General features: G+C 40.8%; 5 protein-coding genes and 2 long non-coding RNA genes across 18 annotated transcripts; 2 read left to right on the top strand and 5 right to left on the bottom strand.

The window, feature by feature from the left end:
- The first annotated feature begins 83900 nt into the window (after positions 1–83900).
- Positions 83901–97064, top strand: igfbp5b (insulin-like growth factor binding protein 5b). Its single transcript, XM_032566955.1, has 4 exons — positions 83901–84249; positions 91897–92099; positions 92206–92325; positions 93668–97064. Exons 1-4 carry the CDS (start codon positions 83901–83903, stop codon positions 93797–93799), a joined length of 804 nt encoding a protein of 267 aa, XP_032422846.1. The 3' UTR covers positions 93800–97064.
- Positions 85507–115777, bottom strand: igfbp2b (insulin-like growth factor binding protein 2b). Of its 2 annotated transcripts, XM_032566957.1 has the most exons (5): positions 115400–115777; positions 107169–107317; positions 105493–105633; positions 103078–103247; positions 85507–85525 (listed from the first exon to the last, which is right to left on the bottom strand). In XM_032566957.1, exons 1-4 carry the CDS (start codon positions 115734–115736, stop codon positions 103095–103097), a joined length of 780 nt encoding a protein of 259 aa, XP_032422848.1. In that variant the 5' UTR covers positions 115737–115777; the 3' UTR covers positions 85507–85525; positions 103078–103094. The 2 variants fall into 2 exon arrangements, with proteins under 2 accessions (XP_032422848.1, XP_032422847.1); XM_032566956.1 differs by lacking the exon at positions 85507–85525 and having other exon boundaries at positions 101547–103247.
- LOC116722733 (uncharacterized) lies at positions 102984–115816 on the top strand. The gene is made up of 3 exons (XR_004339829.1): positions 102984–103093; positions 103315–103336; positions 115805–115816. It is a non-coding gene; the product is annotated as an uncharacterized LOC116722733 (long non-coding RNA).
- Positions 115817–130660: 14844 nt separating this feature from the next.
- On the bottom strand, positions 130661–161101 carry slc4a3 (solute carrier family 4 member 3). 2 transcript variants are annotated; one of them, XM_032568004.1, is made up of 23 exons: positions 160957–161101; positions 157704–158011; positions 154212–154383; positions 153002–153246; positions 152749–152918; positions 151197–151414; positions 145182–145327; positions 144923–145103; positions 144699–144834; positions 141180–141351; positions 140325–140430; positions 140062–140246; positions 138676–138895; positions 138038–138256; positions 137812–137960; positions 137447–137641; positions 136493–136669; positions 135514–135603; positions 135276–135442; positions 133978–134231; positions 133006–133175; positions 131751–131924; positions 130661–130810 (listed from the first exon to the last, which is right to left on the bottom strand). In XM_032568004.1, the coding sequence occupies exons 2-23, from the start codon at positions 157743–157745 to the stop codon at positions 130733–130735; spliced, it is 3666 nt and encodes a 1221-aa protein (XP_032423895.1). In that variant the 5' UTR covers positions 157746–158011; positions 160957–161101; the 3' UTR covers positions 130661–130732. The 2 variants fall into 2 exon arrangements, with proteins under 2 accessions (XP_032423895.1, XP_032423896.1); XM_032568005.1 differs by lacking the exons at positions 151197–151414; positions 152749–152918; positions 153002–153246; ... (1 more) ...; positions 157704–158011; positions 160957–161101 and adding an exon at positions 148348–148703.
- A 1318-nt stretch (positions 161102–162419) lies between these two features.
- Positions 162420–163140, bottom strand: LOC116722804 (uncharacterized). Its single transcript, XR_004339843.1, has 2 exons — positions 163089–163140; positions 162420–163044 (listed from the first exon to the last, which is right to left on the bottom strand). It is a non-coding gene; the product is annotated as an uncharacterized LOC116722804 (long non-coding RNA).
- A 3888-nt stretch (positions 163141–167028) lies between these two features.
- Positions 167029–212589, bottom strand: col5a2a (collagen, type V, alpha 2a). Of its 2 annotated transcripts, none has more exons than XM_032567114.1 (54): positions 212324–212589; positions 191173–191403; positions 189365–189384; positions 189253–189285; positions 189154–189186; positions 189000–189053; positions 187466–187558; positions 187319–187390; positions 185520–185564; positions 185382–185435; positions 185239–185292; positions 183653–183706; positions 183520–183573; positions 183321–183374; positions 182419–182463; positions 182265–182318; positions 182131–182175; positions 181017–181070; positions 180823–180921; positions 180678–180722; positions 180497–180595; positions 180359–180412; positions 180156–180263; positions 179693–179746; positions 179512–179610; positions 179347–179400; positions 178142–178240; positions 178004–178057; positions 177877–177930; positions 177751–177804; positions 177537–177590; positions 177420–177464; positions 177230–177328; positions 176478–176585; positions 176336–176389; positions 176126–176179; positions 174944–174997; positions 174806–174859; positions 174622–174729; positions 174423–174476; positions 174283–174336; positions 173170–173331; positions 172978–173085; positions 172779–172886; positions 172168–172221; positions 171989–172096; positions 171837–171890; positions 171648–171755; positions 170508–170561; positions 170066–170173; positions 169673–169982; positions 169410–169591; positions 169094–169336; positions 167029–167974 (listed from the first exon to the last, which is right to left on the bottom strand). In XM_032567114.1, the coding sequence occupies exons 1-54, from the start codon at positions 212406–212408 to the stop codon at positions 167828–167830; spliced, it is 4491 nt and encodes a 1496-aa protein (XP_032423005.1). In that variant the 5' UTR covers positions 212409–212589; the 3' UTR covers positions 167029–167827. The 2 variants fall into 2 exon arrangements, with proteins under 2 accessions (XP_032423005.1, XP_032423004.1); XM_032567113.1 differs by lacking the exon at positions 212324–212589 and adding an exon at positions 197656–197890.
- Positions 212590–233055: 20466 nt separating this feature from the next.
- gulp1a (GULP PTB domain containing engulfment adaptor 1a) lies at positions 233056–287579 on the bottom strand. Of its 9 annotated transcripts, XM_032567378.1 has the most exons (14): positions 287454–287579; positions 264894–264971; positions 251511–251569; positions 246488–246549; positions 240695–240766; positions 237952–238050; positions 237590–237727; positions 237401–237517; positions 236836–236922; positions 235717–235956; positions 234930–235068; positions 234766–234860; positions 234618–234628; positions 233056–233720 (listed from the first exon to the last, which is right to left on the bottom strand). In XM_032567378.1, the coding sequence occupies exons 2-14, from the start codon at positions 264941–264943 to the stop codon at positions 233699–233701; spliced, it is 1191 nt and encodes a 396-aa protein (XP_032423269.1). In that variant the 5' UTR covers positions 264944–264971; positions 287454–287579; the 3' UTR covers positions 233056–233698. The 9 variants fall into 9 exon arrangements, with proteins under 9 accessions (XP_032423269.1, XP_032423264.1, XP_032423271.1 ...); XM_032567373.1 differs by lacking the exon at positions 234618–234628; XM_032567380.1 differs by lacking the exon at positions 235717–235956 and having other exon boundaries at positions 287454–287578.
- Between the last annotated feature and the right edge of the window lie 779 nt (positions 287580–288358).

Here is a 288358-nt window from a genome sequence, read left to right as displayed (position 1 = left end):
GAATAATTACACAGCGTATTAATGTGTCGCTTTGGCGCTGATGATGCATCTGAAATCTGGCTGCTGATGGTTCCTCCCGAAGGAAAGTGTGAATGTACCATAGCTGATCTGCACCATTCCTCACGCTCATCGTTCTGTTATTTGCAATGCAAGGTACATTACCAGCAAGCAAGAGTGACTCAAATGATTTTTCCAGATCAACATGAAACGCATTTAGCACAATGTGATGACCACAGCAATACTAGTGTCTATTTAAAAAGCCCTGAAAATACCATTCAGATACTTTCTCATCCGTTTCACGGACAAGACAGAAGTGGTCAAGCTGAGAATCACAGAACATAAACCATCTTTTTCCTCCCTCTGCTGGTCCACGTGGAGGCTAATTTAAGGCACATTGTAAACCACAAGTGTCATCACCTGCAGAGCCTGGCTGATATTTTAAACTCCTCACTTGTGGCTGAGATGAGTTATTTCTAGAATAAAAATAAAGATTCAGAGAATAAAAATTCATGACACATCAAGAGAGAAAACTCAAATACTTCACTAAAGAAGTCACAACAGAGTTTACCATAAAGAAAAACACAAACTTTGGAATTGTCTAAATTAAAAATGGAAGAAATACAAATCGTTTGTATTTGTGAAGATGTGTTAAAAGAAAAAAAACAACTTTAATTTCAATGGACATCTCTGTTTAAGTCACATTAATCTCACCAACCTGACCTCCTGACGTTTCCACCATGTTGGTCAGTAATGGGCAGTGGTGGGCACATTTCCACTAATCCTCTAATGTGTAAATACTTTTTGACCTTTTGTGTTTTTCTAAATTTTAGCACTCTTAGTTTTCCTTTCATTTTCCCAGACAAATTCTAAAGTGCTAATGTACATGTGTGTTTTGTAAACTAAAGTTTGACATCTGTCTTGGAGTTTTGGTTAAGACACATGTTCACGCTCTTATTTTGAAGTGGGTGAAGTCTGTGTACACATCAGTTCTGTTTCCTCTCCTCACATTCTCTTTTTTTCCCCAAGAAACTTTGAGTAAATGGAAAGTATACAGCAAATGTACAAATGAGGTACACACAGGTACACACAGGAATATACTTAGATGAACAAAAATCAAGGGGTGTTAAATAAATAAATACATGCAAACATTAATGTATGAATTGTTAATGTTGTTAGAATATCAAACTGCTGATGACCTGTGTGCTTTTCGACAGCAGCCCTATCGTTGTCAACTAGGCAAAATCAGTAACAGAGTTAGTAAAACTTGGCAGCTATGAAACCAAGCCCTGAATGACAGGTGTCATCGCCTTTGAGCTGGGCGTGAATAAAGAGAGACCCCTACTGGACCGGAGGGGATCGTCACCAAGGTCTGATCCAAAGAATCACGTGCTGAAGCGCACATTGCAAAGGAGGGTGTGTAAAGACCAATTTGACCCTACGGAAGGTGATATATGTTGAAACACATGATGCGTCACTGACACATGATGAGTATCAACGCGGTGGAATTCAGCGCTTTAGCTTCCACCAAGTACCATGTTGGTGTAATGCTCTAACGCAGCGGTCCCCAACCTTTTTAGTCGCGCGGACCGGTCAGCCCGGTGGTTGGGGACCACTGCTCTAACGTAAGCGAATCTAATGTTTTTGATTAGTCCTTTCGGGTTAGCAGATGGTGCTCACCACTGGTTATGAAGGACCACAGGGTTCCGGTTCTAGTAAAGTTATTTCTCCCCTTCGTTGTTCAAGTTGACATCACGACGATGCAGACTATGCTGATGGCATCCTGCTTTATTGTCCATGAGGCCAGATGCTTCTGATCATCTCGTTTCAGAAACTTTTTACTCTTGAACAAAACAGAGGTGTCACTGAGCCGGTCGGGTTTTAGGGCTCTGCCACTGCCAGACTACAACCACAGGCAGGCTACAATTCTAAAACAGCACAGAAAATCGATGTCATTGTTCACAGCAATGAACTCCGGTCTGCTGATTGCGCCAGTTGAAGCTCTACCAGAGAAATTGAGGCCAATAGGAGATGACAGTCAAGCAGAATTGTGTAGGGAGGCAGTCACTAGGTTAGTTGGACTAGGGACATCTAAATAGTTGCTGGACATTGGCTCTCTAGGGATGGATTTCAGACCCCTGAAAGAAAGCTCCAGCTCCTCTGTAAATGAGAGTTGTCAGCTGAAGTGTTTCATCTCATCAGGATTCTTTCTTGCGTAATGTCTGTTCAGGGTTGACTGTAGATTTCTCCCTAGATTTGACTGTGACCAGGCCAACCAACAGCCTACATCACCAGCACTCAGACCAAGCTTAAAACAGCTTTGTGTTGAGTAAGTGAGAGTTGTAAAGTAGACCCACTCAATGTAAACAGAAAGGCCAGGCTACAGTTATTATATAGAATAGAATAGAATAGAATAGAATAGAATAGAATAGAATAGAATAGAAGTACTTTATTCATCCCAGCAGGGAAATTACTTCGCAGTTACAGCATAGAGACAAGATTTTTAGTTAGTCAGCTTCATCTCCATGGAGACTCGGGGTGGGGATGGAAGCTTCTTTATCGAAACCTGGCAAGTCCTGATCAGAAACCTGCGGGAGCTCCCACAATGACCTCAGGCATCTCTGAGGCATGAGGTCATCCGGCGATGGAAACACGTCCCATCGGTTTGCATAGACGATACTGGGCGGGAATCCTGGGGCGGCGGTGTCCTTCCTTTGTTGCACAGACATGCAAAATTGACCCCAGCTGTGGTAGCCACACGTTTTATATTGAATACGCTTCAGACATGTGCAGTTGAGTTAATTTCCACTGCAGTGAGAACTAAAGGCAGGTCTTAGAGGGACAATGGTACAGCTGAGTAAAGCTGGGACCGCCTCCCATTACTGGTGTGTCTGTTACTTTACAAGCAGGCATGACAAAGTGCCTTCAGAGAGAAAAACAAACATGTTTCAGCACAAAGGGGACAGCAATACAAGGCTAGTCAGATTATGAGTCAATAGTTTACTTAGAGAACATGCGGGAGTGATTGATGAGATGCTGTCACTTGTGGGGGCCCCCGAGAACACGGCCCCTCAAAGCACAAGCCGTCCCTCAAACTTCACTGCATAGGAATCTTGGAGTGAATCCCCTTCTCTGGTTATTCCACGCTGGGCCACGTGTTGAAAGAAAATATGAAGCATTTACACAACGAGCTAGGTTCAGCGTTCACGGTTGTTCACTTCCAATTATTTTATATTGATTTGGGTGCTATTTTGTATTCTGTTCACGATGTGATTAAATTTGCAAACGCTCAACATGTCAACTTGAGTTTAGAGGATTTCAGAGAAAAAAAATAAAGTTTTCTTTGTTCTGGAGAAAGCTCTTTGTATTTTGTATTGAGTTTTACTAGAGAACTAAAACACAAGATCTTTAAATCAACTCAATTATGACTATTTTACTTCATTTACTGGTAAAAAGAAAAAAGTGTTGCTGCTGATGCAAAATTAGCAGCATTATTTGCTGTTATGTCCAGCATAATGTTCATTTATAATCAAAACCAAAAAGTCCAAAATTCTTCCCATTTGGATTCAACATCTCTCAATTGAAAAACATATTTATGCCCTTACAGATAACTTCTGTTAATGCAGATCAAACCTTTTCTAATGTTAGACAAAGAGTAACTACAAAAAACACTTTTCAAATTATTTAATTTGGGGAAAATGTAATGCTCTGTAAACCTTTCTGTGGACAAAAGTAACTATTTGTACATCCTGTTACTACCCATCTGCAACAGAACCAAAGAACACCAGCACGCCCAACTCTGAACGCCTCAAAAAGAAAAAGTCAACATTTTAAGGTGGCCTAATCAAAGTCCAGATTGAATCCAATTGAGATGCTGTGGCATGTCCTTCAAGAAGCCATTCATGCGAGAAAATCATTCAATGTGTCTAAATTAAATCACTTCAACAAAGCAGAGTGAGACTAAATAGTTTTAGAGACTCAAACTTAAATTGGGAGATGAAACAACTGGGTGCTGACCAAGAGTGAAGGTCCTGCTCCACAGACCTCACATTCAGGCTGGGCAGAAACCTGTAGCTGCTCACATGCGAAAGCCAAATGTCCTCTGGAAAAACAGTGACATGAGACGAAGCTTGAGCTTCTTGGTCACACTATCTGGATTTCTATTACAAATTATTGCAAAACTTTGTCAATATTCTGCTAATGTCAAACACCATTTTGCTGTAGCAATTAAAATCACTTCAGTACGTTTGCTCACATTATTAGTCACTACAAAAACATGCCGTGCCATGTTCCTCCAAAGGCTTCCTGTCGTCTTATTTGTGGTTTGCGTTGGTTGTTGATCATGTAACTCGTGATGCATAAAATGTTTTTCCATTGCAGTTTTGTAAATTAAACCAATTTCAATATGATCGAAAAAACTCCTAATCCTAGCGCTAAAACTTTATCGAGGAATTAGGGTTTCTTTTAAATTTGTGTTTACATTAAGCTAATTTATGCCTGAAATGCTAAACTATGCGATTATATAGTCAAAGGTGATGCAGTTCCTGACTAGAAGTTTCTCTGGAAAGTCAATCTGAGGCTGTCAAACTGAAACGCACTGGCCAACGGTCAAGTCAGGTCGTGAATTGTTGGACAAAGTGGAAGGAGTTTTATTTGTGCAATGAATAAAGTGAGTTCTCTTGTTTTAGTTCTCAAGTGAGTTTTCTTGGTTCTAAATGAGAATATGTTCCTCCATTACTTTCTTTTACAGTATCAATTTCTATGCAACATCTGAAACGAGCAAAAGCTAAATATGTTCAGTTGGGGAGGTTGGCTTTGTCATGACCATGATGCTGCATTAAAAAAAACAAAAACAGAATAATGGTTTCTTTCAGCTGCATCCTGACAGTAGATAAATGTCACCCTGCAGCACTTAAACTATTGTAAATCTGAATGATATTCCCACATTGCGTCCTCCTCAGGGGGGACAGGAGAAGCATTGCAGCCTGTCAGCTTTCCTGACAGTTGAAGAGATAAATGTTGACCGTTCTTTGGCAGCAGCTTGCCTGGAAATAAATGTTTACCAGCTCTGGTTACAAATCCCCAGGCATTCCCTCGGGTCCTGTTACCTTCCCAGTGTCAGAAGAATGCTAATATGCTCATACGGGGCTTCGTGGGACACGCGGGGAATCCAGCCTGAGCATGAGCAGGGTCCACCGTGAGGAATGTTTTCCTAGGTGTCGTTTTCTCATTCCTTCCAAAGTCTCTGAGCGCAGGAGTTTAGTGGAGCTCAGGCAGAAATAGAGTTGGGACCAGTGCTGCACAACTTTATGCCCCCCAATCTCCAAGCTGCATCAGGCTAAAGGTTTCACGTTATTTAAAATAAATCTACTTCCTCTGTCTGACGGTCAGCGGCACATCACGCACCGCTCCTGGGGCACCAAGTGACCAGGGGAGCACAAAAAAAGTTCTAACTCCTAAAAAATCATAAATTGAAGTTTTAAATAATGGCCAACTGGTAATTTTAAAGCTTTTTCTGCTTTGGCACAGATTTGTCTTAGCCAGGACAGACTTAAACAGATCCTCTTCCAAAGAGGCAGGAAAGGATTGTTTAAAGACTGATTTCATAAAAAACAAAGATTAACTTACAAGCCAGAGCTGCAGTTAACACTGAAGGAAACCAAAGACCAACAGGGAACAAGCGGGCAATGAGAGCAACATGTGGACCAGGAGGTTTACAACCTGAGACGGTGATAACTGAAGCAATGGGCAGGTGAGGCAAAATAACTGATGCACAGCAGCTGCTGAGGAGCAGACAACTAAGATAAAACAGCTGAGGGAAATTACAAGAACACAAATACAGAAAAACACTGGGATTAAGGAGGCTATGACTAATTAGAGCATCGGCAAAAACAAGATGGACAAAAAATATGAAATGAAAATGCGAATGAAGGAGGTGTTTTATGGAAAAGGGGAGTAAAAAGAACACAGTGCACAGAAGAAGACAGATTATCAAAATTAAAGAACTAAAGACTGATGGCCAATTCTGCAAGGACAAAGAAAATATTCTCTCTGCCAGGCTGCAAGAACAAAGTTCTCTCTGGCCAGGACATTTCATACTTGACAAGAACTCAAGTGCGGTTTTGGGAAGTCCTCATCCTTTCTATATAATAGATGTCAGACAAGTAAAAGTTCTGCTGAGATGAAGGGTGAAGACCAAGCTGCTAGAACTACATATCCAGGGCTTCAGCTACAGACAGAACAAACATCTGTTCTTGCTGAGTATGTATTGGCTTTAAGACTCAGAAGAAAACTTAAACACACCACCAAAGACTTAAAATACAGACACAAAACCTCCAAAGGAAAATGGCACACAGACGCTGAATCTATCCCAATGTTGGCCTTCCAATGATTGAGCTAGTCTGGGCAGTCACTCAAAGTGGGTTTTCAACCTAAAGTTAGAAACCCACCCTATTCTGGTTGAGAAATATGGCCTCAAATTTAGTCAACAGTTGATTACATTTCAGAAAATGTGTTTAAAGTACTTAGAAACGCAGCAACACTATTGTCTTAGAAAACCGTTGACCGCTCTGGTTAGTATTTCTCAACAAAAAAGAAAATGTAGGCGCCACTTATTGTCCTCAAGTAACGTAGTTAAATTATTTTTCTCTTCAGGCTATAAAGTTTAATTATGAGGTTACTTAGTGTAATTTAAAGTCAATGCTTAGGAGTTTCCAGTTTTTGACCACTTTTTAAAAAAGGAACCCATGAGCATCGTGAGTTTAGTAACTTAGTGACAGTGGTAGTTTTTAAACTGCTACCACTTTCTTAAATATCTTTAAGGCGTTGATTTTCATTTATTTCAGGATCTGCTATTTTATCAATGCACATCTTATCTCTACCCAGTAGTGAAGCTACAAAAAAATTAAAACATCGCATAAGGCAGTTAACTGAACATTACCTCTAAAGCCTCAAGAAAGACCAAGAACATGTTGAATATAAATATTTTAAATTAAATTGTTTTGCTGTACTGTGAAAGAACTAACAGTACTGCCAAACTGCAAGATTTTAACACCCAATCTGCAAAATCAGCTTTTTAACCACATCCAGCACAGTGATGTCACTACCACCATAAAAAAAACATGTGTACCCACTGTTTGCGCAGAATCTTGGTAAAGCTGATAATATCAGACAAAGTAAGCATGTGGGTGGTAAAAACAAGTTAAGCATTTGTTTCTCAGGAGTTTGCAGACCAAACCACAGTGATAATTGTACTTTATGGTGCATTTGCCCACCCCCGTATCACTTGGCTTCATGCTCTGATTTAGATGTGTTACATCATGTTTGGATGGGATTTCTTCCCACCTTTCTTTTAGGCAAGTCATTGCTAGCTGTTGGTACTAAATACCAACACAGGTGGCTGGAAAAGACATTAAATCTTCCTTTTTAGAATGCTTTTATATAAAAATCTAGTTGTAAATTCATCAAGAGAACATGAATGTACTCAGAAGATTAACAACATATCCTAAACAAGCCTTCAGAATCATGACTAAGTTTCTATGAAATGCAGGGTGAGAAGCAGCTAGGCTTTATCCTGAGCACTCCCCAAAATCAAACATGCCATGTTGGGGACATGGACTCAGCTAACAGTGTGTTGCTAACAGACATAAATAAATTTGTTAAAAGATTCCTCAGTTAAAACATTTACAGACAGATGAGTTCTTCTCAAAATCAGTAACAGCAGAATTCCAAACATTTGGTGACAGCAGCACCTTCAGGTTAAGGTGTTTCTGAAACGGGTTCCCAGAAGAGGGAGCAGAAACCTGAAAAGATTTCTTTCCAAGTTCAGTTGAATTGTATGCACTGAAAGTAAAGACCACATCCTCTGGTGGATTTTCTATTCATGTAGGCCAACAAATACGAAGACAGACGTCTTAGTGTGCCCATATAAATGAAATATGCCAATGATTGAGTCTACAAATTATTCAAATTATTAATAAACAGAAACAACAAAATTGTGTTTCTGTTTCCTTAAAGACTGACAGTTAGTGGTTAACAAACGCGCCGGTTCAGCCTCGTAGTCACGCTTCACGCTGGTTTTATATTATTTTATTATTAATTCTATTATTTTCCCGATTACTCGAAGAATCAAACCATGTCAAATGCTTTGTCCACTTAGTCAGTCAGAGTTAATGCGCACGACTGATCTGAAAAACTCGTCCCTTAAAGCTCGGGCAACCAAAACAGTTTCTGTGACGCTTATTAAAAACTCAATAGACAGAAATCGAAGAGCTTCTAAAGCCACATTAGCAGCATTGAATTAAATCTCCCGTTTGTTGCGCATCTCTGAGCAGTGCAGCGGATTTAACTCATCCTGCAGGGCCGGTACAAGGCTGTTGTATGAGGCCTGGAGCAGAATCTGACCTAGGGGCCCCTCTTGCTGCTAAAACCATCAGCACCTCTAACAGCTTCTCTGTTAGATTTAATCTGGGAGAGAGGGAGTAGTTTAATTGTTCAACATAAAAAGCAATAAGTTGTAATCGCAGTTTACTCATTTGTATTTGTGAACAAACAGAGCTCAAACTCAAAGATTAAACTCACAGCATCAGATTGTTGTTATGGTAACAAAACAATCCAACTATGAATATTGAATATTGTTCTTTGAACTTTTAAAAAGTAAACTTGCCAGCTCCATAAAATCTTACATTTTAGTGTTAAACAATTTAAAATCTTTTAATTTATGTTGAAACCATTAAATCAAACTTAGCGCATTGATCATTTCAATAAATAAATGTTACACTTATATATCTGTGGTCTGTGTCAAAATATTAGCATTTATGGGGCCCCTGGGAGCCTTATGGAGCCGCTGACTTAATTTGGATTAAACAGAAGTGCAAATAATGTATATTCATTTTAATTGTATTTTTTGATTTGTTGCTTTTAAGACTAGTTGTGGGTTTAAATAGCGTTTATTGGCGATATCTTCCAGTGACATTTAAACACCCAGTAATATTTTTACATTTCCTGTCTACTTACATCTTTTAATACAAAAACACCATGGACCGCCTCGGCACCCTGACCACCGCGCTTAGCGAGTTTTCTGGCTGTAATCATTCGTTGCCAGTTAAGCAGTTTTCCCTCAGCTTTTTTCAGTCTTGCTACTCAGATTCAGCTGATTAGATTCACCTATTTCTTGCTCCACAATCACCTGCCTCTGCATTTATATCCCTGGTTTATCATTTGTCAGATTTTTCTGCAACTTCTTAATATCTGGCAGTTTTTTGTGTTTCATATTTGTTTGTTTCTTCCTTCATAGAACCCAGTTTTATAAGTAGGCTATGCTTTTATTTGGGTACTTCATTAAATTCCTCTACAAAACTGTGTTGCCTGCCTCCCGAATGTGCTTGGGAACCCAACAATTGCTCTTCTGAATCCATCCATCCATCCATCCATCCATCTTCTTCCGCTTATCCGAGGTCGGGTCGCGGGGGTAGCAGCTTCAGAAGGGAGGCCCAGACTTCCCTCTCCCCAGCCACTTCTTCTAGCTCCTCCGGGGGAATCCCGAGGCGTTCCCAGGCCAGCCGAGAGACATAGTCCCTCCAGCGTGTCCTGGGTCTTCCCCGGGGCCTCCTCCCGGTGGGACGTGCCCGGAACACCTCACCAGGGAGGCGTCCAGGAGGCATCCTGACCAGATGCCCGAGCCACCTCAACTGGCTCCTCTCGATGTGAAGGAGCAGCGGCTCTACTCTGAGTCCCTCCCGGATGACTGAGCTTCTCACCCTATCTCTAAGGGAGAGCCCAGCCACCCTACGGAGAAAACCCATTTCGGCCGCTTGTATCCGCGATCTCGTTCTTTCGGTCATGACCCAAAGCTCATGACCATAGATGAGGGTGGGAACGTAGATCGAGCGGTAAATCGAGAGCTTCGCTTTTTGGCTCAGCTCTCTCTTCACCACGACGGACCGGTACAGCGCCCGCTTGACAGCAGACGCTGCGCCAATCCGCCTGTCGATCTCCCGCTCCCTTCTTCCCCCATTCGTGAACAAGATCCCGAGATACTTAAACTCCTCCACTTGGGGCAGGACACCCCCCCTGACCCGGAGAAGGCACTCTACCCTTTTCCGGCTCAAGACCATGGCCTCGGATTTGGAGGCACTGATCCCCATCCCGGCCGCTTCACACTCGGCTGCGAACCGCTCCAGCGAGAGCTGCAGATCACGATCTGATGAAGCCAAAAGGACCACATCGTCTGCGAAAAGCAGAGATGAGATCCTAAGGCCACCAAATCGGATCCCCTCAACACCTTGGCTGCGCCTAGAAATTCTGTCCATGAAAGTGATGAACAGAATCGGTGACAAAGGGCAGCCCTGGCGGAGTCCAACTCTCACCGGAAACGAGCCCGACTTGCTGCCGGCAATGCGGACCAGACTCTGACACCGGTCATACAGGGACCTGACAGCCCGTATCAAAGGGCCCGGTACCCCATACTCCCGGAGAACCCCCCACAGGGCTCCCCGAGGGACACGGTCGAACGCCTTCTCCAAGTCCACAAAACACATGTAGACTGGTTGGGCGAACTCCCATGCACCCTCCAGGACCCTGCCGAGGGTGTAGAGCTGGTCCAGCGTTCCACGACCAGGACGAAAACCACACTGCTCTTCCTGAATCCGAGGTTCGACTATCCGACGGACCCTCCTCTCCAGGACCCCTGAATAGACCTTGCCAGGGAGGCTTAAGAGTGTGACCCCTCTATAATTGGAGCACACCCTCCGGTCCCCCTTTTTGAACAGGGGGACCACCACCCCAGTCTGCCAATCCAGGGGAACTGCCCCCGATGTCCATGCGACATTGCAGAGTCGCGTCAACCAACACAACCCTACAACATCCAGAGCCTTAAGGAACTCCGGGCGGATCTCATCCACCCCCGGGGCCCTGCCACCGAGGAGCTTTTTAACCACCTCGGCGACCTCGCCCCCAGAGATTGGAGAGCCCAACCCAGAGTCCCCAGGCTCCGCTTCCTCAGTGGAAGGCATGTTGGTGGGATTGAGGAGGTCTTCGAAGTACTCTGCCCACCGGCCCACAACGTCCCGAGTAGAGGTCAGCAGCACACCATCCCCACTATAAACAGTGTTGGTGCTGCACCGCTTCCCCCCCCTGAGACGCCGGATGGTGGACCAGAATCGCCTCGAAGCCGTACGGAAGTCTTTCTCCATGGCCTCTCCAAACTCCTCCCACGCCCGAGTTTTTGCCTCAGCAACCGCCCGAGCCGCATGCCGCTTCGCCCGCCGGTACCCATCAGCTGCTTCCGGAGTCCCACAGGCCAAAAAGGCCCGATAGGACTCCTTCTTCAGCCTGACGGCATCCCTCACCGAAGGTGTCCACCAGCGGGTTCGAGGGTTGCCGCCGCGACAGGCACCGACAACCTTGCGGCCACAGCTCCGATCGGCCGCCTCGACAATGGAGGCACGGAACACGGTCCACTCAGACTCCATGTCCCCCACCTCCCCCGGGACGTGTTCGAAGTTTTGCCGGAGATGGGAGTTAAAGCTCCGTCTCACAGGGGATTCCGCCAGACGTTCCCAGCAGACCCTCACAACACGTTTGGGCCTGCCAGGTCTGACCGGCTTTCGCTGAATCTCTTCTGAATCATAAACAGAAATTATGAGGGAACAATCTTTCCACATAAAGTACAAGTAAATAAAACAAAGAAAAGTGAAAGTAGTAATGTCAAGTTTCGTGGTGCATCTGTTTTTTACAAGTCCAATCCTAAAATGCTTGAATGAATTAGCTTTAACACAGCAGTATCAGATCCCTGCTTTATGTTAATGCTGGATTATTGGAGAGCTACTTTTCTTGCGGCTTTAGAAACAGCTCTTGTTTGATCTCGTATTAAAACCAGGCTGAAGAAACTTCCCAAGGTAATGAATGTGGTAGGAAATAGTTTTTTGGACTATTTGATTTTATGTTGGCTCAGTGAGATTAAAGGCTTATTAGACCTAGACCCCTGGGTTCAGTGGCTGAGGGTCAAGTTTGAGGTTGTATAAAGTTGGGGTTAAATTTCATGATGGGGGATCAGGAAGTAAGAAAATCTTAATTAGTACCAACTAATCTAACTAAAGCTTAGTGTGATCTACCTAAAAGCTACCACCTCTTTATGAAGTTTATAACCTTCCTTCCAAAGTGAATTTCCTCCTTACCCACCCACTTACTGTACTTCCCTTCCTTCCTTCCTTCCCTCACAATCACACTTATTGGCTTCCCAATCCTTAATCTCTAAAATATCAAGTTGGTGCGGCTCCTCCCAGCCTCCTGTCCCTCCTGCGTGTCGTTTCTCCTGCCTGATGAGATCATGTTCGAACCAGTTCTGTTCAGGACTTTTTAACTGACACAAGCCCAAACAGAGGGGAGCCAAAGTGCTGTTCACACATGAGATGGAGCTGGTTGGGAGCGTGTTTCCGCAGAGCGCCCCGGGCTCTGCGCCGCGTAGGTGTGCCTCTGTGCTGCACTCACGAGACCGGATCATTAGCGCTCCATTTTAATGATGATAATGAGGCTGGAGATGCAATAACTCTTTCATTAAATACTCAGTTGGTCATGTTAAAGGAATCCAAAACAGTGTAAAGGCCCTAATTAAAAATTACTCTACATGGATATGCACAATTACATGTATACACTTTATATAACAACTCTGTAATTGTTGCCTTGTAAGTATTCACTGCAGTACTTTAAAACAGTAGTTAAATGAACAGGGTGCTGTTTGGTATGTTGAAGAATTACTTTCTCACTTGGATAATTTCACAAACCACCTATATGTACTCTGTAAATTTGATAAAATTAAGGAAAATTGTATAATTCCCATTTTTTCTTTGAGTCTTCCCAAGTCAACTGATGGTTTTTAAAAGCCAGGTAAACCTATTTTACCTTCTTACAACTCTTGGAAATTTGGCTAAATTTCCAAGAGTTGTAAATTTAGCCAATCTAGCTAAATTTACAGTCATGTCAAAAAGAAGAGGATGCAATTGAACTTCAGCAAGCTTTTCCATGAGCCAGCACAGCGTTCCACTGTGTTTATTCTCCCCTTTCTCCGTATCTAGCAGTACAAAAACCTCAGGAAGGAATCTACTCGCTTTGTCTAAAAGTGTTTCTCAATTATTTTCTGTCATGCCCCTCCTTGGGATCATAATTTTCACGTATTGTGGAATATTGAGGGTCTTGTAAGGTTATAGTTGGTATTGGTTTAACAAATGAGTAAATACTAAATGTTTCAGCACATCAGAAGCAAATGTTCAGACCCAGAACTTTGAAACAATTGTTTAAACTTTTTATTTCAAAGAAAGAACCAGACTTACTGAGCGGGTCACATCACGTCACTTTATCAAAGCTTTTTAATTTAACAACTTTCTTCCGGCAATATTGCGTTTTTATTCTGCCAATATTTAAACTATTCTGCTAATACGACATGGTTCTCGTAGTATTATGATTGGATTCTTGTATTTGAAAATATTAATTTTCAAATATTGGCCATAACTCTGCCATACTTGCTTTACTGACCTCTGCTGCTGTTTGTCTTTTCACTGTCAGACTTCTCCATCTCTCCTCTATGATGGTAACTATATCTCAAAACATCCGCGCTTGTATCCCTCGAGTCGTTTTCCCCCCTCTGCTCCATTTACAGCAGGGCTGAGCTACTTCTGCTGGCTGGAACAGGTAGCCTGTTGATTAGTTTGAACACTGATGCCACCTAGTAGCCAGAGGCTTGTTGATCAGTTAAGCATGAATAAAGACAGTCCTGCTTCTTGCACCCCTCCCCCATACACACCCCGACACGCCCCCCGGGGGGGACGAGCCTCACTATTTGAGAAGTGCTGCGCTAAGAGAAAGACGGAGTTAAACACAGGACTCAACGCTAAAGAAAGAGAATGTGGAGCTACAGTATTTGCAGCAGTGATTCCCATTAAGAAATAGAAAGACCAGGTGTAGCTTCAATGAAGAGGGAAAATAAAACCTAACTCTAATATCCTGGTCAGCCAATCAACCTGATTTTAATGAACTCTACAACACAACAGATTCCTGCTATGAACCCCTCACTTTAGCAAATTTTCACTGACATAAAAAAAGAGATTCTCTTCATTTATGTGGGTCATTTCAAACATTTCCAAGAGTGTAAAATTGTTACTAGCCACATGCCTGAATAAATAAAAGATATGCACTCAAAGGTGGAGTTGAACTGGCTGTAGCTTACATTTTGTCCAGGCCGGTTCTTCCAAGACCAAGACCAGAACTTTGACATTCAGGGTTTTTTGAACACCACAAAATGCAAAGATTTTGTTACTCAAACAAAACTATTTCCTAAATGAATTACTGTCATAATAAACTCATATTTATCAAATGCAGCCAAACATTGATACACAACTTCTAAAATGAATTAATCAGCTTACATTGCACAATAGCTGAAAGATTAAAAAAGAAAGAAGAAAAAAACAAAGAAATAAAGATTTGTCACTTCTAGCATAGACTGGTTCTTCCAACACCAGGCCCTCTAAGATGAAGACCAAGACCCAAGATCCTGGGTCTTGATCCCAGGGTTCAGGGTGGGATCAAAACCCACCCCGAACTCTGCATCCCTGAAATAATCCTCATGAATTGGTTAAAAAAAAATACCACTGAGCAAATCATTTACTAACACTAAACACGATCCTCTTCCAACTACCAAAGAAGATTGTCTTACTGGCCGAAGGTGGGGGCTGAAAACTTTATAGTGTGTACTATTGGTCCCATGCATCTATGACTTGTAGTTTTGGAGACTGTGTGGTTTGGAGACTGTCCCTTGATAGAAGTAGCAGATATTTGGACTCTTTGATAAATCTGGGAACATAAATGCCAGAATAAAGACATCCCCATAAGAACTCTATTACTTTCCATCAATCTCAACATGTTACTGATTTTATTTCGGTTTCCTGCTGAAAATGAAGACAGAAGGTCAAGTGGATTACTGGATGAACAGAAGTGTGACAATGGCAATGTTGCATTGCCGTTCCTGAGGTTTAAAACTCAGACGGAACAAAACATTGTGTTGTCTGACACTCTTATTAAGCTTGAGGCTTCGCCATGTGGCCCCTGCTTGTTCTGGTTGAATTTCTGGAACTGATGCTTGAGTTTGGAAGATGCAGACACTGAAGAAGCATGCCCCTGCCTGTCTGGGTAAGAACAGATACGTGTCAGCAGTGCAACATCATTTCACTTCAGGCCATCTCCACTCTTCTATCAGAGACAAATTAATAGGTTTTGGAAGTACTCGGAAGAATTACTGCATGGGTGTTGTGTCTTCGACTCATCCCTGATGTGGTGCCTGGCGGAGGTTTGAGACAGTGCATGTCGCGTCATTGTGAAAGTCTCCATGTTGGCGGGTGGTCCAGCAGAGAGTTGGCCCATTTCTCTCTCCTCACATCAACTTTAAGAGACTTCAGAAGGAATTAAATTAGTTTCCATATAACTTGTCCTTTGCCTCAGATCTTATCGTCTGAGCAATGCCAAATGTTTGGTTTACAGGAAGACATGCAGAAAATATAATATTGTGACTTTTTAAGTGCTTATGCAGAAGGCAAGTGGACTTCTCTTGCTTCTGTAAGTGGTTTCCCTCTCATCCAAAAGGTTTACTCAGTTCTGAACATGACTGGAAGTAACAGTCTTAGAGGTTTTAGTGAGAACAATCCCACTAATGGTAAAATTAATAAACCACACTCCCTAATATGCACATCCATACCAATACAGATCGATAGGTAAAGTGAAGACACTTTACCTGAACAAGGGGCACATCAAAATGTGGATGGGAGGAGCTAGAATCTACCCACAACCTTCTGACTGAAAGACGTAAACCCAGTGAACCACAATCGTCCAATGGGGCAATTAGGACACAAGTCACTGGCCCTACTTTTCTTTCAGCTCAATCTTTGGGTTGTAGTTGCATGACAATCCAAACATGTCCATAATGATGCCATCCAACGTTTATTATTATAGATATCCCAAGGTGTGAATTGCTGAAGAACCAGCTGTGGAGACGAGTCAAAGCTCCAGAAAAGGCTTTAGAAAGACAAAATCCTGTTCACTGTTTTATGTTGAACATAGATGGCCTTTCATACTCCATTCTCAAATCACCTGTGTTCCCTTGTAAAATGTGGTCACTTCTGTCTTCCGTTGAGAATTCTAGCACCTTAATATATAAATGAACTGCTGTTTTTCTTGGCCCAAGAAGTTTGCTCTCCCATGTTGTGCAATCTGTTTGTGCTGCAAGAACAGCACAAACGGATATATAATAGTTGATGTGCAACTTAAGATTCCTCAATACATAGGACTGCATAAACAACACAGCTGAGCTTGTGTTTGAGTGTTTTATCCTTGGGATCCACCAGTATTGGAGTTGTTTGGTTCAAAATGCACCCAAAATTTTTAAATTGCTCATAGTCTTTAACCAAAGACATAAGAGAAATCCTTCAACCACTAAAATCCAAAAGCACTCCATTTTTGTTTACATTTTGTGAAGAAAGGCAGATAAGCTCAGTGTCTTTTTCAGAAGTTTTTGTGTTGTTTCCTTCAGTGGTTCTTGGTGCAGCGCCACCACAAAGAGGGGGTGGGGATTACAAGTTGCTCAAAAGATTTGGCTGGTTTGAAAGTGCAGCAAGAAAGAACCGCAGCAGATGAAAATGGAAAAATGTTTTGCAATTTTGGTCGGCAATTAAACCGAGTCTACAGGACTATCAGGTGGATGAACACCCTCTGTTTCTTTGTAGCTGGATTCAAAGTTTCAAGGGTCACAGCACACAGACGTATCCAGGACGTTTGCCACAACTGTCACATTCCTTGTTTCAAGGCACTACTGGACCACAGACTACATCAGAAGCATTTTTCCTGGGCAAAGGAGAAAAAGTACTGGTTTGTTGCTCAGTGGTGTTATTAACACCCGACCAGCTGCTTCGATGCTGTAATTCATGCAAAAGGAGCCCAGACAAGTACTGGGAGCAGATACTGTGGATGAACCTCTCAGCAGGTTCATCCACATAATACATTTCTGTATTAAAAATCTTGGTTGTTTTTTGGAATTGAATTATTGAAGTGTATCAGGATAAATCTCACTTCGTCCAGATTTTACAGAGATGTCTGATGAGAAAAACAAAACAGGGAAACTGTACCGACTCTAAAATAATCTGACTTTAGGACTGGGCCATGCGGCGAGGGAGCTAAAAAAAAGAGAATCCTAGGTTTAGCTTTGACGTTGGGAAGGTTTGAGTCGTTTGTCAGGTTGGCACTTAAGCGTGGACAGACACACAGCACATAACTCCATGTCAGCAGTGGAAGTGTTTGTTTTGGATACTGTCCGTGTTTAATAGATGTGTCCAGCAGCCAGACTTTCTTCACAGTGACACATATGACTTGTGTCTGGCTGCAGCCCAATAAGTTTTGCTTTTGAAATTTCGTCAGTAAGAAGAGATGTGCTGATAGAAGCAACGCTGGTGTGTCCTTACACCAGCTGGGGCTTAACTCCCCTAATAAAACCTGTCTATGTTTACAGGTGTAACCTCCAGACAATGGGAATATAAAGGCATCACTGGTATGCATGCTGGAGCTGCTGGCAGAGTGGATTGACTGCGTCGTAACTAAGACTACAGGGTGGAAACCATGCAGGAATCTGAAGTCTGTAAACTGGCAGAGAAGGATGGCGGTGGTATACGGTTTAAGGGCAGCGCCCAGAGGAATCCAACAGTGACGGTCAGGAGAAGAATGCTGAGGTCTGTGCCAGGGAACCTCAGTGGCGGCAAGTTTCCACACCGCAAGTCTGTGCAGGGATATCCGTGTGGATCAGGGTGACCTCGGCGTGACCCGCTTACTGATCATACATTGAACATTCAGTGGTATAATTAAGTCAGAAGTTCTGGATTTTGCTTCTTCTGCTGAAAAGTTTCTATTTTCAGCTTGTTTGGACCTAGCTGACTGGGAACATCCATCTTTCTTCACACCCCGTGTTGATTAATAGTCATGATGGAGGCATTGAATCCTTCCCATTGTTCCAGCTGACAGCTCTCTTGTTGGAGCAACGTTTGCTGTCAGTCAGCAGCTGCAGCAGCTCAGAAAGGTCGGGGACCATTCTCTAAACTGCACACTTGTTTGCAGAATCACACTAATGCAGTCATTTGTTTCAAGAATGAAAATCTGAGGAAGATTTCACTCTTCTTTCTTGAACATTGGCTGATTTTGTTATTTTTCCTCCACTTACTCTGGACCAGCATTTATTGGTGATTGAAAATCCAGTCTTATTTCCATCACTATATCAGAGAACAAGCAGATCCCAGTAACAACAACAGTAGCTTGCTTCCACCAAAAGAACTTTCATTCTTGAATCACTTCAGTTTGGGTGCCTTCAAAAGTTGGTGCTTTGTCGAGCGGTGACGCCTGTTTCCACCAGTTTGGGCAAAGAAGGACAGAGGGCGTTACACACAATGTGGTAGGAGAGCGTAGCAGCAAGATGGCGGAGCCGGTTGAGCTCTGAATGGAATTGTTTATTTGCATATTTTAATGTATTTCTAATAATGTACAAAAATTATGGAATTTTTTCTATATGATTAATCAATTCAATGGTTGTTTACTAAAATAAGCCAGTTGCAACCAAAAAAAAAGTAATGAAATTAATTTATGAACTATACATAGATTATAGTGGACCGAAAGCGAGTTCAGAAAGCTTCGGAGGTTCATTTCCATGAAACACTGATCTTCCGTTCATCTCCAGCTTTCCCCCCAGGACTTGCTCTTCGGCTTATTCCTCAAGATCTCCCCCGTTTTGTTTGGTTTATGGATGAGGAGTTTGTTTCCACGCTGGCTCACAGTCGTCCAACAGAGTCTCGTTCATGACGTCCTGCCTGGTTATCCGCAGCTGCAGTCGTAGGAGTGACAAAGACTTCAAGTTGGAGCGGATGTCCGACTTTCCTGATGGGCAGATAAACTGTCATCCAATTTTTCCAGAGAGTTTAAGGACATTCTCGCCTACTGGTGGAGTTTGCAACAATCATGATGTTTGTGAGGATTCAACATGTGGCTGGAATACAGAAGAACTTGGACCGAAGCTCCAGGTTTTTGTCTCACTGTGGTCTCATCTGGTATCCAGCAGGCAGATTATATTACTAAACCTGCAGAAAAAAAGGTGTAATTACAAGATAATTAGATGTATCATATCCTGACCATCCCAGCGTGATGAAAGTTGAACCAGAGTGCAAACAGTTACGCAAGCTTTTTGCCTCTTTTTACAACATTAATCATCTAATTGGAATAATGGTAACTTAAAACGACAAAATGTTTTCATGTGCTAGTGGTGCAGAACCAAAGCGGGACAGTCGTCCTTCCATCCCTGAGAACGCCCTTGGACTCACACTGACGCCGTCCTTTTGGGACTTGGTTACCTCAGTGAAAGAGGTTAAAGTAACAGAAACTCAGTAATAAAAACATCCCACAGAGTCATTTTCAGCTCCTGTTCTATGGCTGAATTACCTGGAGATTTCCCTTTGTGATTTCAGCCGTTTCCTGCACAAAGACACTTATGCAACACGCCCATGTTCACATAATGTTCTTCTGCTAGATTGCGGTATCATTGCTGCGTAGTCTTCAATTACTAAATTCCCACAATAGACATACTGTAGAAATGAGTTTAAGGGAATATTTTTTCTTTCTTGTAAAAATATTCATTCTTGAATGAATATCAAGTCAAGTACTTGATATCGAACTTGACTACGATATCAAGTAGTCAAGTGTTCCTGTCCTCATGTTTTCCAGGCCTTTATTTGACTGGCATGGCTAGTAGGTCCTCTATTTGGCTAGCTTTGGAATCCAGAGGTAGCATAGCGATAGTAGAAGAAATCGTATGTTATTAATAGGGAAAATGATGAAACCACAATAGGAATCCCGACTCAGACAAAAATGGGCAACACAATAGCACCAAGGAGGACACATTTATGGCAAAGTTTTCATCTTGTATGTGATTTTATATGAGGAATATAATTGAAGGAAGAGAAATTACTTTAACAATTGACAGACTGACGCCCTGAGCAGGGATTTAAAAGCTATCACTCAGCAATCTGTCGTTCATTTGGCTCAGACACTGAGAAAAGACGAGTCAGTGGTGCATAAAATGTATCTTAGAAGTAAAAAAATTCTGATTTGTTTCATATTCTCTTTTTAACAAACCCGACCCACGTTTCCTTTGCTGAAGAAACGTTGAAAGTCCAAGCTCTCCCTTTTCCCATTAGATTATGTTTCTGTTGACAAAATCTGGTTTCTGCAGTAAAACTAAAACAAAATGGAGTCTGGTGGTCTCTGAAGAGATGTTCCCCCTCCATCTATGGATACTGCCCCAGTGCAGTGTCATTTGGTTAAGACAGGCATGAAAACTGTGCCTTTTAGAACCGATACGACTATTCTGGCACAAAGAAGCGATCCTACATGTTTGACAAAATACAACCTATTTCTGAGTATTACTGATTCACTTATTTAACTATTCAGACAAATTTAGTTATACAGATATTTCACTTTTCCAGTACTTCTGACTACAAGATTTCTGTAACAGTGTGTAAATAGTAAATTATGGCACAAATACTTATCACACTTTGGTTCATGTAATGTTACATCATGAGATTGGTGGCCTCTTTTTGTTCTGGCGTCTTTTTCCAACATAAATGAACAGTGCGGACAAGTCGTGTTTAGAACTTCCTTTATCTTGACATTTGGAATATTCAGCTAAGATTTATGAAATAGAAAGCTAGCTGCTGGTAAACCAGCAGAACTGTTTTGTCGTGTTTATGAAAAAAGAAGAAGAGAATCCGATCAAAATCCCACAGCCCAACAGACAGGACTCCAAACAGAGCTTAATGTTGGCTACATGCCATGTGGCGTTCTTATTTCCCTCGGCTGCAGGACAGGGATGACTGTTAAAGCTGGAAACAAAACCCATTAATGACGCACAAGAAGAGGTGTGTGGGTGAGGGACGAAAAGTCAAAACTGGAAGAGTTCAAACAAGAGCTGGTGCAGCGGAAGAAAGTGTAGCTGAGACAATAAAAGGGTGAGTGGTGGAAGAATAAAAGGTTTTGGCCTGGAAACTCCAGCTTCCCTGCAAATCTTTAGTTTGGCCTCTTTGTGTGAGATGACTTCACACGGCGCACCTGAATACACAGATTTACACACAAGCTTGGCTGCAGCTTCTGAAGCAGAGTGTCTGAGATCACACACAGCTGCTGGGAATCAGCAGAGCTCTGTGAAAAAGGCCTCAAAACGCCAAATCTCTGCGTGATTTCTCTTCTCTACACACTCTACTGCATTTCTCTGCTTTGATTTTACTGTAATAGATAACATTTCATCCAGATTACACCCTGAACCTTTTTCCAAAAGAACTTACCTACAGAAAGCTCCACTTAGTTTTTAATATATCAAATTTTAAATTAATTTGACCAACAAATTCTGCAACAGATGAAGAAAGATGAATCTTTGTGTTTAGCAAGAGTAAAACTGATTTTTTAACAGCAGCAACAATCTAAAGAAGCTAATGAACAGAACTCCTTCAGTGACAGACTGTTGCATCATGGGAGCACAAAGGAGCGTTATCACAGGTCCTTCCTCCTAACAGCTGCTAGACGGACATAAGTGGCTCTTTGGACCTTCCACAACGGTTCTTAATTATGGCTAAACAAAGATAAAGACCCAACTAATGTTTTTAACTATAAATATAAACAAATTCAGGTTTTCGCAGTTTAAATGTTTTTTTAAAGAAATAATTACATTGAATTACCACAACAATGGTAATTATACTAAAAGATACTAAAATTACCTGCAAAATTTTTTAAACAATATTTTTGTTGAAAATATTGTTTTCATTTGTTTTAAAATAAAGAAAAACAGACATGTGGTTCCTTAAATTTGACATTTCCTAGGTCACTAATCAAAAACTGTGTCTTCTTTCGAAAGGTCAGGTAACATTTGTGGCTCTAACTGAGTTTTAGTTAACTGGACAGAGGACAAAAATGGTTCATTGGATTGTAAAGGTTGCAGAGCCCTGCTCTAGAACAATTACTGACAGAACAAACTCAATGAAGTGTTTACCTTCTTGTTGTTTTGCAGATTATCCATATTCTTCTAAATAATGTGTTTTTATGGACCAATATACAAAGTTTGGACATTTTTTAAATTGCACATTTATTAGAACCTGAGAATAGCTACTACTAGTAATGCTACAGAAGCCTACTTTAATTTGTTCTTCCAAAGACATCATAGCTAGATTTTAATGCACGAGAGCTAAATTATTAGCTACCTACACAATATATAGTTCAACCAAAACCTAAAAGTATAACTTCAAATTAGAAAAAAAGATGTCTGGCTGAATTAGTATAGCTGCTCTACTGTACATCAGCAAACTCCCATTATGAGCCATAGGCTTTAATGTTACTGGTTTGCACCTAAATCAACCACATCTGAACCTTTAAGACATGAGAGTAACAATTATTACCCAAAAGAAAAAAACATATACTGGTATATTACACTGATTATTAGTAGAACTGAAATACCCGAAACCTTTAGTTTGTAGTGCTTAGTTGGTGGTAGTCTATTACATGGCTGGAACTCATTGGATGTGTAATTGTACTCACAGTTGCCTCAGGAGATCTCATCCGTGATGTCCAGTCAGTTTCAAACCCTTATGTCCAGGTAGGTGAACTTTAAAGTTCTGGTTCTGGTTCTCTGCCCACGGCTGGAATGAACTTGGGCCTCAGGGTTAGCAGAGACAGCTTCCTGAGCGCTTCCGTTGCTACAGCTTGAGTGACGTCTCTTCAAAGCCCTACATTAGATTTTACACAAATCCCAAATTAGTTCACAACACAAATTACAAAAAGACATGTAACACAAACTCCCATATGATGCTTTCAGAAACTGCTTGCCTATGAGCACACCGAAGCTAACAAAATAGTAAGTATGCTAATCGCCTTCCTAACAATCTACAGCCTCCATTAAACGCAAATAACAGCACTAAACAATTTTCTGAATCTGATTTACAACAAATGACATCAGAGGTCCGAGCATTAAAACAAGTTACTAACTGTTAAAACTAAAACTCACACTATGAAAATCTTTAGCGAAGCGCCGCCATTCTTCCTTTCCGTTTCCTCACGTATCGCTCTTCCCCTATCGGACTCAAGGTCCCGCCCCGTCAAACCTTAATCTTTCCTGATTGGTCAACTGTTATTGACAGACACCTGTTCGTCCAATTGCATTGCAGAAAAAATATCGGTCATACGAAGTTCAAGGTACGTTTAAAATAGAGGAAATGAGAGATATGACGTTTTCAGACGTGTCTAATTTGTTACACATACATATATACGCCTGAAGTAGCGCCCTACATACTGGGTGTCCAGATTTAGGGACCCGTTTTATTCCCGCTTGTCGCTTAGCAACTGTGACTGCACTAAAAAGAATCTGATAAAATGGAGCTTAATATCTTGCTGAACTTTTTTATTTATTTAGCTATGTAGACTAATTAATTTAAATAATTAAATTAAGTAATTATTTTTTAAAAATAGATGTAAAAGCTTTTAACTAAAGTTTTTAAATTTAGTACTTTGTCGTCCATTCTTATAATAACTAAATTACTTGTCATCATGAGTTATGAGTTTCTGTACTTGATTACCAATTAATATCTGTGCTGCTATCCAGGTCTGTGAGAGCCACCATTATGACTGGGTTCTCGTGTGCTTACTTCACCCAACGACTTTCTGATTAGTTTTTATGTATTTTTTATTTATTTTTTGCTTATATTTTGTCTTTTTCCAGTCTGAACAGCTTCAGAGATTATTTAGTTCAGTTAGTTTATACAACAAAACAATAACTTCACAACAAATGTTATCTCAAGGTACTCTACAAGACAAGCCGATCGAGTTTATGTGCAGAAATCAATCTAATCATTGATTCAGATTCAATCACATACATTCCAGTCTGACTCGTAAAACAATGCACTGAAATTCATTTTATTGCACTGATTGGTACAAAGTTTCTAGTGTATTGCATGAAGTCACAGACTTTGCAGAACTACTGCTCTAGGACAAGCATGTGTTGTCAACTTGGCAGCAATCCGAGCATGCAGGTGGTGACAGTAGAAAGGCAAACTCCATCTGAACAATAATTCGAGTGCGAGCTCAGCAGGAAGTCATCCAGACTTTGTCCCTTTAAGAAAAGTATGTAGGAGTTAACTATTTCAGTTCATGTGAGATGTTATGGATGGATAACACTATCATCAGCATATATATTGCTAAATATGAAATGTCACAGAAATTATATGGGAATAACAGATGCAAAATGGTTCCACGCCGAAGGTTTAGCGCAATCCCAACCACAACCTGGCTTTTGGTCAGGATTTCTCGACCTGAACTCTGGTTTGGTTCTGATTCCTTCAGAATCAGTGAGTGGAGGACGCAACAGAGAACTACAGAAGATCATTAAAGCCAGGCATGATAAAAAGCTTTCTGCTCTGGCTCTCTGCAGGTGGATGAATCCTCTTCTTCACAGATGAGTTTTTTTCAGTGAGGTCTTCACCTCCTCAGAGTCCCAGCATCTTACACCAATCACTTCTTGGATGTGTAAAATCCTGAAGCCATTTGTTAAAACTGCTAGTGCCTCGTTCATAAACAAACCCCGTTTCCCTCCCCTCTGTTTTCCACTGCCGAGATGGACGGTTGAATGGTTATAATGAGAGTTCCAGCGTCCAGCTATTTTTAAGGCAGGAGACAGACTGTTATTGAGCAGGAGGTAGCGAGGCCTTTGGGGACGGAGGATTATTCCATGGACCTGCAGGCTGCAGACTTTATGGGTCTGAAAATATCTGTCCTGCCACGCTCCTCCCGAGGCAATCACAAACTGCAGCCATCCAGAAACGAATGTGGGATCTGCTGAAACTGTCATCTCTCCCCAATATTAACCCAAGTTCAGGTCAGAATCTTTGCTTTTCTATATGCAACAGTTCTTTATAGGAGCTGCTGAATCTTTATCAGTCCACATCTCTAACAGTTCAGCTTCTTATTTCTTATTCCTTCTTATTTGGACCCTGGGACAAATAGTCTCTACAGTGGTAGAGAATAATGGGGATCCTTAAATAAACAAATAAATTTATAGCAGCAGAAGATGTTAAAAGTCCCAAAAGTAATCTGACCTGGATTCATATGGGCCAGTAAAGCAATGCTGACTACCTTATTGTAAAAATCCGTATCAAATGTTCAGTTTTGGGCTAGTAGCACTGCTGCCCTGTAGTCAGAAGGTTTCGGGTTCAAATCCTACTCTGAGGTCTTTCTGCGTGGAGTTTGCATGTTCTCACCATACATGCACGGGTTCTTTGTAGGTACAAAGTCCAAAAAACATGAATGTTAAGGCCTCCGCGTGCTCTGGGGTACTTCACTCCTCAAAGGTCAAGTCATACTCCAGACAGAATCAATGCAGACATCCGTCAGATACGTGTGCTCAACGGTAAATTTTTATATCACATTGAACTGTTTTGTATGTGACACCAAGCCGATAAGGTGGAGAGTCAGCACAACTTGTTGCCCAACTCACTTATCACACTTGCTAGTATCCATTTGGATTGTGGGAAATGAAGGAATTTGTCACAAAAATTGTAGGCAATCAGGAGGTACGATGGGTTATGAAATCTCAACCGCCAGACAACAGTGTGCGCAGAGTCTGCACAAAGTGTACAGTTTGCCTGAGTATGTGGGAGCCTTTAGGAAAAATGTCCTGTGTTGTTCTGGCAACCAGTCCAGTGTTTACCCCGGCTTTCGACCAATGACCATTGGTACCAGACTCATGTGACCCTTCAAGGACAAGCAGGTAAAGACGATGGATGAATGATCAGTTTTGTCGCCAGTCAGTTTGGTCCTCAGTGAGAAAAGATGCAACAAAAGTTGGAGTTGGAACCTCGTGGTGTGAACTCGTAATTATTTTATAGATCCCTGTTCTTCTCACCTAATCCAGGAAAGGAAAACAGACGGTCAGGTTAGTGCTTTAGCCGTGTGACTCTGTTTAGCCTGAAAATCCACAGATTGTTGAAGTTGAATTGGAGTGATTTTCTGAACATTGACTGGATCAGGGTGATCTCTCGGGTTTTCATTCTTTCATTCTTCCTGCAGAGTTTGTTGCTCTTGCTCTGAACAGGTGGCATGTTCCTGTAAAACTTGGCCTACCTTCTTGAAAGTCCAGAAGCCTTCTTGTCTTCAGCAGATCCTCTGATTCTCTGGTTTCTGAGGCTGTTTGGATGCGAACTGATCCTGGCTGAAGCTTTTCTTTCTGCTCCTCTTTTATAGCAGCCAGTCTCTCTCACACCTTCACTGTGTACTAATCATGTGACTGTGCTGAAATTTGCTGATAGTTTGGGGAAAACACAGTAAAAGTCTGCTTTTGTTATCAAGGTTTTGACTTATTAGCCTCTTTGTAAGGAGATAATTTGCATCTGATCACGCTGCACAAAAATTTACAAAGTTTTCAAAGCACAACATCTGTGTGGTGGTGCGTTGGTGACAGATAAAGGCCATGACCTCGACGGGATAACTCAAAGGGTTTCTTCTAAAGTTCCATCACTGCAGCTGTATAATGCCTCCTTTCTTTGCCCTTCCTTTTGGCATTTTAAATCCTTCAATAAAAACGATGACCGCTTGATTCTGGCCGGACTCATGTGTGCTTTGGCACAACCAAACACACCAGTGGACCACAGAGTAATAGTAATAAAAAAAATCACATCCTGATGAGTCATGTGTGCATTTTGTGCTGGAAGAGGAAACAAATAAACCAAAGCAGTCAGGATCCATCCTTCACCCTTTACTCAATCTGCTGGACTCAGCAACAAGTCCTTTGGTTTGTTTGAATCCTCCTGTAAACAACATGACGGTACAGTTACACATCCGGACTATTACCTTGGAAGGTAATCAGTAGGCTGATTAGAGAGGCGTTCGCTGGGTTTGTATATGGAGCAGATAATGGAAACAAACAAGGGTCAACCCATTGACCCTGAGATCTGTTTGGCATTTAAAGTTACATCCAGTGAAATCCAGCAGAAGAATGTTCAGATACAGCAGCAGAGCAAAGTAACAATGTCGTCCAAAATGTCATTTATTGCAGTGACTTGATTCAAAAAGTGAAACTTTTTGTCACAGAGTGGTAGATTTAGCTTGGTGAATTAAACCACAAAAACAAACAAAACCAGCATGGAGGAGACCCGCCTGCGGTTCTGTTGAGGAAACCCAGGTTGCTTTGATTATCAGCTCATCTGCAGTATTGGTTCTGTTTTTCCTTTTCACAACTGCCAATAGATTTTCTGTTTATGTCAGACTAGTTTAAGGTGTGTAAACTAGCCTGACACTAGTCTTCAATCACCATGGCACCATGGTGATTGAAGCAGGTATTAGTACTTTAGGCAAAGCGGGCCGGTACCATGTCCTGCTTAAAGGTGAACCTCCATTCCAGTGTCAACAGGTTTTTCTCTGGGCGTCGACCTCATCCTGCTCCAGATCTAACATGCTAATAACAGAGCTAATTTTTTGTTTAGCGACTTAGCATGTTTGCTAACTTTGAAATGTTTAGCACATTTAGCTTTCATAGTGCATGTAAATTATAACGTCTAAAACAAACTGATGCTAAAGGGTTGCAGTCTATCAAGGGCAGATACAATTTGAATTGATGTTAGCGCTTTAGCTTCTGCAAAATACCGTGTTGAGCTTTAGCGTTAGTGGGCACATATAACTTTTTAGTTAGCTGTGCCCACTACTGTAAAAAACTAAAACTGTAACAGGAAATTTAACTTATTTTTATTAAATCTTTGTATTTCCTCCTTTATGTTTACATCGTGAACAACATGATAAATGGTCCGCCTGATGTAAAACTCCCATCAGACAGACATGACTTCTCCTGCATGTGTGCAACAGATCTGGCTTGATGCTCAGAGCCGAGCTGATGGAGACCCTTACATCACCTGGAAGTGAGTTTTGATGAAGCTGTTTAACGATTCCATAATTTCATAAACAGACAAGATAATCCTTTGCAGCGCGAGGCAATCAGCCACAGCGGACCGTCGAGCAAGAGGAATGTTAGACAAACACAGGAGGTTTCCATCCCGAGCTTCCAGCAGCTGCTGCTGCTGCTCAGCTTTCAACACCGAAACCTCTCTGAGATCAGGACATGTGATTATTTTATGAGATAGGATTATTTTTGGTGTGAGGCGATAAAGTTTCAACAAAAAAAATCCATGAAATCTCTCTCTTCTTTGTTGGAAACAGCAGAGTTGATGATTGGCGGGGCTGTAAAACAAACAGCTCAATAATTCACTCAGCACTCCAACTGTTATTCCAGAAAATAATATTACAGCTACTTAATTAGGACCTAAAACAAAACTATTTCCCCTTGAAACAGGAGACGCATTTATTTACAGGTTGCTGTGGAAACGCAGGATGCGGTCTAGTGGAGGCAGGAAGCCCCGGTGACACGAAGTGGCGACTGCGTGTTGTTGTTGGTAATCAGTCAGCTAATCAAAACAAGTTATTAATTTGGTAAAACAATACGTTTCCTGCTGCGTGTTTTCAGAGGTTGCCGTGGAAATCCGAGCTCCGCCTCCTCTCTGTGATGGGTTTTACAGAGGCTGGAATATCCTGACAACACCTGGTTCCTTCCTGGGAAAGCATTCAAGGAACCCTGCAAACTCTCCGCAGGGTCACATGGGACTGGGTTTAACGTTTCTGTGACCGGAGAACAAATCAAAACAAAGAGTCTAACTCCGGTTCAGAGGTTTAAATCCAGAGATCATACAGTGGAAATGGAGCTTTATGAAAGACTGGAAGTCAATTCAAATTGATAAAATAGTCCCTGAGCATGGATGCTAAGCTAAGCACAGACCTTGGAAGCTTGTATGAATGTAAACTTTCACAGAGGAACAGAAAGTTTTCCATGGGCCTCCATCTTTTTTCTAGACCCGTTTATTCAGGCTGCAGGAATTTGGGATAAATTTCCATTTAAGGAACATTTCCAGGAAAGGCCACAGATTTACTGGATTTATCTGGCAGAAATTTACCCCAGAAAACTAATGGGGTCCTGTTTGTAGAGGTACACAGTCCAAAAAAGTACAGCATATTTAATTAGTAAGCCAAATATTTAACCACAAACTGAAAATATATCTACTATGTGAATATTTAGCTAAAAAATGTTGTTAGCAAGCTTGAAACTGTCACGTTTATGAATGAATGAATAACATTGAGGGAATTACTTTGAAAAATGAACCCCATTTTTTTCTTCCTGGGAGGTAAAACTTTTCATTTTGCCTGCATTAAAACCAGATTGATTCACACCGAGAACTGATAGCTGTTATTTATGATTCGCCTCGTAAACATGCACCCAACATCATATTAGCTGTGTGTGTTTGGTTTGCCTAACAGTAAAATAGTGTGTGCACCCAACAAGCATTGCACACATGAAACATTTTTTCCTAAAAACGTCTTGCTGTAAACATTCATAGATGTGTGGGCTTTTTGATATTTTTAAATCTGATGTGGTTAAAACTGTTTTTTTTGTTGTTGTTTTGCAGATGCAATTACATCTGCTGGTGCACATCGATCCACGCTGAGTAGATTAATGAGCTCACAGGAATACCAGGACAGCTGCAGCCGGCTCCGTTTCATTGTTTCATGCCAGATGAGAAACACAAACCTGGAGGATTAACTTGTGATTTTAACGTACGGTTTATGACAGGAAGTTGATGATCCTTAAAACTCCGTGTGGTCAGATACTATGTATTAATCATATAATGTTTTTAATTGTCCAGAATAACTTAGAAACTACATTTCTAGGAGGAATAATCAGAGACTAACCTATTTTTCTGTTCCGGCTTCATTAGGGATTTAAGGTGGATTGAGATCTATAATGTGTTTCACGTTGGAAACTGATGAAGATAATTAGTGTTTCTTTTCAAATTTTATGTTCCTGCCTGCAACGAAACATAAAGCTGTTCCCCTCCCTGATGCTGGTCAGCAGCTGGAGCAGCAGGTAATAAACTGAGCTGCTGTTTCACTCTGACTCTGCAGAATGCTGATGTTAGATAATCAGCTATTCATTCAAACCAGTCAAAATAACTGATACAGACAGAGGATGTAGATTTTGTTCCAACCAGGCCGCTGATACCTGAAGGGACTGCTGCAGTTTCACAAATGAAAAGTTGCACAATATGTGGAATAAATAAAAACAATAAAAAACTTCCAACCAATTCCAGACAGCCTGAAACAGGTGCACAAAGCAAAGTGCAACAAGCCTATTGGTCAAAGCTAGCATATCATTTGTGAAAAATCTACTTTTTCTTCTGATAAACTGTCTAAATATGTTAATTAGGGTTTTATCTTTATGTTTTTCTGCAAATTTTGACTTTTACATGTAAATGTATTAAGTTCTCAAATGTTTTGCTATCTCAGTACTGCCCTCTGTAGGTCGGCGATGGCTAAGCAGCTGAATTCTCCTATTGGTTGCAGGTTCATCCTGACCACACCCCCTTTAACCCTTTCCTCTCATCTCCACAGATGACCACGCCCCTCTGTCCACTCTGGTCCTGCCCACTTTGTAGTAATTTGTCTAAACTTGTTAGACTTAGTTACACTTTAACTTTAGCTTTTAGTTGTCTCTTTTTTAAGTTGAAGTATGTTACTTTAAAAAACCCCAAAACATCTTTGTTTAAACAGTCACTGTGATGTAAGAGTTTGTTATGAGACCAACTGTGAAAGAAAAAAAACAAGCTCCTCTGCCTTCTCCCAGTGCTAACTAGAAACAACCAATAAGAGCCATGAGGGGGGTCTTAGCGCTGTCAATCATCCTCATTTCCTCCTCCCTTTTCCACTGTTACTTTCTGCTATGTTGCAGTTAGCACAGCCTGTTAGCATAGCCACAGATGACGGCAGATACATAAGTTGTTTCTCCACCATTAGCACATTTAGCAGTGTACATGAGATTGATTGACAGCACTAAGACCCACCTCCTGGCACTGATTCGTTGTTTTTGGCGCATCTGTTCAGACAGTAATAGCAGCTCAGAGAGAAGATTGATCTTCTCACAGATTACTGTCTCATATTGCACTGTGAAAACATAGTGACAGTTTTAACAAATAAGAATACATTTTTCTGACAGTTACATACTGCAGGGTCACCATCAACATTAACTGGAAGTAACTGACTTTCAAAATAAAGCCCAAACTTTACGATAACATGATGATGTTGGATGCGTTCCCAAAAGCTGTTATCAGGTCCCCAGTTTTCACACAGGCGAGGCTCAGCCAGCCTGGCCCTGTCACTCGCCATCTTGTCCTGAGTGCCGAGAGGCCCGAGCTTCTGCTTTCCAAAATAAGTCATCAACAGGAGGCTTTCTGTGGGACGAGACAAAAGGACGCTGATAGGAGCTGGGAGCTCTCACATTATGGAGCCCAAACAGCTGAAGACAAGCGCGACAGGCTGAAGCTCCGCCGGACGAAGGCATGTGAAAAGGGATATTAGACCCCTAACGCGCTTCGTACCATGAAGAAGCTTTTAGTTGCTAAGCATCAAATCAAAACAAGTACAGGACGTTTTGTTCCTGAATTGTCCCCTTTGTCCAAGCAGTCTTCTGGAATTTTCTTCAAACTTAATATTTCTTCATGATCACCTGAATTTCATCTGTGCATGGAAGTATGGGATCTCCTGCAGGTTTGTGATGCTTTTTACCTCCAATAAACATCAACGTTTGTGTTTTGTAAGTTGTGAGGAACTAAAATGCAGAACCTGGATTTAGCCTGGGGATGCAGACCAGGTCCTTTGTCAACCATAAAGCCCAGCTTTGAAATTTGATGATTTAGGGTGAGTTCACACCAGCCTTGTTCAGTTCGCTTTAATCCAACTCCAGTCCGTTTGTCCAGAAAGTCCGGTCCATTTGGGGAATGTGTAATCAAACTCTGAGGTGAACTCTGGTCTGCCTACAAACCTCAGTCTGAGTTCGGCTGATGTGAACTCTGGTGCAGTTTGAATGCATTTGCAAATGCCAAGTGGACCAGAAGCAGGAAGTGGAATACAACGCAGGGCATTCTGGGTAAATACAACCAAAACAAACATGCTAGCTTAGCGCTAGCAGGAGAAATGGCTCGAGGTCTTTAGCTGAACACAGAATAGAAATCCTCAAACCTCCTAAATCTGACACCACTCCATTTTTGTATACCTTATTTTCTGGACTATAAGTCACTTTTTTCCATAGTCTGGCTGGTTCTGCGACTTGTACATGTCTTTTTCCTCTTTATGAAGCATTTTTGGCTCATGTGTTACCGATGGATATGAACCAAGGACTAAACATTACCGTTTTCAGTCATGAGAAAAACTAATAGCAAAGATAATGGAAGAGCTGGAGGATGGAGTCCAGAGTTTGGTGCTAAAATAACGACATGTGAGTCTTCAGTCCACATCCTGGTATTTTGTCCAGAAGGAGAAAATAAATGACTTTGCAGGCGGGTCGCCTCACTGAAGAGCGACTTAAAGTGAAGAAGAAAGTAGCTCTCAGTGTCTTCAGAGGTTTTTGTGTGGTTTCCATCAGTGGTTCTTGGTGCAGCGCCCCCACAGGCCAGGAGGGGAACAGGTTGGTTTGACTCAGAGCAGAGAGAAAGAGAACCACAGCAGCTGGAGGTGGAGCAGATGGTGAAGGTTTTGGTCTCCAATGCAACCGAGACGAAAAGCAGGAATATGGCAGAAGAGAAGTAAATCCTATTGGAGAAAGAGAGGAACCCAAGAATAAACTACGAAACCAAGCTAAACAATAAACCAGCATGGCAACACAATGTAGCAATAATGAAGAGAACTGAATAAAGCAAGCTCTTTTAAACAATTATTAAAGAATTCAGATGTGACCCGGGATCACAACATGACCCATTAACAACAGTAATTATTATTTAATACTCTATGGTGAAAATTATGGTGACAGTTGGGAAAAAATGTATTAAAGGGAAAAAATAAATATATTATAAATTAATTTTATAGGGGTTTTTTGCCTCAGGGCAGCAGCTGCATTCTACCAACCTCTCATTACTTAATTAGCAAACACATGACATTAAACTCTATAAAAGGAATGTTTGCTCATAATTTCCACAGATTTTCCACCAGTTCCAGTCCCAGTTTCTACTGGTGTTCCTGCAGCTCATCATCTTCATCACTTTTTGAGTCTGATTCATCTTCATCATGCTCCACTGGAGGTGATTTCCTCCCTGTTCCTCCAGCATGAGGCCAACTTCACTCCTCTGCAAATAAAATCCATCATTTCTGTGTAATGTGTGTAAATCAGATGTGATGAATGCTCTTAAAGAAACAGCGTCTGTCAGATCAACTTCAGGCTCACTGGACGGCGTCACAATTCATGAAATGAATTCAAACTGACGGTCGGATTAAAAGCCCACATGGAGTTCATCGACACGCAGGCTGAAAACTAAACAATCCAACATGGCCGCCTGACGAGCCGCAGCAGAACCAGCATTCTGAGGGAACCGGACTGGAACCGGCTGAGTGAATTTAGTTAAATGAGTTTGGGCGATCTGAACAAACTGAACAAAAAAGTTCAGTTTGTTCTGAACGATATTTATATTTACTGCTACTAATACATGATGTCAGAGAACTTTACATCGTTACAAGCTTAAATGAACTGAACAAACTGAACTGAACCAAACCAAGCTGAACTGAACAAACTGAACTGAACCAAACCAAACTGAACATAACAAACTGAACCAAACCAAACTGAACTGAACCAAACCAAGCTGAACTGAACAAATTGAACTGAACCAAATCAAACCAAACTGAACTGAACCAAACCAAACTGAACTGAACCAAACTGAACCAGACTGAACTGAACAAACTGAACTGAACCAAACCAAACTGAACTGAACAAATTGAACTGAACCAAACTGAACCAAACTGAACATAACAAACTGAACCAAACCAAACTGAACAAATTGAACTGAACCAAACCAAACTGAACTGAACCAAACTGAACTGAACTGAACCAAACTGAACATAACAAACTGAACCAAACCAAACTGAACTGAACAAATTGAACTGAACCAAACCAAACTGAACTGAACCAAACTGAACCGAACCAAACTGAACTGAACCAAACTGAACCGAACCGAACTGAACCAAACCGAACCAGCTGCTGCAGGTCTGTGCAGGTTGAGTATTGGGGTTGAGGTCGGCGTTGCGTTGCTGCTTCTCTTCACAGAAAGCTTCCTGCTGGTTCATGAGCAGGAAGGTCTGCACCCTGAGGAACTCCCGTAGTTTCATAGTTCAGTGCAGCAGCTTGAAGATGTCAGAGCCTCAGCTGGACGAGAAACTCGTTTTATTTCAGAGAGAAATCCAGCCTCCAGGACTCGGTGTGGCAATTTGACCAGACTCCCTCTGAACGCTGCAGGCGGACCCCTATCTATCATTTCAGCTGCGTAAAAAAGACACTTTTACTGTCAGAATATGAGGCAGGAGGATAAAACCGAATTGGGCCATCAATCAGCAGACGCCTCTAAAGGAGAACCAGGATGAACTGCAAACCAGAAGCTGAGGCTGCTCGGGTTTGCTCCACCTGTTTGCCGTGGTACAAATCAGCGCCGGACCCGACCGGCCCGCCGGGGAAATCACTTTTCTTCACCTCATTGTCGGGCCTTGGAATCCCGCTCGGCTTTTCCAGATGGCTCCGGCAGCCGCTGCTCCCATCTGTCTATTCCAGGCGCAGCAACCCGCTCATTACTATCTGCAACTGTTCGTGACTGGGAACCTAATCTGGACAGCAGTTTATAAGGTCACTGGGCTGGACTGGCAACGGGCAAATGGGGCAATTAGTTTCAGACGGCTGAGTGCGGGGTATCGGTGTCAGCGTGAAACGGCATAAACCAGGAGACGCGGTTTATTTTTGATCCATCTTTCTGGAAAATGTGGAGCATTTGACCTGACGGCCGATCACCATAGAATAAAAATACCTTTAATCATATTTCTGGCTCAAATGCAAAGTGACAGGCAGTCTGAGAAAATAGAGTCGCACAAGAATAACCCACTGCTTAATAAGAGCAAAGATTAAACATAAATAATATTCAGCTACTAAAAATACATTCAAAGAAATATACAACTAAACTAAGATGAATAAATAAGAAAGAATACATTTTTGCCAAAAAAAAAGAAAAGTCTCTGAAAATTTTCAGAAAAACATGGAAATATTGCGACAAAAAAAAATCTGAATTAAAAAATTCTGACTTTTGATCAAAGATAAAAATTTTCTTGCAAATTTTAAACTTTTTAAACTCAGACTTTTTCAAGTTTTTTCTAGAACTGTCCAAGATTAATCTAAAAAAAAATTTCCAGCAAATGTTTGACTTTTCAAACTGGGAAATTTTCTAATTTTTGGGCAGAAAATTACTCCTCTTTTCCTAGAATGGCGCTGAGACGCTTTCATGTCCATGCTCCCTTAATATACTCATTAATCTTGTGTCCCATTCATCATCAACTGCATTCAGACTTTTTTGGAAATTTTTGGCTGGTCTTTGTTATATTCTGACCAGAACCAGATCCCAGTGGAACGAGACTCTTTGAACTCTGAGACGTTTATTTTGTGGCTCTTTGTCCTTTTAAATTATAATGTTGCCCTCTGATTTCTGTTTTACTAAGGTGACACTTCATTAACACTGCAAGTCGACCAGCAATTGCTCCAAGCAGGAAGCGGATTGCAGAACAAGGCATTCTGGGTAAATGCAACCAAAACAAACATGCTAGCCTAATGCTAGCAGGAGAAACAGCTCATGGTGTTTAGCCAAAGACCCGCTAAAATCTGATGCCATTTTGTTTGGTGAAGGAAGTTAGTAGTGCTCAATATCTTCAGAGGTCTTCATGTCATTTCCTTCAGTGGTTCTTGGTGCAGCGCCACCACAGGCCAGGAGGGGAACAGGTTTCTCAAAGGGTTTGGCTGGTTTGACTCACAGCAGAGAGAAAGAAAACAAAAGCAGTTGGAGATGGAACAGATGTTGCAGTTTTGGTCCCAATAGAACTATCAGAGGGGAAAACAGCCTTAGACTTTAAACTGCTTACATTTGCACAGTTTTATTGTCGCTCATTGTAAAACATCTGTTATCTATGACAATTTCATTAGAGGTTGAGATTTGGGCTGTTTTCTTTGTTTTTGAGTTGGAATCTGTCGAACCAGAGTTCAACCTCTCCAAAGGAGCTGGCATTTCCAGTTAAATGGACTGGACTTGGATTAAAACGGACTCAATGAATCCCATCAACTGCTGGAATGAAGGATCTGTGATAACGCTCCTTTGTGCACTTAGGATGTCTGTCATCCACAGTTTCATCCATTCAGTTGTTCAGATTCAGATATTTCCCCGGAATGAGTGGAACCTAACATCTGGCAGGAGACGTTAGCATCTCCTCAGTCCTGGATGTTGATGTAGAACCAGCGGCTGGTTGTGCCAATGAGCCGCTCTGTTGGGTGTCGTGGATGAGGTGCAGGAAGTGGGTTAATGAGAAAAGTTCACAGAGAGTCCAGCGTCTGCTTCCACCTCCAGCCTGAAACACAAAGGTGGAAGGATTTGTCTCTCTGGGAAGAGAGATGAGGCAACGGGTTCAAAAGTTCAGCCCTGCTTGGGAATCCCTCTGGCTGCCACTGCCATTCGGCACACCCTTGGTGTGAGGAGCGGTTCTGAGTGAAGCTCCGGGCGGCGGGAATCTCCATGCAGACACAGGGCCGATGAAGAGCCTGGTTCTCCTCATCCTCCCTGATGAATCTGTTAAACTCGCCCAAGACGTCTCGGCATGGCCCCCTTTTCAGCGCTGGCAATGTTTTCTCTAAAGCGTCTCAGGAGACGGCATGAAATCAATTCCTTCACCTTTAACCTCTGAATGCTACGGCTTATATAATGACTCCCTGAAATGACATCACTTCCTGTTTGCTTCACCTTCCTGAGGCAGTCGACTGACAGAGTTTCATCTGTTTGTTTAAAAATGTAATCATGGCGTGCTGTGGTGGTGCAGGGTTAGCACGCCCCACGTTTGGAGGCCTTAGTCCTCGCCGCAGACGTCGCGGGTTCGACTCCCGGTACCGACGGCCTTTGCCGCATGTCTTCCCCCCTCTCCTCGCCCTCTTTCCTGTCTGCCTACTGTCGAAAAAATACGAGCCACTAGCGCCGCAAAAACTCTTCGGAGAAGAAAAAAAAAAAAGTAATCATGTTGGTCAATATTTACAGGACGAAGGGATGGACGACTGACGGATTATTGCTGAATGAATGGAAGATTGTTGGATGGACAGATGGATGTATTTGAAGTCGGACTGGGACAGTGAAAACCTTAATTTCTCAGTTTTCTCATTTCTGACCTGCTTCTATCATTGATCCAAACCCTCCAGCCCACTAGGTGGCGGTAAAGTCCAGCTGCAAGTTGAAAAACAGAGAAAATGCCACGATGATCAATGTGAGATGCTTCTATCCAATCGTGATGCGAATTTTAGGTTAACTTTTAAAGTGTTGCATAAAAAGAGACTACGCTGAGCGTCGTTTGATCAGATGTTGATTTTACGGATGCACAACAGGAAGTAAAGGTTGAAAACTAATGGTTGTCATGACGACTTGGTGAGCTGGGAGAACTTTGGAGATGTGTGGTGTAAAACAAACTCAGTGTCTCAGTTTATTTAAACTTTTAAAAATATTTCTGAAGATCAATAAATTTATAGAAGCTGAACAGCGCGTTCTCTCATCTTTCCCATTTTGTAGAGTACCAAATAGAAATGGGAATCTATGCTGAACCATGTTTTTTCTAATGAAATTATTGATATTTGGACGGCTAAACAAAGATTTTTCTTCAAAAGTGTTAATGTGAGATTGTTAGACCTGTTGCGATTACCAAATTCAGTAATATATAGTTTTTCTCTTTCTACCAAGAACTGGATGACAAAAGTTTTAAGTCTAATGTTTCGGTTTGTTTAAATAACAATTTTGTTTATAGAGACTTCATAATAAAGTTTATTGATCTTTCTGAATGAGTTCTTACAATAACATGACATTATTACCATTACATCAGTTGAAAATGTTCTCAAAACAACTCGGACGATTGGTCGTCCAGCCAAATTAGTTTTCTGGGGAGATCTAGAATATGTTGCAAAAAAGATCTGACCTTTGACCTTTTTCTGTCTAATTTGCCCAGAAATAGAGGGAAAAATCTTTACAAGAACGATAAAATTGTTGATTATTACATTGACTAGAAAGAGAAAATAAAGTCCTGAGTGTGACTGAGGAGTCCTGATGCTCAGGTTGGAGCGTTTCGCTGCGTTCCGCGGCCGTGGCCACGTCAGAGCAGCCGTCATGCTGCGGGCCAGGGCTGATCTCCTCCAGCTGACGGCTCGTCTCCCTGAGTCTGTGGCTTCGTGCCCAGGACTCGCTTCTAATCATCTCCACAGTCAAAGCCAGCTCTGAGAAAGTCCAGAAGCGCGGTCGTAAAAAGCGCGGGATTTTATCGGCCAACGAGCCTCTTTGGTCCCGCGGTACAAAGCTGTGTTTGTGACGTCTCTCCCTGCAGAACGTAACCGGATCCGGAGCGGTTCCGCTCCGCGTCTTATCGATGTTTTAACAGCTGCTTCTCTGGTCGGGTTCCCATTTGCAGAACAAGATAGTCCCAGCTGTCTCCGCTGGCTGGACGGACATAATGTGGCTCTTAGAGAGGAATGTTGGAGCAAAAGTCGGCTGTTGATTTATGATGTGGAATACAACTTGACTTGAGTGCTACTGTCAGGACGCCATGGTCATTAGGCAGAATCGCCGCACCGCTCCGTATCTGCCTAATATCGGCCTGCAGACAGGCGAGCCCATCTGCTGCGCTTTAGGAACTCCACAGAGATCCAGCTTTTTATGATCTGGAAGCGTTTAGAAATACCTCGCGTCGGAGCAAACAGGAGAAAATTACACAGAGGCGTAATTTTACAGTGCAGTCGTGGTGAAAACAAAGCAGATATACAAACAATAATGTGGTCTGCACCAAATCTAAACGCTGATTCCACAGCGCAGATGAAGTCATGGAAAAGTCCAAGTATGGGCCAAGTTCTGCTGGTCAGATGCACCATATTCTGCTTCCTGTAACAGTTTAGGACAGATCTGTGGCCTATACAAAACATCATGACATTTCTCCATTAAATTTTTCTTCAATAATCAGATTTTAGCTGGTTTAGGGGTTCCGTCACTTTAAATCCAAATAATCTGCTGCTGGCCACGCCTCCAAACTCAACGTTTACAAATGGCTGCAGACAGATTCTCAATAATACCACCGTAGGTCTTTGAAAAGCAGAAGTGGAGCCTCCTGTACAACCAAAGTGGAAATCAACAAAACACTTTTACGTTCCACACTGCAAAACAGAATCTTACCAAGTATTCTTGGTCTAATTTCAATGCAAATGTCTCAATAAACATAAAATTTAAAAAATCTCATAAGTAACTTTTCAGCAAGATATAGGAGCCTGTTTAAGTCAATAATTTCTTAATATAGATGAAAAAGTACTAGTTAAGTGAAATAAACAAGTCCTTTTTTATCATTAAAAATGATCGACTTAATAATAATGTTTCTTTCACCCAAATCTATTATTTTGTAACCATTTTTTCTTTTTAGTCTGCTGACATCATTTTTAAATATTACATCAGATGATCTGCTCAGTACTTCAGTCGTATTTTTATTAAATACATTTTTACCCGCATTAGTGAATCTGCAGTCCGGTTTTTTTCTGACCCATCCTCATCACACGTTTCCCTGCAGCATTTTGGATCTCAATGTTTCTTCCTGAATTTCTGCGGCTTCCTGATTAATAAGAATTAATCTGTGAGGATTACCTTCCAGACTAACTAGGATGTGGTTTGTTGGACTCAGACTTTTAGGGTAAAACTTCAAAACTGCTGGACAACTTTTGGAAAAATTACAATTTAAAAAGTGACGATCAAATAGAGCCTTTAGTTACATTTTACATCCAGGAGATAATTAGTTAGAAAGACAAGAATCCAGGGATGTAATCCCACATAAGTCTGAGCCTCTGGGATTTCGCAGAACGGATTTCTGCAGGCGTATAATTTATCGTAAAAACCCGACAGACTGCGGGACCTTCTGACGGGTTTCCCGCCTCTGGGGATTTTCAGGAGTTCAGCCGCGGAAGTGCAAAGTGAAGCAATCTGCAATTTCTGGATTAGTTTTAATCCGTTTGTGAAAAACGGAGCTTTGAGAGTTTCACTGAGGGTCGACCTGCTAACCAGCAGCTGGGAAACCAGCAGGTCTCAGACACTACAACCAGCTCCTCTGCTTTCAGCAGCAGATTCTTTCACTTCATCAAATATTTGGATAGAAAATATAACACAGACTCAATGCTTCATATGAGTAAACTTCCTTTGTTTTTGTTCAGGGCTTTCTGATTTTTTGCTCTTTAGACTTAAGACTTATTTTATTGTCATTGCTCAAAGAAACATAAGTAAAATTGGCAATGAAATGTCATCATTTGGGCACCGGAGCACACACAGAAACACAAGAGTGCCTATAATTACATAATAAACTAATAATAATGTATTGCTAAATATATATAACTTAGTATTTTCAAGAAGTCTCAGACAGTTTTAGTGATGGGATTGTTGAGCAATATGATGGCCAGTGGGAGACAGCTATTTCTGAGTCTGGCTGTTCTGCAGCAGATGCTGCAGAATCTCCTGCCAGATGCCAACCGGATGAACAGACCATGGAGAGGATGGCTGGAGTCAGAGAGGATCTGGATTGCTCTGGCTAAGCAGCGTCTGTGTGCAATGGTATGGATAGGGGGGAGTAGAGACCCAATGATCCTCTCCGCTGTCTTCACCACTCTTCACAGAGACTTCCAGTCTGAGGCCTTGCAGCTCCCAGACCAGATGGAGATCCTGCTGGTCAACAGGCCCTCAATGGTTCCTCTGTAGAAGGTGGAGAGGATGGGAAGTGAGACGCAGGCCCTTTTCATTCGTCTCAGAAAGTGCAGGCGCTGCTGTGCCTTTTTCACCAGTGAAGTGATGTGAGTTGTCCAGCTGAGATTGTCTGTAATGTGAATCTCCAGGAACTTAATGCTGCTAATGATCTCCACTGCTCTGTCATTAATGAGGAGCGGTGTGTGGTTCGGTCGAGACCTTCTGAAGTCGACAATGATTTCTTTTGTCTTGTCGACGTTCAGGAGCAGGTTGTTTATTCTGCACCAGTCCACAAGATGTTGTACCTCTTTTCTGTAGTTCACTTCATTGTTGTCCTGAATTAATCCCACAATTCCACAGTTGTTGTGTCATCTGCATATTTCATGATGTGGTTTGTGTTAAACCTGCGACGACAGTCGTGGGTCATCAGGGTAAACAGCAGGGGGCTCAAAACACAGCCCTGGGGGGAACCAGTGTTCAAAGAAATGACATTGCAGGTGTTATTACCCACATGGACAGACCGAGTTCTGTCGGTGAGGAAGTCCAGCAGCCAGTTGCAGAGTGGAGTGTTGAAGCCCAGGGAGACCAGTTTGCATACCAGATCCTGGGGAATGATCGTATTAAATGCTGAGCATCCGTACGTGGGTGTTTCTTTTCTCCAGATGTACCTGGCTCAGATGAAGAGCAGTGGAGATGGCATCTTCAGTAGAGCGGTTAGGTTTGTATGCAAACTGGAATGGGTTAAATGATGGAGGCAGTATAGAGATTATGTGATCCTTAACCACTCTCTCGAAGCACTTTATGATGATAGATGTTAATGCAACTGGTCGAAAGTCATTCAGACATGTGATGGTTGGTTTCTTGGGCACTGGAATAATAATAGCTGACTTAAAACATGAGGGGACAATGGTCTGGTACAGTGACATATTGAAGATGTCCGTGAGCACATGGGCTAGCTGGTCTGCACATTCTTTGATCAGCCTTGCTGGAATGTTGTCAGGACCTGCAGCTTTTCGTATGTTGACCTTCCTCAGGGATTTTTGCACAGCAGGTGTTTCGAGCCTGAGGGCCTGTTCATCAGGGAGAGGGGCAGCTTTCTTTGCAGGGGTTTTATTTAAGGCTTCAAATCTTCCAAAGAAGCTGTTGAGCTCATTAAGGAAACTAATGTCATCTTGGCAGGATGGAGATGTGGTTTTATAGTCAGTCGCAGACTGGATGCCCTGCCACAGTTGTCTGGTTGTTGGTGGCATCATGAAAGAAACCTTGGATCTTTTGACTGTAGGCATGTTGTGCTGCCTTAATGGTACGGTTTAGCCCTTGTGCATCTAAGTGCGACCATGTCACCAGATTTGAAAGCAGCATTACGCTCCCTCAGTCTAGAATACACCTCCTTAGTCATCCAAGGTTTCTGGTTGGCCTGTGTGACTATTGACTTTGTTGCTGTAACCTTCTCCATACACCATTGGATGTAGTTTGACAGATGCTGCATACTCCTCCACATCCGTGTGTTGGTTGTGCGTAGCGGCCTCTCTGAACATGCCCCAGTCTGTGCACTCAAAACAGTCCTGCAGTGCAGACATGGCTCCCTCAGGCCACACTCTCACCTTCTTCACCACAGGCTTTTGACTGGTGAGCAGGGGTTGGCATACTGGGATGAGCATAACTGAAAGATGATCTGAAGAGATGAGATGGGGGATTAGTCTGAAGGCCTTCTTGATATTGGTGTAGACCAAATCCAGTGTGTTTTCCCCTTTGGTCGGACAATCCACATGTTGATGGAAATTAGGAAGAACAGTCTTCATGTTAGCCTGGTTAAAATCTCCAGCAACAATAAAAACACCCTCTGGGTATATGGATAGTCTGTCACTGATGGCATGGTGAAGTATACACTCAGTGCTTGCTATGTCTTGGCACTGAGCCAGGCGTAGACAGCAAAAAGTATATTCTGCATCTCACAATCATGAACTCAATGTCCACAAAGCAATGACTGGAGACCAGGGTGGTGGTGTTACAACAGCTGTTGTTAATGTAAATACAAACACCACCTCCCCTGGATTTACCAGTAAGAGCATGGCTCCTGTCAGCTCTAAACGTTGTTAGCCCCTCCAGGCTGATGGCATCATCAGGGACAGATGAGTTTAGCCATGTCTTGCAGAAAATGAGAATGCAGCAGTTTCTTGTTTCCCTTATGGTGGTTAAATCCAGCTTCAGGTAGTCCAATTTGCTTTCAAGGGATCGCACATTAGCAAGCAAGATGGAGGGAAGCGGCAAATGGAAAGGGCGAGCTTTTAGCTTAGCTGTAAGTCCTCCGCGACACCCTCGCTTTTGTTTTCTCTCACGTCTTCTCCGGTGTCTCCATGGGCCTGGGCTGTTGGAAGATTAAACTGAGTTAGTTTGATTCAACTCATCCAACTGACATAGCAGTCCAAGGCTTTGTAGAGTGGTCCGTGTCTCCAAATTTTTAGAGTCCAGATGACTGAATTTGCTCAATATTAACATAGTCTGATGGTCATAGACTGTTCTTACGCTGTTTCTCTGAGTTATTGTAGCAGAAAATGTTGATTTAAGCAATAAATTGGTTGTATTACCGAGAGCCGAAGCAGCTGCAGCCATATAGGATGCCGCCATGGTAACAGGTGTTTAACTTTAATGAATATTTTACAAATTAAAACCGGTTTTGACTCAGCTTCCATGTTCTTCTTCAGGTCATGTCACTGATTTTCAGTTTTAGCTCTGGATTCAACTGTAAATGTTTAAAAATGTAATTTTCGGGGCGTGCTGTGGTGGTGCAGCGGGTTAGCATGCCCCACGTTTGGAGGCCTTAGTCCTCGACGCGGACGTCGCGGGTTCGATTCCCGGTACCAACGGCCTTTGCCGCATGTCTTCCCCCTCTCCTCACCCTCCTTCCTGTCTGCCTACTGTAGAAAAAAATACGAGCCACTAGCGCCGCAAAAACTCTTCAGAGAGAAAAAAAAAAAAGTAATTTTCCTCTAATTACGTCGTTTTCTTGGTTGATATGCTTTAATTCAGTCCATCAATGATACATTAGTGATGCCTTTCATAGTGAAGCGTCATGCTAACTTTAGCTCTCGATACGGACGCGTGTTTTAAAAACATGACAGTCAGTTTTGGCTGCTCTAAGATTTCCTCCGAAGTCTGAAGATGTAGAGCAACTTTCTGAAGTTCCTCCATTCCAGCTGATCCTGATTAGGAAACCCAGCATTGGGTCGTTCACTGTCAGCATTCAGTCCTCCTGACCAGCAGGAGGCGACAGGGGAGAGGAAAACCTCCCCTTTCACAGAAAGAAAGCTCCAGCAGAACCAGAACCAGAACCAGAACTAGGCTCAGTACAAGTGGTTGTCTGCGACGACGGAGCAGAAGTACTGGACCAGCAGAACTTTCTGCGTTAAAGTAAAAATGTAACATCATAATATCTCAGCCAATCAGAATACTAGACCAGCTGGAGCTTCTAAAGAAAGAAAAAAATAAAAACTAAAAGTTAGCAGGAGGAATATCAGCAAAAAATGAAAATTGGAGAGTAGCAGTAGAAGAAAACGAGGTGAGTTTGTCCTCCAGCTGCATCTGAAGCAGCAGAGATCAGGATGACCTGAGCTGTTAGGAAGAGGCCGACATTAATCACTAAATTTAGTTTCTTCATCTTTAGGCTCTTGCCAAAGTGAAGCCGTTCCTCAGAGACGCTGATCGTGCCGACTGGACCTTCGTTCTGTATCAGCGAGACGACCGCCAGTGTTCGGTCCAAAACACTGCAGTGAACCGGCTCCCAGCAGCAGAGCTCGTGTTTTAAATAGGCCTGGTTTAGGCCTGAAGTTTTTCTTTTCTCCGTTTTCAGCCCGACGCCTGGAGAACAGAACCAGAACTGGGTCGAGATTCCTGCAGTGAAACCGGCAGAATCTCTGCAGCCAGTTTACGATCGGAACTGGATCAGGAAACCACAAACAAAACGCTGTAGATCTGCAGTCCCTCTAGAGCAGAGGTGTCAAACTCCAGTCCTGGAGGGCCGGTGCCCTGAAACCTTTAGGTGAGCCTCTGCTGCACCACCTGAGTACAATAATTAGGTCGTTAAGGCTCTGGAGAACTGATCTACACAATAAGGAGGTAATTAGGCCATTTCATTCCAGTGTTTTGTACCTGTGGCACATCTAAAACCTGCAGGACAGCGACCCTTGAGGACTGGAGTTTGACACCTGTGCTCTAGACTGTCTCCATCAGACGCTTTATATAATAGATTCCATCTAAAACTCACAGTTTAGCTGCTCCCTTCCACATCTGGCCTGATAATGCAACATTCATCTCCAAATATCCTCAAAAAGTCGTTGATGGTGATTCTGTGGGGAGGAAGGATCTCCAGTAGCAGTCAGTTTTGCTACGACTTTCAAGAGTCCTCTGACTGAAGACTGCTAATACGCTAACAGCTCAGTGTCCCAAAATAGAGATGATGTTCTACAGTAACATTTGGTTGTTGGCTGACTCTGCTAATCCACCTCCTTTTCTTTTGCCGGACAGAGAGATGTTGGAGTAGGGGATTTAACTTCCTCCTTTTCATCTCCTCTGGGATTTGGAGTTCAGAGGTTATTTGAGCTTTTGAGATGCTAATCAGCAACATCCTTGTTGTGAAAACAAAATCTGGTTTCCACGGTTACGCACCATAACATCTGTCTGAAACAACAAAAGTGAGAGTCTAAATCCTTCCAGCAGCACAGCATCCAGAACCAAACATCCTAAACCAGGGATGTCCAAAGTCCGGCCCGGGGGCCAATCACGGCCCGCGGTCAGATTTCATACGGCCCGCAGGTTCGGTTTTATAATGTATTATTTATGGCCTGCCTGCACTGTGAAACAGAATAAATAAATCATAAAACTTGAAACTGTAATTCCTCCTTTCACCAAATGGTGGCAGCACCACTTTAATACTATCAGTCTCTGCATCCGTGCCGCAAACCCCTCTCCGCTCATTTCTGCCATGGCCACTGCAAAGAAAACGAGGAAAGTTTACAGTGAGGGCCGCCGCTTTCAAGAGAGATGGGAATTACAATACTTCTTCACTGAAAATCAAGCCAATTGTGCTTGTCTAATTTGTAATGAGACGGTTGCCTTGTTTAAGGATTTCAACGTAAAGAGACACTACCAGAGTAAACATGCTAACACATACAACAAGCTAACAGGGAGTGACCGTGCTGAAAAACTGAAGCAGCTCCAAGCTGCACTGGCATCACAACAGCGATTCTTCACGCAGGCCTTTGAGTCAAAAGAAAATACCACCAAAGCAAGCTACGATGTTAATGTTAATAGCTAAACATGGCAAACCTTTTACTGAAGGTACATTTATCAAAGACTGTGTTATGAAAATGGTGGAGAACATTTGCCCTGAGAAGAAGCAAGAATTTGTAAAATGTTTGCCTGGCACGTAACAGTGTGGCACGGAGAGTTGAGGACATATCGTCGGATATTCAGAGACAACTGGGGGACAGGGGAGAGGCTTTTGATTATTTCTCATTAGCCTGCGATGAAAGCACAGATGCATCTGACACTGCACAGCTACTGATTTTTTTAAGAGGAGTTGACAACAATATGAACATAACAGAGGAGCTGCTGGACCTCCAAAGCATGAAAGGCCAAACCAGAGGATCGGATTTATTCGTTTCTGTTTGTGAAGCTGTTAATAATGATATGAAACTACTATGGAGTAAAGTTTCTGGGATCATTACCGATGGTGCGCCTGCCATGGCTGGTGAGCGAAGTGGGTTGGCCACACTGATCTGCAATAAAGTCAGCGAAGAAGGAGGTAACGCTATTAAACTTCACTGTATAATTCACCAGCAGGCTCTCTGCGCCAAACATCTCAAATTTGATCATGTTATGAAATCAGTGGTAAAGGCAATCAACTCTATTCGCTCTAAAGCACTGTACCACCGACAGTTTCAGCAGTTCTTGCTTGACATCCAGGCTGAATACGGAGACGTAATATATCACAACGATGTGAGGTGGCTAAGTCGGGGGTCCGCACTGCAGCGATTTTTCGCTCTCAGAGAGGAAATTGGACAGTTTTTGAGTGAAAAGGGGCATCCGGTGGAAGAACTGTCCGATCCTGTATGGCTGGCAGATTTGGCTTTTTTGGTTGACATAACGAAGCATCTGAATGCGCTGAATGTTAATCTTCAAGGACGAGATGCAGTGGTGAGCCAGCTATACGCTCACATCAAGTCCTTTGTAACCAAGCTGCAACTTTTCCAAAGACACTTGTCCCAAACAGAGCCCTGCACCACGCACTTCCCGGCTTTGAAAGAGGTCATTGACAGTTTCTCACAGGACAACATCGGTGCGCAAATGAAGAGTTATGCAACAGCTATTGCATCTCTTTCTGTGGAATTTAACAAACGCTTTCAGGATTTTGCTGTTATTGAAAAGGACATGCTGCTTTTCTCTTCTCCCTTCTCCGTGGACCCTGATGATGCTCCTCCACAGCTGCAGCTGGAGCTCATTGAGCTGCAGTGTGACGATGAATGGCGCGGCAAACACCAGCAGCTTTCACTTGTTGACTTTTACTGCAAGCTGGATAAAGACAGGTTTCCAGAAATGCGAACATTTGCTAAGAAAATGCTGAGTTTATTCGGCTCCACATATTTGTGTGAGAAGACATTCTCTGTCATGAACTTAAACAAGAACCGATTGAGGTCAAGACTAAGTGACTCCCACTTGCGTGACATTTTACGCATTTCAACCACTGCCTTCAAACCAGACCTGGCCTCTTTACTGAAATCCAGATCTCAGTATCACCCTTCTCATTAGTGTCAGCAAGTTATCCGTTTCTTGATCAATCTGAAATTGAGTATTTTGAACGGTAACATCTGTCACTATCAACAGTGAAAAGCCAAAGATCATTTATGCACTTGGATTTATGGCACTTATTTTTATTAAACTCTTGAGTAAGATTTGGTTTTTACTGTTGATGTTATGAACCTGTAGATGTGACACAAACTATTACTTTCTGAAAGATATTCTAAATGACGAGCAAAATTCACTTGTTTTAAGATTTAATAACAGACAACTTTGCATTGCTTATAACTCCTGTTTAAAATGTTCATGAGGCAAAGATATTTTTAAACTCATGTAAATTTAAGGTATTTCATACAGTTTGTTTAATGTTATCTGACTCTCCAGATATGAATGAAAGGCAGAATTTGGGTTTTTAGACTTGTTCTCATCTGCCTGAGTGGCTTATATTTGGTTATTTTGTCATTTGAAAAATAAAGATAATTGTGACAATGAAAATTGTTTTATAACAGTGTGTATTTGCATGAAACTTTTGTAGTTAAAAAATGTCCGAACAAACTATTGGCCCCCAGGCATCTTCACTTTATCAAATCTGGCCCTCTTTGCAAAAAGTTTGGACACCCCTGTCCTAAACGAATCAGAAGCAGCATGTTAAAGTTTCTACCATCATTCCAGAGCTGATGAACGGCTTTTCTGGTTTTATTCTGATGGACGTTAAAGTGAAACGCAGCAACTCAGACACATTTCTAACAAGTGTCTAAAACCAAAGAGCGGCAAAGTGGCAGCAGGGAACCCGCCTCATCAAACCTGGCTCAGCAGGCCCTGAGAGAGCCGAGTGGTTTCCACATGTTCACCGAGTCTCAGAGGCAGATAAGAGGACAAGATGGCGGCCGCTCAGAAACAAGAGGCAGGAAAACCTGCGAGTTGAGCTTTTCCCAGGGATGAAAAGCTCAACAGTTTGAGGGTTTGATGATGCAGGTGGAGCAGCAAATCCAACAAGTCTAATCAGGTCTTATCTGGTTCGGCTGCCATTTCATGGCAGTTTGAAGCCAGTGGGCCGTGTTCCCGCTGGAGACAACAATGTTATCTAGTAAAGCAGACAGGTACGGAGAAACATGGCCGCTTGTGCAGGAGGAAAGAAACCGAACCGTTTGAAACAAACTGATCATCTGTGTCTGTCGTTTATAAAGTTACTGTAAAACATTTACAGCAATAATTTGGGTTATTCATTTTCATGATGGGGTTTACTTATCAAAGTCACATTTTCACCGAGTTACTCATTCATTTATTAATATCACAGTTTCAAACTAAATTCTTAGTTAACATGCAAAACATTTATCTTATATCTAAATATTTTGAAAATAAATATTTAGTTTGGAGATAAATATTTATCTCAGCTAAATATTTAGCTCAAATATCTAGCAAGCTTACTAGCTAAATAATTAGCATTCCTGCTAAATGTTTAGCTTAATAACTGAATGTTTAGTTTGAAGATAAATATTTAGCTAGCAAATTTAATTTTTATTTCAAATTAAATATTTAGCTTGTTAATTATATATTTAGTTTCAAACGGACCACTTTGCTAGCAAACTTCAAACTCAATAATTAGTTAGCAAGGCAGTAATATATTTAGCTCAGAGCTAAATATTTATGTGATGTGCAGTTTCACTTGCCAATAACCGGAAATGAACTACCAAAATAAAAGCTGGGTCTTCCATACATCTTTAAAAACTCCTGCTTATTACCTTCTTTATGAGTTTTTTTTTTCTTTTCGGACCTAAATATTTAGTTCAAAACTGTGACCGTTATAAATGAATTAATAACATGGTAAAAATATTGTGTTTTGACTGTGTATTGTTACAAGCGGCGTCCTATATTTGTCAATAAATATAATTTATTAACGGGTAGAGATGGCTGTTAGCCGGATTTAATAATAAAAAGAACCCAGAAAGCAGAATTCATCCCATCAGCAGAAGCTGAAAACATTCCAGCTTCTCTGATTATCAGAAAACCTCACATCCTTCAAACCGTCACGACGAGAAGAAATGTTTTTATTCAAACCTCCAATAAAAAACTCTTTCATATTTTTAACCACTCATTCTGGAACCCTGCATAAAGCACTGTGCTAGCTGTGATTATTTGCTTGAGTGTCTGGGTTCGGCTCTGGTTCTGGAATTATGTGGTCAGAACCGGGTCAGAGAAAAGCCAGGAAGTCGAATCGGATCCAGTGCTTTAGGTTCCGCTCATTTTTCACATGAAGAGGGCAGAAAAACACAAACCATCACATGAACCAGCTGACTTCAGCTCCTCCAGAGGCTCTGCTGAGCCTGGCCCAGATTCGGGGCTTGGCTTCAGAATAATGCTCATGTATTCCCCAAACCTCCACAAAACAGACATCGGTTGCCTCTGCCTCCCCGATGAGTGCATCAGCCCAGTCCTCATGTGTTTGCACTAAACCTTCCTGAAAGCTGGGACGGCCCGGGTCCCGCTGCTTCCCGCGGCCGAGCCCGGAGCTAGCCGGGCGGCAGCGGCCGCTCCGCGCCGCGGCTCGGGGAAACACGGAGCCGGGTTTTATGACACGTTACATAATGATGAGCAGGAAAAGGCCGCTTATTGTTCTGCTGAGATCAGAACCAAACACCTTCCGACTGGTGGATGATGAACCAAAGAAAAGAGATGGAAACGACATAAATTATTCCATGACTTGAGGTAGTCTGTTCACTCTGGACGGTTTAAAGGTGTCATGGCGGCGTGGAAATCAAAGTTTGAACATCTTGGACTTTCTTTCTTCTTTTCTAAATTAATTTCTGGAGCTGTTCTTTATGTTGTGCAGGAATATTTTGGTTCAGCTCTTAGCTTTTATCTAAACAACCAAGTTGGGAACAATTCAAAACCATTTGTCCCAGAAGAACAGAGATTATTCGGGTCTGGTTCGTTTTTATATTTGTTTAAACTGTGTATCCTACCGTGTACCGTGGTCTTTAGCCAAAACCAAGAGAGAAATCCTCCAACTGCTCAAATCTGACGCCTCCATTTTGTTCGGTGAAGAAGGAAGTTGAGTTCAGTGTCTTCCTCAGAGGTTTTCATGGCGCTTCCTTCAGTGGTTCTTGGTGCAGCGCCCCCACAGGCGAGGAGGGGAACAGGTCTTTCAAAATGGATCATTTGACTCGGTGCACTAAGAAAGAGAACCACTGCATCTCGAAATGTAAGAAATGTTGCACCTTTGGTCCTCAATGTAACCAAAATTTCCGGACTATCAGCAGGAAAATGCCCTGAGAAAAAAAACATCAAGCTGAGGCACAAATTTTTATGCATCTTAGGCTGAAGGAGAATCACCAAAAAGCACATCATGGCCACTGTTTGATGGGGGCAGTACAGTGGATCCCCTCTAACAGTTAAAAACCACAAAATGTCCTCCAGCAAAAGGCCTAACCAAAGTCCAGAAATCAATCCGACAGAAGATCTGTTCAGCTGAAGGAGATCCTCACAAACTAACCGATAAGGAGAACTGAGCGATCATTTATAATCAGTCAAGGTAAAGATGGAGCAAGTCTGGAAATGACTTATCAGTTTAAAAAAAACTAATTTAAAATAAAAATCACTGGATTTTCTAAATAAAATGCAAAGTAGCACATAAACCTCCCCCAGATAAACAAACAGGGCTATAAAGTCAGAGCTAAATGATAACAAAGCTAACAGAGCAGAACAGCAGGGATTTAGAGGAACTTCCTTCATCCCAGGATTCAGTCTCTGATTTACAAACCGAGTAAATCTGTCATGGGAGAGCAGTCAAACACAAAACAATATGCTGGAGGTCCAGTAAATCCATAACTTTCCTACCAACCTCCAGCAATCAGCGTGGTTTATGAAGGTGACATCATCACACCAAAACCAAAAGGAAGGAACTCATTAATTCCAGAAACCACATATTTTAAAGGGACGGTACGTGTTTTACGAGGCAGTGAAGGGAGAGCCGAGCGGCTGTTAAAATATGGCTGAATCACATCAGTAATTCGCGCTCATGACGTCAGATCGCAAAAACTGCGTCAGCTAAAACTCACCTGGCAGAAATACAGCGTGAGACATTTAACTTGCCTGCTGGCGGTTTAACAAACTCCCCTGGGAATAAAGCATGTAAACTGGTCTGACACACTTACAGACGGAGAAATCCCACCGTCCGATAACACATGGAAAAGATTTTCCTCTGACTTGGACTCCAGCTTAACTCTCAGCTGATTGCTTGGCTTCATTATCAAGCACATACATTGTTCTTAACCTTTATGTTTTCCTCTAATCTTTAAGAAATGTCTTCACTCTGTCATAACCAATAAAGCTGTCCCTGATTTTATTTATAAAACTTTCACCTGTTTTTAATGCAATGGAGACTGCTGGGAATCAAAATTCAACAAAATTATTTCTTAAGTTGAAGTAGTTCAGTTGACCTCTGACTACCTATTCCAGCCCAGACAGTAAAACCAAACTCTTCGCATGTGTTGATCTCAGTCTCAGGTCAAAGTGAAGTCCAGAGGTCTGGAGAAATTAAAACAGAAAAACAAAACTCATTCTGGTCTGGGTTTGTTCTCAACGTTTGCCGAAGCAGCTTCGGCTTGCTTCTACTTCAAAAACTGTTTACGCAAACTGATCAGACTGTTAGTAAGATGGACGTCCAACAGGACAGAGGCTGAACTTTATGAACAAACAATGCAAATAATAAGTCGTAGTGTCAGACCGAAGAGAGGCGATGCTGCTCACCGGGTCCATTTCAGTGTCCGATCCGATGACAAACCGGTAGCAATTACCGGCGTCCAGGTGTATCTTATTCGAAGCAACGCAGCAATTTGACAGCAACATCACAAATGAAACACAGTAGCAACGTAAAACTTAACGGCTATGAAGGGAAATACCAACCAGAAGAACCGTAGAGTGATTGCTCCTGGTGGGACGTTGTGTTTGAGCTGCTGAAGGGCCGGCTCTTCTTCATGCCTGCCAGCATGAGCAAGGGCGTCTTTAGGGCGTCTGTCACTTTAAATCCAAACAAGCTGCTGCTGGCCATGCCCCCCCAACGCAACGTTTACACTCACATATGAAAATGACTGTAAACAGATGCTCAATTATTCAACTGTGCATCTTTGAAAAGCATTAGTGGAGCCTCCTGTACAACTAACAAGAACTCAGCAAGTGGTTTCTGGATGGTAAGTCCAAAACAAAACACAAGTCTTTTCCAGCAGCCATTATACAGACCATAAAGCTGACCAAACATGCTGGAGATTTGCTCTGGTTGCTAGGTAACGGACTGAACTCGACTTGGGTTGCTAGGTAACGCCTGATATTACATTCTGGAGGTTTTTGAAACAGCTCATTTTCCAGACACCAAATAATAACAACTTATTGCCAGAAAATGACTGGGAGTTTTTTTTATTTAGGCTTTGGGTTGTTTCTAGGAGCAATAGAAACACAAATGGATTGTGAACTGTGAATTTTGCATAATACATTAAATCACAAAGCCTGCTTTTCAGTTATTTCCATTCCTGGATTTAATTAAAATTTACATGACATGAAATTCAGCCGCAGCACTGAGCGTCTCCTGTATTTATTTTAGCGTTCGGGAGAACAGCAGGCTCCGACTCAGACATAACAGGCTTGTTTATTGGGTGACACATTTCAGTTTATAATGTTGCTGTTTTCTGTGACAGGAATTCTGGTTTCCACAGACATTTACTGCCTTATTTGCTTTGATTTGCTTGTTTTTAATATCCTAAACTGCCAGTAAACTTTCTGCTGTTCTTTTTTAGTTCTCTGGCTTACAGTGGATGCTATTTATTGTTGTATTAATGGAAGAAGTCGTTAGTAAGGTGCGTTGAACTCTTAAATGTTGGGTTGGATTCAATGTCTGCTTAGTTTGATCGATCGGGGTGAATGTTTACCTTCTCTGAACTGTCTCTGTTTCTGAACCACTTTAGTGAGTTTATTGTGTACTGAAAAGCTTTAACATCTGCACACACTAAACACCACAAAACAAATTTTTCTTTGGGTCTGCTTAGTATTTTGCATTTTGATGCAGAACTAATACAAGCTGCAGATGTTTTAAAAACAAACGAGTTGATATGTTGACCCTTCTAACACTTCAGAACAGAACCGGCTCTCAGCATTTATCGTTTCTGTTGGTTACAGACGGACAATCCCTCCTGTCCAGAGTCTTGGTTCCTCTCTGAAACCAACAGGTTTTCAACAGCAGTTAGCTCTGAGGACTGAAAAAAGTGGATGTTTAGGGTGCATTCACAGCAACTCTGTTCAGTAGTCCACTCCCAGTCGGCGGTCCTTTCGGCATTCTTATATGAATTGGAAGCAAACCAGAGTTGACTTCAACTGAACCCAGATTGAGGTTTGTAGGCGGACCAGAGTTTGATTCATTCACATCTCAGCAAACGAATTGGACTTTCTAGACAATCAAACTAGAGTTGGATTAAAGCGGACAGTGCAGGGCATTCTGGGTAAATACAACCAAAGCTAACATGTTAGCCTAGCGCTAGCAGGAGAAATGGCTTTTGGTCTTTAGTCAAAGACAAAAGAGAAATCCTCCAAACGCTAAAATCTGATGCCGCTCTATTTTTGTTTCCATTGTGCTGCGTTCAGTGTCTTCATGTCGTTTCCTTCAGTGGTTCTTGGTGCAGCGCCCCCACAGGCCAGGAGGGGAACAGGTTGGTTTGACTCAGAGCAGAGAGAAAGAGAACCACAGCAGCTGGAGGTGGAGCAGATGTTGAAGGTTTTGGTCTCCAATCAAACTAAGTCTACTGCATAATCCGGTTGTAAAACACCCTAACCATTTCTCCGTTGATGTGGCCACATTTTCTTGCTGAAAGATAAAGTGACGATCCATTTTCAGTGTTTTGTCACACGTTTAGCTTAAATATCTTGCCATTTCATGGTGCCACACACTCTAAGAGGTTTGTCTCCGCCCTTTGACAGAGAAAAGCTCCAAAGCTTCACATCCTCTAATAAACTTTAATCGGCATGACGTGCTTTGCTCAGCGTCAGACCGGAGTATTTGCTGCTGAACAAAGTTCACATTTCCAGGTTGAGCCTCAGTTGGGTTGAGCATTAATTGTCATTTTTAGACTTATGAAAATCAATTTACCTCATCTGAATATCATGTATTCTTGCTTCTCCATTTTGAGGAGCAGCTAAAGGAACAGACCTCTGTGATGTGTCCTATTCAAATCCTAAAATAGGAAGTCATCATTAATAATTAGAAGTTCATGAATGAAACAGTGACTGGAACACCAGATTTCTGCTTTAAGTACCAATTATAAAACAAGAGAAAACAACAAACAAGTCAAAGTTAGGGCTAAATATTTCATGAAGCTAATTCTTTATTAGCTTGCAGCTGTCAGAAATCCCTGATAGAGATTATCAGCAAGTGTTGTGCCAGATAAGAAGAGCCCCAACGAATGCAGTCCAACAAACATTTCTTACGTCTCTGAAGTCTGCGACATTAATGAGCTTCCCATGTCTGTCCCCGTCTCACTGCAGGAGAGTGGGAACGTCCACACAAACACATAAGGGCGGATCAGAAGGACCATGGAGCCATGTTCTCACCACACAGCAATTTGGACTTTAAATGTAGCGACGCAGACACATCCGCGCCTCACTGAAGTCCAACAGCAAAGAGTCCAGTTAAGTCTGACCGTCGGTTACGTGAAGATCGTCAGACGCTGCTTCACCCTGACTGTCTGCTAGTCCAGCGTCGTCCGACCCCTCCCTCCGTCTCAGCTCGTTAATTCCTGCTGCCTGGTTCCACATTACCACACGGTTGGTCCAGTACAAGGCGCTGTTTGGGGGGCGAGGTCTGTGTGTGGCCTGGTTGGTTGTGGTTCTTTCTTTAACATTAACAAATTTCAAGAAACTTTGTTTAGTCACGACTCACTGTGTCCATCGGCCTTTTGTATCCCCAAAGGAAGCCAAAGCAATGACAGTGCCTTAATGGCCAAACTGTAGCCATGGCGATTGCCATCTGCTTAGTTGTGCTTCATTGCTACAACCTAGTGAGCAATAATGTCAAACAATAGCCTTTTTCAAGTCACTTCCCCAGAACTGTAAACAGTGAGTCCCTGGAGCGGTTTCTGCTTTCTGGGACGTCATCTGGGCTGAAGGAATTCAGGTCTTTGTAGCTTATTACCAACCAAAACCCAAACCTGTAGAGAATGTCCGCATTGCAAACAGAGTTCGTCACAATGCCAGTCTCCTGACGCAATGACCCAGATCTCCGTCACCGCCTGATTACAGCCCTCCTGTCTCCACCTGTTGATCTTTCCTACAATAAATTTTTTACAATCCACCATTGGGGACAACGAAACACCATTCTGAGACTCTTCATCTACCCAGAAAACTAATTCCCCAAAAAAACTCATACTACCAAGTAAACATCTGATGTGCACTTAAAAAAATTAAAAATCTTAGTCAGTTTTACTGTCGTTGGCCATTGGGAGAGGGAACGTTATCCTACCTGAAGCTGCATCCTGTCATGATTGGACACTATGGCTAAAAGCTTCTTTGTTTGCAAGAACTTGTGTGAATTTTAATCAAAACATTTCAGTTTCTGTTGTGAGAATCAGAGAAAAACTTTCAGTTGGGACTTAAGTAACAGCTACTTAAAGCAAGACTGAATTAGGGTCTGATTTTTAGCAGATGTTACACTATTAATATTTTTAGCACTTTTTTTTACATTTAGGCTCTAATTTCTGCTGGACTTACTGACATGTTAGCCACTGTTGCTACACTGTCAACCATTACATATGGCTATATTAGCAGCTAGCTGTTAGAATGACTTCATTTATTAGCATATAGCTGCTGCTAAAGTAACTAAGATATTTAGTCATTAAATGTCACAATGCCAATAGATTTTTTTGGTGTTGCTAAGTTAACTGGTGTTTTAGTGGCATCATATCAGTTATTACTAGTATTTTTAGCAGCTATTTACCTTCAGCACTAAAATATTAGTAACTAGCTGTTACAATATTGCTATTTTATAACAGCTTTTTGCTACTTATGCTGACTTTCTTGGCCACTTACTGTTGCTGCACATACTGTATTTGCTACTGTTAATGTTACTCGTCTCTACTTATAGTGACAAATATAACAAATGATGTTTTGTTTTGTTTTTCCGTTTTTTTTTCTTCTTCTGAAGACTTTCTGCTTTCCCTTGATCTTGGAGAGCCTGTAATGACGAACAGTCAGTGAGAGAAAGAAAGGACAACCGCCGTCTTCTTCCCCAAACTCTGTCTTTATTACAAATTATTGAAATTATGAAATTATTAACATTTCCTAGAACAATCACATTCCTGTGTCCTTTCTTCTGCTACAAAAAACCACACACAGCCTTCACCTGTGTAAAAAGGTATCAACTCTCACCAATCAATCCAGAGTGCAGCGATATACATTAAAAAAACCATTTCTCAAATAAGAGGATTAATTATGTTGAATACTGCAAGAGGGAGATGTAATAATGGACAAAACCTTAAGCTCGCTCTAATGTGTTTTCAATAACTACTGTCCGACTGAATAAACTACAGTTTAATTGATTACATAGCGAGGGAGAAAAAGTAAAGTCTATAGTAATAATAATAATAATAACAATAATCATAATAATAATAATAATAACTCCTTTTTAACAGATAAAACAACACAATGTATCTCAGGGTACCAATGTTTAATCGGGGAGTGGAACGGAGCTAAAAAAAGATACATGTAGCGATCTTCAGAACGGCCGTTATGCGACCGTTGTAGCTAAAATGTAGCTAACTGCGATCCTAACAAATCCTTTTTTTCTTTATTTATTTTCAATGTTTCAGCACATCTATCAATCAAATTACAAATCATATCCAAATATACATTGTTACTCCACATTTTTAAAGGGGGGGCAGCCCTCACCAGCTTCACACTACTAACCTGTAATGACGAACAGTCAGTGAGAGAAAGAAAGGACAACCGCCGTCTTCTTCCCCAAACTCTGTCTGAAGAGCGAGGGGCGGGGCTCCTCAATTCCGGTCTCCTGGTGAGACGTTGCCCGAACCTTCGTTACCCCTTTTTTTGTTTTTTTTTTAAAAACCCATATATGTAATTAGTTGCGATACTATTAATTTCTGTGTGGTGGCGTATATTTTCTTAAACAGATTTTCTGGACTATCACCAAGTGATAATTAAATTCTCCCACTTTATGGTGTATCACACACTCCCCAACAAACAAAGGTGGCTCCTGACACTTAAGTCTCCAAAATAACTTGACTGAACATACATTTTTTTCAAAACATTGCAAAACAAAAATATGTAGTGTTTTGTGTTGCAGGTCGCTCAAGGTGAGTATACAGTGTATGATGTATATTTTACAGTAGATGGATATGTAATGTATGGTGTATGTGTGGTTCAGGTATGTAACTATCTTTCCCAAGTGTTCTATCTACAGTGTATTGGACACATAACAGGTAGGTAAGGGTAAGGGCTAATGGGTGGGGGTTGGATAGGATGGAAGTACGGTGAGGGGAAACACTGGTGCATACACTGCATTGGTTGGGTTCCAACTGCATTCACCATGGGGTGCGGCTGGTACACTGGTTGACCCAGAGTCGTGTAAGTGAACATATGTCTTGGTCGTCTTTCTCTTGTAGACCGTCTCAGGGGGACTGGGTGTTCCATGTCAGGTGTTGGGGTATTATCCTCTTGAGGGGCAGAATGTATGTCCTCCATGAATGTGGACTGGAGCTCCTCAACATACTGTCCATCTCCACTGCTTGACCCCTGCCTTCCACTTCTGACACATTCTCCTTCCTGTCCAGGTTCGGTTGGGATTGCTTCCATCAAACTGGTTTCATTCTCTTCAGCTATCTCTTGGAAAGCATCGGTAGTATTTTGATCAGGTGGGTGACCGTTTGGTCTGGGTCTCTCCACAGGTATTCGAAGCCAGTAATGAGGTGTTCCCTCATCCTCCTCTTCATCAGAGTCATCTGTGTTTGAGTACAGTACAGCATGTCTGGCCTGAAGGTCGTTTGAACTCTTTTTGGCTTTCCTTTGTGACTCTGCTGTACTTGTGGTCAGGTTCTGGACTGGTTCTATAGGTAAGTCGTTTACCTGTAACAGTAGGTTTCGGTGTAGAGTGCGAACTGGCTGACCTCCTCGCTCAGGGCTGACTTTATAGACAGGATTGTCACCCACCTGCTCTCTGACGATGAAGATCTGTTGCTCCCAGTAGTTTCTCAGCTTTCCAGGGCCCCCACGTTCACCGAGATTGCGTACCAGTACTCTGTCTCCAGGCTGAAGGACGACACCTCTGCTCTTCTTGTCATAGTATGTTTTTCCCTTTATGCTGGATTGTTGGCTGTTTGCATTGGCTATCTGATATGCCTCAGTCATTTTTCGAGCCCACCTCTCGGCATATCCATTTGGCTCTTTAAGTTCGGCCTCCTGGTCTGTTATGAGACCAAAGAGGATGTCAACAGGGAGGCGAGGATGTCGACCATACAACAGATAGTACGGGGAGAACCCTGTGGCCTCATGCTTTGTACAGTTGTAGGCATGGAGCACATGAGGTAGGTGATCCTTCCAGTTCTCTTTCTCTTTCTCCCCCAGAGTCCGGAGCATCTGCAGTAAGGTACGATTTAGTCGTTCGGCCGGATTGCCCTGGGGGTGATATGGGGAGGTTCTTGAATGGGCCACACCAGCTAATCGTCTGAGATTCTTAAAGAGCTCATTCTCAAACTCCCGACCCTGGTCATGATGGAGTTTGGCAGGGTACCCAAATCTCGGGATGAAATCATTGAAAAGCCGGTTGGCTGCTGTCTTACCAGCCTTGTTCTTGGTGGGATAGGCTTGGGCAAACCTGGTAAAGTGGTCAATCACAACCAGGATGTACTCGTACCCACCCCTGCTGGCTTCCAAGTGAAGGAAATCGATGCATAGCAGCTCGAGAGGAGAAGTCGATGTAATACTTCCCATTGGAGCTCTTTCATTTGTGACTGGTTTCTTCTGTTTGATGCATGAGCATTTCCTGGTGATGTAGTTCTCTATATCACTTTTCATGAAAGGCCAGTAGAATCGCTCCCTTGCCAAGCTCAGCACTTTTTCAACGCCAACATGATTCAGGTTGTTGTGGAGGTGAGTCAGAACTGTTTGTTTATATGTGGCGGGCAGAACCAATTGTTGTCGACTCACAGTTTTTCTGTAGAGCAGGTCATTCTCCAGGTATAATTTGCCCCACTCTCGCAGCAGCCTCCTCGTGTGTCCATCAACTTTATTTCTTTCTTCCTCTGTTAGTGGTTTGTCTTGTTGTTTCAACTCCACAACTTTCCCAATGGCGGGGTCTTTCCTTTGTTCCCTCACCAGCTCATCATGACTGACTGTCTGCAGACCCTCGAACTGGGTTTGGCTAGGGTGTGACAAGTTGAGGGCTGCCACCCAGGCCACATCTCTCTGTTGAGCTCTCCGGCTTCCTTCCCATGCAGCACAGACTGTGTCCTCTGATAGTTCTTCAGAGCATTCAGCCATAAAAGTGTCTATATCTAGGGGCCATCGTGACAAGGTGTCAGCATCAATGGCAGTTTTACCTGGTCGGTATTTGATGTCAAAGTGGAAGTCAGCCAACTGCCCCACCCACCGGTGACCCACTGCATTAAGCTTGGCAGTGCTCAGGATGTATGTGAGTGGGTTGTTGTCCGTGAAGACTGTAAAATGTGGGGCATAGAACAGATAATCACGGAACTTGTCACATATCGCCCACTTCAATGCCAGGAATTCAAGTTTGCCACTGTGTAGGTGATAATTCTGTTCCGCTGGTGTCAGTGTGCGTGAACCATATCCAATCACCCTCATTTTTCCATCCTGAACTTGGTAGAGAACCGCACCCAGACCCTTTTGCGAGGCATCAGTATGAAGTGTGAAAGGGCGGTCGAAGTCGGGGTATGCCAGCACTGGGGGTTTGGTCAGTCGGTCAATGAGCTGCTCAAGGACCTGTTGATGTTCTTTGGTCCACTCTATTGGGGTTCGAGAGGACTGCTGGTGGCCTTTTGTTTTTCCCTGTGGCGATTTAAGCTGAGAAGTGTCGGCCTTTGACTGAAGCAGGTCATACAGGGGCTTGGCTATACGTGAAAAATCCTGCACATATGTTCTGTAATAGCTCAGGAACCCGAGCATTTGCCTGATGTCCCCAACTGTTTGTGGTGTCTTGTGTTTCAGTGTTTGTACTGCTTCAAAATCTTTGGGGTCCATCCTTACTCCATCTGCCGACACCAATCGCCCAACGTACCTGACCTCCTTGCGAAAGAGCTCGCATTTCTCTGGTTTCAACTTTACACCATGACGCTGTAAGGCTTGGAGGACTCTGCGTAACACCTGCACATGCTCTTCAAACGATCTGGAGAAGCACAAAACATCATCGAGGTAAGGGATGCAGCACTCATCTCTCAGCTCGTCAAGCATCCCCTCCATGCTCCTTTGAAAAGCTGCTGGTGCGTTTGACAACCCAAACGGTATTCGGACCCACTCGTACAGGCCCCATGGGGTTATGAACGCAGTCAGGTACCTTGACCCTTCAGCAATGAAGCCTTGATGGTAGGCCTTCCCTTGGTCCAGAATTGAGAACCAAGCATATCCTCCTAGGGAGTCGGTGAGGTCTTGGATTCTAGGGATGGGGTGGCGGTCAGGTACGGTTTTGTTGTTGAGGAGCCGGTAGTCGACGCAGAGTCGTAAGGACCCATCTTTCTTCCTGACACATATGACAGGGGCTGCATATGGTGACTGAGATTTCACAATCCAACCTTTAACCAGAAGTTCCTGGATGTACTCCTTCACTTCTTTGTAGAGTGGCTTTGGAATGGATGCATAGGCTCTTTGGACTGGGATATCATCCTTAGTCCTAATTTCCATCTGCAGAGAAGGGATGCATCCAATGTCATCACCGTCACGGGAGAAGGCTCCACACTCCTCACAGAGCACTTTCTTCACCACCTCTTGTTGTTCGAGGCTTAGGTGACTGACCTCGACAGGAGGGAGCCAGGAGTCAGTTGGAGAGCTGCTGGAGGATGCAACTCCATTGACCCTAACTGCAGCCATTTCTTTTTGGTGGGACCCTGGAGTGCTGGTCTCCAGGACCTTTGTGACATGTTGGATGGTTCCCAGGGGGGTTCTTTTGGGTAGGGTGACCTCATGTTTTGAGTGATTGGAGATGGGCACTTTAACATATGGTCGCCTGGCCTCATTGACTTTTAAGAGGCCCTCCCCCACACCCAAGTGTCCTAAAGCAGTGCTCCCCTCTGCAGGCTCATATAGGACAAAAGGGTCAATGATGTTAAAATTTGGGGGTACCCTGCACCACACATGAACTGTTCTCCCAGGGGGGATAATAGTGTGGTCTCTACCCACCCTTATTGTGACTGGATCATCATAGGCTCTGGGAGGCACCTGGATGAAACTCACAATGGCCTCCACCTGTTCCTCCTCTATCCCAAATGCATCACGGAGGAGACTGACCACTGTGGTAACCGCCTCACCCGAGGACTCCTTCCTTTTAATGATCTCTTCCAGTACATTGGCTCCAAGAAGGGGCTGGGGCAGGGGCAGCTGACTGACAAGAAATGGAGCCTGTATGGTCAGGTTGGGGTCATCGTTTCCTGCTAAGTTGACAGTGAGCTCCACCCATCCGCTGTACGGCACTGAATGACCTGTAACTGCATAGACACTGAGTTCCTCCTCTAATAGCTCAGAAAGGGGTCTCACTGTACAATTTGAGATGTGAGTGGCAGCCCATTCTTGGTCAATTATACTCACTTGTGACCCTGAATCAAATAGGGCTGTAATTGGGTAGCCACCAAGCAGGCATTTCAGGAGGCTTTTCTTTCCAACGAGGGGTGCTTTACAGGTGACTGTTCTCTGGCTGAGAGGTGTATGAGGCTCCTGACGTTGTCTTCGTTGGAGGCGTCTGGCTATTTGACTTGAAGCTTGACCTACTGTTCGGGACTGGAATTGCTCACCGGTCTCTGGGTGTCCCTCATCAGAGACCGAGTCCCGTTTCCCTGTGGCTGGCCTCGCTTCAAGCACCCAATCGCCCTGTGCCCTGCTTCTCCACATGTAAAGCAGTGGTTACACACCTGTGAGTTCTGCTCAGTACACACAGGGCAACGAGCCATCCTGCCCCTCATCTGAGCTGCGGGTTGCCTCAACAGAGGTTGTGGCCAGCTGCTTGAGGATGGTTGGTAGGGAGGGTGTGGCTGCATGTGGGCTGACCTAGTTAGAGGCAGAGACACTTGTGGGTTAGCTGTATGCAGGTCCATCAATGAAGCCACCATCTGAGTCAAGGCTTCAACTTGAGCACTGAGCTGTCCTATTGTCTGGAGATTCTTACTGTCTGCTGCTGCATCTTGTGACTTGTTGTAATCACCTCCTGTTTCAGCTTTGGTACTGTGTGCTTGTGTTGTCTTTTGTCTAGGGAGTTGGCCCAGCCTGCGTTGGTGCTCATTCTCATCACTCATGATTTTCATGACTTGGCTGAGGATTTCCTCATCTGTAACTTGGCTGTTTGCAATCAGGGGCCTCAGTCTCTGTCGGAGGTATGCATGTTTCGTTCCTAAACCCTGGTATATGGTGTGGAGAAAGACTTTTTGGATGGTCTTGGGGTCATATGTGATGTCTGTACTGGTGTGCCGAGTTTGAAAAAGAAGTTTCTGTTTTAGCCCAATCATGCGGTACAGGAACTGTTGAGGTGGTTCTTGGTCTGATTGCCTGGCACACATCAATTCCTGGAACATCTCAGTCGATGCTTTCTCACCGAGGTGGGACCTGAGGAAGCCTTTGAGCTCAGATACAGTGATTGAGTCTTTGTTTACGAGCATGTCTTTAAAGGCTCCTGGTTTTATAATCCTCAACACCCCCCTGACCACTTCAGTCTCTGTGAAACCCTCTTTTACTCCCTCATCGATTTGTTTACTGATGTTGTTGTAGCTTAAATCAGAGTTCTGATCTCCAACCTGACCACCGTGTACTTTGAAATCTTTGCGCTGCAGGTAGGAGAGGTCCTTCAGACACACAGGTTGATCCGGGGTCATTTGTGGCCTGTTATATAACTCTGACTCAACTTGGTGGAGAGAAACTGGAATTGGTGTGGTCACACTAGATTCATACTGCCTGAGTTTCTCGCCCAGTTCTTCATACAGCTGTCTCAGACCTTCTACCGACCCCATTTTTGTGTTGGGTTGGGTAATAGAGTCAGGCTGGGACTGCAGGACTGTACTGTTAAAGTGAACATGGGGTTGTAATGTGGAGTGTTTGATTGTTATAGACTGAGTGTGACTAGGTTTAATGCGTGCACAAACATCATCTAACACACTTTCTCCAGAATTATCAGTAGCATCAGCATTCGTTAGCTTATATATCAAATCATTCAAATCCAGCAACCAACCCATACCTTTGTCTTCCCTCTCGAGTAAGGCATCAGACTGCAAAAAGGAGATGGCAAAGTCCATGCAGCTTTCTTCATCGTTTGGGTCCAGTTCACCTCCATACTGGCTATTAGTAGCAATGTCTTTTGCCACCTGATAAACACTGTTGCTTGGGAGTTTGAAAAGTTGTTTCTTAATGTTCCATATTAACTCTTTGCGAACCTCTGCCATGGTGTCTGGTTCTACTACAGATCGGTCCTCCAGTTCAGTCCTCTGATAAATTACACGTTGTCCTCCAAATCAATGAGTTGACTCCTCTGAAGATAGCGTACGTTGTCCTCTGGATCAGCAACTTGGCTCAGCTTCAACTAGAGTACGTTGTCCACTGGATCAGCAACGTGGCTCAGCTGCAGCTCGAGTGCGCTGTCTTCTGAATCGGCGATGTGGCTCCTCGGCGATCAGCTTACGTTGAACTCAGGATCAACAGTGCAGTTCCGGTGGAGGATCGCGGTTCCTTCCCACTCTGATCTTCCACTTTGGACACCCACGGGTTGACTCCTGGCCTTCAGCTGTGTCACCTTGGTCACGTGGTTCTGGTATCTCTGGATCTTCTCCCAATATTTTTGATGAGGAGATCCCGGACGAGCCCCCACAGTTTGTTACTCGTCTCTACTTATAGTGACAAATATAACAAATGATGTTTTGTTTTGTTTTTCCGTTTTTTTTTCTTCTTCTGAAGACTTTCTGCTTTCCCTTGATCTTGGAGAGCCTGTAATGACGAACAGTCAGTGAGAGAAAGAAAGGACAACCGCCGTCTTCTTCCCCAAACTCTGTCTTTATTACAAATTATTGAAATTATGAAATTATTAACATTTCCTAGAACAATCACATTCCTGTGTCCTTTCTTCTGCTACAAAAAACCACACACAGCCTTCACCTGTGTAAAAAGGTATCAACTCTCACCAATCAATCCAGAGTGCAGCGATATACATTAAAAAAACCATTTCTCAAATAAGAGGATTAATTATGTTGAATACTGCAAGAGGGAGATGTAATAATGGACAAAACCTTAAGCTCGCTCTAATGTGTTTTCAATAACTACTGTCCGACTGAATAAACTACAGTTTAATTGATTACATAGCGAGGGAGAAAAAGTAAAGTCTATAGTAATAATAATAATAATAACAATAATCATAATAATAATAATAATAACTCCTTTTTAACAGATAAAACAACACAATGTATCTCAGGGTACCAATGTTTAATCGGGGAGTGGAACGGAGCTAAAAAAAGATACATGTAGCGATCTTCAGAACGGCCGTTATGCGACCGTTGTAGCTAAAATGTAGCTAACTGCGATCCTAACAAATCCTTTTTTTCTTTATTTATTTTCAATGTTTCAGCACATCTATCAATCAAATTACAAATCATATCCAAATATACATTGTTACTCCACATTTTTAAAGGGGGGGCAGCCCTCACCAGCTTCACACTACTAACCTGTAATGACGAACAGTCAGTGAGAGAAAGAAAGGACAACCGCCGTCTTCTTCCCCAAACTCTGTCTGAAGAGCGAGGGGCGGGGCTCCTCAATTCCGGTCTCCTGGTGAGACGTTGCCCGAACCTTCGTTACCCCTTTTTTTGTTTTTTTTTTAAAAACCCATATATGTAATTAGTTGCGATACTATTAATTTCTGTGTGGTGGCGTATATTTTCTTAAACAGATTTTCTGGACTATCACCAAGTGATAATTAAATTCTCCCACTTTATGGTGTATCACATTAACAACAAATATGCTAATTAGCATTTGGAAATATTTTTTAGTGCCTAATTAATTTAGTAGCTAACTGTAGCAACAACTAATACTTAATTGATAAAATCCACTATTGGTGAACAGTGGCAGGGTTTGTTTGTAAAGGTTCGTGGTTATTAAAGACAGTTGACTGTAAATAATATCAGCTAACTTGGCTAATCAAATGTTTAGGTGTAAATACAGTGGCAGTATAACCCTGATGCCAATTAAAACCCTAATTAAGCAGAGAAACAAAAACACAGTTTGTGCTGGAGTCAATGTGTCCAACGCAAAACATGTGTCTTTCTGCTATATCTCTCTGCTTTGGCTTTAGATTTTATTACCACAAAAGGAAAAAGAACATTTGATTTATCCCAAAATGTTCTTGGCCAATATTTCTTTGGAGCAGCGTCCTCAGAAGGGAGAAGTGAAAACACCCAACATGACTTCAGCTAAAGATAACACAGTTCCCTCGCTCAGTTTCTGCGGGATGCAGATGCACACTCTCCTAAAACAATACAGAGGAGCTGTCAGCTTCACTTAGCGTGATAAAGAAAAACACGGCCCAGTGGGTGAAGAACTCTGCTGTGGATATTTCCACCCAGTGTTTCCAGTGCTTGTTTTGACCAACAGTTAACTCGCTCTGTGTGTCGTTACCTCCTTAAAAACTCAATTTCCAGATTTCCATTCTCCCTGCTTACGTCTTTTGTTGTTATCCTCTCCGATATGATTTTATTTTCATATCGTGATGCTTTTTTTGGTATCCGCCCTTCCTCTCATCCCGCGCTCCTCATCATACCCACAGAGAGTATCAGGATTCTAATCGCACCGAGTTTCGGTTCCTGCATGACCAGAGAGGATCCGACCGCTGTCAGCGTTCTGCTTCCTCACGGATCCGGAGGGGAAGCAGCAGCCTGCTGGCGATCAAACACATGTTGGAGTGGAAAACAAACTTCAATTTCTCAATTTGTCTTTCTGCCCTGCAGAGCAGACTGGAGTCGATCCTGAGGATCATCTGGACGTCTGTAGACTGAAGCACAAATCATGAAATTTTAATCAAAAATCAATTTTGAATCGAATCGTGACACAAAAGATTCCAAACTTTTAATGGTTGTTTGGAAAATAATGAGAAAGTCTTTCCTGTCTAAGAACAAGATGGCAGCTGGACTTTGGTTTGCAAAGTTGCATCTGAAAGCAGCTGAAGATTTCTGGGACATCGATGAGACCGGAGCGGAACCGATGGACCAAACATCATCGTCTGTAGACCAAAATATTCTGGAGTCAAACATGAACCCATCTGTCCAACCAATCCAAACCAGAGCGGGTGGAAAAGAAGATAATCAAGGTTCTGCTGTGACCTAGTTAAAGTCTAGCCCTCAACTTGAATAAAGCGCTGTGGTAGGATATTGGAAGAGCTATGAAGGTTTGCAGAGTTCAGAAACTGAAGCAGAACCAGTAAATGATGAAAGTTCTGATTTTTGCGGAGGGAACAGTCAGGCCTGCAGAACCGGCTCACTGGTTTATCTGAGTTTGTTAAAGTGCTTTTAAGCAGAAATATTACAGTTTGATAAACGGAGTGACATCATCTTCGTTATCAGGCTCATATTATCAGCTTCACACTTTATGCTTCTGAAGCCGTGCTAACTAACAGCTTTCAGCCTGGCTTATCAGCACGGCTCTGAATCTGTTTAAATCACAACATGGAGATAACATCCACGTCCTGTTTGAGCCTGCAGGAGAAACACCGGAGGAATGGAGTCACTGGTTTAATTTATGGGTATCAGACTGAGGGAGGGCCGGGGACAAATCCACGAATCACCTCAAATCTGTTTTTTAATTATGTTCAAAATTGTGTTGGTTTGTCCAATAAAATATATTGAGGTTTGTGGTTGGAATATGAACCTCTGGAAAGTTTCAATATGTGTGAATATTGTTTTATAGTTAAACATCCCACTGACAACTGAAGTGCCAAGTCTCTGTTTGCTCAGTCGTTTCTGGAATAAATTACAAAATAAATCCAAAATGGATTATACTTACCCAGAATGCCTTGCTCTGTAGTCTACTTCCTGCTTTTGGAGCGTTCCCTGGTCTGCTTGGCGTTCACATCTGCATTCAAACCGACCCAGAGTTCACTTCAGCCGAACCCAGACTGAGGTTCGCAGGACCAGAGTTTGATTTTTTAGAGTTTGATTAGCATTCACACCTCCCCGAACAAACCGGACTTTCTAAATGCTGAAATACTGAAGCAATGCTGCTTGAGATGCTATTGGCTGGCGTTTGAAAAACAACCAATCCAGGAGCGCCATTTAAATTCCGTGGCGCTGATTGGCTGAACCCTCAGAAGCAAGAATACTGAAAACTGTAGATGCTGGCTGCTACAGTTTCTACTGAACGTATTAAAGCAAATAAAGGTATATTTAGTGTTAAAACTTTTAAAATAGGCAGTTTAAACATTTTTAGAAGGTATCTAAAAAATGGTAAAAACTCACTTTTATTTTTGTGTTGCCTAAATACCAGGCTTATCAAAATCTTACACTAAACGAACAAGTTCTGCATGTCGCAGCATGTTTTTCTGGTCAAACATATGGACCCAGTAAAAAAACAACTAGAGACACTTCAGCACAATGAGAAAGTCTGTTAAAAATTAAAGAAATGCTTAAAAAAACAACTTTGTTCTCTAATTAAGTGCAGGTCAAGTTTGTTAAGCGGTCTTAAAGCTCCAGATGCAGCATCTGCTTTCTGGCCCCTATGGTGTTGATGAAGAAAGTGAGTCGGGCCTTACCAGAACCTCCAGATTCTGCTCAGCTCCAGAACTTGTAAAGCTTTTACTGCAAACCGAATATCTTCCAACTAGAGAGGAATAAAAGCTTCAGGGGTTTCAGGAACAAAGCAGAGCCTCTCTGCCTTCAGACACGACTCCAGTCGTTTTATCAAAACATGATTTCATCCAGAGAGAAAAAAAACAGGCAAATTATTCATGAGACAATTTCTGCAAGTGTCATTAGCATGTCGTCACTGCCTGAGGCTGCGCCGCTCAGCGTGGCTAATCTGATTAGCATTCAAGTGTCATGACATCAGAATACCTGAGCATCACTACATCTGATGACAAAACTCCGAGATATTATCCATGAAAACGCCCAAAACAACGAGGCGCTGCAGCTGTTACATCACGCTGACCTTTGCCCTCTATGAGCAGCACCATGCCATCATCCTCCATCACCAAACGGACAGGATTACTGTGTGGTTGGACGGAGAAGGTATGAGCAATCAACATTCTCCTCCAGATAACAAACATAGAGGCAGCTGTGTTGCTATGCTAACTGAACTAGCTTAACTCGCGCTCTGGATCACAAAAAGCAGCAGGAGTGCAGTTGCCTGAGCAACCGCAGCCATAAAATCCAAAATGGAGGCAGTTTGAATGAAATGTAGACGTTTGTCCAAATTCAGGCGGTGAGTCCCTGGAAGGTCGCGTTTGAAAACCGACTAACGTGTTGTTTTTTTTCCCTGAGAGAAAGAGCGCCACCTTTCTGCAGGAGGTCTCCTCTCTGGACGACAACGTGGCAAATGAAGGATGGCAGAGCGGCTTCTCTTTCTTTACCCTCTGTGAGCAGCACCATGCCATGGTGGGTAATAATAATTCTACAAAGAATTATTCACTAATAATTTTTGTAGTTATGTAGTGAATTTATTTACAATTGCAAATAACGTAACAATTTCTCCCTGCAGCCATGAACATTCATTAAAAGTATTCATGCCATTTTGCTCAACCTAAATTAATTTTTACAGATAAATTTTAAAGCTCTAAATTACTTTCAGTTGAGTAAAGTTAAACATCTGTGTTGAAGTTTTGGTTTTTGTTAAAAATTTCTTTACATTCATGCTCTTATTTTGAAGGGGGTAAGACCCTGGGGTGGAGCAGTTCCATTTCTTCTCCTCCTTCTTTTCCAGTAACTTTTAAAAACTTACAGCAACAAAATAAATAACAGTAGTGAAACAAGATATGAACATAAATACAATATTATAGAACATGTGAATTATATGATAAAGTTAAATTTGTGTTTGAGGTTTGTAGTTCCTTAATGGCAGATATAATTTGAATTGATGTTGGCACTTTATTGCTAGCTTTCACTAAATGCCATATTGGTACATCTAATTAGCATTAGCATTGCTAATGTTTATGATTAGCGCTTTAGGGTTAGCATTGCTAAAGTTTCAGCTAGCGGTGCCCACCACTGTCCACGGTAAGCAGGAGGTCTGGACCGATTCTTGCTGTGATCGTCTCTTCACAGCTTCACTGAATCTGTGAAACTTTCTCCTATTTCTAATCAAAACAGACGGTTGTTTTGTTTGAGGGAAAATTGCAAATTAATTCCCCAAAAGTGCAGAATTAATATGTTTGAATAACGAGAACAGAACTGAACCGTAAAGCCAGAGTGTCGTGTGCAGCAGGCAGAGAGTTGAGCTCGTCAGCAGTTTTTGTTAGAGTAGCTCATCAGTTCTTGTTGCGGCTTGCCAACACGGCAGCGCTCCAGGTGCAGAGTCTGTCACGAGAGGAGCAGACGGCGGCTCGCACGTGGAACTGGACCTGCTGCAACAAAACCTGCAACGCCGAGCCGCCACCGAGGCTGGCCGGCCGGTACCGGCGGCCCATCAGCAACTTCCCATCTCCTTCATCGTCATAATCTGAGTTTCTGCTGGAATATCCTGACAGGACCCCGGGTTTGGAGACCAGATGTGTGTTTCTAAAACATCTGGATCACGTTGAGAACATGGCGATGCTTCACTTGCTCATTTAACAAGGTTGCATTCTGCGCATATTTAGGAGTACCGTTCTGGTTGAGTGGAGCTGCGAAATTTGTCGTTATCGTGCAAAAGGAGAAAAGTTTCCGTTGCTACCGACATCCCAGCTGCGTCTGCACCGAACGGCAAGACCCATAAAGATTCAGCCATAAAGCTGCAAACCTAAAGTCATGTTTTCCCAAGAAACCTGGAAGTTGCTGCTCTGGTGTAGCTTTCATTTCATGGCCGACTCCAGAACAGATTTATCAGAGAAATCATCTCTGGTCGGCGCCGACAGACAGAAGTCTAAATGAGGAATCGTACAGGAATTTATCAGGGAGTAAAAACGCAATATAGTCAGAAAAAATTGTAAACTTGGACGGAATCCAAGTTTTCATGAGAAAAAGTCTTGGATTGAGTTTTTGCTCAATCGTTTCAAAGTTCTGCTACTGAATATAATTTAATGCTGATGTGTTAAAAGATAAAGATAAACCAAAACTAAAGAGCAACAACATGCTCAACATTCCTCATTTTAATTTTAAATAGTTTATTTTGTTTGAGTTTTCAAGAAATTATTACTTTATCCTCCTAATATTACAATTTCATACTGGTGTCATTCTGACTTTTTCCTGTATTGATATGTTTTAACACCCTGTCATAAATTATTGATAATTGTTTGGACAGAATGCTGATCTGCAGGTTTCTGGTTTTAAACCCGGTTTTCTCCAGGTTCTGCTGCTGACCAGAAACAGATGCTCTGCCTGTTTCGCTCCCATGAAAGGTTCCTATTGTTGGCGAATCAAACAGAGCAAGTGTCCTCCACCAGGTCAAAGGTCAAATCCAGCAGAAACACACCAGGTTCCAAACGTCTTGACCTTTTAAACGGGTGCAATGCGACACAGCTCACAGGTCAGCAGTTAAATGCTGAAAACAGGCCCACATGCTGACACACGCCCTTTGACCCCTCCCTGAGCAGGTCGTGTGCCGCAGCAACCGAGGCTGCTGGGGGAGAATCCGATAGGAGCAACACACGGCGTAAACAAGTGTGCTCAAGTTCTGCTAAAAGGAGTTAGCCTATCAGCAAAGCTATGCTAAGCTAAGAAAGCATCTGAATGCTAAACATGTAGCTGCTAATGCTAACATCAACGTCCATATTTCTAAAGAAGCTCCATGAACAATCATTAGGGTTTCCTGAAACACTTTGCTCCAATCTGATGGGCGAGGAGGAGATTAAAAAGCAGGAACATGCGTCGACATGATATTTATGTTTATTCAATAATTTAGCAGCAGAAAGAAAAATGGTTTTTGAACTGAAAATTTTACTTATGTCAGCATATAGTTTTAGGTTAAAATGTGATTGATTTTGATTAATTAATTACAGAACCTGCAAGTAACTTGTTTAAAAATGTAACCAAGTCCCACCTCCAGTTTATATGTCAGTTTCCAAATGTCTCCAAATCCACTAAAAAAACTCATCAAGCGTTGATTTTAGAGAATCTAAAAATAGCAACAAAGTAGCTAAGCTAGGTAGCATTGAACAGCAGGTGGGAAGCTAAACATTTAGTTTAAAATTATATATTTAATTTGGAGCCAATTATTTACCTTGCAAACTAAATACCCACATTGATGCTAAATATATTGCAAATTAACCATCAATGTGGATATTTAGCTGGCAACATAAATGTTTAGCTTCAAACCATATTTTTAGTTAAGCTAAACGTTTTGCTGGAAACTCAAAGTTTAGAACCAAAGAGTTAAAAACGCTCAACAACCTGATAAAGAAGTCTGGTTCTGGTTCTGGTTCTGGATCAGTTCTGGTTCTGGTACTGGTTCTGGTTCTGGCTCTAGGCCTGGTCCTGTCCTGTCCTGTCCTGTCCTGGTCCTGGTCCTGATCCTGTCCTGGTTCTGGTCCTGATCCTGTCCTGGTTCTGGTCCTGGTCCTGGTTCTGGATCAGTTCTGGTTCTGGTTCTGGTACTGGTTCTGGTTCTGGCTCTAGGCCTGGTCCTGTCCTGTCCTGTCCTGGTCCTGATCCTGTCCTGGTTCTGGTCCTGGTTCTAGTGAACTCTCTATAGATGATGGTTTAAAGAAGAAATCTTCATAAAACCAAGAAAAGTACAGATTGATGAGACTGCTGCCGTGTCTTCAGTCAGAAGCTTCTTCAGACATGCTGTATAACAGACTGCTGCAGGAGTTCCTGTCTAAAGCATCATTTTTTTGAAGAACCTGGAATATGAATTTAATTTCCCTGTTGGATTAATAAAGTATCTTTGAAATTGGATTAAAACCTCAGCCAGAATAAATGTATTACTAATGAGCAGAAGATACTGACTCCTCATATCTACTCTGCACATCCCCGGCTGGAGGAATCTCTTCCTGGTGATCTGCCTTCCTCTCTGTTTCTTCTCATTAATAAGAAGATCCGTATTGTTTCTGTAACTTATTTTTCTGGCTGATTTCAGTGAAACCCTCCAGAACCAGAACCCGCTCCAGCCTCTCCTCTCATTTCGACCTCAAGCTTTTCAGCTCCATTTGCTCAAGCCGCAGCCGGTTGGTCCAAAGTAATCATGGCGGAGCCATAACGACCCGACGCTCTTGCTCAAGGTTTCTAAAGTAAACTCCAGTCGTTGTTGCCGTCCTGGTCCAGAACCCCGGCCCCATCATCTGCCTCTCTTCATGCCGTCACCAGATCCCCAGTGTCCCGCTCCCCTCCCCCACTTACTGCTGCTTCAGGTTGAACTAAAACGCTGTATCTGCGTTCCTGAAACCAGGTGCGCGGTCCCAGGAAGCGCCTCCTCTGGGCTCCGGCTCTCTTGTAAGCTGGTTTAGAAAATGAAAGCCTTCATGTTTAGGTTTGGAGCCGCTGAATAATTCACTGTGTAATTATATCCTCTGTCAAAGCCTCCGTGTCCAGTTTGTGCTTCTCTGCTGCAGCGGCGCTCCGACCAAATCAGGATTCAAACCCAACTCTTTAATCACCCAAACCAGACAGCTGCTCACATCCAGAGGAAAGGTTTTATGTTCTAACCCTCACCCAGCGGCCGGGACGGCGCTCAGGTCAAGCTGAGGAAGCGGCGCCGTGCCCGGAGGAAAACGTCTCCGTTCGGCCTCCGAGACGCAGAGCGACGAAGAGAGGAACCTGTAATTAATGCCGAATAAATCAGCCCACATTCCACCGGTCCATATATTCTGGTTTTCATGCTTGTCTTCATCTGAGGCAGCGTTAATGCTGAGAACCGCTGAAACGGCTCCGTTTTACCAAACAGAACCGGGGGGGTTTAACCTCAAACTGTGCAGAATCATCTGGTTTGGGTCAGATAGGCTTGAAGGTTTTAGGTTTTTAAAAACAGAGAAATCGCTCTTTGTTGCTGCATACAAGCTGCTGACGTCATTTACAGAAAATTCTCGGATTTTTCTCAATATTTCTTCTGGAATAAAAAGCATCTTTGGTGTCATGAGAGTTTTAACGTGACAAAATGTCGGCAGCCGTGAGACTGAAGCTCCATCCAGACTGAGTTTTTGTTGTTCAGGCTGTGATTCATACGACGGAAATTCCAGAAAATAATTCCACCAAAAATCTCTGAAACTTTGAGATTAATCTTAAAATTTTCTACAAAAACATGGAAAAGTAAAAAATGTTAAGAAAAAAACTAAAAAACTAAATGTGATTAATCTTAATTTGACCTTTGAAGCTAAAAAAAAATATCTTTGATATAAATCACATCATTTCATAAGCAGAATAATTGTGAAGATTTTATTTATAAAAGGCCCAAACTCTACTTTAACAGGCCAAAGAAAATCATCCGGAGGTCCGGAAATGGCCCCCGAGCCTCAGTTTGGAGACCCTTGTGTAAAATAAACAGTTTGTTGTGATAATGAATCCAGATGAGGTCTGAACCAGAGGCAGACCTTCTCTGGGTGATTGTCCACTCGTTTCTGGTTCATCATGTCTGTTTTTGCTCTGCAGGTTTTAAATGAAACTGAATCACCAGGTTTCAGCAGAACATGGCTGCAGCTCTGTTAACGACATTTCTGTTTGTTTTCATCTATTTATGTAACTCTGACTTTCCGCCTGCAGAGGAATTTTAATGCAGATGTTTGTTTTAAGACGTGAGCGTGGGCTGAACGTGGCAGCCTGAAGTCACTGTTTGGAAGTGTTTGAAGGATCTCTCCACGCACATTTCAAATATTTGTTTATGGGATTAGTCAGTTTGGACCGGGCCGGTCTCCTTCACGTACGCAGCCGGATTCCCACGCATGTCAGCCGGACGGCATGCAAACAGCTCAGCATGACGACACAAAAACTCAAGAAATCACAGAGTTTATGTTTCATAATGAAAACCATCCATATTCCTGAAAACAACAACGGGTCGGTTCAGTCACATCCCGTCGTCACGACGAGGCGAGTCTTCAGTGATTTATACGTCTGACAAAAAATAATTTTCATCTGCCAAGTTTCAGAAAACAAAAATCTGCATTTTAGACATAAATAAAAACGTTTTTCTTGTAAATATGCGTTTATACAGAGCTTTTGCAAAAAAAGGAAGACATGTTTGAACAGCACATGTCCAGCATATGTGGGATCTGCAGAAATGTTAGTTGCCCTTTCCCTGACCTTTGACCTGTACCAGTAAGATCTTGTAGATGTTATAAATTACATTTTAACTTCTTTCTCTCTGCAGGTTTTGATGTTAACTTAAGATTTTTTTCTGAAATCCATTTTTTTCCGCGCCGTCGTTCAAGCTACTGATTAAATGCGAAGCAGTCAGATTTCTGTTTACTGCAGAAGAACGACGCCGTCCCCCAGCAGCGCTCGGGTTAGGTCAGTAAAGATGGCCGCCTTCTCTTGTGGATTTTAAAGTTGTAGAGAAGCAACAGCCTGGTCACCAGATCGTCTCCAGACGAAGGAAGCTAACAGCAACGGCCTTTCGTTAGCTTCAGCCAGATTTACCGTTTGGCTTCTTCTGGTGCAGATTTGTGCCGAAAATCTCATGTCAGTGATGTAAAAGTTGGATAAGGTGCAACATGACAGTTTGAAAACTATCGGACACGATTTAGTTTCATGTATGTACGTGAAACTAATGGGATTTTCTGGATCAGAACCGGATGGTTCAGACTGCCGTGATATCGGTCGCGTCCTCCTGCAGAATGTGGTAACTGCTTTTCCAGTTGGGTCTGATGGCTGCTCTCTCAACCAGAGCAATGTCTGGGTTCCAGTCATTTCCTTGCCGTTGGGTGAACCGCAGGGCTCTGTTCTTGGGCCACTTCTGCTTTCACTGCGTCTCCTGCCGTTTGAGGGAGAGATCTTACAAAAACATGGAGTCTGGTTTCATCTGTACGCTGATATTTACCAAAGTCTGTCGCTAATTAACCCTTTCATGCATAGTGGTCACTACAGTGGACAGCTATCTAAAAGCCATTTTCTTGTGCTTCCTGTGGATTTTTATGTTATAAATGCACACAGACCACTGAAGTGGACACTAATGCATCATAAAATATACCATCAACTACTGGCCATCAGCTGCAAATGCAAGAAATTATTTTTGTTAAATACAATATGGCCGACAGACAAAAAAGCATGAGAACCGACCCGGTCCCTCCTTCTACTGTAGACGACTCTTGCAAGTAAAAAAAATATTGTGACATCAGAGAACCCCTAAGGATCAATAATACTGATGTATTTTTCAAATAACAACTTTGTATTTGGACAAAATTACGATTGATCACATAAAAAAATAAAATAAAAAATAATTTATTTTTACAAAAAAATTTTCCTACCTTTTTTTATGCCCTAAGAATTTTTTTTTAAAAATGGATAAAAAATTCTGACACAAAGGATCATAATTCATGCATGAAAGGGTTAAAGCTACAACTGCTTTTTTCATGGCAATCTGAACGGCCTAATATCTGCTCTCCCTCCAGAAACCCTGATCTGTTCCACTTCAGGTCAATTTTACCTGGTACTTTTTAAAGTGTCTGCAGTCGGAACAGTCCTGCTGCATTTTATACGACTTTTATGTCGCCAAAGTGAGACATGCGTCATAACGTTCATAACATCTACAAGATTTGACTTGTACATGTCAAAAGTCAGGAAAAGGGCAACTAACATCTCTGCAGATCCCGCACATGCTGGACATGAACTGTTTAGAGTTTAGTATTCAGGCTGGTACCATGAATATCTGTCCTAATTCAAACATGTCTTCCTCTTCTGTAAAAACTTTGTATATTCACAAGAAAATCTTTATATTTAAAATAGTTTGTTTTCTCAAATGAAGCTGATTCTGAATTAGCAGGTGGAAATAATTTTGATAAACCAAACTATTCAAAAACAGGAGAAGATTTTTCTCTTTTAACATCACACAGTGAGATGAAAGTGTTAAATATCTGGTTTGAGCCGTTTGTCAACATGCTGCTGACTCCATTATCCGCAGCGTAAACCTGCAACACATTCAGTCTCATTTTATTTCTTCCACTCCGAGTGAAAAACATCAAATCAACAATTTCACAAGCAACAAACCCAAACTTATCTGGAGTTTTATATCTGATCACTGTAAAAACGATTCTTCACATCCAGCATTGAAGTTTGCAGCTCAGATTTTAATGAGGCGTAGAGAACAAACGGGTCAAACAGCAACAGAGGATTAACAGAACCGGCGATCGGATCAGCAACGCGTTGCCTGAACGACAGAAGGAAACTTTGTGGGTTTTCTTGAGCATGTGGGCCGGCTCGGCGAAAGCCAAACACTTCAAGATAAAAAATCGGTTTACTGGAAGTTCAAACTCTCCAGCTGGCCGTGACTCGGATGGCATCTTGGTGGCAGTTGACAGCGTTGCCATGGCGTTGCTGTCAACAGCGGGTGGGACGTGCGCCCGAGTGGACGGGTTTTCCAGTCGGGGTGAAGTTCCCCGGGAGGAGACCTGCATGAGGCTGTAACGCGAGTCGGAGCGAGGGCTTATCTGAGCGATAAGCCGGCCGTGTAAAACCTCACAAGCTGCCGGCTGTTTTTAGTCTGCAGATGTTCCTGAATAATTTCCGAAAGCAAAGAGCAATCCGAGGAGCCGGAGGTGTCCAAGACGGGCAGCGAAAGCAACACGTTGCTGAAGACGTCTTCAGTTTTACGCCTGGGATCTGTAAAGCTTTTTACTGGGACTGACTCCAGACCAGTTCAACGTTCATCACCCAGAAGTTTCCATTCATCTAAAACAGCAAGAACCTGTTATTATAAATAACCATGACTGAACACGACCGGCCGCAGCTCAGCTTTCTGTCTGAGTGAAGAACTTTACTTTAGTCTCTCCTGATGCTGCCTGGATATTTTTATATTCGGTCATATTTTTCAACCCGTTCGGGTCGGTCCGTTCCCTCCGGGAGTTTCAGGCAGTCAGAGTCGAGAACGGGCGAGGAGACGTTTAGAGAGGAATCAGTGAAAAGTCACAGAAAATGACTGTTTCAGGCCGTAAGCACTTTGGAAATTATTTGGATATGTAACCAATTTAATATAGAAGTGGCTCAAATCAAAGTTTGTTTGGATGAAAAGATCAGAATTAAGTTTTCAAACTGCTGTGAAAAAGTCACATTTGTTTAAATTTTGGTGGCATTTCTTTAGCCTTCAGTTTCAGCCTCTAACTTAAAGCTTCCTGTTGACCAACGACGTCCCGACCCAATGAATATGGATTAATTATTGATTTTTAAATTTCATCATATTCCCCTGTAACTGGACTTGATGCTATTTGGGAGGATTTAACTGAACTGGACCTGATCGCCAAGTAAAAAGCCCGGAAGTCACAACACACAGTTCTCATGTGACATCACACATCCGTGGAGTTTGCGACTGACGGCCATCTTGGTAGGCAGTTTTATGGAGTTGCTTTGACAACAATAAACAATAGAACTAGCTCTCGCCTCGTTCACATTACAACTATTACTCCATTACAATTTGTGAGTTCTCTCGCCTCCTCTGTGTAATACTAAGATAAATATCAGTGACACTTACTGCCGAACTAGCAGTTAGCTTAGCTAATGTAGCCAACATGTTTGTTACTGCATGTACTCAGGCTGCCAGTCACCAGAACCTCGTTAATCAGGTGAATAAACACTCTTCATATTCACTAACATTGACATCTGACATGTTTCCATTCTGGCTGCTCTGTAGCACTGTTGCCTTGAATCAAGAAGGTCCTGGGTTTGATTCTCGACCCTGAGGTCTTTCTGCATGGAGTGGCGCCAGGGGTCACCTGGCGACCTGTCCAGGTGACCCCGCCTCTCGCCTGGAACGTTAGCTGGAGAGACAGCAGCTCCTCCTGACCCCACTGGGCACAAGGTGTTAGAAAATGGATGTTTCCATTCTCCGTCTCATTCGGGTCGATCCCGACAGCAGCCATTTTGTTTATATATATTTCTCTTGCTCATTGGTCAAGTGTGTCCATAGCCTTTATTTCTGTTGGCTCAGCTACGCTTTGTGCTGTTTTCCTACCAAGATGGCGCGGATCATTTTCGGTTCAGACACGTGGGAACGATGTGATGAAACGGTGACGTCTGCAAGCGAACCCCAAAGCGTCCATGACGGCTCCTCTGGCGCTCTGACTGCAGAAGCCTGTTGCTCGTGTGGCTGTTCTGCATGTGGGCTGAATTACAGCCGGTCGGACCTGCAGCCGCGGCGACACAGAGCAGACGCACCTGCAGCTTTTGAATGAGCAGCAGAGCGGAGGGTTTGGAAAGCGCCGCGGAACGTGACGACCTGACGAAGTGGAAAGCTCACGAGCCGCTTCTTGCTCTCTATTTTCCAGATGAAAGGCAGATAAACACCATAAAATCACCTGAACACAGGAATGATCTGAACTCAAACACGTCTGAGGATCTCTGACAGCATGCAGACAGGAAGCTCGGAGTTTAATGTCCAACATGCAGAGTAAAAAATGTCATAACTCTTTCTGGGAAACAGAAAGTTTGAAGTTTTTTCTCTGATGCTGCCTCCAGTGTTTACATAGCATTAGCATCCCGACGGCGTCCATTCCTGAGGGACCTGAGGCTCTTCTGGTGTTTTCTGGAAGTTGACATCAAATCTTCAGTTAGCTTAAAATTAGCCGGTTTAATCCGGAACCAGTCTGGATCATTTTCCAGCTGGAACGCCCAACTGGGATCCAAACATCCAACATACTGGTTTAACGAATCCAGACGTCTCAATGGGACTGTCAATGGAAGCCCCACAGCATGACGCAGCCACCGCCATGCTTGATAGATTAGATTTAAATACATGTGAAGGATGAAAGGGGGATGCCGTTAGCAGTCCGGTTCAGAGTTATTATTCTGGACTGAATGATTTAGACTTTATTACTGCAGAACTGAGTCATAATTACAACATGAATAAATAGGAAAGGCTAGTTTTAACTAACAACTTTAACTCGTTAACTGCTTTCCAGAAAACCGGAATTCCACCTCAAGCAAACAGAAAAATCTTTTCTGTGAAACTGAGGAAGTTATGTGAAGTATTTTTTCCACTGATGTTTTCTGAGGAGATGGAAACACGGCTGGTGATTCGAACCCAGTGCATGTGGCGACAGCGGAAAGGAAAACTCTCCGTTATCAGGAAGAAAGCTGCAGCAGAACCAGAGCAGACGCACCGCAGGGAGCTTCAGCGTCTCCTTCAGCGGCTCATCCAGCTGAAGGTTTGGGGTCAAAGGTCATGGCAGGATCCATCAGAATCAATCGGAGGTTAAATCTCTTCATTTCATTCGTTTGCAGCTTAAACGTCACGTGTAAAGTCTGAATGAAAAAAGATTAAGTGGAGCAAAAAAATGGATGTCTTCTGGTTTTCATTTGTTTAGTTCTTTTTTTAATCTCTTCTCAAATTATAAATGCAGTCTCTTTTAATAAATGTCTTTTGCAAATGTGCTGGTAATTTACTGTTGTGCATTTTAAACATAGCTTGCAGAATCCAACAGTCCACCAAGTCGTGAAATTTCATTAATCATGTCATCATGTAATCATGTCACTTCATAACATGAGTCCAACCTGCTGCGACGTTCCAGAAAATAAAACGGCTCTCTCAGGAACAAGCTGTTCTAAAAGCTTGGAATTAAAAGTTCAGAAATGGATCTGTGGCTTTTTTATTTCGGTCCAAGCTCGGCTCGGCTGCAGCACGTTTGAAGACGAGGACCGGCGCAGATTTACGACCGCAGCCGTGCGGCAGCCAATCAGAGCGCAGCGTTTCACTGGCAGGACGGCTGGCACGGCACGGTCAGGGGTCACCGACGGGGTCAAACTGATGGAGGTGACTGCCAGCCATGCACTGTAAAACATTATTACTGATCCTCTCAACTCGCTGCCTCCAAACGGTTTAGTTCTTCTTAAATTAACTGATTGAATAACATTAACTTGAGTAATTTTAGGGAGCGTAGCGTCATAAATCTATGTTGTAATTACTTAAATGGCAGCCAGATTAATTTATTCTAACTTGAGTTATGGAAAAAGAAAATTACTTGATTGAAACAAATCCTGGCTCCTGCTTTTTATTTTTCTCCACTCAGATTTTTATGGAGGCACATTAGAGCCGTTAAACAGAAAAAAGGAGTAAATGTGAAAGAATAAAACTCTGAAATATTTTCCATTTCGACTTCACAAGCCCAGAATATCTCAACTTTTACTAGAAAATATATGAAAAACAAAAAAGGAGTAAATTTGGAAAGAAAACACAGAAAATGTTCCATAAAAATGACATTTCTGAGCTCCAAGTCAAACTTTGGTGAGAAAAAATCTCAGAAATTTTGAGATTAATTTCCCATATTTTCTAGAAAAACATGAACGTTTTCTGGACCTGAAGAGTTAAAACATTTTTTAAAACATGTTTTAACTTTTCAAGCTCTAGACCTTCTTTTAGACTGATTTCAAAATTTCTCTTTTTTCTCTGGCAAATTTTTTACTTTTGGAGCCCAAAATTTCTTTTTCTAAAAGATTTTTTTTAATTTTTTTTTTTATTAATCTCAAAATTGTCTCACAAATTGACTCCTAAACCAGAGAAACAAAAAATCACCAGTAAGAAGGACTGAATGGAAATAAAACTTATCAAAAAAAGAGACAAATAAAATAAAATAAACTTCGAAATAATTCAGGATCCAAACTGAGCTCAACAAAAAGTTTTACTTTCAATATTTTGAGTATTTTTAGAAACACGTTTTTACTTTTGGTACAGAAGAAGATAAAGGCAACTGAAAAAACCAAACAAAAATCAATCATGACTGTAATCTCAGAATTTAATCTCAAATTTCTGACTGTTTTTTTCTGACTTTAGAGTCAAATTTTTGAAATACTCAGAATTTGAACGTTTTTTTCCCAAATCAACTTTAATCTCACATTTTTTCCAGTGGTCCAAACCGTCTTCTGTAGTTTTGCTTTTAATTCATTTATTTTTTACTTATTTGGACTTTCTGAGTATTTTCTCCGCCTCTGGTTTGGTAATAAGAGTTCAAAACCCAGAGGAGAATTTCAGATGTTCAGACATGAGTTTGCACTTTTCAAACACACTGGAGCTTCTTAGGCCAGAAGGATGCGAGGAGGAGGAGGAGGAGGAGGAGGAGGAGGAGGAGGAGGAGGAGGAGGGTGGTGCCGCTCCGAGGGAGGAACAGATGGATTGATGCATGAATAGATCCGGGGGGAATTAGGATTTGCATCGAGCAAAGAATGGGGAGCAGAGGGGAAGAAAAGAGCTGGAACATTGAGTTCCTTCAGTGGTCAAAAAAAGAGCACGATGTTCATCCTTTAGCTGGAGGAAATTTCCCCTGCAGAGACGCATCATTAAAACCCTGCTGCTTTATTGTCCTAATTAATCTCTTCATTATCACCAGATTTATGTCTCCCAGGATCCTGTCACGCCCCTCAGTTTCTGGAAACTGCTTTTATTTGTTGTTGTTTGGGTCGAAGCTGCAGGACTCGTTTGTGACTAAAACGTTCCCAACGTGTCCCTCCAAAACAAGAGCCGGAGGAAGCGGGAGCAGAACCCGCAGATATGTCGGCTTTGATTCCATCAGCCATGCAGCGAGCAGCCTGGATGTTCAGCTCGGCTCTGCAACAAAACCAGTCAAATTAAATCATTACGCAGTCACTCATTCCACGGAAAAGCTGAGTTTTTTCTGTTCTCTCAGCAGAGCGTGGATTACAGCTTCAAGTCGGAGTTTGGGGCTGGTAATGTGATAAAACTGTCATTTCAGAGGAATGCCGGGCGGATGGAAGCGCTGCTAACAGCGCCTTCTAGCGGCGAGCTCAGCCTCGGGCGTCCAGCGTCAGAATACAGCGAGAAAAGTTGCGGATTTCTCCGGAGTTTTGCATTAAAAGCGGAGAAAATGCGGTCAGAACGGCGGTTTGCAGCAGAACAGCGCAGCCCTGTGCGCACTTTGCGCTGCTTTGCGGCTAACGCAGCGCAGCAGAACCTGCTTCCATCTGGACGCAACAGGTGCTGCGGAGTGCAGACAGAATTTGCGCACAAACCGAGAAGAAATGCAAACAGTGGGGGGTTTCCCAAACTGTTCCCTGCACTTTTCCTTTCATTTGCGCTGACAGCAGACAAACTGCGGGGATTTTCGGTCAAACAGAAAACATCTCCACTCTGATTTTCTCTTTCACTTTTTGTGAGCAAACGTCAGAAGCTGCGCGTGGTTCGGTGCAGAAGTGGTTTTGTTTGCGGGATCCGCAGGTTTTGCGCATCAGTTGAGCCGTCGCCCGGTGGCTCGAGGTGAAACTGGGATCCTCCTCCTGCTGGCCGCCGGCCAGGCCGGGAACAAGTGCGCCTCCCTCTGCTGCTGCTGCTCGCCGTATTCATGGTCCCGGGTTTGCGCTCGGCTGTTTTAAAAAGGCTCGGCGGGTCTGCAGCTGATCAGTCTGCTGAGGAAAACTGCTGCTGCTGCTGCTGCTGCTGGAGAAAGTCTGCAGGAGTCCAACAGGAAGGACAGGCTGCGCAGGACCGCCGCTGCTGCCGCTGGTTGGGTTTTTTACTCCCAGAGAGAAAAACTCCTGAAGCCCAGAGAGAACTCCTGCTGTTCATGACGGGTTTACTGGAGAGCTGCACTCCTGGATAAACTGTGAGAATCGGATTATCTGCTCTGAGTCGGGCTGTCCGTCAGACCGGGACGGACTGAAGATGTTCCTGAGCTGCTGCCTCCTGCTCACCATCATCCTGGGGCTCTCCCGCTGCTCGGCCTCCTACGTGCCCTGCGAGCCGTGCGATGACAAGGCGCTGTCCATGTGCCCGCCGGTGCCCGTCGGCTGCCAGCTGGTGAAGGAGCCGGGCTGCGGCTGCTGCCTGACCTGCGCGCTGGCCGAGGGTCAGGCGTGCGGCGTCTACACGGGCACCTGCACCAAGGGGCTGCGCTGCCTGCCGCGCAGCGGCGAGGAGAAGCCGCTGCACGCCCTGCTGCACGGCCGCGGCGTCTGCACCAACGAGAAGGGCTACAAGTCCGCCGCCGCTGCCGCCGGAGCCGCGACCGGAGGTAAGCCGGCCCGAGGAATGTGCAAACTGCGCTGCACCTGTAAGCAGTTAGTTCAAATTTAAAATGCTTCCAGTTAAAAATGAATCATTTTTGATTCAAACGTTACACTTTATTCCACTCTTACTTTGCTAAATTAATTGTATGCAGTTTCTTTTATTACATTGCAAAATATATGGAAGGAAAACAGCCTCAAAAAGCCTTTCTTAATTTTCTTTTCTACAGTTGACTCTTTTCTGACTATTTGTGGTGCCGGCCCGAGGAATATGAAAACTGCTGCCCCTGTAAACATTCAGCCTCAGTTTCAAATCAAATTTCAACCATTTAGAGTTAAAAATTAATCATTTTGATACAAGAATTGTATTTTCTCTGATTTCTGTTGACACATTTTCTGTTGTTAAAATTTTTTTTTTTACAGTTTTCTATTTCTTCTTGCGTGGCAGTTTGTTGTGCCGGCCTGAGGGATATGCAAACTGGTCTGCACCTGTAACTTCACGAAATGATTCAGTCACTTTTGTTTTTACAGTTAATTGAATCACTTTGATATAAAAATGGCTCTGCCCTGTGGCAGACTGGCGACCTGTCCAGGTGACCCACCTCTCACCTGGAACGTTAGCTGGAGCGGCAGCAGCTCCTCCTGACCCCTCTAAGGGACAAGGTGTTAGAAAATGGATGGATGGATAAAAATTACACATTTTTGAAATAAAAATGCAAAATGTAAGGAGTGAAAATGGCTACACAACCCAGATGCACTTTTTGTTTAGGGTTTAGCCAGAGGTAGATCCGGGGTCTTTCTGCCCCGGGCCCCATGCAGATTGGATGCAGCCCTGCTGGATGAATGACTGAAGCTGGAAGTGAAGAAGCGACGCAACGTGACTCGTGGTCGTTTTAGAGCGTGGTTGTTATGGTTTGTGTCTGTCAGCTCATAAATTTATCTCTTTATTGAGTTTGTAAAGCATCGTTCGTGGCTCAACGGGAGATGATGCAGGTTGGGTTCGCAGGTCGCCCTGCCTGGCTGCTCAGAGTCGGATTACCACTAAATCTGCGTGTGTGAGGCTGAGAGATGGAGCCGTTTGTCTTGAATGATTTAAGGTGTGTCTGTCACTCTGGGGTTTCATCAGCTCACAAGCAACTGGATCCAGTTGGTCCAGACAAAGGTTTCAGAACGAAGGTGTTCTGTTGTTCTAAATATAACCCGGTGTTGTGCGAAGCATCGATCGCTATCTGACGTCACGTGAAGCCGGAGCTGCCTGTCAGAAATGTGTGTGTGTGTGTGTGTTCGACTCAGGCGGGGCCGTGTGGATTGTGGGTTGGTGGTGATGACAAGTCAGACAGTTTTACACCCAGAAACCTCGGAGTCTGAATGCTCCAGAGGACGCACCGTTCACAAGCTAACCGTCAACCAGCTAACCATCAACCAGCTAACCCTCAACCAGCTAACCATCAACCAGCTAACCCCGCCTACAGGTTCAGGTCGACAGCCGGCGGTGTCTCTGCTGGTTTTGGTTTGTTGGAAGTTAAAATCGTCACATTTCTACTGAGATTCACTGCAGATAAAAAAAACCAATCCGTAGATACAAATCGACAGGTTACGTCTGCTTCGATCTTAAAACGTGACTTTTTTGGCTAATTTGTCCCCAGAGAAAGCGGCTTAAAGTTGGTCAACCAATCGGATCCAGTTGAACAACTTTTCCCTAAACAAGGGACGCATGTTTCATGGTCCCCCAAGTCTTAAGATCATCTTGGGAAAATTGGCTGATGATGATGATGCGGCGGTTTGACTGACGATGTGCCAAGTAAACCACATTTACTTCTTGGTGTTTTGTGGGTTGGAAAAGTTCAGGTGGTTTTCTAGTTCACAGATTGTCCTGCTGATTTTCGTCCTGATTTCTCCCTACAACTGAAGGATGCCCTGATTTTCAGGTTGATCTTGAGTGACTTTGCTGCTGTGTGTTCGGAGCGTTCTGCTCTGCTCTGGTATCAGGGATGTCGACATGTTGGATTATCTTGGTCCGATATCAGCCCATTGAATGCAACATGCAGCCAATCAGAAGGCAAAGTGACAGAAACATGGAAGGGAATCAAAATACACCAAAGACAAAACAACTAGTAAGTCCGGTGGACGTAGTCAACGTCTCTGTATCGGTTTTTCTGTTAAATGTTGTCACAAACTATCGGCTTTGCTTCTAACCAGTCGGTCATGTTTGGTTACTCTGAACTCACGTTTGGTCTTGAGATTTTGTGAGATTTCCAGAGTAACATCTGAATTTTGGTGAATTAAATCAGTTTGAGACTTTTTATCGTGTCGGGGTCTTTCAGGTTTTGAAGATGTTGCCATGTGAACCAGGCCTGGTGTCTCTCTGGACGCTGTGGGTTGGACTTGACCTCTGCTGGGTGAGATCCTTGGTTTGTTGGGTCGATTGGTTTTGAGGTGTGATTCCTGGAGACAGACACCTCAGCCCTGAAGAGGGATGAGTGAGTCCAGGCCATGGACGGATGAAATAGACTCCTGTTTGTTGTTGCTTCTTGCCGGGTTCGGGTTGATGATGCTTGTCTGTTCTCCTGGAGGCGTCCGGTTGCGGACCGGCCAGCGCCTGGTTCCTGCAGGGGACCAGCTGGACCAGCTGAGCGAGGCAGACCAGGAGGAGGAACCGTGAACTCTCACACCTTCCCATTAATTCCTGCTTTCCTCCTGCGCTGGGATCCCAGTTGCTCCGGGGTTGGTGTGTGCTCTGTTGGCTCGGCGAGTGACTCAGACCTGGGGAAGCTTGCCAACAGATATGACTTTATGGCAGCAGGCCTTCTACCCTCGGGGCTTCTGAAAGGGCCTTATGTTTCAACAGATTTCTCTCTGCCAAGAAGCAGAGGATGATTAAGAAGTGGTTCCTACGGCAGAATGCTTGCAAAGCAACAGGAAACCTGCAGCAGAGTCTCACCCTGCATGTGCAGCTTTCTGCCAGCGAGACGAGGCCGATCTCACGCCACTCTGGCATTAATATTTACAGTCATCAGCAGATGAGGCGACCGCAGGCCTCCAGTGTTTCATGTTTGCACGAGAACTTCACATAAGTACGGCGGCACCAGAGTGTTTCCGATTAGCATGAAAGAGCCGCATGTCGGCTTTCAGTGCTGACATCTGTTCACGGCTGATTCAGACGACCGGCGCCCAGAACGCAAAACATCGTCCAGTCAGGCGGTCAGACTCATTTCCATCAACTTGACGAACCCGTTGTGCCAGAACCTATTAATGAAACCCGTTAAACTTTGATAAATGTCGGCATCTATTCTTACAATTTAATATCAAACAACTTTTTGTAATTTTTGCCATGTTGTGATTTTTGTGAAAAATTTTGCGATATGTGTACCTAAGACAAAATGTGACTTTTTGTTCGCTCACGGACGATGGCGTTAAGGCTGAGGCAGCAGTGTAGTACAAATATAAAATACTGCCACCTGCAGGTCAGAGTTTGTCACTTAAATCAAATGTTTTTGACCAACTTTGCAGAAAATTTGCTATAAAGTCACAATCATGAATTTCCATGAAATCCTGGAGACTGATTGCTGTAATTTGTCAGTAAACATAAAAACTGCTTTGATTTGATTGCAGAAGCTTCTTTGAACGTCTCGGTTGCCGTCGGTTTCCCATCAGAAACGTGTTTTCTGTTCCCATAATCAGCAGGAATCAGTGAAAGTTTCTGGTTTTTGTTTCTCAGAGGGTTTCCTGTTTTCACTTCACCAGAACAGAGCTGGAGATCCTGCAGCTTTTAGCTGCTAACAGAGTGAAAGTCGACATGAACCTTTTGACCTCGACGATTGTAGACGCAGCTCAACCTCCAGGATGTTTGGCAGCGATGCATCTTTCTGCTCTGGTGCAGGAAGCAACGTTTAGGGGAAATAACATCCACAGTTCACGAAATTCATTCAGCAGCTGCTTTTATCTGGAGCTGCTGCAGAAAAATATCCAAAGAAGAAGAGGGGATTAGGTTTTCTGCTTCAGGATCCTCCACCGCCTGCCCTGAACAGATCCTCTACATGTGTCAAACTCAAGGCTCGGGGGCCAAATCTGGCCTGTCGAAGCTTCTTATGTGGCCGTCGAGATTCCAAACAACAAATTACATCAATCAGTTTCTGCAGTTTTTCAGGCAAAATCAACAGATGCTCACATTTTTTGCATAACTGTGAGCTCAATGCAAATTTTGTGCAAAAATTTAAAATCATCATTTACTTTTACAGCGCTGCTGCCTGTGATCAATACGCACAAATACTGCAGAATTCCTTGCAAATATTTCTGAGTTAGTATCACAAAATCTGTGATTGTGATAGCAAACAACCGATCAGTGTGAAAATGTGTTTAATATGAAGAATCCTTACTGAATGCAGAGAAAGCTCTAAAGTTTTAACAGTTTGTTAAAGTGCATTTTGCTGCAGCTGGCCCTTTAAGAACATTCATGGTGTTGAAAGTGGGAATGAGTTCAACATTTCGCTCCAGATCCTCTGGATCCTCCAGATTTGGAGGATTTATCTGGAGGTCGGTCACACCCAGTAACTGCTCTGCGGTGACCCAAACAGACGCTGCCTGCTCGTGTGCGGCTTGTTGCAAACCCAAACCCAAATATGGGACAAGACCTCAGACCAAAATTAGCCGAGTCCAGTAGAGCAGCTCGGCCCGTTTGCTTACCTTCAGCAGCTCTTCCTTCGGGGAACACGCTGCATCTTCTTGAAGTCCTGTTTTGAAATGAACGACCCTTGAATTGTTCTGGTTGCTATTTATACTGCAGGAAACTTTTTGATTGCAAAGAACAAGTTCTGAGCTCACAAAGGGCCGCTTCCTGCCGCACAGATCCACAGCACAAACCTCGACCCGAACAGAACCGGCCGATTCAGACAGGCTTTCATCCTGCTGCTCTGACCCGACCCGACCAGAACCGGTTTCACTGATACAACCAAAACCTCATCTTTTCAAGGTTTTTCTGACTTTTCAGCTGCGTCAAAATGAGACATTCTTAGTCTGTAGTTGTTTTTTTTAAATAACTATCAGGCATAACATTATGACCAAAAGCCCAGACTCGTCGTTTCTTTAGATTTTCCTTCCATGTAGCCAGAAGGAAGGAAACTCTGCAGGTTTGCAGGTTTCCTGCTGCGCTGCAGCGTTTTCAGGCTGAAGCCTTCAAATATTCAGCGGCGGCGGCGGCAGCCCCGTCATGCTGCGGGATGGTTTACTGTCATTGTCCTCATTTATCTCCATTCACTGCTGTCTTACATCTGGTAAAGATGTAATTTCAGAGGCAGCGAATCAAAGCGGGCCGCGGCGGACTGGGAGCCGCAGAAACCCAGTGAGAGCTGGGAGAACCGGACCCGCCTCTTTCCATCCTGATGCAGCGCAGAGAGAAACACGAAGAGAGCAGGGGCTCGTCTTTCACTGCTGGCCCGCAGCCCAAGAGCATCCTGGGATATTCATGAGGCCTAATTGTGTGCAGATGTTAATTTTTAAACAGGAGTATCAGGTGCGGCGCTGGAGCTGTCAGGAGTTAAACCAGACCCTGTGAGCCCGGTACAGGCCCGGTACCAGAGCATGGAAAAACTGAGCTGCTTTGCAATGGATGGTTAACGCTTTTTAAAATTTAAATTGAGATTTCTCCTTAAAGGGGTAGTAACATGTTTTCCAGGCACATGGTGCCATTTTATAGCACAATCTAGTAGCCATGTTACCTTCAGCTGTGAAAATTCAAATCAGATGACTTAAAAGAAATAACACTTTGAAATTGGGTTTCTGTCTCTTTAAGAAGCTGCTGCTCTTTCTGAAGCTCCGCCTCCAGGAAGTCATCCCAAAATGGCTCCTCTATTAAACCCTTTAACATTTTTAACTGAGAAGCAGCTCCTGTAATGAACTCAGCAGCTGTTTGCTAATTGCTACTGGCTAGTCTGAAGGAGCTGAGAGTGGGAGGAGCTTCACCTCGAAGGCGGGGCTAGGTCCACCCAGGTGTTTGAAACTGTTGCCATGGAGGTTAAAGGATTTCTCAAACATGAATCATAGCAACACTGCAGTTCGTTTCTGATGAGGGAAAAACATTCAAACACAAAAAGCTGAGAAAACTGATTTTCCATGATACTGCCCCTTTAAGTCAGTGAGCTGTGCGTTTAATTAATTTATTTTTTTTGTTCTGCTGCAAATGAAATTACACACGAAACAAAAAGGCGTGTAAAAAAAAAAAAAGACCTCGTTTTTAGCAGCCGTTTTATGGCCAAATATGTGGCATTTCAATCCAAATTATTGGACTGTAGCGCAGGAATAATGAGTTTTTCCACAGTGGTCACATGTAGAAATGCTTGAAGTATTTATTTATAGCGAGTGACAGCCTGGCAGTCTGAGTGCGGAGACACAGCGACGTATCTAAACACGAAGTCGGGCCTGCCAAGTCATGAGTTGTTAGATTCATTTCAGAGACGGGGAGCAGAAGCCAAGTCCTGATAATCAGCCCCCCGCCGGTCCCTCCGCTCCAGACGCTCACGCTGGGTCAGGCTGCTCCTCTTTAACCCAGATGAACAGCGATTTCCCTCCCTACTCGACCCGGGTCTGTCTGTGTTCGGTTCTGACAGTCCTCTCTGGTTTCTTTGGGTCTGACTCGGTGCAACACACCAGTGGTTTTTCCAAACCGGATAAATATAACCGGGGTCATTCGCTGGCACCGCTGCCACAACAGCCCAGCATTTCGGGTCCAGCCGAGCCCGGAGGGACGGAGGGGTGTGTGGGGGGCCGGAGGCTGGTTCTGTGGCCTTAAAGGACCCCTGGCTGGGGGTCCGGGCTTAAGGGCCGAACCCCCAGAGACAGAAGGGGGCAGGGATCTCCACTGGGAAAAACTCCCATTTAAACCTGAAACCCAAGCAGCACTGGTTCGAGTCGCGTCTCAGATCAGATTCTGACTCAAATTATTCCAACGACCCAGTAATATCTGGGTCCATGTCTGTTAGCGAGCTGCACCAGAACCGCAGCCATGGGGAACCACTAGTTGAAAGTTAGCTGCACTAACTCTAAAGCAGTATCCAAACATCAGTCCAGTTAACAATGAATACGATATCAACACGTTATTTAGCAGAAGTTCATGCTAAAATGTCCGAGCTAATGCTAAAGGGGAAATGGAACTGCAGCCTTCATTCACTTCAAAATAAGAGCATAAATATGAACATGAAACTACTTTAAGAATCCTCAACAGTCAATAACCAAAACTTCAACAAAAATATTGAACTTTATTCAAAAGTTTACAAAGTAAATTTTCACGTTAAAATTTATCCAAACTAATTTGGGTGAGCTAAAGGTTTCTAAGGTTAGCAAAAAATGAGCTCCGTTATTAGCACATTAGCAGAAGTTGCTCACCAGTTCAACTTGATGAGTTAGCATAGCTTGCTAACAAATATTTAAGTGTTGCTGCTTTTGGAGAGAAAATCCAGTCTCCTCTCCTAAAACATCTGTTAAGTTTCCGCTGCAGAATCTGGATGAACTTCTGTTTTTATGCTGTTTGTTGCTTTGTCTCCTGCGGTGGACAAAGACGCAGCATTTCTGCCCTGATGCAGCAAATCCTCCAGTTAACATCCGTTTCTCCTGCCAGTCGTCGTGACTTGGTGTAACGCCGTTTGGTTGATGTCGTCCTGCAGATCGGGTGGACGTCGACATGACTCCGGACGTCACGGGCGTGGTGCAGCCAGCCAAGGTGCCGCTGCATCCCAAAGACATTGTGAACAGTAAAAAAGTGATCGCAGTGCGCAAAGAGCAGAAGAGGAAGCTTGGCAAGCAGCGCTCCTTCAGCACCAGCGTGGATTATTCCCCCATGGACATCGACAAGCACGAGCCTGAATTCGTAAGTTCTGTTGTGGATGTTTATTGATGTGGGATTTCTCCACTATCTGATACCTTTTAAAGGTTTTAAATGTTGGTTTTTAACAAACTGCTGAATTTTTCTGAAGGGTCCCTGTCGGAGGAAACTGGATGGGATCATCCAGAAAATGAAGGACACTTCTCGGGTCATGGCCCTGTCTCTGTACCTTCCCAACTGTGACAGGAAAGGGTTCTTCAAGCGCAAACAGGTGGGTTAGGCAGCAGCTAGCAGAAGGTTTCTTCTCCTTTTTATATCCATATCCTTTCTACATCTGGAGTAATCATTGCCTCACACCCAACCAGTGAGGCACACGATTAAATCTTGAGTAAACATGGCTAATAATTCAGTTTAGCAGGTGCAAAGCACTGACAACCTTCTGATTTATCTTTTGCATTGTGACAGAGATTTGCTGATGAAACCCAGATAAAAATTCAGTTTAAAGGATGAAAGAATTTGTACTTGACGTTTCGTGGTGCAGAACCAACCTTTGGAACGTCTTTATCAGGGTTTAGTGGGGCTTGGATGTGATCAGGGTTCCTCAGGGATGATGCAACTTTGGTAGCAGCTGGTATCTTGTTCCTCCACGGAGGAAAGCAGATAAGTGTGGATTTAAGGACCTGGGGAGGTTTGGGTGGCTGTTTGTGATCAGTGCAGGTCAACAAGGTATGGACAGAGTCCTTTTGGTTGCTTTAGCACCAAACATCTGTCCACTGGTCAGCTCATCCATCCATATGTACCGGCTCAGTCCTTGCAGGGTTACTCGGGGCTGCTGGAAACCTCCACTGGTCAGAGATGTGATTTTACTGAACCGCTTCTGGTCGATCAACCTAACTTACATGTTGTAGGACAGTCAGAGGAAGTCATGATCCGTGCAGCGGCACTTCAACATGTGGAACTATATCACACATCCCATGGTTTTCAAAGCATTTTATTTAACTTTTAGGTCATTGGCGTGAGACATGCATCCTAATTCTGCTCCAAAAGACGTCAGATCCAGTAAATCTGGACGTAAACAGAGGCTGAAGCAGCTTCTGTCAGCGGCGGCCAGTACTACCTCCATAAGACACAGTGCTGCTGCGTGACAACTATGTTGTTGTTCTTCTGTGCATGTAGGTTGCTTTGGGGTCTCAAACCGTTCACACAGAACTCTGATTGCAGTCGCATTTAATTAGCACAAACAACCAGGCAAAAAAAATAAATATTGGAATTAAGCAAAAAGTCGAAGCCGAGCATCAAGACCTGCTGTGTGACCGTAGTTAAAACGTCATAAAGTCTACAGGATCTGTACAGATCAAAGGTCAACTAACGTAACTGCAGATCCCGCACATGCTGGACATGAACTGTTTAGACTTCAGCCTTGAAGTCGACGCTACAGAGGCAGTTTCTCTGAACAGTCGGTGCTCAGGCCAGCGAATGTGGCTGCTGGTTTAGCCCGGCTCTGGAAATTGCCTTTAGCTGTGCTGGAGATATGCGGCCCAGTACACTGCGATGCATTTTTGTTTGCTTTGTGTTCGTTTTCACTGAAACTGTCCCATTCTCTGGTTTTGCAGTGCAAGCCGTCTCGCGGCCGCAAGCGGGGCATCTGCTGGTGCGTGGACAAATACGGCGTCATGCTGCCGGGGACGGACTACAGCGGGGGCGACATTCAGTGCAAAGACCTGGAGAGCAGCATCAACGAGTGAAAGCCCCGGCCCCTCTCCCCCGCCCCCATAACCGTCACATTACCCGGGGCCCACGCATCTTCTCTGAGTCACACCTGTAAGCTCCGCCCTCTGCTCACACCAACAACCTGTTTTTACCAGAGACACTAAGAAAAAGCACTATTCTCTGATTAAGGTTGACTACTTCGGATCCCCCCACCTCTTCATTTGACTGTAAAAAATTCACCACAAGAAGGAGGAGAAAACTGACCCAGCTGTGTGTCGTGGGACCGAGAATTGGCTGAGAAATTATTGCTTTCTGGTTTTTCTGGGGGTTCATCAGAGCACTTATAGAAAGGGGATTCTGTTTAGAAACCTGTGTGAAAGTGTGACGCGTTGGTGTGTTACAGAGTGGGCCTATTTCAGAACCAGCAGCAGAACGTTGTATTTCCTCCTCTTTTGTTCGACCGTCGCCAACCCGACGGCCCTTCCTCTCCAACGCAGCGAACGTCTTTGGGACTCGGAGCGTTCAGACGGTCGCAGACGAACACGTGAGCGGCTCTTCGACCACGTAGCTAGCCTGACATGCCAACTGTGCCTATGAAAGCTGCCGGGTGGGGCGCCACGCAGCTCCGCTGGTCAAATCAAAGACTCTCAGCTTCAGCGACGGGAAGCACGTTTGATTTTTCCAAGTTGGGATTGCTTTTTTGGGGGGCGGGGGATCAACCTTGCCGATCGGGGCGGTTTCCTCTCCAACTGACTCTTTTTTTGTGGTTTTATTTGTGATTTCTTTGCCTTCAGTGAAGTAAAAGATCGCCCTATGTTTTGAGCCATGTTTCCCCGTCAGTACAACATATTCATGGTGTATTACTTTTTAATATTCTTTGAGGGTTTTTCCTGTAGAGAAAAGCCAGATCATGTAAAGAAAACAAAGACTCTTTGCCTGTAAAGAATTGGAAAGTGTCCTGTTACAGCAGCTCACAGGGCAGTGGGAGTACAAACTGCCTCATCTCTCAGCTTTCTGCCTTTTTCTCAACGGAGCGCCGTGAGAACATGACATGAGCAGGTCTCCGGACCCGGTTTCTCCTCTCTGTGCCTTCCTACAAACAGACTTAAGCACTGGTGTGAAAGCGACACCAGGGGGCGATATTCAGGACGAGCTTCAAGGCTAACAGAGAAGAACGATGAATGTGGTCGGTCCCTTAAATTCAGTCCAGGTCCGTTTGTCTGCATTGTTTCAGAACCTTCTGCTCTTCCTTTGATGACTTAATAAGCTAAGATTCTCACTTTTCTGTTTTTATGTGAATGCCAACGATTGACGGGGAGTTAGACGGGAAGCTGAGGAATGTCGGGAAGTTGTTTGTTCTGCAAATGCGAGAGGGAATGTGTGCATCCAGAGGTGCTGTGCAAAAATCCTCAGTCGTTCCTTTAACTTCTGCTTTTAAACAATCTCTTTTAATCTTTAAACTGGTTTTATTGAACGGTTCTCTGCTTCCTGAAGGGTTCTCATTGTGTTTTATGACGGACTTTAGTTGCTTGATGTTTTATATTTCTTCTAATCATTCAGGTCTAACAGCAAAAATAACAGTTTGACAGGCAGAAAACGGCTGATGTACTGATTTGGCGCTACAAAGAGCTAGTTCTGCAAACACAGAAGCATTACACCAACATGCTAGTTAGCAGAGGCTAATGCTAAAGTGCTACCTTAAATTCAAATTATAGCGACCCTTGGAAGACTGCAATCCTCTGGCACCAATTTAATTTTAAAATGTTCCATGTTGCCATAAGATTGTTAAAAAGAAAGAAAACTGAAGTGCTGCGTTACAGTCTTTATTCACTTCAAAATAAAAGCCTGAATACTTGAAGAATACAATAATCAAAACTTCAACATCAATGTCCAACTTTATTCAACTGAAAGTTTACAGATCAATCAAGTAAATTAGTATTTTAAAATTAACCCAAAAACATTCACCTAAGGGAAGCTAAGTACGCTAAAACGCTACATCATCGTGGAATTTAATTGAAGCTAACGCTAACGAACGTGACAGAGGAGTCAGCCAATATCCAAAATTTCAACATAGATGTTGAACTTTATTCACGTAAAAGTTTAGAAAACAGTCAAGTTAGGACTAATCTAAGGGAAGCTAAGTGTGCTAAATATTTGCAAAGCACTATTTCTGCTAGTGCTAAAGCTAATGCTAAAGCTCTTACTTGAAATGATAAAAAAAAACATCTAACTATTTAAAGAGTTCTTAACAATTAATTACCAAAACTTAATTAAAAAGGTAAAATAACTCTTCAATTTATTGATAAACATCAGTTTAGGGGAAGCTAAGTGTGCTACATGTTCTCAGTTAGCTAAAGCACTAAGCTAAAACTTAGCTCCACTATTAGCAGAAGTATGCTAAAGGAGATCATAAGATATTTTCCATTTAAAACCCATTTAAGGCTTACACTAGTGTCCCTAAAGTCCAAAGAGAAACGTCAGAAAACTGGAAGATCTGTTGATCAAAACCAGCATTAGCATTAGCAGAACATTTGACTGTTTGCTAGCAAAGTGTTAAAAAACAAGGAGTGGTTTAAAACTTTTGCACAGCACTATACCAGTGGAATCACGTTAAGCAAAGCAAACCTTATTTTTCAAACTCACAGTAGATCCTGATGCACGACGACGATCCTGAGGTCGGCAGAGACTAAAGTCTGGCGAACTTTCCTTTCTGAAGCCGCGTTTCGAGTTAAAGTGACAGGGGCCGCTGACGCCCAAGCCTGGATTCAGATTGTAGCAACGACTCTTTGGGTTTGGAGACGCTGCACCGAGACAGAGAGGAGGAGGAGGAGGAGGAGGAGGAAGAACGAGTGAGCGCCGTGGTCGCTGCCAGGCCTTAGCCACGGCCCCCGATGAGGGAGTCACCGATTTCACAGCTTAGGTCCAATCAGAGAGACAGAAACGGAGTTCTGGGAAACGTCCCGTCTCCAGTTGGTTTAAAGTCATCCTTCATTATTCAGTAGGACAGTTAGCAGTACAGCTTGTTTGTTCAGAGTACATAACAGATTTTTGGTTGTAAAGACAATCGGGCTTTCGTAATTTGGTGTTCTGAGACAGACCCATCGGTGGCAGCGGGAAATATTGGTCAGTATTTGGAGCGACAGATTTAAAAAAATATATAAAAACCTGAAAAAAATCTCAAATTATAAAAGTGAATATCACTGTGTAATATTTATTCAACTTGTAATTTATGTACTCTTAACCTTTGTCTTTTTTGTAATGACAAAGCATTTATTTAAATAAAGTTATGTATTCATTTAAGCCGTCTGGTGTTCTCTGTAGAAATTGGCTTCAGATGTGCCGTTTGAGGAGGAATCATCCTGATCGTAAGCGCCGGGTAATCTCCGAGGCACGAGCTGATAAACCTCTTAGAGGCGTAAGTCTGAGGTGCAGCGAGCAGGAAGTGGCGTTATGAACTCTGACCTGAGGGCGAGTCAGCTGCTTTCCTCAGTCGGAGCGGCTCCACAGCAACCCGACAGATCTGCAACGCCACCATGTCAACCGGAGAAACATCGACATGGAAACTCCTGGCCATCAAATCTGGAGGAACTGATTCAGTTTTTCTGTTTTGGTTCGATCTTTCAGAAGGTCTCAGGTTTTTATGTCTTCATGATTAATTCCATTTTTTGCAGAAATCAGATTTATTTTGCCGTACTAATTAAATGCAACCCAATCAGACTTCAGTGTGAACAGTTTACAACACCAAACCGCAAGCGCAATGTTTACAGAAATAATAATGGCCGCCGCTGCCTATTCATGGATTTTTAATGTTCAAAACCAACAATATCATCACAAGATACTTGATTAGTGTAGAACTAAAAGTTAGCATCCTCTAAAGCTGCTTTAGCTTTAGTTGTGCTAAAGCACTAATCATAAACATTTTTGCTAATGCTAGAGCGCTATGCTAACATGGTAATCACTGATATCCTCCATCCGGCAGGGACCCTGTGCTACATCATGAAACTCCACAAACAGCCCAGTAAATTAGAAATGTAGAATTTTTCTGGAAAAATTGTGCACTGAGAGTTTTCAAAGTTAGCAAAAATGCTAAAGCGCTAAACTAAAAATATGTTCCATTAGCAGAAGCTTGTCCGCCTCTGTTGCTGAGCAACAATATCATCACAAGATCTGAATTTTCTATTGATTAGCGCAGTGGTTGGCACAGCTAGCAAAATAGTTAATTGTGCTACAGCTAAAGTGCTAATCATAAATATTAGTTCTGGTGATGTAAACATGGCAACATGGCAGTTAGTTACTGGAAATTAATGACACATACGTCACATCAGTGGTGGTTTTATTCAACTCAAAGTTTACAAAACGAGAAAATAAGTCGAAACATTTATTTATGGGAAGCTAAACATTTTCAGAGTTAGCAAAAATGCTAGCTCCAACACCAGATTCTCAGTTTTATTTTTTTTTCTTATTCTTGCCCTAATTCTCCGTCGTAGCATCTGACACCAACACACACATCGCATTATTTCACAGTTAATTCATCTGGAAATGCTACAAAAACTTACAAATACAGATGTTTAAGTTGAGTAATTTGAATCTTCCCAAATGAGCGACTGTATAATGTCATCTCTTTAGAGGCAGCGGTGGCTCCTGTCATCACAGAGGAGCAGATAAAAGGAGATCTGCAGGAATGCAGCGCGCAGGCTGGGACAATCGAACAAGTGTCTGCTAGTTTCCTCCAGCCTTTCATCAAAGACGGACGAACTCCCAAATGGAGGGTTCCTCCGCCGGGATCGGATGTGACCGCCACCATAATCTCTTCTCACATCCCACAGACCATAAAACCAAAGCAGCGTACGGTAATATTTATGACATTTAACTACCAGGCATGGAAAGTGGCTAGCGGCTAGCTGAGGAATGTTTTAATGGGATCCCACCTGCAGCTGGAGAACCAGGGAGAAACCCAGTCCAGGTGACTTCCACCCAAAACGTCTCACAAAACATGGCTGCTTATGCAAAAACTTCCCATCTGGCACTTCAATGGTGGAGTTTCTCTGCGTCAATGTGCTTTGATGGAGATAAAAAATCTGAGTCCGATTCAAAAGAAGCTAAATTAATGATTATAGTTATTTAATATCCAAAAAGCATATTTCAATCTACGACAGTGTATCAGAGCCACTGTAGATAGAAAAAAAGGAGTAAATTTCCATAAAAGAAAAATTTTTTTTTTTAGAAAAAATACTCAGAAAACACCAAGCTTGGAAATCAAAAATTTGTTAGAAAAAATTAGAAATGTTGAGATTAATCCCATAAATTTTCTAGAAAAAAAACATTGATCTTGAAAAGTTAAAGAAAATTCAACTTTTGGAAATTTGAGTTTTAAAAGTCAAAATTTTTTACTCTTGAAACTCAGAAATTTCATAGATTTTTTCCTAAAAAACATCCGAGACTAGTCCAAGTTCTGAATTTGTTGGTTAACATTTACTCACATTTTTTCCATCTATCTTACATTTCTACTTGTTTCCCAAGAAACTTTTTACATTTTGTGAAAACTTTCTGTTTGGCTTCAGGATGTTTTACTTTCCTACAATTATTCATCATAATCAGCACTTCGACCAGTGGTGGTGTTTTAATTTGCTTTATAAGTAAAATTGTATTGTATTATATTGTGTAAAAGTTGTTTGTTGAGATATTTGGATTTATGGGAATGAAAAGCCTTTAGAATCTGATTGTCGATCAGAGGCCATGTTGGACCGGAGAAGTCCAAACTTTTGGCCCAAATCGTCACATTTAAAGAGTTCAAGGGTCACAGGAATATCATTTTTTATTTTTATAAGACTTTTCTATTCAAGATTTGCGTCACTATTTATTTGAAAACGTTTGCTGTATTTGTTTGTTAGTTTTTTAAGTCAATATGATGCCGATTTACCGTGTTTGAAATCAAAAAGAGCAAAAACTATGATAATCAGATAAACTTTGTGTTGCATTTAAAATATTCCATCTAAAAACATTATTTGTTCATGAAAAGTCTCGATGTGCCTCAGTTGTCTTGTGCTGATGGGCCAAATATCTGCGCTCTGCTAACTGGAATTACAAGCACCACGTCAGCCAAAGTTTTGAAATCGGGGAACATTTCTCCGGTTGCAGTGATCAGATGTCGGGGAGACTCTGAACGAGGATTTCCTGATCCAGCAAAGACTACTGAAGGTTTTATTTGGACCACTGTGTGCTTTTTAACTACTGAGTCCAGGAGAAATCGGGCTGTGAAAGCCTGTAAAACTTTTATTGGAGAAATGTTTTAATTTTAACCTTAAATTTGCTCTTCCTCTATACAGTAAACCCCATCATGTTAATGCGCTTTATTTTTAACTGCAACGACTCGTTGCTTCAGGAATGATCGCAAAATCTGGTCCAACAGAAATCGGAGAAACTTTTGGTTTATAGTTGAAGTAAAAATTGTTTTCAGAAGAATAAAAGTCGACTCGTGCAGATTCCCACCGTTCCTCCCCTCTGCAGAGAGCCGAACTCTTCCCGCACTGACGAGCTCCAGCATAATAATTGTCTTTGATATAAAACTGATGTCTGCACTTCCTGGAGAAACTCGTCATTTCACCGAGATAAAACAACAATTATTTTGTTAACATTCAACAAGTCTGAGAAACAAACCCACAATCTGCACATCCCAGGAAGTTGTTGGAAGCTAACAAAACAAACAGGAGTCTTAAAGCGGGAACGTTATCGTCTTGGCAGAGATGCTCGCCCCCATTGTGCCAAAACAAAACTCTTCTTTTGATTCGTTTTCAGCCTAAAACCACCACTAAATGTGCAGAAAAGCCCAGAAAACGCCTGAGATCTGAACTCCCTCCAGCACCTGAGGACGGTTCCTAAAACCCAATAAAAACCAACGAAGGACGAAGCTGTAAAAGCAGTTTTCACAGCCTGGCCTGGTGACCAACTGCTTGGCACATAAGCACATGTATAAAGTTACCGCCGGTCAGGACTGGGCTCATATGACCCGCTTTTGGCTCCAACTACAAACAAGGCTCCTCGTTTCAACCCAGCTCTGAATCCTGACGGGCGTCTTCAGGGTCAAAGTTTGAATTCTGGGTAAATTTCTTATTCTGGTTGCATGAAAAGTTCAGGATTCGCCATCAGATTTATGAACAGTCTGCGTTCCCGTCATTTTGGTGTTTCTGTAAGTGTTAACATATCTTTCTACAAGTTTTTATAAATGCCATTATTTACTCCAGTCCTCACTGAACAGTCGGGACTTTTATTCATTTTTGTCCTCAGTAAAACTGATTCTGATTCATTTGTATCTTTTTGTTCAATATTTCTGCTAATTCACCAATAGTGGAGCTGCTCTCTTATTAGCATTTTAGCTACGTTTAATTGTTGTTCCCGGGTTCCAGTTTTCAAGGGCAGATATAATTTTAATCAAAGTTAGCGCTTTAGCATTAGCAGCTTCTAAATACCATATTGGTTTGGCACTTTAGCATTAGCACAACTAAATTAGCAGAGCTCATTATATTGAACTACTATTCATAAACTTTATGATTTCTTAACTCCTTTTATAGATTGTCATTTTTTAAATGAAAAACTCAAAGTGCAAATCAGAATTTCTGGCTTCAGTCATCATCACATCAACAAATATTCAGAATTTTAAAAACATATTTCCAGCCCGTTAAACCTTGCAGCTGATAAAATCTCCCTTTGTTTACGTAGAAAGTTCTGGAAAACTGAGCCGTCTGCTGGTCCATTAACTTTACAAAACCAAAGTTTAATAAAATGAGGATTTTATCCAGATTTTATTACTTTTATGAACATAAAGGGAAACTACAGAACACAATGGGAATCATACATAAAAACAATAAACTAACAGTTCAGTTTCTTTAACAGTGAAAACAGAATCTGCTTTAGTCTCAAGATGCAACATGTGTGTTTTTCTACTTTTAAAGAAACATTTTCAGTTTTAACAACTTTTCTTTGATTTCTCAGTCGGATGATCTATTTGGGGAAAACGTTGGCTCTCAGAATGCAGCAGAGCAGCTGTGAGCAGTGACCATCTTACCCAGCGGTCAGAGCGATCCGAGTTTGGAGAATCAGAGAATTTCTCATAGGAGTGAAGTAACAGCTGCTCAGATCAGATCAGTTAGCATAGCATGCTAGCTGATACACACTCACTCTGATAATTTGGCCAAAATAAATTTCAAACGTTTCTCCAGTTGTGAGAAATTAAAATCTTAATTTGACACCTATCAAACTAGAGTCATCGATATAAATTACTGGACGTTGATATTGTGCGGCGGGAAAGTGACATAATAGCGCTAAACAATTAGAAAAAGAGACGTGATGTTTTACTATCTATTGTCTACAATCACATTTCACAGCTCAGCAAAAAAATCAGAAACAAAGAATAGAGAAGTAAGTTAGCTTGACTTTGACAAACTTAAGGTGTAGATGTGAATTCAGTGTGTTGCTTCATTTAACAGTAAAATAAGGCGGCCCACATACCAACACAATGACAGATCAGGTGGTTAAATTAGCTAACCAACCGCCGCTGGGTTCAGACGTCACTTACATTACATTCTGAATCGTTTTTCAGTGATAGTGTTTAAACATTTAACTCTATTTTATAGAAATTAGACAAGAAATAAGGCCGCTGCGTCTGTTTCTGTGGCAGATTCCTGCTCATCAGTCTGGTTTTACTCCATGAAGAATAATGGCTGCAGGCTGCTAGCTACAGTGGCTAATAGGCGCCGTCCTATACAGTAATGTATATCAATGAGCTGCAGCAGCCAATACAGTCTCGCTTTCCCTATAAATATCTCTAAATTGTTTTAACAGGTCAGGTTTTACATAATATTTTCTTGTTATTTTTGTATTTTTATCCAGTTTGACTAATTATTTCTGTGTGTAAATATTTTAGTATTTGATTAAATTGTGAAGCAGCTTTTGTTCTGTGTTGGAAAATGTGAAAATAATCATATCTGTTAGATATGAGGGAAATGATACTCCATGCAACGCGTCTGAACCCAAAGTAACGGAGTTTAGACTCAACGTTTGGCTGCAACCAACGGGAAAATTAAACTGAGAACCGTCTGACCTGAGAGGCCAGAGAAACCGCTTCAGGCAGAAATAATGAAGAAAAATTCAAAATTAACACAGAAGCATAAAGTCAGAACTCGAACATAAGAGACAGTTTATCTGCAAAAACAAGTTTCATCATAAAGATCAGGTTTGTGTCGCTTCAGGCTGCAGTGTGAAGATGGCCAATTATAAAAAAAGGCATTTCCTTCTACTGAGTGCAGGATCAAACCCGGTGTGTGTGTGTGTGTGTTAGCGGGCCATGGTGGGCAGCGCCCGCAGCGCCTCCTGGAAGCGGTGGCAGTTGGGGTCTCCTCTGACTCTGGGAGTCTCCGGGATCTGGACGCCCGTCAGCGGGTCCACGCACCAGCACTCGCCCCGCTGGCCGTGTGTTGACATGTTGCACTGCAGGAGGAACAGAAACAGCCAGGGGAGGGGCGCAGGAGGCACAGCGGGTTAATGAAGCATGGAGGTGTGTGTGTGTGTGCGTGTGCGTGGGTGTGTGTGTGTGAGGCAGGGTGAAGGATCATTGGATAAGAGCGAGGGCTCTGGTCCGGGTGGGACCACATTCACCCAATAATAACCCGTCCCCACACACACCCACACTCACACCAACACACACACTCCTCTCTTAAATGAGGTCGTGATAGAAGCAGACTCAGTTCATGAAGGGAAAGTTTCTATTTTCTTCCTTTCATGAGAAAGAACAAAGAAGTGACAGTTACAGTAATTAGTGCGCGGCGCTGGGAGGTGCTGCAGCGCATTGGGCCGAGGTGCGGCAAAATGCTGCGGCGCGTTGGGTTGTGGAGCGGCAAAATGCTGCGGCGCGTTGGGTTGTGGAGCGGCAAAATGCTGCGGCGCGTTGGGTTGTGGAGCGGCAAAATGCTGCGGCGCGTTGGGTTGTGGAGCGGCAAAATGCTGCGGCGCGTTGGGTTGTGGAGCGGCAAAATGCTGCGGCGCGTTGGGTTGTGGAGCGGCAAAATGCTGCGGCGCGTTGGGCCGAGGTGCGGCGCAGAGGGAACACTCCAAGTGTGGAGGAGGTACAGTGATGCATCCTGGGAACGGAGGAACAATGCTGCTGCTTGTGAGCAGAGATCCTTCAGGAAACCGTGACGCCTTTTCAGATCCTCCGATCTGCTCCACTATCGCCCTACGATCAAACCTGGATCTGTGACCTTGTTTGTCCTTCAGCCTCTGATTTCTGCGGATGAGCAGAACTGAAGCGTCGGAAGCACAACTCGCTCCCGGCTTAACCAAAGTCTTCCCCTGCAGCATGCCAAACACTTTTATTGCCTTGTAACCTTCAGCTCAGGAGCCTGTTGTCTTATTCAGGATGACAACATCCTCTCACGCCGGTGTGTGTGGGGGTGTGTGTGGGTGTGCGGGCGTGTGTGTGTGTGTGAAGGCAGGATGCTGAGAAACAGGAGTGTGTGTTGGAGTTTATAAAGGATGGATCAGTGAGTTAAACATCCTGACCAATTCAACACACAAATGCTGAAAATCTTTATCTCTGCTGCCAAAATTTAATCTAAACTTATAATTTATCTTCATGTTTTTATTTAGAGTGGGGTTATGTGGAGTAGCTATGAGCAGTCAATGATCTATGGCAGGGGTTTTCAAAGTATGAAAGTGTGAGCCCCCCTCCAAGGAGCACAATGCCTGCTGCCCCCCCCCCCAATAATCAACCCACACACAAACAAATGCCACTACAAAACACCTTCTAATTGCTTTTATTTTAGAACCATCTCATCTTTTAAAATGACACTTTATCTGAATGAAATTTAACACATGAACATTTTAAAACATTTCCTCCCATTTTAATTATTTTATCAGGGCCTTTGTATGGCCAATACGCCCTTTTTTCATTTTTCTAATGATAAGAACAACCCCAAACTCATTTTTCAACCGTTTTCTCAAACAAATGTTACATCTGAGATTCTGAGTTTAATGTTTGAGATACCAACAGTGTTTTCACATCTTAACCAAAACATTTTGATCAGATCTTTGGAACACATCTGTAAATGTTGCACATTTCCTTGAAATTAAAAAATTAATCAAAAACCCAGACAGTTGCAAAATCGTGGAGCTCTTTTTGTGGCTCATCTCAACAATTTATCTGGAGCTAAAAGAGCGTGCTGTATGAAAGAGCGGAGGCATACAAAGGAAAAAACAATTACGCACGCTATGTGCAAGACAGCAAGCAGATAGCTTCTTTTCCGGTTTATTTTTTCCCTCGCATCGCGCCTCCCCTAAAGTGCTCTGGCGCCCCCTAGGGGAGACGCGCCTCACACTTTGAAAACCGCCGATCTATGGGATTTTCAACTAATCCTTATTTAAAAAGAATACATTAGTTTATTTGCATCTTTATTTTTCTCATTTAGTTTAAAAACTTAGTTTATTGTTGAGTAAAAAAGTCACTATTAGTTTCTTTTTCCCCTTTTTTGGCCTGGCAGTCATTTTGACTGCATGATTTTGATCCATGTGATAAAAGGTTTGGACGCCCTCCTGCGTTTTACGGATTGATTTTTCTGCATTGCACCACAAAGGTTGCAGGTTTAAATCCCAGCCTGGCCTTTCTCTGACTGAACCCTTCGGTGACGGAAGCAGTGTGAAGTTAAACCTCCAGACTGACCCCAGGTCGGCGGCTCACCTGCTTCAGGTTGTACAGTCCGTGTCTGTCACAGTTTGGGAACTTGAGGCCGTACAGGTTCTCCAGCGGGCCCCGGTTGTCCTCTGAGGTCATCCTGGAGATTTCCTCCAACACCATGTCCAGCTCCTGCTGACAGGAGCTCTGGTGGAAACACAGCAGAAACACACGCTCACGTTAAAACGGCTCCATCAGGAGCAGCTGGTCCTCACAGCGTTTGTTGGGAAAATGAGCCGCACAAGATGAGAAGCTGCTAAAACATCAACACTCCTTTACTTGTAAAGGTCTGAGTCTCGTTTTGTGAGCTCCACACACGGTGAGGCTGGTAAACCAAAAACCTGCCGACAGGCCGGAGATTTACAGCTTTATGTTCACATTAACAGGTTTTATCAGATTTATCAAACATTTTAAGACGATAAGTTCTTTAATACATAGAAAATAAAGGAAAAGAAAAATGGAAAAAATGAAAAATTGGGAAAAAGGAAAAAATTGGAAAAAAAAAAGAGAAAAAGGAAAAAGTGAAAGTAGAGAAATGGAAGAAAAAAGAAGAAAAAGTTGATAAAAGAAAGTAGAAAAATAGGAAAAAGAAAATAAACTTTTAAATAAATAAGAAAAAAATGGGAAAAGGAAAAGAAAATGGAAAAAGTGAATATTTTGAGAAGAAAAATTAGAGTACAAAAGAAAAATAGGAAAAGGAAAAATGTTTTTTCTCATGACTTTAGAATATTTTAATTACAGGATCTGAACGTTCAGCCCCGACAGCAGAGAGAAATCAGAGGAAAAACTGGTGAGTCTGGAGAACAAACTCCTCAGTGGATAACAGAAACACTCTAGAGATGGTTTAAAACTTTTGCACAGCCCTGGATGTGGTCCTCCATTGTCTTGAAGTGACCTTTGACCTTGACCTGTATCTGCATGGTGTTTTGCTTCAGTGATTATAAAGGAAAGCAAACGTTGTACAGTCTGCTCACAGTCACATACAGCTCTGTGACCTCTGACCTCACATGTCCGCCCCCAGTTTACCCTCGCCCCTGATTGGCTCCGCTCTCTGATTGACCCAGTTCCCAGCTTGGCTCTGCCCTCTGATTGGCCCCGCCCCCAGGCTGGCCCCGCCCCCTGTCCTAGCTGCTTTGTTGTTCATTTTGCTCCTGATTCCTCTTCCGGTTTTGGTAAATGAGAGAAAACGAGCCGCAGTATCGTTGTTCTCATCACAGACTTGCAGACCTAAACCAGAACCAACCCGGCCCAAACTGCCGACCCACTGCAGGCTGGCTTTTATTTTGAAGGGCTCACTCTGAACTTTATATGGAAACAAAACAACATCAGTTTTACTGGCACTGGTTGGATCTAAACGTTTAGTTAGTAAGCTAAATATTTAGCTTCCTTATAAATCATTTAATTTGGAGCTAAACAATTAGCTTGCTTTATTTAGTTATAAAATATTTAGCGACAAACTAAACATTTTGCTCATTAACTAAATATTAATTTGAAGCTAACTGTTTAGCTTGCTAGCTAATAATTTGGACCTAAACATTTAGCTAGCAAGCTAAATATTTAGTTTGAATCCAACTATTTACCTCCAAACTAAATATTTCTAAGACGTTGTGGAGTAAACATTCAGAGTATAATAAAGCGGGATCCAGACTGGCTCAGTCTGTGTGAGTTGTGGAGGTTCTGACCGGTGGCTCTCTCTGGACCCGCTCGTCTTGCAGGCTGGTCCTCATCCTGGTTCTCAGCTCGTTCTGAGTCTGGATCCGGGCTTTCTCCTGCCGGTTCCAGGGGTCAGGTAGCGGCCTCTTCACCAGAGGACTCTCAGTGCCGTGCACCTCTGCAGGGAAACAACAGGAAAACAACCTTTAAATGTGCTGCATGCGGTCGGCGGTTCGGCCCGTCTGTTTTTAACCCACGCCTGGAGCTTCCTCCAGATCTCCGCTCTGCAACCCGTTTGGTTTCTAAAACAACTCCTTCCTGCTAACAGGCCTCTTTACAAGCGCAGGTCTTAATCCTGGAATTAAAGGACAATGTCAGTCTGTGTCCTCGGGGCGTCCTGCGCCTCCCGGTGACTAATGCTGCGCCGAACACTCAGGTGCTGCGACGGCTGCAATTACCGTGGCGACAGTGAGGTCACAACCTATAAAGCTCCGGTTGGGCTTTCTGAGGCAGAAATTATGACCCAGATTCCACAGATTTCCTCTGAGACGGAGCAGAGTCCTGCAGCTGTTCAGATGCGTCTGTTCCGACGCGGCGCATTTAAACGGCTAATTATCGCGACTTCATGTTCTCAGAAACAAGGAGGTTCAAAGGATTTTACCTGATAAACAACAGGAAGTCATTAGGAACAAGCAGGAAGCAATACATTTAGTCAAACACCATCATCAAAGCAAACATGCATTATATTTATTAATCAACGTTCCGGTTGTTATGAATCAACAGGCGACAGAAGGCCGACTTTGTAACCGTCTCTATGTGGCTGTGAAGGTTCAGGTCAAAGGTCAGCCTGATCAGTAGTCTCCAACTGTAACAACTGAAGCTGAGAGCCGACTCTAGATCGTTCCTCTTTAAATCCAAACATAATAACTTCAGATTTTTAAAGCAGTGACCTTTGAACCCAACTTTGGACGCCTGCTCTAAAAGATAAAACTTGAACAAAATCAGGTTCTTTGGAGGTTGGCAAAGTTTAAAGCTTTTCCTCATCCTTCCTTACTCCGTTAGAGAACATCACTGATTCTCAGTTGGTTTAAGGTCTAAACTTTGACTAGGCCGCTAATCTAAATCATCCCATAACATCTCTGGCTGGATGTTTAGAGTGACTGGTCTTCTGCAGCCTCTAACCTCCCTTCTTCCCATTGACTCTGCCCTGCTCCCCATCCCACAGCATGATACTGCCACCTCCGTGTTTCGCTGTGGTGACGTATGTTGATGGTTTTGACCCAACGTAGTGTCGGTTCTGCTGCTCCGAGCAGAGCGCCCTCACCTACATGCTGGCAAACTGAAAATGTAACATTTCTCTTCAGAAAAAGTCAGATTTTTAGTTTGCAGAAATTGATTCCACCCGCTAAAAATCCTGAAAGCCATTTTGTGTCGTCCTCTTCCCGACTACACACAGCTTCATGCATCAAACAAAATCCCGGGTTTCCAGCTTTTCGCTCACTGAAAGTAGAACAGAAAATCAGAGCAGAGCTGAAAGCCTGAAACGGAGACAAACTTTGACAGTAAACTCTGCATTGATCAGGATTCAGAGCCGTGACACTTCTCGTTAGCAAGAAGAAGTCGAGGAGTTTAGTCCTGGGAGTCCAGACTTGTAAGGAGGCAGACCCGATGCTGAGTCAGCAGCTCGTTCCTGCCAGAGGCTTTGAGCTGCGGCTGGTGTCGGTGTAATTAGCACCGAAACAGAACGCAGAGGCTGTAAATCAGCTCTGCGTCCTGGAGCTCTGTGTTCACACACACACACCCCCCCGCCCTCCCACACACACAAACACACACACAACCCTGCCAGGTGGAAAACCTGCAACAGCAGGACTCAGATTTTATTTTCTGATGTGAAATCTTCCAGAAAAAATTACACTCAAAGATGTTATTACTCCATTTAAACAAATGTTTGTTTCCTTTATTTATCCAAATATTGACATTTCCACCCCTGGCCAGCAGGTGGCAATGTTATCCGTTTCAAAAAATAAGGCAAACGTTTTAACCCCTCAATGAACACATTTATATTCAGTTGTGACAAAAAACCTACATTACTTCTGTTTTTGTGGTCAAATGTTAAATACTTTAGAGTATAAATTTGGACATTTCATCTATTAGTGTAAATTTAAGAATGACGCTAATTAGATCGATGAGCCATTTAAAGGGCCAGTATTGTGTGTTTTCATTTTACAGCACAATTAAGTAACTCTGTTGCCTTCAGTTGTTATAAAAATGCTACATATATATCAAATATGAGTTAAAAGAAATTTGACTTCCTGATGAAAAGCTTTAAAATTGGGCCTGTCTCTTTAAGAAACTCCTGCTCTTTCTGAAGCTCCGCCTCCAGGAAGTCATCCCAACATGGCTTCACTATTAACCCTTTAACGTTTTTACCAGCGTCACTCTGAGCAGCAGCTCCTTTAGCTCAGCAAATGTTTGCTAATTGCTGCTGGCTAGTCTGAAGGAGCCGAGTGGGGGAGGAGCTACACCACGGAGGCGGAGCTAGATCCACCCTGAATGGTTGCCATGGAGATTGAAGGATTTCTCAAACATGAAAGACTGAAAGCAAAACTCCATAGAAAAACATTATAACATAAAAGATAAAAAAGTATATTTTACATGATACTGGCCCTTTAAAGCTGCGATACGTAACTTTTATAAACAAAATGTTTTTATTGCATATTTGTTAAAACTCTCACCATGTCCTGACAGTATGAGAAAGATAATTTATTAAAATAATGGAGCTCTTCTGTCTCCTCCCGGTGGTTCTGCTGCCATCTGCAGAAATGCACCGTCCCCATCAGAAACAACCAATCAGAACCTGAAGGAGGGTCTTAGCGCTGTCAATCACCCTCACGTACATCTCCTTGCTCTCTGCAGCTAGATCCCCCACAGCAGAGCATGCCACAGAGGCTAACGCTAGTTAGCATGGCCACTGATGACCGAAGATAAACGGTCTTTCAGTGACGGTAAGTTGTTTCTCCACCATTAGCACTTTGAGCAGCGCGTACACGAGGGTGAAGAACAAATCAACATCTTGAATAACTGGACTGAGGTTTTCTACATTAGCCACAATGCGGCCATGTTGCTAGACTCTATTGGATGGACATGTTTAGAAGCCCAACCCGAGTCAGCAGCCTTTGCTAAAGCTCAGTCGGGTTCAGAAGGTATTCTGTGATCGTGTGTCAGACCTGCGTAGCCATGGCTACAGCCCTTAGCTACCACCTGCCCTCCAAACAGCATTTGTTCTGCCTCAGCGCCTTAGAAACTACCTGTCTGAAGCTGTGGAGGGTTGGCTTTGGCTCGTGCCTTTGAGCGATGCTTTCACAGCTTTCTCAACACGCACAATGAGTAATGAGCGCCTCTCCGACTGTTGCTTCTCATTAATGCCTTTGCCCTGTTATCATATGGAGGCGAGTCTCAGACAGCCGTCAGGGCCTTTGATGGCTGGACAAAGCACCATTGTCTGCATGAATGCCTCTTCCTGATGGCCGGCCACTTCAAAGCTGCTGGGCAGATCATGCTTTCAGCGGTTGCCTTTATGCACGTTTTCCTGTCTGGTTGCAACCTCAGAAGTTGCCAAGTTGAAACCTTTCAGCTCAGAACCCATGAAATAAAAACCGTGAGGGTCGAGACTCAAATCGCTGTCCTAACATCTGCAGTCTTCTGCTAATTCTGGTCCAGAAATCCAACAACAGAAGCAGCTCTCCAGTGAACCTTGGGTTGTTCTCCTACGGGAATGTACCAGAAAGGTTCCTTCAGAGGACATCTGATCAGGATGCCTCGACGGTATCTTACAGAAGAAGCTCATCGTTGACGACCTGAACTCAATCAGAGAGGACTGGACTAAACTTCACTGGTTCTTCATCACTACAGATTGCCCACAGCAGTTTCTCTACTCCTATTTCACCAGCTAAACAAAAACTCGATTTCTAGTTTACTTTGACTTCTAGCATGCTGATGTGAGACTAAACTGAGGCAACGCCTTACAAATAAATAAAAGCTCTACTGCACATTCCTTGACAGAGGTAGCAAGTTTAAATTATTTTGATACAGTTAATGAATGGAGGAAAACAATGATTTTGTGGCATTTAGACAAAAAGAAGGCTTATTTATTGGTGGGCTAAGCTACCAATAAAGTTGGTTGTGCTAACCGCAAAGCACTAACCGTAAAGTTAGTTATGCTAAAGCGCTACACCAACACAGTTTTTAGCAGAAGCTAAATCTAAAACCAACTAAATTAGACAAATAGTCACAATGAAATAAAACTAAACTATAATAAAAACAAAAGCAGTTATAACCCCGTCAGGGACGCATCCAACAGTCACTCTAGAGGACTGGACCTGCAGTCCCGCTTTAGTACATAAGGGTTACAACTTCTGGTCATAAATTCAGAAAAATAAAAGCAGCAGCAGCACAAAAGGTTTACTTCTCAGGTAAAGTTAGAAACAGTGAACGAAGAAAGCCAGCAGCATGTCGGCTCATCAGCAGGCAGCCACACACCGATCGGCTAAAGCTTCACCTATCACATATTCTCCTTGGAGTAATTAAAGAGCAGAGTGAAGGACGAGAGCAAGTTCCAGCAGAGAATCTCCTGCAGGGGAGCCGAGGCGAAGCCACGCCATTAAAACACAGAGAAACACTCTAATCTGTTTACACTGGATTTGTGACCCCCGTTCAATTTACAGCAAGTTTAATTTCACTAAAATGTTTACAGAAGGGGCGTGCCGTGGTGGCGTAGCGGTTAGCGCGACCCATATTTGGAGGCCTTGAGTCCTCGACGCGGCCGTCGCGGGTTCGACTCCCGGACCCGACGATATTTGCCGCATGTCTTCCCTCCTCTCGTTCCCCGTTTCCCGTCAGCCCACTGTCATATAAGGGACACTAGAGCCCACAAAAGACCCCCTGGAGGGGTAAAAAAAAAAAATCTTTACAGAAAGAACCTAATTGAACGTAATTAAATCTTCATAATGTTTGGGAAGAGCAGACAATTCAGCATTTTTAATTCTTCAGGAACTAAAATCCTGTCTTGATTTATGAACCTGAATCATCTTGATCCCAGGAGCTGCTTACACGACGCGCAATCTTTACACACATGCTAGCTAGTCTAAATGAAGGTTAGCCATTTTAAATGTGGCAGCCATATTAGATGCATGGTAGCCATTTTAATACTGTTAGTTATTTTGTATGTATGTTAGCCGTTTTAAATGTGTATTTTCAATTTAAATGCATTAGTCATTTTAATTGCGTTAGCCATGTTAAAGGTGTGACAGCCTTTATTGGGGCATGTTAGCTATTTCACATGCGTGCTAGTCATTGTTTTAATTGGATGTTATCCATTTTAGATGCATGTTAGCGATTTTAGATGTTTAACTTTCCAGTTACTCAGATCTGACAGATTCTGGCTTCACAGTTTTGAAGGACGATTAGTTACTGTTACAATCTCTGACTTTATAAAAACACACTGTGGCTTTCTGAAACACTTGTGTTTACAACATGGAACACAAAAATAAAGAAACTGAATTCTGAGATCAAGTCAGCAACTTATTTTTCCATCTCCATGGAGAATTTGTCCAGTAAATCAAGCAGAGACTGAAGTCTGGTATCTGTCATGGTGACACTTCCAGAAATAATTCCTCTTCTTCCTCCGTGTTTTTCAAGCGGTAGCTGGATTTGATGCTTCCGACTTCAGCCGCCAGATTCCCAAGTGCTTTTCTCGCTCTCCAGAGAAAACACTGACAGAACGGCGACGCTGCTGGCAGCGGAAAACGTATAAAGTTTCAACTTTCAATTAAGCGAGAATAACAGAGCCGTGCTGAACGAAGAGTATGCGTTGCTCGACAGACCTTCCCTGCACAAATACTGTACATGTTGAAATGTTGACGGCTAAAACAAATATTGTTGTACGATGATGTATCCGTGTCGCTGACAGATCTGCCACACCTGGCATTTTGCTTCAGCTCCTCTGGTCAGACAGCAAATTAATTTCCTTTGTCCAGAAACTTTGATTTTTGTAGTTAAAGTGGAGCAGCAGAGAAATGGAAATCTGGACAGACCAAAACGGTCGGATAAACCTTCACATGTTAGCATGTAATGTCAGCGAGCAACAGCAGAAACATCTTCAAGGTGCAGTTAAGCCAGGCAGAGGCTGATGCTGCCTTTAGTGTTTAAAAAAGTCATGAACTGAGGAAACCACAGGCTGAAACGATGCTCGTTTTCAGCTGGTTTCTGCGGTCTGCACACAGAAGATGGGAAGTCAAACAGGGAATGCAGAAAAATCGATCATCTCATCGGCTGCAGTTACACAAGATGCCATGAGGCAGATTTTTTATTCTCTGCTATTAAATATTCTTCACTTGTGGTTTGGAGTTAAAAAGACAAAAGTTCACGTTTTCAGTTCGAAGCCGCAGCGTGGATCAGCAGCAAGAAAAGACGAGATGGAGCAATCAGGCTGAACTCATCGCCATGGAGATGTTTCCTAACAACAAACCTCAATGTCAATGTACCTGGTCTATCTCCTGAACCCCTTCAAAATAAGAGCCCTGTGGCGGGTTCACTGCTTGTTCACAGTCACAGATGTGGGTTTGGAGCATCACATATGTCAACATTCACTTTCACAAATCAATACTGGCACTTTGTCCCCTCTCACTGTAGCTCAGCAGGGGAACGCTTGGCAATTCTGGCCTTCTGTGGGATTTCACGGTTATTTGTTTAGAGTAAACATGTTTTATGTAGGTGGCATCTAAAAAAAGAAAATAAAAATACTATTTCCAATTGGTGATATTTTGTACCATCCAGATGAAAGAGGTTAAAAACTCTACTGTAGGGGCGGTGTGGGGCAGAGGCCTGATTCTGGCTACATGACTTCCTGATTCTCTCCGTCCAGTTTCTGACAAAACTGAAACTGGTTCTTGTTGGACGGGTTGCAGACAAATTGGTGACCATTACATATTTTCTGGGATTTCCCAGTCAGGAGAAATTAAAGGAGAAACTCAAACTACGTTAAAACTCCATCCAAAATATTATATCTTTGGTTTGAAGCTTTTGGGTGGAAGATATTCCAAATCTGTTTTATGAAAACACGCTGTTGGCTTACAGCCCTGCCTCCTTCACTTCTTTAAAAAATGTCAGACTGAAAATGATTACTGGAAAACTACATTTGAAACTGGATTTGTTTACCATCTTGTCTTTAACCTCTTTGGCTGGATATAATCATTGGCTTCTTCACCAAATATATTTATTTTTATTACCTTTTTTTTTTACCCTCTTACAGCTGAAACAAACTTTTTTATCCTCCATCATGTCATAATGTTTTTCCCTGCTGTTTTGCTTTGATTCTTTCATGCATGTTTGAGAAATCCTTTAATCTCCATGGCAACCATTCAGCTGCTAAATGTCTGGGTGGACATAGCCCCGCCTGCAAGATGAAGCTCCTCCCCCACTCAGCTCCTTTAGACTAGCCAGCAGCAATTAGCAAACACCTGGTGGAGCAGCTGAGCTCATGATAGGAACTACTGCTCAGTGCAAAGCTGGTGAAAACGTTAAAGGGTTAATAGAGGAGCCATGTTGGGATGACTTCCTGGAGACGGAGCTTCAGAAACAGCAGAAGCTTCTTAAAGAGACAGAGGCCCAATTTCAAGGTATTAAATCAGGAAGTAGCATTTCCTTTAAGTCATATTTGATACATGTAGCATTTTATAACAACTGCACTGCAAAAACACAAAATCTCATCCAGTATTTTGGTCTAGTTTCTAGTGCAAATATCCAAGTAAACTTGAAATAAGACAAACCAACTTAAAAGTAACGTTTCATCAATATACAGAGGCTTTCTTTAAGTAAACAATTCCTTAATTCTGATGAAAAAGTTCTATTGGCAGATTATTTCACTTATAACAAGACATGTTATGAATTAATGCATCTGCCAATTGTCAAAGAACTTTTTCATCAAAATTATATAATATTTACTTAAAGCAAGCCTCTATATCTTGCTGAAAAGTTAGTTTGAAATTTGTACTAGAAACTATAAAAGTTTGGAGGAAATGTAGCTACTTGACTTTGCTATAAAATGACACCAGGTGCCTGGAAAACACATAATGCTGCATAAATCAGAAGAATTGAGTAAACTGAGTTAGCATTTGTAGTGAAAGAGTGACTTTTGGCTGAATGTGACCAGAATCCGTCTCATTTAGAGCAAAATGTTTCATGAAGAGGATGAACCTCTTACCATTAGTGGGCAGCAGGTCCAAACTCGGGTCCTGCTCCACACTGCGCGTACATCGGCCGAAGCCCTGGATGAGCTGCTGCAGGGGTAACTCTGCGTCCATGCTGGGGGAGCACAGGAGCCCGGTGGAACAGCGCGGCGTGTAAACCCCGCAGAACTCCCCCTCCAGGCGGGCGCACACGGGGCAGCAGCCGCAGCCCGGCTCCCGCACTATCTCTGCGCACAGCGTGACCTTAGGACAGCCGTCCTGGTTCTCCGCCGTGCAGCCCGGGCATCTGAACACCAGATCCCCACGCAGGAATCCTGGGAGGGCGAGGACAGCGAGCAGGAGGCCGAACATCACTGCAGCGACTGCTGGGGCGGAAATGAGGCCAGAGTTATCTGTTGAACCTGACGATCCGTTAGCAGGTTAGCGGCCCGCTAGGTAAACACGCTGACAGGGTCCTACCTGCTGTCATATTACCGACTGAACCAAACAGGGTCAACGACAACACAGCTGGAAGGAAACATTTACTCAGCTACTCTTTTGAGTTTTACTACGCTGTAGCTTTTACTTTTACTCAAGTAATTTTATTATGAAGTGTTTCTACCCTTACATGAGCAAAATTTCTGGATTCTCTACTGAATGAAGACAAACCAAAAATTCACCAGACACAGACCTGCAGTTTTTGTTAAAGTTTCATAAGTTTTATATTGAAAGAAATTGATTAGAAAAAATTTTCTTTTGCCTGATTTTGTTATTTATATGAATTATTGCCATTTTGGTCCTTAAAATATCAAAATCTTCTCATAACTTTATATTTTGGTCCGTCTGATGATGTAATTTTTACTCAAATTTCTGGAAACTGTCCACCTCTGGGCAGATATCTTAGTGCAATCTTAAATATTTCAGATACAAGAAAAGAAAAGTTTGTTCCACGTCTTTTAAGAACCCTGTAGTTGCATTTCTATTAACCATAAAACTGTGTAAATTGAAAATAAATTCCTTTATCAGAAACATGCTGACATAAAAAAATTCAACTTGACTTAAAGTTTCTCAGATGGTTTTTCAGCTGTGTTGAAACAGATTTATTTCCCAAACTGCAAAGGAAACTGTATTTCGCATCATTAGTTCAATTACTACTGGTGGAAACGCCAAAGAAGACGACAGGAAGTTGTGGAAAGATGGTGCGTTTGTGGTTTTTCTGGCTCTGGAGCTCTCACAGCGTCTTAGTTTATAGAAAGTTGAGTCGTTCCAACGTATTGAATCCAAAACTCTTCTGTAAAATCGTGAGACTAATTACCACAGAGGGTATCAGCTGCCCAGCAGGGAGCCACTGCAACAGCCTGCTTGAAGGTGACAGTGGCCGGTTGGTTGTTGCCACATAAAGCAACAAACTTTAAGCTCTGATCTTCAGCCAGCAGACTGAACGACCTCCACAAATATTAACCAACAGCAGCCACAAGGGGGCACTACAAGCAAACACATGGGAGCTCAGCATGCAGCAGGAAATGCATTTATTGTGTCCAAAACATGAACACAGAAAAAACAAAACTGAATTTTAGATGGAAAATAATGAATTTTGACAATATTCATAAATATCAAGTATTTATGCTGTCAGTGTCTTTGTATCAGCTCTACTGTCTAAAGTTTTGCAAATGGAGGCAAAAATTAAAAATGGCTACCAGCTCCATCAGTGGTTTCTACTGTAACGGTAATAAAAACTGCAGGATGTGGAGAGATTTTTATTTTAAAGACCATTAATCAGGACCAAAACAAAAATAGCTTCCAGCCTAAACTGTCCAAAGCATCAATAGAAAATTGGTTTAGGAGAACCAGAACCAGTCTTATTATTATTATGCCAGCATTATGTTACTTAAAATTGGTCTGAAATATTATCGTTTATCGCAGTAACTTTATTGCCCAGCAGGTAGCCATCATGACTTGACAAAAAACCTCACAGTTTTAACTAATAACTCTGAGAACTCTTCCGAGTTTCTCAAAATAACCTCAAACTGCAGGAAGTGCGGCTTTTGAAACGTTTGGAGGGGATTTGACTCGGGAATCGAACTGTCTTTCTTCTCGCTTTCCGTTTCCATGACGATAAAAATGGACAAAGGCACCAACAGGCGTCATGTTTCAGCACGGGTTTCCAGTCGTCTGCTCAGTTTGGAAATGTTTTCTCACGGCCATGTGGGTTATTATGTGTAGCCGCTGCTTAGCAACTCCGCCTGAATGGGCATCAGCTGAACAATGTGGTAGCGTTTGATTTTCCTCCTGATGCTGAGAGACGTTTGAACCGAAAGATCTGGGATGAAGCCGCTCACTTTTTCCACTCAGCCTGATAATTCAGCGCCACAGCAGATTAATGAGAATTCAGGGCTGCTGAATATTATTTAACACGTCTGGAATATATGATAAAGTCGGAACCGGATTAGCCGGAGGGTTTTCCTCCGGAGCAGGAAGCAGGACTAGATCCTTATCCCAGGAATCTGGACGTCACCTTAATAAGCTTTAATGGTTTCTGGCCTGACAGTCATCATGCTGCGGGCCAGTTTCCACAGGGTCCCACTCCTAATGGGAGAAGATTTGTTTTCCTGTTGAGCCGGGGCTTCGATCCTCCGCCAGCAGCCATGAAGAGAAGTTAAAATAGTTTCACATCGTTTAATAATCACAACAGGCGTAATACACAACTTCCTAAACCTGACAACTGATGTTTAGCAGCTGGAAACGAGGCTTTTCCGTCACCGGAAGTTTTAACCTAGACTTTCTTGCAGAATTGCTTTAATTCGGCCACACTGGTCAGATTTCAGCCCAGACTTTAACTAGGCCAATCCAAACACTTCATCACTCTGAGTTGCTGATGTTGTGGTGTTGTTTGGATTGGGGCAACAAACACGAGCACTTCAGAGTCATTTATGGGAAATTTGGTCACTGATTGACTTTTGACAAAGATCTGAAACAGAAGCAGTGAAATCAAACTGAAAACCTCGGTCTGGGTTCGGTTGATGTGAACTCTGATGTGGTTTGAATGTATGTGAAGGCCAAGCGGTCCGGAAGCAGGAAATGGACTACAGCGCAGGGCATTCTGGGAAAATGCAACCAAAACAAACGAGCTAATAAAACGCTAGCAGGGGAAATGACTCTCAGTTCATCTGCATTTTAGTTTCCATTTGGTGAAGAAGGAAGTTGCGCTCAGTGTTTCTTCAGTGGTTCTTGGTGCAGCGCCGCCACAGGTGAGGAGGGGAACAGGTTGCTCAAAGGGCTTTGTTAGTTTGACTCATTGCAGCAGAAAATGTAACAAATGTTGCATTTTTGGTCCTGAATCGAACCCAATATACTGGACTATCAGACGCATGGAATTTTTTTTTCTGTCTATTAATATTGGTTTGGAGATTTATATAAAACCTTTCAAATGATTCAGAAAAAAATGATGGGAACAAAACGAGATTCTAATATCCTCAAAGCTCATAAAGTCATTTATTTTACATTTTCAGAGATTTTGCACAAATTAAACAAATTGATTCTTAATTTTCTGATTTGTTTTCGTCTCTTCAGACCGTACTCTGATGGAGTGGGTGTGGCTATAACATAAGGTGGTTGCTATAGAAACACTTCCTCCCCCTTTCTGCAATAATAACACATTTTTTGTTTCTTATCTGTTGCAGTCATAGTTCCAACTGGAAACCAAAAAAAGCAATGCCAGTGTGGCTGGGGCATTTCTGTTCCAACTTCTTCAAGCTGTATTTCTTGTTGACCTAAACAAGAAATACTGTTTTAATATCGAGAGATTCTAGAAACATCATGATTTCTGCTGCCTTCACTCAAAAATCCCAGTTCCACTGGACTTTCTCCAGCTGTAACTGGGAAAGGCCTCCCAGTCAGACATAAACAGGGACATTAAACATGCGGATGCCGTGACTCCGAGGTCGTAGTTCATGTATTTTTGGGGCTGAGGGCGAAACAAGGAGATGGGAAAAGGCCAGAACCCGCCTGGGAAAGGAAGCAGGCTGCCCACTGCTGTTGCTCAATCTAATAACCTCCAGAGGTAAAACCGGACCCATCAGTTGTTCTTCTGACTGGGACTGAACGGGTTTCACTGAGGAAACAAACACCAATGGATCACAACTGACGAGGTGCGTACTAAATACTTCTATTAAATACAGATTAGCTACGTTCAGCTTCTTTTGTGTAAACAGAAATATTAAACTTAAAATGCTCCGACTGCTTCTCAGCAGACTAGCGTGTGGGAAAGTACCACATGTTTTTATTTATTCTGATTTTAGATGATGTGGTCGTCCTGCGAGTTAGAATAAGAAGATTCAGGATATTTCTGACAGATGAATGTCATATGTTCTCAGATGATGCTGTCTGTTCTCCTGCTGACACTTTTAGCCACCTGGACAGGTAATGTTCTCACACTCAGTCATAACAAACAAAAAAAACTCATTAAAAACCTTTGGGCTGGTTTAAACATTTTAAATCTGTGAGGTTACACTGAGATGTTCTACCAGAACCAGTGAGTCCAAAAATCAGAAAACAACGTTGCTTCACTGACCGACGGGCAGAAAGACTCAAGATAACGATCTCAGACTGAGCAGATTAAAATGAGGTCAGGTTTACAGCTTCTGCTTCCTAAGCTCTTAGCTAGTGGTTAGCACAGCTACCTTTAGTAGGTGGTGCTAATCCTAAAGCAGTAATCAGAAAAATGTGTTATGCTAGTGCTAAAGTGCTACACCAATGTGATATTTGGCAGAAGCTAATGCTAAAGTGTGAAATTCAAACATGTTTATGTCCACTGTGTGTCGACACAAATGACAAAGTCGTCTTCAACAAAATAAAATGTATTGTTGCGTTGCAGCAAATGACAGTTATTACCCAGAATGCAACACTGTATTTGTACAGTAAACAGTTTAAAAGTCTACTGAATCACTTCCTGAAACGTGAGAAATCACAGATTTGACCATCTGAAGGTGACATGGTAAACTGAAACACATGATGTGTGTTGACACATGGTGGATATCAACATGTTTTCACTTAGCTTTAGCAAAACTAACTTTTTAATTAGTGGCTTCTACCAATGGGTTTTGAGTGGCCTAGTCAAAGTCTGGATGTAAATCATGACCTAAAACTATCAGTTTGTGCTGGAGAACATTAAAACAATTGGGTCAAGCGCAGTGGCTCCAGATGCCTCCACATCACAAACACTAGATGGCACCATTGGTGGAGCATTTAGGTTTAGGGTGTAATTACTTTTACTGGCAGGGTTTGGTTGATCCGTCGTTTTAAAAATGCAGACTTTTTTCTGATTTAACAGAAATTGATTGTTTTTCTTTTCTCTCTGACTGCCGACGCTTGATGAATATTCCAGTGACCAAACAAATATGAAAGGGGGTGAAAACTTTGTCTGCAGCAGTGAAACAACAAGCAGCTGCAGGCGGATGGTTTTCACAGCAAATCGCTGAATAATTTAAGGAACAATAACAAGAATGTCTGAAATGGACCGAGTCCAGCCTCAGAGCCGGTTCCAACAGAAATATTTAGAACTTGTAGCGAAACGATGTGGATTTAATGCTTTTGGCTCGTTAACCTGTCAGAACGCGGGCCTTAAAGAAAATGTGCTGCTGTATTTTCTATAAACCTGAACCGAGTCCAAATCAAACAAAGTTTAAATCTGGAGGCTGCGCATTAAAACAACACAGGTATCAATTATGTGCAGAGTAATAATAAAAAACCCTCCATCGGTGGCTCTAATCACGTTGTCCTGTTGTTTCCTCCAGGAACCGATGATGACGTCATCCCGCCCTGCGACCAAAACCGGTTCCACTTCAGCGTCCAGAACTGCAGGTCCGATTTCAACCGGAGCATGGAGACGAGCGGCTATCAGCAGGACTGCCCATGGCCGGCCGTCAAACCGTAAATATCTGATGATTCACCATCGCCTTTAAAGTACCAGGTTCTTCTCTCGAACTGCCGGCCAAAACAGTTTGGGTCATGAAACCGGCCCAGTGCGGTTCTGAAGCTACACTCAAAAATTAACTGGAACTATTTGGGTTACTTAGCCTGAAAATGAACCTGGGGGTTCATTTTCCAAAAATATATTTTGGAAAATGAATATATTTACAGATATTCATCTGTAAATATTGGTTTCTAATTAAATATTTATTTAACAAAATATTAAATTTACAGACGAAACTTTTAAGCTCAAAACAAAATATTAAGTTTGCAGCTCAATATTTGGTTAGAAAGCTAAAGTTAGCTCCAAACTAAATATTTAGTTAGCAAGCTAAAAGTTTAGTTTAAAGTTTGCAAACTAAATATCTTACTATCTTGGAGCTAAAAAAATATTTAGCTATTTTAGAGCTAAATGTTTAGTTTGGATATAACAGTTTGATAAAAAATATTTAGCTTCAATTCAAACTACATACATAGCTTAATGCCAAGTCTGTAGCATAAAGCTACATACTTAACTACAAGCTAAGTATGTAGTTTGAATCTAATATTGAGTTAGCTTGCTAGCTCAATATTATGTTAAATCTAACATAAAATTTATGTTAGATTTGTGTTAAATATTTAGTTAGTAGGCTAAACATTTAGCTTAAAATTTTTAGTTAGCAAGAGAAACATTTAGTTTGAAGCTAATTATTTACCTAAATATTTTATAATAATATAGCTAGCAAACTAAATATTTAGCTCAAACAAAATTTTTAGGAAAACATTTAGTTCAGTAAATAGTTTGAAATCTAGACATTTGTAAATGAGTAACACTTTTATTACAAACTAAATTAACCAAATTATTGCTGTTAATTTTTGACAGTGTAACTTGGGTCCAGCTGCGAGGCCTGGTTCGGTCCCAGATGTTTTCCACTGTGAAATCATGTAACAATGAGTGGTTGTGAGGTTTGTGATGATTTATTGAGGCTCTGCTTGCCTCCACATCTTCAGGATATGACAATTTAATATCTGACCATGAAATACAAGCTAGCCCTCAAGCAGAGGGTGGTTTCTCCTTCAGAAGAACCTTGGAGTCACTGAGGCGAGATGTTTTTGGCTCATGGCATCCGACTTGATCACATGATTGAAAGTGCAGCTTTGCTTTCCTTTTTCCTGCTCTAATAACACACAACTCGACCCAGAAAAGTTTATTCTGATGCCAAATATTATACGTTATATTAAACTATGATTTCCTCTCAAGTTTCAGCTGCGAAGCCTTACTTTGGCCTCAGTTTGTCAGGCAGATCTCTGATTTTCTCTCCAACAAATCGAGCCATATTTCTTGCCATCGTTCTGGTTTTCAGCTTTTAGCTTCTGGATTCGGATCAGGCCTGAACTTTGGCAAAAACATTCGGACGTTCTGGAGATTTAACCGTTTATCCACCGATGTGTCTGCAGATCATCGGCACCCTGCAGCTTCCACCGCCTAATTCCTCCATCGACAACCGGAGGTTTTCCTCCTGAATCCTGTTTTATCACTTTATTAGTCATTCAAGACTTTTACTGGAAGAAGAAAACTGAATTTATTTCCCCTATACACAAAAAACTCATTTTTTACTAGTTAAACACCAGAGATTCCCTCCAAACAAAGCAGGAAAGTTGAGTACGGGATGGAAAATAAGATTTTTCTTGTTAAATAGCATAAAGTAATTTACTGGCATGGATTAACTAATCCTTTAGCTAATATCTGCAAGCAAAAGAAAATTACAAAAATACATTTGCTTAATGAAAACATGGCAATTTTAAGAAAAAAATTATATTACAAAAAAGTTTTTGAGCAGTATCAATTATCAACATTTCAACAGTCGGATGTTACCACTGGTGGAAACACCAAAAAAGACAGGAAGTAGTAGGAGGACAATGGTTTGTTTTTTTCACAACGTTGCACAATTCATAAAAAGTTGTCATTCCAACAGAGGCGTGCCGCAATAAGAAATAAATCCATAAATCACATGATGAATTAAAATGGACCCAATAAGTTATTGTTTTTGTCTTTCTACCAAAAATTGGATAAGATTCAGTGTGAACCTTTGATCTCAACTAAACATTTTAGAAGGATAATTTTATGTACAGAGACTTCATAATTCGTCATATTTGTTTTGAGCATTTAAAATGTCTTCCAGTTGCAGTGTTAAATGTTCATTAGAACTTAAAGTTTATTGATTTTCAGAATGTGTTCTTGCATTTTTATACCATTAATATTATATTAGTTGAAAATGGTCTCAAAATAACATAATTTATCACAATAACATCTGGAACCGTTTATCGTTCAGGAATATTTGTTATAGTGACAGGAATATTCTAACATGCTGAATCCATATTTCTTTTGTAAAATGGCCGACTGCGGTTTCCCCAGAACGCTCCCAGGTATGAGCCGTTTGTTGCTCCAGCGCCTGAATGAGACGTAGACAAATCTCCCACAGAAATGTGATGTTAACGCAGCGATTGTTTAGAAGGAAACTCTGGCGCACTCATGGTGCGTTTAAAGACGGCCTGGACAATCCAGTTACCACATCTTAGCAACCAGTTAAACAGTTGTAACAATTGAAAGAGTGTGGGGATTTCTCAGACGTACCCAGCGTTAGCTAAGCTGCAGATATCTGAATCGATGAGGCGCTAAAGCTTCCCCTCCGTCTTGCTCTCTCTCTCCCTCCTGCAGCCTCTACAACAGCCTGATGATGTGTGTGGACAGCTCTCTGCAGCGGAGCTGGTGCATGGGTCACACGTTCCTGGTGGACAGCGTCTTCCTGGAGGTCCACCAGGCATTCTTCTCCCAGTGCAGCCAAGTCCAGGACCCCCCACTGCGCACCCTGCTGGCGTTAATCGCCCCCGGGGTAGTTATCACGCTCTTCCTGCCCTTTCTGTGTGTTCACCTCACCTCCACGGAAACGTCTTAAAGCTCAATTACTGCCGAGTCAGCGTTTTACAGCCTGGATGTTACTGTGCATGTCATGTTTTCTGTCTTTGGTAATTAAAGGTATAAAATGCAGTGACGGAGCTCCGGTTAAATGTAACTTAATTGGGAACTGGGAGTAATGGAAAGAACACCAGCGTGGAAAGACTGGACAGCTTTTCCACGCGTCAATCCGAGCTTCTTCACCTTTTGTTGTTGTTTGGATCCTGATGGCGCTGCGGCCACATCAATACAAAGTTTCATTAAACACTTAAACTACCTAAACCTTTCCAAACCAGTACACTTGTAGAAAAACCCAAAAACTGTTTACCAACAAAAACTAATTTACACAGAAAAACAGCAAAGATACTGAAAGTTTTACAGCCAAATGTTGAAACAACTTCTGTTGTTGTACGATGGCCGACAGGTGCAACTAGGCCTGAAAACATAACAGCTGGACTATAAATCAGAAATTATTGCAATAAACGATAATATAGTTGTTTTGAGACCATTTTCAACTAATATGATGGTAATGGCCATCTCAAAGATCAATAAACTTTAAATTATAATGGACATTTAACAATGGAACTGGAAGATATTTTAAATAAACAGAAACAACAAATAAAAATTTATTAGGAACTCTAAGCAAAAGTGACATCAAAGCACCTGATTTCAGGCTTTTATCATCCAGTTTTTTTCTAGAAAGAGAAAAACAATAAATCATGCAACTGGAAATTATTAATATTGTTTTAGTTTATAATGCGACTAAATGATTTATCGCTTATTGCGACAGACCTATCTGCAACAACAAAACTGTAACCTAGATCTGCTGCTGTATGCAATCATTTTAATAATCAAGAAATGATCAATTATTCTGATGATTAATCGAGCAATCAAGTAAAAAGAATTTCTCCCAATTCGCATTACCTTTTTAAGCTGGTAAAAGAAACATATAAAAGCGAAAATGCTTAGGATGAAATTCAAACATCACTTTTAGTGAAACATTTTTCAAGTGTAAAATCAGATGAGAAATTAAACATTTCCCATTAACTTTTTTTAAAAAATTCAAAAGTAAACTTAAATTAGAGCATTAGTAAACCCTGCCTTTTATATTATCCTTCATTTCGTCTCATGTTTGAAACATGAAAAATATTATTTATGACGTAGATATTTCTACTCTTTTTTCCATGTCGGCAAGTAAATGCAATGTCGGCCAAAATGCGAGTCATTGTATTTATATGATGTAACAGATTCTGTATTAACAATCACAGATAAAAGTTATGACTGGAACAAAAACCTTACCGGTTAGCAGTCACGAAGTAGATCGATGCATAGTTGATACTTTCCGCTGAGGAGTTTGAAGACATACACGTCACTTCCGTTCTGCAGTCCAGCCATTCAACTGTGATATTTTCCGTTTAGTTTAAAATAATCTCACATTTTGGACCCTTTTTGCCCACACCTGTCAAGTTGTGGAAATATGGAAATATTCCGCCGCCGGTGCGAGACGTCCCACCAGTCCAACCGTCCGAGAGGGCGAGAGCGGGAGCGGAGGTAGCGGCAGTTATCCCATCTAGTTGATGTTTCCCGCTGATAATATGGAAATTTACGGGAAAACAGTAATAAGGGAGCAAAGAGGAGTCAAATATGACCGCTTCCCGGTTTAAACGGGAAACTTAAGAGGAATGTTTTTGTCTCCTTATAGGCGGCGCTTCTTTCCGTCTCCCTCCGTGGCTGCTAATAGCACTTAGCATTCGTCTAAGTCTCTTTAGCGGAAGTGAGAGCGTTGCGTAACACTAATAATCATCCGACCGGAGCACAGCTAGCTAATTAGCAAAATATTTTTTCCAGCTGCAAGAAAACTACCGCGGCGGAGAACATTTATTTTCCAGCAAGAAAATGAGAAAATAAAACAAATCTAATCAAATATTGATGCAATCATTTATTTTAAGTTACATATATGTGATTTAATTTGAATTATTTTGTCAAAAAGGGACATTTTGTTGATCATGATTGATTTGTAAAATTAATAAAAAGATTTGACACAATTCAGCGTCATGTCTTTATTGACTCATGACTCGCCTCAGCAACAAATCAATTCATGAATTACAATAAGGTTAATATTCATTAAATTTATCTTGTTTCTCTTTCTACCAAAAACTGAATGATAAAAGTCTTCAGTCTGATTCTTTAATTTAAACTAGCCCTTTTTTGTTGTTGTTTACAGAGACCTAAAAACATTATTTGTTGTTTCTGATGTTTTGTTTGGATATTTAAAATGTCTGCCAGTTTCAGTCTTAAATGTTCATTAGAATTTAAAATTGAGAATGTGTTCTTGCATTATTACACTTTAAAAACAACATTATCGTTTATGGCGATAACCTCTGAGCCAATTTATCGGCTCACATTGATGTCAGCATTTTTTTCCATATTTAGTTTCATTTTTTGAACATTGGCTGTAAGGAAAAATAATAAACTATAAAACCTCTTGGTGTCCCTCAGGGACGTACTGTAGATTAGGACAGAAACTAAATGCTCCAGTGTCACACCATTCATTTTTATTTCAGACAAAATATAATGTAGAACAATTGTGAACCATCTTTACAGTCATGGTGACTGAATGAATGAATGAATGCATTAGTTCATCTCTGTTGCAGTTTGTGTCTCTCCTCACACGTCCAGGTTGTGTTTACGCTTCAGGTCTTCACTCAGAGTGATGAAGGTCGATTCGACCAGAGTCAGATCACCGTGGGTGGTCCGCCTCGTTGCCATGGCGACGAAATGTGGAGAAGTCACATCATCACTGGCAGAAAATTTAAATCACTGTTTGTGTTTTCATCACTGGTATTTTAACATGGATCAGCTCCTCCAGCTGATCGTAACATAGAAACGAGTAATCAGGGTTTCCATGGTAACCTGGATACATTTGTAATCTGAAAATACATGATGATTATGACTGAATGTTAGGGCCAAAAATAAAATCATAATATTAATAAAATGTAGTGAAAACATTGCAAAACTATATATAAAAAACAAATAAATTATTATATTTATAAAAATAAGACAATTTATTAGAGTAAATAATTCTTATTTATAATACTAATAATTTTAATAAATTATTTTAATAACTTATTGTAAATTAGTTAAAAATGTAATATATAATAAATCATCCAAATAATTTATTTTAACATTATAAACAATTATTATTTAAAAGTATATGGTACATAATCAATATCTAATTATAATAACTGTAATAATTATTATAGCAATAATGAACTTATAATTAAAGTGAGGATAAGTATATTAAATAATTGCTAGAACTAATCACATTTTCTTATTATGCCAAATATATAGTTTATTTTTTTATAAAAAATAAGATCATTATTTATTTTAATAATAAATTATCACATAATAAAGTCAAAATATTGTCAGAATAAAGTCGTTAAAAGACAGAAATAAATTTATAATAAAGGAAGGATGAAGTCATGATGATAACATCAAAATAATGAGAATAAAGTGGGAATATAACCAGAAGGTCAAATATTAGGAAAATGAAGCAGCAGTTTTATTAGAATTTCATAAAGAAAAATAATTTAAAAAAAAATTAAAATGAAGTTTGATTAATATCTTGTGAAGTTTTTAGTTTTACAAATAAAATATTTCATCTTTTAACACCTCTATTTGTTGTTTCTTTTATTTAGAAGAAAACTATTTTTTAATAACTATCAACGCCTTTTCTCACTAAAACAATTTTTGTCTTTATTCTCATAATATTTTTAAAAACTCTCTTACTTTGGCCCTAAAACTCCACGGCTGTAACTTGTGGGTTGTAATATTTATATTCAATATAATGTATTTTACTAACTACTAAAATAAATAAACATATTAATAATTTTCTAATTTAATAAAAAGTTTTGCACATTAGTTTTTTATGAAAAATATCTTTAAAACAGAAAAACACTAAATATCTGAGAATTTCCTATAAAATGTTCTACTTTTAGAATTAATTTATATAACAAATATAATTTACACAAACTTTAATTTCAAACGGAGATTTAGAGCCAACAGTTTTTATTTATTTGACACTTAGAAAGGTTAAATAGTCAGAGCTGCTAGTTTTAATTTATTTGAGAAAAGTTCAGATTTAAACATCAAACTAATGATTACAAATAAAACCAGTTTGGATGTTTTTAAACGATGGGCAGGAGGCTTTGGATGCAGCTGAAATGTGATTTAACTTCCAAAACCTGAGAAAAAACCCAGAAGTGACACTCAGCTGTATGATGAGCAGAAGGTGAGGAACCCGGTGAGGTCCGATACGAAGCGGCTCGTTTCCAGGGAACCTCCTGCTGAGCGCTGGTGCAAAGCGGCTCATTAGCTGCAGGTTTGAACACACACTGCAGCAGGTGTGAGCTCCACTGCAAAGATCAGTCAGGGAAATAAACCTCCATGCATTTACAGTCTGCCTCACTTCACAGGAAACGGCGAAACGCTGCCTCTTTAATCCGGTCTCCCCTCTGAGTCGGTACATGAGTTTGGTCGTCGCTCGCTTTATGTACACAAACGGTCCAACTGGGTGCTGGGAGTATTTACAGAGCAAAGGTCAGTTTCCTCTGAGACAGAAACCCTGCAGGCTCAAAGTGAAGTGGGGCAGTTTGTTCAGTTTTTACACAGAACGTCTTTATGAGACAATATGTTTGATTTGAGCGAAATCTGGGATGTTAAAGAGTTCAGAAAGTAATAAAATAACTTTAAATATTCAGTAATTTGTAGTTTTTCCACAGAGAAAGAAACAAACAGTAATTATCACAAAACTGGGATAATAAGTTCTGTTCAGCTGAACCTTATTAGCAACGCTACTGTTAGCACATTAGCTAACATTAGCATTACTAGCTATCCAAAAAGCTGCTGGGTTTCAGATGAGAGGATCACACTATGAAGAACTAATGAAATAACTTCCTGATCTGAGGCACTACTTCCTGTTTCCAACCCGCTAAAAGCAGCAACACCAGCTAACTTTAGTGCAACTCAGAGCTAACTGATTAATTTATGCTAGCAAAGAAAACATTAGCACATTAGCTAACATATTGACATTCTCTTGTTGAAACTGTGTAGAAGATTGTAGCTAAGCAGCTGGCAGTTAGCTGCTCAGGCTAACATCATGGACAAGCTGTTGATGCTCAACTACGGTTTTCTGCTGACGTGATTTCTTTTCATTAAGATCGTAAAGTTACGTCAAGATGATCCTGTTAGTGATTAATAAATAACACCAGAACTGCAAACTGCTTCTCAAGTTGTGCAACAATGAGTTTTTTGCATGAAGGCGTATTATAGACAAAAACAAAGAGTAAATGTTCACCAAAAAATCCAGAAATTTTGAGATTAATCTCAGAAATGTTCTACAAAAAAATACAATTCTGAGTTTCAATTTGACAATTTTCAACTTTTTAAACTCAGAAATTTTATAGATTTTTCTAGAAGATTTCTGAGATTAATTTAAAAAAAAAAGAAGTGTTTGAGAAGTCAAACATTTTCTTGCAAAAAAATTTAAATCTCAGAAAATTTAAAATGTCGAGAAATTTTGATGTTTGAAACTCTGAAATTTCCAAAATTTTTTCAGAATATTTCTAAGATTAATCTGAAAAAGTTACAAAAGTCAAAAATTTGCTTGAAAAAAAAAAAACTCAGTTTGAAATCAATCTCAGAAATTTTCTAGAAAAAACTGAAAACTTTCCAATCCAAGATCGATTTCCAAATTTCTGCGTTTTTTGACAGAAATTTGCTTTTTTTTCCATCTACAATGGCATTAATGCACCATCGTCTTTCTGAACCAGATTTTTTAAAGTAGATTAAAAGATCAGTATATAAATGTCACTGTAAAGAAGAAATTTTGTGACGTAATCCACTAAATTCCCACTAAAACCTTTACATAACGGTTATGCAACAACACTGATTGAATTTAAAAATCAGCCATTTTTGTCCCATTTTCTGTCCTTCTACAAAATTCAGATTTTGACTGAATTTTACACAAAATCACCAGAAAATAAACAGAGTAGAAAAATTAAGGTTGGGTGGGTGTGAGTTATGTATTTATAAGTTCAGGGGTCAAACTACTAACAGATTTCCTCTGAGTTTCCACCAGAAAACGACATTTAAAGACGGCCAGGAAGTTCAGCTGTCAGAAAGTTAGTTTCTAAAAGTGAAAGCGATAACGGCAGTACAGAGGAAGAGGCAGCTCAACTACAGGCAGTTCTGATTTCTCCTTACAAAAAGAAAATAAATCATGTTTGTTTCCCCATTGCACTTTTCCCCAGACCTGCAGAGAAGTTAAAGGGACAAAAGGATCCATAAGATGCTGAAGCGTCTGGTTTCTGGATGGAAACGGAGCGAAGGTGCGTTTTCATCCAGTGTGTGACTCGGTTCTGTGCTTCGATCCGGCGGCGCCGCAGGAGGAACCGGGTTCTGATCTTCAGACGAGCATGTGGATCTCGTTGTATTCGTCTCGGCCGTCTTCGTCAAAATTGGGGGAGTCTTCATCGCAGTCCAGCTGCAAAGGAGAAATCGTCTTAAAATGAGCAACAAAATGGTGATTTTACACAAAAACGATAAAACTATAAAACACCTGGATGAGGCTCAGTTATCAGTTTAATTTAAAAACCAGATTAAAACTGAAAATGGTTTTTAAGCAGCGTTTATGAAAATCCTGTTCTGAGATTGTCCAAAGAAAAACTTTGTTGATGGTGAATAAGAGCTCGTCACTGATTGGCTGGCTGCTGTGATCCTTTGGAGCCTTTTGATTGGTCGAAGTAACCTTGGTAACCAAGACCAATCAATTTTCAGTCCAGAAAGACAGATTGTGTCAATACCTTAATCTAATATTTTTACAAGTTTAATATTCTATTATTATGGCTTAATCCTGGTAATAAGACTTTAACTGATAAACTTGTGAAATTCTTTATTTTTAACAAGTTATATTTTATTTGCTTCATGTAAGAAAAATAAAGTTATTTGAAAACATTTCAAACATATTGAGTATTCACACTTTAACTTTATGCCATAACTGATTGAAGACAATTAATTCTGTGTTAAAAATGTAATAATGAAAAGTAATTACATTTTAATTTACAGGGTAAATTTCATATTAAAGATTAGATTAAAACTAAAACAAATTGGACGATGAAACTAATTAAAAATCTGCTCAACAGTTTTAGTGAACATTATTAAGAGGTTTTATTTTTATTTATTATACTTCTAAAGTTACTGTGGTTCCAGAATAAATTTGGTCTCTTTACGGTTAAAAACTTGAAGAAAAATAAATATCTATATCTAATTATCATGTTAAAGTTAATCTTTGTTATTTCTTTAAAAATTTTCCAGTGAAAAAAAAAAAATCCAGGGTGAAATTAGCTTTAATCTGAGCAACAACATGGCCGGCACTGGCCGCCGTGTCGCTGAACCGCGGCGGCGACGGCGGCGGCCAGACGTACCGCCTGCAGCTCGCGCTCCTCGAAGATCCTGGAGAGGACGAGGCGGCGCAGCGGCACGGTCATGATGAGGATGAAGGGGAAGGCCAGCGACGCCACGGTGGACTTCACCACCCACAGCGCCACGATGCAGGCCAGCTGGATGACGGTGAACATGTTCATACGCCACGTCCTCACCTGAAGCACAGAACAGCCACAAAGTCTCTCCTCCATCAGGGAAACAAAAATATGCGTTTCTGGCTCCATCTAGTGGACACTGGGTGAACTGATGTCACTCTGAGGCTTCTTAGAAAAACATGTTCGTGAAAACAGACTAAAAAAAGACACAAAAAAACCCAACAGAAATGTTAAAAAATATAAACATTTTGCATTTAGATGAGATTTAAAAAAAAAAACCTGATTTGTCTGTAAATATGTTCCACTTCTCTACTGGCAGTTTTATCTTCACCTGCTACTACATGAAAAAGAAAATCTCCTGTTTATCCAGTTATTAATCCAATAAATAACCTGTATTGATGTTAAGCAGAAAGTTCTGAACTTTCCACATATTAGAAGGATTTTTAGCTGCAGATTCATTTTTTCAGTTCAATTAAGTTAAAAATCAAAAATACTTTATGAACCCCAAAGGGAAATTAAATGAGTTCACTAAAGGAATGCTGTCTGTGAATTCTAAGCAATAAAATGTTTATTTTCTTATTTCAGAAAGAAATTGTTATGTGTGTTTATTTGCACGTTTTAATTACAACGTTGTATATAAATGGTTAAACTTTGAAAATGTTGAGTGCATTTAGCTTCCTTTCATTAAAGTTAGAGCTCTAGCATTAGCCTCTTCTAAATACCATGTTGGTTTAGCATTAGCTTCTGCCAAATATCATACTGCTATAGCACATTAGCGCTAACTTCTGCTAAATACTTTATTGGTGTAGCACATTACTGCTAGCTTCTGCTGAGTACAACAGTTATATATTGTGCTATTTACTATATTTGTGTTGCGCTTTAGCATTAGCAGAGCTAATGTTTATGGTTAGTGCCTTTGGGTTAGCGCAGCTAACTCTTTAGCTAGCAGTTGAAAGCCACTGCTGACAATAATTAAAAATGGAGCCAAAGTTTCTGAAAGACATTTAGAAATTCTGGAGGACGGTTAACGAAGATCCGATTTAAAACAACTATTGCACCAGAATCACAGACGTTATGCGGCCAGGGAGCGAATCCGTGGCAAACCTGGAGCTGAAGCACAGATGCCACGGATCCGGGTTACCTTGGTGACGTAGATGTGGTCCGGGTGGTGCTTGGCGGGAGTCACCATGAGCGTGATGCGTTCGTAGAGCTGGATGCCGGTCAGCGAGGTGACGCCCATGTAGAGGAAGATGCCGAAGAGGACGGCGAGAGGGATGTGGCGCAGGACGTCGGTCATCACGATGGACATGCCTGGAGCGACGCAGGAGAGTCACATGATCACACCACTGGGCCGAACCCAGCCAGAACGCCTGGGAGGTTCACTACGCTCAGTCTGATCATTCTGGGTTACAGCTCACACAAGGTAGAAACCCCGAAAGTTAAGTGGAAGGAAAAACTATTTGAAAAATATTAATGCAATTTTACCAACAAAACCTTTTTAAAAACAGTTTTACAAAACAAGAAGTGGTGTTAATTTTAATTTGCCCCTATCTATAACTGACGAAAACCAAAGTCTTGGAAAATTAAGTGGAAGGAGAAACTGCTAAGAAAAACACATTAATTGAAAGATGTGTCCAATTTTACAAATAAAACTGACTAATCTTTGTTTGAATTTTAATATTTTTAGTTTACAGTGAAGGGAAAATACAAAATTTAGAAAACTAAGTGGAAGGAAAAACTGCAAGGAAAATTACATGTTTTAGGAAAATATTAGTGCAATTTTACCAGTTGGTTTTTATTTATTTTAATGTTGATAATTTTGTCTTACAGCTGCCAAAAACTGAAAACCTGGAAAGTTAAGTGGAAGAAAAAAATGTGCTAGTAAAAAGTAACATGTTAATTGAAAAATATAGATAAATTTTTCAGAACTGATGTTTCTTTAAATTTAGATAACTTTGACCTCCAGTCAACAAAAACTCTTTCTCTGAAAATCACATTTTTACAGCAGTAGCATTAAATCTGTGGCAGAGCGCTGTGAGAAGACATCAATCCCCTTATATTATTATTGGAAAATTGAGTGGAAGGAAGAGCTGTGGGCTGGGTTTCTGCTCACCAACCAGCACCGCCACCAGCAGGCCGGTCAGCCGCTGCTCCTTCACCTCCTGGATCACGGGCTTCTCCCCAGGCGCCGTGGCTTTGCTCATCACCGTCAGCGCGTTGACGTGCGTCACGGAGCGCACCGTGGCGGCGGTGAGCCACGGCAGGCCGAAGAGCGGGCAGACGGCGCCGAGCACGACGATGAGCAGCAGGTCCAGGTGGAAGCCGGAGCCTTTCATCAGGCGGCGCTCCTTCTTACTGACGATCAGCCTGAGTCCAGAAAAGCAGAGAAAAATGAGCAGAACTGGCAACGACGGCAAATCAGGGCCGAAAAATACGAACAAATATCAGACAAAAAACTCAGGACGAGATTAAACTCAGGAATATTCTGGAAAATAAACATGGAAAATTCTGAGTTTCAAAAGTCAAAGATTCACTCAAATCAAATTCAAAAATCATGAAATCAATTTCAGAAATTTTTTAGAAAAACAAACCTGGAAATTTTTGAGCTTCAAAACCAAAGATTTGCTTTAAAGACTCAGAAACTTTCTGATTAATCTTCAAACATTTTCTAGAAACAAACTTGAAACTTTCTGAGCTCCACTGGTTGAAAAGTTGTTTGAAAAAACATTCTGAAGTTAACGTCAGACATTTTTGAGAAAATTACAAAAGTAAAAACCAAAATAAAAAAATCACTTTTGGAATTTTAAAGGTCAACAAATTGCTAGAAAAACGTTGAAATTTCAGAAAATTTCCAAAAGTCAAAAATGTTTAACGTTTTTTTCAAGAAAATTTTAAAACTTTTAAATCTCAGAAATTTCCACGTTTTTTTTTTGTTGCAAATTTCAGATCAATCTCAAATTTTCTTTCCAAACTTTCAACTTTTCAAAATCAGACATTTTAAAAATAAATGTCTGATATTTTATTGTCTAAAAATGTCTGGAAATAAAAAAAAATTTTATTTAAAAAAATTTATTTTTTAAAATAATTTGTCAATCCCAAATTTATGACTTTTTTCTACCAAATCAATTTTTTGACTTTTCAATCTCAGGAATTTTCATATTTTTTGCACAAATTTTAAACTTTTGGAGTTCAGAAATTTCTTTTTTTATTCTGAAGAATTTCTCAGACTAACTTCAACAATTCATGTTTTTCCGCACAAATTTTCGACTTTCCAATCTAAGAAAGTTTCTGGAAAAAACTTGAAAATAAATTAGATTAATATCAACATTTCTGAGTTTTCTATCTCCATTGGCCCTGAAACGCGCCGTAAACGACGTGTAAACATCCTGATGTGTCGCTAGGGAGACGCACGAGGTGATCTGCGTTTCCATGAAGATGAGGATGAAGACGAGGAGAGCGGGAACGACGGACGCTCCCATCATCCATGTTGGGAACGGCTGCTTGTCTCCGAACGGACTGATGAGCCAGCCTCTCTTGTCGGGAGACGTGACGGAAAACCCAGACGGCACATTGAGTTTCTGAAGGACAAACGTAAAGAGATGAGACCTCCATAATGTCGCCGGCGACGGACGCCACAGCCTGAGCTCACCTGAGTGTAGGTGTCAGGAATGGAGATATCCACCAGTACGGACAGCAGGATGGAGATGGGAATCCCGAAGTCGCCGATAATTCTTCTAGCCTGAGAAAGAAAAGTGAGAAAACGTCAAAAAACAGCAAATTAACCAGGAGTTAATTTGGCAGCTAAAACGGTTAATAAGATCCTAATCTCAACTGAGTGAGGCAGAGAATCCCTCATTTCCACTGCTGGTACGCTACTTTATTCTAATATACGCCATTTTAAGCTACGATACGCTATTTTATGCTATTATACGCTATGTTACAGTCCAACCAGTAGTGAGCAGCGCTCTAAGGCTGTGCTAACCTTAGAGTGCTAATCATAAACATTAGTTTCACACATGCTAAATGCTACACCAACATGGTATGTAGAGGAAGCTAATGCTAAATGCTACACCAACATGGTATGTAGAGGAAGCTAATGCTAAATGCTACACCAACATGGTTTGTAGAGGAAGCTAATGCTAAATGCTACACCAACATGGTATGTAGAGGAAGCTAATGCTAAATGCTACACCAACATGGTATGTAGAGGAAGCTAATGCTAAATGCTACACCAACATGGTATGTAGAGGAAGCTAATGCTAAATGCTACACCAACATGGTATGTAGAGGAAGCTAATGCTAAATGCTACACCAACATGGTATGTAGAGGAAGCTAATGCTAAATGCTACACCAACATGATATGTAGAGGAAGCTAATCCTAAAGCGCTACACCAACACAATATTGAGGCTTCAAACGTTGGACATTATTTCATATTTCTGAGTGGTTTGATAAAAGCGTTTGCTGTGTTTATTTTTGATCGGTATGCATCATTGGAGTCTCAAGAATCTTCACTTTCCCATTATTTATAAGATGTGTATGTACATTAAAAGGATGCCACAAAAAACGCATAATGTGATGTAATTTAATGTTAGCATAAACTCCTAACAGTCAGAGGTGAGTATTTACCTTGCCGCCCAGAAAGCGACTGTTTCTGAACTTCCTGAGGAAAAAAGCAACGAAGAAGGTTCCTATCATGAGCACCAGGGACAGGAGGGCCGTGTTGGGCTGGTTGAGGACCGGACCATCCACATCCACGGTGGAGTCCGACGGGTAAACCGTCATCAGCGGATGCTCCTTAAACACCTGGAGGCCAGAAGATGCTACCACTGTTAGCCACACTGAGAGGGGTTAGCGTTAGCTTAATAAGGAGAAGATATTCATCGTTTAACTGTTCAGCTTTGTTGAAAAGGAAGTTTGGTTTCAGGACAATCTGGTCTTGAAAAATACTAAAAACATCTAACAGCCAGCAAAGCAGTTAGTTTGCACATTTCTTTCTTTTTTTTCATAAAAGCCCGGCCTGCCCCTTTTGCCTGTTTTCCCTGTCCCATAAATGCAATTTTGGCTACAGAGACTTCATCATCCATATTATTGTTGTTTCAATTGTTTTGCTTATTTATTTTGGTTTCTTAATATGTTCTCCAGTGTTAAATGTTTGTAAAATTCTATTTAAAAAATGTTTTTTACACATTTGTTAAAACTGCCATCAAACTGCTAGAGTATGAGACAGATAATCTGTGAAAAGATCAATCTCCTCCCTGAGCTGCCATCGCTGTCTGAAGAAATGCAACAAAAACAACAAATCAGAGGCAGGAGGAGGGGCTTAACACTGTCAATCATCCTCATGTACTCGCTGCTAGATGTGCTAAGGGTGGCGAAACAACTTAGTTACTGGAAAACCATTTATCTGCTGTCATTGGTCGCTATGCTACCAATGCTAGCTTCCTTGGTTGCTAGCATTCAAGGTTATTTGAACTAATCTTGAATGCTAGTCTAGATTTCAAGGTTATTTCTAGTTAGCATGGGGAGAAGGCAGATTAATTGTCTCATTCCAAGTAAGTGTTAAAAGTAAAAATCTGTCACCTTGATGAGTTTGGAGAAGGTTTCGTAGATGAAGATGAGGGAAATGAGGAAGGCGAAGATTTCCTGTGTGAACGGTGAGATGTAGCGGACCAGGAAACTTCCCTCTGCCGCCACGATCACCAGGACGATGAAGATGAGCCAGAAGCCGATCCAGACGCGGCCGGTCAGGTATTCAAAGTCATGCGCCTGACAGAACTGAGACAGATAAGGAGTTAGCGAGCTAACCAAAGCTAACAGATGCTAACCCATAATAAACTACAGTAACTGATGCTAACCGACACTAATTGATGCTAACCACTGCTAACCGATGCTAACTGATGCTAACGGGCGCTAACCAATCCCAACCCGGTTCGCTGGCTGGTCACCTTGTAGAAAGCCTCTTCGAACACCAGCAGCGGTCCGGAGAAACCGATGATGAGGAGCGGCTGACCGGCCAGCAAGGAGAAGATAACTCCCAGCGTTGCCGTGGAAACGATGAGCTCGGTCACGCCCATCAGGCCTTCGGTTTTCTCCCCTGGAACGAGAATCAGAGCAGAGAAGCGTCAGCGGCGGCGCGCCGCGCAATGTGATTGCTACGGCGACGCAGATTACCCAGCAGGCCTCCGAACGTGATGGTGGGCGACAGAGCAGCAAAGTAGATGAAGATGACGGCGGCGACACACTGCGTGTCCAGGGCGTCCCGCAGGTCGCTGACGTACTGCGGGTAGCGGCGGCGCATGTCGTGAATCAGGCCCCCGAACGGGACGCCTGAGCGCTTCAGAGGGTCCACTTCCTGTTCCGCCTCCTCCTCTTCCTCCGGACTCGCCTCGGCTGCAGGGAGGAAGGTACAGGTCAGGGAGTTCAAGGTGTGGCGCGGGGGCCTTTTAGGTAGTTGATAAGGAAATAAAACATTTGATACATAAATGAGGAAATAAGGAGATAAAGATGTAAAACAATAAATTAATAAAAAATTAATAAATGAGAAAAAATCTATGAGCAAACAGGGGAAATAAATAAGAATGTAAAAAATGAAAAATAAAGTAAATAAACAAATTAGAAAATAAATAAATGAGGAAATAAAGCAGTAAATAAGTGAGAAAATACATTTTAGAATAAATAAAAAAAACATGGGGAAAAATTTAAAATACATAAATAAATGTGAAAATAAATAAAAGACAAAATAAATGGGGAAATAAAACAGTAACTAAGAAAGGAATTGAAAGTGCCTGCTGCGGGTTCTGGCCCGGTACCTTTGCTGTCCTGCTCCGCTCCGTAAGCAGACGGGAGCTTCTTGCCTTCTCGGTCCCTCCTTTTGCGCAGCAGCTGCTTCTGGAAGTCGGCCACCGTCTTCAGCAGGTCTTTGCCCTCCACGTCCGACGGCGGGATGACGATGCTGCAGTCCAGGAACTCGTTGATGCCGTTCAGGAGGTCCTGCCTGTCATCTGCGAAGTACGCCACCTCATGGAAGTTCTGCAACCAAACAGAACCGGACAGGACAGCAATGAGACAATATTAACAGTAACATGTTCTGGATGACACCATCAGTTTTTGGTAAGCACTGCTAATCCACCTCCTTTGCTTTTGCAGCTTCTCTTTGTGGCCGATTGGTTATAACGATGCTGGAGTAGGGGATAGGATCGTTGGCCGATGGATGGAAGAGATGGTTTGACTTTCCTCCTCTCTCCACTGCTCTGCATCCATGAAGCTAAAATGCTATGAACAGCATGTGTGCTGTCACTAGCATGTTGACTAACATTGATTTACTCCATTCAGTATCATAAGTTTAGCTTTAATGTCAAAACTAGCTAAAATGCTAATGTTAGCTTAACTGCTATAACTAGCATGTTGACTAACACTGACTTACTTGATTCAGAATGCAAATCTTACGAATATACCCTAAAATTAGCAAAATGCTAAGGTTAGCTAAAATGCTATGAACATCATGTGTGCAATCTCTCACATGTTGACGATCATTTATTCACTTCAGTATGTTACATTGAGCTTTTATGTCAAAATTAGCTAAAATGCTAATGTTAGCCCAACTTCTACCATTAGCATGCATGCTATCATCACCATGTTGATAAATATTGACTTACTCCACTCAGTACAAAAACCGTAGGGCAGTGGTGCCCAAAGTCGATCCTGGAGGGCCGGCATCCTGCATGTTTAGTTCTCTCCCTGGTGGTACTAACAACCTTCTCAGCAGGTCAATGTTCTTCTTAGGCCTCTACTGAGCCGTCATTTGGTCCAGGTGCGACAAACCAGGGAGAGACTAAAACATGCAGGATGCCGGCCCTCCAGGACCGACTTTGGGCACCACTGCTGTAGGGTATAAGCTAAAATTAAATCATATTCCAAGGTTAACTAAAATATTATAAATAGCTTGAGGCTATCCTGCAAGTACTCAAACACAAGCATTGGTTTGCTAGCGAAATCTAGCTAAAATGATATTAGCTAAAATGCTATGAATTTTATGCATGTTGACACTAACATGTTGAGTAACATTGGTTTACTCCATTCAGTATAAAATGACCCTTTATAACAAGATTAGCTAGAATGCTAATGTTAGCTTCAATGCTAACATTTGGGGAGTGAATTACGTCTTAAACAGAGTACACAGGCATTGTAAAATGAACCTTTTCAGACATTAGCGTGGCGAAGGAGCGTCCGATCTCGTGGTAGTCCACGTTGGACTGGCTGGGGCCGAGCAGGACGAAGAGAAACCGGACGGGGACGGGAACCTCCAGCACGGACTCCAGGAGGACGGCCTCGCTCAGCCGGACGAAGGCCATAGCAGGCTGCTCCAGAAACTCCACCGATCCTGAGAAACAACAACAACAAGAGGAGCGGCTTTATCTCCGTCACCGGCAGCACTTTCAAAAAATAACGAAACGCTTACCAACTAGAACAATGACGGCTTCGGCGTCTTTGGGAATCTTGGCGAGCAGCTTGAGGGACCTGGCAGCACCTGGATGATGCTCTGGAGGCACAGGGTGGAGGGATTTCTAAGAAGGAAAAACAGCGGCGAGGGTTCCCTCTTTACTGTCACATCCGACACGTGAGCACCAAACCAAAACTTCTGCTTACTGGTGCGTCTTTAGTCCTAATGCAAACCAGAAACTCCTCCTCTGAGCTGCAAGCTAATAAGATTCTGCCTCACAGATCAGCCCTGCCCTGCAACTGATCTGTGCAGCTGCAGGGCAGGGCACAGATCCCACACAGCTCCTTCAGACTAGCCAGTAGCAATTAGCAAACACCTTGTGGAGCATGTATGCTATCACTAGCATATTGAATAACATTTATCGCTCTGTTCAGTATGTTAAATTGAGATTTTATGTCAAAATTAGCTTAAATGCTAATGTTAGCGTAACTGCTATTATTAGCATGTATGCTATAACTAGTATGTTGATAAACATTGACTTACTCTACTCAATATAAAATACCGTAGCGTACAAGAAAAAAATAAGATCCTATTCCAAGGTTAGCTAACATGCTAACTTTGGAATATGCAGCGCTGGTAAAAATGTTGTTAAAGGGTTAATATAGGAGCCATGTTGTAATGACTTCCTTAAGGTAGAGTTTCTGAAAGAGCAGAAGCTTCTTAAAGAGACACAGCCCTAATTTCAAGGCATTAAATTTGATATACTGTATATACTATTTTTATAGCAACTGAAGTTAGCATAGTTACTGGATTGTGCTGTAAAATGGCTCAATGTGGATAGAGAACACATTGTACCGGCCCTTTAATTCTTACAAAGAGGCTGACGAAGACGTCCTGCTTCGGGTCGTACACCGGCCCCTTGTCGTCGTTCTCCTCGGCCACTAGGGGCAGGCTGGTCTCCTGGACGTGGTTGTGGTTGAAGCTGCCGTGGAGACTGGCTGACGACTGGTGGCGGTGGAAACGGTGCTTCAGGTCGCTCGGGTGGCTGCGGAGGAATCAAAGAAACCAGAATGAAAAGTCTGTGAAAAGCAAATATGACTCCACTGTCAGAATCATCCTGTTCTTTGACTTTCTGAGTTGGTTCCTAGGAGCAGCAATTCCTTCAGACGATTTTCTTCTCGTTTTCTCATTAAGACGGTGTCAAGATGATTGGATCCTTCTTCTACGGTGGCCCAGAAGGGCCAACAAAGCCACAATGGAAGTCATGCTAATAAATGAAAGTTGTGCTAAAATGCAATTAATGCTAAAATTGAGTTTATGCTAAAACTGAAGTTATAGCAATAAATATGTGCAAAAAATGAAAGTTATGCTAAAAACAAAAGCTTAAGTTTTAGCATAACGCAGGCTAAAACCAAAGTTATGCTAACACAGATTTTATGCTAAAATTGAATTCATGTTAACATTGAACTTATATTAAAACTGAATTTACAATACAAGAAAATATATGCTAAAACTGAAGGCATACTAAATAAATAGATGCAAAATCAGAACCAGTTAAATGAAGCTATGCTAAAACAGAAGGCACCTTAACTTCTGCTTCATCATGACTTCTGCTGTGGTTGTTGTGTTTTTAGCTTTGGTATGTTGCTAACCCTTCCAGGCTACTGTATTTAATCTCAGAATGCATCTCCAGTCAGTTAAATTGCAGTTGCTTCAGTTGTATTATTATTATTATTATTAAGACATCATTCATCATCTTTCTGATCCAAAAAATGTCAAAATCTCAGACTAAATTTTTCTTGAAGTATTTTAATTTGGAGCCATTTATTTCGGACAGCATCCAAATCCATGTGAAAATATGACGTCTAAGAGAATATCTGACTTATTTACAGTAAATGGGGACAAATTTGGCTAAAACCTTTCTTGGAGTTTACAGAGGTGTGGATTTGCAAAGAGAATTGAATTTTGGTCTTTTACTGTGTGAAATAAATGTCATTGTTTTTGTCAACTTAAATAAAGCAGAAAATGAATAATATTGTTTTTATTTAGAGCGGAAAGTTTGGAGAGCCTGAACCAAACAGTCTCGGCTGCGTAACTTTATCACTCTTGCTCTCCGTGCGTGTCATGGTGATCACATCCCAGCCCTCCTAGACAGGAATTTTTCCCACTGGCTCGGGTTTTTCAGCAGATTCATTACATCACCGCCGGGTTACGTCACCGCCATCATGAGGTCCACATGGCCCTGTAAGAGCGCCCGTGAAATTGGACGTGACATCGCCCCGAGACAAAAGAGCGCAAAGTGGGGCGCTAAGTCACGCTGATGTCAGGCGGCTCCCTTTGGGACCATTATAGCGCTCAGAGAAAAGAGCTGGATTTCAGCAGCACCTAAACGCGCCCCTGACCGTGTCGTAAATCTGATCCCTCAGGCCGATGATGACTCTAATAGCGGCGTTTGTTTTTCCCAAACGAGCAGCCGCCTGTGACGCCCTGGGGATTCACATGGAAGGCGAAATGAGCGCATGAAGACCAGCTGGTGGTTTGTTTCGCTCCATCTGTCGAGTGCTGAAAGCAGCCAGCTAATTCTGCTGCAGCATCACAGGCTTCAGCTGGCAGGTTAAAGGTTAAAGGTCATGGACCAATCTGACTGTTTGGACAAGTGTAAAGAGAAACCCATTAATCTTTAGAAACAAGATGGCGGCAGGACTGAGGTTAGCAAAGCGGCTTCTGGATGACGACGTCCTCATTTCTCACTCTGGAAGGAATCCTGAAGTCACTTCTTGTTCTTCACCTCCAGCAGTGGGAACCGCTAGCTAAGAAGCTAGTATTAAAAAATGAGGATCATTAAATGCTAGCTTTGGACAAAACCTTTGGATCCTTCCTCTTTTCCTTTTGCCCGGGATCGAGCGGCGTTCTCCATGAGCGACCCGCAACCGCGTGCTATTAAAACGAAACAACAACAAAACGTGTTGACGTCACAGATCACGGAGTTTAATCTCATACAAAGCAATCGACAACAAAGCTGCAGAGGTACAGAGATATACATTTTATACAGACAAGAGACAGACAACACGGAACACAAAAGACAGACAAAGGCGCCCAAAATGTGGAGGAAAAGATGGAAAAAAACCTCTCTCTCTGGCTTGCTGACCTGTACTTTTTAATGAAAGAGGTGTTTCCCTATTTAATATATGCAGTCAAGGCGTTCCGTTCTTTGACCAATCAGAAACTCCCTCAACACCCAGAGATCCTGGGACTCCCCCTATCTCAGCTCCGATGTCTGGCTTTTATCTAAGTCAAAGGGCGGACGACTTCGTCCTGGGCCGCGCCAGGTACGGGGAGAGGCGCCAAAGAGTCTGTAACTCCTATCAGAGTGTAAATTTTATAGCTTGGTGTCTGTCAGCGGGGAAGAAAAAAGGCCCTGCTTTGGCCTGCTTCTTCAGCTGAATTCCCAAATGTTCAACAGAAAACTATTCCAAATTAAAGTGTTGGCTATACCTTTACACATGTCGTGGATTAGCTATATTAAGCACCAAACAATAATTATTTTCTTTACACTAGCTGTGCTAACCCCAAAGCACTAATCAGAAACATTAGTTCAAGAGCCAACACAGTATTTAGCAGGAGCTAATGCTGAAGCACTACATCAACACAGTTTTTATTAATAATATTTTATTTATAAAATATTATAATGCACTTAAAGTGCTACAAAATGACAATAAAAACATTGACCAATGTAAAAGTGAAAGCTAATGCTAAATGGCAATATAAACATGGTACTCATGGTAGCTTTCGTTAAATCACTCACTGATCAATAAGTTGGATCAGTGGAGAAAGCTTCGGACGATTTTATTGGATCTCAATCAGCATCATCATCTCTTGATGTGTTAGTCGCATCTTTTTTTGGAGGAAAGTTTGACGTTTTACCAGGAGGAAGAATCTGGCAAATATTTACTTGAACCAGGATCAGATGTCCAGCTGTTAAAGGAAAAATCTTTCGCTAATTTTAAAATAAATGATTTGGTTCTCAGCAGTGAGGTGATGAAAGAAGGATGTGGAAGTGTCTCCAGCTCTGAATTTGTTGGCTCTTGGTTTAGCGCTTTAGCGTGTTTTGCTAACTTTGAAAAAAATTTGTGCATTTAGCTTTCACTGTTTCCCGTTTCCTGAAGCACAAACCATACCGAAAGGTGAGCACTGACACATTTTACCCTGTAGAGGGCGATATAACTGACACGCTGTTTACCAAATGAGCCAATCCAAGAACTGCTCGGCGCTGATTGGCTGCTCCCATGAGTTCAGAGATGCTAGTTTGCTGATATGCCAGCAGTGCTCACCATTTTCTGAAATATTTGAAAGAGAATCTCTGACACACCTAGAACCGGTCGGCTGGCTGACCTGTGTTTGAGAAGCAGCGCTCGCAGAACGCTGGGCCGGTCCTCCGCTCTGATCTGATCCGAGATGATCATGGTTTCCACCACCAGGTGGGCGATGCCGGGCAGAGTATTCTGCTCCAGGTCCAGAAGGACGGCGCCTGGAAAACAGACAGGAACGAATCTTAGAACTAGAGTCTGATAGGAGCTACAGGTTAGCATCACCTGGAACAGGAAGTAGCGGTTTACCGTGTGTGATGGTGCGGCGAAGCTCCAGCAGGCTCCGGAACGACAGCGACGCCACATGAGGTTTCCCCCAGCGGTCCGTTTCCTCCTCCACGTCCTCCTCAAACTTGATCCAACGCGCTCGCTCCTTCCAGCGCATCTCCTGGTCTTTGTCCACGATGAGCTCATTCAGCTCCACAAACAGCTGCGGAGCAGAAATATCCACTTTTAAACTCCGTAGAGACGCGAAAACGCATCAGAACTGCCCTGAAAGGCCTCGGACCTCGTGGGTCTTCTTATCCGCCGCTCGCTTCTTCTTCTTCAGACTGGACAGCGGCGTGGAGCTCATGCTGGACCGCGACATCTGGCAACGCGAGGATTTCTTCACCAGGTGGCGCCGAACGCCGGGGTTGTCCTCAAACCTGTGGCCTGAAAAATCAAACGGGAATAAAAAATCAGAGAGGCATAAAGACGAAACGTTCTCAAAGTGAAACAGAACAATTCCACTAAAAGAGCAACTAGCAACAAATGTTTTGTTTTTTTGAAGGTTTTTTTTCTCAAAATAGCAACTGGCGACAGATTTAGCAACTTTCTTACAGAAAACTGATTAGTGACAAACTCAGAGATATATTTTGCTTTTACAAATAAACTAGCGATAAATCTAGTGAAACTTTTTCAAAACAGTGACGAGCGACAAATTTAACAACTTATTTTACTAGCAGAGAGTCGAACACTTCTGAGAAAAACTGAGTGACAGAAACTATGTTCTGTAAAATATAGACAAATTTAACTTTTTCAAATGTTTTCCAATACAGTTGCATGATTTATTGGAGTAGAAAATGCAGCTATGTTGGTTTATTTGATGTTTTATTTTGAATAAAACATCTGTATGGTTGGATGACATAATAGCGATGATATTCCAGTTTATTAAAAGAATCGTTAAAAAAATGGGACCATAAAGCAAATTAAAGTTCAACGTGATTTACATGATGAAAAATAAATTAAAACAACATGCAAGAAACAAATATTATTGACTACAATCAATAATATTCCAGTTATTGATTAAAAGTAACGCTAAACATTTGGATTTTTATCTGGAAGGATCTTTAAACCGTTTAGTGATTTACAACAGAAATATTTTAAAGTGTATTCTCTGCAGAAATTGAAGCCACTAAAGAGAAACGCTGGATGAGTTTCTCTGATGCTGAGACTTTAGTCCTCTGAAATGTTCTGCAGCAGGTAGAAGGCCCACTGGGGGACCGTCAGAGGTCAGAGGTCATCCTGATCTCTAGCTTCCAGCTTGAATAACTGAAGCTGTGCGTTGACCCTAGATCTATAACTCTATATCTATTAAATCGTCTTGGTGTTTCAAAGGGTTCTGAGTCGCCTGGTGATGCTCTAACGTAGAGCTGCTTATCATAGATAGCTACAGAAATGAGCAACCTCATCAACGTTCCCACCAGCCTGAACAGGAAGTGATCTGCGCCGCCTCAGTAGGCAAAATGGATTTTCAAACACGTAGCTGCTATGTTAGCTAGCAGAGAAAAGCTACATTAGCCAAGCTAATTTTGGTAGTTCGGCAGTAACATGTTACACAGAGGTGAGTAGAGAACTCAAAAACTGTCATCAATTAATAGTTGTAATGTACTGATATTGTTTGTAAGTTAGACAGGAAGGTGACTAGATGAGAGCTAGTTCTGAGCTTGTGACTTGCTTATTGTTGTCATAACAACTGCCTACCAAGATGGCTGCCAGCTACAAAGTTCATGAAAGTGTGACATCACATGAGATCTGTGTGTGTTACTTGTTATAATCTCAACTAACAGAAACATGTTGATTTTAAACAAAAGGAGTCCAAGAACTGGACCCTGGGGAACTCCACATGAACAACAGAGAACCTTTTTATTCAAAAACCGATGCTAACAGTTCATGTAGCCTAAATCCTCCCTGCCTTAGTTAACTTTCTATCACTGTTTATGAATTCATTATGATCATATTTATTGTTTAAAAATGGCTCCATTTTGGGCGTGCCGTGGTGGCGTAGCGGTTAGCGCGACCCGTATTTGGAGGCCTTGAGTCCTCGACGCGGCCGTCGCGGGTTCGACTCCCGGACCCGACGACATTTGCCGCATGTCTTCCCCCCTCTCCTTCCCCGTTTCCTGTCAGCCTACTGTCACTTAAGGGACACTAGAGCCCACAAAAGACCCTGGAGGGGTTAAAAAAAAAAAGGCTCCGTTTTACTTCCTGTTTCTGTTTTACACTTTGAAGGAGTAAAACCTAATGCTGATGTTCTGTGGGTCCAAACCAGAGCTTAAAAAGCAGAACCGCTGCGTTAGTCAATGAGATGTTTCCGCTCGGCTGCAGCTGACCCCAACGGGAGCCGCTGATCGATGCCAGGCAGGAAGTCCCGACTCGATTCTGCAGCCCGCCGCCCGTCAGCGCGCCTCATGAGACCCAAACCCATCATGGAAAGTCACTTCCTGCTCCATCGATCAGTCATGTAAAAATATCCCAGAATGCACCAGATCTCCAGGACAGTGATGTAATAGTTCCCAGTAATATGAGAGCTAAAACTATAGGCAGTAGTTTACACTCACTGAATCAGTAAAGGTCAGAGGTCATGATTCAGAAGGAGAAAAATGGCCTCCCTGGGACAGAGGGAAAGCCAGAACCGCTGCTGACCCGGATCGACAAAACGACCCGAATGGAACGGAAAAAACCCCAAAACTTTACAAATTCATATCTCGTCTTAACGAGTTTCTTAAATCTCGATTTATTTTGTTTTCTTTCTTTTTTTGACAAGCTTTGCATTTCAGTTTGACTTGTTTTGCTCCTCATTTTGTTTTCAACCTCAAATTATCAAGTTTTTTTAATCTTGTTTTGAAGAAAAAGTTTCTAATTTAGGATCTTGTTTTGATGTTGCATCTAATTAGGTGGCCTGTAAAGACGATTTGGTGCGTAAAATTTCATTTAGGGGTAACAGACTGAATGAACGACACACCACACATTTCAGATGTTTCCTTCATCATTTCCTTCAGCTCCTCAGTCATTTATTAACTTGGTTCCTGCATGACGGAAACCACAGTTTTAACGAGTTTTATGTCTGGAGTCAAACAGAACAGCTGCAGCCACGCTCGGTGGTGGCAGTGTGGTGATGTGGGGCTCTCTAGCAGAAGATATGGAAGGAGAATATCTCACTATTTGCTGGGACCATAAAGTGTAAATGAAACTCATCAGCCAGCCTATTTCTGAATAACTCAAAAAACTAAGTTAAGGTTTTGGAGTGTCCTAGTCAAAGTCAGGAAGAACTTGCTGCAAAACCCTCCAATGAGGCTGAATTGAAGTTATTTAAGTGGGCATCTCGTCCACAGTGGAAATCCCCCACGGTTCCTGCTGGTTTTGGATGTTTTCCCTCCTAACGAAGGGAAAGCTCGGCGGTTTGGACTCACGGCTCGGTTCCTGCGGCGCCTCCAGGTGGTTGTGGATCGACTCCAGCAGGTCGTAGTCGTCAAAGTCCAGAACAAACTCCTCAAAGTCCTCGGAGCCATCCGCCAGGGAGAAGGAGCCCTGGCGCTCGTATTGCTGCGCGGCGGCGGCGCCGAAGCCGCGCAGCGCGCTGCAGCGCCGCTCATGCTGCCTGTCAGAAGCGCCGGCGCCGCGGCTCGCCCGTCCCTCAACGTCTGTCATCTCCAGCGCGCGTTCCGCCTGCCGGCCGCCTCTCCACTACCGGTTGCTCTGATCATCCAGCGATCCGGACCCGCGAACCGAGCCGACACGCTGCGAGGGCGCAGAAACCAGAACCTGCAGCCCGCTGGGCGGTGGGAGCATGGAGGCCAATCTGAGGGAAAGTTTGAGGCTGCAGGATGGAAACGGAGGTATTGATGCTGCGGTGGAGCGCCGCCCTCTTTTATCGACGGATTGGAAAACAGGGGGAGCGGATCAGGGGAGGACACGGAACGACCTCTATTTCTGCTGCGCCTCTTTTCCAAAACAGTTTCTGACACGCCGCCCACATTGGAAAACCAAATCAAGTTTTCATTCATAAATCCTTAAAGCTGAAAGAGGAAAGTTTCTCCTTCAGTTTGACGCCGTTGACTTCGGCTGCTGGAACAATAAGTGAAACATTGACCAACTTATTGACGAGTATCTATAATTATGGAGATGGAACTCATCAAAATGTTTTTCTCTATTGTTGTTTTAAATTTCTTCTTCTGCTTTGATGACATAAAGCATTTGAGCTGACTCATTGCCGATATGTACAAATAGACTTGATTGATTGATTGGTTGGGGTCTTTATTTGAGAAAAGTTTATTTCAGATGTAAAGCCGGCAGTAAAAATGTCTCCTGGACGTAGCTGCTAAGCTAGCTAGCTCACTGAGTAACGTTTAGATTTGAACCGAACTCGTTGAAGTTAAAGTGATGCAGAAATGACAAGAGGTGATGAAGATGAGGAGAACCAAACTGATGAAGAGGAGCGAGTCGGTGGGTTTCTAACTCAAGCTGTTAGCGGTTAGCATCAGGATAAAAACATTTTCTCTAATTTATAAGAAACATTTTTTACAAAAGACATAAAGATGCTTCATTGCTACTTTAAACATCCTTTCATTACCTCACAATTTGTTTTGACCTTGTGTTAGCTCCTGCTAATGGCATTAGCATCTGCTACTGGTTTAGCTATAACTAATGTCATTAACTAACTTTATGAAGCAAAGCACTTTGAACTTCCCTGTTGCTGGAATATGCCGTGCAAATAATCTCATTGATAATTAGTGGTGTTAGCTCATGCTACTGGCATTAACTCTAGCTAATGCTGTAGTTGTAGCTAATAGCATTAGCTCATGTTGATGGTGTTAGCTTTAGCTAATCATAACAGTTGATCACAAGTAAATAACCTAATATCTTTAGGTTAATGAGAAAATGAAAACATATTTAGTCAAATGTGTTTAGCTAGTCGAGAATCCGTTCAATAAACAATAACTGTTAGCATAGCTACTACTGTTAGCCTTTGTGTTGCCAGGTTGGTTTCATTCCCCGCCTTTAGTGTTCAAAAAAAGGAACAGAGGAAGCTAACATCCTAAAGTAGCTAAATATTAGTCCGTCTTCATGTTTAATGTATTTTGCACATTTTGTCGGACAGAAACAGAGCAGCTGCTAGCATGCAGCCTGTATGTGAAGCGCTGCAGGTTTCAGGGGAGATGGCTCCTGAGCAGTCGATGGCCGCTCTGCTCTGGTTGATGCAGGAACCGCCAGAGGCAGGGTCGCCGCTGAAGGGGAATCGACTCCACCGCCCGTTAATTAACGCCTCCTGACTCTGAAACCTGCTTTTCTTTCCACACACAGGAACTCGTTAGAGTTTCGACTGCAGATAGTTCCTCTGGAGAAAAACACTCCGGAAATTATGTCAGAGAAATTATAACAATTTATGAGAAAATCTCCTATTAAAAGATTCAGATGAAACTGACACTTTTGTCTTATTTAGTTTACATGTAAACAGGTGCAGGTGGGCTTCATTACATCAAATGCAACTTTGTTTAGTTTGACTTAATAAGTTTAAAAAATCTGCAAAATTATGTGGTATTATTTACCAAAATATTCACCACGTTTGGGCTTCAGTATATTTAATTTTGGGATTAATATTTGTATTATTCATTATTTAGAAAAAATGTTTTATTTGTTTGTATTTATTTATTTAGTACTTATTTACTACCTCATTTTAGAACTTTATTTCAGATTTTTATAATTTACTTTTTTATAGTCTATTCAATTTAATTTTAGCACTTTGTTTTTATTTTTAATTAAATTGCCCTGTGTGTGTTTTTTATTTTATTTTAGTCCTTTAATTTGATTTTCATTCACTTATAAAATAATTTTATTTCCTTGAGTACGTTATTTTTAGTTTTAATAACCTGCTTTGTATTTATTTATTTCATTTTAATACTTTATTTATTTCATTATTTTTATGTAATATTTATTACTTTAGATTTTATTTTATTTATTGATTACTTGTACTTTTATTTATGTTTCTCTGCTTTAATAAATTCATCCTCCCATCAAATAAAGTGAAGTTTTAATTCTGAAGAATAAAATCCTGCCGTAAATCTCAGCAGTTTGTTCGACTCAACCAGCAGGTGGCGCCAGATCTTCACTATGAAATACAAACTGATGACAGATTTCCTTGTTATGCTTTAGAAAAGCTTTTATAATAATAAAACAGAACTGATCATTTTTGATAATTTGATTGATTTGAATTTAACTTAATATAACTTGATAAACCAACAGAATAATAATCAGATCATACTTTTCATGTCGTCCAGGTCAGCGCTGACCAACATCTGGGCCTCGGCCTCGTCGGTGGGCACCTGCTGGTAGACGGCGGCCTCCATGGCGGTCATGCTGCCGATGCAGAGCCGCTCCCGCAGGTCGTAGTTGCTGCGCTGGGCGGCCGTTAGCCGATGGTGGACGGCTTTCCGCCGCAGCCAGCAGCGGCTCGGCGCCGGACCAACGGCTTCCGACGCACTGACAAGATCAACAAAAGGAAAAATCAGCAAATGTTTCCATTAGCTACTAAATCCAGCTTTGTTTTATTTTAAATGACTAAATCAGGGTTTTCTGTTGACACTGTGTGAATTGTAATGCCACAGGTTGGCCAGCAGGGGGCGCTGATGGAAACCTCTGAGTCATCCCAGCAACACGTTTCTGCCCGACCCAATCACCGTGGAGCCCTGGACCTCCCGCAGCAAAACGCCATGCATGATTCACAAACTCAACAAATTATTCATATTCTGATGGTCCTGCATGTCAGACGCCCAGCCGGCCCAATTAATATGCAACATTCAGGGATGGTAGGAGCCTGAGCTCATTACTGGTTCCTATTAGAAACAGTTACTGGTTCTAATGGTTTTATGTAAAAACAAGATAAAGAAAAAATATCCTTCTGTCACGATTCCTCTGACTTTATGATCCATGGTCAGAAGATTATCGGGTTTCAAACTGGCAAAATAAAATTCACCTTTGATTGCAAAAATTTTTTTTTTAATTATTCTTATTTTTATTCATCAAGTTGGTTATTTTATTTCAAATGATTTATTTTCATATTTATTATTTTATTTTATCTTTAGTAATTATTTTATGAATATTTTTTCTTTATTATTTTATTTTAATATTCATGGCTTTTTCATTTTTAATTTGACTTTTTATTAATTTATTTCATTTTTAGTACTTTACTTTTTAATTTTCCATTTAGTATTTATGAACATTTAATTTCATTCTTATTATTTTATGTGTATTTTTTATTCAATTTAAATTTTATTCCTTTATTTTATAGTTATTTTCAGTTATTACTTTATTTAATTTTAGCATTTTTAGTAATTTTATTTATTATTCATGACTATTAATTTATATATATTAATTACAAATTTTATCAGCGTATTCTTGTATTTTATATATTATTTTATTTCAGTACTTTAGATATTTTTTCTTTTGTATTCTGTATTTTCAACACTATTTTTTTCCAGCACGTACAGAAATAAAATAACTTGACCAAACGTCCTGGAATTCAGCTGGGGTTGCTAGGTAACGGGGCTCAACTTGGATCGGGTTGCTAGGTAACGGCGCAGTTCCATGGAAGTGACTTAACATTTGGGGGATTTTTGAAACGGCTTGTTTTCTAGAGACTAAAAAACATGAAATTATCACCAGAAAACAGCTGGGTGAGTTTTTTTAAGTGTTTGGTTTGTTTTTAGAAGCAGTAGAAACATAAATGGAAAAACACAAACATCAGATATGGGGGAAAAGAGATGGTGAACTTTTCAAACTGTAGCTTCTGTTCAGGTTTAAAGGGAACTGCGAACCCTCGGGAAGCTGCTTGTCCTCCATCTTTCTCCTCGGTTCTGTCGTTATTTGCCGCCTCCCTTGTCAGCGTGAGCGCCGTTTTCCTGGAAGCGGAACGCTTTTCGTTTTCCACGTGGACGGCAGCAAGTCGTAGCGGTTCCTCCAAGTCCTCTTGGCTCCCAAAACTAAACTGAGAGGAAGACGAAGCTCAGTGAGAAGAGAGGAAACGTCCGTTTATTCAACAGGAACGTCTGTTTCTCCAACTTATTTTACCTGCGGCCGGATGTCCGGGAACTCGGTGGGAGTGGCGGTCGCCAGGCGTGCGTCGGCGTCGGACTCCGCCTCTTCCTCGTCTACTTCCTGGATGGTGGGCGTGACATCGGAGGGCGGCAGCGAGGTTTTTTTTCTCTTGCGTTTCTTCTTGTGCCTGCGGTCGGCGCCGTGCGGCCGCTTGCGCTGCAACGCGGGCAGGTGAGTGGATAACGGGTGGTGTGTGTGGAGAAACGCATGTCTGTGATCTGCCAACAAAACAAAACGTTAAACTGGATCTGAAGAAGAAAAACGTCCAGGGTTACAACAGCTCTGATACAGTTAGCTTTAGCTTTAGCATTAAAAATGCTCTCAGTGTGTTTGATAGTTTTTACTAGCATTTATTAGTTAAATGCTGTTTAGTTTCTATTAGTTTTGATTGGGTAATGAATACTTAACAGAGGATTAAATTGTATTCAATTATTCCTGAACAACAACTGATTTAAGTTAGCTCGGTTAGTCCACAAATGACAAACTTATACTAGTCCACCATTTTGATAGACGAATCAAATAGACCAGGGGTGGGCACTCCTGGTCCTCGAGGGCCGGTGTCCTGCAACTTTTAGATGCATCTCTACTTCAACACACCTGAGTCAAATAATGAGGTCGTTAGCAGGACTCTGGAGAACTTGACTGCACTTAGGAGGTGATTCAGCTGTTGGATTCAGGTGTGTTGGACCAGGGAGACATCTAAGAGTTGCAGGACACCGGCCCTCGAGGACCAGGATTGCCCATCCCTGAAATAGACGAACCTTGTCCATCAGCTAATGACTAACTAATGGGTAACGGACTAGTCATTAGTCTGTTTGCATAAGCTAATTGCTAATGCTAATGACAAGTCTGCCGGTAGCATAAGCATAATGGATGATTTATCCTAGTCTGACATTTTGTGAACTAGCTCAAGCCTGGCTAGGAAGATTACGGAGTGCCGTCATGTGACGTAAACTGCTTTGTTGGGAAAAATAAAATCTATTTTACTTCAAAAGGCTAATAAATAGATTCATAAACATAAAAGCGAATATCTCTAATGGTTTAGTAAGTTTCATAAACAAATCATATAGTTCCAGTTAGTTATAGCTTTTCCCCATTAATTACCGTTTAGCTAAAAAGCAGCACAAAAAAAGAATCAACATTAAGCTAAATGTGTTTGTTTGAGCTGTGCCACCAGGCTTACACTCAAAGTCCTTCTCGGTGTAAAGTCGGCCCATCCGCTCGGCGCCGCAGGACGCTGAATCTCCGATGATGTCTCTGAAGCGCTCTACAGACAGAGCCTTCTCCCAGCTCTCCTCCTCTTCCTCTTCTTCTTCCTGCTCCTCCTCAGCTGCATCCTCATCCTCCGCCTTCACCTGGAGGAAAACAGGACAAAAAACTTTAAAGTCTCCAACTCCATTTACACCCAAAGATAAGGGAATAATTCATTTTTTGATTTACTGATGATGGATGCTAACGCTAGGCTAGACTCGTAACACAAACAGCAAAGTTTACGAGAAAATACGAGAACCAAGTCATAATAATACGAGAATTAAATTCTAAAAGTACAAAAATAAAGTCGCAAAAATGTGAGAATAAAGTTGAGCATCTTGTGAAGTTTTAGTTTTAGTTTAATAAATCATAAATACCTCTGATTGAAAACAATTTGTCTCTAACTGCATTTCCAGCCCAGCTAAACTCGATTCACCTCAAACATAACATTCAAAGGCCTCTATATTAATCTGATTGATTTTTATTTATTACTGAATATTTTAGAAATATTCGACCTTTAATCTGAGGATATAATCCCAGACAACAGAAAGAAAACCATGTCTTTAAAACTGCAGCTGCAGGAAGGAAAACAAATCAATACATCAAAGTGCTAAGCAGCAACAAAAAATAATGCACTTCTTTCCCTGGAGGGCAGGGGGCGTGTCCTCCCCATGCGGAGCTTCTGATTGGTCAAAACCCTCAAACAAGTCGCTGACTTAGCGTCCAATTGATGCTGACCCAGGAAGTAGTCTGATCCCTGAGTGTACTCAAGTTTCTGAGACGTCCATTAGCCGCTAATCACCAGAGGGACGTGGGGACGGGATGCATTTAATGCGCTACCTGCTACAGGGCGGTGCAGGTGGGGGGCAGGTGGGGCAGGCGGGGGCAACAGGGTTTCTGCCGGGGGAAAAATCCAACTCATCACTGGACAACCCTGAATTTACCAGATGTGATGGAAATTGACTTTTTCCACCAGAAACAAAGTATTTCAGCCGACTGAACAAGCCAAACATGACGGAAACCTTAAGTTAAATTAATAAATATTTTTTGAGTGTAAACAAGAGGAAGCTGCCATGTTGCGCCTCAATGCTCAATCCTGCCCAGCATTATTAAAAATAAAGAGCAAATCCGACTGCAGGAAGAGTTTTCTACCAGTAATAGTCAAGGATTACAAAGTTTCCATGTCCTTACAGAAAGATTATTTTTATTGACAGACTGGAAAGATTTCTGTTAAAAACACCAGGTAAGTAGGTTGGTGCCACCGATGGTGAGTCTTTTTGTTAGATTAGTTTTTCCTTTGTTTGTACTTAGAGTAGATGGTAGTTAGACCCAGTTTTGTTTTATTAATTTTTTTGATTTGACACAAACTAACCGTCCTTTTCTCCCCCACAGGCTGTGCAATCTTTGGGATTTTTGCTAAAAAAAACCCCAACAAAAATATATTTTTTATACAACTGGCATCCTGTCAGTTTATTGTGGTTGTTGTTGGTGGCAGCTCTGACGCAGAAATGTACAGTGAGATCACGTGTGCAACATGTCGGACATCTTTCTGTACGTCTTCGGTCATCTGCTGTGGTTCTGATCCAAACCGCTTTCACACGATGCACAGACAACAGATACTAACAGCTGAGGATGAACAGTCGCGGCTGCAGAGAGGACATGAATGAAAGGGGATTCATCTGCGACGTCTATGAGAAACAACCAGGTGACAGAAAGAATCCAGTTTTGGGATTGACCCGCCCCAGGAACTCTGAAACCCCCCGATGTGACGGTTCCTCCTCTCTGAGACGACAGCGTTGGTTTGGAGAGAAGCCAAACACGTTATCAGATAATTCAGCAGAAGAAATTATCACCCAGAACAAAATTAGCGACTGTTTTGAGTCTGGAGAAGTGGAGGGTCCAGAAAATACTTATTCTGAAGTCCTGAATGATTTAAACATTCAGAAAACAAAGAAAGGTGTTGAATAAATGTTTCTGTTTTTGTTTAATATCTTTTGTATCGTATTTCCTTGTCATGCTCTTTTCTTTTCTGGTATTTCCACTCTTTAGTGTTTTGCCATTTTTTGGTTTTGCCTGTTTATGTTTTTGTTGGAAGTTTAAAGTGAAGCACTGGTAAAAATATTTTACCAGTTTCCTGTTTGCAGGTTTCTCTCCGGGCGCTCCGGCTTCCTGCCTCAGTCGAAAAAGATTTTAGATTTTACATGGATGATGGAAGAAAACAGAAACTTGTTTATAATAATATTATTATTATTATGATTAACTGGTCAGTGATGTAAAGCCTCTTCTTTGCTGCATTACGACACTTTCTGCCCGTCTCTCTGTAAGACCCTCTGAGCGGCTCTAGATCACACACATTTTGTGTTTTAAATTTAAAAGGCTGTAATGATTTTACCTTCCAGATGTCCTGCCGTGTGTGTGTTTGTGTGTGTGTGTGTGTGTGTGTGTGTGCGTGTGTGGGTGTGTGTGTGTGTGTCTGACATTTCTGTACCTTCACATTCAATCTCAGCATTGCTCAAAACGATTCAGTAGTGTCACCATTTTCATCAGTTTTGGGGAATGAGGGTTTTTTTGTACATAATACATTAATAAATTCTAATATTATTTAACGTTTTTTTTATTTCAGGTGTTCTGTCACTAATTGAAATATGTTAATTGACCCATCTGTGTTTGTTTCAGCTCCAGTCGTTTGACTTCATGACACATTCAAGTTTACCGTATTTAATCTAATAACAGAGGAAATAAAGTTGGTGGTTAACATCACCCAGCAGCTTCTGAAGCCTTACATTAAATAAAATACAGTAAATAAACAAGCTAATAGCTAATAGCTTCCAATGAGCAGTTAGCAGCACTTAACAGTGATAAAATTAAACGTGGTTAAGATGCACAACATTAATTATGTTAAGTTATAAACATACACAAAGCAAAGCAAATTTACTAATGAAACACTGTATGTGATTAAATTTATCTAAAATATATGTTGAACTATAATACTTGTAAATAAAACCCAGAGCCAATCCGAATGCAGATCACGGTCACAGAAAACGGGGGAGGGGCCGGCAGTTACTGGTTGCTATGGTAACCACCAACTGCCAAAGGAAGTTATAAAGTTTCTGAAGAAATTTAAACGGAGCCCGTCGGTTGGATCTCAGCGTTAAGTAAATATGAAAATAAAGTCGTATTGCTACCAGAATAAAGTCGTCATAGTATGAGATTAAAGTCATCAGAATATGAGATTAAATTCGTAATATTACCAGAATAAAGCGATATTAAAACAAGAATAAAGTCATAGAGCGAGACGTTTTTCATTTAGATGAAGTGTTTTGTCCAGAATGTCTACATTACGTCAGTTTTAGAAATGAAACAAAAGTCTGTAACGTCTCACCTGGAACAGATAAAACTCACATTAATTTGAAGGGATTCCTACCTGTTGCAGGTTAACCAGAACATCATGACCTCCAGTAGCCATGAGTCCAAACCAGCAGCCAACAGGAAGAGTCTCGACTCGCAGGCTAGCTAACACGGCCGAAGGCTAATTTAGAAGAGCTAACGGGCAGGAACCTGTGCAGGGTAATGGAAGAGTTTAACGGGGAAAGGACTGAAGGGGAGGTACGGTTAGCGCCATGGGGAGAGGAGGAACGGATCGGGCGGGAAACTGAGAGAACCTGGAGAAGGACGGGATCAGCCCTTCTCTTTCACCGCAGGGGGTCCAGTAATCCTTTGGGGTGGCATAACCTGAAGGGGAAAGACAAAACGAGACACATCAACCTCTGAGTTATCACTTTTACCTGTTAGAGATAAACACTATCAGAATTTATCACTGGATAGCATAGCAACTGTTAGCTGGTGACACCTGCTAGCTGCTATAGCTAGTGACAGCTGTTAGCTGCTATAGCTAAGCATTGAATCATGTCAACAAAATTATCCGTCACAAAGTTAGTCATAGCTCATTTATTTCTTATCCAATTTCTATAAAATATGGCTGAAATTAAAGCTGAGGAAACTGCTTTTGATATGTAAAATATGAATCTATTTAGAGTGGCAGCTAGTGAGTATTTTAGTAATCAAACAAGTAATTGGATAGAAGTTGTCACACTGCAGATTTTCATTTAACCACTTCAGTCTATTTTATACAATATCTCAAATACACTAGGATGCAAATAAACAAATTCCTTTTTTAAAATAAGGAAATAAACATTTTATTGCATAAAATGCAACAACATAGCATTCCTTTATTGTACGCGTCATCATTCATAGATAAACTGATTAATTTTTGCATTAACTGATTTAATTACTGGAGAGCCTATAATCTCTTTATGGTTTTTTTTTTTATTTTTGCAGAATTTGAACCATGTGAAGCTACTGACAGGGAAACGCTGGCTCAGCTTCTACTCAGCCAGCTCCATACTATTTACTACAATGATAATATCAAATGTCTGTGTAATGAGATAGCTTTGAATGGATCAGCTTTTAAACGACTGAAGGAGACGGTGATACATGAAGCTGGAGTAATACTCTGTTAGCACACAGTGTGGTCTAAAGGTGAATGATAAATACCAAAACAGAGGCTAGACAGGAAAATAAAACCTGTGGGCAACGACCTCTTCGATGGAAAGATGAACCGTTGGTATCAAAATAAAGCTAGCAGAGCTGGAGCTAAAAAGGAAGCTAACCAGCTTCACCTTTAGCACTGAAAAGCTGCTAACATAGCTTTATCTTTAGCACTGAAAGGTGACCAATACAGCTTCACTGTTAGCACTGAAAGGCAGCCAGCAGAGTTTTGCCGTTAGCGCTGTAAGGCGGCTAACATAGATTTGCTATCAAGGCAGCTCTAACAGCTTGACAGTTAGCACATAATGACAGCTAATAGGGCTTCAACTTTAGCATGAAAAGGCAGCTAACAGAGCTTGACCATTAGCAATGACAGGTGGCTAACAGCTTTAGCACTGAGAGGCATGGCTAATGCGCTCCACTGTTAGCATTAAAAACCAAAGCTAGCTTCATTGCCTTCATTACACGATGTCCTTCCATCTCCTCTCTCCCAGCTTCTCCTTCAGTTCTTTTGGGTACTGAATGGGAATAAAATCAGCAAACATAGCAGTTGCACAATTTATAAATAAAACATTTATCGTGGGAAAACATATCGGCTTCTTTAGGCAACAATAAATCTTGAAGAAAAGCTCTTGGTTGTACAGATGGGTCGTTGTAAATGATAAAATCCTGTGATTTGGGATTTTTTTTAACACAGTTGGACTTGGCATCATTGCAGAGACATCCTGCAGAGTTTCACAGCCCACACTGACAAACTGACAAGTTTTTTCATGCACAGCAAACAGAGAGTCGAATATTGTGACTTTACTGGAGTTAATCCAGTAAATAAAACGCACCATTCTCCCAAAATGGCTGAAACAAAATTCAAATCTTTATACGTTAAATCCAGAGTCTGAACCAGAAACTATCAGCAGACCCAGAATTTATTTGTACCTGACAAACTTGAACTGATTTCAGACAGAAGACCGCTCTGGTTCCTCTTTGAAACAAATTACTCAGAAGCATGTTAGCAGCAGTATTTAGCAAATATGAAAACAAACTTAATATTTAGCAAACTAAACAAGATTGAAGCTAAACATTTAATTTGAATCTAAGCATTTAATTTGAAGCTAAATACTTAGCTAGCTATGTAAATATTTTGTATAGAGACAAAATATTTACCGTCAAATTAAATGTTTAGTTTTCTAAGTAAATTTAGTTTAGCATCAAATGAAATATTTTACCTGCTAACTAAATATTTAATTTGAAACTAAATATTTAGCTTGCTAACTAAGCATTTAGCTAGCAAGCTAAATATTTTGCAAACAATATTTTGTTTGTTTGAAACTGAATGTTTAGTTTATGAAATGTTTAGCCTCAAAGTAAATAGCTTGCTAACTGAAAATTTCATTTTGGAACTAAGTACTTAGCTTGATATGTAAATGTTTAAGTAAACAATTAGCTTGTTTACTAAATATTTCATTTGAAACTAAATATTAAGCTTGGTTACTTAGTATTTAGTTAACAGGCTAAATATTTAGCTTGTTATCTATATATTTAGATAAGGTCAAAGTTCTACAAATAATCAAAATAATTAGCTTCAAACTAAATATTTAGCTTGCTACTTAAATATTTAGCTAGATAATAAAATATTTCGTTTAAAACGGACCTTTATATAAATTGATGTTAAAAATATAACTTTTTCTCTTATGACAGGCTGAAAAACCCAAATGACCCTGTTAATTTTTACTGTGTAACTTTACAAGCAGCACATCCTTCCTACGGTTCCTTTTCACGGTAAAATATTCTATTTATATCGAATCTAAATCGAATCGCCCGCCTGTCGTGTGTAGCGGATCTCGATGTTTGCTGAGTCAGGATTCACTGGCTGCCTCTGCAACAGGCTCCCTGTCCTGCAGATCCTCCGCTGCTGCGATGCATTTCCCGCTGCATCACCCAGCGCGCTGCAGCACATCAACACTAACCAGGGAAACGGCAGCCTCCGACTCTCCTGACGGTACCTGAACACACCACGCTGCTGTAAAGCTGCACAATCAGCGCTGTAATCTGCAGCTGCTATTTACACGCAACATGCGTGTCTTTGCTGAAGCCACCCACTCGGGATCATTTCCACCGCAGCGGAAACCTACCTGCGCCGTGGCAGCGCAGCAGTCCGGCTGCAGAGGCGGAAAGAGCCGATGTATCCCGCGGCTATGCGCGGAACCAGCCCGACTGCTCCGCGGTTCCGTAACCCAGTAAAGACACGCCAGTCTGCCCACTGGAAGGATGCGACACCACGTGACCGTGGACGGACTGCGAGAAAAAAATAAAACCGAAGACTGCTTCAGTGTTTCACATCTGAATTAAGTCAGTTTTGCTAATTACGTAAATTTCGATCTCGTTAAAAAATAAATAAATAAATAATAATTAAATGTGATGTAAATAGAAAAACTGAATAAATTTCTGCAAAACATTTTATATTAATCTAGAAAATATTCAAGAAAAAAACCCAAGACAATTTATGAGATTGAAAAGTCAAAAGATTTTCTGGAAAAAATCTGAAATTTTGAGATTAAATTCAGAAATTTTCTAGAAAAAAAATATACATATATATAGTTAAAGAAAAGTTTGGAGTTGAAAATTTAAAATTTTTGGAAAAATGAAAAAATTCTTTTTTTTGAATTTCCAAGTCTTTTTCTAGAACATTTCTGAAATTGATCTCAAATTTTCTAATTTTTTTCTAGCAATTTTTTACTTTTGAAACTAAAATTTCTCCTCAAAGGATTTACAGACTTACCAGAAATATGCAAAACTCAGAAACACAAAGGTCCCATTCAGAATATTTCTCTTTAAAAATAATTTTTTTTTAAAAGTGATTAAAATTGTGAAGTAAACCCATGAAATGATTTAGTCTCTGTGGGCGGGGCTAGTTACAGCACAAATTTAATCCTCTCTTGCTGAACTCTGCTAACCTCGTTCTTTGAAAGTCGTCTTCCTGGTGATGGAAGATCGTCATTAACGTTCCTCAGAGTTTGTAGGAGAAATTTTACTCTCAGCAGATTATCGTCAACATGGCAGATAAAAACAGAAACGTGATTGAATGTTTTGGAAAACAGTGAAAAGTTCCAGTAGATTTCTAATATCGCCATCTGCTGTATCGGAGTGTCATCGCCTGATCTGCAGCCATCTTATCTGGGATCGATTTGTCTTGACTTGCTGTCACTCACCATCAAATTACTAAATACACATTTTATTTGTTTTCTTCATCAGCTGCAATAAAACTGACATATATAAGTGAATTGTTATTAAATTATGTAAATATTTATTTGTTTCATAGTTTGTTTAATTAATGATTTATTTATGCATGTATTTACTTAATTTTGCATCTCACTTTTTTCACCTTATCTGCTGCTAAAAGAGAAGACAAACTGCAGATGATGAATCATCCAAAAACACAAATATAGTCTCAGTAAAACATTAGTTAGCTTCATTAGTTTCCTGTTTGGTTGAACGTTTCTTATTTCATGCAGGAGTGGAAACCGGATCAGACGTTTCACCAGCCACAGTTTTCTTTTCTTCTTTTGATTACAAACCCCACAAGTACAAGCAAATCATAGAAAACGTATGATTTATTCTTACCTCTATGAAAACCAATTTACTGACAATAAGTTTACCATACAGATGTACAGATACAGAATAATTTAACATAAAGCCTGGACACCTTAACAGGGTTGTAGTGCAATAAGTTAATTTGAAGTAATTACTAAAGACAGACTTCAACTACACAACCCTAACATTGCAATCATTGAACATTTAAAAATTTTGGCAACAACTGTCCCTGATAGTATTTATTAAAGATGTCCAGTCATTTTTAAAATATCTTTAAATTGTATCAATAGCTGTTTTCTAACTGTTATATTTGTTTTCCCTTACTTATTACAATTATTACTAAAATATGTCAGGACGTGTTCATTATGAATTCCACGGACCATCATCATCATCATCATCCAGAGTTTTCCTGCCTTCCTGTTAGCTTAGTGCTAGCTTCCCCCTCACACTCACCTGCCTTCCTGTTAGCTTAGTGCTAGCTTCCCCCTCACACTCACCTGCCTTCCTGTTAGCTTAGTGCTAGCTTCCCCCTCACACTCACCTGCCTTCCTGTTAGCTTAGTGCTAGCTTCCCCCTCACACTCACCTGCCTTCCTGTTAGCTTAGTGCTAGCTTCCCCCTCACACTCACCTGCCTTCCTGTTAGCTTAGTGCTAGCTTCCCCCTCACACTCACCTGCCTTCCTGCCTGCATGAAACTTTTTCTTTATGAACATTTTCACTCCTTCTTACCGGGCAGCAGCAGCTAATCTGAACTCTTCCTCAGTCTGTCCCTGGTCGCGTCTCTCTCATCATCATCCTCCGACGATAATAAAGCCCCTGAATCGCTCATTCCCTCTCCTTGTCCGTTACTGAATCTCCTCCACTGGTCAAAGTTAGTGTAGTAATGAACATATCGGTTAGTGTGACACATTTTTCTGAATGGGCTAATGCGCTTTTTAGCTTTTGTCGTAGTTTTTCTGACCCGCCCGTCTCATATCCGCTCATTTCCTGGGACTCCGGTTAGCAGCTAACTTTAGCTGAAAGGGCGGTATTTATAAACTTAGAGGGGAGGGGCGGGCCAAGGAGGACTGAGGGATTTCATTGGATAAGCCCAGCGTCCGTCAATAAAATCAACCAATGGACTGTCGTGGTCGATAAAAATGAAATTTAATATAACTTTTTAGTTAAATTATGACAGCGTAGGGCCGCCAGATATGAACATTATGTACATCAGTCTGGACTACAGACGGTCAGTCCTCCCCTGGACGGAAGTTAAAGCTGAATGCAGCTTTTTTTGTTTTGTTTTGTTCAAATTGTCAACCCGCCACAGTGGCGGTGCGTTGCTCCAATTTACACGCCACTTCATACTTTTACCCGCATTTGGCCAGTGGCGGCTGCTAATTTCCACCCCTGATTTCATGTAAACAAAAACTGCGAGAATCTGTCCAATAAAAACTCTCTGAAGTTGAATTCATTCATCCCTCCACTAGATGGCAGCACAACTTCAAATTTAACACAATATTGAACTCTAAATAAAACATGTTTCAAGGCCTTTTCATTTTTAATGATCCTTAAATCACTAGTAATGGCAAACAGGTCAATTATGTGACAAACTTTAAAATAAATTAAGGACTCTGCTTCACACAGGATGGATTATTAGCATTCTAACTCTTTCTTTTGTCTTTATTTACTGCCTATTCTTTACTAACCTTGCCTTTAACTTGGAAAAAAGTTACCATACATGAACTAGAATAACTGAGAAACATTTTTCCAGTTTTGGTTTAACTGGAAAGGTTAGGGTTAAATTCATAAGTTCAATCCCTTCAGTAGAGATGCAGCATTGTTTCTGGTTTTCTGCCCCTCTTTATGAAACTGCTCCTGTTGGATGATGCTGTGCTTTATTTTTAGTTTGGTGGGCTTTGCCAAAAAAACACGAGTAACTTTTATCAGTAAAAAATATACAACTAAATCTAATAAAAACCTTCAAAACCAAAGACAAAAGTGAAGCTGTTTCTTCATGATCACTAAGTTTACAGAAACTCTGTTTGCTGATTGGATGATCTATAAAGTGCAACTAAGCCCTGAATCAACTTTCTTTCTTTTTTTTTAATAAAGTGTCTAAATTGGTCCATAGAGGTGCTATTTTTTTTGTTTCTGGACACATTTGTACATTTTTCTGTAAATTTATTTAATTTTGCAACATTTTTCCCAAACCGTCCCAGTGCTGCCCTCGTTGGGGCGAATGGTGGTACTGCATGCGATTTTCCTATTGGTTCCAGTCCAGCTTGGTTGATGTTTACCTCACTCAGACGCGCCCCCTGGTGGCGAGTCAGGAGGTGGACTAGCTAGCATTGATTGATAGCGTTTCTCAGCTTTGCACATTTGAGATTTATTTACATTATTGACGTTTTGTTGCCATTAAAATCTCCAGAAACAAATAAAAAAGCGTTAGATTTATTACTAGTTGCTTTTTTTAAAAGTTGCTGAGACGTGTTGCTCGTTGCTTCTTTGACAAAAATTAACTAGATTTGTCACTAGGTGCTTCGTGAAGAACCTGATTTGTTGCTAATCACTTATTTTAAAAAAAAGTCATTAGATTTGTTTCTACTTGCTTTTTTTTTTTTTTTACAAAATAATCAGACGTGTCACTTTTTGGAAGAAACTAACTACATTTGTTGTTTTTTTTAAGTTGTTAGCTTTGTCGCTAGTTGCTGTTTTGCAAAAACATCACTAAGTTTGTTTGTAGCCATTTTTGTCTCTAATGTTTTTTTAAAATGTATCAGATTTGTTATTAGTTGCTGTTTTGCATAAAAGTCGGTGATTTGTTTGCAGAAATCGTCAGATTTGTCGCCAGCTGCTTTTGTCCTAGAAGGTCTGAATATACAGCAACATATTTTCTAAGTTGGCATCAAACTTTTCTTTGTCCGGATGATTAACCCCTTTGACGCTCGCCACTCATTCCCAAGCTTGGCCACACCCCTCCGTATATTTTGGCTCCGCCCACTTTCAACATTTGTTTGGGGGTGGGGCTAAGTTTTCACAGGGGGTTGGTTCCTCTTTGAAACAGCTGGATTTTGTTTGTGGGTATCGCAGTAAAGGGGCTGATTACTGATGCGTCTCAGCAGGCTGTAGGTCTGCGGTTGAACTCCGACCTCAGGGGCGTTTGCTGCAGGTTTTCCCTCATTTCCTGCCCAAAAGGCAAAGAGAGTCCATTATACTCCATCCACCACACGGTTTAATACGACTGTTGTTCTGTCACATAAAATCCAAACATTTTGCATTTTAATGTGACAAAATGTGTAAAAAAAAAGTGTTGTGAATAATTTTGCAAGCTGTTGTGAATTTAAATTCATAAATGAGATTTGAAACCTGCAACCTCTTCTTATCAGCAGAAAAAAAACCAACTAATCAGTTGATCACACGATCAATTAGTGATTTTTTTTAAACAAAAGTTTGGATATTTAATTTATTTTTCCAGTGTTGAATGTTCTTTAGAAATTAAAGTTGTTGTTTTTTTTTTATCTTTGGAAGGATTTGGATTAATACCATGTACTCTTACTACCAGTTGAAAATTGTCTCAAAATAATACTTTTGTTCATTTAAATAGTTTCTGGAACAATTTATCCAGAAAAAGTTGTTATTGTGACGGACTTATTTATAAACATCCAAACTTTTCCACTTCCTGTGTGAAAAATTTCCTCTTGCCAGCTTTTTTCAACGGTGGCTGAAAGGCGCAAATATGCATCAAACACATGAATGATGCAAACTCCAAAATGCATAAACATAATCTCAAACTTTTTAAACCAAATAAAATGCACAATTTTAATAGAATACAGAAATAATACAATTTTCTTCCTTGCAAAAAATTACAAATGACAGAAAATGTTTTAAAAAATGTTTTTTTATTTCAGCCGTTCCTTCTGTGACTTGACCTGAATTCAAAGTTTAAAAAGGAAAAAGAAAATTATTGTCAAACAAGATGGTAGTTCTTAGGTACGCTAACATTACTCTCAATTATGGAAGCCCAAAAGTGCACTGGTGAAAAAAAAATCCAAAAATGTAATTTTCAGAAACAGAAAATTTGATAAATCTGTAAATTGATTTATCATCTGGCTTTACACAAACACAAAAAAACAAATGGAACATTAAAAATGCTGCTGTCACAGAAAATAGAAGCGGGAGAGAAAATGCTGCCAATCGCAGAAACAGGAAGTATAAAATACTGCATACTCGCTTTACTAAACGCAAGTCCTCCTGACCACTAGGGGGAGTCTGGAGTCGGTAATAATAGCTATGTAAAAGTGCTGCTCAAAGATTAGCACACATTCTCTTACTTCCTCAAACTTTCTTCTGTTCATCCAGTCTTTCTTGAAGGTCTGTTCCCAGATGATTCGGCGGTCGACGCCCCCTGGTGGTTTGGAGGACCTTACAGTTTACTGCTTCTATTTCCTGTTTTCTTTTGCGTTTGTTTTGTTATGTTTGTGTGTTTTGGAGTTTGAATCATTCATATGTTTGCATAATAAATGCAAAATTGACTGAAATAGTGACAGAAGATCCTTTAAAAAAAAAAAAAAAAACGGTTCACGTTAGCGCCGCCTCCAGCCTGACAGGACCTTCATTAATTTGACAAAAACTTGGGCAATTAAAAAGCATTCAGTTTAATTTGTTGCAAAGCAAAAAGTACAAAGCAGACAGCTAGTTATTCTAAAAAACTGAATATAAGAAGGATTTCTAGAGCATAATTATAAGTCCAGAATACGGCAAACCGGGAACCGGCGTGCATTGGATGGTGATATTTGCGCTACCTGTTGCTGTACCGTTTATTTGGGTCAAAAGTCACCACACAGCACTTCACTTGTCCCTCCATCATCTTTATTTACACCCCAAGCAGCTCTGCACCGGGAGAAGAAATCACTTGGAAAACAGCACCTGGCAGGACAGATTTACACGTGGTTTTCTGATTTCTGAGCGTCGGTGGCGAGGTAGCTAACTCGGAGCGATTCGATCCCCCGCCTGGCCGTGCGGCGATCCGGGGAACTCATCATCCGGGGCTGCCTTCCCCTCTATAGCACCACAATGTGTTCAATTCAAACATAAAAACAGAGTTCTCATTAAAAACAGTAACAACAATAATAATAAAAGCAATGAGAGTGGGACACGGGCTTATGAACAGCAGCTCTCAGTTACTTTGTGTCCAATTTGTGGAGTGAAATTTGCTGCATGAAGCTTTGAGCAAACAAACACGAGATGACGACGATTTAGGTTTTTCTTTTTTTACCAATTATTTTTCTTAAAAACCAAAAATTCATACAAAATTAGAAATCTTGGATGTCTTGTTGTGGGTGAAAAGCACAATAAATATCCTGCCACAGGGCCAGAAGAGTCCTCAGTACTCTGACCGTGTCAGCTGTCAGTCCAACAGTCTAAGGAAGTTTACAAGAAGCATACTGGCCCGATGTCGATGCCGAACTCTTGACTGGGGCCACCAATGTCCACAGGGGCCAAATCCACTATGGGAAGTCTCGCTGTTTTCTGTGTCCTGTACTCAAACACTGTCTTGCCCCAGCTGCTGGACGCTTGCTGTAAAACAGAGAAACCAAATCAGTTCCTGACGGTAAGAAGCACTCAGGGTGTTTACACTAGTAGAAATAACAGAAAATTATGACTTTTCCTTCAAATAATTCCTAACTTTAGCATCAGCTTCTGCTATACAGTGAAGCCTCGCTACATCGCGGTTCACCTTTCACGGTCTCGCTGCTTCATGGATTTGCATCATGAATTGTGTTCTGCATTCTGATTGGCTAAACAGTCTCTCCGCTTCTACCTGTGTGTCAATAATGTTGTGGTTTAATATGTACACGTACGTAAAACAGCGTGCCAAATTTAAGTTTGCAAATTCTCTTGCAATTTCAAGAATCTTTCTGCCCAGAAGAAAAAAGAGCAACAACAGCTACCGATAACTATGATCTTCTCTCGAAAAAACACACCTGCACCGCGGGCTTTAGAAGAAAAACCGCTACAGAGCGGAGTCAGGCTGCAGCGGCTCAGTGAGAAGAGCAGTGAAATACACGAGAGTCACTATTTGTCCTACTGTACTTTGTTTTGTTTTTCATAATCATTTTTTATTTTCTCCTGTTCTAATCCAATAACTCAGGTCGCGGTGGGGCGGCGCTGATCTCCGCAATTTGAAGGCTTTAGTTCGTATTGATGATTACAATTATTATTTTACAGTACAGTAGTTATTTGTAAAAAAAAAAAAGGTTTATACAGTACTTTTATTTGTTAAACAAATGTTTGGGCCTGTAAAAAGGTTTTATTCTTTGGTTTCAATGTATTATGGAGTATTTTATTGTATAATAATTGTAAAAAAATAAAGGTTCCTACTTCGCGGATTTCGCCTATCGCGGTTTCTTTTCAGAACGTAACCCCCGCGAAAAACGAGGGTTCACTGTATACCATGTTGGTTTTATTGTATTAGCATTAGCTTCTGTTATATATCATTAGCGATATGATTAGTTAATGATTAGTGCTTCAGGGTTAGAGCAGCTAACGTTTAGCTAGGGTCAAACACTGCTGGATTTATTGAATAGCTTTCCTGAAGCCGTTCTTCTCTAACATATCCAGGATAGTTTTGGAACAGGCAGTCTTCCTCTGTTTCTCTGTCTTGTTCTGTTGGTGTTTCGGGGCGATGAGCCGTACCGAACAGGAGTCCTCCAGCACCGTGTATCTGAAGCGGTTGTTGCCCTCGGCTTTCAGCTCCAGGTCGTTGGAGCCTTTGAGGATCACGGCTTTCTTCAGGTTGCCCGCCTTGGCGTCGTTGTAGCCCACGGAGTTCTTGCAGTGGTAGGTGACGGTCTGAGACGCCTCCTTGGACAGCAGGCGGATGAAGGTCATCTGCACCGCCACGGAGTTCGCCGGCTGATCCCTGTTGCCGTAGGTAAACTGGAAACACAGAGAAAAAGTTAGTGCTGTGCCATGAAGATCCTCGGGTAATGCTGAAGAAGTTCTGGCTCACGTGCGTCCCGCCGTTGATGTCGGCTCCAAACCACACGGGTTTGTTCCTGGACGCGGTCCACCACACTTTGCGAGGTATGCTGGCCGGGTTGGCGGAGATGCAGGTTTCTCCGGTGTCCATGTTGCAGTGAACCTTGATGGCATCTTCTGAACTGCCCTGGTTTGGATCCACCCAGTACTCACCTGCAGACAAAGTCACCAAAAGCTACTTCACAACCCAAACTGTTCCCTTCCTGAGGCGCTGCAGGCCGTAAAGTGACGTACCGCTCGTCTTCATGGGGTAGCACCTCTTCAGGTCGTCGCAGGTCCTGGCCGGGTGCTTCCTGCTGCCGTCCGGACTCTTCATGCTGTCGATCTGACTGCTGAGGGCCTTCAAGGTCGCCTGGACGCCCGGGTCCACGGGGATGATGGTGGAGGAGTTGCTGTTGGGCAGGGCTTCGTCTTCACTGAACTCTGGAGGAGGAGGGGGCCCGGAGTCGTAATCCTGGGGTCCGCCGAACAGATCGTCCATAGCCGCCACGGGTGGTCCTGGAGGCCCGGGAGGACCGGTGGGTCCGGGTTCTCCTGGAGGGCCCTGTCGATTCCACACACAGCTTTATTTATTCTAGGTAAATAAAGCTTCCAGTGACTCTCAGATGAAGTATTTCAAAGCATTACCTGAGGCCCAATTTCTCCACTGAGTCCTCGTGTCCCTGGAGGTCCCATCGGGCCCGGCTGACCCATATACCCCTCCTTTCCAGGAGGCCCGATGGGCCCAGGAGGACCCTGAGTCAGATTCAAGGAGAACTCAACATTAGAAGAAATCAATGGTCTGAGCTGAACTGATGCTAATGCTAATGTTGTTATGCTAATGTTCGGTTTAACATTTACAGCTAATTATTCAAATTTTTGGCCTCATTAAAAACATCAGAAATGTATCTGCTGCTCCTGTAAAACTATAGAGATCATACAACTGATCCACAACACAGCACTGAACTGGCCAGAGCTAACGAACATTTGTATGTGACAGTTACTGGAGGCATCAGCAGCTACAGTTTTTATCTTGCATTAAAATGAAAACATGTTTTCATGATAAAACCGATGTAAGTGCAGCGCTTACCCTCGGCCCGCCCGGTCCGACTATCCCAGGAGCTCCTTGCTCTCCAGTTGTGCCCTAAAAAATATTAATAACAAACATGAGGAGCAATTTTCAGGCAGAAAATCTCACATAATTGCTCTTTTGTTCACCGTTAATCAGATAAATGGAAGCTCATTTTGAGAATCTCGGTATCTTCTCATCTAAAACCTTAGAAAATAATCCAATCTTAGAAAATTGGCCTTGTGATTCCTGTCAACACTGCTTCTCTCTAAAGTACAAATACTTCAGAAATGTCAATGTTTACACTTTATTAGCCTGAAATTAATATCTTATATCTCCAATTTCTAAGTGGAGTTAGAGAGTTGTATTTTCCATTCCTTCAACAACAAACGCCAATCAGACATAACATTATGGCCTTATGGAGACTTTGCCTCCAGTAGATGGTAACCTGTGGTATTTGGCAGTGGACGGTTGTCGTGGGTTGGAATTGTTTGTCCAGTACATCCCAAAAGTCCGCTTCAAGAGATAAACTTTCTGTTTATCTAGAAAGTCCGGATCGTTTGGGGAACTGTGAATGCGTAATCAAAGTCTGAAACAAACTCGGGTCCTTCTATAAACCTCGGTTCGGTTGAAGTGGACTCTGGTTCGGTTCCAATGCATATGTGAACACCAAGCAGACCAGAGAGAGCTCAGTGTTTTCAGAGGTTGGTTTGACTCAGAGAACCACAGCAGGTGGAGGTGGAGCAGATGATGAAGTTCTGGTTCCAGTAGAACCGGGTCGACAGGTCTGTCACATGTGAAAACATCTGAAGATCTGAGGAATCTGGAGACCAAACCAACACTTCCTGCTGGTTCTGGTCTGTAGCCATGCTTAGGTAGGCATCAAAGTAAAATCCATGTAGATGGAGGAATCCAAAGTTTCCTATTAGAACACGACCCAAACATTCACATGTCCCGGTTTTGATTCTCTTGTGCCCATTGTTGGGGAATCAGTGGACAGGGGTCAGATTGGACCCACCAACAGAGGTCACCTGGACAGTCACTGGTCATAATGTTATGCCTGATCAGGGATCAGTTATGTTGAGTTGGACAGCATCTGTCATTACTGAGGAACCTGTTCATGTCTGGACTCTTAAAGGTGGGAGGAGGAGCAGGCTGTACCGGAGGTCCAGGAAGACCCTGCAGACCCGTGTATCCTCTGTGTCCTTTCTGTCCTCTCTCTCCATGATCGCCCAGGTCACCCTTATCTCCTCTCGGTCCTTGTGGTCCCTGAATTGGAAGAACAAAGTCTGTAGCTGCAGTTCATCTCAAACTGTATCATTTGTTTTGTTTCACGGCTTTAAGACGGACCACCAGTCCTCGTTTTCCAGCTGCTCCAGGTGGTCCTTGGGGTCCTCTTGAGCCCTAAAGTCAGTAGAAAGACCTGTGGTTAACCTTTGACCCAAACCAAACCCTCAACACACTCCAACAGATGATGTTAGAGCTGAATGGTAAAGACTTACAGGCTCGCCTCTCTTTCCTGGAGAACCCGGCGCACCGACGGGTCCTGGGGTTCCAGGAAGTCCTTGTGGACCAATCAAACCCTCCGGACCAGAATCTCCTCGGTCTCCCTGAAACGTTTTGGACTGTCAGTGTTTTGCATCATAAGAACCGGAACCAGAATGTTTGGTTTTCCTCCTACCCTCTGACCCAGACCGCCGTCTTTCCCTGGAGGTCCGTCGGATCCGGCCGGGCCCTGAGCAGAACCAACACCATGAGTTACCGAGTCCAGAAGGTTTAGCAAAGGAAACTGATAAAAATGAAACTCCTGCATAGTTCTTCATAGACTTTGACACTATAGATCATGAATTGCTCTAGAATAAATCAAAGATGATCAAAGATATCGACACTAAAGCTGGGCAATAAAACGATAACACAGGCAAACATAAAAAATAGATATAAAATAAATATTAATGTTTTTATTCTTTATTTGTGACTTGTCTTTTTATTTGCTAAAGTCGTTAGCATGTAGCCTGGTAAAGACAGGAAGTGGTTATGGTTCCAGTAAATAAACAGAACTGACTATGTGAATAAAAAAACTATAATAAACAAACTTAGTCTGGTGGGGAGCAATTAAAGCCTGGCAGCCCACCAGGCTGATAATTCACTGGGAGAAACCGTGCTTATGTTTCTGATGGAAAAGTTAAAAATTACCTAAATAAAAAATTAATAATAATAATAATAATAATAATAATAATAATAATAATAATCACATCTTTGTTGAGCAACTTGTGGAAACCAGCTTTTACTTACATCCGGACCGGGATCGCCACGGGGTCCGTTAGCGCCGGGAACGCCGACCGGACCTGGAGGGCCTTTATCTCCTGTTGATCCTGTGGAACCCTGCTTCCCTGGAGGCCCCTGGAACCAGGAAAACGGAACCGGATTAAGATCTGATGGATCCAGATTCTAGATTATTTTGCAGAAGAAGCAGAAGGTCAGGGAAACTCACTGCTGGTCCTGGAAGACCCGGCATGCCCCGTTCTCCTCTCTGCCCAGGAAGACCCACGATGCCTCTCTGTCCTGTGGTTCCAGCTGGACCCGGAGGGCCATCAGGACCCTGAAGCACACAGGAAACTTTAACTACACACCTGCAGACTGAAAGGCTTTGTGGGCCGGCTGAGCGGAGGCGTCGTTAGCTCACCGTGGGGCCGTCCTCTCCGGGGTCGCCCTTGTCCCCGGGGCTCCCTGAGGGCCCCGCTGGGCCGCGCTCGCCTTGCCTCCCAGGCGACCCGTGGTCCCCGCGGAGTCCTGGGGGGCCCTCTTTCCCCGGGGCTCCCTGGGGCCCTGCTTCCCCGACTGGGCCCTGAAAATCCACAGACACAATCAGAGAAACTAAATGAGCGTCGGTTTTAGGAGCTGCTGGACCTTTAAATCTTAACGTAAAATAAATCCTGAACATTTCAGCCGAAAAGCAGAATATGAATATTTAATCTGCCTGCGGCGCTCTGGACCGACACGCAGCAGCTAAAGGAACAGATCCAGGTTTTAGCTGGAATAATTGGACAAATCTCCATAAAAAGCAACTCTAAAGCAATCAGTAATATTTATTTTATATCTTTTTGTTATTAGATTGAATCAGAATCAATTTCATAAGATAAGATTTGGTTCTGACTTTAGATTTTAAGCACTTATAATTTGGATGATAACTATAATACATTAATGAAGGATTTTATTTAGGAAAAATGGCTCTTTAAATAATAAAAGGCAAACATAAGTAAATTAACATTAGTGCAAATAAAATGTTGTAGATCTCTTGATCTGAAATTACAAAAAACTGAAGAAAACTACAGAAATTTAATACACCCTGCTTGGTTAACTGCAATTTTTCCACAAAATTGATTAAACACGTTGGGTAAATGCGATGCTAGCTCCCACCTGAGGGTGGCAGTATTACCTCTTCCTTCTGAAAAATTATTGGAAAATTCCTTACTATTATTTTAAAAACAGCAGCAAAAAAATGTGAAATGAAATGAAATGAAACGAGTTTAGATGATGGATGAAGAAAAGTCAGTGAAATCGGTTAATTATATTTATTTTAAATAAAGTTATAACTCCAGAGTTAAAGCTCTGCACTAAAAGTGCCTCTTAACAGATGAAAGGAATTATTTCAAACTAAAGGTGGAAAAAGTTTGAATTCATTCAGTTTCAGTTAGTTAAAGAAGTTAAACTGAGGAACTTTTCAGCCCTAGTTACTGAATGTTAGTCAAAACCATTTCATCAAAGTCCAGTCCGGTTTTTACAGAGCGGTACCTACAGGTGGGCCCGGTGGTCCGACTTTTCCTGCAGATCCAGGGAAACCAGTGGGGCCCTAAAACAGGAAAAAACAAAACATTTGATTCATGAGGCGTTTAGGGCTTGCTGGGGTAAATCAGTTCCAATGAATCGTCATTGTACCGGTGCACCCTGCGTTCCTCGTCCTCCTTTCAGCCCAGAAACACCAATTGGACCCTAAAACAATAAACCAGCACCTTAAGGAACTTCTCAGCAACATAAGCAGGAAAGATGATGTTCTGTTAAGTGTTTAAACTCTAAAACGACGGATAAAATGGTAACTCAGTCTTGGTGACGGTGTAAGACCGAGTCTGAGACCCACCGGAGGTCCGTGGGCTCCGGCCAGACCCTGCGGTCCTGGAGAACCAGCATCTCCTTTCTGACCGGGCTCTCCGGGTTCTCCCTTCACTCCAGGTTGACCATCGGGACCCTGGGAAACACGGATTTTTAGGCTGGAGCTTCGGACAGCGAGGCGTTACATGAGCGACGGACATTATTTTAGCTACCTGTGGTCCGGTGAACCCAACAGCGCCGATTGGACCGGGGTCACCCCTCGATCCCTGTAAGAAAACAAAGTTTTGATTGGAAATATCTAAAATAATATGTAATTGTAGATAAAAAAATGACGGTTTTGGTCAGCGTACCGGAGTTCCTCTGGATCCTGGAGGTCCGGCTGGCCCTTTGGGTCCGGGTTCTCCCTGGAAAGATGCCACATATTCACTGACAGTAAATATCTTTAATGTATTCCGTACCTTTAAATGCGACCGACCATGAACAGGATAGGACAGATCTACGATCTACATATCTACGATCAGATCAAAACATGACATCTTTTTGACTAAATGTGCTGGAACTTTGCTGGGGTTGCTAGGTAACGGGGTGGAACTCTGCTGGGGTTGCTAGGTAACGGGGTGGAACTCTGCTGGGGTTGCTAGGTAACGGGGTGGAACTCTGCTGGGGTTGCTAGGTAACAGGGTAGAACTCTGCTGGAGTTGCTAGGTAACGGGGTGGAACTCTGCCCCGTTACCCCCGTTAGCAATCCCATTGCTAGGTAACGGGTTGGGATTGCTAGGTGAAGGGCAGTGCCTGCTTTAACGCCATGTTGCCAGATTGGGCGGTTTTTCAACACGTTGGGCCGGGAAAAAAACTGTTTGTGTCAGTTGGTAAACTTTTAGCTGCTTTTAACAAGACTGATCGGATTTTTAGAAAGGTTTTATAGGAAAATTATTTCAAATAGTTCTCTCAATCTGTCCTGCTTGACATCATCAGTGATCAGTCAGTGGCTAATCTGGTGTCACTGTGTCATTGTAAAACAGTTTTGTTGTGTTCAAAGACTCAAGTCCTTTGCAGTCCGAATGGGATCTGGAATAAAGGACGACTGAAAAGGTTGTGATAAAATATCTGTAATAACAGACTTTGTTAATATATGTATTTATAACGCTAGTTTTTTAGAGGTTGAGATTTGGGCTTTTATTTTTTGGAGTTGAACGGTTTCACTTTGCTTTTGGGCTGGAAACTATCAGCCAGATCTGGCAACCCAGTTTAACATCAACCTGCCAATGGGACTAGAGATGGAGATTAGCCACCTAGCTGTAATCTCATGTATTTACATGTAAATGTTCATTTATATGCAGTGGAAGTATAAACATTTTTAAAATAAGTTGTGACGTTACAACTGGGAAGGTTTTGAAGTGTTTCTTCAAACACAGGCTCCAAAAAACATCGACTTAATGCCAAAACTCGGCTGTTTTAAGAAGCAGTAGAGACCCAAATGTGTAAAATGTTTCTAAAAACATTTAAAATCAGTGATGAAACAGGAGGTGAACCTTTTCTCCGCTGGGTCCGGCGGGTCCCACTGGGCCGAGGGGGCCGGGCGCTCCCTGCGGAGGGAACAGAGGCAGTCAGCAACAGGCAGCGCGCCGTCGGCTCAGACGAGCCGGGACAAGCTGTGAGCCGCACCGATCCATCATCAGTTTATATTAAACGCCTTCGTTCAGGGCTGAGGCGGAGGAAAACTCAGTGGAGGATGAACTCACTCTTGCTCCGTCGTTTCCGGGTGTACCTTCTGATCCCTTCTCACCGATGGCTCCCTGAACAGAAACCAGAAAAACAAACCATTTGCTACCTTTTTCATCCTCCTCCAGTGAAGAACCCTGGCACTGCGGCTGAGGAACTCACCCGATCACCCTTGGGCCCAGGAGGTCCAGAGATTCCTCGCTCTCCTGGCATCCCTTGAAGACCAGGAGGACCGACATCTCCCAGAGTGCCAGGCGGACCCGGGCTGCCCTACAGTCACATTTGGATTGATGATGTTCATATTCTCAGTGAGCTGAAGCTAAACAACGTTTTTAACTGAGAAACTTGAAAAAACATCTTTTTACCGTCATCTGAGAAACAGTAATCTGATTACATCCAGTAATTAGATCAAAGTTATGTGTTATTAATTTAGTCATTTTACTTTTACTAAAAACATATATTGTTGTTTCCTGTTGTGTTACACAAACTTAGACAGCAGAGGGAGGAGAGAGATTTGAGTTTTCCAGTTACTGTTACATTCAGAGTCACTAAACGTGACAGTCAGGGTTTACTGTTCCCTCTATGCCGATGATAAAGTGTTATTGCTGCATCTTTGAAAATAAGGGAGACAGAATAACGAGAGACTTTCTAAACTTCTTCAGATCACAATTTCCTTAAAATAAAATGATACAAACATTTACGAAACATGAAACATTATTTCCATTAAGCGTTTGTAGTAGAGGTTTTTTACGGTAAATCAACTTAAAACAGCAGAATCAGAATAGAGTCTTTCAGGTCTGAACTCAGGAAAACATTAATATTATTAATAATAATAATAATAGCCTTCTAACCTATCAAACTTCTAGCTTCAAAAACATCAGATTTAAGGAAACGTCTTGGATCAGTGGTGCTACCTTTGGTCCGTCTGGACCTGGCGCTCCAGGAATCCCTTTAGGTCCCTGCAGGCCGGATGCACCCAGTTCCCCTCTCTCTCCAGGGATTCCTCGCTCGCCCTGGAAGATACATCATCATTTAATCTAAATATTAATTTAGATTTTACAATTTTAGGTCATTTAAATTTGATGTAAGTTGAAATTCACTGACCCTCGGTCCAATTTGACCAAGTGGACCAATTTCTCCAGGAATGCCCTGAAAGCAACATAAAGGTGAGTTATTGATTTGAAACCTTGTGGATAAAAATGTTATTTTTGTTGGACTTACTTGGTCACCTGGTTTACCAGACTCTCCGGGGGGTCCTTGGTTTCCTGGCAAACCCTACAGATGAATAAATAAGAAATGAAACAATGAAAAATCAGCGGAAAGACAATCTTTACCAAAGTCAGTGTGTTTTATTTAAGCATTTCTCTTCCGATGATAGTTTATATATCTAGAATGCTGTGAAGGTTTTGTTCTAGAAAAAATAAACTCAACGCACCGGGAATCCGTTCACGCCAGGTGGCCCCTGCTCTCCTCTGTCTCCTGCGGGGCCCTTTAGTCAACAAAAGTCATTTTTTAGGTCTAGAAATGATGCATCAAGTTCATAACACATAAAGATACGTACAGGCGGGCCGGGCGGGCCTGCAGGGCCAACTTCTCCATCTTTTCCTGGAGGTCCCTGATGGCAAAGTGACAAATAAGTTCATCGTAGAAGGTAAACGGCCTAGTTAAAGCTGGAGGAAATTACTTACTCTTTGACCGAGTACTCCTGGCGATCCTTGTTCGCCTGTTTTTCCAGGATCACCCTTTATGTGAAAAACATATTTAAAGTCAGAAACAAAATGAGATTTTAGCTAAAATGTGTAAAAATGAAGGAAAAGCGAGCTTACACTGAAACCTTTGGGGCCCGGGGCCCCCATGGTGCCCACCGGGCCTCTATTACCAATCGATCCTGCCGGGCCTGGGCGTCCGTCTTCACCAGACGGACCCTAAAAAAAACACACTGCGTATTTTAATCAGAGAATCAAAACTTCAAAGTAAATTTAAAGACAGTAAAATGTGTAAGTGTGTAAAGTTTTAACACGAACTGTTTCCTGTGCTCCAAACAAGGCTAACAATGCTAACAGTTAGCATCGTTGTGTAGTCCTTCCTTATGAATATAAACATTTAATCTCCTGGTAAATATATATCTGCTAGTTGACCCCTTTTATGCAACTGCACCTAACGCAGCTTATGCTAACCGCTAAAGCTAATGGTGCTAATTATTAGCACGGTTACTGTTGATATGATGTTCCCATATGTATGGAGAAATTACACTGGCAAATTTCTCTGTTAAAACTTATTTTATAAAGTTATCACACTTTATAATCCTTCTAGGTAACTGAACTTACTGCAACTTATTCTAACTGCAAAAGCTAAAGATGCTAATGATCAGCAAGGCTAACTTGTGCTTTTCTCCAGTCTAACTTGACTGGAGAAGTCAAGTTGGACTGGACTTCTCACAAACACTTGACTTAGAATCTCTCTGGGTGATTTTATTGAATTGATTTGATATTTCTGTATATAAACTGGATATTTTTTTCATTCTAAAGTAAATTAAAGGAGCTTTTAGTGTGAATTGGGGCATTATAATTGTTGACAGTTTATCCAATATCTAATTACCTCCAAACACGTTTCTTATTGATAGAAAGGTTGATTTACTGATTTTGGGTAAAAATACATGCTGCAGTTTAAGCTAGATGCTGAAGCTAATGATGCTAATGGAGGTTATTGTTGCCATGTTCTGCAAAAAAAGCTTCATTTAGTTCAAACATAATGCAGGAATGAATATGCATGTTAACAGGAAACACAGAAATATAGAAACTAAGGAATGCTACAAAATAAATACACCTGTAAATGTAAAAATTGTATTCTAAAATGAAAGAGGTGTATGAAAAAACATAAAGGAGAAACATTAAAAAAAGCTTACTGAGACACAATGATAAATTTGCAGACACGTTTATCATATAAACCATTGAGCCAATCCTACATTTAAACATCTATCTGTGATTTTGGCTATGAATCTGCCCTGCTAACCAATGAGTAAGTGACGTACCAGTGGCCCTGGCTTGCCTTCTGCCCCCTGGACTCCTGGGGTACCTGTAAGACCCTGTGGAAGATTTACCAAATAAAAAGTAGTGATTGATCAGACAGAACCAGTAAGATTTAACCAACAGGTGACATCCAGCAGTTTGAAGGTAAAAGACAGTGCTTGTGTTACCCTTGCACCTGGTAGACCAGGCTCCCCTGGACGGCCCGGGTCCCCTAGAGAACCTTTAGGGCCCGCAGGGCCAGAAATGCCACGATCTCCTTGAGCACCCTTTCCAAAAGGAGGGAATTATTCTTTAGGTATATGAATCAGATAAAATAAGACAGAAATATTCACAGCAAATGTACAATACCTTAGGTCCTGGCAGGCCATCAGCACCAGGGAAACCTCTGTTGCCAGGAGAACCCTGAAAAACCAGGCAAGGGTTCAGATCAGTCCAAAGTTCTCTCCAGTACCAGATAATCCCTAAGGAAGACATTTCTGGGCAACTTTTCCTGCACAGACCAACAGCTCTGGTCAACAGGTGGACTTGTCTTGACCAATGACAGTCAACAAACATCGTCTATGCTAGCTCATCCTGGCAGCTTTAGCAACCAATGGGGGAAAGGAGAAGGACTCAGTCAACATCCCTGTTCAAAATCGGTCCAAAGGTCATAGATGGACCGATTTGGTAAGAAGGAACGTCCACTGAATGTCCACAGATTTGAAGTTGTGAATGTGAACATGAGTAAAAGATTAGGACTTTTGAAAACCCTGTTGTGAAATTATGGGATTATTTAGAACAAGGTATTGTTGTGAACAAAACGGTGACTCACTCTCTCACCGACGGGCCCTGGAGGGCCAACTGAGCCAGGATCTCCACGTGTTCCTCGCTTTCCTTCCTCACCCTGAGGTCCTATCACTCCCTGGGAACCTGGTGGACCCTAACAAAGACAGAAACACAAACCAGAAAGGATCCAAAAGTTAGAAAACTGCTCGTCAGGCTCAGGTAATCAGCTTCTTTTCAATGGACTCTTACCGGTTCTCCCTTTGGTCCTGCTTCACCTTTGAAACCGGGAACTCCAACGTCTCCCTTTGGTCAGAGGTCACTCTCATTAACATGAGTGGAAGTTTAACAGAGATCCAGAAACAGGTGAAAACTTTAGAGTCAGCTCACCCCCTGTCCTTTAATGCCAGGCTGACCGGTGCTTCCCTGGGGTCCTGGTGGGCCGGACGGTCCAGGGTGGCCTCCAGGACCTTGTGGACCCAAGTTACCCTGTAAAGAGTGACCCATTGGTTGGTTGATTGGTTTGTAGTAAAGAATGTAGCTCAGTTGGAGCTGAAAAACATTTACACACCACTGGTCCTTTGGTTCCTGGGCCTCCATCTGTACCCATGGGTCCCTGTGAACACAAAGCTCCTAACATTATATCTGTCAACAGCATTACATCCATTTAATGCCCTACATGTGCGCTGCCAGTATAAGAAATGTCAGATGCTGACCCTCAGTCCAACTGGTCCAGCTCTGCCTTGGTGACCGGTCTCTCCTCTCTGACCCTGAGGGCCTTCTGGACCTCTGACCCCTGTGGGACCAGGCTGACCCTGTGAAAGACGACCACCATGTACAATAAGCATCATGAAGTTTGTATGTGTCATATTGTCATGATGTATAGGCCTCAGTGAGTTTCTGTACTTGCCTTCATTCCCGGGCCTCCTGGATACCCGGCAGGACCGCTGAGACCCAACGGGCCCTGAAGTCCGGCAGACCAGAGAATATTACAGTTATACTGATGAAATTATTAATTAGGATGACAGATAAACAAAAGCATGACCTAAAACTGGCTTTATGAACTGTCTTAACATGGTGAAGAAAATATTTTTCCAAGTAGATTCTAAGGAAACGTTGCTGTTATACACAAAATATGCCACAACATGTTTTCTGTCTGATAAGAAATCTTTTAGACGCATGAGAACAATCCATTTGATAACAGGCTAGCAGTGGTTAGCACACTCCAGCTAATCCACTAAAGCGTTCAGCGTTTTTGCTAACTTTGAAAACATTTAGCGCACTTAGCTCCTCCTACATTTATTTTTCCAGATAAATCCTAAAGCGATTTAGCTAATGTTGAAAATGTTTAGTACTTTAACTAACTTTGAAAACATTTAGTGCACTTAGCTTCCTGTACGCTACATTTTCTGGATAAATCCTAAAGCGCTAATTTACTTGACTGTTTTGTATTTCATATTTGTGTTGAAGTTTTGGTTACTGGCTGTTGAGATGTTTATATTCATGCTCTTATTTTGAAGTGGTTTACGTAGCAGTTCCATTTCCTCTCATCATGTTCTCTCTCTGTTTTTCCAAAATACAGGAGCAACATAAAAAACAGACAGTAGAGAACAAGATATAAACATCAATATAATGTCTAAGGATGTGATAGAAAATGTAAATCATAATGCCAAAATTAAATTGGTTTTCAGGGTTTGTAGTCTTTCAAGGACAGATATAATTAGAATTTAAATTAGCGCTTTAGCATTAGTTTCTGCTAAATAACATGTTGCCGTAGCGCTAAAAAATACAACAAAATTCTCTTCATCTGTAGTATATCTAAGCTCAATAGTAAAACTTGCTTTGACAACAACTGCTCTTGCTTCTTGTTAAACCCGTGAACTGTCGCCACCTGCTGGCCAGGAGGGTTAAAAAAGATGAATGATTGTAGTGTTGGAATCCACGCGCATCAGAAATGCCAGCTGCTTTTATCTGACATGGTTTTGTTTGGTAAATACTCAAAAGCAGAACATTATATCACTCACCAGTGGACCAGGTTTCCCAATGTTGCCAGGCATGCCACGCTTTCCCTAACAGACATTGAGTTTCATGTTTATGAGTGTTATTTTTTTACAATTCAGTGTCTAATAAAAGTAAAAGTTAGCATGAACAGACGTACTGCCACTCCACCAGGTCCAGGCCGGCCTCTTTCGCCAGGCATCCCAGCAGGACCCTGTTAGTTAAACACAAATAAATTACCCATCCATAAAACTAATTTAAATTAAATTTACACTTTTATGCTTCTAAGAAAAAGAAAACTTATTTGAACTCACCATGGGTCCAGGTGCTCCCATCGGGCCAGGCGGTCCTGTAGCCCCCTACAAAACCAAATAAACCTCCTTTTATTGCTCAATAAAGATGCTGCATCAACACATCCCTCTCTGTCAGTCTTAATGACAGTTCAGTGGGAACTAGGCGTGCCTCAGGGATGACTCCTTCACTCCTTTCTATTTCTGTTCCTGCCTGGTTTGAACGCCAGGCAGGAATAAAATTATTTGATCAATTCTACGCAGATGACACTCAGATTAGTCCATAAATCTGAAAATACATCCTATTGTACTGTCTTCCCAAATTATTTCAGTGTAGTTGGACAGATTCCTGGCAGTCTGTCATATAATGAAGAATTTGATTCCATTTATGTTTCTGCTCCAGTTAAAACATTTTCAGACTTGCTATTAGATGTTAGCACCACCATATTTGAGGCATTTATATATATCAAATTGATACCACAGAACTTAGTTTTTATAAACCTAATTTGATGTGACAATTTCATAATCAACCTATTGACCAGGGGTTCCCAAAGTGGAGGTGGGGACCCCTGGGGAGGCCGTGAGACATCAACTGCAGGTCGAGAAATGATTTTCTGCATCATAATGATGTGACCCATGAGGTGTGTGCAAGATCATAAATAAATGTACCCTTAAATGTCTCATTAAATAATGAACAGTAATACTTTTAATCACTTTTATGAAATAAATTCATTTAAAAATGCATTTTATTATATAGGGGGCGCTATTACCACAATACATCAGATCTGCTGCTGAAAGCAAACCTCAAGTTACCAAAGAGGGAAATGGATAGTTACCATGGAAACAATGGCCAATGCAAATTGTTCTCATTATTGTCATTAAATGCAAATCTTCAAACCTTCAGAAAACGATAAGATTATTTTTACCTTGGATCCCAAAGCTCCAGCTTCACCCTTTAGACCAAGAGGCCCAATGTGACCCTAAAGGCCAGAAACAGAGAATTCAGTAAACAAATTCAATGTTAATGAGATTTTTAACAATCATCTAGAAGAAACAAAAATCAACTAAATTCATTTTTAGAACCCCTTGATTAATAAAATCAATTTAAAGTTTTTTGTTACTCACTCGGTGCCCCTTCAGGCCGGGCGGACCGGGCGTTCCAGGAAATCCTCTTGGTCCCTAAATATGAACGAAATGTAAGATTATTTATGGGAAATGAAGATTTTAGTAAAATAAACTCCATTGTATCCAAAGTTACCGATGATCCAGGGAATCCAACTTCTCCAGAATTTCCTGCTCTACCAGCTTCTCCCTGGATGAGAAAAATACATTTACAATCTAAGGAAATGCGGGAATGTTTAATGAGTTTAGAAAATGTTATTTTATTATTATTTCTCCTTTATACCAGGCTTAAATAAAGTGTAAATTTGTTCATTATTTTACAGTAAATCCATTTTGTTCTTTTTGGGTTTTCAAATATTTTAAATACTTGTATTTCCAGGCGTAAACATTTTCAGTGCTGTAAATGCAATAAACCTGAAATCAGACAATCAACATGTAAGCTGTGTTTTTTATGCAAGTGAAGCACATCATGCTTGACCTTTCACCTCTAAGAAATTATTTCCTCAGAGAAAGTTTAGGATCCTTTTGATGAATCTGTTTTTCCACGCAGATAGTTGACATTTTCGTCCTTGTTTAGGGTTCATTCACACCACTCCTGTTTAATCCAACTCCAGTCTGTCTGCCTAGTCAAAGTCCGGTTCGGTTCAGGAATGCTAATCGAACTCTGGTCGGCCTACAAACCTCCGTCTCAGTTCGGTTGAAGTGAACTTTGGTGCGGTTTGAATGTGAACACCAAGTGGACTAGAGACCACTTGAAAAGCGCAGGGCATTCTGGGTAAATACAACCAGAACAAATAGGCTAGCTTAGCGCTAGCAGGAGAAACTGCTAATAGATTTTAGCCAAAGACAAAAAAGTAATCCTCCAACTACTAAAATCTGACGACACTCCATTTTGTTTACATTTAGTTGCGCTCAGTGTCTTCAGAGATTTTCATGTTGTTTCCTTCAGTGGTTCTTGTTGCAGCGCCCCCACAGGCCAGGAGGGGAACAGGTTTCTCAAAGGGTTTGATTGGTTTGACTCAGAGTAGAAACAACTGTATCAACTGAAAATGTAACAGAAGATGCCGTTTTGTTTCCCAGTTGAACCGAGTCTACCGGACTATCAGATGTAAAAACACCTTTAGACTTTGAGGAGTTCATCTGGTGTGTAGAGGGTTTAAATATCTCATCATAAAAACCTTTCTTGGTAGGTTGGAGTAGTGCTGGTAGAGCAGAATTATGTGTCGTTTCCACTGAGTTGTGCGGTTTGGTACACTATTCTGTCTGTTTCCATTTTAAATATTCTTGGTCCCACTTCAGTTGTTCATCAATAGGATGATGGTACTGTTTAGGTGGAGCTACAACACCTACACCTCATGTACGTGTCTGTTGATTGTGTCCAATCAATGGAAACAACACCGTCCATTGATTGGAGGACAGAATTAGACGTTTTGGTTTACCTTTACCTGCCCTGTGAGAGTCAAACCGGTGCTGGAAACGTCTCCTGAAAACGCCGGACCGTAAAATATTGAACCATGGCGTTCTGCCACTAACGAGGCATTAGTGTCCATCTCTCCTCTTTAGATTTCATTGAGTTTATTTTGATTTTATGGCTGCAGAGTTACAAAGACAAAATGTTTCTGCTCCTTTCTCAAAGACATATTCAACATTAAGTGGCACTTTTTATGTGTTATTGAAAATGTTTTAACAGGGTTAAAGTTCTCTAACGCTGCAGAGACTCACATCTTCGCCTGGTTTTCCTGGCGGGCCCTCCGGTCCCCTCTGTCCTGGCGAACCCTGATAAACAAAACCAGCCATGAAATTAAAATAGCACAATAAATGATTGATCTGTAGTACAAAGTAAAGTTAGAAAATGATCTCCGTACCATGTGACCAGGATCACCAACTTCTCCGGCAGGTCCTTGTGGTCCAGGGTGACCCTGTAAAGGTAGGATTAACATGTTTCAGGACAAACAGAGTGAACATGCAGACATCATTAGATAGGAGACGTGTTACAGACTTACAGGTGAGCCGTTTGGTCCGACTGGTCCTCTGGCTCCAGCTTCTCCCTAAAACAAACATCCAAAGGATTCATTTCAGGAGCTGCTTCATATTTATGATGGTGCAACTGAACGTTCCCAAATAATCCCCCTGAGAAACCATCAAGAAACATGCAATACTTTGATACTGTGGTTTACTTCTTCAACTTTTAATAATAAAATCTATCCATTGGTCAATAAACAATCTATCCATTGGTCAATAGGTTGATTTAACATAGAGACAAATCCACCAATGGATTGCTATCAGTTAACCTAATATGGATGTTTTTTACTGTAAGAGGAAGCTGGAGTATCTGGAGAAAACTCTCATATTCACGTAGAAACTATGTTAACTTCACAGAGTTAGACTCGAGCCTAACTCTCGAGTCTAACTCGAGTTAGGCTCGAGCCTAACTTAGGCTAACTGGCCTAACTGGAAGGTGCTGGAGTCGGTGCTGCTGGAGGTGCAGCACCGACTCCAGCACCTTCCACAACCAACAATCTCCAGATCATTCTCAGGATCCCAAGGTGTTTACAAGGCTGAAGGAGTTTCAGAAGAACCGGGACAGAGTGATCCAGAATACAGTTCCTCCAGTAAACTCTGGGTCAGACCTGAGGCGTCTCTGCTGTGGAACATGGTTGGAAAACCTCCAAAGGGACTCAATTCATCGTGAAGAGTTGCTCCGATCTCCCCCAACACGAGAGACCTCCTCACCCGTTCCTTTCTCTAAGCCAGAGTCCAGTGACCTTGTAAAGTTCAACAGGGATGAACTGGTGAGTCTCAGCTTCGCTTTTATGCAGATGATAATCACCTATTTCTGTCTTGGAGCAATGGCTTTCATCATGCAGTGAAGAGGTTCAAAGCAGAGCCAGGATTATGGTCTCTACGTTTGCAGTCACACCAGTCCGGTTTAGTCCACTTTATTCCAACCCCAGTCTGTTTTTCTGGGAAGTCCAGTTCAGTTAGTGGGGTGTGAATGCTAATCAAACTCTGTGGTGAACTCTGGTCCTGCAAACCTCTGTCTGGGTTTGGTAGAAGTGAACTCTGGTTTGGTTTGAATGTGAACGCCAAACAGAGTTGAGACCGTTCCAAAAGCAGGAAGTGGACTACAGCGCAGGGGATTCTGGGTAAATACAACCAAAGCAAATGTGCTAGCAGGAGAAATGGCTTGTCTTTAGCCAAAGACTTAAAATAAATCCTCCAAACACTAAAATCTGATGCCTCCATCTTGTTTCCATTTGGTGAAGAAGGAAGTTGCTCTCAGTGTCTTCAGAGTTTTTTGAGTCGTTTCCTTCAGTCGCTCTTGGTGCAGCGCCCCCACAGGCCAGGAGGGGAACAAGTTGCTCAAAGGAAAGTAAACTATCAATTGAAAATGTAACTATTGTTGAAATTTTGGTCTCCAATCAAACCAACCCTACCTGAGAGGGGAAACAGCCTCAGACTACAATGAGTTCAGTTCATGTTTTGTAGGTTTTCATGTTCTTGGTGTTTTGTCTCCATCTAGTGGTCATTGTTATGCCTAATTTTGTAAATTTGCATGCTAAATATGTAAATCCAAAAAGTAATGAGTTGTTTTCTGTAAAAGATGCAGCTTTTATGTTGAAAGAAATCAGAAATATTCACCATCTAGAGATGTTTTCATATCTTTAACCCTAACAGCAAACCAAACAACTTCCCCTCTAAAGGCCCAGAAGGTCCGAAATCAGGAAACAGCTCCTGATGTTCTTCATTTCGAACCAAAACCACCAGAGCCCCCCCTGCTGCTGCGCCGGCCGGTTCTTACCCTGGCTCCACTCAGCATGTGCTGCGGTCCTGTTTTTGAATCCATTCCTTGAGCCATATGCGCTCCCAGCCCCTGCAGACGACACATTTCAGATTAGATCAGGCTGCTTCCAGCTGCGAACTGTTCAGAAGCGACTTCTCCTCTCACCCCCGGGTGTGACGGAGGACCCGGAGGTCCCGGTTCTCCAGGCTGGCCCGGAATACCCGGCTCTCCATCGAACCCTGGCAGTCCTCGCAGTCCCTTTAAAGTAAAACAGACGGACTCAGACCGACTCCAACTGATTCTCCTCTGGTGCTGAATGTTTTTATCAAACTGAAACATGGAAATAAAAGTCAGAGCTGCAAGACTTAGTTTGATCCTACTGATCTAATTTAGTTAGTTTTGGTTTGGATATATCAACCCTTTAAACTAAAACCCTGAACCATAAATGGAGCTGAACCTCACATTGTTTTTGGAGTTTCAATAATTCAATTGTTCTGGTCTTTTCTGGTGTGGAAAGGATTGTAAGCTTGTGGGATTATTCTCAAACTAGAATTAAAAATGTCCAGTCACCCCAGAGTTTAATCTCAGAGCCAATAAAAGCTGACCGGATGACTTCACAAACACTTAAAAATCAGATAAATAAGGAGGTCAGAGGTCGTTAATAAAAGTTTAAAATGACCAGGAAGTCAGGATGGGGATATAAAACAGGCAGCATCAATCCTCCAAAGGTGGAGCTGATATGCTTTAGCACTTTTACTAAATAAAAACATCAACAAGCTACGAGGAGCTGTTTAAGTTACACTGTCAAAAGTTAACAGCTATAATTTTGTTTTTTTATCCCTAAGAGACAAAAATTGGGGCTTAATATTTCAGCCATGTGTTATTAATTTATTTCACAGCTTCATACTAAATATTTAATTACCAAACTAAATATTTAGTAAACTAACAAAATATTAAGCTCCAAATTAAATATTTGACAGAGCAATTTGGGAAATAGTTCAATGTGTGTTTAAATGTTTGCGTAACACTTTAGGTGTTTGAGGTCAAAAGACTTTTATTGAGGCAAACTAAACATTTAGTGTGCAAGCTAAATGTTTACTTAGCAAGCTAAATATAGTTTTAACCTAAATATTTAGTTTCAGACTAAGTACTGACTTAGCTAGCAAACTTAGCTTCAAACTGAATAGTTAGTTTGAAGCTAAGTATTTAACTTCAAACTATTTAGTTTGAAGCCAAATACTTAGCTTCAGTTTGAAGCTAAATACTTAGCTTGAAGTATTTAGTTAAGTATTTAGCTAAATACTTAGCTAAATATTTAGCTAAGTATTTAGCTAAATATTTAGCTAAATACTTCAATACTTCAATACTTCAAGTATTGAAGTATTCAATACTTCAATATTTAGTATTGAAGCTAAATACTTAGCTAAATACTTAGCTTCAAACTGGGTTGCAGCTAACATTTTCCATTTAAAGTTAAAAAAAGGCCACACAAAATTTTGCCAAGGGCCGCAAATGGCCCACGAACCTCACTTTGAATACCACTGCTTTGTATTAATGTCCGTGTATAATTTAACCTGCTTCAAAGAATTATTACAGGTCAGAATAAAAAATTAAATTAATGTGACTCTAATGCCGATGATGGAAACGTCGTCCTGTTGCTTCAGGTTTAGAACATTTTGTTTTCCAGAACCAGACGTACGGGTCTTCCTTTGTTTCCGTGAGGTCCTCTATGTCCTGGCGGCCCCGGCGGCCCCTTTCAGACAAAACAAGCATTTCAAACCAACGGAAAAAAACAGGGCGAGCTTAGCAGGAAGTGACATGTTTGGGCGTAACGGTGAGGCGGAGTGACGCACCATGGGTCCGGGTCGGCCCCGGATCCCCGTCACCTGCAGAGAAAAACCCGTTAGATCTGTGAAACCAGAACCGCTTTAGAGATGTGCAGCTCTACTCACATAAGGAACCTCTCCTGGTTCTCCTTTCTGACCCTGAGGACGCAGAGAGAAAGCGTCAGAGAAACGCTGGCAGCGCCAGGCGGGCGACACGAAGCAGGAAACGGCGCCTTACCTTGTAAATTCTGCCTCCGCCTGCAGGACAGAGAAAACATTTCAGATCAACACAGATGGTTAATGTTTTTATTTTCTAAATTTATCATTTATCACTTATCGTGATCTTATCAAGAAAATAATTCTGATACGTTGTCATGATAAAAGCCAAACTGTCCGTATTGTCGGGATTGTTTTTGTTTTTCTATTTTCTCCACTGAAAGCATCGATAAAAGATGAAGATATGATTAAAAGCTGTTAGCAGTTTAGTGACACAAATAACTCTTCTTATTTAACTGGTGTCCTAAAGAAGCGTTTTTAAATGGGAAGGCCTTTTGCAACAATCAATAAGTCAATTAACCACATGAAAAACTAAAATGATCTCAATAATTTCCTTTTACATAATTTATCATTTTTTCTCTTTCCAGTCACGACATGATAAAAGTCTACGGTCTCAAGAAGACAATTTAAAATCATTTCACTTATAATCTGTCAAAAAATTTTAAAAAGATGTTGAACGAGCACGCCACACTTTTCAGCAGGGGTGGGCAACATGGATTTAAAGCAGGGGTCTCAAACTCCTGTCCTGGAGGGCCGCGGTCCTGCAACCCTTAGATGAGCCTCTGCTGCACCACCTGAACAGAATAATCAGGTCATTAAGGTTCTGGAGACCTGATCTACACCAGGAGGAGGTGATGAAGCCGTTTCATTCCAGCGTTTTGTACCTAAAAACTGTAGATCTAAAAACTGCAGATCTAAAAACTGCAGGACAGCAACTGGAGGACTGGAGTTTAACACCTGATTTAAAGTTTTATTACTATTACTATGTTTTGTGGTAAAATTGTGAACTATTTGTTACTACTGTTTTAGGTAACTGTGATAAACTATAATATCACTATCATTTATCACACAGATGATGTTTTAGATAATTTTCTAGTAATATAATAATAATAGCATAATAATAATAATAATAATAATAATGCAAGAAAACATTCTCAAAGATCAATAAACTTTAAATTCAAACATTTAACTCTGGAACTGGAAGACATTTTAAACATTCAAAATAAATAAAACAACAGAAACCACAAATAAAATGAACTATGCCCAAAATTAATCTTCAAAAACTGTTAAGTTGAGACCGAAACACCAAACTGCAGAGAAAAATGATAAATCACACAACTGGAAATTATTTATCAAGCAATTAATTGATTTATTGTGACCAGCCTGTTTGTTTGTACAGATTTAAAGCTGATAAATCCGGGGTGTCCAAAATGTGGCCCGCAGGCTATTTGTGGTCCCTGGATTAGTTTTGTGGGTCACAAATTTTTGTAATTTATTTAGGATGAGATTTTTTGTTGGAAGTTTACATCTTCATAAAATGTTCAACAGAAATATTTTTTCTTTAGCTAGCTTTTATTATTATTTATTCTTACCTCATAATAAGTTGCGTAAAAAACATCCAGCAGGTTTTTACTAAAAAACAAACTTGGTCACACCTGTTCGTTATATTTGGACAAATGAAGCAAAATTTGTAGAAATTTTCTTTTCTGGAAATAAACTAAAAACATTTTATAAACTTAAGAAATTGAAAATAATAGATGTAAAAAATTAAAGCAAATATTACATGTTTTATCTATTGTTTTGCAAGTAAAAGAAAAATAATTCACAATAGTATTTTTTTTAATTGGGGGGGAACAAATAATTGGCCCCTGAATATATTAAACTTGGGGTTTTGGCCCTCAGAGCTAAAAATGATAAGTCATCAGTTTTGCTCGTTTTGAGGTTTTAGCAAAGCGCTGTAGGAAGGACTTCCTGTCTGTGGCAGCTCACCGACGCTCCCCGTCCCGCCGCCGCCGCCGCCGCCGGTGCTGGGCGAGTCGCCCTGGCAGATGGGGCAGCACTCGCCCTCCGGGATGTACATCTTCTCACAGTTGGTCACGTCGTCGCAATGAATGTCGTCGCACAGAACGTTCCCTTTGTCGCAAACGCAGATCCGGCACGGCGTCGGCTTCCAGATGTCGTTGTTGGTGTAGATCTGGCCGTCCTGTTCGCAGCTGCCGTCTGGAAACACAGGAAGAGGAAGATTAGCTTCTGATGGAAGAGAGGCTGAAGAGATCCTGTTATCATCACACAGAGGAAGAAACTAACCTTTTTCATTTGGGAATAAAGTTGTGATATTAAAGGAATCAAGTTGTACAACAGAGTCATAACAGGAGAATAAAGTCACAATTTTACAATAATAAATTAATATTAAGAGAATAAAATCAAACAATAAAGTCCAAATAATACAAGAAAAAAGTGGAACAACAAAGTAAATATGAGAATAAAGTTGATTTTATGATAATAAATTACTAATTTTAAGAGAATAAAATTGTACCACAAAGTCGAAATGATAGGAGAAAAAAGTTATAATTTTATGAGAACAGATTAATAATAAGAAAATAAAATCGTATGACTATAAAGTCAAAATAATATGAGCATAAATTCATAGTTATACTAAAATAAAGTCATAATACTAGAATAAGGTAGAATAGTAGGAAATTATGAAAATTCCTAAAAAAATAATTTTATAAATTCAAAAATAATAATTAAATGAAAAGAGGAACTTTTAGCATCTTGTGAAGTTATATTTTGGTATTGGTTTTATACATAAGTAAATATTTTATCTTTTAACAGCATCAGTATAAAACAATTATTATTAGCAAAACTTTAATACGATTAGAAGAAAGAATCAGATTAAATTTGTTGGTAACGATAGTTAATAACTATCAAAACTTTTTTCTCAAAATTTTACAACTTTATTCTGTTGAAATTCCATATTTAATTCACTGATATTCTGACTATTGTGATAATAATATGATTTTACTCTAAGAGACACAAATTGCCGTTTTTCTGATTCTGCTTCCCAACTCTAGAAAAACCGGAACCGACCAGAACGGTTGCTAGGAAACGGGCGGTTGCCTTCTGGAGGCGGGGCTTCAGAGTGACCAAAGCCAAACGCTACAGCAGAAACACCGTCTAAAGTTTAAACGTCTCACAGAAGGTTGGATTTTACACGACTGGACCGCCGTTTCAGTCCGGCTACAGGTTTGACACAATAACAATCTAAAATGTGAAGATTTTCTCAGATTACCCCCAACGTTCAGCTTAGAGAGATGATGTCACACAGGAACATATTCAGATTTTTACGCCCACAGATTAATCTCCACATGTACATATTATACTTGAAAATGTGGGTATTTTTGTCAACTTTTAGCCAAAGTATCTCCCTTTAATGCCGGACTGATAGTTTTCAGTCAAATCAGCTCAGAGTGCAGAGAACCATTATATTTCAGCTCCAAACTCATCATGAACCGTCCCTTTAAGCGATCATTTGTCCTAAATAAAACACAGAACGTTTGTGAAATGTTCAACGTTCAGCCACCATAAGGTCGGACATCTCACAGTTTAAAGTGTTTTAGTTTTATAATTTTGCTCCAGCCTCGGATTGTTTGAGGCTTTTATTCCTGCCCGACTCGCCATTTCCTGAAGTTTCAGATTCCTCAGTTACTCAGCAGTAATCTGAAATGTTCTGGTTCTGCATGTTCTGCTGCTGCACAAACAGCATTAATGTGAAACACAGGTTGCCTCCATGTGCTGCACGTACCGAGAGAAAAGAAGAGGCCTGGAAAACGTCTCCGTCTTTTAGACATGAGGTCATCCCTCCAGAGGAAACAACCGACAGACCAGAAAACTTCCAAAAAACTTCAGGTGTTTCACATGAACTCTGGAAATAATGGTCAATAACCAGAAACATAACCTGCAGACATGAGACAGGATATAGAAACAGTCCTCCCTGAGCGGGTGCAGAGAGGACGACCTCTGACCTCTACCTGTTTCTGCTTCTAACAGCAGGTGGCAGCTGTGAGCTTCAGTCTGCAGGTGAGCCAGGTTAGCGACGCAGACAGAAAATGGCCATTTTTCACTGCTGTGTTGAATTCTCAGCTCATAGTGAAAACAAAATTATTTTTAACAGGTTATGAAATTATTAAAATCCAAAATGAAGGAAACAGAATCATACAGAACGTCCTACGCTGTTATTTATTAAAGAGAAACGAAGCTTCTGGCCCATGACAGCACCATGATTCTTTACTTTTTCAGCCAGTCATGACCTTTAACCTTTAACCTGGTAGCTGAACCCTGTAGGGTCTGAGATGTTTTTCTCCTGGGAATAATTTTACTCTCTGGAGATGAAGGATTTCAGGTAGTTTGGACCTTATAACTCTTCCCAGATTGACAGGCAGCAGAAGTTGCTGAACCTGGTTGCTAATAGTTTAAAGCAATGTAAGGAACAATGTTTTTAGTTTTAATGCCTTTCCTAATTTATTTTCCTCTTGATTAATAAATGCGGAATTTGTTGTATTTTCAGTTAGATTTGCATAATTTTACAAGCTATTAGATTATTTCTAATATCTGCTGAAGCCAGGAGCCGATGCAAGATGTACTTTCTTTCTTTTTACCACGACTGTAATGCTTTTAATAAGCCACATCAGAACAGACAGCACTAAAAATCTTCAACAAACCTCCACAGTCAAACATCAACCAACATAAATAATTCATTTATAGTGGGAGAAAAAGGACAAACAGGCTAATTAGAGCAGAAAATCACACATTATTCATCTCTGTGCTTATAGTTTTTTATTTACCTGAACATCTATAAAGGAGTTTATAAATATTAGTACAGTAATCTTCTCAACAAATTTGGAAATCAATAACTGATGAATATATTTAAACAAAACAAACCCAAAGGAACCTAAATGAGTAAAAAGTTATTTTCTTGTAAATTTTGTAAAAGAAATGATGAAGAAATGTTTGTTCACTATAGTTTTACTTAAAAAACTACTTAAAATAATAAAATGGCAAAAAATTATCTCCATTTTCTTTCTTGTTTAGGTATGAGCTAACATTGCAGTACAGCTAACTGTTGCAGGAAGTTATAAAAGCTTTAAAGTTTCAGTAAAAAATCTACGTTAGATTTTTATTTACCTTTTTACAAGAGTCAAAGGGTTACTACAAAGACGTGAAATAAAGTTAACATTCTGAAACATTATTAAGATAGCTGCTGCGGATGAAAACTGGCAAATTAAAAAACAAAGCAAAGCGTCATAAGAGTCTTTATGATGTATTTAATTGCATTACCACCAGTATGAACAATGAAAATAAAAATAACAGCTGAGAAGTATCTATTTTTGAAGCTTAAGTTACAGGAAACAAAGACTTTAAGGCAACGTTAACACAGCAGGAAAACATGATCATTTGACTTTTTACGGCTCAATTTTCACAAAAAACACCATCAGCCACTTCAAACGAGATAAATCTGGACGTAAACAATGGCTGAAAATGAACTGATGAGGTCAGTCAGTCAATGAACGCATCACATCCCAACATCTCTGAATAAACTTTGAAGTGAATCCAAAGACAGCGGCGGCCATTTTTACCGCTTTTAAACGCATCGCAGTGGGAACGTAAACCGCTCACACACTGGTCTGAATGCAGTCGCGTTTATTTAGCAATATGAACGGCCACAAAATGGAGACTTTGTTTTTTAATTAATTAGACATATTAAAATTTTCTACAATAGAAAATATTAAATAAACACAAAGTATTTGTCTTTTAACAACCATGCTTTTGGCTTTCTCTTCAATTTTATAGTAAACAGGACCAGATTTATCAACTGAGCTCTACATAGAAACAGACGTTAGAGAACCCAAATCTGTTTTTATTCAACTTATTAAACCTCACTTGATACAGCAAACATTTTTAGAGAAAGAATGAACCAAATTCTAATCTTATTCCTGAGAAAAGGCGAAATATTTTTCTTTTTCTTTCATTTGAGCTCAAAAGAACTTGCAAGCTTCTTTTAATAACATAAAAAACTTTAACTTTTTTAATCTACAATGATTTAACCTTCAATTTCCTACAAAAACCTAACTTTTTTACATGTTTAATTACAATTACTGTATGCTTAGTTCATTGTTAGGAAGTGCAAAAATGTTTTCTGATCCACAAGTCCGTTTGAGGCGAAGGCTGCATTTATCTCCTTCATCGCTCAGATGAAAACTGTTGACAATGATGCTATAATGCGCTTTAATAAGATGGAAGCACCAAAATTTATCAAAATTAGAGGTTTGGAAATGCACAAAAGCAGCAAATAATCAGAATTGGACTATATTGAGATTTATTGCTTTATCCTCCCATCCAGAAAGCAACAAAGTTCTCAATAAAGCAACATTTATGTGTTTAAGGTATAACAATGACCACTGATGGTGTTAAAGCCTCATTGACGTCCATCAACCTCGCTGAGCAACGTGAGAAACGTGTCTTCGTTTAGTAATCCTTCGTAGAAAACGTCACAACGTCTCGCAGAGTTTTCTGTTTTTTTCCTGTTGTGGTCTTGGGGGGATTTGAATCACCTCAAGTCGACAGAGTTTGAAGTTTACTGGAAAAGAAATGTGGGTTTTATTAAAAAAAAAAAAAGTAACCACGAAGCCTCTCGAAGAGGGGAAACGAAGAGCAACGTTCACTTTTCACCTCCTCGTTTTCCACCAGTCAGCTTTTCTGAAACATTCAGAGCTTTTCCACATGACTCACGTGTCTGTTCGTCAGACATCACAATCATTACACAGAATTTTTTTTTAAACAGGATCCGTTGTCTTCAGCAGGAAAGAAAAACCTTCGACTTCTGTGATGTAGCTGGCAGATGTGGGGAGCCAAGAGAAAAAGCGGCGGATAGTTTATGGATTTTTCCTTGGCTAATATGGAAATATTCATAATGTGTTTGGGGGGAAGCTTTGGCAGGAAGAGGTTAGAAAATGACCAAATGGAAACAATGAGTCACTTCATTTTAAACACAAGAACAGGCTTTTGAAACAAACCAAACTGTCTTCTTATTTGAAAAATATGGGGCGCCTGATTCCTCTCCGCTGTTCCTCTCTTCGCTAACATACGGAGCGCTGGTCCAGATGAGTTACAGCTGCTTCCTGCTTTAAACTCCTCTGAGTCGCAGAAAATCATAAATCTGCCTCTGGAGAAACCTTCAGCTTGACGAACAAAAACGTGCAGACGGTTTGTTTTTGTTGCAAAGAAACATTTTCAGGGAGAATCTGGACCAGAGACTGAGATTTTAAACTAGCGCTGTCCAAATGTTTCCTCATCAGATTATTGAGTCAAAAATCAAGAAAAAGAAGCTAAAGCTAAAACAGTAAATAAAGTAGCCCAATTCTTTTGTAGGAACGGGAAATTTTGACTCATTGTCCAAACATTTAAAAGGATTTTGCACATTTGCTTTATTAAACAAAAGACATTTAGTTTTCTAATTCTTTTAGGCGCAGTTGAAGAAATTTATATTCAGTTCTAAAAACAGGATTTAGGTAACTTTCTTTGCGATGTTTAGCCAAGTTGAATAAATTAAATACAAGGTCATTTGGCTGCAGCAACGTCGACTGTTCAGTAAAAAATCTCTGGATAAATGTGGTACTACTTATAAAAGCTTGGTTATAAAAAGATCAGTATGTCATACTTAACATTTTCCATTCTAAGAAAAGTTTGTCGTAATAAATTCATTAAAACGAGAATATGTTATGAAATTGAGATGCTCATTAAACAAGAAAACATTTTGCTAGTTTCTCGTTTTGTAACTTGTAAATATTTGTCTCTCAGTTTAGGGAGATGAGTTTGGTATCTTTTTAAATTAGAAACTTTCTTAGTTTAAAAATAAAAAGTCAAAAAACAAATTTGTATTATTCTTCAACTGCAAACTTGGGATCCACAAAACGTCAGTCCAAGGACAACTTTGGAAACCCCTGTTTTAAAGGGAAGCCACAGAAATCTAATATATTGTTATAACGAGAAACTTTCTCATTATTTGATCAAACAAAAACTAGATAAACAAGAAAACGTTTAACGAAATACTGCGCAGTACTTTTTTAACATGAAAACTTCCTATTCATAACAAGACACAATATTCATTAAAATGAGAATATTTTACAGTTAAAACGAAATAAAATACTTTTTAAACAAGAAAATGCAAAACGGGTTACAAACTTTCTCGTTTTAACTAGTTTAAAAAGAGAGAATAAAACAAAATAAGTTTCTCGTTTGTTTTTTTTTAACGTTTAAATGAGTTGTTTTTTATTTTTGATAAAATATGAAAGTTTCTTGTTAGTTTCTCGTTTTAGGAAGTTTTAAACCTCGTTTGAACATGAGAGTTTCTCCTCAGTTCTCATTTTAAATCTTGTTGCAGATTAATTTCCCAGCCCTGTCAGTAAAACTCGCCTGTAGTTTCGTGATGTAAACAGATCGCTGAGGAGCGAGGAGGGAGGAAGAGGAGCGCGCCAGGAAAGTAGAAACGAAGAAGCAGCTCTCTGGTTTTCCGTCTCGAGTTGGTCTTGACTTTTTTAAAGAGCCAGCCACAGTTATGAGCCCTTCTCATCCCGTGTTCGACCCACAGAGGATTGTGGTCTCTCTCTGAGCTGCTCCTCCTCCTCCTCTTCATCACTATCGAGCCATCAAGCATTTTAAAACGAGCTGCTCGCTGGGATCTAATCTCTGATGCAGTTTTCTATCCTAAAATCAAAACAATCAGCCCTGAAGGAGCTTAATGAACAACAGAGTCTGAACTCTCTGTGGTCCGGCCCGGGGCTTTCACTGAGGTCAGGGTCAAAGGTTAGAGCAGAGGGTGAATCTCTCTCATTGTCTATCGCGTTCAGCTGGAGGGAATCATGCTGATTTAACTCCAAACAACAATATTAGAGAAGCCAGACCCCCATGAAACACACTTAACTTTCTATTTTAACAGTTCAAACATTAAATATTCCTTAAAATCCACTGACAGGCGCATTGGAAACCATTTTAACGCAACCAACAAAGTTTATCCACATCCACAGCAACACAGCTTTTCTATGTTCCTGTCGTAGCTAGCTGTGCTGCAGAGCTAACGCTAGCTGATATGTAAACAAACTCAGAATCAGTCAAACACATTACACTGTCCAACATTCAGTAAAATATTCCTACAGTGTGATCAAGGTTTATATTGGTAATTATTAACTTCTATGCTAATAGACAGCTAACATTCTGTTAGCATTCCATTTGCTGCTAAGCTAACAGCTCCTTAGCTGATATACTAACATTGTTTATAGTACATTGTTTAGTAGCTATTCTGTTAATGGATAGGTAACATTTTATTAGCATTTAATTAGCTAAAAAGCAACAAGAGGCTAACGTTTCTGCTTGTGAAAGTTTCCAGATGTTTTCATCCAACACAGACTTACACACAGAGCTTTAAAAACATGTTCTTCATGCATGTTAGCTTCAATCACAAATAAAAAAAATTGGAAAAAATCAAGATATCTCTATACCTGAAACGTAGCTGCACTGTAAAAATAAGTGCCAAGTATTTTTGGTCCAGTTTCTAGTCAATACACTTGTAATAAGACAAAACTGACTATAGAGCAGCTGTTTAACAACAGGAGCTTGTTTTAAGTCAATGCTATTTTACAAGTCCAGTTCTAATTCAATTGGCAGATTATTTCTCTTATAACACAGGAAAATGTGTTATTGTAAGTAAAATAATCTGCCAGTGGAACTGGCACTTTTCCATCAATATTGAGAAGCTAACTTAAAACAAGCTCCTATATATCACTAAAAAGTTATTTATAAGTCTTATTTTAAGTGTACCAACATATTTGTATTAAGAAACACTTGGTAATATTTTGTGTTTTTGCAGTGTGGAGCAGAAAATTCAGGCAGCCAGACTTGGCTTTGGGAACATTTTTTACAGTGCTGTGGGAGTGATGTGTGTGAGGGTCGGCAATAACTCAACATTACGTCACTTGAAGAGAATGCAGATGCGACAGCGTTAACGGCTACTTTCTGCCAAAGCTTTGAAAACAATACGACAAAATTCACGTTCTTCAGAAACAAATAAATCTGTTTATCTGATGGTGAAACCAAGCAGGAGTCCAGATTAATCCCAGCTGGTATTCCTAAAGGATGACGTCAGACATTCCAGACTTTCCAGAGCTGTCGGTCAAACTTCGACAGCAGGTCGGAGCGCCCCGGTGTTTTACGTCTGCTAAACAAACGGCCAAAGAGGAAACTGGTTTCCAGTGTAGGAAAATCCGTTTTCCTGATAAAACACACAGAAATGCAACAGAACCGAGCGGCTGGGCTTCGAAACGAAATGTAACATCTGGAAATCAGATTACAGCGACAAAAAGCGAAGAGAAACGCACAACTGGAACCAGATTTTAGATTTATTCATGTTGTTTTTAGTTTTGGATGAAACTTTGGTGTATTTAATTCAGAACGGGAGTAAATGTACTTTAACTTTTTCCAACTATAAACATATAAATACATTTCACTGGAATTTAATGTGACAAACACAAAGTGGTTCACAACTGTGCACTAGAGGAAAAATGATACACGATTCAGAACATTTTTACAAATAAAAAACAGCTGCAATTGCAGCAAAACGCGGTTCCATGAAGTATTGACTCAGAGGGGCTGAATACTTGGAATAATGAACTTTTATTTGTAGAAAAATGTTTTGAATCATGTAGAATTTTCTTTGTGTTTCACATTAAATTCCAATGAAATATATTTATGTTTGTGGGTATAATTTGACAAAATACAAAAAATCCAAGGGGTGGGAATACTTTTGCTGGCACTTTCCCTGTAAATTTTTGAACATGAAATGATTCCTCACAGTAAGGATTATAACAGCCTTACAACGCATATTTTGAGAATAAAATCTGGATTATAACTTCTAAAATGACACTTAATTAATAAAAGTTTGATTTACTCGTGATCATACAATATCTGATTTATGTTGCCATGACAACACATACATGCCGGCCTGGAGGTTGGTGAAGTTATTTAAAGCGTTTGGGTTTGTTGAGCCTTACGGCTCTCTGCCCAGGGCGTCCTGCTGTCCATGGACGTTTGTTGTCCCCAAATTGACATGGATTTTATTACTCTACAGTGAAAACGGTGGAATGTAATTTCATTTTAATGACTTGTAAGCTTCGGCTTCATGAAACAAACCTCCAGGCGTGAATATAACGAACAGAATCAGGTCTAATGGATTCCAGTTCTGCTTTACAGTATTTAAATTAACATAATACCTCTTTATGCTCTCTATAACCGTCTGCACCCAAATGTTACTTTTGGATTTCTCACCTTGAAGAACCTCAAACTGTTATTAAGGCTCCAAACATTTTTATGCTGATGACAAACAGCTGCATTTGTCTTTTAAGCCACACTAGTTTGGTAACTCATTTAATCTGGCGCCAGATTAAAGGCTGTCTGGCTGATAATTTACCTTCTTTTTAATTCCAGTCAATCAAAAGCAATAATCAATAAAATGGACATTTAAAGTCGAACAGAATGGATTAGGATCTGATGAAGTTTCCTTCATCTCTAGCTCTCCGTTGGGTCACTGTGGTGTACCTCAGGGCTCTGTTTTGGGCCCTTTTCAGAATCTCTCATCTTACTGCTACACAGATGATATTAAGGTTTACATTTCTGTAAAGCCTCATGAAATCTCTAAACTGAACGTGCTAAAACTGTGTAAAACGTTAGATGGCTGGAAATTTTAAAGAAGAAAAACTGAAATTCTCGTTTGCGCTCCATAACAGTGGATTCTGCTTTTACATGGATTTCTTTGAAGAGCAGATCTGAAATATAATGCAGCTTGGGAAGCTGAAATAATTTGCCACGATTTGCAAAGCAGTCAATCCAGAAGCTACATTTATTTTCCTTGATGCTGATTAGTAAGGAAGACTGAAGGTGTTAGCTTTAGCAGTAGCGCTAAGATGGTTTCCACTGGAAGTACTAATGTACATGAAGGTATATCTGGTGTTTGAACAATAAAAATAGGCAGTTATTAGTGTTTTAGAGGAGTGAAACAAGTTAATTAATTAAATTAGGTAAATGCAATCGGACTTCTGTGTCCGAAGTCACACAGAAGTCCGACTTCTGTGTGACTTCGGACACAGAAGTGTGTCAGAAGTCCGACACACTTCAGGAGATTACTCCTGTGCATTATTACTGCACAGGAGTAATAATGGCCGCCGGTGTCTATGGATGGATTTTAACGCTATTCAGCAATGAAAGCTGACAGTATCATCATAAGGTCATAACAAGACAAAGGAAGATTAATGTCTCATGTTATAAAAGTCAGATAAAATATTCTGATGCTTTGAAAACTATTGGATACAGTTCAGCTCCAGATGTGGAAGTGTGACACAAATCGGATCTTTGGGGGGATAAACAGAGCAGAACTGGGCCGTTCAGACTCCTGTGAAAAAGCCAGACTTTGGCCAAAAAGAAACTATATTTTGGTCACAATGTTTGCTGTGTGAACGTATCAGAAATTAGAAGATCCCAGTTCTTGTTTACTGGGCTTTAACTGGTCCAGCACCATCAAACATCTGCAAACCTTTACGTCTACATGTCTCTGGTAGGTTGATGAGGTCATGTGACCATGGCGATCACACGGACATGGACCAAGGAAACGATGGGACCAAATGTAAAGTCGGTTTGGGTTTGCACTGAAGACATTAGCTTTAGCGGTAGAGCTAATTTCCACTGCGAGTCTTCATGCATATTAATGTACATTTGGTGTTTGAACAACAGCAAATATACCATAATTATCCTTATTGACAAAAGGTTTAAGATTTTTTTTACTTAGTAAATCACTTTGAACTGCCGTGTTGCTGAAATGCTACATAAATAAACCTGATTGAAATCATCTTAAAATGGTTTTTAATTGGTCACTTTGTGACCTTAAAAGGTGCTAGTAAATAAAGTTTTACTCTTTCCCACATTTCCATTTCCATTAAGGTGTTAGTTGCTCCTCAGGTGGAGAACAGCTCTGAGTTGTTTTATGAGACATCCCAGATGTTTGTGTCGTCGTCCAGCGCCACCGGCAGCAGATTTATTACTCTGACCTCAGCGCTGCAGAACAACTAAAATGGCCGCCTGAGGCCCTTCTTTCCCAAATCCCACTTCTTCTTCCACATTAATCTGGGTTTTCTCATATCCCCTCTTCCCTCTTCCTTATCCCTATCAAAACAAGGTGATTTTCCCCACGCGCAGCTTTTCTATTTTCTGCTTCAAGGAATAAAGCAGATGCTCTGAAGTCCGAGCAGAACCAGAACTTCACAGCTGAACCCAATTAGATTTCATTGGCAAACGTCTCGGGACATCTTTGCATCACGGTTTCTACGAAGCTGTGCGCCGAGTGACATGATGGTGTAAACAGAAATGCAGCTTTAGGTCCTGGAAACCAAACAATGCCAGAGGAGAGTCTGTAATTATGGAGAAAGCAGAACCTGAGGTGTTTGGGCCAAAACAGTTGGCAGGATGTTGTACTGAGATCCCAGGATCATCCGTCAAACAAAATCCTCGAACACATTCAGTCCAGACTCAGAAACGAGGCAACGACTCGCAGATTAGATGGAAGCGAATGTCTTTCAGGAAAGGAAGAAGCAGGTTACTGTGACCCGGGGAACTTCGCCGTTCTGTCTGAGGATTTACGACTTTCTCTTCTGAACGAAGAAGTCCTTGAAGTCCATTTCTAGTAAAAGACGGAGACATTGAGTACTGATGAGGTCAGAATGGTTTTTGTCGTTTCCTTCAGTGGTTCTTGGTGCAGCGCCCCCACAGGCCAGGAGGGGAGCAGGTTGGTTTGACTGAGAGAACCACAGCAGCTGGAGGTGGAGCAGATGATGAAACTTTGGTCTCTGACCAGACCGAGTCTCAGGGGCTAAAACACCAATAAACGGTTTATCTGCTAAAAATAGTCAATTTGTGGCTCAGTTTTTTATTTAATACAGCAGAAGGCGCCACTTTTCTCAATCTCAGTTACATATTCATGCATAAAAAGTTTCTGTTTTATATTAATATTCCAATCAAGGCCCTGAGCACAACTTCCTTCTTCCCAGATGCTTTATATGGTACACCTATAATGTCGAAACTCGTAAAATACCCAGAAAAACGGTGATGTTTACTGATTGTGGCCTTATAGGTCATGCTAGCTGTAGCCTAAGCTTGACAACATGGATGTTTCTCCAAATTAAATGTTTAATTAAATGACATTGTGTCGTTTTTATCTCAGCTCTAAAATCTCAGTCTTTCAATAAAACCCAACTTGTTGGATATGTCTCTCTGAAGGCTGTAAACTTACAATTTTAAAAACGAGAAAGCTCATGAACTTTGTTGAACTTGGTAATTTCCTGGGGATGAAAGGTGAACATGTGGCTCTAATCTGGAAGACATTTTCCATGCAGTTATTTAGTTGCATGTATTTCTATTTACGGGAATGAAGGAAATCTAAATAAGTTCTCGCTGTTACTCATTTTTTCTGCAGATCACCTAGGAAACGACCTTTGACCTCCGCTGAAGCCCAACAGTCGGTCACTTCCTGGCGTTTCCACTCAGACTCCTCCCATTGACCTTCTACAGTTAAATATTTTATTCAGTAGATCATCAACATCTGTGTGGGATGCAAATACGGAAGGCTTATCCTACCAAAATTGACAAATTATTAAATGAGGAAATAAAACAACATAAAATGAAAGTAAACATATGTAGTAATTATTTACTTATATACATGTTTATTTTGTTTTGTTCATTTTCCTCAATTATTTATATTTCCTCATTTATTTCCTGTTTTATTTCCTCATTTATGTATTTACTGTTTTATTTTGTCATTTGATTTTTTTCCTGTTAATTTTTCATTACATACTGCTTTATTTCCACTTTTATTTATTGTTTTATTTCCTCCTTTTTTGTTTACCATTTTATTTTCTACTTTATTTCCCTAAGTATTAAATATTTTTCATTTATTTATTAACTTTTCTTTTCTAATTTATGTATTTATTTTCCACCACATTTATGTATTTATTTACTGTTTTATTTCCTTATTTTTATATTCCTCGTTGTATTTACTGTTATTTCCTCATGTACTTATTTTTTGCCATTATTTTGGCAAGATCAGTCCTCCATATGCAAGCAGTTTAAAAAGGCATACTGAAGAACTTTGGTTGGTCACATGTGACCTAGTTTTGAAACACGTTGTGGAGACATTTTCTTTCCAGCTCTTCTTCACTTATTAACAGGAATATTTATTCAGTGGGAGATAAAAGTAGGAAGAAGACATTCCCAGTGAAACCATCATCAACAACCAGATCCCAAAACTACTTCAAAGGAAATTCCAGTTAAGCAGAACTTCCTGAGCTGGATTCCAGAACGTTTTCATCCCTGATAAACTGCTGGCTTTTCTTCTGAATTTACAGACTCCTCCTTCACAGAGTCGTTGCGCTGAAACAGTTCGATGTTTGAAATTTACTTCATTTTCTCCTCTAAACATCAGGGAAGATCTTCCAAACATCGTCTCTTCGCTCTGCAGTTAGTCGTCCGTGTTTGCCCGGTTAAAGCGAGTCTGTCATAAACTACGGCGCGTTTCCAGCTGTGTTTTGTTCTGTGCGCCACAGAAATGATACGGTTGCTTTACAGCCTTTAGGTTTTGTATGTAAACGGCGCGGCGTGGCTTCACGTTTGTCCACAAAGATCAGAGATGTTTGTGTTCGAAGGAATCCGTGTGATCACTGGAAAGCCGGCAGCAGGACTCAGACAAGTCTGCCGAAAAATTAAACCCATTGGGAGGAACCTCTGAGGTTAAATGTCGGCCATGAGTCACTATGTAGAAGCAGACGTTTCCACGTCCGGCCGAATGGGAGCCTGAAGTGGACAGACGCATCGTTGTGTTCAAAGAAAGAATCTTTCTGTTTGCTGAATAATTCACAGTCCCAGCAGTCGGCCACGTTTTTATCCCAACAACAGAGAAACTCTGATCGTAGACCACAGCGTTAACGGTGGAGGCGAGAGCGCGCCGTTTCTGAAACGCCATCAAATGGAAAGTTGAAAAGTGAATGTTCTTTTTGTCACTTGTTTTTGAATCAGACAAAAATAAAAACATCAAATTTTTCATCATTTGTATTTTAGTCTCAGCTCAAATATACGAAAAGGGAATATTGGCCAAGTTTAAACTTAAGATATTTGCTTGGGTTTAATTTCTACGATTAAAAGTGTGAGACACCAAATAAAATACTGTAAACATGAGTTACTGCTCCTCGTTTTACAGAAAGCCATTAGTATCGAATATAATCTGTGAAAACTGAATGTCATTTTTTTCGTGGAACTACGTTGTGAATCTCAACACGCGGCGACTTAAATAATAATAGTGTCAAAAATATACAAAGTTGGTAACAGAATGTCTTTTTTTACACAACCGCGTTGTGAATCTCAACGTACATAAATAACAGGAACAAACAATAGTGTCAAAAATAATCCATCTCAACATGCAGACACGTAAATTCTAATTGTGTTAACAAATAATACAAAATAATAAAATAATTTCATAAATAATAATAAAGGATGTAGTTTTGTTACGAAGCTACATTGTGAATCTCAACGCCTGGTCAATTAAGTAATAATAGCATCAAAAAATATTTTTTAGAAATCCATAAATAACTGGATGTCATTTTTACCCTGGTACCACGTTGTGAATCTTATTCTCATTTTAACTACATATAAAAGCTGTTTTATGTCACTTGCATCCTGTTGCAATAAACTTTATTTGTCTGAAATATAAAACTCATTTTGGTAAAACGACTAACGAGAAACGTTCTTGTTGTAGTTTGTTAATAACTATAATCAGAAAGTTGCTCTTGAATTTATTTCAGAAGTTTGGTCGTTCTGCTTGTTAATTGTGGATCAGATATTCTTATACAAGATAGTCTGAGTTTATGTTGCTGCAGCCTTATTATAAGGTGGCATCAACTTTTATATAACGTTCTCATTTATTGAGATGCACAAGAGAAATTTAAACATTTTCTATGAATAAAAAATTCATTTTGCACCAAGAATAAATGAGTTTTTCCTTCGTGTGCAGCAGCTGCATGAGGACCACCCACCGACGCTGGTCACCATCAAGGTATTCAGACATCCAACAGCCTGCGGGGAGCCTGAACACATCGCTGGCCGCAGTGTTGGCCCTTGTCACCGCGCTGCTCTGTTCGTTTGCCCTCTGGGGTTTTAATACGCCACCGAGTAGCAACGTAGAATTTATCCCCGACCAAAACCTGCAATTATGGCCGACTGTCACCAGACTGCGGCTCTAAAACACAAGCAGCACTTCAGGATTTTCACGTCTGATTCCAGAACAAGCTGTTCACTACAAAGCAACAAAGAATCTCTGGACGCCTTTTGGGATTTTATTGAGATTTTAACACACTGAAGTTCACATTCAGTTTCTACAGAAGCTTTTTAGTAAAGCGTGGACGCTGGAAAAATGTCAGGGGGAAAAAACGATTCTAATCTGCTGTGAAAACCACAAGCAGCTGCATCAACAGCACTGCAGCTGAACGCTTCACTGGAGCCATGTTTGTTTCTCTGGGCTGTCACTGTTGCTTTTTAATTGTTGACAGAGATAATATTTGGCTTTAAAAGCAACACTTACAGGAGCAAAGCAGCACAACATGCTGTGCTGGTCCAGTTCTGGCTCCAGAGTCACATGGCAGGATCAGGTTTGAAAATCATTTTGAGACAAACGGCGATAAAATCCAATCAGAAACGTTTGACTTCTGCAATCTGACTGTTTCACGTTAAAACTACTTAAAAACAACTTGGATTTCTTAAATGTTTACTTTGTTTCCCCTAAAACTAATCATCCTGCATGAACTGCCAAACAGCTTGGCCTACATAAAAACAGGTTTTCCCTTTATTTAGGGGTATCAGAGTAAAGCTATGTTTCATTTTCCTCAATAAAATATTTGACCGGTAATATTTCATGTCATATTTTCACTCATTTTAGCTAATTAAATTAAAAAAAAGTTTTTCTTGATCATAAAAACAAAATTAAATATGCTACTCATAAAAACCAAGCCTCCAGTAGCAGTCAGGCTTGCAGTACATCTGAAGACGCCTCTGAGTGAAGACTGTTGTGTTTGACTGTCATGCCAGGCTAATGTCAGGCAGCAGAGATGATTTTCCACAGAAACACGACCTGGATGACACCAACAGTTGTTAGCTAGCTCTGCTAATCCACCTCATTTGCTTTTGCCTCGTTTTAAAAAGGGAAAAACACTAATTAGATTATTTAACATTTAGCACCTATAAAATATATTTTTGCAATATAAAAACGTAGTAATCCTGGTTTGTTGTGAAGATGGATTAGTGTGATATCAGCGGGTTTTTTTTTTGGGTTTTTTTTGTTGAGCAGCTGTCTTGTCAGTAAGGATGATAACAGCCTGTTGGGTTCAGCTGCTGGTTCTGTTCAGTTTCTGTCCTGTCATTTCCCAGCCGGGATCACAGAGCAGACCGGTGACAAGGTGCCAATCAGTTCAGGAGGTTCGTTCTTCAAAATAAACTCAAAGTCTTGCCACTTCTGAAAATTTGATGTGTTAAAAGTTTTTATTGGTAAAACCGACAGAAGATGCTCAACATTCCTCATCTTAGTGGTAAAACTGCAGTTTCACGTTAAATTATTACTTTATTCTCATACTTTTATGAGTTTATTCCTGTAGTATCATGAATTTATTCTCATGTTGCTACAACTTTATTTTTGTATCACTACAACTTTAATATTATTTTTGTATAATTATGAATTCATTCTCAAACGATTGAGTCTTTATTCTCATATTGTTACGACTTTATTCTGGTATTATTGATACTTTACTCTCATTTTATTTCAACTTTTGACGCCTATTCTCCTAAGACTGCAACTTTATTGTCAAATTATTGCAACTTCATTTTATTTTCACGACTATTGTATCATAACGAATTCATTCTCATATTATTACGACCTTTTTCTCATATTATTGCTGCTTTATTTTATTTTGGGGCTCTATTCTCATATTTTCATGACTACGTTCTGTATCATTATGACTTTATTCTCAAAAAACGTTATTCTTGTATAACCGTCACATTATTCTGTTGTCATTCTCGTGTCTTACTTCTCTTTAAACAATCCCTGTTTTTTTTATTTTCTTGTATTTTCATAAAACTGCCAGAGAAGAGACATCTGGAGTGATCCCAGTTTGCTTCATGAGTATTTCCCATCATGCAGCGATCCTCGCAGGCAGTGTGATCTATCGCTGCCCTCGGCAACGCCGGCCAAACGCTTCGCCATTGGACAGCTGATGATCCCCGGACCCGACGGCCGACCCCTCAGGAGAAAATGGAGGCGTGTAATAAAGTCATAGCTGAAAAATGCAGCATGTGTTGCTAATGGAAGCCGTCTGCGGACCTGGCCCGCTTCGCATGTTTGGCCGTTTTCTGGCTTCGGTAGAAAACGGCCCATTTGTTGCGATGTCAGTGATGTGGCAACAACAACTGGAAGTAATTTGGAGAACCAACATGAGGGTGACGTCATGTTAGTTAGTCTGCAACGAATACTTTTGGCTTGTTTTTAATATGTTTTACTGCTTCAGTCAATCCTCTCTGCAGAACTGTGGTTGAAGAAGAAAAGAACGACTGGTTTTTATGACCAAAGTCAGAAAGAGGCTTTACTGCCATTTTACTCCAAGCCTCAGCTCTGTCTCAGAATATTATTACAGCTTTTCTTCGTCGTCTTCTGGGTGTAAAATTGTCCGTTTTGTCTGAACGACAGAATCCGATTCCCGCTGAAGAAGTTTACAAGATGGCAGAAGCTCAAGTTTCTGTTTTCCCAACAATTCCTCAAATTGTTTTGAGTCAAGCCGTAAAAAAAAAAGATCATTCCAGCAGCCTGATGCACAACAGGGCCGGCCCAAGATTACATGGGGCCCTGAGCAGGGTTTGATTTGGGGCCCCAGCTTCCAGCTCATTGCATTTCTTTTAAAGTGTCCACACTAAAACAAACAAAAAAAGCTACATTTGCTGTTATTTCTGTTTTTACTGGATGAATAAAAATAAAAAATCTAAAAAATGTCCATGTTAAAACCTCTGCTGTAGTTTATGGAATATTAATAATCAAATCTACTGAAGTCCACAAATAGATGGATATCTGGAATATTTATAAAAACTGACCAGATTTGAGAAAAACATATTTGTGTTTATATTGGAACATGGCTGAACTGAGATTTAGGGTCACACGCATCCATCCCTCCATCCCTCCATCCATCCATCACCCACCCATCCATCCATCCATCCATCCATCCATCCAGTCAGGGTCTGGTGCCTCTCCAGTTCATCCACTTTCTTGCTTTGACTCGATTTCCAGTCGACTTTGTTTTGTGTTTCATTAAGTTTATGTTGTAACATCTTATATCTGTCCACAGAAACTGACCTCCTTGCCGTGTTTAATTCCCAACAGGAAGTTGTAGTTGTGGTTTTGAAGGATTCCGATTGGCTCACGTAGGTTTTAGCTTTGCACTCTACTGCCCCCTATCTGTTAGGCATTAATAACGGTCATGGGCTGAAAATTTTTCTGAAATCAATACCATGTTGTGTTTTTAACAATGTGGAAGAGAACACCTAAAATTTTAAAACTTTTTAGTCAAATCTAAACTAAATTTGAAGCTTAAAATTAAATTATCATGAGATTAATCCAGAATGAACAAATTTGATCCGTATTCTCGTGTGGTGCCCCCTGCGCTTATGTGTTGGGCCGGCTCTGTCGCAGCTGGAGTTCGTTTCTGAGGAAAGAGCCTAAAATCTTTCAGTTTTAACCACTTTCTTTATGATGAAAGAATGGAAAATAAAACCGGTCGCTGTGCCTTTAAATCCTTTCACAGACGTTCCCAAAGTGCCGGTGAACCACATTTTCCCCCCCAGCCTTCAGCCACCCTGAACTTTCCACAGTTTTCACATGGTCCAAAAGCAGCCGCCCCCTCCCCACATATGGAAAGACGCTCAGCAGGCTGCTGCGCCGTTTTATGGGCTCAAACAGACAAACGGGAGCAGAACTAACCAAAGACCAATACGATTCAAAAAAAGGTTTTATCCTAAAATCGAAGCTTCTTTAATTTCCTTTAAGAAAATTAAAGAATTTAAGGATCAGCGCTCTGTTGCGCTGATCCTTAAAATGCCGCATCTGAACCCACAACCTGAGCTTGTACTCCAAGGTTTTAAAGACATTTGGGTCTAGAAATGTTGATTCTACATGAAATAATGCTCAAACATTCAAAATATTTTCTCAAGAAGCTGTTTTGTTTGTTGCATTTTATTCAGATTCGTTGACATTTAAAAGCAATTATTAACAGTCGATCCGATCTACTGGAGTTATAATTATACTTTATGACTGTAGCACAATGGAGAATCAGGGCCAGACTAAGATCATATTGTTTTTTGAAATTATTGGAATAAAATTCACAATAATACGAGAATAAACTTACAACACTACGAGAAAAAGGTTGTAATAATGCCAGAATAAAGTGAAAATATGAAAATAAAGTAATAATAAAACAAGAGGGTGTTTTATTATGAGCTGTCATAATAAAACAATTTGAGAGTGAATAAGGTTGTAAAAATACGAGAGTAATGTTGTAATTTTATCAGAATAAAGTCCTGAAAAATTGTAACACGGCAGTAAAGTCGTAAAAATTTGTGAACCAAAGTGTAATAACATCAGGATAAAGTCACAAACGTAATTTTTATGTAATTTTATGAGAATAAAGTTGTAAAAATATACCATAAATAAACCAACTGGACATAAGTCTGACCACTAGATGGCGACTAAACTGTTCCAAGATGGCCTCTAGTAAATGTAGATTTATCATCAACTGACACACGGCAGTTTAATCTTTGGTTAAACAATAATCTGTCACGTTAAGAACAAAATGTCCCCAAAGGTCACAGTCAGAACGAAACATCCCGGATCGTCTTTAGGTCCAAAACTTTACGACAAAGAGAAGGAGCGAAGCTATTCAACGTTATAAAGAATAATCATTTAAAAATTGATTATCAAGAACAACAAACAGCAAGGCACTAGGATCTATAAATTTAGAGTTTTTTGTGTTTTAACCGGCAGACATCGTGAATGAAGGCATAAAGTGAAAAATCGTATGTGGCGCTGCACCAGTTCCAGTCACAAAGCGGCGACAGTTTGTGACTCTTCGTGGTCATACCTGACCACTAGATGGCGACTAAATCATTCCAATACGGCTTATAGTAAATGTAGATTAAGCATCAACTGACACCATGGCGAGCGGTTCAACCGTCGTCTGTCGCGGTCAGAACAAAACGTCCCTCCATCATCTGCAGGTCCAAAACTTTAAAAAATGGAGAAGCAGTGAAACAACTCAACGACATAAAGAACAACAAAACAGTTTTTTATTGATTGTTAAGAACAATCATAAAACTAGACACTGGAGAGTTTTGTGCTTTAACCGACATCGTGAGGCTTCGTGAGTGAAGGAATAAAGTGTGAAAAGTCGTATTTTAAAATGTCTATGTTGAGTAACTCCTTTACAGCGCCACAAGGTGGCGCTCTACCAGTTCCAGAGTCACGAAGCAGCAACAAGTCGTGAAACTTTGTGACTCTTTGTGACTTTTAGAACCTGTAAAGACTTGCAAACTAAAGCTGATGATAAAATGAAAGAAACCCAACAATTATCAGTTTATAACAACAACCAGAACCATCAGCAGATGATGTCAGAAGACGAGACGGATCCAAACTATTCCTGAAACGAAGTAAAACAGAAAAACTCGGGAGAATCCGACAGCGCCTCCTCAGCGTGCCGGCTCTCCTCACAGGTCCACAACCAGGTCCAGAGATGCTGCTCAAGCCTCCCAACGAAAGGCTAAAAATCAGAAATAATCCACTTTGACGGACGACAAGCACTCCTGAGATGTGTTTGAACAAGCCATGTAAAGGAATCCAACAGGAAAATCTGCTCAACCTCAGCTTCACCTCTAACATCTTTACAGCATTTAGGTGTTAAAGTCAAACACTTACCGCTGTCCGCATCCTGACATGTCACAATCAGAACCTGCGAGACCGCCAGAAAAACCAAAATCCTTAAACGTACACAGATCATCATCTCTACAAGGCAGACATGAGCCGTCCCTGTGTGCAAATCAAAAATGAAAAAGGGGGGAAGAGGGAAAAGTGTTCAGGTTGTCACAGCAGCACCATGAATACGGAGAAATCGTCTCCTTGTAAGCAGACCCAGCCCAGACTGCCTGAGTGCCTTTTCTCCTGTAGTTACAGCTTTAAATGAGAAGAATGCTGGCAAGCCTAATTTTCCTCCCCCTTTTGTCGGCCCTCTCCCATCCCCTCACGCAGAACTACACCCATGTTCACAGGACCTTCCAGCAGGGTTACGACAGCGTGGGTTTCATCATGCCTCTATTTCATTCTGATTCAGTTTGTCTTCATTAGTGTGTTTGCTAGTTTTTATTAGCTGTGGTAACAGTTTAGGTTTTTCCTAGAATCAAAAAAGGTCAAAGTACTGTGATTATGTATACATCAATGAATACTTAACACAAGATACCATTTACACAACGATGTTGAATAACCAACTGATTAAATTTTTTTATTTTTCCAAACTTCTGCTGTCGTCATTTTGTGGACTAGCATGCTAGCGTATGTGCCGTAAATTGCAGACAGCTGACGTAAAGGGGAAAAAATCAATTTCACATCGAAAGTTTGAAAGGCAAACAGCAAATAGATTCATAAACACGGAAACAAAGGAAACTATATGTGCATATGTTTATTGTTTCAGTATGTTATAGTTTTATAAACTTTTTTACAATTTTTATGTATTTCAGTTAACAAAGATTATTTCTCAATTTCAGTTTCCGTTATTAGTTTTAGTTAACATTAATAACCTTGATCAAAAGTTAATAAATCTGTCGTGTTGACGAGTCCGAGGAGTGAAACACGCCACAATACATTAGGGCAACTTGAAACTGCTCCTGCGCATGGTTACCTAGCAACCGGTTGTTGCTAGGTAACCAAAGAGTGAGCAAATTAACAAAATTGTTTTCTCAATTTCAGTTTTTGCTAGTTTTAGGTAATCCTGATAAAGTTGGCTGTATTGCATTATGATGTTTACATCGATTGGTTACTGAATACTCAAACGAAATGCTGTTTTCAAAATATGTATTCAAATTTTGTTGAACAACTTGACTTTTGTGGACTAGCTTAAGTGTCGTCAGTTTAGTTACTTTTATAACTAAAATGTGATATAATTTCAGTTAGTTTTTGTTTTCCCCCATTTTATTACCATTTTTATTTGTTTCATTTAATAAAAACGTTTTCTCAATTTCAGTTTTTTTAATTTTGTTAGTTAATTATAATAACCTTGGTGCCCACTAAGCAGTTCTTTGTGAAAATTACTTCAAGGTTTTATACGGACATGTAAATTTGTATTTGTTGAGTAAATTTGTTCGGAAAATGTTTAGTAGTAACAACTTTTAAACAGCAACTGTCTGTGTGTAGCTAACATTGGCAGGAATAGTTACCGTAAATGACAGGGATTGAGTTTTTGTTATGCTTTATGTAACATGTAACTCACAAGAAAGGTTAATTTAAATTCACCTGATAATAATAATTGGCAGATAAATTAATTTACTTCAATGACTAAAACCAATTCTATACAATTACAAAGAAAGTTGGGCCGGATCAGAAGATTCTAAATTCTAGGGAGCCTGGGTGTGAGTAGCAACAGAGAGTACAGTGTTTATAAGAAAGAATAGAATTTAATATACCGTATTTTCCGCATTATAAGGCTCATAGAATAGCCGCTACAGTAGAGGCTGGGTTACGTTATGCATCCATTAGATGGAACTGCGCTAAAGGGAATGTCAACAAAATAGTCAGATAGGTCAGTCAAACTTTATTAATAGATTACAAACCAGCGTTCTGAAAACTCTGTTCACTCCCAAAATGAATAAACAGCTGTTTTATTATTTTCCCGAGGTAAAGTAAGTGACATGGTATTTTCGTGACACAGTTTATCTTTTAACAACAGCAAGGTGTAACATATAGTGGAGGGGAACTTTTCCTCGATTCAATAAACACGTAAAAAACAGTCTGATACTGTTACGGTAAATCAAACGTTAGTGCAATCACAATATATATCCACTTCCACTATAACCATTGATTCATTCATGTTAAATTCTCTGGCTGCTGCTCTGTTCCCGTGTTCTACTGCGTCACTGATCGCCTGGAGCTTAAACTCTGCGTCGTAAGCGTGTCTCTTAATAGGAGCCATTTTGGGGTCTTTACACAAAACCCAGTGTGCACCGCGCGCTTCTTCTTCTACGGGGGAATATGAAGTCGGCGGCTGCTTACCGTAGTTGCGAGACCTGTTGTGGCTCAATATTGGTCCATATATAAGGCGCAATGGGTTATAAGGCGCACTCTGGGTTTTTGAGAAAATTGAAGGTTTTTAGGTGCGCCTTATAGTGCGGAAAATACGGTAATAACAATTGTGGATCCAAATTTATAAACAAATCAAAATGGCGCGCTTTTTAAAGAGAAAATAAAATAAAATAAATAACACAGTATTTTCCAATGTGTCTGTCAATTCAATGTTTCACAGTTAGTGACCAGTCGGGTCACTGTCTACCGGTTCTCTTGATTCTCTGGGCTGGGGCTCACCATCCAAGTTCAGATGAGGATGATCATCGGGTCTCTGGTCACCACAGGCCAGAAATTGCACCATAACATGGCAAAAATAAAACCCTGACCTGGAACAAGGCCAAAGTAAAACATCTTAGAATATAAAATGCCAATATAATTAAAGAGATCTTGCATACTTTCTCAAGTTTTTTTTCATCATGTTGTACAACAATATCCAAGTCCTCAGAATACAATGTTACCAACACATTAGCAAACTAAAGAAATTACTTTATATGTGGTAAAGGAAAATAATAATAATAATAATAACAATAATATATATTTAAATGAAAAAGTGCCAATGAAGAACATCTACATTAGAAGTTCCCTGCAATGCCAACGGAAAAGCTCTTATAAAGCACTTAACTGAAATAGCACCGCTGAAATACCAGAACATGTACTAATAACAAAACAAGTACAACTACACAGAGAAAGGGAAAAAAAATACAACACCCACAATAATAATAATAGAAAATCTTACAATAAAAAATTATTTTTAATAAATTTGATCAGATATTACGTATTTTAGCCAATTTTCAACAAATTTACCGAGCCAACTGCCGAGCGCGTGCGGTCACCCACCGATGCTACGAACGGCTTTTCCCGGGCTTCAGTCGCTCACAAGGGAAACCCTCCGAGATCTAATAAAAAACGGATTTACTATTTTTAATTATATATTTTGCGAATTTATATTAATATTGTTTTTCTTACCGATTTCCAGATTCATCAAATTTCGACAAGCTCTTCGCGGAGACAACCGTCAGCTATGAGCTCTCAAGCGTGTCTGACGCGTTCTGAGCAAAATCTCAGCACAGCAGCTCAAAGGGGCGGGACAAGCAACCTCATTGGCTGACGTGAAATCAGACTGTGCCAGCCATTGGTTGCTTCATCCGTCACTAACAGTAATCATCTAAAGGAATATTTCACAGTTTTTGAAGATTAATAGCACTTTTTTACCTATATCTATGAACATATTTATCAACTTATTTTTCAACTTTGCTACTTTTTAACTCTTAATTTTTACTTGTGTTTTTAAGACTGGGTTACATTTATCTCAGTGTGTCACTTAGCTTAGGGCTGAAACGATTAATCGTGATTAACTGATGTAATTGTTAACTAATTTAGTAAATGATTGTTAACTACAGTAAACGTTAACAGCATTTGCTGAAGGAACAACATATTCAGAGCAGAAATTAAGACAAAATTGTACAAAAAAATATATTTGTTTTCTATTTTTTTGTTAATTTTAGCTTGCTTCCCAGCGATGTTCCATATCTGACCCTGAAAAATTGTTCCTGTATTTTTCTTGCTCTAAATAAAGTTATTTGCAAAATAAATCACTGAACCTCAAACTCTGAGTCGGAAAGTGTTAGCATCCATCAAATTAAAGTAGAAAGTTTTCCCTGTCAGCCACAGGGACGCTCCCATCAGACCTGGCGTTCCCCAAGGCTCCCTTCTCAGTCCTGTGCTTTTTCACCTTATTTTGGTTTTATTTCATCTTTATGATATAATTTATATCCTCAAACAGAAATCCACTTGAAGGTCATCGTGGATTTTCCAAACATTTTAAAAGTCGTGGCTCACACAAAACATTCTCAGAATAAAATCTCAAAAAGCCGAGGAAAGTGTTTCTCAGAATCCCTTTAATATATTTCCATAAATGTGCATTAAAGAGGCTGTGTTGTAAACCAAACCAATTACAATGAGCTATTTTATGCTTTTCAACAACTTAGGTCAGAAAAGCCAATGTGGCGTAAACATCACGCCTCGTTTCCACTGAGCGCTACGGGACGGGTCGCTTTGGTACAAATGGTTGGAACAAAATGTTCAAAGTCGTTTGTTGCACCACAAACACCCAGGCAGACCGGTGCGAGAGGAAACGGCTGCTGGTGCGCTGAAAACAGAACCAGGTGATGGCTGTTCATCCGACCCGGGACGATGTGCTGAACCCCCCTGTTTGTGGCTCCGCCCACAAAACAGGACCGACCAGAGGCACGAAGAAGAGCAGCAGAAACAACATGGCCGCCGCCGCCGCCACCGTTGGACCGGCTGCCAAGGAGAGAGTTGATGATGTGGGAGTGAATTTGTTTAGCTTGTGGTTTCTGCCTTGATGGCTTGTAGACAAACTGTTGGCATTTGATTGGTTGGAGAGATAATGGCAGAGCAGGCAGTGTGTTTAGCTAAATGCATGAACTGAAACAAGATGGCTCCATTTATTTACAGTTTCTGAACAGGAAGTAACCTCCATCAATCAGGTCATCAGTTCATCACAACCTCTTTTCAGAAACAGATTATTTTAAATATTTATGGCAGAAACTGCTTAGTGGCTTGTTTAATGGCCTAATAACTCCATTCTGAATGAGAATAAAGTAATTATATTAACACAATAAAGTTATAATAAGCAGAGAACAAAGTCGTACAACAAATAATAGCAGAATAACATGATATTACAGGAATAAAGTCAAAATAATGCAAAAATAGTCCGAATAAAATAAAAATATGAGAATAAAGTGTTAATAATATGAACATAAAACCTCAATATTACAAGAATAATGTCATATTATGAGTATAAAGTCTTAGTATTATGAGAATAATTTAGTTATAAGATAATAATTTTAATTTTTTCCAAAATGAATTTGTAATTTTATGAGAAAATTAAAAATAGGATCGTTGATACACTTTGGTTTCTGTTTTAGAGATAAAGAAATATTTTTAAAACATCAGCATCAAATTATTACCAGCAGCAGAAACAACTGATTTTGTAACTGTCCAGGTTTCTTTCTTATTGTTTTTAATATTGTGACTTTATTATCATCATTTAGCGTTTTGGCTCCAGTTCTCTGAAACCAACCAGTTTAAATGCAGCATAAAGCTTTTCAGTGAAGTTTGTTGGTTTTCAGAACTTTTTCCATTTTGTTGGTTCTGCAGGAGGGAAGAAATAAAGCCAAACTGCAGCTGGCTTCACTCACCACTTCTCTCCTCCCACCGTTTCAAACATTTCTTTCTTCCTCTGAGTTCAGAGTGAGATCAAATTACCGTGGGCTTTTCTTCCTCAACTCAAACTGTTACAGCAGAACATTCTCCAGTAATCTGCTGATTCAGCTGAACGTCGGCTGCAACGCGTTGCCTTAAAATCTCCTGAAAACATGGCGGCGGTTTGTGGAGCTGCCTGACGTTGAGGGTTTGGTTGAGTTTCACCAGAGGCTGCTGGCGGACGTGGAGACGGGCCGTTCTCTGGTAGCTCAGCTCAGAAACGAGTCGCAGAATGGAAATGATTATCTGCGAGTCTCCAAGGCTACGTCAGCCAAAATACTGCAGTAAACATGCTGCTAGCCGGCGCTCAGGGACCCAGGAGTTTGATTCAGCCTCATTAGAGAGATCTTCACTCTCTGCAGGATTGTTGTTCACATCCAAGTTGCAGCAACCAGAGAAAACGTTCCGGTTTGGGCTGGAAACCACGACGTATGGGGAAGCTAAAGCAGGCAGCTAAATATTTAGCTAATGAAATATTTAGCTTCCAGCTAAGAATTTAGTTAGAAAACTAAAAAATTGTAAACTAAATATTTAGTTCCAAGTTACATAGTTAGTTTGAAAGCTAAATATATAGTTAGCAAGCTAAATGTGTAGCTTGCTAACTAGATATTTAGCTTAGTAACTCAATATTTTGATAGCAAGCTAAATATTTAATGCTTAGTTTATCAACTAAACATTTAGCTTGGTATCTAAACATATGACTTGGAAACTTCAGATTTAGAATGATAACTAAATATTTTGATAGTAAGCTAAATTTATTAAGATAAATACTTGTAAACTAAATATTTAGCTACAAGTTAAATATTTACTTTGCTAACTAAATAATCAACTTCATTCCTAAAATGTATCTCCAAACTAGATATTTAGATTACCAACTAAATATTTAGCTGCTATCTAAATATTTACCTCCAAATGTATCTATGTATTTAACGTGCTAAACAAATATTTAGATTGACACTAAATATTTAGTTTACAAAGCTTTAGCTAACTAAATATTTAGTTTACGAAGTTTTAGCTAACTAAATATTTAGTTTACGAAGCTTTAGCTAACTAAATATTTAGTTGCTAGTTAAATATGTAGTGTGGAATTATGACATTTATATATGAATCTCTTGTGACTAGTTTTATAAATTCGTTTTGTTTTGAGGAACATTAAACCGATTCGTCTCTGAGGAGAAACTGATGTCACATTCCTGAGAGTAAAACGTTCAACATGTTGCCTGGAGTTGACTTGTCAACAGAAACATGTTGTGAACGATCTGCAGAACATTTTAAAGTTTGGGATCCGATTCCGGCTGCAAACAGAACATGAGCGGACTGCGCCAGAACAGCGTAAACCATCTGGACCCGTCCGTTTGTTTCATTCTGGATTATCAGATTTGATGAAAACGATGAATCTTTGTTAGCTGGACTCAGACGTCCTCCAGTGGAAAAACCTCCCTGAATCTCCCTCTCCCCTCTCGCTGATGGCTGCCAAGGCCGACGGGACTCTCCCCTCCTCCTCTTCCTTTTTCTCCTCCTCCTTCTTCTCCTCCTCCTCTTCCTTCTTCTCCTCCTTCTTCTCCTCCTCCTCTTCCTTCTTCTCCTCCTCCTTCTCCTCCTCCTCCTCCTCTTCCTTCTTCTCCTCTTCTTCCTCCTCCTCCTCCTCTTCCTCCTCCTCCTGAAGCTGCGAACGCTTCGGGCCGAACGGAGACAATGACAGAAATGAGACGAACTTCACTGAACATGGAGAAAGTACAAAGTGTTCGATCAGAACATCAGGGCTGCACATTTTCAGTTTCAGTCTGCAGAACATCTTGGGAACTAGAATCTGTTTGGAAATTTTATTCTTTATTTCATAAAACTGAAATGTAAACATGGATTAACCCTTCACTCTGTTAACTCAGTGACATCGGGTCTTTCTGGATAAAGTCAGAATCTGAGGTCTGCAGATGACTTTGTGTTTTAACTCTCTGTCTGTCTGGTTGTGACGTGTCCTGTGCTCTGATTCCAGATGTTTCTTTTGCACTTTTAAGATGTTTTTGTATCCAGTTTCTTCCATCTGTTGGATTCATCAGTTTTATGGGTTTATTAGTTTCAGTGCTGGGAAAACTTCCACTAAAACGCTGAGATTTCCCATCTAGTGCTTCTGTTAACTTTAACTTCTGCTAATTACTATACTCATATAGCGTATTAGCATTATCTTTGGCTAATTACTATAATGACATAGCATAAGCTTTGGCTAATTGCCACACTGATATAGCATATCAACATTAGCTTTGGCTAGTTACTATATTTGTGTACTGCTTTAGCATTAGCTTCCACTTATTGCTATATTAGTTTAGCACTTTAGCATTAGCTTCTGCAATATAACCTGTTGGTATTGTGCCTTAGCATTAGCTTTCACTATTTGCTATGTTGATTTAGCACGTTAGCATTAGTTTTTACTAATTACTGTGTCCACATAGTGTATTAGCATTACCTTCTGCTAACTGCTATGTTTGTATAGCATTTAGTATTATTTTACACCATTTACTATGTTGGTTTAGCACTTTAGCATTAGCTTCTACTAATTACAATGTTCATATTAAGCGTTAGCATTAACAGAACTGATGTTTATGATCAGTAGCTTAGGTTTAGCGCTGCTAGCATTGCGGTTAGCCGTCGGTTCCCTCTGGTATTTATTCAGTTTGGGTTCTGGAACTCGGCCGTACAGCTGCTTCCTACTGGATCCATATTTCAGTTTAATCTCCCTGAATCAGCTTTGGCTCCACACTCGGGTTCCACTTCAAAGAAAACTGAAGTGACTCCTCTCTGCTTCCTGCTGTAAATGTGCAGTAATTTCTGTTTTAGTCGCCTTTACCTCCTCATTGACATGAGCAGACAGGACTTTAAATGATGATGGCGGCTTATGGGGTGGAGATTCAGACAAGCTCACGCAAAGCCCTCCAACCGAGCGGCCAATGAGACGCTGAGGAGAAACACGTCTGAAGGGATTTCCCCACCAACATGGGAGAAAGTGGATTTACAAAATCACGTTTATGGAGAATTATATCCCAGCCTCCAACAGAAAGTCACGTCATGTGCTTCACATCATAAAACCGCTTCAATCTCATGTTATCTTCAGCTGCTAGGTTGTTACCACGGCGACTTACAGACAGAAGAAAGTCAATTTCTGCCAAAAAACTTTTTAGTTTAAGAAAAACTTGCAAATTTCAGTTTGAAAAGTCAAAACATTTTCTAGAAAAGAAAACTTCCAAAATGTTAAAATCATTTTCAGCAAAAAAGTCGTTTGAAGAGTCGAAAATCTGAACTCAAATTTTGAGACTAATTTCATAAATGTAAAAAAAATCTTCCAAGTAAGTGTGCGATGTTTGAAACTGAGAAATTTCATGTTTTTTTCCCAGCAAATTACTGAGATTAATCTAAAATGTTCAGATGTTTCTTCTTCCACATATTTGACTTTCCAATCTCAGAAATTTTCAAGATTTTCTAGCAAATTTTGGGATTTTTTTCTAGCAAATTTTAAACTTTTCAAACACAGAGATGATTCTCAAAACTTCTGAGTTTTTTCTAGAAAATGTGACTTTTCAAGCTCCTAACTTTTCTTGTTTTTTTGACAGAAATGATTTTGTTCCCCATGTGAAGCTGCCTCATCCTCCGTCAGATGTTGCTGCTCATGAACTGAATCTGGTTTTCTTCCAGCCTCCTCAGACTGAGCGCTGCTGCAGCGGTTGCAGGGAAATGATTTGCACCTTGTGGAAAATGTGAGGCGGGTTGAAGCCGCGGCGCCGTGAGTCATGGGCCAGATTTCTCTGAGGGGGCTGGACGCTTCTCTGATGAACTCACTTTGTTTAGTTTCCAAACGCAGCACAACGATTTGGCTGCATCACGTTACAGCATAAAAACACATCCAGTTTAATCAGACCAAACTTCACTTGTTTCAGTTAGGATCTCTAAAATTATCTCTAAATTCAACACTAATGAGAGAATTAATAGTTATTAATGTCTTTATAATCAGAGGTTTAACAGCTGCGTAGATATTGGCGATGTAATCCAAAGCTTCAGCAGGAAAGTTGCAGCAACAGTTGTTAAAACGTATTTCTATGTGAAACAAAGGCTAAGCAAACTTCAACATTTTGCTTATTTTGTAACTAAAAAGTTTTTCTGTCCAACGAAAAGTTTCAAACTCCTAAATTTTACTTTTCCATGAGTGATTTTATATTACGTTTAGTTCCAGTTTATTACAGTTAACTAAAACAAACCAAAACTGAAATTGGGAAAACATTTCCATGTGACTCACTCTCTGGTTACCTAGCAACGACCCGTTGCCTAGCAACGACCCATTGCTAGGCAACCATGTGCAGCAGCACGCTGCGGCGTACTTCACTCCTCAGACTCGTCCACACAGCGGTACATTTTTATGACTTTTTACGAGTTATTAACGTTACAAAAACTAACAATGGAAACTGAAACTGAGAAAACATTTTTGTTAACGGAAATAAATAAAAACAGTAATTAATGAGAAAACTAACTGGAACTATATTTTAGTTCATAAAACTAAATAAAACACACTGAAACCATAAATATGATTTCCTTCGTTTTTGTGTTTATGAATTTATTTATTAGCCTTTTGAAATTATGCAAAACAGATTTTTCTCCTGCGTCAGCTGGCGGCTAATTAGTCCACAAAATACGTCGATTGTTTTTACTCAATCGATGTAATCACAATACTTTGACGTTTGGACTCTGATGCTGAATAATTCCTCATCTCAGATCATTTATAACAGACAGAATATGTGATTAATATGTGATCAGCATTTATCTTACATTGTTTTAGTCAGCAAGAGCTTCAAACTGGCATGAAATCCAACTGGGACTCAAAGCAAACAGCAGCCAGACTGGTGGTGAGTTACCGACTGTTTGAACAGAAACTAGATCTATTTTCATGCACGTCCTCCAGCAGCGAATTAGCTACACACTGTCCAGAGCAGCAAAAAAAAAAAAGTAAAATTATGTCTGAGTTTGTTTAAATGAAGTAGCAGCAATGTTCTCTGAGCAAACAGAGAAGAAACTGAATCCACAGCAGGAAAATCTTTGATTCTCTGTCCTGAAAAACGGTAAAACAGCCTTTCAACTTTTTCAGTTTCACTCTGAAGTATTTTCTGCAGCGACAGCATGTGTCCTGTAGAGGGCGAACAGCTAAACTCTACAAATACTGGAGACCTGCTCTAAAAATGCAACTGAGTGCTTATTTTTAATCACTGAAACACCAAATATACCTTAATATACATTAATTTGTATATTGGAAACCATCTTGGCGTCAACGCAGAAGCTAGCATCTACAGTTAGCTTATCTCCACTCTTCAGCGTTCAGCCAATCAGCACCAAGGAAAGTAAATGCCTCTCCAGGATTGGCTGGTTTTCAAATACCAACCAGTAACAAGTGAAGTAGCATTTTGTTTCAAACATTTTATGTAGACTCTATGTTCCAGTGTTAAAATTTCTTTATAAATTAAAGATTTTTTTTTATATCTTTGAGGTAATATGCCATGGTTGTTGTTAGTTGAAAATGGCCTCAAAATGACAATATTATCATTTATTACAATAATTTCTGGGACAATTTATCATCCAGCAAAACTTGTGATCATGACAGAAGCAACAGTGACTTGATTAAACTGGAAGTAAGTCTGTTTGATCAAGCTAGCTAGCTAGCTAGTTGGAAGTAAGTCAATTGAGTCAAAAACTAGCTAGCTAGCTAGCTAGCTAATCAATTCAGGCAACATTTCTTTGGTTTCAAGTCACTTAGAATCACTAAAATTATTTCTATTTGCTAAGTTCATTGAGCGAATTACTAGTTGCCACCTAACTAGTTTGATTGAACTGACTTACTTCTGCTAGCCAGCTAGCAGAAAGTATCTGCAGAAAGTATCTGCTAGCTAGCTACTTCCTTACTAGCAGGAAGTAAGTTAGTTCTATCAAGCTAGCTAATTTACTTCCAGCTAGCCGTTTTATAGCTAGCTGAAAGTAAATCAGTTCGGTCAGACTAGTTAGCTGGAAGTCATTTTTATCAAACCTGCTAGCTAGCAGGTTAGCTGAACATGAGTCAGTTTGATCGAACTAGCTAGCTGCATCTGCACTCACTCTTCCACTTTATACCGGCTATATTTTCTCGCCTGCTTGTCTGCAGGACCGGACTCGCCTGTTTGCTCTGGAGGACATCATGGCCCGACGTTTTGCTGCTCGCCTGTCAAACTGTTTGGAAACTGGCAGCGTGTTTCTGCACTGTAGATCAGTCGGATGGAGCCTCAGGGAGGGAGAAATGCTTGACTTCAGATCAGACAAACTGATTCCAAGGGGAATCCCGGTGTCGGCCAATCAGGAAGAGTTTAAACAACGACTGAGGAGAAAAACTTCAACAACCTGGAAATCTTTGCTCTCTTCATGGTGAGTTCAACAGTCTACTGGAGTTGGGTTGGTCATCGGACGGTAGGAGACATTTTGGATGTTTGGTCACTCTGGGAAGTTTGGGTTCATCCGTCCATTGTTCGTTGTTCACTCTGAACTGGTTGCCAGTTCACCATAAAGCAGCCTTCATTTAAAAACTCTGTTTTGTGTTTACTTGTGTTGTCTTTGACTGGTATTTAAATGTTGGTTTGATTTTCTGAAACAGAAAAAAAATAGGAAATCAAGAAAGGGAAAAATACTTTTTCACACCATTGTAGCTAAATTAAATACTTCACAAGAGGAGAGTAAAGTAATAATGTAACTGAATAAATGTAACTAGTTACTGTCCAATTATGTACTTCACAGCCCCCATTGAAAACACTAATATCAACATATTTCAATAATTTAAATACAAAATATACCTTAATATGCACAGTGGAAACAGTGCTAGCACCGAAGCTAGCATCTACAGAAGCTAGCATCTAGTCAACCAATGGAGCTCTTAGATAGATAGCATTTATTGTCATTGAACAGGATTCAACGAAATTTCCATTGCAGCTCCCGTGCAAAAGGTCAAATATATACAGTATAAATAAGCAAACACACAATAATAATAATAACAATATATACAACTAAATTAACTAAAGGCACTCAACCATCCAAAGAAGTAGCAGCAGGTCCAATTATGGCAAAGTACAGATGATGTGACAGTGCAAAGTGCAGAACAATTAGATTGGCTGCTTTGAAAATGCCAGCCAATAGTGTGTCTTTTTAATATTTTATGTATACCGTAAGATAAAAACTGCTAATAATTTGGAGTTTCCGCAGTAAAATGTGAATATGGCGCCGTCAAAAAGCGGGTTCCCTGTAAATGTGAGTGAATTATTGGTCCAAACGTTAGAACATTTCTGCCTGCAGAAGCAGAAAAAAGTCCAGCCCACATGGAGATCTGGTAATAAAAGCTTCTCCTTTTCCACCGGGAATCAGGCCCAATCAACCCTTCAGCTGCTGGGAGAGGGACTGTGGGAAACTTCACAGAAACCCAAAGATCTTCTGCTCTCAGGGAAACCCAGAGATCTTCCCTAAACTTCCTTATCATGAACCTTTCTTTCCGTGGCGTTCCAGATGTCAGCGTGTCTCAGTGGGGGGTCTCTCCTCCGGCCCAAACTGGAATGTTCTGGACTCGTTTATCACTCTGAGGTCTGTGAGTCAAATGGAAAAAGCCACATCTTCCAACTGAGTCTGGTTCGGTTATCCCCTCTGCCTCCCTTGAGTCCCGAAACAAAAGTTTGACTTGATTATCTTTCAGACGCCGCAGAAACGTCTCAACGCGGCGTTATTTAAGGAAAGCCGACCTGAGGCTGGTAAATATCTGATAGTTGAGTAATGACAAGCCTTCAGAGTTATTTATTCAGCCATGTCAAGATGGGGCCTGCCTGCACTGATCCGCCGCTGCTTTATTCTTATCTACCAGCCATTGGTGATGTGTTTACTTTCCTCGCCAAATATCCGCCGTGAACTCCTTCCTCGTCTTGTACCGACTTGCAGGGCAACGGAGAGAGGCTCTGAGTTTAACGTGAAAATAAACAACATAAAACCTTCAGGCAACAAAACCTTTAAAGCCCTTCTGTAAAATGAGACAAAAATAAAAAGGAATAAGGATTTCTAAAAATGATCCTGGCTGAAGGAATTCTGCTTTACAGTCCCAAATGTTTTCTCCTGAGAACAAACAGTCAGTTAGCTAAACAGTAAATGTGGTTTTGCAAAAATGAGTCAGTACCTTTGTTTCCATTGACCATAAAACTTCACAATAAATTCAATAAACTAAAATGCATAAATCTGGTTAAAAAAACCAACACATTTCTTGATAAAAACGTTTGGCACTCTGATGAGATTTTTTTTACCATTTCAAAATTGGTTTATCTTGAAAAACAGCAACGGAAAAACTTTTTCGCATCACACGAGTCACATGGCCAACAGCAGGATGTTACCACTGGCGGAAACAACAAAGACGGCAGGAAGTGGTTGGAGGCTGGCAGTATTTTCAAATGTTGATTGGGGAAAATTCCACATTTAGACAAAAAAGAGGGAGTAAATTTCCAACAAGAAAAGTTTTTCTGGAAAAAACAAGAAATTTCAGAGTTTAAAAGGTCAAGAATTTGCTAGATAAAAACACCAGAAATTTTTAGATTAATCTCGGAAACTTTTCTAGAAACATTTTTAAATTTATGAGTTTCAAATATCAAAAAATTCCTAGAAAAATCTCAGAAATTTTTGAGAAAAAAAGACGTCTGAATTTCTGAGTGTGAAAAGTCAAAACTTTACTAAAAAAAAATCTGAAATTTTCATGAAAAAACTTTACTAAATTTGGTGTAGTTCTCATGCCAGGCCACAAGATGGCGCTGTGGTTTTCGCATATAGACGAAATATGCATGAGCTTTAGCTTCCAAACGGCCGATGGTCATTTCAGACTTTCTGTTAAAATTAAGTTAAATTAATTAGATTTAGGTCAAACAGAACCGATTTGTCCTGCAGCAAGTAAACACACCCTGTGGGTTGACCTGATCCTCTCGGCTCGTTAACTCGGTAACCAGAGACGGGTTGCTGCTCGTTAGCTAGCTGCCGTTTGTTCCCCCTCAACCGCCTGAAATAGAAAACTTTTGTTTGTTTTTGCTCAGCAGCAGGATTATAGCTCAGTAACTTCAAAATAAAATGTTTCTCCTGGTGTTTCTCTAAACGTGGGCCGGACCTCTCCCCGCTGTATTCGCTCTTTCTTTGGACACAGTTCTTTGTTTTCCCTGCAGAGATCAGATTTCAGCTCATCTGCTGAACGTTGAGCCGTTTTGTAGGAAATCTCGGCACGCAGGAAGGCGGGACAACGGAGAGAAAAGAAACTCTGCTGGGGTTTCCGCCGCGCAGGGAGCAGAAACGTTTGGAGAACATCTGCAGTTAAACTCCATGAAGCGGCGCTGAGTCACAGTCTGGCGCGTCGCGTTTCTTCCACATGAGCTGAACGGCTGGAGGGCGGAGAAAAAACAGCGTTAACATCAGAACAATCAGATCCTACATTTAGTTTTGTGTTAAAAAGAAGCTATTAGTTCTGCTTATTGTTACAGCCAGGCTAATGTCAAAATAAAACAACCAACTTTACTTATGATTAGAAAGTTTACACACAGATTTATAGTTAAACAATGAAAGTGTTGCAACATTAAAAACAATAATTTAAGCATTTACAGTTTTTAAGATCTGCAGAGGAAGAAATAACACACCAGCTAAAAATGTTACATTTCAGATTTACTTGCAGGAAATGCAGCACAGATGTTATAAATTATTGGATCAGTTTATAATGTAGTTGAAAATCAAACAATTTTCTCTAAAGTTAACAGCATCACGTTCAAAAATCACCAAGATTACTCTGACTGTCGAAAAACTGCACAATGCATAAAACATTTTATAAGTATTTCATGTACATTCAAAGAAAATAAAGTCACACAGATGTCACAATGTTTATGCTGCAATGCATCCTGGGTAGATGCCGTACGCCAAGTGCTACAGGGCTAGCTCTGCGCTAGCTCTGTTCTGCCTGAATGGTCATTTTTATACAGTTTGTAATGTAGAAATAGAAGGAAAAACAGAAATGCTGCTCAGAAACGCTAACCAGCGCTAGCTGCTAAGAGCTAAAGCTGACTATGGTTAGAATCAGGCTCAAAACATTTAGTTAAATAGAACAGCTTACTATGAAAACTTAAAAATACTTCATTGTCACTTTAAAGTAAACATTCATTAATGAGCTTCCAATTATGGAATTGGATGGTTTCACGTTAGCTAGAGCTAATGGTGTTAGCTCCTGTTAGTTCTAGTTAATGGAGTTAGCTCTGGCTAATGAAGTTAGCACTAACTAACATAGTAAACAGTAGCTCACAAGCCGATCGCGTTAGCTTGTTTTAGCTAATCTCTCATATTTAACGACATAAAAACTTTTGAGGACATTTTCCTCAGTCTGGTTGTTTTTGTCAAAGTCCACCATCTTGATTTCTTGTTCTGCCTCATCAGCAAGTGCGCAGGTGAAAAATAGTGACCTCTACAGGTTAAAAATATAATAAACATACAACTTTTGAAGTAATTGAGATTTTATGTATCACAAACAACTTTTAGGTTAACAGGAAAACGACGTCATGTTTAGACCAACATGTCTGACGAGTCATGGAAAGAGTTTTGGTTCCAAACCGTCCAAATACTTGGACTAGACTAGATAACCTTCAGGTCAGCCATGTGTTCAGATTCCACTCAAAGTAGAGAGAGAGAGAAAACATTTCTGACAGGTTTTAGGTAATTTTTTAATTTATCAATTTTATTCGAGCTGCAGGGATTTTTCATAAAAATGTATTTCCTGGAACGAAACACCTGCATCAGCTTTAAACGCAGCAGATAATTATCATAATGAGATGCAGCAGGGAAACGGAGAGAAGGAAGAAGAGCGAGCAGAGACTAGTTTATCAGACGGAAACATCCGGCCTTTAATTAGGCCAACAGCAGCCATTAAATTCCTCAACACACGGCAAAGCAGCAGCAGCCGCGCTGCGTCACCCATACTGGAAACCAGTTCAGGTCTGATGGTTTTAGCTGCATTCACTGTTAACGTATGGAAACATCATCAGAGGGTTAGTGTCCTGTTATTCTTTAAGTTATGCTGCCACCTAGTGGAGCTATCATGCCTAATGTGATGACTTGCATTAAAAAACGTTTTAATTTTGGTTTTTACACTGCAAGGTGGAGGTTCAGGAGTGTCCTAGTCAAAGCCCCTCAATCCCACAGATAATCTGTAGCTGAACTTTTAAAAAGGTCTGATCAAACAACATTGAACATTTCAGCAGGAGGAATGGAGAAAAGCTAATAAATACTGACTGGAAGAGATGAATACTTATGCAATGACTTGTGTGTCATATTTTTGTCAATATTTTTTTGCAGAAACTGAAATTAAAAGGTTTTTTTGTCCTTTTGTCAAAAGGCCAAATTTTGTTGGTTTTGACTAAGAAAGGGGTTGAATACTTTTTATGTACAGTGGCATCATTTTAAGTAAATCCATTTTTTAGTCGTTACTAGGCCTGTCGCGATAAACGGTAAATCAATTAATCGTACGATAAATTAAAATTATCGACGTCATTTTAATTATCGGCATTATCGTCTCTTCCGGCCTTTTTCTCTTTCTGTTGATGACACCGAATGAAAAAAGGCTCAACTCCGGTGCTCTCCACTGACCTCTGACCTCATTTCCTTAGTGTAAAGCCCAGCGCACACTACAGGATCTTAGAGCTGGCGGCCGATTGTCGGCCCATTTTCAAAACCTGACAGACCAAACATTAGCCGACAGAAATCCTAGCTATAACGGTTCGATCGGGTTCGTTCCTGCCGTGTGGTGTCCAACAATGGGCACAAAATAATGGCTACAAGTCCAGTGAACTAATTTTAAAACCAGGCATTAATCAATGAGTATTTACGTCTGTATTTACGTCACGTTAAGAAGAACAGCTGAAAAGTTACCGGGTTTATCAACTGCGGTAGCAATTTCACTCCAACTCCTCCTCTTGTCATTTCTATATTCTTTGCATGTTGAATAAACATTAATGTTGTTTCCACATATCATCTCCAATGTCCGCTGGACTTCGGGTTGCGCCGTGTCAGCTGTTTGGGATTCCCCTCCGTAATTTCCCCTCACAATGCGTGGAGGAGAATCCGCGCTTTCTGATTGGCTGCCTGTCACATTCAACAGGCTGCGTTAAGATCCCAGTCGGGGAAAAATCCTGATTTAGATCGGAGCGGCAACGACGATCTACCGCACAGGTGTCAAACTCCAGTCCTCGAGGGCCGCTGTCCTACAGCTTTTAGATGTGCCACAGGTACAAAACACTGGAATGAAATGGCTTAATTACCTCCTCCTTGTGTAGATCAGTTCTCCAGAGCCTTACTAATGACCTAATTATTCTATTCAGGTGTGGTGCAGCAGAGGCACATCTAAAAGTTGGAGGACACCGGCCCTTGAGGACTGGAGTTTGACACCCCTGATCTACCGTAACACACCACAATCTTAGAAAGACCAACGTTTTAACATTGTCTTAAGGGGAAAAATAGGAGCAAAAATCATGTAGTGTGAATTATTGCATCAGGTAGTCGATGTGCCCATCTTCTCTATTTAAATCTAATTATTACTGAAGGGCAACATAATATACAGACTTCATAATCTGCACTCTTTGGGTTGAATGCAGTATTAATTTCCACTTTGGCTTTATGTTGTTTAGTTTTTTTTTTCCAAGTGCGTTTTTTGTTAATGGAGACTGAGAATCCATTTTATTTTTGTTTTTGGTTGTTTTGTTTATTTTGTTTATCAGCTCAAGTGTTAAATATTCTTTTGAAAATAAAGTGTATCTATTTTTGGCAGGAAATCACATGCATTATTACGTCATTTCCATTAAATCAGTGTAAAAAGGTCTTCAAACAATATTATCGTTTATCGCAATAATTTTTTAGACAATTAATCGTTGAGCAAAATTTGCTATAGTGACAGGCCTAGTCGTTACATTTTAGGACATTTAGTAAATGTGAAATCTGGCTTTGAAGAACATAAATAAAAACTTGTACATTTATCATAAACTTTTGTCAAGAATATGTAAAAACTTTGAACACTTTCCACCAAAAAGTTGAAACACTTAATATTTTATTTTAGTTGTTTTTTATTCATTAAAAAAAACAAAAGAAAAAAAACCAAACAAACAAAAGTCATGTTTTGTCTCTAATGTCGCCGTTTCTGACTTAGAATCAAGGGGCAGGAACAAACAAAACAGAAAACCCGTCACCGGTTGTGAAGTCAAGAGAAGGTCAGAATTGAAACGTCCGAGGCGCAGTAAAGGCATCCTATGAGCAGATTTGTAACAGTGATTCTTCCACATGGTGTAAAAAAATGAAAGTTTGTACATCAAAAATGATTTAGATGAAAACATTTTAACGCAATGAACCCGAATAAACAGGTTCTGGTCCGTTTTAATCCTCCGAATGGTCCAAACCTCCAGTCCGGAATCCGCCAGCAGCTCCGGCATCACTCTCCCTCCTCAGTCCGGTCAGCGGAACTCTCCCCCGGCTTCTCTCCATCATCAGTCCGCTCACCTGGGGTGGCCTCCGGCTCCTGTTCCTCCTTCTTCTCCCCGCTGTCCTCCTCACCGGCCGTCTGCTCGCTCTCGGAGCCGGAGTCGTCATCCAGCGCCTTGGGGTCGAAAAGCCGGGGTCTCCCGGCTCGGAGCCGCAGTCCCTCCTCGTACCACTGGCGGTAGGCTTTGACCACCGCTGCCCGGGAACAGCCCACCGTCTTGGCCGTCTTGGAGACGCTCAAGCCCAGCTCCCTGGCCGCCACCACCTGGCCCTTATCGAAGTCGCTCAGTTCATCATCCTCCATGTTTCTCCGGCCCGCCAGAGTCCGAATAAGGGCGGGTAACTGGCGAAAATCAGGCTGACTGGACCAAGATGGCGGCCAGCTCTCCCTCACAGTCGCTTTCTTCTTCTGCTATTGTAATTATGGCTTTTCTGCTGCACCGCCACCTACTGGCGGACATTTGGGACCGCATGAAATTGGGAACAAAAAAATAAAATGTATTCCATAAAACTTGACTTTTTAAACCGTTTATTTATAAAATGAATTATAAAATTCCTACTAGCCTAATATAAACATTTAAAAGTTTTGAAGAGCTCGTAGTTTCACAATCTAACAGATGGGGTGTTTATGTGCATAAATGTGTTTTCTGTGAGTGCTTTATCTTTATGCAACTAAATTGGAGCCATGAAGTTTGTTAAAAACAAAAATGAAGCAGAAAAAAACATCTGTAAGAGAAAAGCAAAAAAATTAACCAGGAAAAAGGAACAATTGAAACAAAAAAAATTCACTTATCTTAAAACATAAATGTGTTTTTTTTTCAGTTTCATTTTTGCTTTCAGCTGACTTTATGGCCCCAATTTAGTTCAAAACAGAAAAACTGTGTAAAACCTCTGAATTACACATGGGTTTTACTTTTTAAATTATTATATTAAATGAACTTCCAGGTGATATTAATAAATTAAGATGCAACTATGTGATTTAGATGGAAAAGTTGTAACTTTTTAAGTATAATCTAAATATTTGCACATCCTTTAATTAAAAACAAAGAAACCTTAAGATTTTTAAAAAAAATTATATTTAGAAAAGAAAATCCTATGAGGGTTAGACCTTGCCTAAACTGGCAATAAAAATAGAAAGAAATAAGAGGCTTTAAAAAATTTTAATGTGGGAAATATTTCAGCTAAAAATAAAAAATAACTAATTTTATTACATAGTGTGATATGAACTAATATTTATCATTTACATTAATTAAAATAAATGTATAAGTATTATTATTTCTATTTTAATTCTAATCTTTATAATTTTTGTTCATTAAGTTTTTTAATTTACTGTTCCATTTTTTAAATATACATTGATTTATTTTCTCCTCTCTTTGCATTTTGTCTGCATTTTCTTTGCCAATTCTGGCAGGAACAGTTCTCCATAAATATCTAAACCAAAGGAGTGATAAAGTCACAGAAAATGTTTTTTCCCCAGAAGGAGTTTCTTTAATAACTGCAAAGTAACCAAAAGTAAATAACAGAAATATTTCCGTATGGACTCGGAAAACATAGGGGAAGAAAAATACAATGATTACAGAGTTTGGGGGGAATTAAAAGTGGAAAATGTAAAAAAAAAAAGAAGAGTAGTGGGTTACAAAGTTATGGCTGGAGTAATAATCTATATAAAAAGGAATAATCTGAGGTAAACCATTCAGTGAAGCAGAAGGTTGGCGTTAATGGAACACTTAATGTTTGTCAGCTTTTGTTCTCCATAGAAACAGGAATGTGTCACCAACACAGAATTCACACAGATATGAAAACTCTGCCACAGAGTGTACCATCGGACATCTCAGACTATTTACAGCAAAGGTACGCAAAACATCTCCTTCCAGAATCTTCTCAGTTCATACAAAAATAGTTCTTTACATTAACACATCCAAGTTTACACTGAAATATTGAAAAACCAATCAAAATGCAAATGCATATAAACCCCAAGATGGCGGCTGTGACATCTCAATCATGGAGTGGATATTGGCACTTTTTCCATACAAACGAGTTAAAAGTTTTGTTGGCATCAGCAGCGGCCGTCCAGCGGGTCCAGAGAGAAGACGGTGCCCTCCATGGTCAGTCCCATTTTGAACCCCTCCTGTGGGAAAACAAGCAGGAGGATGAACCTGCGGATAGAGGAGCTAAACGAGCCGGATTCATCTGGAAGCTCAGAGTGACCAAAAATAACAAACAACAACCATCTGGAGTCAAACCGCTCCTACATGCAAAGTCATGCTTCACTTGACAGGGTCAGAAATGACATGGCATGCTCATTCAACAGATGGTTTGGTGCTTTATGGTAGACTGTTATGAGTAGTCAGTATCTTACCTGCAGGAGAAAACAGAATGAGCTCAGTTTGACAAATGCTAATGGAGTCAAGCTAACAGCGTTTCTAAATCAACCTGACAGCTACTCTGAGTCAAGCTACCAGTTACTCAGATTCAGGCTAAAAGTTACCCAAAATAAAGATAAAAGCTAACGTTATTCATACCAACAGGTAGCCACACTGAAGCTAACAGCTAACCAGATCCAGCTAACATCTACACAGAGACACGCTAATAGCTAGCCACACTCAAGCTAACTGCAAACCTGAATCAATCTAGCAGCTACTCCTACTCATGCTAGCAGCTAACCAAAGTCAAGCTAATAACTAGTCAGAGTCAAGCTAAAAACAAACCAGTCCAGCTAATAGGTACTCAGTCAGGTTAGCTAACTGCATTCATGCTACCGACAGCAAGGCTAAAGGCTAACCAGAGTAAAGCTAGTAGCTAAACAGAGTGAAGCTAATAGTCAACCAAAGTCAACCTTACAGCTAATCAGAATCAGGCTAACAATGAAGCAGAGTCAAGCTAAAGGCTAACAGTCAGGTCAACAGCGACTCAGAGTCAAGCTAGCAGCCGCTGAGAGCAAACCAAGAGCTTAGAGGGTGAAGATGTTGGTGAATAAGAAAACATGCTGCAGTCGCAACACAGACAGCAAAGCAAAGGTACAAACCATCTCTGCCGCTAAGAGAGGGAAGAAGACAAGAGACGCATTCAGCTGTTAATTCAGGAAAGAGAGAAAGGAAACACATTCAGTAGCAATGTCGCCCCCTGCTGGCGACACTAACACTGGTTATTTGGTTTGAACTCCCAGGCCTCACCTGCATCTCATCGAGCTTCGACTGGATATCTGGAGGGAAGTCGGCCGCGCCGCAGGTGAACGGGTCAAACGGCTCCGCTCCGAACAAATCTTTACCTGCAGACAGAACCACAGTCAACCCGCTTCCCTCGCTTCCACCAAACCCGAGCGGTTCTGTTGGCTCACTCATGTCGGGCGGCAAGGAGGTCGGCGGCGGCGGAGGGCAGCCATTACTGGCCCTGCTGGGAACCAGCGGCGTCACCGTGGAGAAGGGAACCATGTCGAAAACGTCCGTGGACTGCAGCTTCGCGGAGACGCTCCCCGCCTGGACCAGAACACAAACCGTTACTGAACCGGTCGACCCGAGACACACAACACCACACAGGAAGGAAGGGCTACGGGAACAGATTAGGGCCAAAAATTTAAAATGAAACAAATTCTGACTGTAATTTGTCAGAATTTGGATTTTTTTCTCACAATTTTTGCAAAGTTCTGAAAAAACAAACAAAAAAACTATAAAAAAGATTTTTCTTTTCTCTCAGATTTTGGAATTCTGACTTTTACCTCAAAATGTTAACTTTTTATAGAATCCTAACTTTTCTCAAAATTCTGACATTTTCTTTTTTACAATTTAACTTTTCATAAAAATTTGGATTTTTTTCAAAATTCTGACTTTTTGTCTTAGAATCAGAGTTGTTAAATAGTTTATGGATCATCGGGCAAATCTATCCTTAAAACTCAAATCTACCAAATAAGTTTGCCAGATCTGTGTGGGTAAATTACAGGTTTCCCAATCTGAAAACAAGAAAAATAGTTACATGATTATTTTCATTTGCTAACAACAACATTCTTGACAAATTTTGGGTTATTTTGACATAGAAATTGAATTCAAAGTTTCAAGTCAGATTTTTTTTTTCCAGTGGCCCTAATTGTCTTCCGTAGAAAGAAGAAAGCAGAGAAGAAGTTAGTTTACACGAGGCCGCGGGATGCTGCAGGCCTCGCCGGCTTTAGGAGGAAGAGGAGGAGGAAGAGGAAGAGCGTGTTTAGCAGGCGGAGGGGTTAGTATCCCCGCGGAGACGCTGGAGTCCGGCGAGCTCATGGGCGTTAGCGTGACGGAGGAAATCTCCAGACAGGACAGCGACGACACGCTGTGAAACCAGAAGAGAGAGGACGGCCTGTGCAGCAGGAAGGATTCGCCCGCCGCGTCCGGCGGCTGCGGAGAGATGGCGCAGCGCCACCACAGAAGAAGACGGGTTAGTCAGAAAGCAGAACTACGCTAACAGCACCGCTAGGCAGAGAGCGGATTGAGAAATCGCTTCGTCTGCACTCTAACGAACTGACTCACAGGAAAAATAAAACTTTCAGGTAACTGAATGAGTTTTACACAAACAGTGTTTAATTGACTGAATCTCTTTTCCTAGTCCAATTCTTCAAAATGGGAAAAACAAGAGAAACGCCTTTAACATCTAGAGCAGGGCGATTTTAACCTAAATGCTAATTTGACTGTCTTGACTAAACAAGGCAATTATTTCTATTAAGCTGTTTGTAACAACATTTTTGATAAATTAAGCTAAAAAGATAAGCTGAATGCTAAGCTAAGTAGCTACAGGAAGAGCTATGCTAAGCTAACGTCTTGTTAAAATATGTCTGTTTTGCAGATGGATGCTAATTTGTCTGATTAGACAAACTTTTTCTTTTTTCTTCAACTTTTCTTAAATGAGGCTAAAAATGAGCAAATAAAAGTTTTAATTTCTTTGAGTTTTAGATCTATAATGTTTTTACACAAAATAAATCTAATGATTTCATTTGTTTTAGAATATTAAACAGTAGTGACTGCTTGTTTTATGGTAGTTATTTAGCAGTTTGATGATTTTGATGAAGATAGAAGACAAAGTCCTGTTGTACAAACTATCACCAGCAGAGGGCGCCACGACCTGGACTATTGGACAGCAATGACTTCCAAACCAGGACGTTTCTGACTGTTTGCTGTTTCAGGATTCATTTTAGGGTTTTTTAAACATCTTTACTGCGGTTCTGATTAATTTCCTGATTTCAAGCCAACTGGAGTTGAACTGGGATGTTTTGTTCTTACTGGTGGCACATGAGCGATCATCAGCTGCTCCTCCAGCTCCTGCAGTTGTTTCTTCAGCTCAGCGTTTTCCGTTTCCAGTTCCTGAATCTGTGAGAACAAAACAGTTTTAATCTTCTTTTAGAGGTTTTGACATTAAAAACTGTTGATCGTGTTTCAGAGAACTTCTGCGTTTTGCTAAACTAAACATGAGACGCTTTCAGATTAAAGGCATCAAAATGAAAAAAAAAACATGAGTCGCTATGGCAACCCACTGCAAAAACACAAAGTCTCACCAATAATTCTGGTCTAATTTCAAGTGAAAATATCAAACCGAGGAACCACCAGGTAACCATCCAGTCCGTCCAGGTGTTCAAACCCTCTTCAGTCGTAATAACTCAGTAAACAAACCAGTTCGCCGAGTTTCCAGCAGAAATCTAATCTCAGTCTGCAGCTCGTGGCATTAATATTCATCAGTTGACTCGCTCTGCGCTGATGAATCGAGCAGGTTGACGGATTTAAAACAATCGATAGACACAAGCTCAGCATTAATTAATAAAAACATCAATGCAGCGTCTCAACGTCGTACTCTCTTCTGCAGCCCGCCGATCTGCTTCCTCGTCTCCACGTCTTTCCCTCCAGACTCCAGAAACTTCTTGTAGGCCAAGTCGAAGGCCTGGCCGATGGTGAGGGTGATCTCCTCCGCCTGAAAGACACGATTCACCTGAAACGTCTCGCTGCCTCCAGGGTTTGGGAACAAAAAGCTAAAAACACGTACACATTTTTCACTGTCAAACACGTAGCAGAGGTGTTTGTTGGACTCCGAGTCTTTGCAGATGAAGGTGAATATCCGTTTGTCCGTCTTGTCGTCGGCGCAGAAGGATATCCGGTGCAGCTGACAGTTATGCTGCACATCCTGCGACACAAATCCTCCGTTATTCACACTGGATCAACCGGATCCCTTCTGGAGGGAAACCACTTTCACATCGTGATGAAATCTGAATATGGAGCAGATCTACATCGAAACGTGAAACATTTTTGGTTGCCGTGGTTACCCTCTGCTGTTTCATATGGGAGGTTTCTGCCCCTCCACCATCAGTTTCAGTCAAACTGCGGAGAACTGAACCCATCTGGACTCACCTTGGTTTTGGGGTCCAGGATCTTGACTCCGTAGATGGAGATCTGAAGCTCCACTTTGGGAATCTTCTGGCCCTCCGACTTCTTGATGTGCCTCTGAAACTGTCACAGACACCAAAAATAAAAATGACATTTTCTAGTTGTTTGGTCATGACCTTTAACCTTCAACCTGCTTCACGCCCCAACGCTGGGCTGAATCTGCTGGAAATATTGTATTTAGCTTCCATGTGTAGCATTAGCATTGGCTAAATAATGTGTTAGCATAGCTATTTAGCATTAGCTGACTAATGTTCAGAGTTAGTGCTATAGGATTAGTGTAGCTAACTTAGCGATGCCCAACGTTGCAAAAACCTCAAAAAAACAGGATGGTAGATGTATGGAAAGCCAAACAGGTCAAAGTTGTCGTACTTTGCACAGTGTTTTCTAATAAGCATTCTGATAAAGATGAAACTTTTTAATATAATTATAGAAATAAAATGTGTTTTTATTGTGTTTGCAGCTGACTGATAGTAATTCACTGCATGAATTGTGAAGTTTTCATACAAATTAATGGTAAATCTGACATCAATTAATTTAACTTCCCTTTGGGTTTGAAAAAGTATTTTTAATGTAATTAGATATATTCTAATTTACTAATATGTTGTGCCATAAACTAATTTCAGTGTGTTGGAGATGATTTTATGGTAAAGTGGCCTGCCATAGCCAGAATGACCCTTCCCAGGTTGATGGGCAGCAGCAGTTGCTGTGTTTTGTGTCGCAACCTTTCAGGATAAAATCCGTTTGTTAATTTAACCTGAACTTTGTGTTTGAGTGTTTTATTGTGAAAGTATTCAGACATGTTTTTCTGGACGTGAACTCAGAGAAGGCATAGCTGGGCTGTGTCTGGGATGGTAACCATGGCAACCTGGTCTCCACCATGAGACGTGTTGCAACAATGGAGTCCTGGAATTGGGAGAACAAGCCTCCCCATCGGCGGCCTCTCAGGATTTGGCAGGAGGCGTTGGTAAAAGGCCGGGCCTGGACTGGGATGTATGCTGGGAGGAGGCCAGGTCAAAGGTCATCCACTGGGGAGCTCAGGGAAACTAAGCACTTAAATCCTGAACAACTCCAGTAGATTATCTGAGAGTTTATGACCAGTTTGCCACCAGTTTTACCAGTAAAATGTCAGTTTACATTACAAATGAGCAAACCTTTGTCAATATTCAGCTGATGTCGGCACAATTTAAATGATTTCTGTGTTTCTATTAAATAAGAAACAATTAAAATGAATAAGTTTGTTCACACAAGTTATTAAAAAACATCCTCCTACTACTTCTTGTCTTCTTCGTAGTTTCTGTCAGTAGTAACATCCTGTTGTTGATCATGTGACTCGTGCAAAAAAGGTTTTGCTATTGCAGTTTTGGGAAATAAACCAATTTTGACCCCAATAAAACCAGACCTCCAATTAGCGTTTTTGTTCTTTTGTTGTTTTCATGAAGCAAATTTATCATCAAAATGTCAAATTATGCAGTTTTATGGTCAATGGGAACACAGTTTAATTTGTGTAGTAGGAGGGAAAATTCACATTTATCACATTTTTATAGTTTCATTTGTGTCTCAACTGCTTCTAAAAACAGACAAAACAATAAAAAAAAGCTGATTTTTGGCAATAATTTAATGTGTTTTGGTGTCTGGAAAATGAGTCGTTTCAAAAACCAAATACTCAAAGATTGTCGAGTCACATTGCACTGGAACTGCCCCGTTACCTAGCAACCCCGGCCAGGCCCGACCCATTACCTAGCAACCCCAGCCAAGCCCGGCCCCGTTACCTAGCAACCCAAGCAGAGTTCCAGAGCGTTCGGTCAGCTGGTTTTAGTTATTTAATGGCTGCTGCACTGCAGAAACACAAAACCTTAGCAGGTATTTTGGTCTAGTTTCTAGTGAAAATATCTTAGTACACTTAAAATAAAACAAAACTGACAAAAGTAACTTTCTAGTAAAGTTCTAGTTCTACTGGCAGATTGTTTCACTTATCAATTAAGAAATTATTGACTCAGTACAAGCTTTTATTTCTCGCTGAAAAGTTACTCATAAGTTAGTATTTGTATTTTTTTGAGTGTACTGAGACATTAACAGTAGAAATTAGACCAAAAATACTTGGTAAGATTTTGTGTTTTTGCAGTGTTTTATTGTTGAAACCACCTGCTGCATTCCTGTAGGTTGTGCAGGAGGCTCCACTTCTGCTTTTCATAGACGTACGGTTGTATAATCACGCATCCGTTTGCAGCCATAACGCAGCTCAAGACAGGCAGAACTGAGCAGACTAAACTCTTGATTTTGTGAAAAAATGTTTTGTAGCGGCCATAAGCGGATCCTAATCGATTCAAGGTAGCACAATAGATCACCTTTAATGTTTCCGGGCTTTCTTTATCAGATTACATCTAAAAATCAAGTAGATGTATTTTTGTTGGTGAGTAATGGTCCTCATCCAGCCAGATTTTGGTGCTCACCCCAGTTTGATTTAATTTGAGCTGAAGTTAACGATCTGAACCCGCCGCAGTTTATTTGAGTATTTTACACAGAAATATCAAAGTGTTTCAGCGAAGGGGCTGATTATGCTGATGAATAATCCATCCAGCAGAGTTTTCTTGCGCTGGGCGAACTGCTTATCCAGCACTTCCAGGCATCGACACCTGGAGCTGAAAAACTCCCAGGTCACCTTGAGCCAACGCCGCCGCTGCGGTCTGCTCTGACCGACGGGCGTTACCTTCAGCTTCCTCACTGCATCCTTCACGACTTCGGTGCCTTTTGGGGCTTCCACCTCCGTGTTTCCCAGAAACTGCAGAAGAAGAAAACATTTCTTATGCAACACAAATTTTTCCATCTGATCCTGGATAAAATGAGAAAAAGTTTCTTCTGCTGTTTTTCAGATTTTCACTGCAGTTTTAAAATCAAAGAGTTAAAAAATGTCTTCAATATTTATTTTTAATAAATGATTTTTTATTGGATTTGGCCAATCCAATCCAGTTAAACTGTTTTTAACTGTTTAAAAATAGTTTTAAAAAAACTTTCTTTATAAAAAGTCACCAGAAAATAAGTTTTCATTTCTTCCATTTGTCTCCATTGAAGCAAAGACTGTCTGTGTTTTAGCTTTCAGCTTTAGCACTAGCTTATGCTAAATTCTGTGTTAGCATAGCAAGTTAGCATTAGCTAACTAATGTTTCTGATTAGTGCTTTAGGTTTAGCATAGCTAACGTTTTAGTTAGCGATGCTAACCATTGCAAACACAGCATGGTAAATGTATGGAAAGTCAAACGGGTCAAAATGCGCATGCTTTGCAGTATCTGATGTTTCCTAATAAACACTGTGGTAAACATTTAACTTATCAAATGTAACTATAGATCAGGAAAATGTGTTTTTGTTGTATTTTCAGCTGACTGATAAGTACTGTCGAAAATATTTATCATAAAAAGCGTAGGAATCCTGCATTGTGCTTTTTCTCCAACAGATGGCGCCATTTTCCTCCCGCTGAGCTCAACGTGTGCAGCCGGCTCCCTTATCAGGCTTCATAAATATCAATATTGTTCCTTTAAAGGCTGTAGAAAACAAAATAAGGAGTTCGGCCATCGAAGCAGAGCAAACCGCCGTGGATTGTCTTCAACATCCAGAGTCGACTCTGTTAATCCCCGTCTACCTCTGCAGACGCTAACAATGTGCAGCCAAGCAACAAGGGGGAGGCTGTCCGTGTTCTGCCTCCATAAAAATAAACTCTTCTTTTATAACTTTTACCAGAAATTAGCAAATCTTGCATCTGATTCAGACTGGAGCAGTTTTATTTTAAATCGTTTCTGAGACGTGAAGCTGTTTCTAATGAACAGTTGGGAAACAGCAGATGAAGCTTTTATGCAGAAGTGTCAGCGCTTTGCCTCGGCGTGACAAATGAACTCTGTGCAGAGTGGCAGGCATGTCTGCGAGTGCTGCGGCCCAGAATAGAAAAGAGCAGCGCGCGTTGTCGACCGTTGCATTGTGGGGCGGCGATTGGGGACGTTTGAGGAGGCGAATCGAGCTCCGAGGCTCATCCATCAAATGATTCACGCGGCTGAAAAACAAGCCGGCCTCCCGTCCACCTCAACCTCAGGCCGGCCCGAGGAGTTCATTCAGATGACGCAACGAAGAGCCGAGTTCAAGCCGAGTTCAAGTGCCGCCGCAGTTAGAGCTGACCGGCTCGCTTACAGGGCAGCGCATTTAATGCGACTAATTTAACACGGAAAGCTCCGACTGTGACTTTGATGATCAACAACTCGCTTCTGTTCTGGAGAGACTGGAGACACTTCCTGGTTCCTAATTGGTCCAATAGAGCAACTTCTGAACCAGACAGAATTTAAAACATCTTTTCCTGTAAATATCTGATGAATGTTGCATTTCTGCAGAGGATCATAAAGCAGTGAGACACAGATTATGTTTCCTCTCATCATCCCAGAGAATGACATTTGGATCCAGAGCCAGTGAGCTCAGGATCCCTAAACGAAGGGAGGCAGCAGATCCTGATGACCTGAGGGGTCAACATGGTTCTCTGGAGCTGAAACTCGTTTTTCAAGACCAAGACGGGACAATTAAAGGCCAAGATGAAGACCAGACCTTCTAGAACAAAACCAAACCTTCTGAGACAAAGATCAAAGCAGAACCATCATGTTATAGTTGCATGTCATTAGCATATGCTAATGCACAATGCTATGATGCTCTGTAGTCTGAGCTACAAGGACAATATATGGAATCAAAGTGACTAAAGAATATTGCCTTGAGGATGCTAACTGGAGGCTAACTTTATGTTAACTAGAGGCTAACTGGAGGCTAACTTTATGTTAACTAGAGGCTAACAGGAGGCTAGCTGGAGGCTAACTGGCTGTTGGATTTAGTGACTGACGTAAAGTATTTGCTTGTCTAACAGACTGAAGCTGCAGATCTGTTATCCTCACACAGTCACTGTTTACATGTTGGGATTTCCAGCAAATTGCTGCTTAAAACCGTTTCTCTCAGAGAAAATGCGACCAAACGTAGAAAATCTTCTGTTTATCTTTTACATCTTTACAAATGAAACACCTGACCAACTGCTGACCGTCTTCCTCAGTGCTAAAATATGACAAGATGGTAACCAGCTAAACAAAACCACATTTAGAGTTCAAACCATTAATTGTGATTAATTGATTACTGAAATAATCTGCAACTAATTTAGTAATTGATTAATCGTTAACTGGAGTTTAGAGACTCATACATTTTGATTTTAGATGAAAAACTTTGTTTAGAAAGTTTAATCGGCAGAATAAGCATCAGGATATTTGATTAATTGTTAGAATAATTAACAGAATAATCAATCATTATAATAATTGTCAGTATAATCGATTAATCGTCTGAATAATCAATTACTTGGCTTCAGCCTGAAACCACCGGCAGCTCAAAGTGACCTTTGTTGAACTTTTAACGAGGATTTGCAGCTTGGCAGTAAGCTGAGGCTTTCACTCGTGTTTTGTTCTTTCTTGGGAAATAAAAAGACCTTTAGAAAGTCTTTCTGTGAAAAGCACAACCAACCTGCAGCTCTGTTTCTCTCTACATGCTGAGAAACTCAGAGGAATGGCAGCGGGAACTCGCTGCACCTTGTGCTTCAGCGGTGAAAGCAGGAGGAAAGGAGCCAACAAACATCGGGACTGGTCTGGTAAAGCGCTGCCGTTTGAAGCAGCTCGAATCCCGATAGCGCCGGTATTTCATAAAAACACCCAACAGAAGCTGAGAGGCACAAACTGGACTGCAGCTCTGGCTGCTGCATCAAAACAGCATAAAGCAGATTAAATTCAGGACAGAGAAACGCCGGAGTGCTGCAGCCGCCGCGACGCGTAAAAAACAGTGCTGGATGTCTGGACACAGAGACGCTGGAGATATGAAACACCTTCAGGTTATGAGATGCACCTGATGCAGCGTGAAATATGCATGTAATACCTGCAACAGCAACGATTTCCGATCAGGTTTCAAATCCCGTCAGGCTGGGTTTCAACAAGCTAACGACCTGTAAGGTAATTTATCTGCCATCACTTAGAAAAGCCTTCATCGTCTCACTGCTGCCTGGAACTGAAACACGTTGAGATTTACAAACAGAAGCAACAAAGGTTCAAATGCAGGGAGCAGAATTTAAAGACAGGGCCGCATGTTTCACATTTCACTTCAAACAGGTGAAGGAAATATTCATAACAAAGATCAAAAGTCCATTTATACACATTTCTATTTGAATTTTAAGCTCCTTATCCCTTTCAATGGCTATAAATTACTAAATTATCTTAGCTTACTTTGCTAGTCTTAGCTCAGTTTACAGCTGATGCTAGTTTTATTGGAACAAATGTAGTTTAATTGGAATCAAGACTTTATTTTACACATTTAATTTATAACAAACTTTTTATCCTTTTTTTATTTTCATTTTCATTTGAAAAAATCAGAATTGCTGAAATTCATCTTTAAAAGCTCAGCTGTAAATATTTAAAATAAAACGACCTTCTGTTGATCCAAGCCAATCAGCGCCGAGCGGCTTTCAGCCAATCAGATTACATTTCTCTGATCACATGTCCCACAGTTAGCCAACACAGCTAACTGTCAAGAGACCCACTAGCTAGTGTTAGCTTAGCCTACTTTGTGTGCTAATGCTACCTCAGTTTACAGTATGGATTGGTGTCTGTAGTTTGTGGTAACATATGAATAAAAACTAGAGGCGTGCCGATCGATCGGCTACCGATCATAATCAGCCAATTTCCGTGAAAAAGTGTATTATCGGTGATCGCCGATCACGACCTCTTGCTGCCGATCACATTTATCTCACTTCGCAGCCGCAGCTGATCTCTTTCCTGCGGAAACAAATCCTGTCGTGTGGAAATGTAAGGCTCTGAGAGTGAATGTGGACGTTTGCGTGTTGCGGCGGAAAATTAGCTCTGAGTTGAAGCGCCTCAAAATGCATCAACACAACGAATCTAATAATCTAATATGGCATTTAAAAAACAAGCACTTGACAAAGTTTGGCTACATCGAGGCTCAACGCAGGAAAAAAATGACATCCGGATCCAGACAGCAGGTAACGCAGCACGACTACCAACAGTCATCTGGACTAGCATGACGGTCAGAAAGCTGAACAAATAACCAGAACAATAATTCAAGTCTTCGAGCTGAAGGTGAGAGACGCTGGTTCTGCTCTGTTGGACCGCCGGTACTGGTGGTAATATTTCACAGACGTGGCACCAGAGAGTGAACTCTCCCACCGGATGTCTGCTTAAAGCTGCAGCATGTAAATAAAATTAAAAACATTTTAGATATGCCTAAAGCAAAAAAAACCCCAACAAAAACAGCCATTCCAGGGGATCGGCAGAAATCGGCCTCATGAATGATCGGTATCGGAATCAGCAGCAAAAAACCTGATCGGGGCATCCCTAATTAAAACCCAACAAACAATAAAATCTCAGAAAACGCAGATTAAAGGGAAAATCTCACCTCAAATCAGCTGCATTAAATCACAAACGTAGAAGTGAGATTGTCTCTAGAAATGGTGTCACCTTGACAAAAGGCAGCAAAATGTCTCCTTTCAGCATTTACTTTTCAGACAATTATGTTTTTCTCATTATTAGCTAAGAATGGGGGCAGCATTTCAGTGAAACAGCTGACCCAGATCCTCTCATTAGCGGCCGCAACTTCGCTTTTCTTCCACAAAGCAATAAAAGAAACTCTGAGTTAACGGAGGGAAGCGATCCAAGCGCTTCAGTTGTGCCATTAAGATAAAATGAGCAAAGATAAAAAACACAAAGACGCTGCTTCCTTGATGAACAAAAGAACGATTAAAGACAGAAAACATCTTCCTGACTCATTCGGGTTTCAGCAGCAAATCGTTAAGCGAGCTTGTTTTGAAATCCGGAGTGTTTAAAACCGGAGGGAACGGTTCGGCAGCGTCCTCATTACGTTGCCTGAAACTCCCTCTGCGATCGCGTTTTCACTCAGATCTCAGCAAATCTGAGCAGACGGGGAACTCATCAGAGGAAGCTGACAACCTGCTTTGATGTCAGGAAAGGTGTTTCTTTTGCCAGTTCACCACGCTTCTCTTTTATTGCAGAAAAGCAGCTGCAGCAGTTTTGAGAATCTGCTACTTTTCAGAGTTTCACAGAGATCCGCGCCTCACCAGAGGAGGAATCTTTGTCAGAATAATAAAGCCGGGAAGTCGGTGTGCTCTTTCAAAAGTTGAGGACTTGTTGCGTAACAGAGGGAGTTGCTCAGAAGGTTGCTGGTGGAGGCAGAAATTTGAGGCGTTTTAAGTCAACAACCCCTGAAGACCTCATTAAAACCAAACAATCAAGGTCAAAACTATAAAAAAAATTTCCAAAAACTTTGCAGCACCAAGGTAAACAGCTGCTGTGGGAGATTAATGGGACGGCGTCACAAACCGGCGTGCAGCATAAAAACAAGCAAATCACATTCAGAAAACTTAGCTTTTATGGTTTTACTTATAGAAACCTGATGTTTCTCAGTGTTTCAGTCTCACCTTGGCATTGTAGGGAATGTAGTGCTTGGCCAGAGCCTCTGGGGTGTGCATCCACGACTTGTCTGAAAAAACAGCAAAACGTCAGAGGAAGCAGAAATATTCAATTAATTCAGATTTTCCTTCATTTAGCCTCAATAACTTTTACATGAAACCGCAAAGAAATGTGTTCAAACGTCATTTAAGATAATTAAAACAAGTTTCTCATGACTGAAACTATAAACCTTAATATAAACAGAATTAAAGTAAAACTGAAACGATTAATCACATTTAATCGTTTACTGCTTTACATGCTAGCATTAACATGCTAATGAAATACTTTGAAAAAGGTTTAACGGAAAATGACTGACGTTCAGATACTTTGACACGCTAACTGGCTAACATGCTAACGTGCGAACATGCAAACATTTTTAACAAATTCAAATATGAAACTCTAACATGGTTTATTTTAATGTTCGAGAAATTATCAGTGAAATTTTCACTAAAAACATTAAAAACTTTGTTTAGCATCAATGCTAGTCATTAGCATTGTAACGTGTAAATTCTAATTTCACTTTATTGCATCAAGAGCCGTTAATCAGACATCTAATTTCTGCTCTTTGGGTTGTTAACCTTCTTAATATCTATAATTTTGAATAAATTTTGTATTGAACTGTTTTCACAGACTGAAACTGAGCTGTGAATCAGAGGTCGTCACAGGTCACTGACGGCCTAGTCCAAGCCTCCCATTATTTCTCTTCACTCCTCATTTCCTGCTGATTACGGCTGTAATGAATATCGGGACAGAGTCTGCATGGCTGCGACCCCAGGGCATCAGAACCCATGTAAGTTGATTGGGGTCGCCAAGACCTGCGAGGCGTCGATGACGCGACTCGATGCTAGCGCGTCCGCTGCACTGGAATGCTAATAACCTTGTTTACATCGGCTGGCGCTGTTGGCCAAGTGGATAACCTCATTTGAATGTCAATTAGTGTCGTTTGGTTCCAACATTTGCTTAAATTGGATTGCTTTCAGCGGCTAATCTCCAGCATTTACAGGAAACTAACGACAGAGTCGGAAGTTCTTCCAACACAACCGAAGAGACAGAAAAATGAAGGTTTTAAGGGTTTAATCAAGTTAAAACGTCCAGATATTTCATATGAATAGAAAGAAAGCTAAAGCTGAAGTAAGAAATGTTGGAATGCAGGAGTAATAAATCACCATTAGGCCGGACCAGCTCATTATTTCAGCTCCAAACTGTTTAGTACAAACTGGATTTTGTTGAAAGTCACACATAAGGTATTGGCAGTGTGAGAACTCCCACCTGCATCGTTTCGCCTGTGGGTTCCTGCTCTAATTAACCAGAGTAGACGGACCGTTCCACACCAGCAACATAAGGAGAAAGAAACACTTTATAGCTTTTAATGAAAACCAAACAGCAAAGCTAACAGAATTTAAAACATGCCTGGCTGCGGCGGTGCTGCCTTTCAACGTTTCCATTAGTAAATTAATAAGGATCCCAAAACGTAAACACTGCTGGCATGTAAAACGTCTCTGAGTCTGGAGGAGACGACGACGCTGCGCCGCTTTCTGGTTTCAGTCACAAGGCAGTGCAGGTTTTCCACCTGATGGACGTCAAACTTTCTCGTAGTCAGTTCCTTGGTAACCATGGCAATGAGCTCAAACAGGAAGTTAGATTCAGCAGCTAAAGCTTCGTTCATGTTTGAGTCGGGAAAATGAGACAAACACTGACAGAATCTAAAAGATGTTTTTGTGTAACTTAACGGGTCAGTAAAAGTTTTGATTAAAAAAATGAGGAGAAAGCGGGAAGCAGGTCGGCTATGCTAGCTTGACTCTGACATCTTAACACGTAGCTGTGCTGCAGAATTCGATGCATTTCGGTTCCTTTAACACTAAAACATGCGACCGACACACCAACTCTCTGACAGATCATCAGTAGAGCAGGGGATTAAGTTACATAATCTCTGCTCTGTTGACAGTTGGAGTTGTTGTCAGTCGGTTGCCATGGCTACGAGTACATGTTGCACAATGTGATATTTCAAAAATAAATTAGCAAAATGGAAACACGGCAATTTAGAAGAAAAATCTTTTGGCACTAAGATGAGGCGTTTTTTGGCTGTATTGAAATTGGTTCATTTAGTGAAACTGAAATGGAAAAAGTTTTTCCACATCACATGATCAATAACAGGATGTTGCTACTGGTGGAAACCATGAAGAAGACGACAGGAAGTGGAACTTAATGCGTGAACAAACTTTTTCACGTGGTTTTAATTGCGTTTCTTCTTTAATGGAAACACCTGAAATCGTGTTTTTCTGACATTAGCTGAATTTTTGCAATTTTGCACATATTTGTACTTTAAAAGGAGCTACTGTTTGTAGAAGAAATCTTGTGAACTCTTCAAGTCTTTATCTTAAACCAGAGGTCGAACAAAATAATTTTAAGGGCCACAAATGGCCCCCGGGCCACAGCTTGGACCGCCCAGTGGTAATATAATTTATAATTTATGTTTGACTCCCAGTCCTAGAAACCTCTGTTCAATATTAGCATAGCGTTCACCTCTTGCAGCTTGAACTCCTCGCTGTATTGCATTTATTTTGATTGTTTATGTCTGTGGGCCACATGAAGAGGCAGCCAATAGACTAATTCACTGCAGCGCTCAATCAATGACACAGAATGAATTTGCTGGCTGTGCACGGCTCTCCATCATGCAGAAGACAACGTTAGCGGGCCGCCAGCAGGACCAATCCAGGCAGCAGGGTGTTACTGGGAGATAAAGGTTCTGTCTGGGAATAAAAATACATTCAGACAGAAATAAAGCCTCATTGAGCAGGTAGAAAGTCGGAGCCAGGACTTTCTGGAAAATGTTTCTTTGGATTGCAGAACAAGTGAAGCTCATCGACTGCTGAGCAGCAGGATTGATGTTAGTTTTCTTCTAATTTTCCTCCCTCGGCGTCGGGAAGAACCATGAAAGCGTCTCACCTGGTTCCACGGGAAACCGGGAGTTTGGGAAGCGGAGGCTCAGAGATCGCTCACATCTGGGCTTTTAAAAACATGCTCAGGCGATGACTCGCTCTTTGTTTACAGCTCTGGACTCTCGGCTTGCATCACATGATGATCCTCTCAGAGCAATCACACACCCCCACGCACGCACACACACACCCCCACCCACACACACACACACACACACAGAGGGAAACAATGAAAGCACCAGGACTGTATTTGTGCTCCATTGAGGCTGAAGCTGTGTTTGTTCTGCTCACTGGTTCAGATTCAGCTTCATTTCTAAGCTGCTGCTTGTTTTGGTGCAACTGGTGAACAATTATTGACTAACTGAACATTTTATTGACCAATTTTTAATATGAAATGAATCTTTGATGATCTAAATTTTGGCCAGACCAGGTGTCACCTGGGGACTCAGTAATGTGACTCTGCCGTCTGATTGGTTAAAAACTCATCATTAAAGTCATTGTTTCTCTGCATGAGTTGTTTTACACTCGTTAGGCGAACTTTCCCCAACCGGTTCTGACTGAACAGAGGAGCGAGCGGTACCAGAAACCTTCGAGAATAAATAAAAACAAGGTGAGGGTCCAGATTCAGCGCCGCTAATTTAACGTGAAAATCTGTTCCTCCAGAGGAAATATTCACGGACGTTATCAGGAAATCAGCAGAAGCTTCACGCTGGTTTGTTGCCGTCTGGAAGAAAGAAGTCAGATGGGAAGGACAGAAAGCAGGAAACGTGTTTTCTTAGTTCCTGTCTGTGGGTGACTTCCTGCCATGACTCAGGTCTGGAGCGGGGAGCGCCGCTTCACGCCGCCGCTTCACGCCGCCGCTTCGGTTTCAGAGCTTCTGGCCGATTCGCAGCCGTTTGAAACGAGCGGAAAGCGCAGCGGGGGCCGGAGGAGGTCGGCCTAGAGGAGTCTGGATCGGGTCGGACGAAAGGTTTTGTTTTTCCGTGTCTGACTCGTTACCTGGTGGCTGTCAAACTCCCAGCATGCATCTGTGACAAGCGGAGGAAGGAAACGGAGCCGCGTTCTGATTTCAAACGCAAATTCAAAACAGGTTCAGTTAAGATCTGTGTTCATGTTTCTATTATTCCGTTTTACCTTTAAGCCCTAAAAAGGTCGACATAAAACAAGCTGGATTTTTATATCAAAGAAAATTACTGGAAAGTTGAGTGGAAGGAAAAAGTGTGGTAAACAAAGGAGCAAAAAAGACAAATGCAGCTTGGAGAGCAAAATGCAAACAATCAGATTTGCTTGAGTTCACAAGTCAATCTTTCCAAGTGCAAGTGAAGTCTCCAAGTCCATTTCAGTCTTTAAAGGCAAATCGAAGTCAAGTCTCACGTTTTCATGGAACAAGTCCAAGTCAAAGCTGAAGTCTTCATCTGGCAAATCAAGTCCTATCCTACCGAGTCTTTTCTCCGTGTCAAAGTTTCTAGCACTAAATTAAACCTTTTCTCATTAAATACACGACATTTTTAGACCCGAGTCCAACTTCAGTCTAAAATCTTTTTTTTTCCAAGTCAGAGTTTGAAACTCCAGTCCAGATGTTCTAGTCGTGACGGACGAGTCGTTTTCTAGTTCGAGTCGTTTTGTAATTCAAGTCGTTTTGTAGTTTTGCACCAGCTGCTGGTCCGTTTTCCTGGAACCCTTCAGTGATTCGAAGCTTCTTGAAACAGAAACCGTTTTGTAACCTTGATCTGGACCGGAACCAGCGCGGCCCGCTGACCCACCAGGAGCCGGACCAGAACCAGCGCGGCCCGCTGACCAGCCAGGAGCCGGACCAGAACCAGGGCGGCCCGCTGACCCGCCAGGAGCCGGACCGGAACCAGCGCGGCCCGCTGACCCGCCAGGAGCCGGACCGGAACCAGCGCGGCCCGCTGACCCGCCAGGAGCCGGACCGGAACCAGCGCGGCCCGCTGACCCGCCAGGAGCCAGACCGGAACCAGCGCGGCCCGCTGACCCGCCAGGAGCCGGACCAGAACCAGCGCGGCCCGCTGACCCGCCAGGAGCCGGGTCTGCTCACCTTTCTTCCTGTTGAAAGCGCGGTTCATAGTGGAAAACGAGCGTCGGCCGATCCTCCACCTGGAAAAAGCAGCAGGAGACGAGAGTCAGACTAAAATCAACAAAAAGAATCACAACAAGCGATGAGGTAAAGTTTACTCAAGGAGAAACTTCCAGGAAAAGGTTTTATTTACATTTATATGAAGGAAAGTGGAAAATTTTCATGCAACATGGTGAGAAAACAGCAGTTTCTGCTACAGAAACAGAGAAAATGTTCATTAAAATCAAAACTTTTCTTAGAGGAATTTACAACATTCATGACATAAACGTCAGAATTAAAACCGCAAAACTAAAAATCACCAAGTATTTATGGTCTAGTTTCTACTATAATATATTAATACACTTAAAACAAGGTCAAACTAACTTAGTGGTAGTTTTTCAACACAATAAATTACATTGATTTAAGATAACTAACTTACAAGTAACTTTCTATCAAGAAATAAGAGTTTATTTTTAGTCAATAATTTCTTAATATTGATTAAAAAGTATCAGTTCGATTGACAGATAAATTTACTTCCAACATGGGAAAATTTCCTTGTTGCAAGTAAATTTATCTGCAAGTAAATTTATATTTATACTGTAGTTCTTTTAAAAAAACAATAATTTCTTTGAAGAAACGTGAATGTGACCCCCGACCCGAGCGCCCTGCATCAGTTCCCCCGCGAGCGATCGGCGATCTGGAGAGCGACGAGGACAAACGACCGCCGTCAGCGCCGGAGTGGTCGCCGATCCACGATCAATATTCCTGAGTGACTCTCCACTTCTGTGAAAAACACACCAACCCCAGCAGGAAACACACCCAGCTGCGCTTTTCCACGACTGGCCATGAAAAACAGGTCATTAGGGCAGGGGGGTCCAAAGTGTGGTCCGGGGGCCATTTGTGGTCCTTGGAATGATTTTGTTCATCAAAAACTGTAAAAATGTTTTGGCCAAAACATTTTCAGCATTTTCTGCTTTGGAAATTTAAGCTCAAGGAGCTTATATGTGGAAAATATTCGTTTTTTTTTAGTGAAAAAAACTTTGCATTTTTAGTGATGCACTAAAAATCTTAGCAACAGAGATTGCTCCAAAAACAGGAAGTGGACTACAGTGTACTGCATTCTGGGTAAATACAACCAAAACAAACGTGTTAGCTTAGCACCAGCAGGAGAAATGGCTCATGGTCTGTAACCAAAGACAAATAACCGCTAAAATCTGACGCCTCCATCTTGTTTCCACCTGGTGAAGAAGGAAGTTGCTCTCAGTGTCTTCAGAGGTTTTTGTGTCGTTTCCTTCAGTGGTTCTTGGTGCAGCGCCCCCACAGGCCAGGAGGGGAACAGGTTGGTTTGACTCAGAGAACCACAGCAGCTGGAGGTGGAGCAGATGGTGAAGTTCTGGTTCTGGATCAAACCGGGTCTACTGGACTACCGGGTGTGAAAATGCTTTAAATCTCTAAATGGTTTTGAACTAAAAAAAATTATTTTAAGCAGATTTCAAACATTCTGACTTGAAGAATTTGAAACATTAAAAGCTTTTACGCCTTGTTTTCTTTTTGTTGGTTCGTAGAGAAATATCCAACCACCATCGTTTGGTTTTGACAAAAAAAATCATGTTTTAAGACTTTATTTCAGCTTCAGCTTCACGTTGAGATTAATTCATTTTAAAAAGCTTTTGTAGCTTAAAGCGTTTGATGCAAACCAGATGTTTCGAAGGGCGAGTTTTCCCTCCTCTCCCAGATCTGCTCTGCTTTCTGTTGCTCCGCCACATGAAATGGAAACGGGAAAAGTTAAAGCGGCGTGAAAACTTCTCGCTGCCCGAAGTTTCCTGCGATCAGCTGCAGAGCGTTCAGGGCGGGACGTCGACATTCCTGCATCGGCACAAAATCTCAGCCCAAAAATGAAACCCGCAGGTTTGAGCCGTCAGACCCGCTGCGTTCGGATCAGCTTCTCTCACGGTTTCACCGTCTTCAGGTCGAATCAAGAGGAGCATCAGAGATATCTCATCGCCGTGGAAACGTATCGGCCGCTCTCACTGACAGCAGGTTTTAATGGCTTCCTGTCTGGTGATTCAACAGAATCCCAGTGGGAGATCTGACCCCCAACACATGCACACCCCCGCACACACACACACACACACACACCCCCACACACACACACACACACACACACAGTTAACACCGAGCTGCTAAGCTTTGGCGTGTTTACCAGCTGCAGGAGTCCGGCTTCTCAAACTGGAGAAAACACTTGAATGTTTGGATCAAAGTTCAGCAAAGTCTAAAAATTAATAGAAAACATGATAAAGAAATCCAGAAATCACATTTTCTGGAAGTGAACTGAGAAGTTTTACGGCTGGAAAACTATTTAAAAAAAGATGGAGCCGAAGCAAAGTGCTGAATGCCTTCAAGCTTACTCACTAATCTTAGCCATATGTGTTAAAAAACAAACAGATTTTTCCTTTTCTACCTACAAACTGTCAATCAGAGTCAGCCAGAGTTCCTGGGCGCTCACTCTACCAACCCGAAGCGTCTTATCAACGAAACGACGGAGAGACGGAGGAAAGCAGGCGGACGAAACGCTGCTCACCGTCCTGGAGCCGCGGTGCAGAGCAGGAAGTTCCTAACGGGTTTCAGCTGCCGACCAGATGGTGCTGCGCCGCCGAGGAGAGGATGGCGGATCTGCCTTCACACTCAGCAGCTGACATCCAGAAAGCCCACTTCCTCCGGCCAGGAGGAGCTTCAGGAAGGAGAAGGGACCGCCTTTCAGCAGGAATTTGGAGAAGAAGAAACCCTGAAATGATTCATCAGCAAAAATCCCCACAATCTGCAAACCTTACAAACATCCTAAACCGAGCAGCTCTGCTTCACATGGAGAGTTCAGATTTATGGTCCGGCTGTCCAGTTCACACAGCGAGACGTTTACGCCGACATTTCCCTTCTGACAGTCATGAATGACACCCAGATTATCATTAATACTCCAAGGATAATCCAAGTTCAGATTCATACTAGCCGTGTTTACTCTGCTTCAATCCAACTCCAGTCCGTTTGCCTGGAAAGTCCGGTTTGGTTGGGAAAGTCTGAATGCTAACTGACCTCTGGTCAGCCTGCAAACAGTTGAAGTGAACTCTGGTTCGGTTCCAATGAACGCCAAGCAGGAAGTGGACCACAGCGCAGGGCATGCTGGGTAAATACAACCAAAACAAACATGCTAGCCTAGCGCTAGCAGGAGAAATGCCTCATGGTCTTCAGCCGAAGACAAAAGAGAAATCGTCCAACTGCTGAAATCTGTTTTTGTTTATGTTTCTTGAAGAAAGTTGAGGTAAAGACAAATAAATCATCCTAAACCAACCAGCTACACTTTAAACGGAGCGTTCAGATTTATTGTGCCAAGTCTTCGTTCACACAGGAAAATTTTACTCCAGTTTTCCTCCTCCGATAATCTTCAATGACGTTATGATTATCAGGACGGCTCTAAAATCACACCAGCCATGTTTAGTTTAATCCAACTCCAGTTCGTCTGGGGAGGCGTTATTAGCATTAGTTCAGCTAATAATGACATTAGCCTAGCACTTAGTGTTAGCTTCTGCTAAGTATAGTGTAGGTGTAGCGTTACCTTCCCCTAAATACCATGTTGGTGCAATGCTTCCCCTGTTACTGGAACTGATGCCTGTGATTGGTGCTTTAGGGTTAGTGCAGCTAACGTTTTGGTTAGCATTGGTCACCACTGCTGGGAAGGGTCAAAGGTCATCTCCAAACAACCGGAAGTCTTCCCAGGAATGGCAGTCCCAGCAGATTCAGCCCAACATCAGAGAAATTACCAAAATCCCAAGAGCTCCATCTCAGACTCTACAGGCATCAGTTAGCAGGTTAAAGGTTAAAGGTCATGAGTCTGAACCAGAAGCGGTGCTTAGAAACAAGATGGCTGCAGGTTTCTGCATGAGGGAGTGTTTAGAACAGGGAGGTTCTGGATTTTCAGATTTATCCCAGTGTGGGTGAGGCGCGATCTAAACTGGGTGGAAGTAAAAACCATTAAGCATCTCGGGTTGATCGGGTGAAACAAGCGCGGATCCCCATCGCTCTGCAGATCGAGTTCAACACATCCTGACTCCAATTATTTCAATCTCTTCCTGGGATGTGAGTGTTTCTCTGGAAACGAGGAGCGTCTCTGTGGATTTCTATGTAAAGTTGAAGCCCAAACATGATTAGCGCTCCTTGCTAGCAGAGGAGAAAACTTCAGAACGACCCAACCTCCTGACGGACGGCTACTGGAGAAAACCTTCTAAACTTTCCTGTTTTTGTACTTAAGAAGAAAACGTTAAAAGTTGGCAGGAAATTTGACAATAAGACAAGATAATGATGTGTTAGGGCTGGACAATAAATCAATAACAATATCAATAGACAATTCAGCTGATAGAATATTCAATATGTAGAATATCGACTGAACTCTGATCCAGAACCGCACGGCATTCTGGGAGACGTAGGCAAAGGAAACCATTGATCTGCTCAACCTCTCACCTAGCTAAGCTAGCTTGGTGGAATCAACTCACTCTCTGGCTCTTCAGTTGCCTAGCAACGACCAGCTGGGTAACAAGCCGTTTCAGTTCCACTCCCGCCCCCCCCCAACTTTGGTTGCCTAGCAACAAAATGTTGCGTAACCGGCAGAGTTTAAAGTTTCACCTTTTGCCTCAAAACTGCTTAAAAATAAAAAAATAACGTCGTAGAGAGAAAACTGGAACAGGAGAGATTTAAAACAAAAAACTAATCAATAATCATCGTTGTGACTGATATGAAATGCTTCTATCGTTTTTCATATGATGTATTACGGGAAGACATTATTGCCAATACTTGAAAAAGGCAAAAAAAAAGAAAAAAACATTTTTAAAAGGTTTTATGACTGTAGTTATGGTCTGTGATTGGTTGGCGATGTCGCTAATTTGTAGTTTGTAATCGAGGAAAAATTATTTACAATATAATTTTATCACAGTGAAAAATGTTAAATATGACACAAAGTATTTATCTTAATTGATTTATTGGTTGATTGATTGATATACCTAAAAGCCGTTACTAAAAATAAGTTGGAAAGCTTTATATTTTATTTTACATTACATAATGTACATTTTATATTATACATTTTTTACAGTTAGTGACATTTTATTTATTATTTATTTCATTGTTTATTTTTATATTTTTTACATTTTATTTTAAATTTTAGAATATTTATTTTCTCGAGTTTGTTGTTTTCATCATTTATTTTTATTTGGCTTTTTTAAATTTTAGTTTAAAATATATTTTTTATTTTTCTGAGTTTGTTCCTTATTTAAGGAAACAGAAACAGCTGGTCCACTTAGGAGAACTTAGCAGCTGAATTACATAAAAATGACTGAAATGATTTTTTGGATCATTTCTGCAGCAGAAATTCTTTGCACATATTTCATAAAACAGAAACGTATCTACAGTATTTAAAGTTTACAGTAAAAATATGCTATTTTATGTTTTATCTTCAGTAATCTGACATGTTTTTGGTTTTCGAGGAAACTGAATCAGCCCAGACCAGAAGCTTCATGCATTCGTGACACGTGTGGCCAGTAAACACGTCTCAGGTCTGCAGACATAAATACAGTTTGAGTCTGGGCCGCGCAGACGGCTTCATCATAATAACAACACGCTGCTGCGCGGCGTCCAGGCGGCTCGGAGCAGGAAATGTTTGCCTGTCAAACTCTGAGGGAAATGGAAACGCAGCGGCACTGGAGCCAATCTGCCGTCACAGTTTTACGCCCAGCAGGACAAATTTCTGCTGATTCCACTTCTGCTTTAATTCATGGAAACAAACACACAACTTTAAAAAAAACTTTAAAAAGGGAATTGTTGTTGATTAAATAAGTTACAGGAGCTGCTCCATAGAATGATATTGATTTATCCAATAAATCTCTCGATCTCAGGTGTGTGTCTGCTTTTATCAATTTGCAACCTGTTGGATTTATTTTAAAGCTTCTTTAAAGACAAATTTGAATTTAAAAAGTGTATAATAATGTCTTGACCCTCGTGCAGTACCGCCGCGGCCTCCCTAAAGGTTGCTGCCCTCATGTTGAAGACCTCTGACCGATAATGATGTGACAAAGTGTCGCCCCCTACAGCCAATATGTGAGCTGCTGTGAAATAAACCAAAGCATTGATGGGCACAAGAATCTGCTAATAGCAAAGCCAATGTTTTTGATTCTCTTTAATTCATCTTTGCTATCAGTTACTGGTGGATAAAAAACAAACAACAATTAGCCTGGCAGGGGGTAAGTAAAGCCTGGTGGCCCGCCAGGCTTAATGTAAGCAAAGATTTGTTGCTTTGTTTTCTCTCCTGTAGAAACTCGTTTCAGGTCGTGGTAAATTACGCTCCGGGTTCTGGACTCATCAGTGGCCAATTTAATGTGTGAAAATTGGTTTTCCTGATCCTTCCACCGCTAACGGGTTGAATCCGTCCCGAATGAGACGCCGGTTACGCTTTAACAACTCGTTTACAGCCGACACATTTTCATCACTGCAGCACTTTTCCAGCTCGTTGTAAATTCTCCCAAATTAAATCCAGATGGTGATTCTTTCTCTTCCTGATGATTTAAATGTATCTGCATCATTCTGTAACATTTGTTGCTTTTACTTTGTAGCGGATTCCCCCTGAAACTTCAGTCCAAATGAGACAACGAATGAAGCCTTGGATAAAAACTCCCAGTAATGGCGTCTCTTCCAAGCGTTAAACTGAGTCTTACTCTAATCTCTCTTTAGCTAATCCAAAATGCATTTCCCCATAATCCCAAAAACATTACGCTACACAAGCAACAATTTTATATCAGGGATTATTTCTTAAATTTTGGAGGACTTAAGCTAGTTATCTTAGAGAAATAATGGCTACAGTGATGTGCAGCTGTTTGCTTCCTGAACAAAAACTTTGCTTCTGCTTAAATGTCATCCAAATATCTTCAAGGAGCTCCAGTAGCAGTCAGTGTTACAATAAATCTGAAGAAGCCTCTGACTGAAGATGGTGATGACTTGCTAACAGGTAAATATCCAGGCAGCAGAGACGATATTCCACAGTAACACGTCTGCTGATCCACCTCCTTTGCTTTAAACGGCAGTCTGGTTGGAACGATGCTGGAGTAGGGGATCCCATTATGGTCAATGTTATCCTCTGGGATTTGACGGTCATAGTTCAGGCATTGTTTGAGCTCTTATTATGCTAATCAGTTGTAAAATGAATGCCACGGTTACGCGAGTGCTGCCGTTACCAATAAATTCACACAGAAATGTCAAAACGTGCACAGAAGCATAGACACTATTTAGACAGCTTGATTTGAGAGCTAATTACCCTTTACAAAACATTTTGATTAAAAAAGGTTTAGCAACTTCAAATACCCAAAGTAATTAAGACACATAAACAGCATGTGCAAAATGATTTTTCATGGAAAAATATAACAAATTCAGCTTATCAAACTTTTTTTTAACCCCTCCATTGGGTCTTTTTGTGGGCTCTAGTGTCCCTTATACAAAAGTAGGCTGACAGGAAGGGGGGAGGAGATGGGGGGAGACATGCGGCAAATGTCGCCGGGTCCGGGAGTCGAACCCGCGCCGGCCGCGTCGAGGACTCAAGGCCTCCAAACGTGGGTCATGCTGTCCCCTACGCCACCACGGCACGCCCTTGTTATCAAACATTTTGAATTAAAGTTTGAACCAAAAAGAATCTAACTCATGTGACTGAGTTCATCTTTAATGTTTCCTCCTGATCCTGCTTGATAAATTAATTCCCACTCTGCTGTAAAAGTGCCGAGTCGTTCTGTTTCTGTTATTGTGACGAGGATTTCCAGCTCAGGTTTACGTTTTAAAGAGGAAACCCAACAGAAGCTGAAAGGTTCAGACATCCTTAGAAGTCAGAGTTACATAGAAAGAGATGAAAAAGACGAATGAAAATGTCTTTTTCCTCACTTTCTTATCGCGTTAACAACCCGCTGACTGATCTGGGGAGACGATACCATCAGGAGACGATTAATTATCAGAGGAACTGATTGTTAAATGGAGCAGGAATCACCAGAAGGCTTGTCTGCACAGACTAAGAATTCATGAAGCTGCAGGAAACCCAGAGAAAGTAGCAAAGCTTTGATCTTATTGATTTTATTATCACTTTGCTTTTGTGTGCCTTATGAGCTTCCGTACTTCCTTCTTTCAAAATCACCTGTGAAAAACTCTCTACGGATAGTTAACTCTTGTTAACTACCTGTCAGTAAAGACTTTTAAAATAAATATGGATGCTTTTATCACAACTTCTGAAGTGATGTCCAAATACGGCGTCACATTCCTGCAGAAAATTAAGATGAGCATATCAACCAATCACATTTATCTGTGGTAAAAACCAACCATCAATCTGAACGCTCTGGAAATTTGGAGAAACATGACCTAGATTCAAAGTGTAGAGAAATTTCAGGATGAAATAGATGTAGAAGAATTAACAGGTGAGAATGTATGGCATCACATTCCTGCCAAAAACCAGGAAGTGAACGCTCTAACCAATCACAACAGTGCATTTATTAATCAAGATTGTAGCCACATTTCTATTTATTCACACAGCAGAAACTTTTAATCAAATCTACTCTTCTTCCTCACCCTTAAGCTGTAATGATGTAGATAAGTTGGTAAAAGATTTTCAGTCTAAAGTCTCAGATATTATTGATTCCATTGCCCCAATTAAAATGAAGGTTGTGTCTGGTAGGAAGAAATCTCCATGGAGAAATGCACAAACAGTTAGATCTGCAAGACAACTCTGCCGTAGGGCAGAATGAAAATGGCGTAAAACTCAACTCCACGTTCATTGTGACATCTATAAAGAAAGACTACGTAACTATCATTTAACACTAAAACATGCAAGAGAGGCTTTCTTTGCAGATGTCATAAACAAAAACATTAACAATGCTCCAGCTTTATTTGCAACAGCTGACAGAATCACAAACCCTCCTGTGACGTTACGCCTGAATTCCAATGTATTGCCGCCTGCAACCAGTTTTCCAGCTTCTTTTCAGAGAAAATTCAAAAAATCAGAGGATTAATCTGTACATCCACTATAAAGTCAGAACCAATGCTGTGCCCAAACAAAACAAATACAGGAAAAATGACCCAATTTCAACTACTTAATTATAAAACCTTAGAGGAAATTATAAGTCAAATAAGCTCCAGTTCCTGCTGTCTGGATGTCTTACCCACACATTTCTTTAAGAAAGTCCTGCCTGTTATTGCTGCTGATCTGATCCAAATAGTAACTCATCGCTCTCATCAGGCGTTTTCCCCCAGGCTCTGAAAACAGCAGTAATCAAACCACTTATAAAAAAGAACAATCTGGACAAATCACTAATGCAGAATTACAGGCCGATCTCCAACCTCCCATTCATCAGCAAAGTTATTGAAAAAGCTGTGTGTAAACAATTAACTAGCTTCCTAACTATAACCAACCTCTTTGACTCCTTCCAGTCTGGTTTTCGTGCTCACCACAGCACAGAGACCGCCCTCATAAAAGTGTTCAATGACATCCATATAAATACGGACTGTGGCAGAACCACAGTGCTGGTTCTGTTGGACCTCAGTGCAGCTTTTGACACTGTTGACCATGACATATTACTGAATCGACTGGAGAGTTGGGTCGGACTCTCCGGTCCAGTGCTTAACTGGTTTGAATCCTACATAAAGAACAGGGATTTCTTTGTTTCAATTGAAAACTTTTCATCAAAGAGGTCAAAGGTCACATGTGGGGTACCCCAAGGTTCAATCCTAGGACCCCTTTTATTCAATATTTATATGCTCCCACTAGCTCAGGTTATAACAGGAAATAATATTAGCTACCATAACTATGCAGATGACACACAGCTCTACATTACGATGTCACCAGGTGACTCAGAGCCCATCCAATCACTGAACAGATGCTTAGAACAGATAAATGTGTGGATGTGCCAAAACTTTCTCCAGCTGAACAGAAACAAAACTGAAGTTATTATTTTTGGACCTAAAGAGGAACGATCTAGAGCTATAGATCTAGAGTTATAGATCTAGAGCTATAGATCTAGAGTTATAGATCTAGAGTCAATGCACAGCTTCAGTTATTACAACTGAAAACCAGCGATCAGGCCCGAAACCTGGGAGTAGTGATGGACTCTGACCTGAACCTCCAGAGCCACATAAAGACAGTCACAAAGTCGGCCTTCTATCACCTGAAGAACATTTCCAGGATTAAAGGACTAATGTCTCAGCCAGATCTAGAGAAACTCATCCATGTCTCCATCTTCAGTCGTATTGATTATTGCAACAGCGTCTTCACAGGTCTGTCCAACAAATTAATCAAACAGCTGCAGCTGATCCAGAATGCTGCTGCTGGCGTTCTGACTAAAACCAGGAAGATAGAGCACATAACACCAGTTTTAAAGTCCCTCCACTGGCTCCCTGTAGCTCAAAGAATAGACTTTAAAATACTGTTGTTAGTTTATAAATCACTGAACGGCTTAGCACCACAATACATTAAAGATCTGCTGTTGTTGTATCAACCTTCCAGACCTCTCAGGTCTTCCGGTTCTGGTCTGCTCTGCATCCCCAGAACCAGAACCAAACGAGGAGAAGCAGCTTTCAGCATCTATGCACCACGAATTTGGAACAAACTTCCAGAAAACTGTAAAACAGCTGAAACACTGACTTCTTTTAAATCTCAACTGAAAACCCACCTGTTTAGGATTGTATTTGAAATGTAATCAATTACAAATTTATTGATGTAACTTGACTTAATGATTGATTCTATATTGCATTGTGATTCTGTGTTTGTTATGATGTAAAGCACTTTGAAATGCCTTGCTGCTGAAATGTGCTATACAAATAAAAATTTGATTGAATTTGATTATTCGAAATAAAACCTCACATCTATCTCAAAATTTGGCCTAACAGAAGAAACAGGAGAGATTTTCTCTGTGAAATGGTCAGAGCTCTGCCAGCAGCAGGCGCTGCTTTGTGATGCTCTGTGGCAATTAATTCAATTTTAGTTTTATCAACATGACTCTTCTCTTAATCCAGTCTGGATTCAATCATCGGTAAATTTCTATGAACTGATCACTGAACGGGTATTTGTTTTTGTTTCTGTCTTATTTTGTTTCGTGGATCAACCAATTGCAGCCAAAACGAGACAAATCGTTCATATTTAGTGGCTGTGTACGAAATTAATAAAAATAAAAAAAGAATTAGGGGAAACGTTATGTACATTTTTGTCATGTTGGGTTTCCTCATCACCACAATGTATGAATATTTTTCCTTTGTGACCAACAGGCACAGAAACAAAATGAACATTTCTTCAATCTGGATCTTCAGTCCAAGATGGCAGAAATCCTGGTGAGCCATCAAGGAAACTTATGTTCATTTGAAATGAATATAAATGTGATTTGTTTGACCTTTACAGGCAGGTTTGTCGACTACAGCTGGGCTCTGCGTGTCACCGAACATTTAAACCAGCTGGGCATCCCGTACAGATACTCAACTTCTTTACACGACACGGATCAGGATTCAGACGCCTGAGCAACACAAACCTCTGGTTTTATCTTCTCCTACACGCAGTAAAAGAAAATAAACACTAGGCTGTCGCAATAAACCAATAAATCAAAATAAGCTCATTAATTTCCATTTGCATGATTTATTGTTTTTCTCTTTTTTACAAAAAACTGGATGATAAAAGTCTTCAGTTTGCTGCTTTGGTCTCAATTAAACCTGTTTTGAAGGATAATTTTATTTACATGATATTCATAATTCATTTTATTTGCTGTTTCTGTTGTATTTATTCTGTACATTTAAAATGTCTCCCAGTTCCAGTGTAAAATGTTTATTAGAAATGAATGTTCATTGATTTTTCAGAATGTGTTCTTGCATTTTATGCCATTACATTTATATTACTCTAAAATGGTCTCAAAACAACAATATTATCATTTCTCACAGTAACTTCTGGGAAAATTTATCGTTCCCAGAAGTTACTGAGAGGCCTAATAAACACCTTCCTTTAACCAGCAGACAGAAAAAAACACACAGAGTTGGTAAAAGAAGCCGTGGGCGGCAAATTTAATTTTTTTCTAAATTTAATAAAAATGTGAAAACTCAATAAATAAAGTACACGATCTTAAAACAAAGGAAATAGTCTGATTTTTGCAAACCATTACAAATAGGAAACATGAAAATGATCTCAGGTTCTCAGTATCGGGAGCAGGATACGAGTTGCTACTGAGGGTTGCCGTGGTAACCATACCACTGGTTACCACGTGGTAACCCGTGCATGTAGCATGCTATATGCATATAGTTGTCAGCATACTTCAAATGTTTATCACAACATAATAAAATAAGTTCTGCAACCAAACAGACATCAGTGAACGAGAAACGAGAAAAAAATAACCTGAAGTTACCAACTAATTTACAAAATTGACAGCAGTGTTGATCACGATATCCTCAACTCTCAATCAGATGTAATCCCTCTAAATAAGACAAACTAATCCAGATAAGGGATTTCCTAGAACTGTAAATTTTCACAAGAACAGAAGTTATATTTAGCGTCCAAAGGGCAAATGAAAAACGGTCATTTCTGTCAGCAGTCGTTTTGACTGCTGGGAATTTTGCGCTGTTCCAGTTAAATTTTTCCAGCCATGTGAAATAAAAACAGATTCTAGTTTTCAAAGAGTATTGCTGTGTTTGTACAGATAAATTCAATAAATGCCACATGTGAAAATCAGATGTAGCTGCAGGTAAACTGAGGCATCAGGAGTCAAAATGGAGTTAAACATAAATCCTGATCCAGTAAAAATCACTGGACATTTGTGATTTATTTACTATAACATTTTAATCAAAGCATTAAAATCTTGTTAATAAAAGATAAATAGTTCATGCTTTTGATTTTTGGAATGTTTTTAATGTGAATTTTTAAAAATATCTCTGCATCAATATCTATGTATATAAAGACTGATACTCTACAAAAACATTGGTTGGTTTTCTTCTGTTAAATAAAATATTGATATTTGACAGCAGGAGGAATTTTCTTATCCTTCCTGCTGAAGCGTCTTTCTCCACCAGTTTGAAACCAAAGCAGAGTTTGGATCTTCTGCTGTGATATTTATCTGCAGAATAAATCCTTCAAAGAAGAAAGAAGAAAGGTCGCCAACACGCATTCCTGTTTCTCCAGAGCCGATAAATAAAGCGGCTTTAAAATGTCACCACTCTCCCATCCAGACAGACTCCGTTACGCCCCCTGCTGTCTGCTGACATAACTGCCATGTGAATCGTTCTGAACAGGAATCAGAGTTCGGTTTGATGAAGTGTTGACTGGAGATACCTTACTGTTGCTGTGGACCGCTGATGCTCAGGACTCCAGCTTGTGCTTCACTCATCGACGCGCTGAGAGACGATCATGGCCTTCTGTGGAGACGGAGACAAAAACTTTCACCCAGCTGAAAACTTTCATTTGAGTTAAAAACTTATTTCCAGCCGGTAAAAAGATGTCAGACGTTTAAATACGGTAAGATTACTGTCTCTTTAAGTAATCCTGGGAATCCCAGATGATGATGTCATGATGCTGTGAGCTTCTGATAGGTTAATTCATAATGTCAGAGTAAAACTCAGACACAACTAATGCACAATTCATCACAAGTCAAGTTCAGTTTTTCAGGTCCAATTTTCAAACATTAAAAATAACCAAAAACAAAAACTGAAATTGGGAAAACATTTTTGTTAGATGAAATAAATAAAAACAGTAATTAAAGTGGAAAAACTGGAACTAATTGGAACCATTGTGTGTTGATAAAACTAAAACATACGGAAATTATACATATAATATCCGTCGTTTTTGTGTTTATGAATCTATTTAACCTTTTTGAAATGGCGACGACAAAAGTTTGAAGAAAAAAAACAGTTTTTTTTTAATTTAATCTTTTTTTGAGTAATTATTACCAAATCGATGTTTACATAGCGACAATACTTTGACCATTTTAAATTCTGCACCTAAAGATGAACCATATTATGAAAAAACTAAAAGTATGATTAAAAACTAAACAATAGTTAATAGATAACCAATAAAAACTAACAAACACGCTAAAAACTGCCTAAAACTTTTGATCAGTAACAACTAGAACAGCAGCTCTCAGTGAGACGTAATCCCTCTGAATCAAACAAACTAATCCAGATTAGGGTTTTCCTAAAACTGTACATTTTTAGCCAACATACAGCAGATCAAACACATTCATTTCTACCTGTTTGGTCAATTAGGAGTCATTTTGACTGCAGGGAATTTTTAAATGTTCTAGTTAAATTTTTCCATTCAGACAAAATAAAAATAGATTTCAGTTGTAATAATAATAGATATATAATATAACAATATATTCTTGCATTCTATCTGCAGGCCAGTTCTGATTTTTCTGAGTTATTACACTACAGCAGTAAAATCCAGACAGATTTGGTCTCACTAAACGTTGTTTCCGTCGGTAACAGATGGGCAGAACATGGAGTAAAATGCTAAAAGCATCGTGTGGCGGTCAATCAGCTTGATTGATTTTAAACACAGCGCTCATTACAGTTTATGCCTGGCTTTCTTAATGCCACTGAATGTCGCTGGACGTCGGCCAAATCCGATAAAAGCGTCTGTCCTGCAGAAGATGTGGGACGTCGTCTCATTTTATGGGACAAAACGTCCCAACAGGGACATTTGGTCAACATGCTGCAGAAACAGAGGTTCAAAAACCAAATGTGGAAATATTCAAGCAGCATTTCAAAACAGACAGGTTTTCCACAGATGAGTAAAAAAAAAATCAGCAATTTAGTTACATAAGTGACTTAAGGACATCAAAGGATGGATATTCATCAGTTTGTTTATGGTTCCTATGAAAAATTTCTTATAAGAATTTGGATTTTTGACAATAAATTCCAACTAATGATGTTTGAAACCCCAAAAACTGCCTGAACGGTTGTAATTATATTTGCAGTTTAGCTCATGTTTCGTTCCATCAGAGCATCAATAAATATTAAAACATTTCAAAATAAAATGAAATGCAGTTACTGCATAAAATAACCAGTGGTGGACATCGCTAACTGAAACGTTAGCTGTGCTAACCCCAAAGCACTAATCACAAACATTAGCATTAGTGTAGCGCTAATGCTAAAGTGCTACATGAACATGCCATTTAACCAGAGCTAATGCTAAAGGGCTATACCAATATAGTATGTAGCCAAAGCTAATGCTAAGGCGCTAAATTCAACCAAGTCAACAGAAAACAGGTGGGATAAACTGAGTCCATTAAATGTCTGCAAAACTTTTTAATATTCTGCTAATTTGAAAGAAACAATTAGTTTTTTCTGTTTCCATAACCAAAACTTCAACACAGATGTTGGACTTTATTCAACTGAAAGTTTCCAAAACAGCGAAGTAAATTAGTGCCTTAGAATTTCTGTGGGAAAATTTATTTAGCGGAAGCTAAATGTGCTAATCGCTGTCAAAGTTTAAAAAAGTAATAAATAAGAAACAACTCCATGACTGCAGCCCACCAGAGGCAGTAACTGTACAATAAAAATAAATATTAATAAATAACAATAAATACTCTTACTGTTGTGTAAAATGGACCACTAAGTAACCTCTAATTTACAACAAAGTAAAAAAAACCAACAAATTTCTCCTTTATTATTAGGAATAAATAATAAGATATACATAATTCTGATCATCATAACTGAGCTGAAACAGGAAGAGTTCAGCTTCTGGTTTAATGTGTCCAGAATAAAACAGATAAACTGTTAATCAAATGTTTCACTCATTTAATCCGGATAATTTTAATCTTGTTGAGATTTCTGAGCCGTCGGTGTTTAATAAAGAAACAAACTCACTGATCAGATGTGGACAAAATAAAAAATCAAATGTATGATTTATGTTTTTACTGAGAATCCAAAAGCAAACCCGTCACTTCAGCCAATATCTGAGTGGGAAGAAAAAACCTACAGTGGAGATGAAACAGTTTGAAATAAGTTAAGACAAACTTTTCTATTTCATGAAGCCCTGCAGCGTTTCCAATGTTTTCCTGAAAAATGCCTCGCAGAGATTAATTTAAAAGTGCAGAAAAGAGTTCAGAGGAACTTTAACTGTAGAAGATTCTGCAAATTCATGCTTGGTTTGCACTCATTAATACTCTCCAAGCAAAAACAAGAAAATGCTGAGAAGCAGAACGTGACGAGACGAGGAATCAGAAATCCGAGTTCTGGCTTTAAGTTTCTGTTTTCAGCACAAACAAACCTGAGACCCGACGTGAAAACATTTCTGCGGATGGATTTTCTTTTCCCAACAACAGAGCAGAGGGGAAAAGCAAACAACGGTCACTCCTACTGAAGCCACAGCTTCGGTTTCATAACTCAGGAAACTGATTTTTCAGGCTCCGCTGAGAAAAATTAAATCCAATCGATTCTGATGTTTGGAAATCAAACCGAAAGCAAGAAGAGAGAAAAACAAACAAACCGAATCTAACTAAAACACAACCACTAAGCAAACATTGATCAAAAGTAAAGACAGAAACATAAATAAACAAGAAAGTAATGATTAATCGTGATTAGTCGATTACTGAAATAATCCTCAACTAATTGGTAATTGATTAATCGTTAACTGGAGCAAACAAACTTAAAAAAGACAATTTACTGAAAAAAACATGTTTAGAGTCAAGACAGAATAAAAATATGAACATTTTGTTTCTAATATTTTTCATAACTCAAGAACACAAGAAACAGATTTTTCAGCCTCCAATGAGTCAAATTCTGATGTTTGCGAATTAAACTGAAAGATGATTTTATCAGTTCAGCATCTGCATCCTGTTTGGTAAAAACTGATCAACTGAAGTCCTTCAGGATGTTTGAAGGAAATTCTGCTGAAGCAAAAGTTTGTGGCGCATTTGTGCAGCGAGGCAGAAAGTCGACTCTTCCAGGAATGACTCGGAGGGTTCTGCATGAACCGAAGCGTGAACTCGGCTCCCGCCTGCAGAGTGAACAAAACGACAACAAAAACTATCGATTTCTCTGCAGCAACAAAAATACTTCAGAAAAGTTAAGGATTAATAATATATTTAGGAGAGATAATGTCAGTTTCTGGTGATGATTGGATCCAAGATGCATTTCAGACTGAAAAATGTAATGAAAATAATGAAACAAGGAAATCACAAAGCAAATTAAATACTGGGAGCTCGATTAATCCAATTAATCGTGATTAATTGATTACTGAAATAATTGTCAACTACTTTAGTAATCAATTAATCGTTAAAAACAGGCAACTTGCTGAAGGAACAACACAGTTGGTTCAGTAATGAAGCCAAAATTGCACAAAATATTTATACTAAGAAAAGACGGATCAAAAAAGTAACGACAGAAAGGTTGAAACGTAAATAAACAAGAAAGTAATGATTAATCGTGATTAATCGTTAACTGGAGTATACACAGACTCAAAATAAGTGTTTGTTAAAAATATTTTAGAGTAATTAAGTCAAAATTGTATAAACATATAAGCATTTTGCATTTAAGATGAAACATTTTTGTCTGTGAAACTCGTGGAAAAGTTTTAGCTTCACCTGATTTACTAAAGAAATTCTGCATTTTGGCAATAAAATGTTTATTTTCTCAACTTAAAGAGAAATTGATTTGTTTATTTAAAATATTTCTAATATAAAAACAGCTTAAGTGGTTAAAAAAGGAATCTGTAGATTTAGCCATTTTTAAAATCAGATTAATTGATTAATCGACTTCTAAAATAATTGCTAGTTGCAATTATCAGTGGTTGGAGTGTGAATATAAAATGCGAATTCCTCGCCTTCCTGCTGCCGTCTAAAGCAGCGAGCGCTAACGTACCATGAAAGATTCAGACACCCAGTCCGCCAGCTTCTTCCCACCGCCGCTCTGAAAGCTGATGCGTCCTGATTCTGAGCGCTGTGGGCGTTAAGATGCACGCCGCGGCGCGCCGACATCTCCACAAAACCCTCGACATCTGCCGGGCGCAGGCAGAGCTCTGACCCTCAGGAAGCAGAGCCAGCCGGAGCGCCTTATCTTCCTCCTCTAGCCTGAGCGCAGCTGCCCACATCCTGCTGCTCAGCAACCAGGCAGTTAGCAACTGCTTCAGCAGCGCTACACGCTAACGAAGGGCTGGGTTAGGTCAATACGTGGGGTGCCAAAACTTTCTTCAGCTGAGCAGAAACTGAAGCTACTGAAGAGGAACGATGTAGAGTCAGTTACTCCAGCTGGACACAAGAGAACAGGCCCAAAATCTGGACCTGAACCTTCAGAGCCACATAAAGACGGTTACAAAGTCGGCCTTCTGTCACCTGAAGAACATTAACAGGACTAAAGGACTCAGCAATGTAAAAGCTCCAAAAATAAACTTTAAAATACTTCAGTTAGTTTAGCACCAAAATAAATTAAAGATCTGCTGTTTTACCAGCTTTTCAGATCACAAATGAACTAGAAAGCAGAAAAAACCCTGAAGTGATTTGAAACTGTTTGCAGAACCAAAATGATGATGAATCTTCCAAAACAGAGGAGCTGCTGTTTCATTTCACCAACATCCTGACTGATGATACCATAAAATTTCACATTAATTTCCTAACAACAGAAATTTTCTTTCCATGAGAAATTAAATAAAGTAAACCTGCCAACCAAACAGGACAGAATATATTCATTTATTACCAGAACACGATGCAGATTGTTGTGTTTTCTAAAATAAATCAACTTTCTTCTGGAGCAATTAGAAGCAGAAAACCTTCTGAGATTTATTCACCCAGCAGAAAATACGCTGCATTTCTCATCTGAGTCCCAGCATGCAGAAATTATCTCCAAGCAGAGCGAGGAAAGTGAAAACGCACGCAGCTATTCATAAACACATACACTGTGCCCCAGCATGCGTCCCAAAATACATTATTATTATTATTATTATTATTAACAGAAAACAGAATGAAATGTTCATATCTGTGAGTCTGAGGACGAGTTTTCTTTTATCGAGGCGAAAAAGGAAGAAATTCTGGAGAAAATTGAGTTTAGATTGTGATGAATAAAAAGCCGACGTGTGAAAGGAGGAGAGTAAATGGAAGCTGCAAACCGAGTTGTTATCATTACGTAACTTTCTGCGTCTCAGAGGAACCTTTCCAGCCGTTTTTCCGCTCCTCTCCTGACCCAGTTCAACCATTAACAGCTGGTCCGTGTCGACCGCGCCGCTCCGGACCGACGGGGAATTAATCGGATTTCTCTGCCGCTGCAGGCGGGCGGGAACGTTGCCTGACCAGCAGAGGCAACGCGGGATTTGGATTATTGATAAAACATCAGCGGCACACCAGGAGAACTCAACGTTTCCCCGACTGATCAGGAAAACAAATAAACTGGAGCAGAATGAACCGGCAGCCATCCGGTCAGGAGGTCAACGTCGTAAGGCGTCCTGGAAACATTTAGCAGCTGAAGGAGAAAACGGGAACAAATGTTTCCAGAAGCAACTGCAGGCAAAGATCAACGGCTTCCTACGTCAACAAAGTCACTACATTTGTTGCTTTAAAAATCTGTTGCCAATTGCTCATTTTTTCTACAAAAAGATTTGGGTTTTTTTTGTTTTTTTTAAGTTGCTGAATTTTTTGTCAATTTTTTTAAAAAAGTTGCTAAGATTTGTTTTTATTTCCTTTTTTTCAAGATCTTTTTCAAGATTTTTCATAGGTTGCTTTACTGAAAAAAGTTGCCAGATTTGCAGCTGGTCAATTTTTGAACAAAAAGTTGCTTCATTTGTTGCTAGTCACATTTTCAGAAAAATCTGCCAGATTTCAAATCACATTTACGGGTTTTATTCGCCCGTTCCAGAGTTAAAGTGTTTCTCAAGCCGTCTTTCTCCTGAAGAGTGAAACCTCTTCCAGCTTCGTGTTTTAAGACAAATCTCCTGGCAATTTCAGAGTCCGGCGCTTAAACAGGCCACGGGCCAGAACCATCTGCCAGGTCGATCCGTCTCTGTCAGCAAACTGTGACAGCAAACAGCCTTGAGGGTAACTAAGCTGGCATCTTCAGGCTCCTGCCAGCTTCATCTTGATTTAGCAGGTCGACTCTGAGGTTTGGGCTGAATTTAAACTGAAAAACGACCCGCAGTGCCATCTGCTGCTAATTATGAAGACAAGAGGCAGAGAAAGGTGATAATAACCAAAAACGATGCAGAATCTGCAGCTAATCGAACTGGGAACTGCTTTCATCGAGTCCAGATGACTGAAATAATCTCAAATCTGAGCAAGACATAAATCTTTTAACTACAGGTGTGTTTGAATCCTTTTCTCCTCAGTGTTTTCTGAGGCGCTAATCTGAGGCTACGGTCACACAGCAGGGCTTGATGCTCAACTCTGTGCTGAAAACCGATGATTTTTACCTTATTGTTCATGCTACAACTAAATTAAATCAGACTTCTGTGTGAACGGTTGTTCACGTTCCCAAAGTGAAACTGCAGAAGTTATTGAACGTTGCTAGAGTTGTCGCTTTTTTGAAAAACGTTTAGATTTGTTGCTGCTCACTTTTTAGAGAACAGATTTCTGTAAGTGAATGTGAATCAAATACAGTTACTATGTGCAGTTAATTGATGCAAAGCGACTCGTTAAGTAACCGACGTCCTGAAGAATCCTGTTTCAAATGAGAAAGTTTTTCAAGAACAATATTTGTGTTTGTGATGCCAAGTTGTAATAATTTTTTTAACATAATTTATATCGTTATCACAATAGCAGCGCCACAAAATATCACAATAAAAGTCCAAGTCCATATCACCCACCTCAATTCGTGGGTGTTTATTTTTATTTTCTAAACTATGGAAGCACATTTCTGCCATAAAATAAAAAATAAAAGCCAAACAGGAAGTCAAATTTTGGAAAATAAAAGTCATATTTTGACTTTCTAAGTTATAATTATGAGCCAGAAGACCAACAGACTCCTCTGGATCGACACTACAGATTTATTTTACAGTAAAACCTTGTTCTTTATAGATTTATTTGGTGCCAAACGGAGTAAAATCTGGTCCTGATTCGCCTCCATGCTTTTTGTCGGGAACAATAAGAGGAATTCAGAGCTAAAAATATGCTGGAAAGTTCTCATGTCCAAGGAGGAACCGTTCTCCAAAACATGGATTTGAAGACAATCCTCCCTCTATCAGTGAAGATCACCCAGATTTTCCATCAAACTGAGCCACTTTGTGTGATTTAAGGCAGGAATTTCTTCCATATTAAAAGCATTTCTTAGTTTCTGTCTGACAAACTGAAGCTGCTCGGTCAGCTACCCATGGCTCTAAAGCTAACCCAACAGCAGGTTCATCAAAAACTCGACATGTGACGGCTGTTTTCTGAAGTTATCATCCAAACTCGCTCCGTGTTCTCCTGGGAGCAGAACCTTCCTGTTGGCCCGGTAGATAAATGCTTTCAGGACCCAAACGGATCGATGCTGGGAACTTCTGCCGCCGTCTGAAGATGTTAATTGGCTCATTTCTCAGCATTTTGTGAACAGTTCATAAATATCTCAGGGCAACGGGCGGAGGTTTGAACTCCCACATCGGAGGAAAAAGTCAGTCACAATACGAAGGAAAGCACAATTAATTATAGTTAAAAGATCTGAAAATATCTAAATTTACCTCAGCTGTGCAAAAACAATACAGGATTTCCAACTACTACTGCTTAATAAATAATAGTGAATCTGAAATAGAAAGGTCAAAGGTCATTTAATAGCTGTAAGGTGCCAAAACCACCCTGGAACCTTTGTATTCACGTTGTTTCTGGTACACCCATAAATCTGACGCACAAACAGCATCTGTAACAACAACAATGGACGACAAAGTCTCATCTCTCGGCCAACAGGGAGTTAATATCTGCTTCTGATTGGAATCTGGAAAAGATTGTTGTTGTGTTCAAGTTGTGCTAACAGGATTAGCCTATCAGCAAAGCTATGCTAGCCTAAAGTAGCATCTCAATGCTAAAAATGTAGCACAGATGCTAAGTGTACATTTCTAAAGAAACACCATTAAACACTGGAAACACTTTGCTCCAGTCTGATGGTTGGAAAACCTAAAAACTGATTTAAAAACAGTAAATATCTTTGTTGATGTGTTCATATTTCTATTTATTCAATAATTTAAAAAAAAAAGGTTTTCTTTCTTATTTCGTTGATAAATCGTTTTCAAACCATTAGTTAAAACACTCTTAAATTAGGGGAAGCAAAGGGTGCTAAATGTTTTTAATATTAGCAAAACTTAGTTTTGAATTGAAAATGTTGCTAATTTTGTTGGTATATCACTTGCAATTAATTAATTAAAGACCCTAAAATCAACTCAATTAAAAGTTTTAATTACGTCCCACCACTAGTTAACAGGCGCCTGCTTGAAGTGGTGGCCACCGCTAGCTAAAAAGCTAACTGTGCTAACCGTAAACAACTAATGGTAAACATGAGTTCCGCTAACGCTAAAGCGCTATATACACATAATGTTTAGTGGAAGCTAATGCTAAAGAACTTATAGATGCAAAAAATAACAGAATGTATCTGAAAAAATTAATTTACGGGAAGGTAAATATTTTCAACGTTAGCAAAACCGCTAAAGCAGTAAGCTAAAATTAGCTCCTTTGTTAGCATATTAGCCAGTAGGTCCAGAGCAGCAAAAATAAAGAAACATGATGCTCTGGGTTCATTTGTGTGCAACCTGGTGATGATTCATCAGTAAACACATTAAATGAACATGTTTGTTAAAACATTTAGTCAGCAAAATGTCCAGATTTACAGAAAATGTTCCATAAAACTTCAAACTGTGCTTTTCCCTCTGGTTTCAGGGCTCTTTAGAAACGGCTGAAGGGAAAGTGAAGCGTCTGCCATTTCTGATTCATTTCATTATGAAGATCCAAAGAGCTGCATTTGTTCCTTTGAATAAATTCACCCTAAGAGAAATAAATAACTATATATACATGTATATTCTGCAAACATGTACAGAAAGAAACAGCGTAAGTAACTGGAGATGAATGGACACCTCAGAGCGTTACAGAAATCAAATTGTTTTATTTATGCCGCTCTGGGAAACGCTCTGGGACGAAGCGCGAACCTCAGCCTGATCCCGACGCGAGAACCTCAGCCTAATCCCGACACGCGAACCTCAGCCTGATCCCGACGCGAGAACCTCAGCCTGATCCCGATGCGCGAACCTCAGCCTGATCCCGACGCGCGAACCTCAGCCTGATCCCGATGCGCGAACCTCAGTCTGATCCCGATGCGCGAACCTCAGCCTGATCCCGACGCGCGAACCTCAGCCTGATCCCGATGCGCGAACCTCAGCCTGATCCCGACGCGCGAACCTCAGCCTGATCCCGATGCGCGAACCTCAGTCTGATCCCGAAGCGCGAACCTCAGCCTGATCCCGACGCGCTGCCAGGAGTATCAACCCAAACTGAAGCCTTACACAGAAAAACGATCCTGCAGTGAAGTTGCAAACATCGTCCCTGCTGAGCATCGATCTCGTTTTTCATCTGAAAGATACACAGGATATTCCAAGTATTTCTATTTCTAAGGATTTTCTTCAAAATTCAGGCGTTTACAGACGCGAAGATCAGCGGAAAACCAATAAATCATTTCATTCCCTTCATTTTTGGAGATTAGCCGATACTTAAGAGAGAAACCGATCTAACCTGCCGATCATTTGATGCCGATGTGTAAAAAGATGAAGAATTTCCTTATTTGTACTGAAGCAGAAATTTGATACAAATAAGATGCTCAACTTTCCTAATTTTAACACAACATTGTGAAGGAGTTCTGATAAAATTACAACTTATTCTCATATTTTACTTTATTTTTTAATATAATGACTTTTGTATTATTACGATTATCCACACATTACAACTTTATTCTCATATATCTCGACTTTCTAGTATTTCTATTATTACTCTGACTTTTTTGTATTATTACAATTTTTTTTGTATTATTTCAACTTTTTTCCTGTGTTGCTACGACTTTCTTTCTTGTATTGTTCCAACTTTTACGACTATTCTAGTATTATTCCCACTTTATTCTCGTAGTATGATCACTATTCTCGTATCAGTGCGATTTTATCAGCATGTTACGACTTTATGACAGAAAATAACTGACAGCTTCAGGTTCAGAGAGCCGTCAAACACGGCAGAGTGGATTTTAATAAATCAGTTCAGGGGCTAAAAATGACCCAAAAGCTGCATTTTGGCTGGTGGACCATCCTGCTGTAAACCATCTAAAGAAAAATATTAGAAACATATTCCCAACCTTGATCTGATTCTGAGCCTTAAGAGTTAATAAATCTTATGCTTCTTAAGGAAAACCAACAAACCGACAGTGTGGTCCAAAACGAAGCATCAAAAACAAAAAGCTGCTTCAAACCCAAACAGAATGAATGTAATGAGTCCAAATAAATCCAATTAGTTTGAATGTGAGTGATCTTTATGAGAGAGGCTTTCTGACTGATAGTAAAAGAAAGAAAGAATAAAACGAGGTGTTTACTCTGCAGCTCTGCCTGCGAGTCGGAGATAATGCAGCCTGAAAATTGGAGCGAGGGAAGAAATCATCGTCTGAGAAACACCAAGAAACCCACAGAAGTGCTGCCAGTTTGCTTCCCAGTGCAGCCATGTTGGATAAAGGAAAACGTTCCCTGCTGAGAAATTAATGGCGCTCATCAAGGAATAAAAGAGCCGTAAAGCGCCGAGCCGTTCTCAGCGGCTCGGGGGGAAATTAATGGACAGGACGGGATTTTTGCATGCCGCTGATGTTAAATGTACGCAGAATCTCATGAATAAAACAGAAATGTCTCCGTCTAATGTTCCCTTTAAATGAATTTTACACCCATCAACCAGGGCTCTTCATCATGCCAGATGTGCTCCTCTTCATCTTCTGACCAGGAAGCATTCAGACTATCACACGCTGCAAAGCTGAGCGATAAAACTCACAAACTTTCTGTTTCACTGATTTTATTCATTATTTCACAGACTTCGCAAAATGACCTTGAAATGTCCATTATTACTATTATTCCACTCATTTTAAATAAATAAAAAAGAAATAAGAAAATAAACAATAATCTAAAAATATTAAACCAGAATTCCACAATTAAAGGTGTATTCCAAATAAATACTAATTTAAAACAAACAAATCATTGAAATTCAACCAGCCATGCAGTTATATTTTAAAACTGCGTTTTTGTGATGGTTGGAAGTAAAAAATACTAGCTTGGATAATTTCACCAAACAGCCTGAAATAAATTTTGTTCCCCAATAAAAACAAAATTCTGTCACATGAACTAAAAAGAAAAATAAAAGTTTTCTGATTCTTTTGGACAACAAACAAACTGAATAAAAATGCTGTTTAAAATTGTCAAGCTTATTTCCACAGCAAAATCCTGACATTTATAGCGCCCCCTGCTGTTTGTCATCATAGAAACTGTGTTTTTAGATGAAGGTGTGGATAGAAACACTGTAAGGGGGCAAAGCTTCAGAGTATTAAAGGTGAGCAGAGTCAGCAGTCTTCCTGCTTCGCTGAAATTAAACAGGAAAGTCTTTGTTCTGTATGCAGAACCCGGTCAGAACCAGAGCATCAGCAGTAAACTCCTGCTGTGAAACACAATACAGAGGGAGCCATTTTGCTTCTGGCTAATGCTTCACTGTCTTCATGCTGGAGCGTTTCTCCACCCAAAGTTACATCCTGGTCATAATTTAACGTTTGTCACCGAATTATTTTAGATTGAAAGTAAAGTTTTTGCCAACTCAAAGGCAGAAAGAGTAGAAAGTAAATACGCCAGGTTCTAAAATTATTCAAATTTAACCAAAATGGACGAAAATCCAATGATTCCAAACAGAATAAGCTGCGTTTCCATTAACCATAAAATTGTGAAAAGTACAAAAATAAATTCATGTCATGAAACGACAATTTTGAAGATAAAACAAACTCACATTTTTGATAAAAGATTTGGCGCTAGGATGTGGCATTTCTTTTTTTCGGCTGTATTTTAATTGGTTTATTTCCTAAAACTGCAATGGAAAAAAATTTTCTGCATCAAACAAGTCACATGATCAGCAACAGGATGTTACTACTGGCGGAAACGACAAAGAAGACGACAGGAAGTGGCTGGAGGATGATGTTTTTAAATGCCTTGTTTTCTACATGTGCAATTTTAAATCCGTTTTTTATTTAATGGAAACATGAAAATAACTATTCTGAAAATAATTTGTTTTTGTATAAAAAGTTTTGAAGCTAAGAAAAAGTGATTTTTTTTTTTTTTTTTGAAAAGAGGCTCCTGCGGTTCTCTGGAGTCCCAAAGATTTAGAAATGGCTTTGATTTGTTCCTGAATTTCTTTGGAGATCTTCTAGTGTCTGGAGCATGTTGTGTTGCTTGTGTTGTCTTTAACTAATATTTACTGTTCTGAAACACTGAAGTGTAACAAAGATGCAAAAAAATAGGATATCAGGAGGGGGGCAAACACTTTTTCACACCACTGTGTTTCAGTTGTTGTAGGATATTGTTTTCTATTACTTAACCCGGCTAAACCCCAGTAGCTCATTTGGTTTCAGTGCTTTCCCTCGGCTGTAATTTCATTTCTAAGTGTCTGGCTCTTATTAGGGATGGAGGAGAGGCTCGTGTTTGAGTGGAGATGCAGCCGCCGGCTTCTGAAAGCAGACTGCATCAACGGCGAGGTCGTGACCCCAAACAGACCGAAGGGAGGATCAGAGAAAACATGAACCCACTTCCAGTTGGTTCCAAGCAAACAATATCGAATAAAACAGGCTTCCAGCTGATTTATCATTCAGTCCAGATGTTCACTCACTCTATTTATGGCTGCAGCTGTGATTAAAACTTGATAGGTGTAGTGCTAACCGTTTCTCATCCCATTAGCTTATCTCTCACAGCGACAGACTCCAATTCATCAGGAAATTGCCTTGCAGAGACGTCAATTAATCAAAACGGACAACCTTAACTGTGAAAGGGGTCTTTGTGACATTCAGGAGGAGGAAGACCTTGAAAGGGTTAAAACCAGAGATAGAAACAGGAACACATCAGGTCCAATCAGGCATCTTATTTGGTTCTGATCAGAGGAAGTGTTTGGTCGTAATCGTTGTTAGCTCGACGACCTCGCACACTGAGCTTTAAATGTCAATCGCCGACAGACGGTTCTGAATACAGAACACATTTCTGGGTTCAAAGAGATTCACTCACTCTAAACCTTTAAAGATTCTCCTGCTTTGAACTGGACTTTTAATAAAAGGGAAAGCAAAGATGAAGGTTTCAAAATGATACAATGATAGCTTTAAGATAACCAGGAGAACAACATTTACGCCGTTCAGGTTGAGGAGTATTTTCCATTTTCTACATTCAACATACTAAGGGTTTATTCCCTCCAGTCCTGTTTAGTTTGGTTTAGTCTGGTTTAATTTAACTCCAGTCCGTGGTTCTGGAATATCAGGTTCGGTTGGGGAAGGATGAACGCGTAATTGACAAAAAAAAGCAAACTCTGGTCCGCCTACGAATCTCGGCCTCAGTTTGGTTGAAGTGAACTCTGGTGCAGTTCAAATGCAAATGTGAACACCAAGCAGACCAGAAACAGGAAGTGGACTACAGCGCAGGGCATTCTGGGTAAATACAACCAAAACAAATGTGTTAGCCTAGCGCTAGCGGGAGAAATGGCTTGTGGTCTTTAACCAAAGACAAATAACCGCTAAAATCTGACACCTCCATTTTTGTTTGAAGAAAGTTCACCTATGAAGAAGACCTGCGTCTTCTTTAAATGACATGAAACGACATCAGTGGTTCTTGGTGCAGCGCCCCCACAGGTGAGGAGGGGAACAGGTTACTCAAAGGGTTTGGTTGGTTTGACAGAAAATGGAGCAAATGTTGTAGTTTTTGTGTCCAATCGAATCGAAAAGGTCTGTTTGGTACGGGAACTAAAATCTGAAAATACTTGAGACTCCCTCTAAAAACGCTAATAACTGTATAATTTTATAATTGAAAACACCAAATAAAACCTTAATATGCATTAATGGGCACAGTGGAAACTGTCTTGTTGTTACTGCAGAAACTAACATTTGCAGTAAGCAGCCAATAGTTTGTGAAGTAGCATTCATATTCTTAACCTGCATCTTCTATGAATAAAAACCAGCAAATCGACAATGTAACGCTCTGAGATCTTACATCCTGCAGCTCAATCTGGGTATTAAGTTTAAAAAGTAACAATAAAGAAATATGTTTTATTCAAAGTTTTATTTTACTGTATAGCTTTGTTGAGACACTTTATTTTTAAAATGATCAAAAAACTATATTCAGTTCTTTATAGATATTAAAGAAGATCAGAATCTGATCTCATTTTCTCTCCCTTAAATTTTCATTTAATTTCTCATTTCTGACCAACCTTACTGCTGCAAGTTTAGCCAATCAGAGAGAAAACCTGTTACTGAGTAAAAGCACTGCAAAAATGTACATTTTATTAATTCTCCAGGCTTTATTAATAACATTATTTGTATCATTATTTTAACTGTTTTATCCAGGTCAAACATCATCAGAAAACGTGGGAAATACATTCATCTCCATTGCTGCTGCTGACCTTCAGCCGCAGATTGAGTTTGCTCAGTTGTCATGGCGATCGTCAAGTCTGAACTTCAGCCTCAATCTACCTGAGAGTACTGATAAATTTCTCTGAAGTAGATTGAAATGCATCCATCTTACTGCTCAAACACACTGCTGCCCTCTCCGCCTGAAGGGTTCTGCCTCGGACCTGAAGTGCGGCCCGTTTGGAGCCGCTCCTCGTCTCAAACAAATAACTCCAGCTGCTTGGTGTCAGAGAGGAACATGGAGGATGGATGGCCTTGAGTTGCCCTAAAAACACACTGCTGATGCCAAATTATCCCTTCCTGCATCCAGAATTTAATTCTATTTATCATAAATACACAAGAACAATTATGATTGTATTTATTTTACCACACATACAGAAACTGACCTCAATAATAGATTTAACTGACTCCTAGAAAAGATCTTAACTAGCAAAAACGATAAAGAGCTAAACAAAAAATTAGCATAGCTAACTCTGAGATCAGTTAGCGCACTTAGTTACTAATTTTTCTAGATACATTCTAAGTTACTTAAATGTTTTGTAAACTTTGAATTGAATAAAGTTTGATTTGGTTACCGACTGTTAAAAAATTCATCAGATGGTTAGATGTTTATAGTTGTGCTCTTAATTTGAAAGGAGTGAAGACTGTTTACACAACAGTTTGTTTTATCATACAATGTTGGTATATTGTTTTAGCATTAGCCTCCATCAAATGCATTTGTACAGCGCTTTAGCATTAGCTTGCAATAAATACATTGTTGGTTTCGGGCTTTAGGATTAGCTTCCGCTAAATGAAATATTGCTATAGCACTTTAGCATTAGCTTGCATGAAATTGAACGCTGGTACCGATACTTCAGAATTAGCATCCCTGACATACCATCTTGGTAAAGCGCTTCGGCATTAGCAAATGTTTACAATGTAAGGTTATCATAGCTACAGCTAAAGTGCTGTTGGTATAGCGCTTTAGCATTAGCTCCTGCTATGCACCATCTTGGTAAACTCTGACATTAGTGCAACTAATGTTTAGCATAATTAAGTTTTCAGTTAGCGATGCCGACCGCTGCTGATCAGAAATGTTCTGGTTTTTAGGTTTTTTATAAGCGTTTCATCAAGAACTACATTACAAGAAATTCTATGATTACAGAAATTTCATTGAATCATGAACAGTAAAAGGTGAAACAAAAATAATTACCCCAGCAAGTTCCTATTTTATTTTTAACTGTACTCAGCCAACCATTTTATCAGTGTTTTTTAACGTCTGACGGTTCACACAAAGCCTCTAGAAACATCTCTCTCTTTTCTTCTTCACTTTAAATGCTCTATAAATTCAAAGGCTTCAGTTCCTCATGCAGCAAAGTCAAGGATCCTGCTTTCTCTGCAGCTGACCTTTAAAAGAGTCGCCTACTGGAGGGAAACCGATGCTAGCAGAAAGCAGAGAGGAGCCAGTCTGTTAGTTTAACTCTGAAACGCGTCGCAGCGCAGCAGAAACCGCAAACCCTGACCAGCTCAGACAGGAACAGGAAGCAGACGTGGCGTCCAGCGAGGAGGTCCATCCATCACGCTGAAAGTTTTCATTAGGACCAACTCCTGGTTCCGATTGCTAATTATGGAGAGTTATTTACCTTCAGCTCATTAAACTTTCTGTCCAGACAGAAGGAGTCCAGGAAGCAGCCGTGTTTTGTTTTTTTTTACAGGTTTTCTGACTTTACACACTTCCGAATCCAAAGCATTTTCAACATTTAGTTTCAAAATGTAGATTTTATTCAGTCAAACTCTTCCTCGTCCTGCTGCAGAGGTCGTCTGTTTCTGCTGCATCAGCGACTTTACGTTACCTGCACATCAATTCTCCGATAACGGCACCATGAAGACCTGCCTCTGAATCACAGCGCGCCGCCAAAACTCGACCTCCAAGCAAAGAAACACTCGTTTCATTAAACCGCGCTGTTGGCGTGTTTGAACGCTCATTAATTAAACGATGATGTCATCCAACCTGAGCTTCACCTCCTTCCTGCTCAGATCGCAGACCAAACTTCACCGTATTTATGAGTTAGTGAACAAAAAGTCAAGTTTATTGGTAAAACAAATATTTCAGCAAAAAGCCAATTCAAACTGCTTCACATGATGAAAAGACAATAAAATATGAAAAAAGTAACAAACATTTCAGTTTATTATCAAATATGTTGGTGAATATTCAAGTTATTATGAATCAAATCAACTCTGAACATTTGGGCTTTTAGCCCTGGTTTAAAGGAACTCAGTGTTTCAGCTGTTTTGCAGTTTTCTGGAAGTTTGTTCTAGATTTGTGGAGCTCAGAAGCTGATTCTCCATGTTTGGTTCTGGTTCTGGTTCTGATGCCAACCAGCCCCAGAAGACCTGAGAGGTCTGCAGAGGCTGGCAGAGAACCCAAAAATTATACTCACATAATATTAAAAAAGTATTTGGTAAAAAGTAGCTGGTCAAATTAGGAATCATTTAATAATTAAAAATCATTAATAATCATCAGACGGATCAAAATATAAAGTTATGTGGAAATGTTGCTATTGTAAGGACCAAAATTACAATAATTTTTATAATTTACAAAAAAATAAGTCAGGCAAAAGAAAGTTTTTCCAAATCAGTTTCTTTGAATAAAAAACTTCAGAAACTTTAACAGAAACTGCAGGTGTGTCTGTGTTTCATTCAGTGGGTAGAAAATCCAGAAATTTTACTCAAGTAGAAATACTTCATAGTAAAATTACTCAAGTAAATGAATCTAGTTAGTACGCAGCTCTGGGAGGTCGATACAACAGAGCAGATCTTTAATGTTTAAACCGTTTAGTGATTTATAAACTAAAACCGGATTTTAAAGTCTATTCTCTGAGTTATCGTCTCGCTGAGACATCAGTCCTCCAATCCTGGAAATGTTCTTCAGGTAATGGAAGGCCGACTTTGTTACTGACTTTATGTGACTCTGGATGTTCAGAAGGTTCTGAAGGTACGTGACTATTCCCAGGTTTCAGGTTAGTTTTTGAGATGATTTATTTTGAAGGGCCAGTCTTCCAGAGGAGGCCTGATAATCCTTTCTATCTGTTCTTGTTTTTTTATTTGGTATCGCTTTATGTGAAGGGGTTTACTGAAGTTCCAATGTTTACTTAGTTTATTGATATTTGAGAATGTGTTCTTGTGTTATTGTCCAACAAAATTATTTACAATGACAGGCCTGACCGGGTATTTGTGGACTTCGGTCATAACAGCAGAGTTCAACTGTAAATCGAAACAACTGGAATCCAAACTTTTAAAGTACGGAGGACAGCAAAGGTCAAAAAACTAAATTCAAATATAACTTATGGATCCCAAACAGAAACTAAATGTTATTGTAGCTCCTATTAATTCATAATTTTGGAAGCATAGGAGGATTTCTGTCCTACCGTCACAAACATCAACATGTGGAGCTTTGGTCAGCTTTTCAGCGACTCGCACTCCAGAAGGATTTAATACGAAACAAAAGGACGTTTATCTGTTTGATACGGTGGAGGATCAGTGATGCTGTGGGCCTGTTTCTGTTCCAGGAAAGCAGATATCTGTATGGAGCTGCAGCACTTTTTCTCTCTCTGGCATTGTATTCAGACATCAAAGCACTAAATATAAACTTTCATTACTAACGGGGTTTAAGCTGCTCTTATTTATTTATTTAGTCTCTTTGTAGGTCTTAATATTCTCTCATTTGGAGAACAAAGAAGCTCCATTAGCAGTGGAGAGAGAGGCTCCAGTTAAAAAAAAACAATACGCGGCTCATCAAAAGCAAAGAGAAAGTGAGACAAAGACGCGAGACGAGAGGACAGAAACCAGAACCGGCACTAATTAAGGTGTCTGTTAACCGAACACAGGGCTTCTTCAGGCTGCGGCGCTGCTGGACGTCAAGCAGCAGGAACAATATCTGTTATCTGAAAACTCAGAGGAACCGATTCCCAAACAGCAACCAGAGCTGAGCAACACTCAGAGACAGAACATAAAAAACTCTGCTAAAAACATTCAGTTCATATATCAGTTTATCGATGCACACATTTATATACACTTAACTTGTGGTGGGATTGGTTAAAAATATTTAAATCAAATTAATTTCATTGTGTGTAAATGCAACATTTTCACTTTTGCTGCTAAATTAATTAATAAATAAACATATGAGTTCGACAGTAAATATATTTATAGTTTTAATCTGTTATTCATCCATCAGATTGGAGCAAAGTGCTACAACTTAGCTGCTTTGGAGCTAATGGCTGCTGCGCTAACAGAAGAGCTAATTTTAGCTTACTGCTTTAGCGGTTTTGCTAACTTTGAAAATGTTTAGCATACTTCAAATAATTTTTCCAAATATTTTTGGGGGATTTATTTTCTACGTCTATAAATTCCTTAGCTTTAGCTTCCAGTAAATATTGTGTCAATATAACAAAATATACAATTTAGCTAAATTTAAAGTCCCAACCCAATATTTGTATTTAATTAATAAATGATTATTCCTTTTATGAATTTAAAATATTTAATAGAATTATTAATTTACCACAAAATTATTCTAAATTATGTGTAGAAAGTTATCATTAGATATGTTTTTTAACTATATTCTTAATACAGTCAACATTTTGTTATATCAGAAATTAAATATTTTCCCAACTAAAAAAATACCAAATTTTAAATATGCATACATATTCAACATATTTTAATAATTTAAAAGATTTAATCAGTTTTTAGATTACATAATTGATTACTCTAGTGTACTGTTTCAGAATAACAAATACTTGGCTTTTATTGAAATTAAAGGTTAAATTAGAAATGACAGTAATAATGCTTTTAAAATTTACATTTTCTACTTTGAATATATTGTTCATTGTCATAATAATGAATAATAACATAGCATTACTGTAATTTCTACAAAGTAAATTATGCAACTTTAACAAGCTGCTGTGGGACGGATTGATTGCTGGACCAAGCAGAGATGTTGGATCATTAAACAGTAAAACGAACACATTAAAGGTTTAAACAATCCTTTGATCCGGAAGCTTCTGTCTGGTTGAGCCCAGCAGGAAGCCAGCTGCACCTTCAAACCACTTTGTCTGTCAGGGGTTTCTCTGCACGTCGTCTAAAACACAGAATGAATCATTTCCACTGAAAACTTTCCTGCTGCTTCTTTGGCTCAAACTTGGTCCAATCAGAACCTCGTCAGGCCAAATCACAGGACCGCCTGCGTTATCTCCTTCCAGCTCTGACATCCAGGCATTCAGGCATCTCTTTCTGCCCATTTCTGTTGTTTTACTGGGTCTAAACATGAATAAATGTAGATTACCACATGTTGCAGATTGTTTTAGCTTCATGTTTCATTCTGTCCTGATCTGAATTCACTTAAAACCATTTCAAAATTACATTATCTGTTTTTGACATCTAAATTAAGTAGAAGGTTAATTTGAATACAAATTATAGGATGCATATACATTTAGAATGTAGTTTAGTCATTTTAGATACAATTTTTTGGAATACCTCCGACCACTAGGTGGCAGCAAAGAGTTTCCACTTTGTGGTAAAAACCTTGTCCTGGTTGTGGTTTGGAGCAAACTTTTGCTTTTATGGCTTTGCAAACATCATCAGAGTTTATTATTATCCAGTATCTCAATTCTAATTTCAAGTTCAGGTTTATTTTTTAAAATGGGACAGTACATATTCATGATTGTAAATACAGGAGACTATAGCCATGTGGCTAATTTCCATCTCTAGTCCCATTGGCAGGTTGATATTGTACCAAAAATTATAAAGGATGCAGTAACTGCCCATCTCCAGTTCTTTCAAAATAAGAGCGTGAAGCACAAATACGAAGCTCTGAATTCTGAATACATTAGAGCTGATTTCAATGGTTCAGCTTGGTTTTACCTCCAAAATGTTAAAAGGTGACAGGAAGTTTGAAAATATGACTGTAATTTTATTATTCGACAACATTATTGGCAATACTTAAATAAACAACTAAAGAGTCTTGAAAAAAGTTAATTACAAAGAAGTAAATGTAATTTTTTGCGCTTTAGTTAAAACAACTATGTTACTTTCAGTTGATTAAAAAAATGACTTAAATGAAATCTGACTTTATAATTTAATGTCTTGAAATTGGGTCTCTGTCTCTTTAAGAAGCTCCTACATTCAGCATCACAACAATGCTCCTCCATGATGCTGTTATTACATCTTTTAGGAGCGTTGGACTGAGATGTAGTTAGCTTAGCGGATGTCACTTGTGCGTCAGATTTACTGCCATATCAGAAACAAGTGGAAACAAAGGTTCTCGTCGGAACTAAAAATGCAATTGATCGTGTTAAAATCTGTAAAATTATTCATTACAATTAACGAGTATATTAACAATAAGTAGCATTGACACACCGGTCTGCAATCTACTGTACAAATTACTGGATATTTAACACATTTTAATAAAACAATCAGAATAAACGAGCAAGCTATAATCATAATGTTCAGTTTTCATGCTGTTACATCACCACATGCATACAGTCTGAGGAATGAAGAAAGCAGAAAGGCATGTATGCTACGTCAGGAAGTATCAGTGATGCTGTTTATTTGCAGTTTGAATCTGCAGATATTTAGGATATTTAAATTTAATTGCATTTGCTTCAATTTTTCCAGGCAACAATGCGGAAAATCTGCAAAACCTTCATTCCCACTGCGTCTATTTTCCCCTAAAAACCTGCGACAGTCCAGCAAGAAGTTCAGATACTTTATAATCATTTACCAGAGAAATCTGGGGTTAAAATCAACCCGAACCGAACTCATTGCACAACCGGATCCAATGGTTCAGGCGCAAAACAAAAAACAGAAGTCCCTGAAACATTTCCGAACCCGCTCCAGCGGTTCCGACCCGCTGCACATGAAGGAATGCGTCCCATTTCTCTCCATCTAAGCCGATTATTATTCGAATAAAGTCGACTTCATGTTCCACATGCTGGGATTTACAGCAACAACCTGCGTGGCACTTTGAGAAATATCCAAACATTCTGCGCCAAAAACAAACAGCGGCATTCAGCGCCACCTGAGAGCGCATTCTGCGCAGATCCGCACATTTCAAACAGAAAAAATAAAAGATTTTTGGACCGAAACCGAGCCAAGACTCGACATTTCAGCGGAGCCACTCCGAGCTGCACTTTGCAGCGACTTGAGCAACAAAAGTTTCCCGTTAGGTTCGGCCACGAACTCCAAACCCGACCAGAAAGCGTCAGAACCGGACCGGGTTCGGATGAAAAAATAATAATAAAATAAAACAAAACCAGCTGTACTCACAGAGAAACCCGCGGAGGTCCGGAGAAACCCAGAAAGCTCCACATCCAGCGCTCTCATCTCCTCCTCTTCCTCAGCTCTCCTCCACAGCTGCTGGACGTTCACTGACGTCAGCGCTCCGCTCCAAACGGGAATAATGCGAGGAAGAGGAGGGACGGGGGAGGAAGACGCCCGGAAACAATCAGGGGGGCGGGGGCCACATCAGAGCCGCTCATTCAACACAATGGCCCCGCTGAAAAACAACATAAAGCCTGTATCATGCCTGCGCAGAAACCACAGGAGTATCTCACTGAAAATCATCTGGAAAGCTCGACAGCAGGGGCGAAGCTAAGGACTGAGAACAGGGGGGCCTCAGCCCTGCACACAAATATTTAGAGGTTTTAAAAAAGTGATTCATTTTTTGTTTTTTTCTCTGGCTTTAATATTTAATTTGTGGTTAGGGTTGCTATACTATTATTTATTTACATTGATTACGGGGAGTCATTTCATTCAAAGTTAAACAAATTATTAATGAAAAATAAATAGTAGAAAAATATATTTAATGAGCTCATTTTTCAACTTTTATAAAATCTATATTTTTACACATTTGTTGAAGCTGTCAGTTTCTGCAACCGAGGATCGGACCGCCAGGGTCCCCTCCCTTGGCCGCCACCCATCACACAGTGCACCCGACCCCTTTGGCCCCTCCCACGGGTGGTGGGCCCATGGGAGGGGGGGCCCATGTTTCCCCTTCGGGCTGAGCCCGGCCGGGCTCCATGGGTAAAAGCCCGGCCACCAGACGCTCGCCATCGTGCCCCCCCTCCAGGCCTGGCTCCAGAGTGGGGCCCCGGTGACTCGCGTCCGGGCGAGGGAACACCAAGTCCAAGGTTTTCTCTCGTCATTGGGGTCTTCAGGTCAGGGGGGGTGTC

The sequence above is a fragment of the Xiphophorus hellerii genome, chromosome 7 (assembly GCF_003331165.1).
Source record: "Xiphophorus hellerii strain 12219 chromosome 7, Xiphophorus_hellerii-4.1, whole genome shotgun sequence".
In the NCBI taxonomy this organism is placed as follows: Eukaryota; Metazoa; Chordata; class Actinopteri; order Cyprinodontiformes; family Poeciliidae; genus Xiphophorus; species Xiphophorus hellerii.
This window is presented reverse-complemented; position numbering and strand designations above follow the sequence as displayed.

Bases quoted from the DNA above. Each gene is read 5' to 3' on its own strand.
- igfbp5b (XM_032566955.1), top strand. From the start codon at position 83,901: ATGTTCCTGAGCTGCTGCCTCCTGCTCACCATCATCCTGGGGCTCTCC. The intron at 84,250-91,896 runs GTAAGCCGGCCC...GTCGTCCTGCAG, and splicing joins CGCCGGAGCCGCGACCGGAG to ATCGGGTGGACGTCGACATG. The intron at 92,326-93,667 runs GTGGGTTAGGCA...CTGGTTTTGCAG, and splicing joins GGTTCTTCAAGCGCAAACAG to TGCAAGCCGTCTCGCGGCCG.
- igfbp2b (XM_032566957.1), bottom strand. From the start codon at position 115,736: ATGTTCGGCCTCCTGCTCGCTGTCCTCGCCCTCCCAGGATTCCTGCGT. The intron at 107,318-115,399 runs GTAAGAGGTTCA...GTTTCCCTGCAG, and splicing joins GGACCTGCTGCCCACTAATG to AGGTGCACGGCACTGAGAGT. The intron at 103,248-105,492 runs GTGAGCCGCCGA...TTCCTCCTGCAG, and splicing joins GACTGTACAACCTGAAGCAG to TGCAACATGTCAACACACGG.
- slc4a3 (XM_032568004.1), bottom strand. From the start codon at position 157,745: ATGGCTACTGGAGGTCATGATGTTCTGGTTAACCTGCAACAG. The intron at 145,328-151,196 runs GTATGATCTGAT...TTGATTTTTCAG, and splicing joins TGACCTGGACGACATGAAAA to GCCACAGGTTTGAGGACAAC. The intron at 131,925-133,005 runs GTAACCCGGATC...TCTGTGCTTCAG, and splicing joins ACCACATCTACGTCACCAAG to GTGAGGACGTGGCGTATGAA.
- col5a2a (XM_032567113.1), bottom strand. From the start codon at position 197,875: ATGAAGAGGAGGAGGAGGAGCAGCTCAGAGAGAGACCACAATCCTCTG. The intron at 185,565-187,318 runs GTAAGAACCGGC...TGTTTGTTTTAG, and splicing joins ACATGCTGAGTGGAGCCAGG to GGAGAAGCTGGAGCCAGAGG. The intron at 169,592-169,672 runs GTACGTCACTTT...CTTTGTCTGCAG, and splicing joins CTACCCCATGAAGACGAGCG to GTGAGTACTGGGTGGATCCA.
- gulp1a (XM_032567372.1), bottom strand. From the start codon at position 264,943: ATGAGTGAAGCACAAGCTGGAGTCCTGAGCATCAGCGGTCCACAGCAA. The intron at 237,728-237,951 runs GTGAGTCCAGAT...TTTGTGTCGCAG, and splicing joins TCCTGGACCCCAAAACCAAG to GATGTGCAGCATAACTGTCA. The intron at 235,069-235,716 runs GTAAACTAACTT...GTTCTGGTCCAG, and splicing joins GCAGCATCCCGCGGCCTCGT to GCGGGGAGCGTCTCCGCGAA.